This window comes from Dendropsophus ebraccatus, chromosome 8 (assembly GCF_027789765.1).
Source record: "Dendropsophus ebraccatus isolate aDenEbr1 chromosome 8, aDenEbr1.pat, whole genome shotgun sequence".
Taxonomy (NCBI): Eukaryota; Metazoa; Chordata; class Amphibia; order Anura; family Hylidae; genus Dendropsophus; species Dendropsophus ebraccatus.
This window is the reverse complement of record NC_091461.1, coordinates 16,473,796-16,762,153: the sequence shown is the minus strand read 5'-3', so window position 1 is coordinate 16,762,153 and position 288,358 is coordinate 16,473,796. Positions and strand designations below refer to the sequence as shown.

Genomic DNA, 288,358 nt, shown 5'->3' with positions numbered 1-288,358 from the left:
AGGCAGTGTGTGGTGGGGGTCAGGCAGTGTGTGGTGGGGGGTCAGGCATTGTGTGTGTGGGGGGGGGGTCAGGCATTGTGTGTGTGTGCGTGGTGGGGGTCAGGCTGTGTGTGTGTGGTGGGAGGTCAGGCAGTGTGTTTGTGTGGTGGTGGGTCAGGCAGTGTGTGTGGGGGGGTCATGCTGTGGGGGGGGTCAGGCAGTGTGTGTGTGTGTGTGTGTGGTGGGTTAGGCAGTGTGTGTGTGTGTGGTGGGGGTCAGGAAGTGTGTGTGTGTGGGGGGGTCAGGCTGTGTGTGGGGGGGTCAGGCAGTGTGTGTGTTTGTGTGTGTGGGTTAGGCAGTGTGTGTGTGGTGGGGGTCAGGCAGTGTGTGTGGGGGGGTCAGACTGTGTGTGTGTGGGGGGGTCAGGCAGTGTGTGTGTGGTGGGGGTCAGGCTGTGTGTGTGTGGGGGGTCAGGCAGTGTGTGTGGGGGGGGTCAGGTAGTGTGTGTGTGTGTGTGTGTAGGGTGGGGGTCAGACATTGTGTGTGTGTGGTGGGGGTCAGGCTGTGTGTGTGTGTGTGTGTGTGTGTGTGTGTGTGTGTGTGTGTGTGTGTGTGTGTGTGTGTGAAGAATGGGGGTCAGGCACTGTGTGTGTGGGGGGGGGGTCAGGTAGTGTGTGTGTGTTCCATCAATGTTCAGAAAGTTAAATGTTAAAGGGGTATTCCCCCCAAAAGCAAAAAAAAATGTAATGTCCCCAAACCTAGCTATTCTGAGTATTTTGAGCCGTCTCCCATCTTTCTAGCTGCTGCCGTTCCTGAGTTACAAGTTTTTCTAAAACATGGTCTATAATCAAGATAGGAAACTACATTTCCCATCATGCTTATGTCTGATCATGCAGCAGAACTGAGATGATGATGGCAGCGTAGCAGAGCTGAGATAGTGATGGCGTACCAGAACTGAGATGATGATAGCAGCGTAGCAGAGCTGAGATGGTGATGGCGTAGCAGAGCTGAGATGGTGATGGCGTAGCAGAGCTGAGATGGTGATGGCGTAGCAGAGCTGAGATGGTGATGGCATAGCAGAGCTGAGATGGTGATGGCGTAGCAGAGCTGAGATGGTGATGGCATAGCAGAGCTGAGATGGTGATGGCGTAGCAGAGCTGAGATGGTGATGGCGTAGCAGAGCTGAGATGGTGATGGCGTAGCAGAGCTGAGATGGTGATGGCGTAGCAGAGCTGAGATGGTGATGGCGTAGCAGAGCTGAGATGGTGATGGCATAGCAGAGCTGAGATGGTGATGGCATAGCAGAGCTGAGATGGTGAGACGGTGTAGCAGAGCTGAGATGGTGAGACGGTGTAGCAGAGCTGAGATTGTGATGGCGTACCAGAACTGAGATGATGATGGCAGCGTAGCAGAGCTGAGATGGTGATGGCGTAGCAGAGCTGAGATGGTGATGGCGTAGCAGAGCTGAGATGGTGATGGCGTAGCAGAGCTGAGATGGTGATGGCGTAGCAGAGCTGAGATGGTGATGGCATAGCAGAGCTGAGATGGTGATGGCATAGCAGAGCTGAGATGGTGAGACGGTGTAGCAGAGCTGAGATGGTGAGACGGTGTAGCAGAGCTGAGGTTGTGATGGCGTACCAGAACTGAGATGATGATGGCAGCGTAGCAGAGCTGAGATGGTGATGGCGTAGCAGAGCTGAGATGGTGATGGCGTAGCAGAGCTGAGATGGTGATGGCGTAGCAGAGCTGAGATGGTGATGGCATAGCAGAGCTGAGATGGTGATGGCATAGCAGAGCTGAGATGGTGAGACGGTGTAGCAGAGCTGAGATGGTGAGACGGTGTAGCAGAGCTGAGATTGTGAGACGGTGCAGCAGAGCTGAGATGGTGAGATGGCATAGCAGAGCTGAGATTGTGAGACGGTGTAGCAGAGCTCAAATGGTGATGGCATAGCAGAGCTGAGATGGTAATGGTATTGGTGCTGCCGGGAAGCGCCGCGGGCGAGCGGCTTGACGGACCAACGGGGGGGGGGGTGGTTGGGCATTAGGGGGTCAGCGGGCGAGCAGCTGCAAGTGAAGGGGGACAGTGAGCCGTGGCCCCGTGGCTCGAAGCAATCAACGGACGAGGGGGGGCTGCTGCCGGGAAGCGCCGCAGGCGAGCAGCTCTGGACTATTGATGGACGGGGGGGTGCCGCCGGTAAGCGCCAGCAGCCGCAAGTGACGGGGGACAGTGAGCCCCGCGGCTCTCAGTAATTGATGGACGGGGGGGGGGGGGGGTTAGCTGCCGGGTGCGGCTCGGGCAATTGACAGACGGGGGAGAGGGAGGGGTGCCGCGGGTCATGCGGGTTAGTGGGTGACGGGGGTGGTGAGATGGTGTACATGGAGATGTGAGGTGACGCGAGTGACGGGTCACAGTCAGGGGGTGAGCTCTGGGGCTGGGGGGGGCACACGGTATCGGTGACTGGGGTGGCTGCTGTTAGAGAAGGAGTCAGTGACAGCTGCACTGATTGATCCCTGTCTCCCTCTCTTACAGCAGCCACTGCCGTCCTCCTTCACTTCAGATTGGCTGGGTTAGAAGCGCTAACCCGGCCCATTGAAGAGAAGGAGGACATGTGATGCCGTCTCGGAGGGTGCGGGCCAGGAGCAGGGAGCGTGTCGGAGTGGACTGAGAGTTGATGATTCTATGCAATCTGTGGCGGTGGGGGCATCTAGATAACAGCAAAACTGTGCAGAATCCTTAATAACTTTATAGTGGAAAGATGGAAAGCTACGGGTGGGCAACGTATTAATGCAAAAATAATTTTGGGGGGAATACCCCTTTAAGGAACTGTCAACACAGACACTAGACACAATTATATGTGGTTTTAACAGATGAAAAGATAAAACATTTGATGACATTGGAATGTTTTTGTAAAAGCTTTTCTTGTGGAAAACCTGATGCGGCCCAGCCTCACCCAGACTCTACCTCCAGTGGCCCCTGGGTAAATTGAGTTTGAGACCCCTGATGTAGAGAGTAACAGGCAGTGGATCTGGCCTTTCTGTGCTGCCCAATCAGTTCGGCTTTGGGCCACACCCGGGATTGGAGTCTAAGTGCTCTCTAGGTCTTCACCTTTTATCCCGCTCTATTATGTGTAAAATGGACTTTTGCAGCTAAAGGACACCGGGGTCAGTCCAAAACTGTGGTCCCGGCCTGAATAGCAGCTGGTACCCAAGGACCAGACAGAGTCCATACAAGGCACTGGGGACAGGCTGAGTAACTGCGGTCAGTAGGATTGGGTGTCAGCGCAGTACCAAGGAAGAGACAGTAATCGTAGTCAGACAGGCAAAAGATCAGGGTAGGTGGTTTCAGAGGCACGTCAGGCAATCCAAGTCTTTAACAAGAGAGGCATACAGTACAAATGGGTGTAAGGCAGAAAGCGTAATATGAGAAACAGGTATGGGTCGGGATACACAAAGAATCAACCATTTCACAGAAAAGTACCTTTGCTTAGAATGCCGCAATGCCACAACACTCAGGCAAGAAGGAACAGGCGGCGTGGGTTTAAATAGGTGCAGGTGACTCTGGATTAACAAAAGGTAGTAGCAGTATGCCAGCCCTTTAATCCAGAGAAGACAGACGCACATACACCCTTGTGGTCAGAGGTGTAATTGCAGCCGCCACAAGAAGGAAACAGAGTCTAGAAAACACAAGGATGCTAGAGGACTGAAAAGGACCCAGGACCAACATAGCAGAGGAGTGAGCAAGGAAAAGCAGAGAGGCAGTAACAGGACTCGGGTGGTGCTGCAAGTGGTAGGAATCGCAAGGTAGGTATTTAAAGAGGTTGTCCAGCAAAAATCTTTTTCTTTTAAATTAACTGATATCAGAAAGTTATATAGATTTGTAATTTACTTCTATTTCAAAATCACAAGTCTGTATGTCCCACAGAAAATGTTATTTTATTTTCAGTATGACACAGTGCTCTCTGCTGACATCTCTGGCCGAGACAGGAACTCTGTCTTGGTTTTCTATGAATCCCCATAGAAAACCTCTTCTGCTCTGGACAGTTCCTGTCTCGGCCAGAGATGTCAGCAGAGAGCACTGTGTCAGACTGAAAATAAAACAACATTTCCTGCAGGACATACAGCAGCTGATAAGTATGGGAATACTTAAGGGTTTTAATAGAAGTAAATTACAAATCTATATAACTTTCTGATATTAGTTGATTTGAAAGAAAAAGACTTTAGCTGGACAACCCCTTTAATTTCACCTGACAAATAATTTGTTATGGGGCTTCACGTTACACTGTATGGTAAGATGAAGGATGCCATAAGCAACTAGTAATGAAAAATGAAAGTGCAATAACTTTTAAAATGCAAGAAGTATAAAAATAAATAAAAAAGGGAATACCATCAGTCTAGCGTCAATGTTTCATGTGTTTTATGACTTTAAGTATTTGAAGTAACAAAGTTGACAGAGAGAGAAAGGAAGGAAGAAGGAAGGAAGGAAGGGTGGAGTAAATGATAAGTAAACATATTGAAAACATTAAGATGGCAAATAAAAAACCCATAATGGTTATAAAGCAAAAATCCACCCTTTAACCTCGTTTGCTCCTCGTTCCCCGCTCGCTGCCACCGCTATTGCGTATGGCTGCAGCAAGCGGGTAGTGCAGGAGGGGCCGCGAGGAGCTGCGGGGGGGCTGCCCGGGTAATCACTAGATCGTCCGGGCAGCCCATAGCATATAGCAGCGTCTGCTGCCGCCGTTCCTATTTCATGTAGCGACGGCAGCAGATCGCTGCTATCCTGGTCGTTTGTCTTTCAACATGTTTGAAAGACAAACGATGCAAAGATCAGCCAATATGAACAACGTCTGCTGATCGTTGCCTTCTATTCCACCGGACAATTATCGGCCGTAATGGCCGGTATCAGCCAAATACGGCCGATCCGTTGAATAGGGCCTTAAGGCTGTTGCACAGAAATTTACACCAGCATCAGGTAAACAGCGTGTACTTAAGAAAAAGAAAGGAAACGAGATCCCCCCTTGTCTGTACAGGAAGTCGGGATAAATAAACAAACCAATTTCCAGAACAGAGCAGATATCTCTGAAACAAATACCAGTAAACGAAAAATTAGAACTTCTATTTGGAGAGGGGTTTTAATCACTGGAATGCCCTTTTGGGTCACTTTACACACACAGATTATCTAACAGATTATTACAGCCAGAGCCGGGAACAGATTATAAACAGGGATCCGGTCATAAAGGAACATTAAGATTTCTCCTCTTTTCAGATCCATTCCTGGCTTTGGCTGCAAAAATCTGCCAGATATCTGTCAGATAATCTGTGTGTGTAAAGGGACCCTAAATGGTCCTTTTACACGGAAAGATTATCTGACAGATTATCTGCCAAAGATTTGAAGCCAAAACCAGGAATGGATTTGAAAAGAGGAGAAATCTCAGGCTTTCCTTTATGACCGGATCCCTGTTTATAGTCCATTCCTGGCTTTTGCTTCAAATATTTGGCAGATAATCTGTCAGATAATCTTTCCGTGTAAAAGGGCCCTAAGGGTGCATTTACACAAAAAGATTATTTGACAGATTATCTGCCAAAGATTTGAAGCCAAAGCCAGAAATGGATGTGAAAAGAGGAGAAATCTCTGGCTTTCCTTTATGACCGGATCCCTGTTTATAGTCCATTCCTGGCTTTGGCTTCAAATCTTTGTCAGGTAATCTTTCTGTGTAAATGGACCCTTAAGTGCTAAAGGTCTCATTGCCTGCAATCACCATTAAGGAAATAATCTGGAGCTCTGTAAATCAGAACTGGATCTCCCACTGAGATTTTTTTTTACTGGAGATTATTACATTTAGCAAGTGGTCTTTCATGTTGATCCCATTGAAAGAATGGATGGTTATCCGTGCGTTATCCATGTCAGAAATGATGATAGAAAGTACAGAATATACCTTGTTTTTCCATGTAGAGCATATGTAATACACCAATTTCCCCAATGTCTTTCCCACTATATGGGAGGGATGATAGTTATAAAATATAGTGGGAAGGAAGAGTTGGTTGAATTCCCGGCTACAGTGTACAGAGAACCAGGAAGTCAATTATCACCAACAACCAGGCAGCCAATTTACTAAAATGCTCAAATGCTCGTTACCCGAGTCAAGTATTTTCAGACGCTCAAGTGCTCGATTCGATTAACAAATAGGAGGCTGAAGCATTTTTTCAGGGGCCTCCTATCCAGCAGAGGGGAGAGTGTCAGAAAGTTATGGAAACGCAATGGAAATGGAACTGGCACAGCAGGGGGAGCAGCATGGATGCATTAAAGTCTCCCAGCTCCCTGAATTACATCACTTTTACAGACTGACAACATTGCGCACCCACCCCAAGGTCCAATTTAAAGTGGGTAAAATGTTAGGAAACACTTTTTCCTGTACATTTATTTGTATGGAAAACAAAAAGGAAAAGAAGAAAAGCCTCCTACACCCCTTAAAACCTGGCCCATCTCTCACCTTATTTCCTGTCATCTCTGGCAACCATAGATGCTGTAGACGAGGGGGAACTCAAACTACACCCACCAGTAACTGTCATTGTGAGTGTGTGTGTGACATGGTCAGACCCATCCTGTTTAAATTTTGAAGAACTGACTCTTAGACACATCAAGCTAATGCACCAAATGCAAGGGCTGCCAAAAATGTAAATAAAAGGGGGAATCCCATACACCACTCATTAAAAATATTGTGCAAGAACCTGGTGCAACCCTTTTTATAATTGGTGGAAAAATCTGGGGGTGACCCCCTTAAAAATTGTGGGTGACAGCCTGGTGTGACCCTCCTTATAATTGTTGGTAAGCACCCGGTGTGACCATGAATACAATTTTGGGTAAGAGCCTGTTGTAACCCCATTTAAAAATTGGGGGCAAGAGCCTAGTATGCCATTCCTCCTTGGGATCGGGTTCGGATCTTTCCAAAAGTCTGAGTCCGCTCCGATTTATTTATTTTTTTCTTTCTTTCTAAAATGGCTGCCTGGCCTCCATGTTGACTACTGCTGATCCTGCCTGGCCTCCATGTTGGCTACTGCTGATCCTGCCTGGCCTCCATGTTGGCTACTGCTGATCCTGCCTGGCCTCTATGTTGACTATTGCTGCTCCTGACTGGCCTCTATGTTGGCTACTGTTGCTGATGCCTGGCCTCCATGTTGACTACTGCTCCTGTACTGGCCTCCATGTTGGCTACTGTTGCTCCTGCCTGGCCTCCATGTTGACTACAGTTGCTGATGCCTGGCCTCCAAGTTGACTACTGTTGCTCCTGCCTGGCCTCCATGTTGACTACAGTTGCTGATGCCTGGCCTCCAAGTTGACTACTGTTGCTCCTGCATGGCCTCCATGTTGATTACTTGCTCCTGTACTGGCCTCAAATGACTATTGCTGGACCTCCACTGGCCTCTAATGACTACTGCTGCTCCTTCACTGCATTTCTGACCTTTTTCCTGCATAGACCCTGTAATGGTGAGTTTCCTGCATAGACCCTGTAATGGTGAGTTTCCTGCATAGACCCTGTAATGGTGAGTTTCCTGCATAGACCCTGTAATGGTGAGTTTCCTGCATAGACCCTGTAATGGTGAGTTTCCTGCATAGACCCTGTAATGGTGAGTTTCCTGCATAGACCCTGTAATGGTGAATTTCCTGCATAGACCCTGTAATGGTGAGTATTAAAGTCTAAAAAAAAAAATTGACTTTGAGATATTGAAAAGATAATGATGTTACTGACATGTAGAGCCCTAAATGCAACCAAATACACAACCCCCATATCATATAGATGCTTTAAACTATGAAATCCGAAGAAATCCAAAATTCGGTCGAACCGAACTTTCGACTTATCTCTAATTTTGACCCTCTCAAAAATTGTTGGCAAGGATGCAAGGCGAGAAACAGTGAGATGGCCTGTAGGTGCTTATTGAGGAGCAGAGCCTTTGCTGACATGTGTCGGCGCATACACAGCAGTTTGCAAAAGACAAATCATTTGTCTTTAGCACTTTTATTAAAATAATGCCTCACGGCAGAAGACCTCCCCCTCTGTGATGGGGTGCTCCGGGGAACGCTTGTAGGGCCACTTGGTACAGTCCACCTTCTCCCTCTGGCTACACCATTGCATTTTGCAGCAGATCCCTCCCCCTCTGAAACGCTGGGTCCGGTCGGCTCACCTGACAGACTATTTATTTTTTTCTAGTCCTAAAAAAGGACTTTTAGATAGTTGTGGATAACTGACTATTACTTGCTATATACCAGAATACTATTCTGTACAATACTGGTATAGTGTATTGGAATTCTTTTATTTTATTTTTTGTCCGGATACTACACCTTAAAAGGACTGTTGGGTGTTTGGTGAACATATTTGCCTGCCTGACCAACCACACTAATGCTAGGTTTACACGGAGCGATAATTCGCCCAATCGATCCTTGAACGATTTTGTAGCAACGATTTGGTTTTTAATAAAGACGAATAAATTGTTAGAAAATTCGTAAGACGATTCGTAAGAAAAATCGTTATTAAGATCGTTTAAGCCCATCTTTTACATAGGGTGAATCTTTGAAAGACTGTTTATACAAAGCGATCTGCGAATTTTTAGCGAACGAGAACGAGAACATGTTAAAAGATCAAAATGAATGATTTTTCACTCATCGCTTGAACATTTGCTGTGTTTACATGGAACGATTATCGCTCAAATGCGATCGTTATTGTGAAAATCCGAACGATAATCGTTCCGTGTAAAGGCAGCATAAGCCCTCCACCTGCGCTGTCCCTTCTCCAGCAGCTCTTCCTGTCAGCCAACAGACCACAAGTGAGTCGAGCAGCAGGTGACCTTGCTCTGTATACACCCAGGTCACCTGATACAGCTGACCAATCACTGCTGTGCCAGAAGCCAACATAGCTGATACATAGCAGGAACCCCAGCCCCTCCCCTGCCTGTTTATTGGCTGATTAAAGCCGCCAAACATGTGGGGAGGAGACACATACAGTATTTTACACTATTACTATTAGTTTCTGTTCAGCTATTCCATGTCACAAAAAAAGAAAAAAAAAGAGTCACAAAAATTCCCATCCCTGCCGTCATGGGGAAATTTCAACCAACTTCTTTCCCAAATACTTTATACTTTAGTAACTGTGATATATCACCAACATATTCCCCAGTGTTTTCCACTGCAGAGGATACATGTGTAACACCTCTGAGTACTATGTAATAGCAGCTAATCCAGCTTCCCTCCTGACACATGGGATATTCCTTGTAGAACCTGATATGTAATATAGATGCTTACATTCCAGTGGGCGCGGTATGACTAGGTTAGCTGGGAGTGTAGGTCTTAAGGGGTTAAGAAAAGAGAGTAAGTGGGGCAGTAAGGGGTTAAGCGTAGGTCAGTTGGGAGGGGGAGAGGAGATGCAGGAAAGTGCGGGAGTTGCTAGGTGAGTCACTTAACAAGGACGCTAATATATAGGAGGTGGAGAAGAGGTGGAGCTTCATTCCTGCCGGACCAGATTCAACCCGCCCACCCTTATTATAGGTTACTTGGTCTTCGGGTGTGGGCTTGTTGTTTCTTTCTCGTCATGACAGCCTGCGGTAGGGAGGTCTTGCAGGGCACTTCAATGAGGAGTTACTCGGAGGGGTACCCGTATGAGGGATGGTACTCCCCCGCTTCGTTAGTGGTGATTGTGGAGAGAAGGTGGTGCGGTGCCAGGTGACAAATTTGTCAGCTCCCGAGTAGGCGAAGTACGGCTGGGGGATAGTTAGTTACTGGCGCTGATAGATGGTGCTCTGCCAGACCTCCCTGTTATATATTACAGATTATTGTTACTGTTATTTATGGTTATTTAATGTTTGTTAATTAAAGCACTTTAATAAAGAGGCTGTTATGGCCAATTTTTCCAACGTTACTGGAGTGTCTTCAGTTTCTGGGGAAAGGGGGCGGTGAAGGGTTAAGGCAAGGTGGGGGTAGTGGGGTTAAGGTTAGACGGAAGCACTCAGCAATACCTTAAGTCATTGAGCACTCAGCATGCCTGTGTCCTATTCAATCTCTACGTGGCTGCCGAATGCTTTCTAAGTTCTGAACTGTTGGCCACAGCGGTCATGCAGGTCTGTCAGCAGGCTTATGGTGTCCTATCTCAGGGTAGCATAATCTAGTGACAGAGAAGCTGAGCAGAATGATGTATCACTTATATTGTTCTGTGTAGCTGATCCAGAGATCTCCTCCTGAATAACATGGACAATAAGTAGTCCTCTCCATTATGTGCATGAGCTCAGTAGTCCTGGATATTCATGAGATGCAAAAAACTCCGCCCACCAGCTGCTGATTGGCAGTTATCTATCCATGCTGAGTATAGGCAGTCACCTGTCAATCAGCAGCTGGAGGGTGGGGGGAGGGGTGTAGCAAGAATCCTAATCTCCTGCATATTAGGAGAACGGATGACCAGAATGATGCAGTAATGTATAATTCACTGATCTGTTCAGCATTTCTATCACTAGTTTATGCTGCCCTCATCTAAGGTGGAATAAACCTAGTGACAGATTCCCTTTTAAGACACTGGAGATGCTTTATAGGAGGTCAGGGATCAGGTCCAGGATGTGATTGGAGAAACTAATAGTGCGTTTACACAGAGAGATTTATCTGACAGATTTATGAAGCCAAAGCCAAGAACGGACTAATAAAGAGGGATCAGGTCATAAAGCAAAGACTGAAATATCTCTTTTTCAAATCCATTCCTGGCTTTGTCTTCCAAAATCTGTAAGATAAATCTCACCATAATTGTCAATCACTATTCAGTGTAAAGGCCCTATTACACCAACAGATCTGATGAAAGATTTGAAGCCAAACCCAGGAGTGGATTTGAAAAGAGGAGAAATCCAGTCTTTCCTTTATGACCTGTTCTCTGATTATTGTCTGTTCCTGGGTTTGGCTTCAAATCTTTGGCAGATAATCTGTTGTCAAATCTGTTGGTGTAATAGGGCCCTAAGTTAACTGCAGCCCTGGCTAGAGCTTGGAGAAGGAACCAGGGTGTGGTGGAACCTGTCAATCACCACAAAACAAGTGCTGGGATAAAAGTGTTCAGACTTATAACACACAGAACAAACAAACGCTCATGGCCGAAAATGTAGTCTTTGCTGGAGAGGTTGTAACTTTACTCTAGATGGATGGATCAGGCACGGACATGACAAGATGCCATTTAAACTATCCCCAAGCAACAAATGAATAATTCAGTACATTAACCCATTCTTTTGGCTGTTGAGGACATTAGATGTAGATATTGGCTAAAATGAGTATTTCAGGCCAATTTTTACAGAAGACCGATCACCACTCCTGACCTGTCTGCTTTAGCACATTATGTGCTGCCCCTCTGTTATTCTTACTAGAAATGTATGACACAATAGCCATAATTTTAAACGGAGCTGAAAAAACGTTGTGTGAACATGACCTAAGGCTGGGTTCACACAAAAAAACGTTAACCACATTTTTGTGTATGCAAAAAAAAAAAAGAAGAAAAAACTCTTTAGCATAAATAAATCAATAAATTACAAGTTATGCTGAAACTTTTCTCATAAAGATATATATCAATCTGCTCAGCTCTTTCTGCTCTATAACATGGTGCTGATAGATTAGGTAGCATTTTCATGGTGACAAGTTCCCTTTTAATGATTTTCATCAAAAAGTTTCCATATCGCCCCATAGAATATAACATCACTTCTTGTACTGTGCAAAAAAAGTAGTTTTTAATGTTATTCTTCATCACCAGTAAACAAAGTTACACACTATTGTCAAAAAGATCTTTTTAAAAGGGCAAATCACTGATATCAGCTAGTTCCATAATGTGGGTATGACACACAGTTCTTGAAAATAATTATGAATGGGAAATCACCTTCACCCCGTCTACTCATTTTCCACATTTAGATTCGTAATTGAAAAGAAAAAAGCACCAGATGATCATCAAGCAGCAAAGCTCGGCTCTGTGTGGTTGTGCTGGGGCCTCCCCACCACCTGCTCTCTCCAACACACTAGAGACCGAGATATTCAACGCTTTCCATGTACTGCCCACAACGTAATTGTACAAAGAGCAAAACGTCCTGAAATAGTGTCACGAGGGGATCTTCCATGTTGGCTAGGCCAGCAACTAGCAGAAAGCCACTGGCTGAAATACAAGGTGCCGCACCATCAACAACCTAGGAAACTGACCTGCCAGCAAACGACTGGACATAATATACCTGTATGTAGGGAGGAATGTCACAGAATGCTGGTCTTATGGGATATTGGAGCAGAAGTAGCTAAAGTATCACCATCAGGTAATTTGGCTAATTTTTATTTTTTGCACAGGGCATAAAATTCTGTGCAGTAGACTCCAGTCAGACCCTGGCATAGCCATAGGCTGTATCCCAGCTTTCCAGGCGGTCCTCCGTCTGTATCCACCCTGTTCACGGAGCGGGCAGACAGCGGCAGTCAGAAGCCGATAGTTTAGGTTCATACGAACCCGAACTTCGGAAAATTCGCTCATCTCTAGTGACAAGAACGATAGCTCAATAATTATTGTGCAAATGATAAATGTGCCCCTTGTCTCTCAATACACACACTTTTGTAAAGTTCAAAATACCCCAAAATTGCTATGACTACAGGTAGTGTTTTATATTCAGACCCTCTGCAGACTAGTTTCTCTCTGGCTGCTCACCTCTCCAGCCACAGCCAGCAGAAGAGAGCTTCGTCTCCTCAGCAAGTCACGTTCACATTTGCCTCCTGCCATGCTCACCACCATTTGGCACGCTCTGTGTTGTTTATTGCCACTCCCACTACCAACAATTGCCATACCCATTCCAGTCTGCTGGTCATCCTGAGCCACCTTCTGTAAGGTACTATAAAGATACAAGAAATACTAAGTTTAAATACAATGTCAGTAATGTGCAGTAGCCTGGTGTGAACTGGGCCTGTTTTTACACTTGTGTGACACACCTGTTCGCTTCTCAGCTTCCAGCAATGCAAGAGTTACACTGAGCTCTGCTAGACTTGATTGCTGCAGCTGAGCAAGTCTTTTGATTGACATATTCCTCTGCCTGTCCGGAACCTTCTCTGTTTGGTTCTGACTTTGGCTTGTTGACTCTCCTTTATTGTGTTTGTCTGTCTCATTCTGTGTTACACTTTAACCGCCTTCGTGGTTGTCCACTGCTGCCTAGGGCCGTTTGAGGCAGGTAGGTAGGGACAGTGGGTGGGTTCAGACTTAGGGCTCACTATCTTGTCTCATCCCTACCTCCCCGTCCTGTCGTATAATTAGCAATTCTATAATACAGAAAATACTATAATACAGACCATACTGAAAAAGCAAGATATTTTTAGTAAAAGACTAACTAGTCAGAAACTCCTACTCAAACTCCTACTCCTGCAAAACAAGAGAAGGAAACCAACAGTAACCACAACTCCTTCCTGACATAAAAGCAGTAGTATGATGTGTGAAGACCTGCTTAGGCTAGGTTTACACTGCGTTTTCAGCATCCGTTTAACGGATCCGTTTTTTGCAAAAAACGGATGCATTTGTGTGCATCCGTTTTTGATCCGTTTTTCCATTGACTTTCATTATAAAAAAAAAAAAAACAGATCAAAACGGATGCGTTTTTTTTTTACGTCCTGTTTTTTTTTAAAGTCCTGTTGACATTACTTTTTTGACCGTTAAAAAAAACGAATCCGTTAAAGGGATGCTGAAAACGCAGTGTGAACCTAGCCTTATCCTCGCGTAATACAGTCAGTTACTGAAAATTTCCTATAGAATAACAGTTACAGTTTGCTCCTCTAGCCCTGAGTCACGCGAGGTATATGTGTATAGGTTAAGGGATAACAAGCTGATTGGCGGGTTCCAACCACAGGGGCCTCCATGATCAGAATGATCGGCACACTCAGCACAGTCACTGTTCCATTCTCTATGGAGCCACTGAGCATTTCCTAACACTAAAGTCAAAAATGTACAGCAACTCCGTAGAGAATTGGTGGAACACAAGGCCTGTACACATTGTGAACACCTCATTTATCTCCCTGTTCTCGGGATTGATTGATGTCTCAGTAATCATCCCCCACCAGTCAGCTTGTTATCCCCTATCCCATGGAATATTAGGGGATAACTTGTTAGGATTGGAACCCCCGTTTAACTGAAAACTAGGGCGTTAAGCCAGCAAACATAACATGGGTACAGAAGCCTGACGTGTATCACCTCTAAATTGGCTTCATCAGAGTTAATCTATCAACCAAATCTGTGCTCTATACTTCCTTGAAATAAAACTTGATCATACATCGTATTTTCCGGCATATAAGACAAGTTTTTAACCCCGAAAAATCTGCTCAGAAGTTGGGGGCCGTCTTATACGCTGGATATGGTCATCCATATGGTGGGGGAGCTCAAAAACGGGATCATCCCAATTGTATGCAGTGACTGCTGTAAAAAAAAAAACAAATGATTCAACTCACCTGTCACCCGTTCCCGGCAGCCACCAGCTCCTGTCATGTTTCGGTGCAGGCAGCGTGATGCAGAGACACTGCCTGCGCCGGAAGTCCCCAAAGCCAGAAACTTCAGACACAGGCAGTGTCTCTGCATCATGCTGCTTGCACCAGGAACATGACAGGAGATGCACAGTTGCCGAGAGGAGCTGCCGGGAACGGGTGACAGGTGAGATGGATTGTTTTTTTTTTTCATGGGGGCCCTGCAGCCAGGGGGAGTCGGGTTGTGGAGGGAGGATCCTGCCTCCTGTTTCAGTTAACCCCTGTCTGACCACAGCAGGGCTCCAGCTGGCTGCAGCTAGTAAACCCTGCTGTGGTCAGGCAGGGGTTAAAATTTTCTGGCGTATAAGACGAACCCCTGAAATCTTCTTAAAATTAAGGGATCGTCTTATACACCCAGACGTCTTATATGCCGGAAAATATAAATATACGAAAATGTATTATAGCTAACAGTGGAGTTCCTGTGACGCATATTCCAGACAATCTCAGGAAATGTTATCAGGACTCCAGGAAGTGTATCCAGGCAGTGGCTGACCTTGTATTTGGCTCAGGGCTTAGTGCACTCCTCCCTAAAGGAGCTCCTTCTGCCACCTTCTGGTATCTAATGCTGAAGCTGTCTCCATCCTTTTGTGCAAATTGAGGCCGGGTTCACACGCTGTAACTGTGCGGCTGTATTTTTTATGCGGCTGTAAATGTGCGGGTGAAACTCCGGCCGTGGGAAAAAATAGACATGCGGCTCAAAACATACGGTCATTTACTTGGAAATCTGGTTCAACTAAAAATAACAAATAAAATGTTAAGAAAGTGATGGAAACACCTCTGGATGCATCTGGGAAAGCAGGGAACACAGTTTACATGAATCGCTATTACCGGGGTTTGCGATCCTCTGCACTATAGCCGATGTGTCTCATGGTTAATATATTGAATTAATAAAACACATTTTCTGTCTAATAAAGTCCCTTTTATTGTTCAATAATTAAATGTAAACGATTCCATCATTTTGCAATTAAATATACTGTTAAAATAAATATATATATAAATAAATGTATATTTATATATATATTTATTTTTTGACAGTATATTTAATTGCACAATGATGGATTCGTTAGAATTAAATTATTCACCAACGAAACTGAATTTATTTAAACGAAAATTTGTTTTCTTAATTAAATATTAATTAGTACAGGAAGCTCTATAAGCCGTTAATTCATATGCCGGCAATAGAGCATTCTGTACTAATCATCACTTTACTTTAATGAAAACATCAAATGTTTCTTCTAATTATGTTATGACAATAGCATTATTAGAAGAAACATTTAGAATTATATGTGCGCTCAGCTGATTGGCTGTTCGGCTGAGCGCACATATAATAAGCCGGTCCGCAGTACAGTCACTTCATTGTGCTGCGGACCAGCGAAGAGGACACATCGGGGTGAGCATAGAGCTCTCCCCACCCCCTCCCCGGCACTGCACCCCTCCCAGCAAGGAAGGGGGGGTCAGTTAACCCCTTCCTTGCTGGGATGGGTGCAGTCTGACATCAGTCTGGCCCCCAGGGGGTTAAGGGGGATGCAATACATCCTCCCTTAACCCCTTGGGGGTCAGACTGTAAGCAGCGATCTGTAAAGATGCTGCATACTGTAAGGAGCACAACACCGCTCACAATGATGGGTGTTGTGCTCCTGTTTGTGTGTTTTTTGTGTGTTTCTCCCTTTTTGTTTTTCAGATATCGGTATCCTGGGGATTACGTCGGATTCCGTGGACTACGTCGATGACCAGCGTTTTTTTAATGTTTTTTTTAATAAAATGGTCAATGAGGGGTGTGGGGGTGTTTTTATTTGAATAAAAAAATTTGTAAACTTGTGTCTTGTCTTTATTTCTTTACTTTATAGACTTAGTAGTGGAAGCCGTCTAATAGACGGAATCCATTACTAAGTCGGGGCCTAGTGTTAGCCGGTATAAAATGGCTAACACTAACCCCCTATTATTACCCCAGTACCCAATGCCACCAGGGGTACTGGGAAGAGCCGGGTGCCAGTGGTCCCGGAGCGTCAAAATTGGCGCTCCTGGACCGGGCGGCAGCAGGCTGGTAAGATTTAGGCTGGGGAGGGCCTAAACCAATGGCTCTTCCCACCCTGGTGTTACCAGGCTGCTGTCGTTTGGTTTTTAACCCGGCTGGTTATAAAAATAGGGGGGACCCTATGCGTTTTTTTTTAATTATTTATTTATTTAAAAAAAAAAAACGCATAGGGTCCCCCCTATTTTTAGAACCAGCCGGGTTAAAAACCAAGCGACAGCAGCCTGGTAACACCAGGTTGGGAAGAGCCATTGGTTTAGGCCCTCCCCAGCCTAAATCTTACCAGCCTGCTGCCGCCCGGTCCAGGAGCGCCAATTTTGACGCTCCGGGTCCACTGGCACCCGGCTCTTCCCAGTACCCCTGGTGGCATTGGGTACTGGGGTAATAATGGGGGGTTAGTGTTAGCCATTTTATACCGGCTAACACTAGGCCCCGACTTAGTAATGGATTCTGTCTATTAGACGGCTTCCACTACTAAGTCTATAAAGTAAAGAAATAAAGACAAGACACAAGTTTACAAATTTTTTTATTCAAATAAAAACACCCCCACACCCCTCATTGACCATTTTATTAAAAAAAACATTAAAAAAACGCTGGTCATCGACGTAGTCCATGGAATCCGACGTAATCCACAGGATACCGATATCTGAAAAACAAAAAGGGAGAAACACACAAAAACACACAAACAGGAGCACAACACCCATCATTGTGAGCGGTGTTGTGCTCCTTACAGTATGCAGCATCTTTACAGATCGCTGCTTACAGTCTGGCCCCCAAGGGGTTAAGGGAGGATGTATTGCATCCCCCTTAACCCCCTGGGGGCCAGACTGATGTCAGACTGCACCCATCCCAGCAAGGAAGGGGTTAAGTGACCCCCCTTCCTTGCTGGGAGGGGTGCAGTGCTGGGGAGGGGGTGGGGAGAGCTCTATACTCACCCCGATGCGTCCTCTTCGCTGGTCCGCAGCACAATGAAGTCACTGTACTGCGGACCGGCTCATTATATGTGCGCTGAGCCGATCAGCCAATCAGCTGAGCGCACATATAATTCTAAATGTTTCTTCTAATTATGTTATCACAATAGCATTATTAGAAGAAACATTTAATGTTTTCATTAAAGTAAAGTGATGATTAGTACAGAATGCTCTATTGCCGGCATATGAATTAACGGCTTATAGAGCTTCCTGTACTAATTAATATTTAATTAAAAAAACACATTTTCGTTGAAATAAATACAGTTTCGTTGGTCAATAATTTATTTCTAACGAATCCATCATTGTGCAATTCAATATACTGTCAAAAAATAAATATATAGATAAATATACATTTATTTATATATATATTTATTTTAACAGTATATTTAATTGCAAAATGATGGATTCGTTAGAAATAAATTATTGATCAACGAAAGTGTCTTGATTACAAAGAAAATGTGTTTGATTAATTTAATATATTAACTATTAGAGGCATCGGCATTCGGCATCATTGCCGGCTATTTTTGAAGTACTCCGTACGGACCGCCTGTCAATCCACGGCCGCATATTCAGCCGCAAACAATGGTCTTGTTCATTTTTTACGGGTCCGTTTACGATAGGGCCGTAGATTCATACATAGTGTGCACTGTGCAGCCGTATATCCTATACTTCCAAGCATACACACGAACCACCAAAAATACCGCCGCACAATTACAGCCGCAAATACAGCCGCACTCTTACAACGTGTGAACCGAGCCTGAATGTTATACCTGTTCTGCCATGTCTTTTAACAATAAGACAATTGCTGGCAGGGCCCCGCTGTTAGATTTTGCTGCATTTTGGTCCATGCTGGGATTTTGCTGTACAGTTTTTGTCTCACTACATAGAAGCCCACTCTACCATGAAGGTTGTGATTGACAATATGGTCCTTGTTTACATGACTTTTTTAAAGGCACAGTACACATTATAACAGTCTCTCTTGAATAAAGGTGCAATACAGATAGCTTGGAGGCTTGAGAATATTTTAAAGACGTTAGAAGAAAGTCTCTGATTACTTGAGACAGACTTGACTTAGGTGGCAGTGGGCTATTTAAGGGATGGGGCAAATATCCAGGGCTTTGGGTTCTCAAAAGGAGAGGCTTTAACCACCATGTATAAGTAGTGATAAAATAGTCCTGCGTCTACGGCTCTGACAATCCGCCTCTTGCTGCCCGTGGGCCCTGAGTGACATGAATCCAAGAATGCAGGCCCCACCTTTGGGTAAAGCTAGCCATTGATGACCCCTTAGGAATCCTAGCATGTTACAGCAGAGTTCTTTGCTTTAACTGAGCTTATATAACTGCTGTCTGTTTTCTCCTGACAAGTTATCAGGATGCTCTTGAAGAACTGAAAAAGAATGGACCCTCAGTGTGGATAAGATTTTTTCCCTTTGTCTCTTGTAGCTCCACTGGTGTGTTACTAGCCTAGTATGGCTAGTTCTGGAACTCTTTTGGTTTATTAGTTTTCCAAATAACTTGATAAACAGTACATAGATCAGTAGCTTCAAAAATCCAGGCTGACAACATTAGCCCAACTGAGCAAATGTACAATCATTTCACAAAATAAAATGTGTTTGTTATCCCACTGTTCGTACAGTTAACCTACAACCATTGCATCTCAAATAAGCCACCAGTAGCCCAACTTAAAGAACAGAGGGAAACTACCCCCATAACAACTATCCATATTAGATCAACCTGGATCTCAAGATCCTGTAACAAAGTGGAACTGAGGTAAGGAAAAGAAAAAGAAACAGGGAGAGAAAGTAGGGGAAAGAAAAAGAAAATCCTAGAACTCTTTTGGAATAATGACCTCACTACCACACTCACTGGAACCTCTCTATACTACTCTCCAACTACAGTACTTCTCCCCCTCTCTACTCCCAGACTGGCGGCGCATGTGCCTTGGGTGAAAAACAAAATTGCTGACACTCTTTTTTTTACAGTGGGATCACTTTCGGGATCTGGCTCTGGAGACTAAGTTCCTGGCGGAATCCGTTTTGGAGGAGTTATAGGATCTGCAGTTTGAGCGATGATTGTCCTAATTAGAAGCTCATTGGCTGAAAGCACATGGGTACAGTATACTTCTGCTTGGTAGCTACAGGAGAAGTGGCGCTCATTCAGTCCAACACAGTCTCTGTCATTATTTATAAGGGTTTAGTGGGTGGGGGGACTATAGGCTTTTATACGGTAGGACTCGACAATAGCCTGTTACTACCAAAAGTACCAGTATAACAGATAATACCTCAACACCATGACCACCGCCATCATCACAATTAGAAATGAGCGAATCTACAGTACAAACGAAGTGAAGTGCCTCATTCCTATCTGCATTCTGCTTATCAGACTCTGTGCTGCTCCTCCCCGAGTGCTGGGAAAAGATGGATCCAGTGCTGGGAAACTGGATCCCAGCACCCGGGGAGGAGCGGTAACAAGCAGAGCAGACTTCAAAGCCTACAGCCTGATAAACTGGGTACAGATAGGAACCAAGCACTTCACTTCATTCTTACTGTAGATTAGCTCATCTCTAATCACAACATAGCAACTAATACCACTATACCGGGGGTCAAACCCCCTTCCCTACTACATCATGATGGTAACAGCTGGAGGGCCACAGCTGACACCTGTGTCCTGTACGGTCACTGAATAAAATCCACTATATAAACAAATATTACTAATAATACCAGCATATACTAGTGCAGTTACATCCAGGGCGTCTTCTCTGTGTGGACTGCAGGTGATGTGTTGCTAATCAAAGTTGATTCGCTTTCCATCTCCATCTGGCCCGGCCATCACAAAGACTACTCCAGTCCATGAATAGTCTACGCAGAATCAACCAGAGAAACATGTTAGACTCTTGGCTCCTGCACCATCCTCACCTCTATATACTCCCCATCTCTATTGCTTCACACTATAACAGTGCCCACTTTATGCCCCACATACAGTAGTATTTAGACCCAAGCTGGCAGGCTCACTCTATGTCCTCATATAATAGAAAGACCGCCCATGTACTCTCATACAGTAGATAAACCCCCCATTGTGCCTCTCTGTGCCCCCCTATATAGTAATTATCCCCCCCCCTGTGTCTCCATATAATAGTTAAGCCCCCTCTGCCCCCCGTTACACAGAGAAATGCGTAGCCATAGGTGGACAGGTTTAGGCTATGTTCACACAACATAAATGATCAATTAATCAAGGCTGTTGTTGCAATTTGCAACAATGGCCATTATTAATTGATCATTTAAATTGTGCTGCAGATAAGGGAATCCTGGTCGGAGTGTATACACATATTGCAAGCGGCTGCAACGACAACTGACACGTCAGTTTTGTTTTGCTGCTATTCATTGAATAGCGGCCACACAAGCTTGACAGTTCACACAATGGAGAGTGCGGCCCCGGCCACACTCTCCATTGTGTGAAATGGTGAATTGGGATGTGGATGCACACAGGTATACAGAAATGAAGATCATACGGCTGGTACTGCAGTACCGGCCGGGATAAACTTCACTGACACTGGGCATTCTGTGACCCGGCTGGGTCACAGAACGGTTGGTGTCTTACCCTGTTTGAACCCAGCCTTAAAGTGCACAATCAGCCGACAAGTGAGCTGATTGCTGGTCATGTAACATGGGGCAATATCTGATTAGGCAGAGAATCGCTGTGTGTTATAGACAATTATGGTGTCATTATCCTATACTAAATGACTGGTTTATAGTAGTTTTTAGAGATGAGCGAACCTTGAGCATGCTCGATCGATCCGAACACAATCGTTCGGTATTTGATTAGCTGGGGCTGCTGAATTTGGATAAAGCCCTAAAGCTATGTGGAAAACATGGATATAGTCATTGGCTGTATCCATGTTTTCCAGACAACCTTAGAGCTTTATCCAAGTTTAGCGGCCCCAGCTAATCAAATACCGAACGTTCGGGTTTGGATGGACTCGAACCCGAACCTGGTTCGCTCATCTCTAGTAGTGTTCCCCAATCTGTTTGCCCCCAGCTGTAGCAAAACTTTCATAGCTTGAACTACAATTCCCACCCTGACCTCACAGCTGCAGCTACAACTCTCACCCTGACCTCACAGCTGCAGCTACAACTCTCATCCAGACCTCACAGCTGCAGCTACAAATCCGACCCCCTAACCTCACAGCTGCAGATACAACTCTCACCCTGACCTCACAGCGATATGGGCAAAAAATAAAATTTCAATTTTTTTATTTTTTTCTCGATTTAAATCTCGACTTTTTTGCTAATTATGATGGGTGTAGTAGTAGAGGCATAGTAAATAAGGGGTGTAGTAACAGTAGAAGCATAGAAGATGAGGGGTGTAGTAGTAGATGAGGGGAGTAGCAGTTTTGGGAGTAGCATTAGTATCAGGAGTGGAGTTTATAGTAGGAATGGTAGTGGGAGCATTATTGGGGTTAGTAGTAGAGCAGTATTGGGGGTATTAGTAAAGCAGTATGGGGAGTAGTATTGGGGGTAGTAGCAGAGCAGTATGGGGGTAGTAGTAGAGCAGTATTGGGGTAGTAGTAGAGCAGTATGGGGAGTAGTATTGGGGTAGTAGTAGAGCAGTATGGGGAGTAGTATTGGGGTAGTAGTAGAGCAGTATGGGGGTAGTAGAAGAGCAGTATGGGGAGTGCTCTACTACTACCCCCAATACTGCTCTACTACTACCCCAATACTGCTCTACTACTACTACCCCTAATACTGTCCTACTACTACCCCCAATACCACTCCCCATACTGCTCTACTACTACACCCAATACTGCTCTACTGATCGTTCACAAAAAATTAGCAAATCGTTCCGTGTAAACAGTCGTTCGTCGATTTAACCAACGTGTGAGATAGGCTTAAGTGATCGCAAAACGATCGTAAAACAAATTTTCCGTACGATATATCGTACCGTCTAAATGCTGATCGTTATGAAAAAAAAACGTTACTCGTTACATCGTTAATCGTACGATCGGGCCAATTATCGTTTCGTGTAAACGCAGCATTATATGTTTGTCTGTCAGGTTCTGAAGAGATGAATTGCAGCTGGAAAAAAATCATCATGGTGGTCTGTGCCGGATGGAAAGGAAAAGGGAGAGAGAACATCTCAGATCAAAGAAGATGTCACCTGTGAGTCACTGAATAAGGTTTTTGCCTTTTGTAGACCGTTATCTGGTAGGAGTTCCCTGAGGCAGAAGCGGTTGGGAAACACTGGCCTAGGGGATAGGAGTTAGGGCAGACCTCCCAAAGGCTGTGTACAGGGGGAGCTGTGAAGGAGCTGCCTGGGCAGTGGTGTGCACCATTACCGATGACAGTGACCCTGACAGGAGCCCAGGGCAGGTGGCTGCCTGTGTCTGCTTAGTCGCAGTTATTATGAGTGGCAGCAATAGAGCTGTGTTAATAGAGCGTTCATTGGGGTTACTAGCCTCTACACTGGGCTCCTTCGCTAACCGCTTATGATGGCACTCAAGGGCCCATGCCCCGGATGTTTTTGGACCCTAGCAACACCTTTACATAGACAGATTTATCTGACAGATCTTTGAGGCCAAAGCCAGGAACAGACTATAAACTTTTGGCTTCAAAAATCTGTCAGATAAATCTGTGTTTCTTTCAGACATAAACTGCCTGCAGAGGACTGATCTGCAATCAGAGACACTGGCTGACAGCTCAGCGAGCAGGAGGCTGGACAACATTGATTATTTATGAAGAAGAGGGAGGAGGACGGACTGGTAAGGTGGCCAGAGTGCGGCACAAACAACACTTTGACCCTTCAGTACAGTAAGATTGTGCATAATCCACTGCACAGACAAACAGTCAAAAGGTACCATGCTCACTAGGGGACTGCCAGCACCTTAGGAAGGGCCCAGTAGCTGACAGATTCCCTTTAAGAAGATAACTATGGTTGACCATTATTAATTGTAGGTGATTCCTGACAGACAACTATCAATATAGAAATTCATTGTGGCCAAGGATTCAGTCCAAGGAGTCCTCCAATAGACGGTCTTTGCCTGAGCCATCCTTGGATCCACCACTGAACTTCAGCATTCAGACAAGTTTAAAGGGGAACTCCAGATAAGAAAAACTTGTTTTCTATTAAAAGTACATTAAAAGTTATATAGATGTGTCTATACAATGTATTACTGTATCTGTGCTGTTCTGCCACACTAGTAGCTGACAGAAATGCAGGAAGTGAAAAAAATGGCCCCTGTGCAAATTCACATTGTCTCCTGATCCTTCTGCTATCCCCCCCCTAGGAGACAAATCTTCAATGCCTCTGTCTCACATTGTGTGTGTTTGCTGATGATGCAGACAGGGGGCATGATCTCACAGGAGGCGCGGCTGAATCCCCCCCCCCCCAGAAAAAAAAAAAAAGAAAAAAAATGGATTTTTGGTCATTTCAAAACTGGAATAGACAGGTAAGTAATGCGTTATGCTTCTGCAGAAGTTTCTTTTTTTTATTTATCTCTACGTGGAGTTCCCCTTTAAAGTGAATGATACAGGACACTGTGGTGTTAGTTCTTGCTTTAGGTCATAATATAGACATGAAATTTTCACGTCTATTACATCATTACCCTGGAGGGCCATCTTTAAAGTAAGCAAGTCGTATGAGTTATGTTTACTGTTCTATAACATGAGAAACCCAGATGCCATCTAATGTTGAGGATCACACGGAAAGGTGGTGTCTAGGTTATTGTATATAGAGATGTCTGATTCTTTGTTCTCCCTGGATCAAAGCGGCTGCCAGAGCTGTACACCAATGACTTTATTCTGTCCCTCTATAGGGAATATCAGGAGTAAGAGCTGTTGGCTGAATGAGCCCATGGCTGCCAGCCAGAATACATGTATGGGCAGCTTTACAGACTATAATTTGATCCCTATGGCCCAGGAGTTAATAATCCGTAAAGGAAGAATACCCAGAGTGCTACTAAAATGGCATAAATGTGGGTTGAAAAGTTATTAAAAAAAACTGCTATAAAGACGTTCCCCTCTCTGCGAACCCAGCAATCTCGATAAAACTCACCTGTATCCACATTCCTGGTGCACGTCTCTACCTGCCGCATATATACTTATATATGACTTGGTTATAAAGTGTTTAAGAAAAATGTGCAGTCAGAGGGGCCTCAAAAACAGTGCCACCCATCTCCAGGTTTTGGGTGGTATTGCAATTAAGCTTCATTCACTTCAATGGAACCAAGCTACAAAATCAGATGAACCTTGATAACTTCTAAAAAAAAAAATCTTCTGTGCAAGTCAGAAACTGTAAACATATATTATGTGTCGTGCAACAGTATCATTGGTCTGTGTTCTTGTAAGAGGTACAAGGCCATTGGAGCTTGTTAAATGTTACCGAGTTTGACTTTGTGCTGTATATAGATGATACTTTAGGGAGTCAGAGTCTCTGTAACATGTGTTTGTTCTTTCTATGTAGGTAAGTTTGTTATAAGTCCCATGAATTGGGCCCCATAGGACGATGCGGATAAAATTGTTCATTGTGGGAGCGCAGGATGTGCCCAGTTGATTGTTGACTAATTGGTTGGCCCCATATTGCACAATATCACATAGCTCTCTACAACGATGCTCCCAGCAATAGTGCTGATGATGTGCATATATAACATCAACCATACTTACACACATGTGGTGTGAGCCCCCGGTGATGTTGTGTCGGAGGATTGTCCGGTCACTTGCTAGATGGTGAAGTGTGACTCCACTCCGATGGTGGTTGGCCGAGATACAGCCGGACCTCGAGATGTTACTTTGTGATGCCAGTGCCAGTGGGGCACACAGATGCGGTGTCACACCTGCTTTTATTTTAGGAGGCCGGTTGTACCTTTTTCCCCTGTGAACAGTGTCCTGCCGGGCTGCTACGGGGTCCCTTGGGTTAGTGTAATCACGGATGGCCAGAGTGGTGTAGTAGTGACCCTCCCGGACTACCGGAACTGCCACCCACAGAAAGGGGAAGTATCCCAATGTTGTGGTGTATACTGTGTTGGTGTAAGTCGAAGGATCACAGAGTCTCTTTATCATAAATAAACCTGTTTTTACTCGAAAGTTCATGCTTGCAGCAGGTTACAAGGTTATGATGTTTCTCTTGATAAAGCACTTGATAACACTTCTAGACAAATACTTGACAATACAGCAACCAAATCTGCGATAGGAATGTAGTGTAGGATATAGTCATGCTGACGGAGTAGCGTGCTGAGTGATACAAAAAAGCAGAGTAACAGAGAGGAGGATGTTGTGAGAGTCTCAACCCAAGTAGTACTGTGCTCTGCCGGGATGTTGGAGGATGAGGTAGAAGAATACTTAGAAGAAGAACACTTGTGCCCGTGTATTGACCTTTGGGTCTTCACCCATCTTATGCCCACTAGATTTGGGGGACCCGTCCTAGAGGATGACACAAGGCCCAGACCTTGTTACCTGGGATGAGCGGAATGCTGAGGGTTCCCTGCTGACAATCACGCTGCGAGATAGAGTTCCTAGGCTTATTGCAACTTTTCTCTATCCGCATCAGTTCCTAGCTTGCTGCTGTCTGTGGATACTGTCCTGCTCTGTCATTCTCCTAGTCCACGGCGTGGGTTGAGGTTGTCTCTGAAAGGGGTTTAACACTGCATAGTTTTGTGTAGCATTACTGAGAAGAAATGGTTAGCTGTGTCTTGCTTCCTACCCATACGGGGTTCTAGCTAAGACTGACCAGAGTAGGGGACCTGGCAGAGGGCCAAGGCCCAGAGAAGACCACTGTAGGGAGCTGTCCAGCTTGTGTCCTTCCTCTACAATGTCTAACACAAAAGACCCATGCACTTCCTCCACCCATGTGACTTCCTTCCTCCAGGGCATCTAAAGTGCGCTGTGAGTGGGTGAAGAGTGCAAACAGAAGAAGTAAGGAGAGAGAAGTAAGGAGAGAAGAACAGATTCCCATTGATTCACAGATCCATGTGACATACAAAGAAACAATAACACACTTCAGCTGTGCAGCATCTGAATATACATACTGTTTCTAATACAGCAACATCTAGTGGCAAAACTTTATCACTACTTTCATCACCACTTCTATACAATAAGTACAGACTTTTCTTAAGGGTGTAACTAATAGTAACACCCGTGGTAGGATACCACATACACAAAAAGGCTATGTTCACACTACGTATATTTCAGTCAGTATTGTGGTCCTCATATTGCAACCAAAACCAGGAGTGGATTAAAAACACAGAAAGGATCTGTTCACACAATGTTGAAATTGAGTGGATGGCCGCCATTTAATGGCAAATATTTGCTGTTATTTTAAAACAACGGCTGTTGTATTGAAATAATGGCCGTTATTTACTGTTATATGGCGGCCATCCACTCAATTTCAACATTGTGTGAACAGATCCTTTCTGTGTTTTTAATCCACTCCTGGTTTTGGTTGCAATATGAGGACCACAATACTGACTGAAATATACGTAGTGTGAACATAGCAATATACCGTATTTCCCTGCGTATAAGACGACCCTTTATTTAACCGACCGACCCCTAAGTTAAAATCTAGAGTTTGGAATATACTCACCATATAAGACTACCCCTCTTCCAACACACCCCAAATAAAAAGTCCGGTTCAGAAGTTTTTCGCCCTAGAAGACTACACGCGACGTATAAAATGTCCCCCTGACTTTTGGGTTAAAAAGTAGTGCAGGAAAATACTGTATATATAGAGTGAGTATACAAGGTTTTTGAATTGTTCTAATGGATGACATCATCTACAACTGAGTGATTGCGAGGTCTTTTACCTTTAGGGTCCATTTACACAGAAAGATTTGAAGCCAAAGATTTGAAGCCAAAGCCAGAAACAGACTATAAACATAGATCAGGTCATAAAGGGAAGCCTGAGATTTCTCCTCTTTTCAAATCCATTCCTGGTTTTGGCTTCAAAGCTTTGGCAGTTAATAATCTGTCAGATTAAATGGACCCTTACACAGACAAACAATGATGTTGATGCGTCTGGCTGCTAAGCACATCACTATGACTCCTATTGATGTAACCAGATATGTGATACAATCATATACAATGGGTAGTCATATACAATGGATGAGTTGTCTGTATCCAGCTTGAATAACTACATAGTAAACATAGTAACATAGTTAATAAGGTTGAAAGAAGACAAGAGGTTTCAACCTAGGGAAACTCTACTGTGTTAATCCAGGGTATTAAATAGGTAAATTAAATAGGTGATTGGTGTTATTTCCACCATGTTTTAGCTGTAGCTGTATGGGGATGTTTATTTGGCTGCACTGTATGTACTTTTTTTATACACATTGTATATTGGCACTTTGGAAGTTTTATGCATTTTATTATTACTGCCAATTGTTAAAGGAGAAGTCCAGCGAAAAGGTAAAGGTAGATGATGTCATCCATTAGAACAATTTAAAAACATTGTATACTCACTCTATATATAAATTTTTTTATTATAGTATTGTATTGCCCTCCTAAAGTTATACAAATCCCCAATATACATTTATTACGGGAAATGCTTATAAAGTGCTTCTTTCCCTGCACTTACTGCTGCACCAAGGCTTCACTTCCTGGATAACATGGTGATGTCATTCCCTGGATAACATGGTGATGTCACGCCCCGACTCCCAGAGCTGTGCGGGCTGTGGCTGCTGGAGAGGATGATGGCAGGGGGACACTGAGGGACACAGGGCACTGGAGGGACACTGAGCATCCCTCTGCCATCATCCTCTCCAGCAGCCACAGCCCGCACAGCTCTGGGAGTCGGGTCGTGACATCACCATTTTATTCAGCAAGTGACATCACCATTTTGTCCAGGAAGTGACATCACCATGTTATCCAGGAAGTGACATCACCATGTTATCCAGGAAGTGAAGCCTTGATGCAGTAGTAAGTGCATGGGAATTAACCACTTCAGGACCGTGCTAATTTTCATTTTTGCGCGTTCATTTTTTCCTTTCCGTGTTTAAAAGGCCATAGAGCTTGTATTTTTTCACCTACAGACCCTTATTTTTTGTACCACCAATTGTACTTTCCAATGGCAGACTTAAAAGGCAACTCCGGATAAGAAAAACTTGTTTTTAGAGATGAGCGAACCGGGTTCGGGTTTGAGTCCATCCAAACCCGAACGATCGGCATTTCAGTAGCTGGGGCTGCTGAACTTGGATAAAGCTCTAAGGTTGTCTGGAAAACATGGATACAGCCAATGACTATATCCATGTTTTCCACATAGCCATAGGGCTTTATTCAACTTCAGCAGCCACCGCTAATCAAATGCCGAAAGTTTGGGTTCGGATCGACTCGAGCATGCTCAAGGTTCGCTCATCTCTACTTGTTTTCTATTAAAAGTACATTAAAAGTCATACAGATGTGTCTATACAATGTATTACTGTATCTGTGCGGTTCTGCCACACTGGTAGCTGATAGAAATCCAGGAGGTGAAAAAAAGTGGCCTCTGTGCCTATTCACATTGTCTCCTGCTCCTTCTGCTCTCCCCCCTTAGGAGACAAATCTTCCATGCCTCTGTCTCATGTTGTGTGTGTTTGCTGATGATGCAGACAGGGGGCAGGGCCTGATGTTACAGGAGGTGGTGCTGCATCCCCCAATCCCCTGAGTGATTCACCATCTCTGTGCGGCCAGAAGCAGGTGCAGCACTAATTTTATTGATTGTGATGGGGAGGGGACTGTGATGATCAGCTGTGGGAAAGCATTGCATGCTGGGAACTAAACAACCAGGAATGACAAACACAAAACAGAATAAAAACCCCCTCAAACAAATTTCAAAACTGGGATAGACAGGTGAGTAATGCTTTATGCTTCTGCAGAAGTTTCATTTTTTTAAACCTCTACCTGGAATTCCCCTTTAATTTTTGTTAAAGGGAAAAAAAAATTTGCTCAGTAAAATAAAATTTTCATTTGGTGGGGGGGGGGGGGGGGTCTCTATTACCATCCTTATAACGCTTTTATCCTTTGGTCTATGGGGCTGTGTGAGGTGTAATTTTTTGTGCCATGATCTGTACTTTCTATCGGTACCTTGCTTGTGTCTATGCGACTTTTATAAACATTTCCCAGGATTTGATATGACCAAAAATGTGCAATTTTTGCACTTACACAGTTAACCGTGCAAGATTAGGAATGTGATAATTTAATAGGGTGAATACCCATGCGGCGATACCAAATGTGTTTATTTATTTTTAAAAAGGGACAGGGGGGCATGATACAAACGTTTATTAGTGGAGGGGATTTTTTAATTAATGAAACACTTTTTTTTAATATTTTTTACATATATATATATATTAATTAGAAGTCACCCTGAGAGGCTTCTAATACAACTACACTGATCTTGCCTAGAGATCACTGCAGTATACTTAATACAGCGCTGATTGATTAGATCAGTGTTGTATTGCTCTGGGCTGCTGCAGTCCAGATCTATGGATTACTGAGCCGGGATCAGGGTCATTGCGACGATGAGGCCCGATCAGGTAAGGTACGGGGATCTCCCCTCCTTGATCGCATATTGTGTGTGTGGGGGGGGGATCCCCCCACTAGACCCCAGGGATGGCTATTTAGAGCCACTTAAAGGCAGCTGTCAGAGCTGTCTCTCCATGCTCTGGCACACATTTATTAAAAGATGCGTCCCTGTGTACATCATGGAAAAGGCACAGATTCTTGCCATTTCCGTGGCATATGGCAGGTGTAAGCCCTGCTTACCTGATAGGTGGGCAGGGTCAGCAAGGCAGGGAGGAGGCGTGGCCTAATTTATCATAGTGCTGGAAACAGGCAGAAACCATGGCAGAGCAGTTGTATATTTCAGTGCAAACAACAGGCGCAGGTCAAACCATATAGGTGAGCGCCTCTTTGTAAATCCAACAAGATAATTGGGGGGCGGGGCCTTAAGACCAGTGTATGAGTAGGCTGTTCTTATTACATGTTCCCCTCTGTGTCTATGTGAGCAAGATAGTCCCATGGATTTATACTGATTCTCTCTCGGTCATGTGATACAGAGACAGGAGAGAATACACTAAACACAGACTTATTCTACTGTACTGACCAGTTGGGGTCTGAACATTCAAAAGCTTTTGATCAAGATCCAGTTGTTGTTTTTTTAAGTGTTCAATTAACTCTGGTTTTTGCTCCTGCATGTTCGGGTTTGGTTGCTAAGGTGCCTTTATTATAGTTCGGTGATAGTTGGATGCTCCCCAAGGGAATCCTGGAAAACATGGATACAGCCTCAGACCATCGGTTGTATCCACATTTTTCTGGCAGCCCTAGGGCCGCATCCAACTTCTGTAGCCGCCAGGAGTCAAATGCTGAGCGTTCAGAAAAAGAAATTGCAGAACCCGAACAGTTTCACAGATCCGCTCAACACTACCAGATTTCCCCTGACAACAAGCAGTGGACAAGAGATTTCAGAGAAGGCAGATACTTAGTTGTCAAGACTTTAGAAATGGGTAGATTTGACTTTGTCTCAAAAAAAGAATTTGTTTTGGTGCCTCTATCTATTTAATCTTTGCATTGAATATTATCAAGGCAGAGCACAGGCACAAACATCTTATTAGATCCCGATCTAAGTTTATGGCTGAAATCAGCTTGCTAGATAGCTCCGCCCCTATGGCACCAATCCTCCCAGACCGTCCCGTCCCTAATGGGAGTAAAAGACTGACTGCAGTTACCATTCTGGCCACAAGGCCTAAATTTAAGCTGGGACTTGCAGTCTGTGATGAGGTAGAAGCTGCTGTAAAGTGATCTGTAAAGAATTACAGTAAAAGGAAATACCAGTAGAGAAGACAACAGATTATGCTCACAGCTCAGCCTTCCCCACCCTTTGGAATGACCTCTTTAAAGGTTACATAGCAAATGCTGAGGAAAACTGAACACAAGAACAAGGGGCTACAATCGGAGGTTAGTTGGGGGGGGGGGGGGGGGGGAAATAACACAGTGAGAAAATATGACTTTACTGAAAGAGTATTCGATACTTGGAACAAACTTCCAGCACATGTGGTAGGTAAATTTACAACTGTAACCCTGCCTGGGATAAACATATATATCTAAGATAATAAGACAGGAAATACTTAAAGGGCAGACTAGATGGACCAGGTTGTCTTTTTCTGCCAACGCTCTTCTATTGTTCTATGCTATACACTAAACAATTTTACTGGATGGTCTAATGAAGATAACCCCTGTCCATAGAGGGTGTATGGCTCTTAGAAAAGTCACTTTTGTGGACATGGAAGGGGGTTTTGCATTTTACTGTGTGGGGTTTAGCGGTACCATAAGCCTGGCATCATCCAGCCATCACCTTTCTTACATGCAAAAGTAGGTACATAACGCCCTGTGAACAATATGTCCAGTGTAAGTATGCACTGAGAGGGCAGCAGGTGTAGAAGATGAGTGGGGTATCTGTATGATCAGTATTTGTGGCTTGTCTCTCTAGTGGGTACAAAGCGCAACTTGTCAGACAGGCAATAAAAATAAATACACTCAAAACGAATACAACTTTATATAGAACAATTTATTAATTAAAAAATGTAAACATTTGATGGGTAGCTGCCATGTAAAATAACTTAAGGTACGTTGTCCTGTGTGAACAGGAGAAAAAATTGTAGAAAAAAAAAAAAGCTATTTCCGGCTACTATACAGCATTTTCACCAGTTTTCCCCATCTGTGGAGTCTATCTGTAATTTTCTGTTGACCCTGACAATGGAAAATTACTATGTCTGGAATCCTGATGAGAAGCCGTATCTAGCCACGTTTACCTCTCTATTTCCCTGCCGACAGGTCCACTAAAGTTAAAAAAAAAAAAAAAAATAGCAGTTGTAATAATTTTAATAGGAGACCACTAAAAGACCAAGTACACAAACTCAATAACAATTTTTACTGTCTGCGTTGTAAGTATATGAGAACACACAGCTGTAATCTAACAGACAAGGTAGATCTCTCTAAAGAAAATCTATAGGCGGTACAGCTCAATGGCTATATGTACATCCAGATAAAAATCTTTTATCCAGAAACCTATAGCTTTGGAAAATATGTGATTTCTCTCAGCTGCAGGATCAGTGTCCCCCAACCTATAGCAATTCCCCAACTGCAATTCAGCTGTCATAGCATCATGGGAATTGGAAACAGTTGGAAAATCACAGGTTGGGGAGAAAATGGGATAGACAATAAAAAAAGCAGACAATAAAAAAAAAATGTTCAAGACCATCCGACCGACCAAAACATGGACATACTATCTGTATTATCTGAGACTATGTCGATGTTCATATGCAGAAGCCACAATACTGGAATTTGTGTCCGGCAGGATTATTTTCCCATATATTGATCAGCAGTTTATATACAGAATTAATCTACACATTATATCTTGTAGTGATGGTGTTGCAGTTTCTACAAGGCCACATTCACGCGTCAGATTTGACATATTTGACTTCAGCACATACACTGCCCTGCACCATAGTAAAAGTCAAATCCAACCACAATATGCATTATGGACATGTACTGTACATGGGGCTTCCATAACTCTCCTATGCTGCAACACATTTCTGCACAGATTTTTGGTACAGTATTATGCTCCAGAGCTGCACTCTCAATTCTGCAGGGAAGACTGGATGCATGGGCACTTTGTTGAGTGACCAGGATTACATTTCCATCAGCGCTCTTCTATAGCTGAACCCGACATGATATGTACCCAGCAGCTCGGCCCCCACGTCAGGGTGCCAGCAATCGCATATTAGAGGGATTGGACTGTTCTGTATAGTGTACACATTGCTGAAGGAGCTTTGTGTATATAATAACTAAACAGTCCAGCCAGTTCTTCCCTGCTGAAGTCGCTCTGTGCAGCCACAAGTTCTGCCTGAGCTTTATACACGTCTCTACATCCCTACCAGTGAGGAAAGACATAAAAAGCCTCCGCACAAATATTTCGTCCTTTTTGGGACTCATCAGTGCAATGCAGCCTTGTGAGGTGACCACCCAGGAGCAATAACACATAATACCCATAATACCCGGCATAAAGGCAACTGCATATATTTGTGTACTCAGTCTCATAGCATCTCCTATTAAAAATGAGGATTCAGGGTGAAAGCGTCCGGCTTGCTACAGATCCAGTGTTTATCCGAGTAACAGGAAGCGCTGGAGATGCGGCCGCTGTTCACCAGCACACAGTCCGAAACACCTGCAATCTGGAACCTGGAAATAAAGGAAAGATGGTGACATTATATAAAGAGGAGAAATTACTAAGGAAAGTGAAACATATGGTACTGTACTCCTCTCCCTGCTCCTTTCCTGGTATATAGGGTATACCTGCTGAACTCCTCTCCCTGCTCCTTCTCCTGGTATATGGGGTATACCTGCTGAACTCCTCTCCCTGCTCCTTCTCCTGGTATATACCTGCTACCTGCTTCACTACTCTTCCTGCTCCTTCTCCTGGTATATGGGGTATACCTGCTGCACTCCTCTCCCTGCTCCTTCTCCTGGTATATACCTGCTGCACTCCTCTCCCTGCTCCTTCTCCTGGTATATGGGGTATACATGCTGCACTCCTCTCCCTGCTCCTTCTCCTGGTATATGGGGTATACATGCTGCCCTCCTCTCCCTCCTCCTGGTATATGGGGTATACATGCTGCACTCCTCTCCCTGCTCCTTCTCCTGGTATATACATGCTGCCCTTCTCTCCCTGCTCCTTCTCCTGGTATATGGGGTATACCTGCTGCACTCATCTCCCTGCTCCTGGTATATTGTATACCTGCTTAATTCCTCTCCCTGCTCCTTCTCTTGGTGTATGGGGTATACAGGGGGGGGGGGGGGGGGGGGGGAAGTATTTAGTCAGTCACCAATAGTGCAAGTTCCACCACTTAAAAGGATGAGAGGCGTCTGTAATTGACACCATATGTAGACCTCAACTATGGGAGACAAAATAAGAAAACAAATCCAGAAAATCACAATGTCTGATTTTGTAAGAATTTGCAAATTATGGTGGAAAATAAGTATTTGGTCAGTAACAAAATTTCATCTCAATACTTTGTTATATATCCTTTGTTGGCAATGACAGAGGTTAAACGTTTTCTGTAAGTCTTCACAAGGTTGGCACACACTGTTGTTGGTATGTTGGCCCATTCCTCCATGCAGATCTCCTCTAGAGCAGTGATGTTTTGGGGCTGTCGCTTGGCAACACGGACTTTCAACTCCCTCCAAAGGTTTTTTATAGGGTTGAGATCTGGAGACTGGCTAGGCCACTCCAGGACTTTGAAATGCTTCTTAAGAAGCCAATGCTTCGTTGCCCTTCGTGCTTTGGATCATTGTCATGTTGAAAGACCCAGCCACGTTTCATCTTCAATGCCCTTGCTGATGGAAGGAGGTTTGCACTCAAAATCTCACGATACATGGCCCCATTCATTCTTTCATGTACCCGGATCAGTCGTCCTGGCCCCTTTGCAGAGAAACAGCCCCAAAGCATGATGTTTCCACCCCCATGCTTTACAGTAGGTATGGTGTTTGATGGATGCAACTCAGTATTCTTTTTCCTCCAAACACGACAAGTTGTGTTTCTACCAAACAGTTCCACTTTGGTTTCATCAGACCATAGGACATTCTCCCAATACTCTTCTGGATCATCCAAATGCTCTCTAGCAAACTTCAGACGGGCCTGGACATGTACTGGCTTAAGCAGTGGGACACGTCTGGCACTGCAGGATCTGAGTCCCTGGCGACGTAGTGTCTTACTGATGGTAGGCTTTGTTACATTGGTCCCAGCTCTCTGCAGTTCATTCACTAGGTCCCCCCGCGGGGTTCTGGGATTTTTACTCCCGGTTCTTGTGATCATTTTGACCCCACGTGGAGCCCCAGATCGAGGGAGATTATCAGTGGTCTTGTATGTCTTCCATTTTCTAATTATTGCTCGCACAGTTGATTTCTTCACTCCAAGCTGGTTGCCTATTGCAGATTCAGTCTTCCCAGCCTGGTGCAGGGCTACAATTTTGTTTCTGGTGTCCTTTGACAGCTCTTTGGTCTTCACCATAGTGGAGTTTGGAGTCTGACTGTTTGAGGGTGTGCACAGGTGTCTTTCTACTGATAACAAGTTTAAACAGGTGCCATTACTACAGGTAATGAGTGGAGGAAAGAGGAGACTCTTAAAGAAGAAGACGTTACAGGTCTGTGAGAGCCAGAAATCTTGATTGTTTGTAGGTGACCAAATACTTATTTTCCACCATAATTTGCAAATAAATTCTTACAAAATCAGACAATGTGATTTTCTGGATTTGTTTTCTCATTTTGTCTCTCATAGTTGAGGTCTACCTATGATGTAAATTACAGACGCCTCTCATCTTTTTAAGTGGGAGAACTTGCACTATTGGTGACTTACTAAATACTTTTTTTCCCCACTGAACATGCTGCCCTCCTCTCCCTGCTCCTTCTCCTGGTATATGGAGTATACCTGCTGCCCTCCTCTCCCTGCTCCTTCTCCTGGTATATGGAGTATACCTGCTGCCCTCCTCTCCCTGCTCCTTCTCCTGGTATATGGAGTATACCTGCTGCCCTCCTCTCCCTGCTCCTTCTCCTGGTATATGGAGTATACCTGCTGCCCTCCTCTCCCTGCTCCTTCTCCTGGTATATGGAGTATACCTGCTGCCCTCCTCTCCCTGCTCCTTCTCCTGGTATATGGAGTATACCTGCTGCCCTCCTCTCCCTGCTCCTTCTCCTGGTATATGGAGTATACCTGCTGCCCTCCTCTCCCTGCTCCTTCTCCTGGTATATGGAGTATACCTGCTGCCCTCCTCTCCCTGCTCCTTCTCCTGGTATATGGGGTATACCTGCTGCCCTCCTCTCCCTGCTCCTTCTCCTAGTATATGGTATACCTGCTGCCCTCCTCTCCCTGCTCCTTCTCCTGGTATATGGAGTATACCTGCTGCCCTCCTCTCCCTGCTCCTTCTCCTGGTATATGGGGTATACCTGCTGCACTCCTCTCCCTGCTCCTTCTCCTGGTATATGGGGTATACCTGCTGCCCTCCTCTCCCTGCTCCTTTTCCTGGTATATGGGGTATACCTGCTGCACTCCTCTCCCTGCTCCCTCTCCCCGAAACAGCTGTATGTGGATGGTTACTTAGCCTTGGTTTTTCCCTTGTCATTACATTGACTTATAGGGCCACTTAATATAGTGGTTTCCTTACAGGAGCCCCTCCCTGGTTGGGTCCTTCCCGGAGGGATATCTGGCTAGTCCTGTGTTTCGAGACTCTTTGATGAGGCTCCACGGGCTCTTCTTTTGCATATTCGTGTTTCCCAGGGTGCAATGCACCTAGGACTTCACTGCATTGAGCGCTTTCACTAGCAGCCGGCAGTGTTGTCGTTTGGCTGGTCTCCCTGAGATCAGCGATCTGTTTCTCCTGGTATATGGGTATACCTGCTGCACTCCTCTCCCTGCTCCTTCTAGTATATGGTATACCTGCTGCACTCCTCTCCCTGCTCCTTCTCCTGGTATATGGTATACCTGCTGCTCTCCTCTCCCTGCTCCTTCTCCTGGTATATGGGGTATACATGCTGCACTCCCCAATAAACGGCCTTGTAAAAAGCCATTTGCACCTGAACTTTGGCCGATCCTGTGCCTTATCCACATAGTTGGGAGAAGCTTTACAAATTGAACTAGATTTCTCATCCTGGAGTTTCTGTCACATCCAGACTAGGTACACATAGCTTTCCCGGCCTTTATATCTGGAGGCCATTGTAAAGGTTAAGGGAACAATCTGCCAAATACCCTACAGCTATAGGAAACCGGCAAACCACATCCAGTCTTGTGACTAGGACTTTCAAGAAAAATGTTTTGAAGCTGAAAAATACTCGGAACTTCACATGCTGATATCAGCCACTAGGCCACATGTATAGAAAACACAAATACTCGGAACTTCACATGCTGATCTCAGCCACTAGGCCACACGTATAGACATAGATGTCATACACAAACCAAATGGGGAAAGAGATCTGACTAATACGTGTGACTAATACAGAAGATACGGTGACCTGGTCTCACTTCCACCTACACTTTGAGGAAGTAACACAATGCACAGCCCAATGGGACTGCTCACATTTCACACGCTCCCCACACACCATTCAGCCTAACAAAGCTATTGTCCATTTTATACAACTGATTAATTTGATGGCCGTTCATGTTCAGCACCTTTGTGAGACATTCTATGTGGCGCTCCGGACGATGAAGTAGTTGTGAAAGCCACAAAGCTGCCATTGTGATTAGAATTACACATCACTGCAGCTATTACTCCATAGGCTGAAAGCGAATCCTGATCGCACGGCTGCAGATCCCGTTACAGTGTATCAGGCGATCTCCCATAATGGTGCATTCACACGTACAGGTTTTTGGTTGCAACTAGTGTAAACAAAGCCAGGAATGGATCTGAAAAGAGGAGAAATCTCAGTCTTTCCTTATGACCTGTTCTCTGTTTATAGTCTGTTCCTGGCTTTGGCTTCAAAAATTAAAATGGAAAAAAAAAAAAATCTGTCAGTGAACCCGAAAGAGTTGTCTATGATCAGGAAAGATTACAACCAAGATATGTCTCTTTATCAATAAATGTTAAAGAGTCACTGTCGTATTTTTAATTTTTTTGCAGAAATCAATAGTCCAGGCGATTTTAAGAAACTTTGTAATTGGGTTTATTAGCCAAATCTGCCATTATCTGCATGTAAAAAGCCTTTTCCCAGGTCCCAGGAGGGAGGGAGGAGGGAGTTAGAGCCCTATTCCACCGGACGATTATCGTTCAGATTATCGTTAAATCGTTTGAATCTATAACGATAATCGTCCGGTTGAAATGCAGTTAACGATTAACGACCGAACGAGAAATCGTTGATCACTTTATAAGACCTGGACCTATTTTTATCGTTGCTCGTTCGCATTCAATAAGACATCGTTCGGTCGTTCGCAATAGACACAAACGCAATAGCGAAGAAATAGCGAAGACAAAACGATCGCAATTACGATCATAAGTAACTATTATCGTTCCATGGAAATGAGTGAACGTTTTCAGGTCTTTCGCAATAGCGGTCGTTTGAGATCGTTAATCGTTAACGATTATGCAAGTGATAATCGTCCGGTGGAATAGGGCCCTTAGCGGGCAGCAGAAAGCAGATAACAGAGGATTACAGGCACAGAGCTGGGTGACAGCTGTAATTCAGCTCAGACAGGTCAGTGGTTACTGTCCCAGGAGATAACAGGTGAGTGATTTGTAGATTAACTCTTTGTTGTCTTGTTTTGGTCTTTTCTTTAGCTCTCTCCATAGGAGAACAATGAAGACAGGGGGGAGAGCTTCAAACTGCTTTTCCGTGATAAAAATGCATTTTTTGGCTAATAAACCCAATTACAAAGTTTCTTAAAATCGCCTGGACTATTGATTTCTGCAAAAAAATTTCACGACAGTGACACTTTAAATGAGTACTCTGGGCATTTATATAATGCTGCTCCTGCTTAGCAAATAACATACTATTCCCCCCTGACCACGCTCCCCGTGTCTTGCGGTCACATCTTCAGGTCCCTTGCTGAACGCTGGCAGATGTTAGTTACAAAGCAAAGCAGATGCTCAGCCGCGATTGGCTGAGCACAGTTTGGCTAAGCCAATCGCGGCTGAGCAGCTGATGACGCGGCAGAGGGCGGCCGGCACTCAGGACAGTCGGAGGGATTCGGCCCGGCCGTCCGAAGATGACATCACTGACTGAAGATCGGAGACGAGTCGGCGCGTGACAGGTATGTATAGCGGACCACACTTCCGGGTACATGGGTGGGGGTGGTGGGACACGGGGAAGGGGGCCATTCACAGACATAACATACATTACAAAGTTGTATAACTTTGTAATGTGTGTTATTCTGTGAATAATTATTTACCGCCGCACTACCCCTTTAATATTTTCTATGCAAGAGCAGCAATATATGAAAAATATAAATGCCCAAAGAACCCCTTTAAAAAAAAAACTAACTCACAAATTTATCTACAACTATAAAAAAAAAAAATTTGAAAAAGAATTCTACAGAGCTGATTCCTTCCTGAAACCTTCTCATGTGTATCTATGACACAGCGGGATCGGTTAACAAGGCAGGGATCCTTTTACATGAGTATCACTATTACAGGACAGAGCACAAGGAAACCTCATCTTACACGGTCATGTCTCCGTCATACTTACGTTTCAGTAAAGATGGAGCCATTAGTCCACACCCAGGGTAGTGTATTATTCTCCCGCTTGAGTCCAATCCAGTGATCAGGAGAGCCTTTATATCGAATCATGAAAGACTGGGGGTACAAACCAAAGAAGATGACAAGACCCTGGAGGTGGCCATACACCTTCCATAGCCACAGCACCCAACCTTTCTGTACACAAACATTTGATGCAATTGTTCATATTTAGTATTTAGTAGCAGACAGTAAGGGCCCTTTTACACGGAGCGAAGATTTGCCAAATCAGCACATCATCGCTCCGTGTCTTTGGGTCCTTACCTAAAATCAGCAGCAGGCGACTACACATGGCTACGCGTAAAGTATCTTGGATTTCCTTTTGCCTTGTGACTACTGGTACTAATACATGGAACGCTAATCACCTAAATCGGCCTGATTTGGTCGATTATCGCTCTATGTAATAAATACAACAATCAGCCGATGACCACAGGACCAGGGCTGCTCCTGCGGTCCGGGGAGAGCGCACGGGACCGCAGGAGCAGCCCTGGAGCGTGGATAGGTAAAGTATACAGTTTAAGCAAGGGCTGCAAGGACATTGGTAACGATGTTCTTGCAGCCCTTGTTAAACGATTATTGGGCCGTGTAATAGGCCTAGTAAACGAGCAGTTCGGCGCTTGTTTACAGTTGTTATCGGGCCCCTATCGGCCCGTCTAATAGTACCCTTAGTGTTGACACGCTTCTCCTGGACTTGCTCCTCTCCCAGTGTGACCTGGCTAGTCTGACTTTGTTATTCTGTCCTCTTCCCTGTCCCTGATGTTATTATAGGAAAGGACAGCTGGAGAGTTTAGTTTCAGGGCTGCATTTACCCTTAACCCTCAGTACATCTATACCCTGGCAGGGGGTGAGTGAGCCAGGGAGGTATGTGTATGTTATTTCTTTTACTCAACTCTCCCCGGGTATACAGCTTAAAGGGGCATTCTCATCTCAGCTAATATAGTTATGCTTGTGTGGTGCACTTCTGTGAGGCTCATCCAGTCACTTGCCAAATGGTGAAGTGTGGCGCCACCTCTGTGGTGGTTGGTCGGAATATAGCTCAGCCAGATCTTAGTCTGTCATAACGCCAGTGCCGATTGGGCACACAGGTATGCTGGCACACCTGCTTTTATTTTAAAGGAGCTGGCTATACCCCTTCCCCTGTGGTCGGTGACCTGCTGGCATGTGAGGGGGTCCCTTGGGTGCTAATCGTGGTGGTCCGGAGTGAAGTTGTGACCCACCCGGACTATTGGTACCGCCACCCACAGAAAGGGGAGATGACCCAAGGGTGTGGTATCTACTGTGTAGGTGCTTAGTGACTAACCACTGAGTCCAGTTAAAATAAAAACTCTTCTTTACTGTAGGAAGGCTTAATACATTGATATATATTAGGATCTTGACTTGATAATATCTTTAGTAACTCGAACTGTGCTGGTAAGTTAGGGACAGATACAGTCGTGCCGACTGAGTTGCGTGTTGAGAGGTAGAAGAAGAAGTTCAGAGAAGTAAAGAGGAGGATGTCGAGAGAGTCCCAACCCAAAGTAGTACTGTGCTCTGCCGGAACTTTAGAAAAAGAATAAGTAGAATACTAAAGTAGAGAGAATACTTGTGCCTGTGTTTTGACTCTTTGGCCTTTGCACCACTTACTGCCCCCCAGTGTCAGGTGACCCGTCCTAGAGGGTGACAAGTCCCAGACCTTGTTACCTGAGTTGAGCAGAGTGGTCAGAATTTTCTGATTACATCTGCGCTGAGAGATAGAGTGCATAGGCTTCTAGCAACTCTATCCGGATCAGTTCCTTTCTTCTGCTGGATACTGTCCTGAACGTTCAGAATGGTTTTTGGCGTGGGTTGAGGTGATCCCTGACATGTCCTCTCAAAGTGCGCGTTCAGCTCTGCATAGTGTGTGGAAGTGCTGTTTTTTGGAATAGAGTGCTAAGGTGTCTCATGTGCATCCGTTCACTACAGAGACCAAACTAATGTGACCACAGGGGACCTGGCAGGAGCCAGGGCCCTTCTTGGCTACTACAGGGACAAATCTGGCTTACTTCCTCTCCCCATGTGACTTCCTTCTACAGCAGTTATAAGGTGTGCTGGGAGTGGGTGAGAAGAGAGTGTAAGAGAAAGAGAAGAATCGAGATAGGAAGAAAAAAGAGAAAGAGCTCCCATTGGTGCACAGGTCCTAAAACAATAACTTTTTAGTTACATCCAGATGTACAATACTTAGGTACATAAAATACATAATAGCGACATCTAATGGTGAAACTTGGGTACAACTTCATTACCACTTCTACTTTAGAGTACAGTCTTTTGCGAGTGGTGTAAAGACTAGAAAGACCCGTGGTGGGACACCACACTTGTAGGACTCTAAGTGAAATATTTTTGCAAATATATTAAGCAAAGTTAACTACATTTAGTGTGTAGTCATCAGCCCCCCCCCCCCCCATATTACAGCTACTTACCAGCTCTTGTGGGGAGTCTACAACAGCTAGACTGGCGCTCCTGGTGGCACAAAAGTCCTGGCTCTTCTCCCATTCAGAAATGTTTGTAGAGAAATAATAACATTTTTTCTTGTACCAGATCCAGCCGTCTTCACAGGGGTCGGGGGGGACGATCACAGGGTGATTTACCGTATGACATTTCCCTGTGTAGGAAGGTTATATATGACACAGGATATATACAATAATATCTAATTGGTGGGGGCTCTACTGCTGGGACCCTCAAATATCGCAAGAACAGGGGTCCTGTCCCCCGGGGGTTAGTGGACATGTAATCACCCTCTCATAGTTGTCCTTTCTCGGTGTAATTTATAACCCCGATAAACCATCATAGACAATGGGGACACTGGAGACAATGGGGACTCACCTCTAACACGGAGAATGAGCAGAATGTTACTGAACAATAAGATGAAGACCACTGCGGCCAGGACTAATGCCAGAAGTGCAGCGCCCCCTCTCTTTCCTGCAAACAAAAGAAGAAGTATTACAGACCCCTCATTCCTAAATCTGCATATTGTTTTAAGGGGTATTCCTGTATCAGAAACTTGTCTTTATATATCACTATCACCACAAGATATATAACTTACTAACAGTGTTATTAATAGTACTGGCTTCAGTGTGCTTTTTGCTTGATTTACACCAACGGGAAGTTGAAAATGGAAGAACTACACAAAGTGTATTGTCTCCAGCTTCCCAGCTCCTCACATGAGACAACACATCATTGTCTGGTGGCACAGGAGACATGGCTGCATCTGGTCTCTGTTCAACCCTACAGTTTATATCAGGAATGTCAAACCTTCAGGCCCTCCAGCTTTTGCAAAATTACAATTCCCATCATGCCTGGGCAGCCAAAGCCTTAGGTTTTGACACGTGTGGTTTATATCCTTATCTCCCTGTCATATACACAGACACATATACACCTTTATTGGGACAGTTCGGGAACACTAAGGTGGGTTTACAGCATGCTGCCGTTTGCTGAACAACGCCCCAGGCAGAGGGTCAGGCAGTGAATACAGAAAACTTTTTTCAGAATTGTGTGGTGCGATAGTCTGCTATACAGGGTTATGTTTTGCAGCAGCTATGGGTGAACTAGTTGGAGTGCTGTGGGAAGGGTGTAAGCAGGGTGGGAGGACTGTGATGAACAGCATTCTGGGACTGTAGTACTGAACAAAAAGCACAATGATAATTTGACATAAAAAAAAGACCCACAAACACACAAAACAATATGCTATGCTTTTAGTTTTGTATCCATCATTGAAATACCCCTTTTCGTTTTACTTTTATCTGCCAACTGAAGTAGTCTTAAGTTCCTATTACACGATTATTTGCCTTACTTGGCTGATTACCGGCCGTTCAGCATTTCACGTAATGGGACATGTAAGACAATCCCCTCCCGCTGCTCCCTGCTTGCTGTCTGTGCGTGTAATAGCACCGGGAGCGGATAGGTTAAGAGGGGGAAGCGAGCGCTGACCTGACAGGCCGGGCTCGCTTTTCCCAGATAATCAAAGATGTCTCCCTGTATAAACACAAGCTGTCTTAGCATTCGGCTGATCCTTAACTTAGCTGTCTGGTAGCAGAAACATGGCGCAGCACTGTCTCCTTCTAGTGAACAGGGCAACACTGCAGCAGGTACCTTTCATAGAAACATAGAAGATTGTCGGCAGAAAAAGACCACTGGGTCCATCTAGTCCGCCCTTTTAGTATTTTCTTCCTTATTATCTTAGGATAGATATATGTCTATCCCAGGCGTGTTTAAATTCTGTTATTGTAGATTTACCAACCACCTCTGCTGGAAGTTTGTTCCAGGTATCTACCACTCTTTCAGTAAAATAATATTTTCTTACATTGCTTCTGATCTTTCCCCCAACTAACCTCTCACTGTGTCCTCTTGTTCTTGAGCTCAGTTTTTTACTAAAAACACTCCCCTCTTGAACCTTATTTAGTCCCTTAACATACTTAAAGGTTTCAATCATGTCCCCCCTTTCCCGTCTTTCCTCCAGACTATACAGATTCAAATCCTTAAGTCTTTCCTGATATGGTTTATGCCTCACACCCTCCACCATTTTTGTAGCTCGTCTTTGGACTCGTTCTATTTTATCAATGTCCTTTTTTAGGTGAGGTCTCCAGAACTGGACACAGTATTCCAGATGTGGCCTCACCAGAGCTCTATACAGCGGGATCACAATCTCCCTCTTCCTACTGGTTATACCTCTAGCTATGCAGCCCAGCATACGATTTGCTTTCCCCACTGCCTGGTTGCACTGGTGACTCATTTTAAGGCTTTCAGAAATCATTACCCCTAAATCCTTCTCTTCTGAAGTCTTTTCCAACACAGTACTGCCGATGTGATACTCGGATAGAGGATTCCTCCTCCCCAAGTGCATTATTTTACATTTGGAAACGTTGAACTTCAATTTCCACTGTTTGGACCACTTATCTAGCAAAGCTAAATCATTTTCCATATTACTGACACCTCCAGGAATATCAACCCTATTGCACACTTTTGTGTCGTCAGCAAACAGACAAACTTTACCTATCAACCCTTCTCCTATGTCACTTACAAACATATTAAAAAGAATAGGACCCAGAACAGACCCTTGTGGCACACCACTTGTAACCAGTCTCTGCTCAGAATATACATATACATCTCATAGGATGAGAATATGAGTGCAGATCAACACTGTATATACCACAGCCCCCCCCCCCTCCTCCTCATCAGCTGGGGCGCCAGGAGTCAAACTTGAGCATAGTCCATTCATTTTAACAAGCTGGATAAATTAGCAGCTTTTCTGTGGGAATTCCGCCTAAGGCTGGGTTCACACTGCGTTTTTGCAATCCGTTTTTATCATCCGTTTTTTTTTTTTTTTTGCAAAAAACTGATGGAAAAAACGGATGCAACTGTGTGCATCCGTTTTTCCATTGACTTCCATTATAAAAAAAAAACGGATCAAAAATGGATGCATTTTATTAACGGACACAAAAGTAGTGTCAGCTATGTTTTTTTGTCCATCAAAAAAAACGGATCCGTTAAACGGATTCTAAAAACGCAGTGTGAACCCAGCCTAAGGGGTTCGCCTTCCCCTCAGGTCTATTTGTCAGCTTTACTAACCATGGGCAAAATCTACAATGAGTTTGTATGTTCTCCGTTTCTTCCCACAGTATACGGGGAGAGAAATTTAGATATAGACACCTTAGAGAAGATATACAGTATATATGCCTGATATCTGTATGCAAACAGGACAAAATGACTCCATACTGTGTAATCTGTAATGACTTAACATTATTGCAGGTGCTTTTCTCTGTTAGAGTATCTAGCAACGGCCTGACCACACTTTCCTTAGAAGCAGACTGGGCGTCTTCTCCTTTGGCGTAGATCCGCACCCATTACCTTTCCTGTTTATGTTGTTTTAGGGGCCATCAACATCTGCAAAAAAAATTTTTTTTGCACTCTCTTTTGTGCCGTGCAAAAATTTACAAATTCTCCCAAAAATTATCCATATGTTGCACGGGCCCACATGAATCTGAAGCAATTTTTGTGAGCACTTTTTTTTGGGCTAAAACAGCTTGGCAAAAAAACCTACGCCAGGCTAGTAGTGGGGTGCTGCTGAGCTATTTTTTGCAAACAAAAAAAAAAATTGCACCTGATAAATCTGCCTAATAAAGTAGTTAATATGAAACAACACCTTCTCCGAGCATAAAAAAAAAAAAAAAAAAAAAAAATTGTAAAAAAAGGTGCAACCAGTGCAAACACCTCAAAAATAGCAATAAAGTCTTTATAAAACTAGTGGGAAATTTTACGTTGCGTGAAAAAACTCCAAATTAGATAAAATAGTAGCACAACCACAATGATACCTGTGCTCCTTAATCTTTATAAGACGCTCTAACTAAACTGAAGCCGGATAAGCTGTATTCCCACCTCAATTAATATAATCTTAAACTTGTAGGATATTTTTGCAAATACAATCATGAAGGTGTATAGAAAGAGAGAATGTATAACAAATTATATATCACACATATACATACACACACCAGCCAGAACATTGCTTTTAGAGCAGAGTGGTGGTCTGTAGCCTAGACAACAAGCTGTCAGCAATGGGAGGAAAAGAGCAGCATATCAGGAGAAGGGGACAAGTCCGCTGAATGAACGTATTTTAAAAAAATATATAACTTGACGAGTCCTACAAGTGTAACTATTCGTTGAGATGAGAATACCCCTTTAAGACAACTTGATCGGGTACATGGCTTTTTTTTTTTCTTTTTTTTTTTTTTTTAAGAATGAATATATACATGTAGGGCCACATGTATCATCCGGCGAACGGATGATTTTCGGCGGAAAGTGTCGATTTGCATATTTTTTTATTCGCAAATGGCCGATTTGCGAATAAAATATTCGCAAATCGTCACTTTCCGCCAAGTACGCCAGGGGGCGGAAAGGCGGTGGAAAGTGGGCGGAACGGAGGGCGCGGACTCAAGAGTCCGCGCGATTTACCATCCGTTCCGCCCAAATGTACACCGAAAACCTACTCCAGTCCTCAGCTGGCGTAGGTTTTCGGCGGTGCGCACTGGCACGCACGGGATGCGGGGGCACTTTTAAATCCGGCGTAAAAAACGCCGGACTTAATAAATGCCCCCCGTAGTGTCCTAGTACAATATATTATGTGCAGTTTGATGCTGGATCCAGTGATGTTATACGGTATGATTAATATATTGTTAAATTTGCCCTTTTCTACTGTTATCAGGTGTGGGCAATACATTAGGGCCCTATTCCACCGGACGATTATTGTTCAGATTATCATTAAATCGTTCGAATCTAAACGATAATCGTTCGGTTGAAATGCAGTTAACGACCGAACGAGAAATCGTTGATCACTTTATAAGACCTGGACCTATTTTTATCGTTGCTCGTTCGCAAAACGTTTGCATTGAATAAGACATCGTTCGGTCATTCGCAATAGATACAAACGCAATAGCGAAGTAAAAGCGATCGCAATTACGATCATAAGTAACGATTATCGTTCCATGGAAATGAGTGAACGTTTTCAGGTCTTTCGCAATAGCGGTCGTTTAGATCGTTAATCGGTAACGATTATGCAAACGATAATCGTCCGGTGGAATAGGGCCCTTAGAGTGGAGTTTCACATTCACATGTGTGTTTTACCCCTGGTGGACAATGTAAGTGCCTTTAACTTTCTGGATTTCCCTAGAACCTTCTAGTAAAAGAGAAGTGACCGCCTTTGGTCTAGCTGCTATAGCGGACCAGGACTCTGTACCAGAGGACTATTATACCCTTTATACAGTCTTTATCGTGACCTGAAGGACTTTCTTCCTAACTCCTCGTACTTGACCGAGTTGAGGAATTATCTGAGTGAGGGCCCCTCAGCAAATCTCAGCCTTTGTGGACCTCCGATTGGGCCAGATGACTTTCCATAGTGGAAACCAAACTCCAGTTTTCCAAAGACTTCAGGGATTCAACATCTCAGGAACTGCTCTATGTACAATAAACCTCTACACTCCACACCGTGCCCAGTACCCCAGTGCTGCCCGTTCACCGGACATCGCCGTATGTCTGCAGATCCTGCATCAGGTGCTGCACACGTAAGTGCTCAAATGTGAGAGTCTTGTGTTCAGAGCCCTTAGGACACAGTCACATGGACCTTACCTGATCCCAGGTAATTTACAGCATGAAATCCCCTGATTTTACAGATGAAAACTGGTTGACTACATGATATAACCTGCGGGTTTTAGTGACAAGTCTTACAACTTCCACAGGGGATTATTATCACCTGGCTTTCCTAGATTCCTAAACAATCTATATCAGAGGTGTCAAACTCAAATACACAGTGGGCCAAAATTAAAAAATGGGCAAAGTCGTGGGGCAACCTTGATTATTAAAAATCGCATGCAGCGGTCCTGGCAGTGTCAGAGCAGCATGCGGTGTTCCTGGTACTGTCAGTGGTGTGCGTCTCCCAGCGCTGTGCAAAATGATAAATGACATGATAAATTGCTATATGATTAAACCCCAACCCATGTAATAGCCGCCACCCCCCCAATATAGTCAACCAAACCCAACTGCCCTACATATTAGCCAGCCCTCCCAATAGTGTCCAAATAGTAGCCAGCTCTCCCCAGAAGTCTCATATAGTAGCCAGCCCTCCCCAATAGTGTCATATAGTAGCCAGCCCTCCCCCATAGTCTCATATAGTAGCCAGCCCTCCCCCGTAGTCTTATATAGTAGCCAGCCCTCCCCCGTAGTCTCATATAGTAGCCAGCCCTCCCCCGTAGTCTCATATAGTAGCCAGCCCTCCCCATAGTCTCTTATATAGTAGCCAGCCCTCCCCTGTAGTCTCATATAGTAGCCAGCCCTCCCCCGTAGTCTCATATAGTAGCCAGCCCTCCCCCATAGTCTCTTATATAGTAGCCAGTCCTCCCCCGTAGTCTCTTATATAGTAGCCAGCCCTCCCCCATAGTCTCTTATATAGTAGCCAGTCCTCCCCCGTAGTCTCTTATATAGTAGCCAGTCCTCCCCCGTAGTCTCTTAGGGTACAAACACACGCAGCAGATACGCAGCAGATTTGATACTGTGTTCAGTTATTTAGATCTAATCTGCTGCGTATCGCAGCAGTAAATACGCAGCGTATAAGCCGTGTGTGTTTGTACCCTTATATAGTAGCCAGTCCTCCCCCGTAGTCTCTTAAATAGTAGCCAGCCCCAAAAGCAGTTGCCCCCCCCCCCCGAACCCACCCTACCCGTGGATACAGCCCCCCATACTTACCCCATTAGCTTGTACTCACCCTTTTCTGCGGCCCAGAGGTTGAGGGAGGCGCCCGGCACAGGATGTGTGCGATGACGTCACTGCACTGACGATTTTGGGAAACCGCTCACATATTCCTAGGTCGCAGGCTAAAAATTGCCTGTGGCCTACAAGATTATAATATGGGCGGTCTGAGCTGCTGTCCGGACCACCCATACTATAATCTAATGCGATGTTGGTGGGCCAGATTCAATTCAATCTTTGAATTGCCTGGTGGGCCAAAAATAATGGTATTGTGGGCCAGAGTTTGACATGTCCGATATAGATGTTATGCAGCTCTATGCGAGAAGCGGACCTGTCACTTAATGGCCATCAAGGCTTAAACAGATTGAGAACGCTGGAAGAACAGTCTTCAAATGGCAGTCAGCATCATTATGGCTGTCTACTGGTATATGAACTGGGGGGGAGATTTATCAAACATGGTGTAAAGTGAAACTGGCCCAGTTGCCCCTAGCAACCAATCAGATTCCACCTTTCATTCCTCACAGACTCTTTGGAAAATGAAAGGTGGAATCTGATTGGTTGCTAGGGGCAACTGAGCCAGGCTCACTTTACACCATGTTTGATAAATCTCCCCCTATATATCTGCATATAGAGTGTATAGTGTGTCCCAGTGTAATGCTGCGTTTACACGAGGCGATAATTTGCCCAATCGATCATTTAACAATTTTGAAGCAACGATTTGGTTTTTATAACAATGAGCGTTCACACGAATAAATCATTCAAAAATTTGTAAGAAAAATCGTTATTGCAATCGTTTTTAAGATCGCTTAAGCCCATCTCACACACAGGGTGAATCTTTGAAAGACTGTTTATTTTTAGCAAGCGACGATTTGAGAACATGTTGAAAGATCAAAATGAACGATTTCTCGCTCGTCGCTTGATCGTTTGCTGTGTTTACACGGAACAATTATCGCTTAAATGTGATCGTTATTGCGAAAATTCTGTGTAATAATGTACGACAACTTCAACCTCCGGGGGACTGTTCTATTATAATAGGGGGAAACACTCATGACAGTATAGAGAGGCGATATTCACCATGACATTGTAGGAGTGAGGGCGATATACATCTCCCGGTTCCTTTCAGCGACGTTTCGTTTTCGGCAAGCTCCTGAAACACAAAGTAGTAAGATGAAACCTGCAAATCACATGCAAAGCAACACCTGCTAACATAAATAGAGATGGAGGGAACGGAGGGAGGTGTGGGGATGGAATTGTTTATTACAGATATTCTAGAACAGGAATGGGGAAACTTCGGCCCTTAAGTTGTTGCAAAACTTCAATTCCCATCATGCCTGGACAGCCAAAGCTTTAGCTTTGGCTGTCCAGGCATGATGGGAATTGTAGTTGTGCAACAGCTGGAGGGCTGAAGGTTCCCCATTCCTGTTCTAGAGGAATTGAAGTAAGCTGCAATACCCAGCACCACCCACAAGAGGGTGTAAAGTGGGTAGGGGAGAAATAACCGCACCCACTGATTGGCTGAGCGGGGACCCCGGAGAAGCAGGCAGGACATTATCCTTCTTACTGCATGGAAGCATTCGCAGCATCTCCCCCATATGAGGCTGCACCCTGTGGTTGGTTATAGCCGAGATTAATATTAGGGGCGTTTTTACATCTGTATTATGGTGGCAAATCCTGGACCGACTGTGGATATGGTAATCAGAACTGTCAGCATCGTAAGCTTGCAGCAGATGCAATAGGAAAATAGCGCAAAAAAAGTGTACAAAAGAGGGAAGGCTAAAAGTGTAAAATTCTGTAAAATTTTGCAACATAGAAATTACTGTTCACTGAATTCAGAGGAACTTCACCAAAAATAAAAAGAGTGACGAAAGACAGAAACTCTATAGTCAGAGAAAACTTTGGGGAAGTTCACACTTGGCTTTGTTGCTGAAATATTTAGGGGCCCCCATACATCTCAGGGGGATCTGTAGGACTAAAGAATGACCCCGTCCATAGGCTCCTGCTCGGTGGGCACCATTACACTTTGGGCCCTATTCCACGGGCCGATTATCGTTCAGATTATCGGTAAACCGTTCGAATCTAAACGATAATCGATCGGTTGAATAGCAGTTAACAAATAACGAACGAACGAGAAATCGTGGATCATTTAAAAAGACCTGGACCTATAGTAGTGATGAACGCAATAGCGACAACAAGACGACCGCAAGAACGATCCCAAGTAACGACTATCGCTCCATGTAAATGGGCGAACAATTTCAGGTCTTTCGAAATATCGGTCGTTTGGATCATTTAATGTTAATGATTATGCGGACGATAATCGTCCCGTGGAATAGGACCCTTATCCTGTATAGATCATATAGTCCTTAGGGCATGATGGGAGTTGTAGTCTTGCACCAGATGGAGAGTCACAGGTTAGAGAACACTGCTGTAGGATATAACGTCATGTGAACAAAGGCTCAAAGCCCCACGGAGAAGGGATGATAGATGGTGACATTTACTGACAGAGAAATAGTGACACCTGCGTGTAAAAGGAACCATGACCGCTTACACCAGGAAACAGATGGTACAATATATAATGGGGAAGAGAAAGCGTTGCCGACCTTTGTTCCTCACACAAAAGCTGACATTAAATATAGGTGGCCGTTCCCCTGCCTGACGCAGGGACGACATCAACAAAAGCTAAAACAACAAGTCGCCATATTCTGATTCATCGGCAATAACCACAGGATCTGTGCGACTCCACCCGCTGGGACCGCCAACAATTCCGAGAACGGGGGAAACTGTCCCCCTGAATGAATGGATCTCAGGGCTCGGTCCCTAGAGAATGGTGGGAGAGGAGTCGCTGACTGTGGACGCTGTTCGTTCGGCAGCGCCATATTCCTGCCAATCCGATTTACTTTCTGCAATGAGAACACCCTTTATACACACCCCGGGTCCCTCACCTATAGGAGGAACCTGTGACCCAATTTGCAGGGACACGGGGGTCAGACAAGGCTCTCACCACTGCCATCTAGTGGAAATATGTAGTGAGTGTTATGATACGTTTACACGGAACGATAATTCGCACGATCGTATGATTAACGACTTCGAAGTAACGATTTTTCATTTATAACGATCAGTGTTTAGACAGAACGATAAATCGTACGGAAAATTTGTTTTGCGATCGCTTAAGCCTATCTCGCACATAGGAAAAATAGGTGAACGACTGTTTACACGAACGTTTCTTCGAATTTTTTGCGAACGACGATTTAAGAGCATGTTCAAAGATCAAAATTAACGATTTCTTGCTCGTCCTTTGATCGTTCATTACGTTTACACGTAAGATTATCGTTCGAATTCGATCGTTATCGTGCAAATTCGCACGATAATCGTTCCGTGTAAACGCAGCATAACACAAGCAGATATACTCTGTGAAGACATCTGCAACTGGGGGCTACTAGATCCCTGAGGTGAGACCCCCACCTGTCCATCATTTATGGGGGATCATTGACCCCTTTTTGTCCAGATTCTTCACCTCTGACTGCAGAAATAATCACGATCGATGTTGTAAATGCTGCGAGGGGCAACAACAGCTAAAGGGGTACTCCAGCAAAAGACTTTTTTAATCCAATCAAAAGGTACCAGAAAGTTATATACATTTGTAAATTACTTCAATTTAAACATTTCCAGTGTTCCCATACTAATCAGCTGCTGTATGTCCTGCAGGAAGTGGTGTATTACATGGTTCTAATCTGCCGAGTTCCCCTTTAAAGGGGTATTCTCATCTCAACTTATTAGATGAGAATAAGTTGATAAGTGGGGGGTCCGACCACTGGGACCCCAACTCCGAGTGCAGGAACAAAGCTGTCCCTGAAACGACTAGTGCGCGCTCTCTATGTAACGTCAAACAAGTTCACTGAACCATACTCTGGATCAGTGAGGATCCCAGCAGTCAGACCCCCACTGATCATCCAATTATCCTCCTGTGTATAGGGGATAATCTGAGGTAGAATACCCCTTTAAGATGCCTATACACAGAATTGTAGTCACATATGCACGCACGGCTCGGCTGAGCATCCATGTTTTCTGAGTGGAGAGAAGAGGTAAGCTGCCGCCAGACTCCTATGGAGGGGGATTATTTGTCCGATAGTGAAAGGATCCGTCATCCAGTCGGGAGACCCCCGTACACATTACATAGTCGTCCGGTTTTGCTAAAATCATCGGATTCAGATGACTTCTTCCTAATGTTTATAGGGTTGTACGGCTGCCCTTACTATGACTGTTGCTTAGCAACCATGATGCCCTTACACATCAGAGACTCCTCCTCCTTGTCACCTTGGGGTAGTGCTGGGGGTGGGGCCGCCGGTCACCAGCAATAGGTCAGATGTAAAGAGAAGCGCAACAAAGCCGCCGACTTCTCAGAACACATTGAAGATGGCGGAGGAGCTCCATAAGTATGGCGTCCAGCCGCACGCCTCCAAAATACAATGATACATCTCATCTGTACAACAGAATGCTGAACCACAAGTCCCAGAATCTATATACATGGCACAGCTGCTGTATACACTGCAGAACTACAAGTCCCAGAATAACCCCCATCTATATACATGACCCAGCTGCTGCAGCACCCCGTCTATATACATGACACAGCTGCTGCAGCACCCCATCTATATACATGACCCAGCTGCAGCACCCCATCTATATACATGACCCAGCTGCAGCACCCCATCTATATACATGACCCAGCTGCAGCACCCCATCTATATACATGGCACAGCTGCTGTATACACTGCAGAACTACAAGTCCCAGAATAACCCCCATCTATATACATGACACAGCTGCTGCAGCACCCCATCTATATACATGACACAGCTGCTGCAGCACCCCATCTATATACATGACACAGCTGCTGCAGCACCCCATCTATATACATGACACAGCTGCTGTATACACTGCAGAACTACAAGTCCCAGAATAACCCCCATCTATATACATGGCACAGCTGCTGCAGCACCCCATCTATATACATGACACAGCTGCAGCACCCCATCTATATACATGACCCAGCTGCTCTGTGTACAATGTACTATAGTGATACAGAACACTGCAGTCACGCTATCAGCACTTCACTGAAATGGAGTCACACTATCAGCACTAGGAATTGCAGTGCTCCTATATACCATGTGTTACGGTAATAGCCAGGACTAGTTAGTTCCAGGCTCCAGAATGTGCCAGGAAGATCATAGGGTGACACCTACATGTGAGACTAACTAAAGAATGTCAACTGTTAACCCCTTCAGGTCCATTCACCCACTGTTAACCCCTCAGATCCACAACTGTTCAATTTCCCCACTGTTAACCTCTTCACATCCACTACAATCTAATTCATCCACTGTTAACCCCTTTAGATCCACAACACTTCAATTCATCCACTTTTAACCCCTACACATCCACCACAGTTTAATTCATATACTGTTAACCCCTTCAGCTCCAGGAATATTTTATTTTTTTCTAACTATATGTAATTTTTAACACCTGAAAACCAGGCTCATTTTAATTTATTTCTCTTATTTGTCTTAGACATAGAGGAACCATTATTACTGTACGGATTCGGAGTAATGTGATGGTAAAGTGTCTATTTGGGGTTATATGTCGCACATTTTGAAGTCCAATAAAATCACAAAATCAAATTGTTATCCAATCTCGCTACCATATCCTAGAAGAGCGCTTACTCTCGTACAGTTTCTGTGATTTTCAGACATTTTTACTGTAGGGATTCGGAGTAATGTGATGGTAAAGTGTCTATTTGGGGCTATATGTCCCACTATTTGAAGTCCAATAAAATCACGAAATCAAATAGTTATCCAATCTCACTACCATATCCTAGAAGAGCGCTTACTCTGTTACAGGTTCTGTGATTTTCAGACATTTTTACTGTACGGATTCGGAGTAATGTAATGGTAAAGTGTCTATTTGGGGTTATATGTCGCACATTTTAAAGTAAAAAAAAATCACGAAATCAAATTGTTATCCAATTTCGCTACCATATGCTAGAAGAGCGCTTACTCTCGTACAGTTTCTGTGATTTTCAGACATTTTTACTGTACAGATTCGGAGTAATGTGATGGTAAAGTGTCTATTTGGGGCTATATGCCCCACTATTTGAAGTCTAATAAAATCACGAAATCAAATTGTTATCCAATTTCGCTACCATATCCTAGAAGAGCGCTTACTCTCGTACAGTTTCTGTGATTTTCAGACATTTTTACTGTACAGATTCGGAGTAATGTGATGGTAAAGTGTCTATTTGGGGCTATATGCCCCACTATTTGAAGTCTAATAAAATCACGAAATCAAATTGTTATCCAATTTCGCTACCATATGCTAGAAGAGCGCTTACTCTCGTACAGGTTCTGTGATTTTTCAGACATTTTTACTGTACGAATTCAGAGTAATGTGATGGTAAAGTGTCTATTTGGGGCTATATGCCCCACTATTTGAAGTCCAATAAAATCACGAAATCAAATTGTTATCCAATTTCGCTACCATATCCTAGAAGAGCGCTTACTCTCGTACAGTTTCTGTGATTTTCAGACATTTTTACTGTACGGATTCGGAGTAATAAGATGGTAAAGTGTCTATTTGGGGCTATATGTCCCACTATTTGAAGTCCAATAAAATCACAAAATCAAATTGTTTTCCAAACTCGTTACCATGTCCTAGAAGAGCGCTTACTCTCGTACAGGTTTTATGATTTTCAGACATTTTTACTGTAGGGATTCGGAGTAATGTGATGGTAAAGTGCCTATTTGGGGCTATATGTCCCACTATTTGAAGTCCAATAAAATCACGAAACCAAATTGTTATTCAATCACTTTACCATATCCTAGAAGAGCGCTTACTCTCGTACAGATTCTGTGATTTTCAGACATTTTTACTCTACGGATTCGGAGTAATGTGATGGTAAAGTGTGTATTTGGGGCTATATGTCGCACATTTTGAAGTCCAATAAAATCATGAAATCAAATTGTTATCCAATCTCGCTACCATATCCTAGAAGAGCGCTTACTCTCTTACAGGTTCTGTGATTTTCAGACATTTTTACTGTACGGATTCGGAGTAATGTGATGGTAAAATGCCTATTTGGGGCTATATGTCCCACTATTTGAAGTCCAATAAAATCACGAAATCAAATTGTTATCCAATTTCGCTACCATATCCTAGAAGAGCGCTTACTCTCATACAGGTTCTGTGATTTTCAGACATTTTTACTGTACGGATTCGGAGTAATGTGATGGTAAAGTGTGTATTTGGGGCTATATGTCGCACATTTTGAAGTCCAATAAAATCATGAAATCAAATTGTTATCCAATCTCGCTACCATATCCTAGAAGAGCGCTTACTCTCTTACAGGTTCTGTGATTTTCAGACATTTTTACTGTACGGATTCGAAGTAATGTGATGGTAAAATGCCTATTTGGGGCTATATGTCCCACTATTTGAAGTCCAATAAAATCACGAAATCAAATTGTTATTCAATCACACAACCATATCCTAGAAGAGCGCTTACTCTCATACAGGTTCTGTGATTTTTAGACATTTTTACTGTATGGATTCGGAGTAATGTGATGGTAAAGTGTCTATTTGGGGCTATATGTCGCACACTTTGAAGTCCAATAAAATCACGAAATCAAATTGTTATCCAATCACTTTACCATATCCTAGAAGAGCACTTACTCTTGTACAGTTTCTGTGATTTTCAGACATTTTTACTGTAGGGATTTGGAGTAATGTGATGGTAAAGTGTCTATTTGGGGCTATACACCTGATAATTTGAAGTCCAATAAAATTACGAAATCAAATAGTTCTCCATCTTGTTCTTGTTGTTGGACGCTTTTGGTAGACTACTTCCAATCCCAGGAGGGACCAGCTTCATGGCAGATGGAGGATAACCATTAAGAAACTTTTTTCAGGACTGTTCTTCTATTCTAGTTTAATAAGTCTATGTTCCTTGTAGGTTTAGGTTAGGGACTCGCAAGAGAATGAGGACCCTTGATGTGGCTTGCGAGCTTACGATATTTCTTGCCTATTTTTTTCTTCTAGTTTTTAACGGTAAAAGATATCTACTAATACCTCATTGAAGATCGGACATCGAGCCATCAAGGAGCCCCACTAGACTAAAGCTGCTTTCACATGCAGCAGATTTTAGGCAGATTTTCTACAGCAGATTGTCTGTTGCCAAACCAAAGTCAACCTGAAGTTTCAAATCTTCTGTAGAAAATCTGCATCAAATCCGCAGTGTGTGAAAGCACCCTTACTATTCTGCAAGTCTTCCCAAGTGCATTATAGGGCCATGCAGCTGCCACTAACTGACAGCTACTTACCGCCCTAGCGGTCTTGTTTCTGCTACCTAATAAAGAGTGCTGAGGGGCCTGTGTGAGCTGCTGGTGCCTGCTGATGCCCCTCCCCCGTGCCGACCTCTATGCTTTTATAGAAGAAGTCTGGCTAAAACATTTTTGTATTGTTATTGTATTGTCACCCAAAAGTTATACAAATCCCCAATATACACCTATTACGGGAAATGCTTAGGAAGCGCTTTTTTCTCTGCACTTACTACTGCATCAAGACTTCACTTCCTGAATAACATGATGATGTCACTTCCGTGATAACATGGTGATGTCACTTCCTGGATAACATGGTGATGTCACTTCCTGGATAACATGGTTATGTCACGACCCGATTCCCAGAGCTGTGTGGGCTGTGGCTGCCGGAGAGGATGATGGCAGGGGGACACTGAGGGATACAGGGCACTGGAGGAACACTGAGCATCCCTCTGCCATCATCCTCTCCAGCAGCCACAGCCCACACAGCTCTGGGAGTCGGGTCGTGACATAACCATGTTATCCAGGAAGTGACATAACCATGTTATCCAGGAAGTGACATCACCATATTATCCAGGAAGTGACATCACCATGTTATCCAGGAAGTGAAGTCTTGATGCAGTTGTAAGTGCAAAGAAAAAAGCGCTTCCTAAGCATTTCCCGTAATAGGTGTATATTGGGGATTTGTATTTGGGTGACAATACAATAACAATACAAAAATGTTTTAGCCAGACTTCTTCTATAAAAGCATAGAGGTCGGCACGGGGGAGGGGCATCAGCAGGCGCCAGCAGCTCACACAGGCCCCTCAGCACTCTTTATTAGGTGGCAGAAACAAGACCGCTAGGGCCGTAAGTAGCTGTCAGTCAGTGGCAGCTGCATGGCCCTATAATGCACTTGGGAAGACTTGCAGAATAGTAAGGGTGCTTTCACACACTGCGGATTTGATGCAGATTTTCTACAGCAGATTTGAAACTTCAGGTTGACTTTGGTTTGACAACAGACAATCTGCTGTAGAAAATCTGCCTAAAATCTGCTGCATGTGAAAGCAGCTTTAGTCTAGTGGGGCTCCTTGATGGCTCGATGTCCAATCTTCAATGAGGTATTAGTAGATATCTTTTACCGTTGAAAACTAGAAGAAAAAAATAGGCAAGAAATATCGTAAGCTCGCAAGCCACATCAAGGGTCCTCATTCTCTTGCGAGTCCCTAACCTAAACTTAAAAGGAACATAGACTTATTAAACTAGAATAGAAGAACAGTCCTGAAAAAAGTCTCTTAATGGTTATCCTCCATCAGCCATGAAGCTGGTCCCTTCTGGGATTGGAAGTAGTCCACCAAGAGCGTCCAACAACAAGAACAATATGGAGAACTATTTGATTTCGTAATTTTATTGGACTTCAAATTATCAGGTGTATAGCCCCAAATACACACTCTACCATCACATTACTCCGAATCCGTACAGTAAAAATGTCTGAAAATCACAGAAACTGTACGAGAGTAAGCGCTCTTCTAGGATATGGTAGCGAGATTGGATAACAATTTGATTTCGTGATTTTATTGGACTTCAAATAGTGGGACATATAGCCCCAAATACACACTTTACCATCACATTACTCCGAATCCCTACAGTAAAAATGTCTGAAAATCACAGAACCTGTATGAGAGTAAGCGCTCTTCTAGGATATGGCAACGAGTTTGGAAAACAATTTGATTTTGTGATTTTATTGGACTTCAAATAGTGGGACATATAGCCCCAAATAGACACTTTACCATCTTATTACTCCGAATCCGTACAGTAAAAATGTCTGAAAATCACAGAAACTGTACGAGAGTAAGCGCTCTTCTAGGATATGGTAGCGAAATTGGATAACAATTTGATTTCGTGATTTTATTGGACTTCAAATAGTGGGGCATATAGCCCCAAATAGACACTTTACCATCACATTACTCCGAATCCGTACAGTAAAAATGTCTGAAAAATCACAGAACCTGTACGAGAGTAAGCGCTCTTCTAGAATATGGTAGCGAGATTGGATAACAATTTGATTTCGTGATTTTTTTTTACTTTAAAATGTGCGACATATAACCCCAAATAGACACTTTACCATCACATTACTCCGAATCCGTACAGTAAAAATGTCTGAAAATCACAGAACCCGTAAGAGAGTAAGCGCTCTTCTAGGATATGGTAGCGAGATTGGATAACAATTTGATTTTGTGATTTTATTGGACTTCAAATAGTGGGACATATAGCCCCAAATAGACATTTTACCATCACATTACTCCGAATCCCTACAGTAAAAATGGTTCCTCTATGTCTAAGACAAATAAGAGAAATAAATTAAAATGAGCCTGGTTTTCAGGTGTTAAAAATTACATATAGTTAGAAAAAAAAAAAATATTCCTGGAGCTGAAGGGGTTAACAGTATATGAATTAAACTGTGGTGGATGTGTAGGGGTTAAAAGTGGATGAATTGAAGTGTTGTGGATCTAAAGGGGTTAACAGTGGATGAATTAGATTGTAGTGGATGTGAAGAGGTTAACAGTGGGGAAATTGAACAGTTGTGGATCTGAGGGGTTAACAGTGGGTGAATGGACCTGAAGGGGTTAACAGTTGACATTCTTTAGTTAGTCTCACATGTAGGTGTCACCCTATGATCTTCCTGGCACATTCTGGAGCCTGGAACTAACTAGTCCTGGCTATTACCGTAACACATGGTATATAGGAGCACTGTAATTCCTAGTGCTGATAGTGTGACTCCATTTCAGTGAAGTGCTGATAGCGTGACTGCAGTATACAGAACTACACGACCCAGGATACCCCGCGTCTTCTATAGACATGATACAATAGTGTACACCGGATACCCCGCACGCCCTATACACACATGCGGTATGGATGGTATAATACACAAGGGAAGCACAGGACACAGACACCCGCATCCCGTACAGCACAGAGGACGGTACCTGCTCCGGACTCTCCTCACTCGCCATCTCAGAGTCTCCCGCTGCAATGTGCCGCCATAATTATGCCGCGTTATCGCAAATTCAAACACTCAACTGTCATCAGAGGAAGAGAAATACCGTATTGGGCAAACTGGGCAGATTAGTAAATGGAGTGGGAGGAGTGACAGCTCAGAGCCGCTCACTGACGGGAAGGTTTTCACAAGAAGTTCCCAGCAGGAAGGATGTGCTGTGCTGCTGTGCTGCTGTGCTGCTGTGCTGCTGTGCTGCTGTGCTGTGCTGTGCTGTGCTGTGCTGTGCTGTCAGTAGTCCGGTCTCCTCAGTGTGGAGCGCGCTAGGATGGAGACGTTAGGGAGACTTGGTTATGTATCAGGAGGAGCTCCTGCACCTGAAGGGAATAATCTACTTGGTTCTGTAAGAAGACTGTACAAGGGGCGTACCTGACTACAGGGGGCATACCTGACTACAGGGGGCATACCTGACTACAGGGAGCGTACCTGACTACAGGGGGCGTACCTGACTACAGGGAGCGTACCTGACTACAGGGGGCATACCTGACTACAGGGAGCGTACCTGACTACAGGGAGCGTACCTGACTACAGGGGGCATACCTGACTACAGGGAGCGTACCTGACTACAGGGAGCGTACCTGACTACAGGGAGCGTACCTGACTACAGGGAGCGTACCTGACTACAAGGAGCGTACCTGACTACAGGGAGCGTACCTGACTACAAGGAGCATACCTGACTACAGGGAGCGTACCTGACTACAAGGAGCATACCTGACTACAGGGAGCGTACCTGACTACAAGGAGCATACCTGACTACAAGGAGCATACCTGACTACAAGGAGCATACCTGACTACAGGGGGCATACCTGACTACAGGGGGCGTACATGACTACAAGGAGCATACCTGACTACAGGGGGTATACCTGACTACAGGGGGCATACCTGACTACAGGGAGCGTACCTGACTACAAGGAGCATACCTGACTACAGGGGGCATACCTGACTACAAGGAGCATACCTGACTACAGGGAGCATACCTGACTACAAGGAGCATACCTGACTACAGGGAGCGTACCTGACTACAGGGAGCGTACCTGACTACAGGGGGCGTACCTGACTACAAGGAGCATACCTGACTACAGGGGGCGTACCTGACTACAGGGAGCATACCTGACTACAGGGAGCGTACCTGACTACAGGGGGCATACCTGACTACAGGGAGCGTACCTGACTACAGGGAGCGTACCTGACTACAGGGGGCATACCTGACTACAGGGAGCGTACCTGACTACAGGGAGCGTACCTGACTACAGGGAGCGTACCTGACTACAGGGAGCGTACCTGACTACAAGGAGCATACCTGACTACAGGGAGCGTACCTGACTACAAGGAGCATACCTGACTACAGGGAGCGTACCTGACTACACGGAGCATACCTGACTACAGGGAGCGTACCTGACTACAAGGAGCATACCTGACTACAAGGAGCATACCTGACTACAAGGAGCATACCTGACTACAGGGGGCATACCTGACTACAGGGGGCGTACATGACTACAAGGAGCATACCTGACTACAGGGGGCATACCTGACTACAGGGGGCATACCTGACTACAGGGAGCGTACCTGACTACAAGGAGCATACCTGACTACAGGGGGCATACCTGACTACAAGGAGCATACCTGACTACAGGGAGCATACCTGACTACAAGGAGCATACCTGACTACAGGGAGCGTACCTGACTACAGGGAGCGTACCTGACTACAGGGGGCGTACCTGACTACAAGGAGCATACCTGACTACAGGGAGCGTACCTGACTACAAGGAGCATACCTGACTACAAGGAGCATACCTGACTACAGGGGGCGTACCTGACTACAAGGAGCATACCTGACTACAGGGAGCGTACCTGACTACAGGGGGCGTACCTGACTACAAGGAGCATACCTGACTACAGGGGGCGTACCTGACTACAAGGAGCATACCTGACTACAGGGAGCGTACCTGACTACAAGGAGCATACCTGACTACAAGGAGCATACCTGACTACAGGGGGCGTACCTGACTACAAGGAGCATACCTGACTACAGGGAGCGTACCTGACTACAGGGGGCGTACCTGACTACAAGGAGCATACCTGACTACAGGGGGCGTACCTGACTACAAGGAGCATACCTGACTACAGGGAGCGTACCTGACTACAGGGAGCGTACCTGACTACAGGGGGCGTACCTGACTACAAGGAGCATACCTGACTACAGGGGGCGTACCTGACTATAGGGGGCGTACCTGACTACAAGGAGCATACCTGACTACAGGGAGCGTACCTGACTACAAGGAGCATACCTGACTACAGGGAGCGTACCTGACTACAGGGGGCGTACCTGACTACAAGGAGCATACCTGACTACAGGGGGCGTACCTGACTACAGGGAGCGTACCTGACTACAGGGAGCGTACCTGACTACAGGGAGCGTACCTGACTACAGGGGGCGTACCTGACTACAAGGAGCATACCTGACTACAGGGGGCGTACCTGACTACAAGGAGCGTACCTGACTACAAGGAGCATACCTGACTACAGGGGGCGTACCTGACTACAGGGAGCGTACCTGACTACAGGGGGCATACCTGACTACAGGGGGCATACCTGACTACAGGGAGCGTACCTGACTACAAGGAGCATACCTGACTACAGGGGGCATACCTGACTACAAGGAGCATACCTGACTACAGGGAGCATACCTGACTACAAGGAGCATACCTGACTACAGGGAGCGTACCTGACTACAGGGAGCGTACCTGACTACAGGGAGCGTACCTGACTACAAGGAGCATACCTGACTACAGGGAGCGTACCTGACTACAGGGAGCGTACCTGACTACAGGGGGCGTACCTGACTACAAGGAGCATACCTGACTACAGGGAGCGTACCTGACTACAAGGAGCATACCTGACTACAAGGAGCATACCTGACTACAGGGGGCGTACCTGACTACAAGGAGCATACCTGACTACAGGGAGCGTACCTGACTACAGGGAGCGTACCTGACTACAAGGAGCATACCTGACTACAGGGAGCGTACCTGACTACAAGGAGCATACCTGACTACAGGGAGCGTACCTGACTACAAGGAGCATACCTGACTACAAGGAGCATACCTGACTACAGGGGGCGTACCTGACTACAAGGAGCATACCTGACTACAGGGAGCGTACCTGACTACAGGGAGCGTACCTGACTACAAGGAGCATACCTGACTACAGGGGGCGTACCTGACTACAAGGAGCATACCTGACTACAGGGAGCGTACCTGACTACAGGGAGCGTACCTGACTACAGGGGGCGTACCTGACTACAAGGAGCATACCTGACTACAGGGGGCGTACCTGACTAGAGGGGGCGTACCTGACTACAAGGAGCATACCTGACTACAGGGAGCGTACCTGACTACAAGGAGCATACCTGACTACAGGGAGCGTACCTGACTACAGGGGGCGTACCTGACTACAAGGAGCATACCTGACTACAGGGGGCGTACCTGACTACAGGGAGCGTACCTGACTACAGGGAGCGTACCTGACAACAGGGAGCGTACCTGACTACAGGGGGCGTACCTGACTACAAGGAGCATACCTGACTACAGGGGGCGTACCTGACTACAAGGAGCGTACATGACTTCAGGGGGCGTACCTGACTACAGGAGGCATACCTGACTACAAGGAGCGTACCTGACTACAGGGAGCGTACCTGACTACAGGAGGCGTACCTGACTACAAGGAGCGTACCTGACTACAGGGGGCGTACCTGACTACAAGGAGGCGTACCTGGCTGCAGGCGGTATACCTAACTACAAGAGGCATAACTGGCTGCAGGGAGCACACCTGACTACAAGGAGCGTGCATACCTGGCTAAAAGGGACATACCTGGCTGCAGAGGGTGTACCTGACTTCGGCTCCGTGCACACAGAGCCAAACTGTCAGAATTGTGTGCCGCATCATAATGACAGTCTATGGGAGGCTGGCAGGATTCAAATTCCGCCAGTTTTGCTCCATGTGCACGGAGCCTTCAAAGGGTTTTTCTGGCTGCAGGGGGCATACCTGACTAACAGAGGCATACCTGGCTACAAGATGCGTACCTGACTACAAGGGGCAAACCTGGCTACAAGATGCGTTCCTGACTACAAGGGGCAAACCTGGCTACAAGATGCGTACCTGACTACAAGGGGCAAACCTGGCTACAAGATGCGTTCCTGACTACAAGGGGCAAACCTGGCTACAAGATGCGTTCCTGACTACAAGGGGCAAACCTGGCTACAAGATGCGTACCTGGATACAAAGGGCATACTTGACTATAAGGTGCTACAAGGAGTGTATCTGACTACAAAGGGCTTTTCCGGCTGCAGGGGGTATACCTGACTTCAAGGTGCATACCAGGCTACAAGGAGCATGCCTGGTTACAAGGTGCATACTTGGATGCATGGGATATTTCTGACTAAAAAGGGTATATCTGGCTACAAGGGGCATATCTGGTTACAGGATGCACTGTTACTGAGGAGAGGGGTATTATAAATGGCTGCAGGGGGCATTATTATTTAACACTAGATTTGCATTTCCAGGGAAATACATAGTGCTTGAAAAGAGCGCCCCTTTACCAGTGACTTCCTTTTAAGAGAAACTTTAATCCTGGGTCGCATCCCTTTAAGAGCAACATGGCACCCGTCCCTTTAAGAGCGACATGGGTCCCTTTAGGAGCGACCTGGGTCCCTTTGCTCTTAAAGGGACCCAGGTCGCTCTTAAAGGGACCCATTTCGCTCTTAAAGGGACCCAGGTCGCTCTTAAAGGGACCCAGGTCGCTCTTAACCCTTAGACGACCCAGGGCGTATAGTTACGCCATGGAAGTCTGTCCCCAGACGACCTAGGGCGTAACTGTACGCCCTGGGTGTTTCTCCCGCTATGAAGCGTGCAGTGAGCAGCCGGGACCTCACCGGTAATGAAACGCTGCAGCGATCGCGCTGCCGCGTGTCATTAACTCCTTAAACGCCGCGATCTTAAACCCCTGTCCCCTGTCACTTACCGATCGGGACCCCCGCAGTGTGATTGCGGGGGTCCCGATCGTTGAAACGGACCGCCGGAGGTCTCTCACCTTCCTCTGTGCGGTCCGATCGGCGATCTGCTACACTGAGTCTGCACAGGCCGGCTCAATGAGCAGAGCGCCGATAACACTGATCAATGCTATGCCTATGGCATAGCAATGATCAGTGTAAAAATCAAAGTACTGGATGTAAAAGTCCCCCAAAGGGACTTCAAATGTGTAAAAAAAAAAAAAAAGTTAAAAACACTATTACACTACCCCAAAACCCCTCCCCCAATAAAAGTCTAAATCACCCCCCTTTCCCATTATATAAATAAAACATATAAAAATAAATAAATAGATAAACATATAATATACCGTAGCGTGCGTAATTGTCCGATCTATTAAAATATAACAAGCGTCATTGCGAATGGCGAACGGCGTAGACGAAAAGAGGGAAAAAAGTGCGCGGATTACCGATTTTATGTTACATTATATATAAAAAAAAAAATAATAAAAAGTGATCAAAACGTCCGATCTTCACAAATATAGTATTAATAAAAACTAGAGATCATGGCGGAAAAAATGGCGCCCCATACAGCCCCGTAGGTGAAAAAATAAAACCGTTATAAGCGTCACAATAGGCCCATTTTATTTATAATTAATTGCCAAAAAAAAGGATTTCATTTAAAAAAAATATATAACATTAGCGAATCTGTGTAACCTGCATATGGTTGTGTTCAGACTGACCTATAGAATAATAGTATCATGTCGCTGTTACCATATAGTGCATTACGTAGACACAGGAACCCCCCAAACGTTACCATATTGCATTCTTTTTTACGATTTCACCTATTTATATCTTCATAAATAATATATTTGGGGTTCCATCATACATGTTATGGTAAAATGAAAGACGCCATTACACAGTACAACTGTTCCTGTAACAAATAAGCCCTTACATGGCTTGTAGATAGAAAACTGAAAGTGCTAGAGCTCTTAGAAGGGGAGGAGGGAGAAACGGAAACACTAAGATCAAAATTTACGCGGTCCACTGGGTCATTTTGGGCCTGGTCCTCAAAGGGTTAAAGGGACCCAGGTCGCTCTTAAAGGGACCCAGGTCGCTCTTAAAGGGACCCATTTCGCTCTTAAAGGGATCCAGGTCGCTCTTAAAGGGACATATTTTGCTCTTAAAGGGACATATTTTGCTCTTAAAGGGACCCAGGTCGCTCTTAAAGGGACCCAGGTCGCTCTTAAAGGGACCCAGGTTGCTCTTAAAGGGACCCATTTCGCTCTTAAAGGGACCCAAGTCGATCTTAAAGGGACCCAGTTCTCTCTTAAAGGGACCCAGTTCTCTCTTAAAGGGATCCAGGTCGCTCTTAAAGGGACATATTTTGCTCTTAAAGGGACATATTTTGCTCTTAAAGGGACCCAGGTCGCTCTTAAAGGGACCCAGGTTGCTCTTAAAGGGACCCATTTCGATCCTAAAGGGACCCAGTTCTCTCTTAAAGGGACCCTTTAAGTGCTATTTTGGTAAGTGCAGGGGAGCTGTTGGAGGGACTGCCCGGGCAATCATTGTCATTGTTATTCCCTTTTTTGTACATAGCTTCATGAGATGGGGATGGTATGAAATGGTTGCCTTCGCAAACTCGCTCCATAGTCTCCATAAACCTAAACATGCCAGCTGTAGGGGACTTGACCCATTTAGGACCTCTAAGCAGAGAGTTCTTCTGTGACAGATCTTTCCTATGATAGATTTTAATGGCACCCAATGGACTCCTGTGACAGCAAGAATGGAAAGGAGGTAAGTATGTAGTGTTTCTACATACCGGCTACCTACGGGGGACATTACTAACTGGGGGGGATCTAACCACAAAGGGACATCAATTTACATATGAGGAACACTTGGCTACATAAAGAGGACAACTACCTATTGAGGGAGGGGCAAATACCTACTAGGGGAACCAGCTATCTACCTATGAGGGCACTTGGCTACCTAAAGGGGGGGATAGCTTTCGGGGACAGCTACCCACTGGTGGATATCTTGCTGCTTACATAGAAGCAAATGCGTTCTGGGAGAATATGTGGTCTTGGTCAGGTTTGGTGTGGCGGTGTTATCCAGTCACAGTATGGTGGTATTGGTCAGGTCTGGTATGGCGGTGTTATCCATTCACAGTATGTTGGTATTGGTAAGGTCTGGTGGGGCAGTGTTATCCCCACCCCTTAAGCCCCTTGGAGCCAGACTGTAACCAATGCAGGGATTTCAAATTTCCCGCTCATAAGCAGACTGCTTTCTGCTTTTGGGTGGGAAACCCTGTAGGGCAGGGAATCCTGTCTTAATGAGGGGATTCCCTGCTCCTGTACTGTAAGGGGGGGTGTGCTATGCACCCCTTCTTACTGTACAGCCCCAGAGAGTTAGTAGTGATGCTACTGCATCACTACTTATACCCTTACACTCCGTGGACCCACAGAGCATACCGACTCCACATTTGGTAGTAAAATACACCACCTCTAGTGTGGAATCAGTCTGCGACCCATGTGCGACTATTTTAGTTAGTCACACATTATAAATGATGCCTACTTTCAGCGTAAGCTGAAGTAGGCATGGTTGGTGTACGTCGGGGAAAAGTTAAAAAATTTTGCGCAACCGCCTTGCTGCGCAAAATTTTGCCACTTTTCCCCGACATACACCAATCACTTTTCCACTCCAAAAAAATGGCGTAATTTTTTTTTATAAATCTCCCCCAATGTTTTTCCATGTAGAGAAATGCTTGTGGCCGAAACCACTCTCCTCCACACTCCCCAAGATGGGGTGTCTTCAGGTGTAGTGCCTAGGGCAGCAGCAGCTGTTAATACGGCCCTGACTAGGATGTCTTTGCCTTGTCTGACTAGGGCACTAAAATGCTTTGTCCGGGCTATGGACGGGAGACAGGTTACATACTACTGGCCTAGGCTGGCTGAGGAGTGGTTGAAGTTGTGGAATGAAAAATAAAATATTTTTGTGTTGAGAAGATCCAGAATTAGCAGAGCCAAAGCAGCACTCACCCAGTGTTAACTGTCTGAGTACAGATAATGTAGTAGATATCACCTGCAGTCCTATGTAACACCAAAGATAACAGTGATATTTCTGAGTGTGATGGGTATTATTCTTCTGGAGACCTTGTGTCCTGGCATCATGTGGATGTTACTGTGACATCGACCACCTACCTAACCATTGTACACACCAAGTCCCCCAGTTCATGGTAGTGGATAATGCTGTGGGGGCCACACTGCAGACATTGTTCAGGAATGAGGAACATGACAAAGAGATCAGCGTGGTGACGACTCACCTACCAGACTCCCCAGATCTCAATCTCATTGATCAGTGGGATGTCCTTCCTGGAGAAACAAGTCCTACGCATGGGGGCCATCTAATTAAGGGGAGCTGCACAGGGGGCAATGTGCTGTAGGGGGGACCTACACAGGGGGCATCTACTATAGGGGGACCTACACAGGGGGCATCTACTCTAGAGGGACCTACACAGGGGGCCCATCTACTATAGAGAGATGTACACAGGGGATCATCTGCTATAGGGGGCCATACAAAGGGCCATCTACTATGTAGGGGGGACATTATTTGAAGAACAAAAGACTTTTAATTCCTTCAGTTGCAGAGTAAAATTGAGTCAGCACAGACACACTGACGGGAGTGAACTTGTTGCCCCAGGATTCTGTGTCAGTGTGCCAGTGCATGGGGTAGAGGGTTTAAAGGGGGTCCCAGGGTGAACAGCCCAGGGTACAGTTAATCAGCCACAGAACACAGCCCACACTTCAACAATTGACAGCTAGGGGGCACCATACAGTTTTTTGCTAAGGGCTCCCATTAATCCTAGCTACACCTCTACCTGGGACCATTGTATGCTGATGGATCACTGTAGAGGAATGCTGTGATTACACAGAGGGTCTTCCTCTATGATCACCTTTCCTTCTCCTGGTACCATTTCGTGTTGTATGTATAGCTTCTCTGTGTCATAGTTAGAGCTCATTTATGAGATAGAGGTGCAACTACCTAGCCCAAAAAATTACAATAACGCCTTTGAAGCCCCTATCCCGTTTGATGTGGTTGATGATGGCACTGGGTGAAGTCATTATATTTTTTTACTGTTCCAGTGGGTGTAGAATAATTTTTGTATATTCTGGGAATACGTGAAATCATATACGGATCCCCTTACACGGGCATTGAGCAGCATCTCGACCATGTTATCTTCTAACCACATTATCTCCACCTTCATGAAGAGGTGAAGCACAACCCAAATGCTGTATACAGATTATTGAGTCAAGGGCTTTTTATATCATCCATTCAGCTGATGAAAATAAAATATAGTTATTTATTTGTTTATTTTTTCCATATCATTGTAATAAAAGACTGTATTCCATCGGGGGAGTTGAACCTAAGTAAAAAACTGTTATTGGTCTCTAGTAAGGATGGTCCAAACCTGGCGAGTTTCGGGTTCGTATGAACTCGAACGCTCGGCATCAGATTCCCGCTGTCTGGCTGCTCCATGCAGTGAGTGGATACAGCGGGAGGACCGCCTTGAAAACTGGAATACATCCTATGGCTATGGCTGTATCCCAGTTTTCCAGGCGGTCCTCCCGCTGTATCCACCCTCTCCACGGAGCGGGCAGACAGCGGGAATCATTGCCGAGAGTTCGGGTTCGTACGAACCCGAACCTCGGCCGGTTCGGACCATCCCTAGTCTCTACACAAGTGATTTATCCCTAGACCATTTCTTTAAAAAAGTTAAATTGTTTGCAGATCAGTCCTCTGTAGGCAGTTTATGTTAGAAATAAACAGTCAGAGACACTGGCTGACAGCATGAGAGAGCAGGAGGTTGGGCAGAGGAAATTATTCAAGAAGAAGAGGGAGGAGAAAGGAGTGGTGAGGTGTGCCAGAGTGTGGCACAAACGCTGAGCCACAACTCCTCTTTGACTCTTATTACAACTCTTATTACAGTAGGATACATAATCAACTTCTCCAACTACCAATATCACCAACACTAAAATCCTCTCTCCTGAAGAAATTAGTAAGTGACACAGAATAAACTACTGTACGGAAAACGTGAAATGTGGCTGAACAACTGAAAAACAGATAAGAAAAATAGATAAGAAGAGAAATAAATATTCCCTTAGAATGCCTGGGACTCTCCACACCAACCTGACAATTGTTTACAACATTCCACACATAAGAGACTCTGTGCAAATAACAAACTACACCACAACATTAGAGATGAGCGAACCGGGTTTGGGTTCGAGTCAATCCGAACCCGAGCGTTCGGCATTTGATTAGCTGGGGCTGCTGAACTTGGATAAAGCTCTAAGGTTGTCTGGAAAACATGGAGACAGCCAATGACTATATCCATGATTTCCACATAGCCTTAGGGCTTTATCCAACTTCAGCAGCCACCGCTAATCAAATGCCGAAAGTTTGGGTTCGGATCGACTCGAGCATGCTCCAGGTTCCCTCATCTCTACACAGCAATGAAAACCAGAACTAAAACTGAAATAAAAACCAACTACTGGCAGATCCTATAAGGACAGAAGGAAAAGTGTGCCAATAGTTATGGAATTGATTGGAGAGATTGGATATGTATCAGGGTTAAGTATCAACTGGAGCAAGTCAATTCTAATGCCGTTGGGTAGGGGGTTGGATTTTTCTTTTCCGCAGCTGAAGGTTTTACAAGAGAGAGGTAGCTTCAGATACTTAGGTATAAGGGTGTCAAGGGATTTGGAGGAGTTTAATGAGCTGAATATGAGAGGTATATTAGAGGAGGTTGAAAGAAAGAGTGTGGTATGGCAAAAGTTACCTATCTCTAGAGTTGATAGGATGGTGTTGTTTAAAACTATTTGTCTTCCTAAGTTCTTATATGTTTTTGGGGTGACCCAGATTTGGTTGCCGGACAGCTATTTAAAAAGGATTAAGTTAGTAATTAATTTCTTGATTTGGGGGAGGAAGAGGGCGCGAATAAAACAGGAGATCTTTTCTCTTCCCAAAATAAAAGGAGGTATGGATTTTCCAGATCTGAATGTTTACTTTCTGGCGTCGCAACTTTTTTGGCTGGTAAAGGGAAGTGGTAGCAGGTTCTTCCAACGGCTGTGGCAAAATAAGGATGCTGGCTTATATAATTTATATGAGATCTTAGAAATGGGAGCTTGGAGGAATGGGGAGATGGGAAAACTACCTCTGGTCAGAACTGCTCTTAGGACCTGGGAGAAGTTGAAGAGTTCTTTAAATCTAAGGTCTGTTTTTGAGTTTACCCCTATATGGTGGAATGATAGTATTCATGAAGTTTGGAAGATGGGAGCTCTGGACAACCTGGTGAGAGGGGAAATTTTAAGGTTAGGGGATATTTATGTAAATGGTCAACTTAAGGGGTGGAATATGGTTAAGGGCGAATATGATTTAGCTGATAATGTTTGGTTCGATTATATAAGGTTGTGCCACGCTCTGGAAAACACTATATGGCTGAAAAAGGTGGAGTTCGACTTGGACACTTTGATTGAGCAAATGATAAAGGGGACAATTAAAATTAAAGTGGTCTCTTATGTATATTCTTATTTAAAAAGAATGGCAGATGTAAGTTATAATAGTAAAAGTAAGTGGGTTAATGATTTGGGACCTATTAGCGACAAGCAATGGTGCAAGATTTATCAGAATGTGAGTATGGTGTCCAGGTCGGGCAATCACCAGTTAATACAATTCAATATCAACCATAGGTTGTATTACACCCCGGCTTTCTTAAATAGAATCAAGAAAAGGCAGGACGGGAAGTGTCCAAGATGTGGCACTGATGAATCTGATTTTTTTCATATGTTGTGGGTCTGTCCTCAAATCCAAAATTATTGGTTAGAGGTCTATAAAAAGATCAATGAAGCATTTGCAATTAAACTGGTACCTTCTCCGCTCCTTGCGGTGCTGGGTGATTTTGGGGAGATTAAAAAGGAGGAAAAAACAGTGAAGAAAATACTGAGGTGGTTTTTTTATGCCAGACTGTTGCTAATAAGAAAATGGATTAGTTCTGAAGTCCCTAACATTGTGCATTGGGAGAGGTGTAGATCTAGATATGAAGAATACTATCAGTAATTAAGTTTTTTTTTTTTTTTTTTTTTTGTGTTGTTCCCTTCGGTGGGGCGGGTAGGGGGGTAGGGTTGGAAATTTAGGGGTTGTTGAAAATGTTTGTATGGATTGAGATTTTGTTCTTTTTTATGGTGTATTGTATATCTTATTGGAAAAAATAAAGGATAAATATATTAAAAAAAAAAAAAAGGACAGAAGGAGTTGACGATACCACAAACCACCACCCACGATACCACCAACCAAGGAATACACTTGTTTATCTGTTTAAAAAATTCCAACCCTCATTCTCATAACTCAATATTACAGCCCACTCCATAAGAAACAAAAAGGTCAGGAAAAAAAAAGACCAAGAAACCCTTAGGGCATCTTCACACGTACAGGATTAGCAGCAGATTTGACTAAGGGCCCTATTCCACCAGACGATTATCGTTAGCATAATCGTTAACGATTAACGATCTCAAACGACCGCTATTGCGAAAGACCTGAAAACGTTCACTGATTTCCATGGAACGATAATCGTTACTTATGATCGTAATTGCGATCGTTTCTTCCGTATTTCTTCGCTATTGCGTTCGTATCTATTGCGAACGACCGAACGATGTCTTATTCAATGCGAACGATTTGCGAACGTTTTGCGAACGAGCAACGATAAAAATAGGTCCAGGTCTTATAAAGCGATCAGCGATTTCTCATTCGGTCGTTAATCGTTACTGCATTTCAACCGAACGATTATTGTTTAGATTCGAACGATTTAACGATAATCTGAACGACAATCGTCCGGTGGAATAGGGCCCTAAATGTCTGAACACAGCATCAAACCTGTGCCATCAAATCTACTGTGGATCCTGTAGGTGTGAACGCACTCCAGTTATCCGATGAAAATGTAATTGTCCCCTATCTACAGAACGAGTGCAACCCCCACACCCCAAGTAATCTGTTACTTATTCCCAATTATGTGGATAGGGGACAAGTAAGTTTTAATTGGAGAACCCATTTAAATGAAAATCCAACAGAAATGAAACAAAACACACAATAAAACTCCTCTACCTGTCTTCATATAAAATCAGTGAGAATTAAAGCTACTAAATAAAGACCTTAATGAATTTGATCTGTTTGCGGACCTGAACACATTTATCAGGCAATGTATCAAGATTACCAAGGAAGCTAAAACTGTATGAGGTGACAACCTAGAGAGTATACCATATAAATATGAGAGTATACTATGTAAATTCTCATACTCCTCCACCACTCGCTACCACCTTAAAACCCAAGTCTATCATGTATCCAGTCCATTATAAAGAAAACTTTATAGAGACCTTTTTCACATTGGTACCCAGTACCGCGGTCTGATCCCGGCTCTATCTCCCGATCAGTACAGGTGTGAACACTCAGACCCGGACCAATCAAAACTTTTGAAATGTCTCTATGACAAGTCAAAAGTTTTTGGAAACAACAGGTACACTTATTCTTTTACTAACCAGTTGTGATGAGTAGGTAAGGATAGTGCGGCCCTGCTCTCACCCATAGTCCCGGTTCCTACTAACTAGGTTGGTCCGCCCTAAACAGCAGATCCCATCTGAGCAATGATCCCTACACTGAACTGCCTGTAGGGAAGGTGGAGAGTAGAAGAACACAGGTCAGGGCAGAAACCAACAAATACACAGAACACAATAAAATGTAACTGCAAAGATAGCAAATCCAAAATCTGAATCTAACAACAGATGAAAGCCTCTGGTATTCACCCCCCTTTGTTCTTCCCACAGTCCGGCTTATTTGATGATCTTCTCTGAATGGAAAGATTTTAGGGTTCCTTAGGATTGCAGTGGATCCCAATGGTTAAGCCCCTGCGATCTCTTAGGGCCCTTTTACATGGAGCAATAATCGGCTGATATGGCAAATTATTGCTCCATGTAATAGACACAACAATCATCTGTTTTTTGGTCCTCACCTAAAATCATCGCCCGCCGACCGTGCCTTGCTACATGTAATAGTAATGCCCGCCGCAATGCACTGATTGTCTGACCACCAGTAGACGCCCGGAGCCCCGAAGCAGGCTGGAGCAGGAACCCGGTACAGTGTATTCCTGGGCTGCAGGGGTTAATGGCGCTGAGGGTTAAACGTGCAGCGTAAAATCCTCTGCGGATACGGTACGTGAGAACGTACCCTTAAGGCCCTATTCCACGGAACGATTATCGTTCGTTTTCGGACGATATCGACCGCTACGGACGATAATCGTTCTGTGGAATAGAGTGCAACGATCAGCCGACATCGTTCATGTCGGCTGATCGTTGCAGTCGCTTGTTTTTCAACATGTTGAAAAACAAGCGACTGATATAGCAGCGATCTGCTGCCTTTGCTCCGTTGAATAGGAGCGTCGGCAGCAGATGCTGCTATATCCTATGGGCTGCCCGGACGATCTAGCGATCCCCCGGGCAGCCCCCCCGCAGCTCCCCGCCGCCCCCTCCCGCACTCACCCGCTCGCTGCCTCCGCGTTGAATAGCGGCGGCAGCGATCGGCGAACGAGGAGCAAACGAGCGCTGACATCGCTCGCTTGCTCCTCTCAACGACCCGTGGAATACGGGCATTAGGGCAAGGGCTGCACAGACATCACCAATGATGTCTGTGCAGCCCTTGCTAAACTATTATCGAGCCGTGGAACAGGCTCGGTAAATGAGCACCGATCTAGCAGCTCAGTGTTTGCTTACAGGAGGAATCGGGCCGTCTAATATGACCCTTAATTATGCCCTATCCTGTGCATACTGAGGATATAACATAACTACTCCAGGTAGGATAATCCCTTTAAGTAGATAAGTAACCCTTGTTGCCATCACAATACCATCTGGCAATTGTTAGTCATAAGACTAATGATATTGTGATGATTGTTTAGTCATAAGACTAATGATATTTCTTCTTGTGATCCTGTTATGATTTTTTCTGGTCTCATGTTTGTAGTTAATATAGTTTAAAGCTTATGACATATGACTGACTTCTAATAGGAAATTAACTCCTTCCTGCACAGATGAGCCCTAAGAGCTGAAGCACGGAGCTGATTCCAGTGCATGGTAAGGCTGTCAGGGAAAGGGGGGAGGGTGCAGGGTGGGTAATGGACCCACCCTGCAGTAAAGCAGATACTATCCATGGAGGCCTCATCTTACAATAAACAGTTATATTACGCAGTTTACCTTCTGCTTGATGTGAGCACCGATACTGTAGATAGGTGCCTATTTACTCAGCCTATTACAGGCCTCGGTATAGGGCCGCCAGGGCAGTGTTAATACCATTGGCTGGTCTCACACATGCTAATAATCACCCCATGTAATAAGGACGTTACTGATGGTAACAGCTTGGTGCAGATACTACACGGTATGTTTCAGGGGCGTAACTAGAAATGGCTTGGCCCCATAGCAAAATTTTGATTGGGCCCCCCTCCAGTTGACTACAAACCCATCAAGTGTAGTCATAACCATTAACATTTAACTGCAAGTGCTCATCAGGAGCACTTGCAGTTAAAAGGACATTTGCAGCACCCTGAAAGCCCTCTCGGCCACCAGGTGCTTCAAATGATGACAGCTCAGGGGGCCCAGTGTATGGCAGGAGTGGGTCATTGGGCCCCCTGATGTGGGGGGCCCCATAGCAGCCGCTATACCTGCTTCGGTGGTAGTTACGCCTATGGTATGTTTACATGTTCCTGTTATGGCAGATAGGGCTACATTATACTCTGTGCTAAACTGACATTCAAATTAATACTTCACAGAACAACTATAAAAGGGAAAAACAGAGAACAAGCAGGACGTCTCAGTCAGTTCCTTTCATCCTACATTGTCTCACAAAGCGTCAGGTACGTCATGGTTGGTTGTTAGACGTTAGTCAGTTTATTATAGATTTGCATTTTTCCATTGTCTATTGAGCTGCGGTTGACTTGTTCCCTGAGGGTTTGTGGGGGGGCGTGAATGAGTATGCCTACTATTTTTGGACATAACTGTTTCCTAGGAGTGTATTTAATGATCTCTATACATAGGAATACTGTCAAAAACAAATCATGTCGAATTTCAGAGTAAATTTGCCAATACACCTTCAATAATTAAGAGAGAAACATTCAGTGTAACTTGTCCTCCTTTATGTGATTCGGTCCCATGGCTGTCAATAGCAGTTGTGGCAGGCCGGAGCCGAAACGCCTCCTGCCTTGAGTTACTTTTACTTGTTAAGTTATTTGTGTTTTATTTCATCCAACACCAATGGACATTACTCACACATGCACATGGATAGTCTCTTTCTCATAGGGGCTTTCCAGGATAATAATCGATTAGACAGTGGGAATGGATGGTGGGAAGAATATTTAAAAGCCACACTTATTCCTTAGCTTCCCAATTTCCAATAGAATTCCATTAATGATATCCATGTACCCTGTGCAAGTCAATCACTGACAAGATGAAACGGCATGTGGCATCATCATCATCATCATGTGATATCATCATCATCATCATGTGACATGCTGCAGCTGCATTATATAACCCATCATATTATTTTATACTGAATGCCTTCACATGCTTCTAATCACTTTTTTTCATGGTTATGGAGCAGTGTCTGCTGTGTTCCCCGTAAGCTACAGGCCGGCAGGCACCACCACAGTACAGGATAGTACCAGTGACATGTAAACCTTACTGGTTGGTGGATCTGATTTACCTTTGCAAGTGATGGTGTTAAGCCACACTAGGAAGCGGAATCTAAGCGGGTCCCTAGTCTTTACCAGAGCCCGCCGCAAGGCAGGAAGGACTTGCTGCAACAGACGACCCTCAAGTCGCTGCCCCTGGCACAACTGGCTTACATAGGTGGCCAAGGTGAGATTTAGGGTGTCATTGTCGTTTCAAAAAACCTTTGACATGTCATAGAGATGTGTCAAAAGTTATGATTGGTCCTGGTGTGAGTGTTCACACTGGTACCGATCGGGAGAATAAGCCGTGTGAAGACGCGCTGCAGCATATCCACTCTCCGCTCAGTGGTAGAAAAAAAGAGCCAGACCTATAATGGAGCTCTATGGAGTCCAACTCTTTTTTTCTTACACAGAACGGGGAGCGGACACGCTGCAGTGTTCTTCTCCCGTCTGGTTCCCATGGTCAGTACAGGTCTGATCACTCAGACCTGGACCAATAAAAATTTTTGACATGTGTCTACGACATGTCGGAACTTTTTGGAAACGACAGTGACACTTTAAAACAGTAACGGGAAGCAAGTGCGTAGTCGGGACAGGCAGACAGGTCAGGGCAGGCAAAATAGTCAGGAAATGGAAGCAATGGAACTGGTACGCTGAACGGAATAACAGACTAATGGTGCGTTTACACGAAACGATTATTGGCCCGATCGTACGATTAGCGATGTCGGACTTACGTTTTTTTTTATAATGATCAGCGTTTAGATGGTACGATATATCGTATGAAAATTCGCACTGCGATCGTTTTGCGATCGTTTAAGCCTATCTCACACATTGGTTAAATCGGTGAACGACTGTTCACACGGAAAGATTTGCGAATTTTTTGCGTACGATGAACGACTATTTGATGACCTGATGAAAGATCAAAATGTACGATTTATCGTGCGTCGTTCGATCGTTCGCTGCGTTTACACGTACGATTATCGTTCGAATTCGACCGTTATCGCGCAAATTCGCACGATAATCGTTACATGTAAACGCAGCATTAGAAACGGTTTCTCAATAGGCCGAGAGCACTTAAGATCCGACAAGGAAGGGACTGAAATTTATTAGGGAAAATGAGAGGCTGGAACCGATAATTAGTGTCTGTAGCTTAAAAATTTCCCTGAGCCGGCATGTGCGCACCCAGAGAGGTGGGGAAGCAGGAGCAGGGACAGGTGAGAAGGGACAATGGGTGTTGGGACCACAATGGGACATGTGCCGGGATGCGTTGTGACCGGAGGAGCATCATGGAGATGTCTGTGCCTGCAACCTGAAGTGAGGGTCGCTGCTGCATCCGTGACACTTACTACAACCTCATGACCGATTGCCCCTCTAAAGTACTACAACCCTTACTAAAATGCAAACCTGATTTCAAAAAACATTTAACATCATAGAACACAATTGACATATAGAGCTGCGGACCATACAGCGGTACACAATACATATAATGTACATACACCAATATACAAAATTATAAAAAATATTCAAAACAAATGTGAAAACAGACATCCCTGTCCCCTGGAGGTAGTGAACATAACCCACTAACTGAGACGTACCCAAGTATTAAAGTTCAAATAAAGTGTGCAAGATTGTTATAATGCAGCAAATAATGTGACTTGTTGCCCCCTAGTACATGTTATGCACATATCACCATTCAGGGCAGCTTTATTGGGAGGTTTAACAGCAGATCAGGAACGGCACATGGAGTTGGGAGAGTGTTGTGGGCATGCTCTGTGACCTGTGCAGATGTTGGTGTGCAGGGAGGGGGGGGGCAGCTGTGATCATCACTTATTATGAAATGTGGCTCCTAGGTTATCTCTATATACTGTAGGTGTCACTTGTCATTGACATCCTGTCTGAGATGAGGAGGCCATGACTGCCAAGAAGTGATCTCTACAGAAAAGGAAATATCAGGCGAGGAGTGGAAAGACCTATATTCCTGCATGGTTCCAGGAACTGATATTATATATACAGACACTGACATTATATGATGATACATTCTCTTACAGTCTATTGTGAGACAAGATGTGATAGAAAAGATTACAAAAGAAATTCCCCAAGGGACAAAATCACAGCAAATTGTCCAATGACAAAACTCCACCGAGTCTAAATGTATCACTGCAGTCAAGTGGAATTCATTAAAACTTAACTTTTACTCAAGAATACTTAAAACCTTAATAACGTACAAATAGCAAGATAAATCCTCCAATATATATATTAAAAAAAAAGTATGCAAATAAACATACGATGGGAGTAAAAGTTATTTTTTAATTAATTCCACTTGACTGCAGTAATTCCCCAAAGGCTAAGATCAGCGTTGTGTTATACACTGTACTAACAAATCCCATTACCTCCACTACAATGTGACACTGGTCTGACCCCGTGTAGTCTCCCTAAGGCCTTCTTCACACACAGAATTATGTGGGGATTTTTCTTCAACTTGAAAACACCAAGGAGGCAAAAAAAGAAAATAAAACACTGTGGCCCTGGCAAAATTGAAGATGGGGCACCATGGGCACAAAAACTATTTATATTACCACCATGGAGTGACCATATAGTGGTGGATACCAGTATTATGTAGGTCCTGATTACAGTACAGTTACATCCAGTGACTACAGGGGGCAGCTGCTCTTCTCTGAGTTCATTACTTTTTTCACCTTCTTTACCAGAACTGTACCCACCCCATCATTTGTGGGGGTTATAGACAAAAAGTGATCAATGAAGATCATTGATAAATAGTTGTTTCCTGATCCATTGCTGATCATTTTCTTAAAATCTGCATGGGCTGGGAACGCCAGGTACCTAAGAAACAAGTAACAGCTGTTTTATGTGCATGCTTCACCAGGCATCTGATGAAGCGCGCATGTGTGAGAAACTGCTGCTACGTATTTCTTAGGTGCCTGCCGTTCCCAGTCCACTCTTTTATGTCCTGCAAGATTTAGACTGCACTTTCAATAAAAGAAGATTTCACTGGATGGTGAGTGCCCTCGCTCTCTCAATTTATTTATTTTTTGGATGTGTTATGAAGTTTCTGATTTCCAGAGTGAGCACCTGCCAGTGATAGCATTAGCATTCACACTCTATCAGGCACCTACCCCATTATCCTCTACCCAAACCATGAGAAGGCCGTGCTGGCGGCTGTTTCAAATAATAAGTTGAAATTAAAAAAAAATGTATACTCACCCCTGTGGTAACTCTTGTCCAGAGCAGCTGCTGTTGTTATGAAGTCCTTGGGGGAAGTGCCTTAGTGATGGCATGGTACGCTGTTCATGGCACCACTGCAGCCCATCACTGGTCTTAGTGATTGTATAGTGATGTCACCTGAGCAGGTCCACTGGGGACAGTGGAGTCAGCAGTGCCTTCACAGGAGAAACCAAAGGGATAAGCTTCATTTTTGAAAACAAAGGCGGAAGAAGCTGACTCTGTTCCCAGTGTGGTGTTGACTCTGAAGCTGCAGTACTCTGGTGCCACCACTCCACGGGGACAGAGCCAACTGCTTCTTATTTCATTCTCAATGCAGTCAGGCACCAACCATCTCATTGATTATTGATGACCTGTGGATCGGCTCTATTGTTTTATTCATTGTGATAAACAATTATTAGCAGCATCTCTACGTACCCACACTTTACACATGAGCATAATTCACGTACAGAATTCATACATTATACATTGATAAAGCAGGCCTGCCGACGTCCTCCCGTTTATTGTGCATAAAAATAGTTGTTATAAGGACACAAAACCCATGTACAGCTCTGTGATCAGCACCATGGGCAGCACATCAAATAACTGCGCATCATAGGGATCGTTCCTGGTTATCAAAGGATTGTTGTTTAACCAACGACCTACTTATCTAATGTGTATGGCCACCTTTACAATAGGAGTGTCCTGTGTTCTGTCAGGACTTTACCATTGAACAGGTAATAACAGTCACATAGGATTGGTGAAGATTTATAGGTGGAATTACATTAAAGAAGTAAATGCAGAAACATTGTGGTTTTAGGATAAAAATACGTCTGACGGAACAAAAATATTCCAAGATTCCAGGAAGTTAGTGAAGTAAATTTCCATGCAACTCTTCTTCCTCTACACGGGGGTTTCCAGGTACAGTAATAGAGACGTAAAGATTCCCCTCCCCCCATTGTAATCACTATCAGTAATAATAGTTAACAATCCCAGCACAGAAATTCTCTAACCCCCGGCAGCACATCAATGGATTAAAGGATTCTTCTTTACCTGAAACGAAAGGATGTAACTTTGTTCACATGTGGTATTTTTGCCGCAGTTTTTTCACAATTTTGCTAAAAATTTAACACAATTGCTTGACTTACTGCAAAATAGCAGGAAAATTTGTGACATAAACACAGCCTTAGGCCCAGATTTACACACCTTTGCTTATATGCACTTATTTTGCCCTCATTCCAGTGTTTCTATTTAATATTGTGTGGCCTTTTTTTTGGGTATAAGTTGCACCAAATATGTCGCACCCTATAATAAATCTATTAATAGATCAATATAGACACTGTATGTTATGTACATAGATTAACAACAAATCCCAAATTAGCAAAATATTGTGCGCCGATAGGAAAGGTGAAATACGTAATCAGCTTTATCAATTCATAAGATTACATAAAGATACATAAAAGAGGGTATAAATGTGACATATACAAAGACATAGGGACAGTGCAGTTTGGTAAAGTACAAAAATATATTACTCTTACTCAAAATAAGAAAAGATAGGGAATGTTCCCAAAGTGGTAACCAGCCATGTAAACAAATAAAGTGCATAGTACTAAACATATAAAAACCTCTAAAAGTAAGCACATACACCAACAGAAATGAAACTAACATCACTCCATCAATCAGAGGTGTTGCATACAAAAAAACCCTCAAAAACTTATACTGTTGAGCTATCGTGCGCCACAGTGGAAAACAGAGCAGGGGATACTGACCTCTAGTGGCTTAAAATGTTAAAGGGGAAGTTTCCCAAAAAAATTTTTTCTTAAAGGAGACCTGTCACCCCCCCTGGCCGGGGTGACAGGCTCCCGACCCCCCCCCCCCCCCCCCCCCCCGTTAGAGCCCTCTATACTCACGTGATCCCGACGGGTCCCACTTCCTGATCCGGTCGGGTCACGGAGATATCAGCGCCCGAAGCCCGGCTCGCGCTGACAGCAGAGTCAGATGCCCGTAGAGAATGAATGGGGAGTCCGATGCTCCGTCATTCTCTATGGGCATCGGACTCTCCTGTCAGCGCGCGCCGGGCTTCGGGTGCTGTTATCTCCATGACCAGACCGGATCAGGAAGCGGGACCCAGTGGGATCACGTGAGTATAGGGGGCTCTAACGGGGGTCGGGGGGTCCTATTTAAACTAAACTGGTGTAACAAAGTTATGAAGATTTGTAATTTACCTCTATTTAAAGGGGTTATCCAGCATTGTAAAAACATGGCCACTTTCTTCCAGAGACAGCACCACTCTTGTCTCCAGTTTGGGTGAGGTTTGTAACTTAGGTCTATTAAAGTGAATGGAGCTTAATTACAAACCCCACCTGACCTGGAGACAAGAGCGGTGTTATCTCTGAAAGAAAGTAGCCATGTTTTTATAACGCTAGAAAACCTCTTTAAATGAAAACTATCAGCAGATTTGTTCCCAGCAGCCGCTTATCTCCTCTTCCTGGCAGCGGTCTCCTTGCGCTTTTTTCATAAGATTAAAAGTACCAGGATATTGGCGCCAGTAAGAGAACATAAGTGGCTGCCGGGAACTATCAGCAGTTAGTATGCACAAACCTGCTGATAGTTTTCCTTTAACAATCTCAAGTTAACCAGTACTTATCAACTGCTGTATGTCCTGCAGAAAGTGGTGTATTCTTTCCAGTCTGACACAGTGTTCTCTGCTGCCACCTCTGTCCATGTAAGGAACTGTCCAGAGCAGGAGAGGTTTTCTATGGGGATTTGCTGCTGCTCTGGACAGTTCCTGACACGGACAGAGGTGGCAGCAGAGAGCAGTGTGTCAGACTGGAGAGAATAGATAACATTGATACAAATGCTATTATAAAGGGCAAATGCATGACCAATATCAAATTGTACTAACAATATGCTAGGTATACTGCATTAAAGAGGCAGCCAATGTACAGATATATGATACATGAAATATGGGGACACAGGGCTCTGATGGTATTGAGAGAATATATCAGAGATAATCATACAAATAAATGCTCATACTATACAGAGTTTGTGCAATTGAATATATTATGACCACAATATTGTTATAAAGTGGCAGTGTATATAATGTAAACTTGTATTGATAAGTAGTGTGTTCAAAAAGTGGTAATGTAAGATCAAAAGTGCTAAAAGCGAAGTGGGTAGTGCCAGTATAAAAACGTGAAAGTTAGATAAAGCATCAAATAAGCGCACATAGGAGAATAGATCTGATAAGGTCGCAGCCGCATCATGTGCTCCAGGCCGCTGCCGGTCCGTGCCAGGGCCCAGTGCCGCCACTCCTTTGGCCCCTCAAAGCGCCATACCTCTCCCTGCTCCTGCTCCCTCTTGCTCTGGCCACCGTGCGTCCCCGCCTTTCGAGGATCGCGCATGCCGGCTCTTGCAGATTTAAAGGGGCAGTACGCCCCAATTCAGGGATGGATTAAGATCAGGAACGGATATGTATTATAATACTGGGTGGAAAGGCGAAAAGAAGACGTAGAAAAGTAGACAGGGGAAGGGGCAAGAAAGAAGAAGGGGAAACCAAAAAAAAGGAAGAGGGGAAAAAAGAAGGGGAACAAAGGGGAAAATGATCACTGGACAAAACACAGAAAACATGGTGCAATGAGGGTGAGACATGAGCCCATGTAGTAATCTAATAATCTGTATGAGGCTATGTTCACATAGTGTAAAAGTACAGCCGATGGTCTCTCTGGAAAATAAGTGGCCTGATGGCTTCCTATACAGACAGAGGAGATAAGGTCATTGGCAGAGTGCCTTCTTATAGCCTCCAGTCCCTCTCTCCTGATGTCACTGCTCACCTTACTAAAATATTCAACCTCTCCCTCTCCTCTGGTATCTTTCCCTCCTCTGGTATCTTTCCCTCCTCATTCAAACACTCTATTATACCCCACTGCTGAAAAAACCTTCTCTAGACCCATCCTGTGCAGCCAACTATCGGCCTGTCTCCAATCTCCCCTTCATCTCTAAACTCCTGGAACGTCTGGTCTATTCTCGCCTAACCCGCTATCTCTCCGATAACTCTCTTCTTGACCCTCTACAGTCTGGTTTCTGACCCCTTCACTCCACTGAAACTGCTCTCACCAAGGTGTCTGTAACGCCCGGAGTAGTGGATCCACTGGACCGGCACCAGCGATGGCACAAACCTCACCAGGGAGCGGAGTCTAAGGGGCCGCTGGTTTTCACCAGAGCCCGCCGCAAGGCGGGATGGACTTGCTGCGGCAGGCGACCCCCAGGTCGCTACCCCTGGCTTGGTTGCTGGTGTCGGCAGGCGAGGCGTGGCTGGAGATGGCACAGGCAATAGTCTGCAGATGAGAGAGCACGTGACAAGCTGGACACAGGAACAGGTGGAGTGACAGGGGAACAGGAACCAGGAACAGGGACTAGGGACCAGGTAACGGACAGGACTCAGGAACAGGGACTAGGGACCAGGTAACGGACAGGACACAGGAACAACAGGGAGCTGGGCCAAACGCTATGGGAAGCATGTAGAGGCTCCAACACCAGGGACAGGGCATGCTGGGATTTATAGGGGAGTGATTGGGTGCAACTACCAATTAGGTGCGGACTGGCCCTTTAAATCTGAGACAGCCGGCGCGCGCGCGCCCTAGGAGGCGGGGATGCGCGCGCCGGCCGGCACAGCGGGAGACAGGAGCGTGGAGAGGTGAGGCGCCCCCCGGGGCCGAGGTGATAGCAGCGCCGGGTCCCCGACTATGGACACCGGCTGCTGCATGGGGCAGGAAGCGGTCGCGGCGGCGGCCCGGAACGCGGGACGCCGCCGCGGCTGTGACAGTACCCCCCCCCTTTGGCCTCCCCCTCTTTCTTGCCTGCAGATGGCACAGGAAGCCACAAAGTCTTTGACATCTTGAAACAAACTGGACCACCAGTAGTGGCGAGAGATCCGTTGGCCGGTCTTACGGACTCCAGGGTGCCCGGCCTCCAACGAGGAATGACCCCACTTCAAAATACCTCTTCGAAGCGCAGGGTGAACATGAGTCTTTCCGGGGGGTACTCTCCGAAGCGAGGAGGTGACGACTGGTGCTAGGCGATCAGGCGGTAAAACATGGCAAGGGACTGTGGGTCTGTGGACGAGGACCTTCTGTAAGTTCTCCCGGTGGTGAGAGGACCCGACCTTAGTCTTGGGTACGGAGAGAGGGTACACCTCGGCAGAGAAGGCATCCGCCGAGTCTTGGTCTTCTGCCGGTAGGTCGGATAGAGGCTTGGCTGGGACAGGAAACGACATAGTACACTTGGTCTGAGGTGACCTGAGACACTGGTTGGAACAGTCCTGACCCCAACTGAGAATCTCCCCGGTTCTCCAGTCCAGTTGAGGGGCATGTTCTTGCAGCCACGGGAGTCCCAGGAGGACCGCGGGGGAAGAATGGGGCAGGACGTAGAAGGATATCTCTTCTTGATGTAAAGGACCCACCTGGAGGACTAAAGGTGCGGTCTGGTAGTACACACGGTCGGTAAGAATTTCGCCTGTGACCGAGGAGATAGTCAGGGGCCTGGCTAGTCGGGTCACGGGTAGCCGCCATCTTTGGACCAATGTTGCCGCAATAAAACTGCCTGCTGACCCAGAATCGAGGAAGGCAGTAGTCTGATGATTTCGTCCTGAGAGAGTCCGGATGGAAACTGGCATAGACAGACTTGGAATGGTGGCATTCACACCTAGGGACACCTGTCCCACCGGACCTAGGTGCGAGCATTTTCCGGATGTTTGGGGACGTAGGGGACATCCCAGCCGGAAGTGATCGGAACCACCGCAATAGAGACAGAGATTCTGCTCCAGGCGCCGGATTCTTTCACCAGGCGTCAGGTGAGCCCGTTCCACCTGCATAGGAATCTCAGGAGAGGGTTGGGACATCGAAAGGTCAGGATTCTGGAAAACCGGCGCCAGCTGGGGATGGCGACGGGAACGGGTTAGTAAATGTTCATGCCGAACCTCCTCCTCCCTCTCCGAAAAACGAGTATCAACTCGGGTGGCCAGTAGAATGAGTTCGTTCAGGGAGGTAGGCAGGTCTCGGGCAGCGAGCACGTCTCTCACACGACTAGACAGGCCCTTCTTGAAGGTGGCCAATAGGGCGGCCTCGTTCCAGTCCAATTCGGCTGCCAGGGTGCGGAACTGGATGGCGTAGTCACCAACAGAGGAGCTGCCTTGAGAGAGGTTGAGGAGAGCAGTCTCGGCTGAAGAAGCACGGGCAGGTTCCTCAAAGACGGAGCGAAACTCGAATAGGAAGGCCCGGAGATTGGCAGCAACTGGATCATCACGGTCCCACAGTGGCGTGGCCCAGGCCAGGGCTCTACCTTCTAATAGGCTGATGATGAAAGCCACTTTAGAGCGCTCGGTGGAAAACTGACTACTCAAAAGTTCAATGTGCATGGTGCACTGAGTCAAGAATCCTCTGCACAACTTAGAGTCCCCAGAGTACTTGCTTGGGAGGGCCAGTCGGAGTGAAGAAGAAGCGTCAGGAGGTGGTGTGCGCTGGGCAGTAGTCTGCTGCTGTAAGGCGGCAGTGAGTTGCTGGATCTGCTGTGACTGTTTCTGGATTTGTTGCGCCTGCTGAGTGACCACTCTGGCGACGTCACGGAGATCGGGCACCTCGCCGGGATCCATGGTTGGAGCCTACTGTAACGCCCGGAGTAGTGGATCCACTGGACCGGCACCAGCGATGGCACAAACCTCACCAGGGAGCGGAGTCTAAGGGGCCGCTGGTTTTCACCAGAGCCCGCCGCAAGGCGGGATGGACTTGCTGCGGCAGGCGACCCCCAGGTCGCTACCCCTGGCTTGGTTGCTGGTGTCGGCAGGCGAGGCGTGGCTGGAGATGGCACAGGCAATAGTCTGCAGATGAGAGAGCACGTGACAAGCTGGACACAGGAACAGGTGGAGTGACAGGGGAACAGGAACCAGGAACAGGGACTAGGGACCAGGTAACGGACAGGACTCAGGAACAGGGACTAGGGACCAGGTAACGGACAGGACACAGGAACAACAGGGAGCTGGGCCAAACGCTATGGGAAGCATGTAGAGGCTCCAACACCAGGGACAGGGCATGCTGGGATTTATAGGGGAGTGATTGGGTGCAACTACCAATTAGGTGCGGACTGGCCCTTTAAATCTGAGACAGCCGGCGCGCGCGCGCCCTAGGAGGCGGGGATGCGCGCGCCGGCCGGCACAGCGGGAGACAGGAGCGTGGAGAGGTGAGGCGCCCCCCGGGGCCGAGGTGATAGCAGCGCCGGGTCCCCGACTATGGACACCGGCTGCTGCATGGGGCAGGAAGCGGTCGCGGCGGCGGCCCGGGACGCGGGACGCCGCCGCGGCTGTGACAGTGTCAAACGACCTCCTGAAGGCCAAGTCACAAGGAAACTACTCCATGCTGATTCTTCTGGATCTCTCAGCAGCGTTTGACACTGTGGACCACCAGCTCCTCCTCTCCATGCTCCGCTCTATCTGTATGTGACACTGTGGACCACCAGCTCCTCCTCTCCACGCTCCGCTCTATCTGTATGTGACACTGTGGACCACCAGCTCCTCCTCTCCACGCTCCGCTCTATCTGTATGTGACACTGTGGACCACCAGCTCCTCCTCTCCATGCTCCGCTCTATCTGTATGTGACACTGTGGACCACCAGCTCCTCCTCTCCATGCTCCGCTCTATCTGTATGTGACACTGTGGACCACCAGCTCCTCCTCTCCATGCTCCGCTCTATCTGTATGTGACACTGTGGACCACCAGCTCCTCCTCTCCATGCTCCGCTCTATCTGTATGTGACACTGTGGACCACCAGCTCCTCCTCTCCATGCTCCGCTCTATCTGTATGTGACACTGTGGACCACCAGCTCCTCTTCTCCATGCTCCGCTCTATCTGTATGTGACACTGTGGACCACCAGCTCCTCCTCTCCACGCTCCGCTCTATCTGTATGTGACACTGTGGACCACCAGCTCCTCCTCTCCACGCTCCGCTCTATCTGTATGTGACACTGTGGACCACCAGCTCCTCCTCTCCACGCTCCGCTCTATCTGTATGTGACACTGTGGACCACCAGCTCCTCCTCTCCATGCTCCGCTCTATCTGTATGTGACACTGTGGACCACCAGCTCCTCCTCTCCATGCTCAGCTCTCTTGGCCTCAAGGACTCTGTTCTCTCTTGGTTCTCTTCCTACCTCTCTGACCGCTCCTTCAGCATATCCTTCTCTGGCTCTACTTCCAGTCCCCCACCTCTTAATGTTGGAGTTCCCCAGGGGTCAGTCCTGGGTCCCCTCCTCTTCTCCCTCTATACAGCCCCCATCGGACAGACCATCAGCAGGTTTGGCCTGCAATACCATCTCTATGCTGATGACACCCAGTTATACACTTCTTCCCGTGACGTCTCCCCTGCCTTCCTGCAAAATACTAGTGACTGCCTATCTGCTCTCTCTTACACTATGACCTCTCTGTTTCTCAAACTTAATCTCTCTAAAACTGAACTTCTTGTATTTCCTCCCTCTAACAAACCTAAACCCGACATCTCCCTCTCAGTCTGTGGTACTAGCATCACTCCTGTGCATCAGGCTCGATGTCTGGGGGTTTTGCTGGACTCTGATCTATCCTTCACTCCCTATATCCAAGCTCTTACTCGCTCCTGTCATCTCCATCTCAAAAACATCTCCAGAATCCGCCCAAGACTCATCTCTTCAGGCTCGCTTATAACGTTCCCTAAACTGTTTCCCCCTTCTGTTGTTTCCCTTGCGCTATCTCTGACGGTTCCTGCACTTTATATGTTTACCTGCATCAGACATTGGCGTTGTTACTGGCTCATCCTGTAATTCTAATTATGTACAATGGCTGGACCATGGACAAATAAAGCACTTATGCCTGGTGTCTATGAAAATTATAGTCTGTAAGCTCCAACGAGCAGGTCTCGTTTATACTCTGTATTTTGTATCTTTGTTATTTTTATTTACTATGTTCTTATTTATTCCAATTTAACAGCGTATTATGTACCTCTGTACTGTATGCATAGAAAAAAAGCGCTGCGGAATCTGTTGGCGCTATACAAATAAAATGATTATTATTATTATTATTATTATTATTATTATTATTATTATTATTATTATTATTATTATTATATACAGTGAGGAACTATATGTGTTATAAGAATTATGGTTATGATTATTATTATCAACACTGAAAGTTCTCAAGCAGGTTCATAACAATTACATAAAGTCCCTTCAGCTCTGTGTTCAGCACCATGGACAGCTCCAGGTTCAGCACCATGGGCAGCTCCGTGTTCAGCACCATGGACAGCTCTGTGTTCAGCACCATGGACAGCACATCAAATAGTTTGCCATCACAGGTAATGTATGATAATGCAGTGTCCTAAGACTTTTGATTCACCCTGTATAATAATTGAAAATACTACAAGTAACTATGCTATGTTAAATATAACATATGGCCTGGGTTTTTCTTATTGTGAGAACATAGCCTGGCTACTTCATTCCCATGTTCTGTGCACGGTCGTGTTATGACCCCTTTGTTTTCAGAGAGAGGAGTCACAGTCAGAGCAGTTTAACCTTCCCATAGAGAGCACAAGGAAAAATGGCCATGCTGAATATTCCTGTGTATGGGGAGGACGGGATCAATAAGGTAAAGGTGAACGGCCACCTTTAGGCTATGTTCACACTACATAAAATAACGTTATTTTGCGGCCAAAACTACAGCCGTAGAATTACGAGCATACAGGGTGGTCGTGAAACTACGGCCATTGTTTAATTTTTGCCTTCTAGCATGTTTTTAAGCGGGCTGAAACAGGTCATCACTGATGTCATCACTACTGACATATACTTCATATACATATGGACATTGCCAATGCAATTAAGACCCCCAGGACGTGCCAAATAAAACCTGGTATGGATCAGTGTATCAGCCTTACATCTATAATTTCGTAACCATGTAATACTGAGTTTTTCTGACACGTGGTACTCTCTTTTGATGATACATTCTATTCCATTCACTTTTCTATACCAAAAAAAAAAAAACCAATAAATTATTAATTAATTAATCTAACTTCTATATGCGGTGGGTGCTGCCTTCAGTCTGATATTGTGAGTTTACCCCTTATATGCCGCAATCAAAACCAATCAAGAGGTCAAATAAGAGGTTTGCTTTAGACTAGAAGAGTACCAAGATGTGTGAGTAGGCAATGTGTGAGTAGGCAATAAATAATAGCTATGGAAGTCCCCTCAGAGGACAATAAAAAGCATGGAAAAAAATTACTTTTCTTTTCAAAAATATTTGAAATATCCCCAAACAAATAAGCAGAGCGTCAAGTACAGAATGGGATGACATCAGAGAGGGAGCTGCAGGAGACCCAGCTAGGTTAGAATGTCTATTTTAATTTTTAGGATATATATATATATATATATATATATATATATCCGGAGAACCCCTCTTAGCATTAGTGCCCCCTGGTCCCCCCCATTAGATTGGTAGATCACGAGTGAATGTCCTGCTCAGACAGGAGTAGTTTCTCTTCCCCCCAGGCCTCTAGACTGGATGTTCCCTCAGACATGTACTGTATATTACACAGGGTTCAGGGGTTTCCAAGTATATTGGTGCTATAACAGAAACCTAAAAATTCCCCTAATTTCCCATCTGTCCCCGTCCCATTATTATCACCATCTGTAATCATAATTAATATCACTCTACAGACTTTCTGTAACTTCTACATGCCACGTCTTACATAGTGTATGATCAGTATTACAGTAGTAGAATTCCTCACACTGCCACCTCACTACATAGATACTCCTGCAATGCATATCACAGGTGCCGGGCACAGATCCAACAGCAAAGATAAAAGTAAGTGTCATTTATTATTCAGACATGACGTGTTTCGGAGCTGGTCTAACTTCTCTGTCAAGTGTCACATACAAACAGCATGCATCAGTTTAAAGATTTATAAAGAGGTAACTTCATCAGGTTACCAGACATACGCATGCAAAGGAACTTACACAGATCCTTGTAAACCACAGGTGTCAAACTTAGGCTATCCAGCTGTTACTAAACTACAACTCCCATCAAGCTAAAGCTTTGGCTGTCCAGACATGATGGGAATTGTAGTTTTGCAGCAGCTGGAAAACCTGATTTTGTCAACCCTGTAAACACAATAAAAAAAAATGAAGTAAAGAGCTCCCCCTAGTGGTCCTAGGCTGAAATTTCTGGGCTAATAAAAGGTCAATGGAAGGCAATGTTCACACAGGGTCAAACAACGTTAACACAGGCTCAGTATTGGCCGGGTGAACATCACTTTACTTTAATTAGAATGTGGGCACATTCGGGTGTATATATAATACATTCGGGTGTGCCCACACTCCAATTACCATAGAAGACAATGTAAAGTATGGCCAGGAGCCGGGAGCCGTACTTTACATTGTGTGCACAGCCTATTTTGTGCGGCCGCTGTTCACTAAATAGCAGCCGAACGAAAAAATGCATGTCGGTTTTCTGTGCGGCCACAGTGTATACAGTGGGGTAGATTTATCAAACATGGTGTAAAGTAAAACTGGCTCAGTTGCCCCTAGCAACCAATCAGATTCCACCTTTCATTTTTCAAAGAGTCTGTGAGGAATGAAAAGTGGAATCTGATTGGTTGCTAGGGGCGACTGAGACAGTTTCACTTTACACCATGTTTGATAAATCTCCCTCAGTGTGTACAGTATATACTGCGGCTGTTGTTCTATACACACTAGTGTGATTTCACACTGCTAATAAACAGAGGCCGTTGTTGCAAATGGCAACAATGGCCATTGTTTATTCTAAATACAGTGTGTGAACGTGGCCAGAGCTTATAACTCAAGCAAAAATTCTGGAATTCTCCCCACTTCAAGGTCATATGACTTGTACTTTTAGGCTATGTTCACACTACGTAAGTCTCCGGACGTAGCGCGTTCCGTGAATAAGCGGCCGGAGACTTACGTAGTTTGCGTACAATGGAAAGTATACGATCTACGACCACACAGTTCACACTACGTACGAATTTACATGAGGATTGTACGCGCCGCCGTAATAAATGAGCCAGACCGTTGTTTGAGGATGAAAATGCCGTAACTTACGCCCGTAGCGTAACATGCGGTCCCGTACGTAGTGGTGATTTCTTCATTTTTCCAGCTATTTGTGCCAATCCAAAAGGTTCTGTGGGGTGTCCGGGGCTAGGCGAAGATTTCCAAGTAAAAGACCGTTCGCGCTCCGTATGTAGCCGGCCGCAAGTAGCGTAAATCCCCGGCCGGAGTTTAACGCGTATGTGTCCAGCCGCGGAAATATGCGGCCGGACATATACGCAGTGTGAACATAGCCTTACCTTTATTCTGCAAGTCAGTACGATTAAAGAGACAACAGATTTATGAGGTTTTGTTATATTTTACTACTTAGAGATAAAAATGATGTTTAAAAAAAAAAAAATCTCTACATTCTGACTAAAGATGAGCGAACTTACGCGTTTGATCAGGTTTTTTTTATAATGGAAGTCAATGGAAAAACGGATCAAAACTAATGCACACAAATGCATCCGTTTTTCCATCGGTTTTTTGGCAAAACTATTTGAAAAAACGTAGTGTGAACCCAGTCTTACTTCACTCCTGTGGATAACTCTTTAGTCTGTTTTGACTGCAAAAAAAAAAGAATACTTCTTTTTTTCTTACTAGACTTTACTCCTCCTAGTGGACTTCAGTATGTACAGTAATCATTTAGCCATCTGTACATTATACCACAATACCAATGAATCGCCCATGGCCTCTGGCAGGGTGTAATAGGAGTACAGTCATGGCAACACTGGTGGTTTTCACTAGGCCCTTGACTGCTATGCAGGGGGTCACTAGGCATAGGTTTGGGGCCCAGGCTTGGCCCAAAGGTTTAACCAGCTTGGACAGCAACCCGCCTGTCACCCACTCCCCAGCAGCTCCTATCAAGGTGCACATGCTCCGCTCTCATCCCCCGAGATTTGATGTCTTTTCACATACAATGCTAGCTGTCCGCACATCCAAAGGCGCTCATCTATGTAATTCGGTATTTATAGGACCTGGACATGCGCATCTGACATGTGTGTCTAAATACTAACTTCAAGCGCATCTCCTGATGTGCACCCGCATCATTCCACTTCCACTTGTCATCAGACTATGCCCCTATTAAGGATAGCATTTCGCAGAATCATGAACACTCACAGTGTTAGGCTATGTTCACACTACATAAGTCTCCGGACATTAGGCGTTCCGTGAATAAGCGGCCGGAGACTTACGTAGTTTGCGTACAAGTATAGGAAGTACGGCTGCTCAGTTCACACTACATACGAACGTACGCCAGGATCGTACGCGCCGCCGTAAAAAATGAGCCAGACCGTTGTTTGAGGATGAAAATGCCGTAGCGTACGCCTGTAGCGTAACATGCGGTCCCGTACGTAGTGGTGATTTCTTCATTTTTGAAGGTTCTGTGGGGTGTCCGGGGCTAGGCGAAGATTTCCAAGTAAAAGACCGCTGTCAGATCGCTACGTAGGGCGCTCGGGAAGCGTAAGTAGACTACGGGCGTAAGTTCGCGCTCCGTATGTAGCCGGCCGCAAGTAGCGTAAATCAAAGGGTTTTGTTTTTTGAAGGGTCATACACCCATCCATTTCATTATATAAATGTTTCAATCCTTTCTTGTTTGTCCAAAAATAGTGGAACAATAGTTTCTTACAAGGTTTAAATAATTTCTTTTGTTCCTGCAGAAAGTCACAGATTCGTAGGTATTGAAACATATCTCTACTAGTAAGATTATATTTAAACTATAAATTTGTGAAATGAGTGGCTTTATTCTCTGTGTACAACTGTTTAATTGAGCTAATACCTTTCATCCTCCATTCTCGGATATCTATATCCTCCAGAGCCCAATTTAACAGCTCAATCGGTGCTCTCATTGCTAAGTTAGTAGGATCTTCTACACCCTCTTGTGCAAATTCATTATTTTTTGTTGTTATCATGCCGTAAAACAAAGCTGAACTTACCAGAAATCCAGGTCCAGTCTCCTGAAGGCAGCTATATAACAGCTATACTTACTGTATCCAGGTCCAGTCTCCTGAAAGCAGCTATATAACAACTATACTTACTGTATCCAGGTCCAGTCTACTGAAGACTACTATATAACAGCTATACTTACTGTATCCAGGTTCAGTCTCCGGAAGGCAGCTATATAACAGCTATACTTACTGTATCCAGGTACAGTCTCCTGAAGGCAGCTATATAACAGCTATACTTACTGTATCCAGGTCCAGTCTCCTGAAGGCAGCTATATAACAGCTATACTTACTGTATCCAGGCCCAGTCTCCTGAAGGCAGCTATATAACAGCTATACTTACTGTATCCAGGTTCAGTCTCCGGACGGCTGCTATATAACAATTATACTTACTAAATCCAGGTCCAGTCTCCTGAAGGCAGCTATATAACAGCCATACTTAGTGTATCCAGGTCCAGTCTCCTGAAGGCAGCTATATAACAGCTATACTTACTGTATCCAGGTACAGTCTCCTGAAGGCAGCTATATAACAGCTATACTTACTGTATCCAGGTACAGTCTCCTAAAGGCAGCTATATAACAGCTATACTTACTGTATCCAGGTTCAGTCTCCGGAAGGCTGCTATATAACAATTATACTTACTAAATCCAGGTCCAGTCTCCTGAAGGCAGCTATATAACAGCCATACTTAGTGTATCCAGGTCCAGTCTCCTGAAGGCAGCTATATAACAGCTATACTTACTGTATCCAGGTACAGTCTCCTGAAGGCAGCTATATAACAGCTATACTTACTGTATCCAGGTACAGTCTCCTAAAGGCAGCTATATAACAGCTATACTTACCATAAATCCAGGTCCAGTCTCCTGATAGCAGATTTTCTGACTTGTGCTGGTTGTAAAAAAACAGACTAAACACAGGAATTCTGGCCAGTACAGAGAGTCACAGCTCAATGTGTCCATCAATTACATGACTGCCTTCTCTCTGTGAGCGCTCAGATGGCCTGGGATACACAGGACTTCCTGTTTTCTGACTCTTTGAGAAGAAAAAAGTCAGAAAACAGGAAGTGTAGTGTTTTCCATGATAACTAAAAAAATAAATAATGAATATTAATTGCAAACTTGCTATATATCACATCTACTGTTAATTTAGATTTTGAAAATTATAACGACAGCGACACTTTAAGCAATACAGTATTGGTTGATTGGGTTCCACATGGTACAAGTGGAGGTGATGTAACCCCGCCTGCGGTGTGTATTGACACAGTACCCATAGCCTCTTGACAAGGGCACATACAGTGTTGTAGTCGCACTCTGCTTTCTCTCCTCTTAGTCCATATTTCTGGGGTCGGCAGGAACACTTGTCAACTTTATACAGAAAAATTGAGACCATACTCTAAAAGTTTTATGATAACATCTGAGGAGACATTGCATCTACAGTACTTAGTACGTGTGGCCTCTGGTTTGTATTGGTATAGGAACACTACATCAACTGTGTATACTATATTGCGTAACAAACCTATACACATAAAACATACTTACCTTAACTGTATGCCGTTATCTGCACCCTTGATAATGACGGACACTCATGTGCTATTCACTCCGGTTTAGGAAAGATCCCAGCGGATTGGCTTTTCAACACAATGAATGTTACTTGTGGTATACTAAGCACTAGACCTTACAGTTGATTACCAAGCTTATAGTGACCCCTAGTGGCCGCTGAACGAATGGTGGATACAGTTAACAATTCATTTCTGGATTATCATTGGGAGGTCAGGCTTTCTAGGGTGATCCTCCTATATGAATTGTTATACGAATAGTATTCTATTCACTTTGTGATACTTGTTCCCTTGGCATAGTTGAATCTTAGTGTGTTATTTTGTTACCTATTCAATTAAAGGTATTTTTCTTTGACATTCAAGGCATTATTTGATCACCTAAGTCATTGGTATTTTTATGTTGCCCATCATTTCGTGTTCCTCTCTCATCTTCGGCCACAGACAGCATAGTCCAGAGACACTGCCTTCAGCGATGTGCCCTGCAGCCCCTCTATCATTTATCTGTGTGTGCCTTTAAGGCACGGTGACGGTGCAGGGACATCCAGCTCTGTGCTACGCTGCCTGTGCCAAAAGATGAGAGAAGAGCCTGTGCACCTGGAGAGGGAGCGAATTACAGGGGAGTTGCTGTTTTGTTTTTCTGGTTGGGGGCACTACAAGGAGGGGACACTACATACTGCCTGGAGATGGGGTTTCAGAGAGGAGGAGGTTACTTGTGAGAAACAACACTCATATGGGGACACTGATGTATCTTGTAAGGTGTGTTGTATATGGGGCAGTATTGGTAGGGATTGGTTACTATATACTGCACTATTGGGGGCCTAACTACTATTTGGGGCACTACTGAGGGGAGTAACTAGTATATGTGGCAGTTAAAGAGAACCAATCATCAATGAAAATCAAAAAAATTTTTTTCCCTAATTAGATGTATTAACTTATTTTATTAATATTTGTAAATATAATTCATTACTTTTTTGGCTGTGTTTTTAAAATATTTACTTTTTACTTTCCTATCTCGTGCCGACTCTTTTCAAAAGAGCCGGCGCGAGACAGGAAGCTCCCGTCATGCAAAGCGGCAAGGCCGGGCACCGCCATCTTGATGACGTCACTTGCGTTCCACCGCTGGAACGCAAAAGACTAAATCAAGATGGCGGCGCCGGCCTTGCTGTAGCGGTCCAGAGGATCAGGTAAAGTATAAGATACAGACTGCAAAGGCAGTCTGTATCTTCATTTTGTCTATTTATTAAGATACAGACTGCCTTTGCAGTCTGTATCTTATACTTTACCTGATCCTCTTGTTCGGTGCAGGAAGGCCGCGCGCCGCCATCTTGAATACGTCACTTGCGTTCCAGCGGTGGAACGCAAGTAGCGTAATCAAGATGGCGGCGCCGGCCTTGCTGTAGCGGACCAGAGGATCAGGTAAAGTATAAGATACAGACTGTAAAGGCAGTCTGTATCTTTCCGAAGTCTATTTATGAAGATACAGACTGCATTTGCAGTCTGTATCTTATACTTTACCTGCTCCTTTGTTCCGGTGCAGTAATGCCGGGCGCCGCCATCTTGATGACGTCACTCTGGAACGCACCGCTGGAACGCACGTGACGTCATCAAGATGGCGGCGGCCGGCATTACTGCAGCGGAACAAAGGAGCAGGTAAAGTATAAGATACAGACTGCAAATGTAGTCTGTATCTTCATAAATAGACTTCATAAAGATACAGACTGCATTTGCAATCTGTATCTTATACTTTACCTGCTCCTTTGTTCCGGTGCATTAATGCCGGCCGCCGCCATCTTGATGACGTCACGTGCGTTCCAGCGTGACGTCATCAAGATGGCGGCGCCCAGCATTACTGCACAGAGGAAGAGAAATTAGGTAAAGAATAAGATACAGACTGCAAAGGCAGTCTGTATCTTCATAGATAGACTTAGGGAGAGAGAATCTTTGATAATAGGGATAGTAAATTTTAGGTGATTGGTTCTCTTTAAGTGTCCCATTACAGGTTTTCTTCTATCTTCAGGTATAAGTAGTTCTATCAGGTGTCACAGTTAGTGCAGTTAGCTGCTGTGCCCTACTCCAGCCACTAGGTGTCTCACTCACCCTGTGCACAGCTGCAGTTCAAGTAGGAAGGTTTATCCAGTTTACACTCTCACACCAGGGCCATATTTACCACTAGGCACCTGTGGTCCGGTGCCTAGGGCAGCACCTTGCAGGGGGGCAGCACCAGGGAGCAGGGGGAGGGAAACAACTTTTTTTTTTTTTTAGTCTCCCACCTCCTGTTCAGACTTGTAAGTAAATCTGGTGACTGTGGGTGGGTGGTGGTGGCGGTATGGTGGTATTAGTCAGGTCTGGTGTGGCGGTGTTATCCAGTCACAGTATGGTGGTATTGGTCAGGTCTGGAATGGCAGTGTTATCCAGTCACAGTATGGTGGTATTGGTCAGGCCTGGTATGGCAGTGTTACCCAGTCACAGCATGGCAGTATTGGTCAGGTCTGGTATGGTGGTATTGGTCAGGTCTAGTGTGGCGGTGTTATCCAATCACAGTATGGTGGTATTGGTCAATGTCTTTAAATTAGCTACAATAGATTAAGAATCGGTTCTCCATTTTTCTATCCTTAGGGTAGGTTCACACTACGGAATCACCGCGGATAAGTTCCGGTGGATTCCATCGCTCATTCCCGTTTGTGGCAGTGCGCCTCTTCTCCTGTACCATAGACACCATTCTATGCACGGGCGGATTCCGCCTTTTGCAGAAAGAATTGACATGACAATTCTTTCGGAGGACAGCAGGATCGGCCAAGCCACAGAATGGTGTCTATGGAGCCGGCAACTCGGGTACGAGCGCCAGAATCCGACAGAACTTATCCGCACAGATTTTGTGATGTGAATCCACCCTTAAAGTTACACTGTCACCCCCTATTTGCATTATGACTTCCCTACACCGGTGTGAAGGGTAAATCTAGCAGATTTCATACCTTATTTTATATCATACGTCATGGTGCTTGTTCCAGTAAATAGTTATCTTTTCTCATCTGTGGCTTGTGCTATCACCGTAGGCCACACCACTCTGTGACATCATCACTGCATAGGCCCCGCCCCCTAAGCGGCCATTGGAATGGTCTGACCTAGAGGGGGTGTGGCCTAGACCTTTAGGCCGGCCCGTTCCAATGGGCAGGGTCTAGATGGCGATAGTGTCACAGAGGGGCGGGGGTCTATGGCACCGTTGTGGGTGGAGCTAAGTGGCGCTTCGGTCGAGAAGCCCCACCCAGGTGGCACAATCCACAGAAGATAAAAGACCACTTTTTACTGGAACAAGTATCATGACGTATGATATAAAATAAGGTATGAAAACTGCAAAATTTACCCTTTACACCTGTGTAGGGAAGTCATAATGCAAAAAGGGGGGACAGTGTCCCTTTAACAGTTAGGCTAGGTTAACACTGTGTTTTTGCTGTCCGTTTAACAGACCAGTTTTTAAATGGTTACTTTTAACATACAGAGAAACATGAACGTAGTTGTTTTATGTACGCTAAAAAAAATCTTTTTTTATACTTTTTTTTTTATAATGGAATTCAATGAAAAAAAAGTGATCCAAATGGATTACACACACATGTAATGAATGGGGTCATTGATCCACTGAACCACCGCCAGCGATGGCGTAAGCTTCACCAGGGAGCAAAGCCTAAGGGGCTGCTGGTCTTTAACCACATCCTGACGCTAGGTGGGCTAGATTTGCTTTGGCAGGTGACCCCCAGTTTGCTACCCCTGGCTTGGCTTGCTAGCTGCGGCAAGTGAGGTGCAGCTGGAGACACGTAGGAAGGACAGCAGGCAGGTACGCAGCAAGAACCTCAGGCAGAACTCAATGATAGGGGGCAGGAGTCACTGGCAGGAATCACAGGCAGGGAAGCTGGGATCAAAACACTAAGGGTAGTAATACAGAGGCTCCAACAAGGGAAATCAGGGCAGGTGTAACATATATAGGGGAGTGTGTTACATGCTTAACCAATTAAGGGCGTACAACCCCTTTAAATTAACTCTGTCCTCACAATCTGCCCCCCCCCCCCCCCCCCCCCCCAACCACTTGTTCCTTCAGATAGCTGCTTTTAATCCAAGACCTGTCCCGGGGTCCGTTCGGCAGGTGATGCAGTTATTGTCCTAAAAACAACTTTTAAACTTGCAGCCCTGTGTCAAACTGGTGTGGCCTAGAGTGACTATGCATTAGACTTGCACCACCCCTCCGTCCCTCCTCCCTGCCCATCCTAATCCTCACTTGTCTGAACACTGCACATGTGTTGGATCTTAAGGCCCATGTGTTCAGACAGGTGATGAATAGGAGAAATTCTGCCCAGGGGCGTTCCTAATGATTAAGAGGGCGGGGAGGAGGCGCGGAGAGGCGGTGCAAGCCTAGGACACAGACACTTTAGGCCAGTGCTTCTCAATTCCAGTCCTCAGGCCTCACCAACAGGTCATGTTTTAAGGATTTCCTTAGTATTTCACAGGTGATATAATTATACTCTGTGCATCAGGTATTATCACAGGGGTTCTTTGTATGGGAAATCCTCAAAACATGACCTGTTGGTGAGGCCTGAGGACTGGAATTGAGAAGCACTGATCTAGGCCATGCCAGCCACGCCAATTTGGTCCAGGGCTGCACATTTAAAAGTTGTTTTTTTACAACATTAACTGCATCATCTGCCAAACGGACCCCAGGACAGATCTTGAATTAAAAACAGCTATCCGAAGGTACAAGTGGGACAAAGAGCCCCTGTGCGTGGGCTCCAGCATCCGCTAAGCACAGCCACACCGTTTGCTCTACCTCACTATATGTCTCTCAGGTTGCTAAAAGAGTATCAGGAAACAACAGATCTAACCACTAACAGGTTAGGAGAATAGAGGAGGGACCACTGTGAGGTATCCTTGACAGGGATTGGTCTCTTACAGTCAGCTAACCTGTGGGAGATGCAAAAGAAGGGTCCGTGGAGTCTCAGTTACGAGTCTCAAAACACGGGAATAGCCAGATATCCCTCCAGGGGAGGGAAGCCTATTGCCAAGGGCTGCCTCCCAGTGGGGAGATCACCAAACCACCCTGATATGTAGCCCCTTAAGTCCCACTCGGTTGCGAGTATTGGAACATAAATAGGGAAACACCAGGGTGGCCCCTTTTACGTCAAAGTCTAAATCTGTGGCGAGTATTGCGACATGACAAGGGTTTACCAAGGCAGGCATCTGCAGTGTCCCAGAACACGCAAGGACTACTACTCCTATTATGGCCATTTCTATTGCTGTGTCAATGCCTGTTCTGGTAAGTGTTTGCACTGCAACTGCTGCTGGTTTTCCCCTAGTATTCTCTGGTGATGTGCATTCTCATGTATATTCTCATGTGTTCCTGTGTATTATTACATTGTACAGTGGTATGCAAGGCTGTTGATCACGTGACCTTGCCAGTGCCCTGTAACCATGGTTCCTCCAATGGCCGACTAGCTCTGGCCAGGAACAACCATGTGACCTTCCACTTCCTCCTAACAAGTTAGTCTTCCCCCTGCTTCCAAGCAAGGAGGGTGTGTGTCGTCCCTCTCCTGCCTCAGAGGAGTTGTGCTTCTTCTTTGCAGCTCCCACTTCACCACTAGAAGTGTGGATCGAGTGCTCTGCTGTATTCAAGTCTTCGGCTGTATCTGCCGAAGACTCCACAGATTCCACAGACCGGCCCTACAGCTGTGCCGCCCTCAGGCCTATACCGTGACAAGTATAACCCCTGCAGCTGCCCCGGTCATTGCCCGCTCATAACACCAGCACTGCGGAAGTGGCCCCCAGGGGCCAGGGCATCGCGTTTTTGGCGTCACGAACAGGATACAGACTGTGTTGTGCCAACTGTCAGTGTCCCCAGAACTGTACTGCTACCCCCCAGAGACTTTGCCGATTACTATGGGGGTGATTGAAGTGTTTCGGGCCATAAACAGTACACAAGATGGCCGCCGTCTTCTTCAATTTCTGGCTGCGCCATACCCCGGAGAGGAGGGGGTTAACTGCCATGCTGCCAAAGCGCGGGAATCGCCCGGCGCCATAGACTTTACATTGACTGCTCCTGATTGGCTGCCTAGGCCGGATGACGTCACTGTTGCTGGGCAGACTACTGGGCCGGAACTTCAGCCTCTGCGCTCCGCCTCCTCCCAGGTCCTCAAGACTGCGCCAGTGCGTAGCAAAATGGTGGCCTGTGAGGATCTCATACCTGCCACAGCTGTTCCTGTGCTACCGGAGCTACCAGTATCCCTGCCAGTGCTCGATCCAGCGTGCCTGCTAGCTCCGCTCCCGTCCTACAGCGACACCAGCTGGGGCGCTGCCCCGTCGGACGACGAAAGCCACAGCCGGGCCTCTACTCCAGCCTCCGCTAATCAGGACAGGGAATCTACACCTGGTGCCCGCATCTCGCCGAAACCGGACCGTTCCAGTGCCCCCGACTTGGCCTTCTCTACCAGAGGATCCACATCACCGGAGGGCGGTCCGTCCGTAAGTGACCCGACTTTCTTGTCCCCCGTCTCGGGCCTCAAAGTAAAGGACTCGGCCAAGGCGTCAGTGTCCCCGGGTCTGTGTCAGCCTCCAGGGTGTGACTCTCCGCCCTTACTGCAATGGGTGTTTGGCCGGGAGCCCAAGATTATACAGTTGATTGAGTATATTCAGCGAGCCCTCGCTGCTCCTGCGGCTTCCACTACAGCTACCAGCGCTGCTGCTACCACCGCTGTGGCTAAAGCCGCTGTCCTCACCACTACAGTCACTTACCATGTGGCGCCCATTATCTCCCCTGTCACCACAGTGACCCCTAGCGTTGTGGTCACTACTGCACCCAGCGATGCTACTGCTCCAGGCCCTACATGCTTCTATTACCCCCGTGAGGAGAAGAAGAAGCAGAAGAAAGAGAAGGGGCCTAATGAGGTTCCTCCTGCCTCTTCCCAGTAATTGGTTACAGAGTCCTTAAACAGTTTTTTTTGTTGTTTAACTGTTTTGTTCCAGTTCCTTCAATGTTTAAGGTTCGTGCCTGGTCCTCCTGACCAAGTTCCCTGTACTAACCAGCCATGAGCTGATGGACACTTACAATAACAAAAGGTTCTCTAGTGCCTGTCCCAGAGCCTTTTACATGGACGATGTCTAATTGCCTAAAAGAGACTCTACCTAACAGACACTTAACCCATTCCTTCCTAATGTACTTTCCTGTGATTGTGTGTTCCACACAGGGTATTATTACACTTATTTCATTATTGCACTTATTCTACTATTGTATTCCAGTGTTATCGAAGTCTTTGTATTTCCTCCTCTGAGTAAGCACAAGGTTACATAGATTGCCTCAGAGTAGAGCGCCTCTTTTGTAAAACAGTATATTTTTCCAGTGTCTGAGTCAGATAGCTCCTCCTCTGAGTAAGAGAAGTCAGGTTACATATACCTCAGAGAAAGTCCAGTTTATGTAGGAGTGTATTTTCTCATCCAGTCTCAGTATTGTGTATTATTATCATATCTATAGCTGGAAAGATTTAGTTGAGCCAGTTCGTATGCAGATTTTTCTCAGATTTTCATTCAGATTTCTCTCAGGTTTCATTCAGATTCAGGTGAGCCAGTTCTCCTCAAGACCTCGCAGTATTTGTTGTCTTTTGTGTTTCCCTTCCTTTTTGTTTCCAGTATTTATTCGCCTCTGTCTTGTCTGTCTTGTCCCAACACAGTAGTAATCACACATAGTCATACCTAACCTTCACACTTGTCCATACATATCGCACCTTGGATATCTTTTCGTGTGTTTGGCCTATTGGATAATTGTGTTGTATGATTGACCGGTATGTAAGGGAGCTCCCCATGTACGTTTGCTTTTATTATTTTGTTCTTTTCTCTTCCAGGTATCCAAGACACTATTCAGACACGCCAAGGTAGTACACAGGTCTTCACGTTCTCCTCCAGTAGGGTAACACATTTAACAGGAAACCTACTGTCTAACTGGCTGGAATATGGAGGGTCACCCGCCAGCAGTTAAGTTGTCCTGGCTTACACGTCAGATGGTTCACGCACTAGCTACCTGGTCGCCAGAGTACGTTAGGCACCCCTAGGTGAAGTCCTGCCACTAGGGTTTCTCATTCTCACTCTCTTCTTACCTGTGCCTTGGGCGTGGGAAACACACACCTCATCACACTCACTCTCATCATTCATTCCTGTTGTTTGATTGTCCAGTCTATTCATGTTTGCTGCCTTCTAGATTCGCCGAGGTCGGCTCAAACTTGCTAGGGAGGTATGCAGTGTCCCAGAACACGCAAGGACTACTACTCCTATTATGGCCATTTCTATTGCTGTGTCCATGCCTGTTCTGGTAAGTGTTTGCACTGCAACTGCTGCTGGTTTTCCCCTAGTATTCTCTGGTGATGTGCATTCTCATGTATATTCTCATGTGTTCCTGTGTATTATTACATTGTACAGTGGTATGCAAGGCTGTTGATCAAGTGACCGTGCCAGTGCCCTGTAACCATGGTTCCTCCAATGGCCGACTAGCTCTGGCCAGGAGCAACCATGTGACCTCCCACTTCCTCCTAACAAGTTAGTCTTCCCCCTGCTTCCAAGCAAGGAGGATGTGTGTCGCCCCTCTCCTGCCTCAGAGGAGTTGTGCTTCTTCTTTGCAGCTCCCACTTCACCACTAGAAGTGTGGATCGAGTGCTGTATTGTAAGTGTGGATCGAGTGCTGTATTCAAGTCTTCGGCTGTATCTGCCTGCTCAAGTGTCCGGAGTCTTCTCTCTCATCTGGGTGTCATTCCGTTATCTCTCCTCATCGCTGCAAGGATTCACAGCAAGTATTCTTCTCCAGTAAACTACGCAGCAACGCTATTTCTCTCATACTCCTACTCCCATCATCCGGCACGTATTCTCACAGCCGATGCAGCACCACTCCTGCTTTATTTGTCAAAGCCTGCTATATACCCGGTTGCATCCGGACAGAACTGTTACTACTAGTTACCTGATCTATAATAAAACCGCTGTTACTGAACCCTGGCATTGGTGTCCACTAACTGGTGCCCTGACTAGGTGCAGCGAAGAATCGCATGCCCATCATCACCCGCAGATTCCACAGACCGGCAATACAGCTGTGCCGCCCTCAGGCCTATACCGTGACAAGTATAACCCCTGCAGCTGCCCCGGTCATTGCCCGCTCATAACACCAGCACTGCGGAAGTGGCCCCCAGGGGCCAGGGCATCGCACATCCATCCACAGACGATCGTTTCGGGGTAGTTGCCCCTCGTCAGTGTGGAGTAGGATTCTGGCTAACAGGGGCAATAAAAAAACCTGTGGGAGAGAGCTGCTCTGTGTGTCAGTGTGTAAATACTTCCCATATAAAATGATGATGCCTGAAATGCCTTGTATAAAACTATGCTCTCCTCTTATATTTCTGCATATAAAATGATGACCCTAATGAGCCCTATATAAAAGTATACTCCCACCCCACCACTTTACGGCCCCATATAAAACTGAGCCCCTCATTAAATTGTACACCTATTAGATATGGGCCAATTCTCAACACTTACCTGGCAGAGGAAAGTTCTGCATTGCCTGGACAATCTGCAGTAATTCACACTGACTGGGTCACCAACATCATTCTTGCACTGTACTTATGCATTGTAAAAAAAAAAAAAAAAAAACTTTCTCCATGTGTTTTCTCCAAGTTGCTTCATATTTTGCATCCAGCAAAAAACAGCATATGACCATGTTCATACTGCGTAAGAGACCGGCCGTTCTGTGAAAAGATCAAATTATCTTTAGGGCCGCAGAGTTCTGATGCGGGCGCATCCGTGCGCGCCTGCATCAGAACTCCCCACAGTACAGCCGCTCGCTCCATAATGTGCACTGACAGGGTTTGCTGCGGCCGCTATTCAATGAATAGTGGCCGCAGAAAACTGACATGTCAGTTTTTTACGGCGCCACTTGGGGTCCCGCCGGAGCGTATACTATGTGTATACACTCCAGACGGGATTCCATAGGTGGCAATGTTACTTATATTTTCGTAATAAACACTGCCGTTGTTGCAATCGGCAACAACGGCTGTAGTTTTACAAAAATATACGTAGCGTGAACATAGCCTAAATGTGTCCATAGCCTCTAGGTAGAAACATGTGAAAACCAGAGCAGAAGCAATGACCGTAGTAATGGAAAAGTTGTTTTATTTATTTTATTTATTTTATTTATTTATAAAAGTGCACTTTACGCAAAAACATTTGGTCACAATCACGATATAACATACAGCCAGCAGTGAGAGGGTTTTAAGGAGCATTCTGTTTTTTCTTTTTGTTCCTCCCCTGGCTGCAGGCTGGCACGTATACTTACTATTGATGATCAGTGTCCCACAGCGCGGCTTCATTCCGGTCTTGCGGTGCCACTTAAATCCCGCCGGTGCCCACGTGACCTCTTTGCTGGCTGGTCCGCAGCTAAGGAGGCCAGAAGTCAGTTTCTAATGCATCTGTATCTCTCATAGAGATGTATTGGAGACCCTGACTTCCAGCTTTCAAAAGCGATGTAGAAAGAAGATGGTCAGAGGAACAGTGACGTCACTACCAGCGGGATCCGCACGGCGCCACAGGATCAGAATAAAGCCGTGTCGCAGGACTCTGATCATCAATGGTATGTATACATGCCGGCCTGGAGCAGGGGAGGAATAAAAAAACTGGAATGTTCCTTTAAAGGGATTGTAATATTTGTTCATTTCACATCATGCCTACAGATTGAAGTGTTATGGCACTCTAGTAAGCTCTGCCTGCCCTTCACCATGGATATAGACACAGCGCCACGCACACAATTGTGGCTGTAGCTGGTACTGCACTTCACATGAATGGGAATAGATCAGGGACAGGGAACCTTCAGCCATCAATCTGGCAAAACTACAACTCCCAACATGCCTGGACCGCCAAAGCCAAAACTGTGCCCATCCAGGCATGAGGGGAATTATAGAAAAAAAATTGTCTTACCTGTAATTTTGCTTTCCTCGAGTCCAAAGGCAGCACAGATGTAAAAAAAACTGCCGGCTGTGCTGCCTGAGGACGAAGATAAAAGCACTGCATCAGCTCGAGGACCAAAGATTTCCTGTGCCCCACTAATCCTAAGGCTCACCATTCATACATAGCATTATAGTGCACGAGAACCCCTTTAATGCTCTTTTTAAGTTTGCAAAATAATTAAAATAACCCAACTGGGCCTTTATGGGTGAGGTGGTAATATATAGGTTCCCCAAAAGACCAACCTAAGCCAGACTAGGAGATAAAAGAAAATGGCTCATCTACCTCAAAATACACTCAAGGTCGGCCCATAGGGCCAGTTACAGATGGCTTTTTATATTATGGCTTTTATTTTTTTTAATTTCCTGATGAAGCAGATTGGTAAGAAGTCAGTAACAATGATTTATGACCAAAGGCGTAGCTGTAAGGTCCCGGAGCCTGAGAGAGTCCGCAGGGGGTCCTGGAGGCAGTTACGGCTCTGGTCATGACCAATAGAAATATATATATATGCTTTACAATGTTTGTCGATCCTTAATGCTCATTAGAGCTAAAAAAGAATCTCCTGAGAATTTCCCCTGTTGGGGCAAAGCAAATATTTACTCACGTCCATGTTGTATATTACCAAATCGACTTTCCATGGAAAACCATTGAGTGTTGGAAAACATCTACTTCAGGCCACCCCTAATAAATAGCCCCATTAGGCCAAGCTGATATAGTCAAAGGGGTTTTCCCTTTGTAATTCGTCTCTCTCTAGCTGTGGGCCAGCACCGTCCATTGGGGTGGTCCAAGCAGATGACATTCCCAGGGGTTGTACTATCTGCAAAGCAGATGCATCCTCAGGAGCTCCGATTACTGACAGCAACACTGGTCCACCCAGTTGTGCAGGCATGGAGAGCAGCAATGAAGTCACCAGTGGTCAAGAAGGCAATTCTCCAAACCAGGATTTCCTCAGTCGTGGTGGACACATGTCCCAGCAGACAGTTGGTGGAGGTGGAGATTATTGAGGTGAGACCCAATGATGCTCAGGATTGATATACTTTAAAAACCACCAATAAACTTTCAATAGTCTTTGGAACTATCATCATGCTACAAGAAGTGTAAGGTCCATAGGTGGAGCAGGCCAAAGTCCCTGAATCCAGCTGGTGGTACTCATGCCTACTGATGACGTTCGCAACAGTGAACGAGTGGAAACCTGTAGATTTTTATGTGGATCCCATGAATCTCAATCCCAAGAGTCCTGGAGTTTTCCCTTGTTGCTAAAGTTTTTTTTTTTTTTCCACATAAACCAATCAAGACCCGTATATGTAAAGTGACCTTTACAACACCAATAAAATTCTCATGTTCTATGTCGTCTTGAGGGGGTGGTCCTCAGAATATGGTTTCCTGAAGGCCCCAACATACCCCAATGCAACAGTCTGTGGATCTACCACCTAACCGGGCTACATTTCCAGTAAGGTGTGTGGCCCATGACAATGCTCTACAAAGTTACGACTATGACAGGTTTATTCGGGGTGTAGACCTCCTCGGCCCAGATGCATGGTGGGCACATATATTTTACGTAATCCAATTGTGCATACAGACATATCCAGGAGAGTTCATGGAGTACGTTGAATCGGACAGATGTCACTCATCTCTTTGGATATCAAAGTGGATTCCCCAATTTCATTGCTGGTTTCTTGGATGGGGAAGTTCAGATCTTTTCCTTGCTCTTGCATTGGCATTTTGGTTGTTTTTTTTTTCAAAAGCGAGATTGTTGCCCCTGCCATCTCCACGGTCACTGCAGAAAAGAATACACTGCTGTATTGGATTGTATGTGTATATACAGAACATTATGGAGTTACCAGATATAGCCCAGTACAACACTAGGCAACCTTTAGCAGCTCCACAGACAATCAATGGAGCGGTGCAGGAGTTGGGGCGTTATCTAGGATTAAAAAAACAGCTGTTTTCTTCCTAAAGAAGCGCCCCTCTTGTCTTATGTTTGTGTGTGGTATTGCAGCCAGGTTCCATTGAAGTCAATGGAGCAGAGCTGTAATACCGAAGACAACCCGAAGACAGGGGTGGTGCTGTAAATAGAAAAAAGCAACTATTCCTTTTCTAAATCCCCCTGCAATGAGCTGCCCCTCTCTGTGGCTGCAGGCAACCAAGTTTTTTATCGTTTTATATGGCAAAGTGAGGAGAAAAACAGTATTGAAAGCTAAAAGACTAAAAACACAGAACCAAATTGTATAACTGCGCTAATTCCTCATTATTATAATCCCAACACAACTTTTTTTTGTGCCAAGAAACTAAACCCATGATGACCTGGCAGGATGTTTGTGCCAATGGTCCTGATTTTCATTGCACAATCCTGGGAATTAGGTTGTATATGGGGTGGGGTTTATACTATTCCTGCCAAAGAGCGCTCATTTGGGGCGTTCCCTGACATTTAGAGGTGTTCCTGAGTAGTGGAGTATTTTTCAAGTTCGTTCAAACTCGAACCATCGGCTTCCCATTCAAAGTGAATGGGAAGCCGATGGTTCGAGTTCGAATGAACTTTAAAAATCCTGATGTTCGATCATCTCTATTCCTGAGGGCCAGTCATGATTTTAGCTTTAGGTATAATTAGTAAAAACCTATATCTATATAATAAAGAGATTCTTACAGGGCGGGAGGGAATGGATGAAGGCCTCCCCGGTAACAGCGCCAGGTCCCCACCCCGCTCAGCCATTCAGCGGCAGAAGCAGGGCCCAGGGTTTGAACTGGGGAGGTAAGTGGAGGTCGTTGCCTTCATAACCCCCTCCCTAGCTATAGTCAAAAAAGCCTTCCTGCTCGGAGTACCCCTTTAACCCTTGTTGGTAAACAGTACAGACAGATACCAAATTCAGAGGAAAGGGTTAACACAGTTCTTATTTAGAGATGAGCACAACTCAAGCACGCTCTGGTGCATCCACGTCCAAGCTTTCGGCATTTAATTACTGGTGGCTGAAGAAGGTGGATGCAGCCCTAGGGGAGTCCTGGAAAGCATGAATACAACCATAAGCTGTATCTAAGTGTTCCAGGACTCACTAGGGCTGCATCCAACTTCTTCAGCCACCGGTGATCAAATGCCAAATAAACAGACCAGAGCGTGCCTGAGTAGCCCTCATCTGTATTCTTCTCTCTTCTGCTCCAGCTGTGGACATTACCAATGGATGTCTGAGATACGGGAAGTCACACACAGCTGATACACATTGCACAGCGCTCAGGTGGCTCATGCATCTGACTTACCAGGGGTCTCGATTTGGGTTGAAGTTGAATCTGAACAGTTCTGTAAATAAATAAGAAAGTGCTTGAGCACATTGGGTAATGCACATGTTTAATTCATATGTCTCCCATATGCAACCAATACATTGTCCAATACATAGACACTAATGTCGCCTTCTAATAAATCTCCAATGTGTCTGGATATTGATAAGACTGTGATCGTGGCTCCTATGAATGGACTGTATGTCATTTTTGTAGGCCACAATTTTCCTACTTTGACATAAACAGATGGGACAGTGTAAAAGCATCTGGTATGGCTCCAACCCTTCACACAGGTATGTTACATGTGACTGCACCCCACCACGACCTCTGCTCCCCTTATGGCAGCACCTCACTCAGTGCTGGACCAGGACCTCTCACATAGGTATATTACATGTGACTGCACCCCAACAGGGCCTCTGCTCCCCTTATGGCAGCACCCCGCTCAGTGCTGGACCAGGACCCCTCACACAGGTATGTTACATGTGACTACCCCCCACCACAACCTCTGCTCCTCTTATGGCAGCACCCCGCTCAGTGCTGGACCAGGACCCCTCACCTCGGTATGTTACATGTGACTGCACCCCAACAGGGCCTCTGCTCCTCTTATGGCAGCACCCCGCTCAGTGCTGGACCAGGACCCCTCACCTCGGTATATTACATGTGACTGCACCCCAACAGGGCCTCTGCTCCTCTTATGGCAGCACCCCGCTCAGTGCTGGACCAGGACCCCTCACACAGGTATGTTACATGTGACTACCCCCCACCACAACCTCTGCTCCTCTTATGGCAGCACCCCGCTCAGTGCTGGACCAGGACCTCTCACATAGGTATATTACATGTGACTACCCCCCACCCCCCCACGACCTCTGCTCCCCTTATGGCAGCACCCCGCTCAGTGCTGGACCAGGACCTCTCACACAGGTATATTACATGTGACTGCACCCCAACATGACCTCTGTTCCCCTTATGGCAGCACCCCGCTCAGTGCTGGACCAGGACCCCTCACCTAGGTATGTTACATGTGACTACCCCCCACCATGACCTCTGCTCCCCTTATGGCAGCACCCCGCTCAGTGCTGGAGCGGGACCCCTCTGTAGTTATTAGTCCAGAATCACCAGGGTCCCCATATAACCCATCACCGATACCAGGATCATGGAGGACAGAACCTCACCTTGTTTTTTATCATGCGACCTGAAAAACAGAGAAAAGTCAGACAGTAAATAAACCATTTATATTATTCCCTCATTTTAAAAACACTGGGGGAGATTTATCAAACATGGTGTAAAGTGAAACTGGCTCAGTCGCCCCTAGCAACCAATCAGATTCCACCTTTCATTCCTCACAGACTCTTTGGAAAATGAAAGGTGGAATCTGATTGGTTGCTAGGGGCAACCAATCACTTTGTTTTTATGGTAAACATATCTTATAAACATTTTTGATTTATAATTTTCCATTTTACTAGCTATATTAAAAAAGAATCCTGAAATCTTGCAGTTTCAGTCTGACCACTAGGTCTAATAATAAACTGAGACTTGTTAGGACAGATCACTTTCCAGCAATGTCCTCCTTATTATCACAGGAATACAGTGTAAAGTAACACCAGTATATAAATACCAAGGATCTATATTATTCACAAACAAACACTGTGATTTCTGCATGAGTCACAGAGCATGCATAGAAACCTCTCCCATACAAATGCATAGCTTGTGCTTCTGTCTACTGTGTCTATATCCATGCTGTAAAGCATCTCTCTAATTGCTGTTAAAAACATCTCAGGCGAGATGGCTTCTTCTATAATAAAATAATTTCATTAAATTAAAATATTTTACTATCAGAAAATGAGAAGAAATAAAGAACATTGGTTCTCTAATTGGTAAAAGATAAATCTTGGCGACACAATCACTTTAGGGCCGGGTTCACACTGCGTAAAAAACACGGCCATATTTCATAACACCAGCTGTAATAATATGACGCAAGAGGAATATAAAATATACGCACCAAATCTCTTCAACAGCGACGTTTTAAGACATAGTACAACCACTATAGTGACCAGGATGAAGAGCGCTACACCAGTGATGATCCAGAAGGTCCTTATATCTATCCCCGTGTCATCATCTGTAGAGAAAATACAGTCAGGGACACATTTGGATCAGTAAAAGTGATAATATTGTCCTATGCAGATTATAGCCCATCACTGTTTACAGGCTGGAGAAGCCCTTTAAAATTCCTTCAGTTCAGGATGCCACTAGAGGGCGCTGTGTCATTAAAGTTCCTTAAAGCAGATTGGAAACAGAACTTACATTGAGAGTTTCTTCCCGCTTTGGCATTACTTCCTTTGGACACCCACATACACACTAGAGACAATACTATCCGTATGTGTTTGGAGTGGGAGGAAACTCAAAGTATGCAGAAGAAAACATACAGACCATGAAGATGCTGTCCCCTGACAGATTACAACCTCAGGGGCTTTAATGCAGCAGGGGAACCACTGAGCCGCTGTATGGAGTATTATATGAAAGTAAATAGGGCCAAATGAACCAAAAGTGAGGAATAATCAGCACTTGTTCTTGTAACTTCAGCCATATAATACCGCCATGTGGTGCCAAGAAAATGATGCCATATACAGCCATTAAAGGGGTACTCCAGCAAAAAAAAAAATCTTTCAAACAACTGGTGTCAGAAAGTGCCAGAGATAGTAATTTACTTCTATTAAAAAAATCTTCAGTCTTCCGGTACTTATCAGCTGCTGTATGTCCTGCAGGAAGTGGTGTATTCTTTCCAGTGTGAAACAATGCTCTCTGCTGCCACCTCTGTCCATGTCAGTAACTGTCCAGAGCAGTAGCAAATCCCCATAGAAAACCTCTTCTGCTCTCCAGACAGGAAATAATACACCACTTCCTGCAGGATATACAGCAGCTGATAAGAACTGGAAGACTGAAGGTTTATTAATAGAAGTAAATTTCAAAGCTCTGGCGCTTTCTGGCACCTGTTGATCTGAAAGATTTAATTTGTTTTTTCTTTGCTGGAGTACCCCTTTAAAGTGTACCTATACTATCAGACAACTTCTGACATATTATAGAGACTTGATGTAGGTTGTAATTGATGGGTTTGCGGCTGCCGAGACTCCTAAATCGGTAGAACATCTACCGTCCGTTGGACGTCTTGGTAGCCGCAACCCCATCGATCACATCTATGACATGTCAGACGTCTGGACGTTTAGGTTCACCTTTTGGGAGATGTGTATGATTAGAAATCATGGCTGCTTTTTTCCAGCATCACGCCTCTGCTGGTTGTGTGTGGTATTGCAGCCCCAATAACATCAATGGAGGTGACCTACAAAACAGCACATGACCGGTGGACAGGTGTGGCGCTGTTTTTGAAGAAACTTATCCATGTTTTTCTAGTCCTGTATATTCATATGGATTATACAACTATGATAAGTGGGGGTTAGACCATGGATATCATCAATACTATTCAGATACATAGAAAATTCTCCAATATCTCACCTGGCAGACGTTCAATTTCATCAGCCACAGTGGAGACAGTATCTACATTGGGTATACAGATATCACATTCACCCATTGCGTTCTTCTGGATGCAGTGAAATCCATCCGCACAGACACAGACTGCGGCTTGTGTGGCAGAACATGGTGTCTTCTCCACTAAGGTTAACCCTGCAGGATAGAAGGAAGGAAAGAGTTACTCTGGGATAGAGGACGTGTGACAATCCTCTATTAACTTCTATGTCTATGAAGCAGCAAAGAGGAAAAAAGGGACAAGCATCCTAGAGCCTGGAAATCCCCTCTAAGAAGCAAATAAGTGATGTAATTCTCTTTTCTGCCACTAGGGGGAGCTGAATGCATGGGGCTTTAGTACTGAATACAAGGAGCTAACAATAAATATGCTTCATATATTTAACAGTCAATCCACCATTAATAAGTGGATAGGAGGAATGGACTGAGAATAGTACAGGACCCCACCCCGATGCCGAATCCAATCCTGTGCTCCTGCCCGATGACAATAACCATAACATGGCTGTGAATCCGTGCCCATAAAAGAAATGTCTCTACATAGAATGGCAATGTTTTCTACAACCATTATCTCTAAAACCTGCACCATATATCTTTATAGGGGCGCAGGGCTCATCTTTTCTACCACAGAGATCCAAATCCCCTGCTTTGCTTTAAACAGAAAGGAATATCAAAATGATGGCTACCTGCAGCCACCACTAGGTGGAGCTCATTGCATACAGATTTATATAATGCTTATTGCTCAGAGATGTAGCAATGCCCTGACTCATAGTGCTCTAGTGCTTCATCTCTCAGAGGTGCAAGCATCTCTGTACTGAGTGTGTATCACATATAGTGCAGAGCTGGGTGTGTGTCACATATAGTGCAGAGCTGAGTGGGTATCGCATATAGTGCAGAGCTGAGTGGGTGTCGCATGTAGTTCATAGCTGACTGAATTTTGTGTTTTACATATGGTGCAGAGTTGCATGTGTGCAGTGCAGAGCTGAGTGTGTATTACATGTGGTGGCGAAAATGAGAAGGAGACAGCACATCCAAAGCCAGTGGGTGGTTTACCCACTTGCTTTGGATGTGCTGTATCCTCACTTTTGGATGATTTTGCCAGCCTTGGGCCAGGTTTGGTGAGACGGGCACCCACCCTCTTAATACATTACTTATTACCTGTGCTGTTGTATGCATACATTGTTACATGTGGTGGCGAGTTATAGACTCCCCTGAAGCCCTAAGCAAAGTGGGACATGACTGTGAGTGTGTGTGTGTGTGTAGGGGGGGGCATAGCCCTGCAGTCTTCTTTAAGAGGGAGGAGTATATGCCTAGTGTATTGCTATGAGAGGGGGGGGGGGGGTTAGGAGTAGATATAACTTCCTGTCTTTTATGTATCTCCTTTCTTCTTACTCACCAGAAGATTTGAATAAAAACATTTCCCACCCTACCCCTTTTTAATCTTTACATCTTAATCTGTTATTGCCAGTGTAATGATGCGTGTATTATCATAAACCATATCTGTTTGTGCATGATAGCAGATATGCGAAAACAATGTCAATTTTTTCTTAATTTAATTGGTTACTGTTTAGCATTAACCCTCTAAGCCCAAAGGAAAGGGCAAACCTTCAGCCATGGGTCTTAAGAGGTTTCCTCCACAGGGTTTTTTTCATCTCTTGACGATGACTGGAGGATGACTCTTTATGAGTCGAGGATTAGCTTTGTTTTGCATAATTGTCATAATTTTTGCATTGACTGCTTTTTTAAAATGTGTTTTACATATATATTATTAACTATCACAGCTTTGGTTTGGTGGTTCAGGAGTCAGGTGGAAGTCATAGTGAACTCATTTAACCCATAGGCAGTGGCGTAGCTACCATAGAGGCAGGGTAGGCAGTTGCAGGGGGGGCCCGTGCAGCAGGGGGGCCCAGATAAGAGCATGTGTCCTTCTGCTTAACCCCTTATGTACTGCAGTGTGTAAGTGACCCTGTGTTCACTTACATGCTGCAACACAAAAAAGGGTTAACAAGCAGAAGACAAAGAGATCTCTGCTTTACTGCACTGATAACCTCTGACCTCTGTTCCCCGCCTGTAGGAAAATGTGCTGAGCTCCTGCAGAGGTCATGGGTTATCAGTGCACCAGCAGTAACGCAGAGATGTTCTTGTCTTCTGAACTTTGGGTAATTTACACACTGCATTACATAAGGGGTTAAGCAGACAGCAGTCTGCTCCTGCACCTTCGTATATAACCATAATGGCTCCTACTGGGCCCTTATGATTAAAAACAGTGGACTGACAGAGCAAGCAGCCATTGGCTCTCTGCTTTGCCAGTCACTCTTGTGGCTGCCGCCAGGATTCTGCCACTGGCCACAAGAGATCTCATTTTTGGGCCACACCACAGAGCATACACTGTGTATATATATATATATATATATATATATATATATATATACACTGTATATATATATATATGTATATATATGTGTGTGTGTGTGTGTGTGTGAGATCCGACCGCCCTTGCATGATGCTGCTCCATTTATTCTCTGCCGGTGAAGGTTGTACTCAGAGAGTATAAATGACTTGACGCCCTGTTCTGGAGATAGCAGCGGTCAGACACCCCCCATAATCTGTCTCTGATCCCCTATTCTGTGGATCAGTCAGTCTATCCTGGTGGGAATATTTCTTACTGCACGGATAGCACGTTCTGCAGCTTTCAGCGTAGTTCCACTTTGTCGCATACTGCCCACTGGCACACGGCAGGCACTGTGTATCATTCGTAGGCGTGCAGTGCGCTTTCCGATAATATCCTGTGAAGAAAAAACAAAGAGGATACTGAGCCATAAAGGGAGCGTGTCATAAGAAAATGATTCTATTCTATCAATACAGACACAGCGCAGCACTCCCTCATATTATCTATCTCTTATGGTGGCACAGCGCAGCACTCCCTCATATTATCTATCTATTATGGTGGCACAGCGCAGCACTCCCTCATATTATCTATCTATTATGGTGGCACAGCGCAGCACAGCACCCCCGTATATTATCTATCTATTATGGTGGCACAGCGCAGCACTCCCTCATATTATCTATCTATTATGGTGGCACAGCACAGCACTCCCTCATATTATCTATCTATTATCGTGGCACAGCACAGCACTCCCTTCTATTATCTATCTTTTATGGTGGCACAGCACAGCACTCCCTTCTATTATCTATCTTTTATGGTGGCACAGCACAGCACTCCCTTCTATTATCTATTATGATGGCACAGCGCAGCACTCCCTTCTATTATCTATTATGGTGGCACAGCGCAGCACTCCCTTCTATTATCTATCTATTATGGTGGCACAGCGCAGCACTCCCTTCTATTATCTATCCTATTATGGTGGCACAGCGCAGCACTCCCTTCCATTATCTATTCTATTATAGTGGCACAGCACAGCACTCCCTTCCATTATCTATTCTATTATAGTGGCACAGCACAGCACTCCCTTCCATTATCTATTCTATTATGGTAGCACAGCGCAGCACAGCACTCCCTTCCACTATATACACACAGCTCAATTTCTATTCTGGGAGTTCTGGGAAAGACATGCAAAGCAGCTCCCTGATGGCAACTTTTAAAGGTAGAATACCCTTCAAATCGGTGTTTTACTCTATCTAGGAGCCTTAGAACATGAGTAGGGATAAATACCAGGCCAAAAAGCTCTCCAGAAGGAAAGAGACGTTCTTCTCATGGAGAAATATTACCCCTTCAGTGGTGCTGTTCTTGAAGATTAAATTATGGAACTTAAAAGCTTTTCCAGCCTTTTTACATTGTAGAACATGCAGCTGCAGATTATTGCTTTCTTTAATTTGTAACAATTATGTGATTTCTTTCACTTCGAAAGCAACTTTTTGGAATATATAATATATAGATTTTATTGTGTGTTTTTTTTAACTTGTTCTTATGGCATTACTGTCTGATCTTAGATCTCAGGGTAAATGTAGGGTCATTGTTAGACCCATGGCGGTCCCTTAAAAGCACTAGAACTGGCGATCACAACTGCTGGGGAAGATGAACAGGGCTGAGGGGAAGAAGCCGTCCTTTGTTGCGAAATCAATTGGTGACAGCAGCAACAAGGTTATCTTCTTTGACCTCTCCTCAGATCTGGCCCCAGGATGGTACATTTCTGCCACTTGGCAACAAGGGGTTAACAGAATTGTTGAACAGTGTGGCCCATAATGAAGACCTGACCTTTACCACCTATTGTGCACTGTCTGATTCAGCAATACATTGCTCACTGCCTCTTTCTCTGGAACTCTCGACACATTCTAGTACTTTAGCCAACCTCCCCCCCCCTCCTGCCATAAAGTAGAAGTGAAGATTTCCTCTTTCAGAACAGGAAGTAAGAAAACTCTGGTTCAGTTTGTTTTCTATTCCTAGGTTTTGTAATATGTCAATATGTTTTCTGCACTGTTGTCATATACGGATTATTCACATGCTAAAGGAACTCTGAGATTAGTCAAAATTTCTTCTACAGAGATGGTAACTCCCCCCCCCCCTTCTCACTTAAAAAGAATCGGTAACCCCCTGACCGCTTACCAAGCTGGTGGCACCGCTGCATAGTTATCCATGAAGGCATTCAGAATATACCTTTGTTGCCTGTCTGTTTTTATTTTCATATTTGGGTTGTGAATGGTGTCAAAGAGGCGGAGATTATTATTCCCTGGGCCCTAGCACCGCTACACCTCACTGTGCTGTATGCAGAGTACAAGAGGCTGAATACGCAGGGGGCAGGCATACAGCATTGTAAGGCATAGCAGCACTAGGGCCCTGGGTAAAATAGGCTCCGCCTCTTTGACACCATTAACAGCCCAAATAATGATGTTTTTATGGTATGTTCTGAATGATCTGGTGTCCCTTCCTTCCCCGTGCTCTTTCCAGGATCTTCAGACCAACAATTCAGTTTTTCTTGAAAATCTTTTTAATGTACTAGCCACACATGTCCAATGGGGCCTCATAGTAGTTACATAGGCTACCTCTATATGTATGCCCTACATTGGTCTCTTAAAGGGGTATTCTAGCCCTGGTCTAAAACTGAGGCACGTTGAAAAAACATTGTTACTCAACCCTGATCTACCAGCTCCAGTTACTTTCCATTTTTGTGGTATTTTATCTTCTTCCTGCTTCCAAGATAAGTACTCAAGAGCAGGACCTTCCACCCCAGCCAATCACTGGCTGCAGAAGTGTCCTGTCTTGGCCAGTGATTGGCTGAGGCAACAGGTCCTACACCCGAGTGCTTTCAGAAGCAGGAAGTAGATCAGGGAGGTGAACGGGAGCTACGGGGGATAGAGTTTCTTTTTCTTTATCCCCCACCCACTTTAGCAGTATAATAATTTTTAAACTAGGGCCAGAATATCCCTTTAAATGGGGTTATGTGACTGAAACCTAGCACTGGTAATCCATGGTTGTGTCTGATATTGTAACCCAGCCCTATTTAAATGGGTTATCCTGGCTTAGAAAAACATGTCCGCTTTCTTCCTGAAACAGCGCTTCTCCTGTCATCAGGTTGTGTGTGGGTTTGCAGCTCTGTTTATCAGCTCAATTTAGCAGTTTTTACTACTAACTAAACTCCACACACAAAAAAAAATCAGGCAAATAGTTAAAAATGGTGACAGGACACGGGCCTAAGGGCTGCCGCCACACGTGCTGTTTTGATGCCGTCATGCCGGCCAAATGTAGGAGTGGAATTAAAGAATAGAGAAGTAGAATATTTCATCAGAAGATTAAGAAAATACTTCTATATCGTGCACAGTATAACACCGAGCACATACTGTATAACACCGAGCGATATAAAACCAATATAACAGCAATACATTGCAGAGCATCTCACCTGGCCGGCAGCGCGAGCAGCATATGTCGTACTCCTCATTGACGTACTGAGTTCTATTGCAGGAAACAGCAACAACCTGAATAGAAAGAATACATTCTCCCATTAGGTTATGATGTGATGTTTGGGGGGTTTGCACATTACATGTTGTTGGCAGCAGTTCAGGTCTATGATATCCTTGGCCCCGTCTCCACTACTCCTGGGCTCATCGCTTACCTAGATACTAAACCCCTTCATCTATCACACAATCTTATTAAAGGCTTCAAAAGTTTCTGAGTAAAATTCATGGAAGTTGGGATAAAAGGGGCTGTCCAGCGAAAATCTTTTTCTTTCATATTAACTGGTGTCAGAAAGTTATATTGATTTGTAATTTACTTCTATTAAAAAATCTCAAGTCTTCCCATGCTTATCAGCTGCTGCATGTCCTGCAGGAAGTGTTTTATTTTCAGTGCTCTCTGCTGACATCTCTGGCCGAGACTGGAACTGTTCAGAGCAGGAGAGGTTTTCTATGGGGATTCATAGAAAACCGAGACAGGGTTGCTGTCTCGGCCAGAGATGTCAGCAGAGAGCACTGTGCCAGACTGAAAATAGAACAACATTTCCTGCAGGACATACAGCAGCTAATAAGTATGGGAAGACTTGAGATTTTTTAATACAAGAAAATTACAAATCTATATAACTTTCTGATATCAGTTGACTTAAAAGAAAAAGATTTTCGCTGGACAACCCCTTTAACTACTACTACTGCCACAGCAATACCAAATAACTACCATAAAGTGTCCTTATAATACCGTCATACAGAGTTTGTATAACAAGGCCATACAGTGACACAAAACCGAAAGTAACCACACAAATCACATACTCATGCCATACAGTGAGGGTAAGGTAATATAAAGTTCTTCCATGTGATGCCTACAAAATAGTCATGACCTAATGAAGTCTACATAATAATGCCATGGAAAATAAATATTACTGTCATATGATGCCTACATAGAAGTGCCATAAAGCAGCTACAAATTACAGCAATATATTGCCTACATAATAAGGCCATGTTCACACAACGTATGTTTTACATAAATCACAGCCGTTGTTGCAATTTGCAACAACGGACGTAATTTATGCAAATCATATGTTGCATTGGAATGAATGGAATCCCGGACGGAGCGTACAGACATAGTATACGCTCCGGTTGGGATTCCATCCGGCTGCACGGAAAACTGACTCATTGAATACGGCCGCAGAGACATGTCAGTTCACACAACGGAGCGTGCGGCTCACCGCATTGTGTGCAGTGGTGAATTCGGATGTGAGCGCACGCATCCGAATTCATCAGAAATGAAGATCATCTGGCCGGTACTGCTATACCGGCCGGGATGATCTTCAGTAACACCGGTCGTTCTGTGACCCAGCTGTATCACAGAATGCCCAGTGTTATACAAAGTGTGAACATGGCCTAAAGCTGTAATACAGGGGTAGGGAACCTTGGCTCTCCAGCTGTTGCAAAACTACAACTCCCATCATGCCTGGACAGCCAAAGCTAAAGCTTTGGCTGTCCAGGCATGATGGAAGTTGTAGTTTTGCAATAGCTAAAGAGCAAAGGTTGCCTACCCTAGATATAAAACAACCATGTAACTGTTATATGATGCCTACATAATAGTGCTATAAAGTAACAACATAATACTGCAATATGATGCCTACATAATAGTGCTATAAAGTAACAACATAATACTGCAATATGATGCCTACATAGTAGTGCTATAAAGTAACAACATAATACTGCAATATGATGCCTACATAATAGTGCTATAAAGTAACAACATAATACTGCAATATGATGCCTACATAATAGTGCTATAAAGTAACAACATAATACTGCAATATGATGCCTACATAGTAGTGCTATAAAGTAACAACATAATACTGCAATATGATGCCTACATAATAGTGCTATAAAGTAACAACATAATACTGCAATATGATGCCTACATAGTAGTGCTATAAAGTAACAACATAATACTGCAATATGATGCCTACATAATAGTGCTATAAAGTAACAACATAATACTGCAATATGATGCCTACATAATAGTGCTATAAAGTAACAACATAATACTGCAATATGATGCCTACATAATAGTGCTATAAAGTAACAACATAATACTGCAATATGATGCCTACATAGTAGTGCTATAAAGTAACAACATAATACTGCAATATGATGCCTACATAATAGTGCTATAAAGTAACAACATAGCACCGTTATATAAATAATAGTGCCATAGTGTTATAACAAAACAATGTTATACAGTGCCCAAATAGCAGCGCTATGTACTAGTCAAATAATACTATAATACAGAGCTTAGGGAAAAGAACATGTATAACACTCCTTGGATAGTTGGGTTTCCACCATTTGGATCTTCACCAGTGACCTGACTAACCTTCCAACCCAGCTATAGGTTGTACGCTGCTTGATTTTTATTGTTTCTACTTTTAAATCCCTCTGCTCGCCCCTATTTGGGGGTACTCTACCTACTTTGAGCTGTACATTTGGTTGGAACTATGAAACAGTGGCTGAAACTTAAAGGAGTATTCCACTCAGACATAACTTTTGATATGTTGCTCCCCATGGTGAGACTAACAATTCCTTCTATACTTGTTATTATCTATTCAGTCTCCTTCCCCCAATTCTGAGCTATTGCTTTCTACTGAAGACAAAATACAGTCTCACCCTGTCTCTCTGTTTCACCCTCCTCCCCCCTCCCTTCTGAGACAGCTGATGTATACAAGTTCCTGACTGGCTGTATCTGCAACATTCTATCTTCTTTCTAATACCGGGAGGGTTATATTGAGGGCAAGTTGCTAATGAACTCACTGTGATTATCCCTCTGGCATTACAAAGAAGCTACAATGTTGCAGATAAAGCCAGTCAGGGACTTGTTTACATCAGCTGTATCAGAAGGGAGGGGGAGGAGGGGGAGACAGAGAGTAAAGCTCACACACAGATTTTTGTGTTTTTAGCAGAAAGCAGCAGCTCAGAACTGGGGGAAGGAGACTGAATAGATAATAACAAGTATGGAAGGAATTATTAGTCTCACCATGAGCAGCAACATATCAAAAGTTATGTTTCAGTGGAATACCTCTTTAAGTGAACCCAGTTTGGGAATTCCTTCAGACGTTCTAGACGCTCCTTCAGTCATCTTTTCCATTACCATAGAGCGTGTGGCTGATGTGAGGCTTTAGGTTGGACGTGACCCTAAACTGATATTTCTGCTTCTCATTATACTGTGGCAGTGGTTACCTGCAGTTACCACTAGGGGATCTCACTGTATACAGATCTATGCAGCCTACAATGCACTCAATACTAGCTGTATAAATCCTTATATAGAGCACCCCCTAGTGGTGGCTGCATACATCCAGAATTCTATCATTTATCAGGTCAACCATAGGTATATTATGACATTAAGAAGAGGAACTTTAATGTGCAGTTCTTTATACGGACAGCCGTATGCAAATATTTCTTGCCCAATGTCACACCCAAAACAGAAGTTGTCCACAGGATTCCGGGTTTGGCAGAACAACAAGACATCTAAATCAATGCACGTTACTTCTTCTGACATTTGCAAATAGGGAAGATGAAAAAGAAATGATTACACATAAAATAAGAGCAGTCACCACACTGCTGGAGAAAGAATAACATGTGACATTGTGTTTAACCCCTTAAGGACAGAGCCTGAAATGGCCTTAATGACAGAGACAAATTTTATGACTATGACCTGTGTCACTTTATTCATTAATAACTTCGGGATGTTTTTACCTATCCGGCTGATTCTGAGACTATTTTCTCGTGACATATTGTACTTTACATTTCTGGTAAATTGGAGTTGATACTTATAACGAATCTTTATGAAAAAACCCCAAATAACGTGAAAAAATGTGAAAAAATGCATTTTTCCAACTTTGAAACTTTTTTGCTTATACAGAAAGTGGTTATACCACATAAATTATATATTAAATAGCATTAGCAACATGTCTACTTTATGTTGGCAGCATTTATTAAACTATCTTTCATTTTTTTTAAGACAATAGGAAGCTTAAAACATTAGCAGCAAATTTCCAAATTTTCAGTAATATTTCAAAATCTGATATTTTTAGGGACCTGTTCAGGTTATGGCTAGGTTCACACTACGTAAGCTTCCGGCCGTAGTGCGTGCCGTGAATATGAGGCCGGAAACTTACGTAGTTAGCGTACAATGCAAAGTATACGATCCCGGCCGCACAGTTCGCACTTTGTACGAATGTACGCCCGGATCGTATACGGCGCCGTAAGAAATGGACCAGGCCATCGTTTCCGGCCGGAAGGCTGTAACTTACGCCCGTAGCGTATCGCGCGAATCCGTACGAAGTGGTGATTTCTTAATTTTTCCACTGTTCTATGCCGATCCAAAAGGTTCTGTGGGGTGTCCGGGGCTAGGCGAAGATTTCCAAGTAAAAGACCGCTGTCAGATCGCTTTGTAGGGGGCTCAGGAAGCGTAAGTAGACTACGGGCGTACGTTCGCATTGCGTACGCATCCGGCCGCACATCGAATATTCGCATGCCCGTAGTTTCAGCCGCACATGTACGGTGCCGTACGAAATGCGTACGGATTCGTACGTAGTGTGAACAGAGCCTTAAAGTGTATTTGAGGGGCCTGTATGTTAGAAAGCCCCACGAAGCACCCCATTTCAGAAACTGCACCCCCCACACTCTGCAAAAGCATATCCAGAAAGTTTTTTAACACTTTAGTGGAGTCATAGAAATAAAAGCTAAGTGTGTAAGAAATTTGAAAATTTTAATTTTCTGTGCAGAGATTTTATTGTAATCCAATATTTTATTGTAATCCATAATTATAAACCTATTACCAGAGAAATGCACCCCAATATTTATTGCCCCGTTTCTGCAGTTTATAGAAATACCCCATATGTGGCCGTATTGCGCTATTTGACACAACCACCAGCCTCAGATACAAAGGAGCGCCTAGTGAATTTCAACGCCTCAGTTATATTTGGTCATTTCTGACTGTACCACTTCAGGTTGGCAGAGGCTCTGGGGTGCCAAAACCTAAAAAACACCCCTAAAGGGACACCATTTAGAAAACTACACCCCTCAAGGAATGTAACAAGGGGTGCGGTGAGCATTTGGACCCCACAGGTGCTTCACAGTTTTCCGAAAAATGTGGCGTGAAAAAGGAAAAATTTATTTTTTACACTAAAACGTTGTTCTAGCCTTCAATTTTTCATTTTCACAAAGGGATAAAAGGAAAAAAAAAACACAAAACATGTAGCGCAGTTTCTCCCGAGTACAGAAATACCCCACATGTGGACATAAAGTGCCAAGCGGGCGCAGGACGAGCCTCCAAAGGGAAGGAGCGCCAATTGGCTTTTGGAAGCTGGATTTCACTGGAAAGGATTTCAAGGTCCATGTCGCAATTACAGAGCCCTCGTGTTGCCAAAACACTGGAAACCCCCTACAAGTGACCCCATTCTGGAAACTACACCCCTCAAGGAATCTAACAAGGGGTACAGTGAGCATATGGACCCCACTGGTGACGGGCACAAATGTGGAATAATGTGACGTGAAAGTGAAAATTTTCATTTTTTCACTTTAACGGTACAAATGTGCCCTTCATCAAGGGGTCCATATCCTCACTGCACCCCTTGTTAGATTCCATGAGGGCTGCAGTTTCCAGAATGGGGTCACTTGTAGGGGGTTTCCAGTGTTTTGGCAACACGAGGGCTCTGTAAATGCGACATGGCGTTCATCATCCATTCTAGCCAAATCCAACCTCCAAAATCCAAATGGCGCTCCTTCCCTTCGGAGGCTTGCCCTGCGCCCACATGGCGCTTTATGTCCACATGTGGGGTATTTACGGACTCGGGGGAAATTGCTCTACACATTTTGTTTTTTTCCCCTCTTTTAACCCCTTGTGAAAATGATAAATTCAAGGCTAAACCAACATTATAGTGTAAAAAATGTAATATTTCATTTTCACGCCATATTGTTCCACATTTGTGCCAGTCACCAGTGGGGTCCATATGCTCACTACAACCCTTGTTACATTCCCTGAGGGGTGTAGTTTCCATAATGGGGTCACTTGTGGGGGGTTTCAACTGTCTTGGCAACACAGGGGCCTTTTGAATGCAACATGGCCCCTCGAAATCCATTCCATCCAAATGCAGCCTTCAAAAACCAAATGGCGCTCCTTCCCTTCGGAGGCTTACCCTGCACCCGCATGGCGCTTTATGTCCACATGTGGGGTATTTCCGTACTCAGGGGAAATTTTTTATCTTTTAGCCCCTTGTGAAAATGAAAAAATCATGACAAGATTAATGATTAAGAGTAAAAATGTTACAAAAATTACACTAAATGTTGGTCTAGCCTTGATTTTTTCCATTTCCACAAGGGGTTAAAAAAGAAAATGAACACAAAACGTGTAGGGTAGTTTCCCCTGAGTACGAAAATACCCCACATGTGGACATAATGTGCCATATGGGCACAGGGCAAGCCACCAAAGGGACAGAGCGCCATTTAGAGGCTGGAATGGAGGATGGAGGCCATGTCGCAATTACAAAGCTCCTGTGCTGCCAGGACAGTAGAAACCCCCCACAAGTGACCCCATTCTAGAAACTACACCCCATAAGGAATCTAACAAGGGGTGCAGTGAGCATATGGACCCCACTGGTGACAGGCACTTATGTAGAACATGTGCCGAGAAAATAAAAAATACCATTTTTTTTCATTTTCACGTCCCAAATGTGGCCGTCACCAGGGGGCCATATACCCGCTGCCCCCTCGTTAGATTCCTTATGGGGTGTAGTTTCCAGAATGGGGTCACTTTTGGGGGGTTTCTACTGTCCTGGCAGCACAAGGGCTTTGTAATTGCATCATGGCATCCTCTAATGGGAATGGCGGCCATACCTACTTAGCTGGGGAAAAGGGACAATTCTAATTTATTTGGGGGTATTAGGCCAATTATTAGTTTATAAGGTTGGAAATGACAGGTGTCCATCAAACTCAACCTGTGTTGATCCAGAGGAAGGCAAAAACCCCTCGTGAGGCAGACGACAGTAGCCTCATCACAGGGGAAAAATTCCTTCCCGACTCCATATTGGCGATCAGAATAATCCTCAGATCAACGTGACCCCTGAAATAGGAATAAGGGACAGAATTTAGATAATGTAGAACCCCAGTGACGTGTGGTGCGCCTTGGAGCGATCCAGTATGCAGAGGCCGGGGGGATCAGGACAGGTGTCACACTGGAAAATGGTGTCCTTCCTGATCCCCCTGTTACGCCACACTCTGCACTTCTTCTGCGGTCTCCTGTTTTCCAGTGTGGGGGACGTCACCTAGAAAATGGTGTCCCCCTGTTACGCCACACTGCACTTCTTCTGGGGTCTCCCTTTCTCCAGTGTGGGGGACGTCACCTGGAAAATGTTGTCCTGGTGCGATACAGGGTCCTTCATATCCAGAAGCGCTGGGTCCGCTCCATGGCTGCTAAATATTAGGGCTCTATTACTACTTCTGACATGTTCGGATCGTGCCACAAGCTACAGTAGCTCGGGCAGCGAGGGATCGGAAGAGTGGGTGCTGGTATAAAAGTTAATCCCCGTACAGGTGGTGACCTTTATCCAGCAGTGGGAAGATCAGTTCCCGGACGATCTTCCCACTTGTTCCGAGGATGGGGGGGAGGGGGCATCTGGGGGCTGGATTCGGGTGTCCCTTCCTACATACACTCTAAGGGTACGTGCACACTGCGGAATCGCGACAGATAACCCTTCGTGCATTCTACAGCTGGCACCCGCCGGAGGACTGATGCAGGCGCACGTCTCCGTCCGTGTCATAGACTCCATTCTATGCACGGGCGGATTCCGCTCTCCATCCAACGTCTTCATTCTTTGGATGGACGACGGAATCCGCCTGTGCATAGAATGGAGTCTATGACACGCGCCCGCATCAGTCCGCCGGTGGGTGCCAGCTGCGGAATGCACAAAGGGTTATCCTTCGCCATTCCGCAGTGTGCACGTACCCGAAATCTGTAAGTGTACCCTGAGGTACGCTCACAGAGTTTGTAGAATTTCACGCCATACCGTCATCTCTTATTGGGACGGTACTGGCGGAAAGGACGTGTCTAGGGGGCAGCGTACGCTACGCTACCCCCCAGACACGTCACTGGATGATGAGGATGATGAGGATGAATGGAGGAAAGAAGGACCCCCCATTCATCCTCACTGGCTGTTTCGGTGTCGGAGGCAATAATAGCGTATCCCTCTGACGCCGAAAACACCCTGGGGGTCATCTTTATACGGGGATTGGTATATGGGGTATGTAGTGGTGTAGTGTCAAACTTTATTCAATGTAGTGTAGTGTAATGTAGTGTTTTTTATGTGTTTTTTTACAGTAAGTATAAAAAAAAACCTACGCCAACAAAGGAGTTGCTGATAAATGCTGCACTTATCAGCAGACCGTGGCAGTAGGATATAGAAAAAAAACACCCTACGCCAAAAAGGAGGAGTTGCTGATTAGCAGCGCACTTTCGTGCGATGCTGATCAACACTCAGCGGCGATAGGGTGCGGAAAATAGAAAAAAAAAATTGGGAAAAAAAACTTTTATTACATTCTGAACATCCCTGTAGCTGCTGATAAGTGTATTACACATATCAGCCGCTAGAGGGCAGCAGAGCGCAAAATCCGGAAAATGTCGAGGCTGGAGCCGAAAAAAGCCCATGGGGACCGCCGGAAATAGCCGAAGACCGAACGAGAAGACGAGGACGCGGAAGAACCCGGAAGACGCCGATCAGGACCCCGGGACAGGTGAGTAATGTACAAATACCTGCTCTGGACCCCTCAGCCACCTAGCTGAGGGGTCCAGAGCAGGTATTTACTATTTTTGGGGACTCTGTTCGCCGTGCCACCGGCCCGATCGCCGCGAACGGCTGGCCGGTACCGGCCGGCCGTTCACGGCGATCGGGCCGGTGGCACCGTGACCACCATTACTTTTTACAGTAATGGCGGTCGGTGCCGTCCTCGGACAGCACCGACCGCCATTTTTTTCCGGGTCACCGATGACCCGGAAAGGTTCTGATCGCCGCTATTGGCTGATCTGAATTGATCAGCCAATAGCGGCGATCGTAAGCACGGGGGGTGTTAACCACCCCCCGTGCCGAGAAGCTAAGATGGCCTGCTATGATTTATAGCAGGCCATCTTCCCCGATCGCTGTGTGCGAACATGCAGCGATCGGGGAAACATTTGGCGTAAATTTACGCCCTGATGCGCTAAGTACCAGGGCGCGTAAATTTATGCCCGATGTCATTAAGGGGTTAAAGGGGTTCTCTGTGTCCTTAAAGGGGTTATCAGTGTTCTAAAAGGGGTTATCAGCGCCCTTAAAGTGGTTCTCTGTGTCCTTAAAGGGGCTGTCACTAAAATAAAATTTTATGGTTATCCCTTATCCACCATGATTGATAGGGGTGTGACCACCAATCTCGGGATCGGACCCTCACAGGAAAGAGGATAACTTCTTTAGATGGGGATATTACTTTAAAGAGAACCAATCACCTAAATGTAACTGTCCCTATTATGAAAGTATATCTCTCCCTAAGTCTATTCATGAAGATACAGACTGCATTTGCAGTCTGTATCTTTATACTTTACCTGATCCTCTGTTCCCTGGCTGTTCCGGTGGGCGCCACCATCTTGATGACGTCACTTGCGTTCCAGCGGTGCGTTCCAGCGTGACGTCATCAAGATGGCGCCGCCGCCGGAACAGCCAGGGAACAGAGAATTGGGTAAAGTATAAAGATACAGACTGCAAAGGCAGTCTGTATCTTCATAGATAGACTTCATGAAGATACAGACTGTATTTGCAGTCTGTATCTTTATACTTTACCTATCCTCTGCTTCAGTGCCCCACGGCCGGGCGCCGCCATCTTGATTACGGGCCTTGCGTTCCACCGCTGGAACGCAAGTGACGTAATCAAGATGGCGGCGCCGGCCTTGCTGCACCGAAGAAGAGGATAGGTAAAGTATAAAGATACAGACTGCAGAGGCAGTCTGTATCTTCATAAATAGATTAGAGAAGAGGGACTAGAAAATACACAGCGATCTTGCGCTGTATAGCGCGAGATCACTGTGTATTAACGGAGCGGCGGGCAAAGGATCATGGGAACCTTTCCTGCCGCTCTGCATGACGTGAGTTTCCTGTCTCGCGCCGACTCTTTTGAAAAGAGCCGGCTCGAGACTGGAAAGTAAAAAGTGAATAATTAAAAAACGTGGCAATAAAAATAATGAATTATATTTACAAATGTCAATAAAATGATGATTTACATCTAATTAGGGAATAAATTTTTTTTAACTTTTGTCCATGATTGGTTCTCTTTAAATAAGGGACAGTCCAAGAATTTTGGGGGGACTGTTGACAAGTACCCATATACTGTCCTGGTGCTGTGTACACTTGCTTTTAGAGGGGCACACAGTCACACTTAGGGCCCTATTCCACCGGACGATTATCGTTCGCATAATCGTTAACGATTAACGATCTCAAACGACCGCTATTGCGAAAGACCTGAAAACGTTCACTCATTTCCATGGAAAGATAATCGTTACTTATGATCGTATCTGCAATGGTTTTTCCTTCGCTATTTCATTCGTGTCTACTGCAAACGACCGAACAGCGTCTTATTTAATGCGAACGGTTTGCGAACGAGCAACGATAAAAATAGGTCCAGGTCTTATAAAGTGATCAATGATTTCTCGTTAATCGTTAACTGCATTTCAACCGAACGATTATAGTTTAGATTCGAACGATTTAATGATAATCTGAACGATAATCGTCTGGTGGAATAGGGCCCTTAGTCCCAGCATAGCTATCACAGCAAGAGGCTATCCTGCCAGGAAAGGAGATCTGCAACAGTTGTAGAGACCTAGAAGTCCAAACTCTGAAAGAGTTAATTTCTCCAGCAAGACGTGAACACGGGAGGAAGAGCCAACTCATACTAAGATTATAATAAACATAATGGATTCCCGTTAACCAGAAATCCCCCGACCATACGCTGTGACTCTGGATATAATGCATAACAACATTAAATGTCAGAGACCAAAAACCCCTCATACCCGACAACGGCCAAATCCTGTTACATAAACCAGCGAGAAAACCTCAGGGCCGGCGTGATTCACACCAAATCACTTCTCAGAAAACAGCACCATGTATATTATATTATATATAGTTATAATCTTGTATATAGAAGCATTATCATTGTTGTTGTATACATGTACATTGGGGGCAATATTATAGTAGTTATATTCCTGTATATAGGAGCAGTATTATAGTAGTTATATTCCTGTATATAGGAGCAGTATTATAGTAGTTATATTCTTGTATATAGGAGCAGTATTATAGTAGTTATATTCTTGTATATAGGAGCAGTATTATAGTAGTTATATTCTTGTATATAGGAGGCAGTATTATAGTAGTTATATTCTTGTATATAGGAGCAGTATTATAGTAGTTATATTCTTGTATATAGGAGCAGTATTATAGTAGTTATATTATTGTATATAGCAGTATTATAGTAGTTATATTCTTGTATATAGGAGCAGTATTATAGTAGTTATGATCTTGTATGTAAGAGCAGTATTATAGTAGTTATATTCCTGTATATAGGAGCAGTATTATAGTAGTTATATTCTTGTATATAGGAGCAGTATTATAGTAGTTATATTCTTGTATATAGGAGCAGTATTATAGTAGTTATATTCTTGTATATAGGAGCAGTATTATAGTAGTTATATTCTTGTATATAGGAGCAGTATTATAGTAGTTATACACGAACTGGAGAGAATGGAACCGCTGCACATCCCATCTATGGCTGATACTAATGCCGCTAGGCCTATATTAAAAATCAACACCAGAGTGTCTGTATATGAATTGATCAAGCCATATTGCCCCGTGTACCACCGCGCAGGTCCTCTGGTCCACACGGGTCCCTACCCTCCTGGTGAGACCCACATGACCGCAATTAGCAGGAGACACCTGAGTGCACATGGTTTTAATCCCTCCTGTCTTTTCCCATTCTGTCTGCAGCAGCTATGGTGAGCGCAATACCTCATCCAGACTTGTGCTGTTTGGGGGCAGCCTTCTCCGCCGGCGGTGCTGGCCGGGTTCTGGTGTGGTGTTTTTGGGTCTGGTCCTGTGGCATGGGGGTCGCAGGGCTGTCCCATGGCCCCCGTTCCCTGACTGTGCACGCCTGCGGGGTTGGTGGCCTTTGACTGGCACGGTGTGGACTTAGTGTAGGGACCCATGTGTATCAGATACCTGCACGATGGTACATGGGGCAGTATGGCTTGATCAATTCATACACAAAATTCTGATGTGTTTTTTATTTAGCCTAGCGGCACTAGTATCAGCCATAGGTGTGAGGTGCAGCACTCCTTTTCTTCCCTGAACCGCATTATAGTAGTTATATTCCTGTATATAGGAGCAGTATTATAGTAGTTATATTCTTGTATATAGGGGGGCAGTATTATAGTAGTTATATTCCTGTATATAGGAGCAGTATTATAGTAGTTATATTCCTGTATATAGGAAGCAGTATTATAGTAGTTATATTCTTCTACATAGGAGCAGTATTATAGTAGTTAAATTCTTTTACATGGGGGCAGTATCTGTATATAGTATAATGGTTTTATTGTTGTGCACAGGAGCAGTGATATGCTGTGTTTGTCACTTTCCTTCTCATATCAGTTACATTGCTGGACAGGAGGGGGCCCTCAGACCAGGAAACCCTCTTCCCAGCATGAACAGGATATTAAATGTGTTCTTCTTCCTGATGAGGGACGATTACAATGAATCTTACAGCCATTTACACACTTGACAGGAAAACATTCAGACTTATTGTGGCAACAAAGTGAAAAGAACCCAAGGAGACCGACCAGAAAAAAGCTATTACCCTACTTCTACAGTATGTGGTATTAGGGGCCCATATTTTGGTGGTACCCGGGTGTATTAAGACATTGTGACGGAATTATATTTTTCTGACACCATTTTCTCCAAAATTGTGGAAAAAGGCTGAGGGGATGGAAGTGCGGTATTATATTGCAACCACTCGTTCCTGCATATTACTTTATATGTATGGAGCGGGGATAGTACAGGCATCGGATCTGTATCCATATTATGTCATGGCTGAGGTCACTGGCATCCCATCTATTAAACTCCTTCAATTGTAACCCCATCACCTAGGTGGTTTCCTAGCGTCGCTACATCAGTGCTTATGGGTTGTCATAGCAGGCCTTCCAGTCTGTGTAACACAGTGGGGTTGCAATGGGTGACGTAAGCAGCCACCAGTTACATGTAACAGCATTACACTGTGTACATACATTACATTACTGATCCTGAGTTACATCCAGTATTATACTTCAGAGCTTCACTCACTATTCTGCTGGTGGGGTCACTGTGTACATACATTACATTACTTATCCTGTACTGATCCTGAGTTACATCCTGTATTATACCCAGAGCTGCACTCACTATTCTGCTGGTGGGGTCACTGAGTACATACATTACATTACTGATCCTGAGTTACATCCAGTATTATACTTCAGAGCTGCACTCACTATTCTGCTGGTGGGGTCACTGAGTACATACATTACATTACTGATCCTGTACTGATCCTGAGTTACATCCAGTATTATACTACAGAGCTGCACTCACTATTCTGCTAGTGGGGTCACTGAGTACATACATTACATTACTGATCCTGAGTTACATCCAGTATTATACTTCAGAGCTGCACTCACTATTCTGCTGGTGGGGTCACTGAGTACATACATTACATTACTGATCTTGTACTGATCCTGAGTTACATCCTGTATTATACCCAGAGCTGCACTCACTATTCTGCTGGTGGGCTCACTGAGTACATATATTACATTACTGATCCTGAGTTACATCCAGTATTATACTTCAGAGCTGCACTCACTATTCTGCTGGTGGGGTCACTGAGTACATACATTACATTACTGATCCTGTACTGATCCTGAGTTACATCCTGTAGATCTTTTATTTAAAAATATAAAACATAATAACAAAACCAACAATATAAATAACATAACTTTACAATTTATACAAGTCCATAAAGGTATTGTCTGGTCCACCCACACACTTACCAAACACACCGCTGTATTGTCCCCCACACGTACAAACTAGATTTCCCAAAAAACACCACAATAATAACACTATCAAAACTCATAATTTAACTAACAATAACTAACATTACTATACTCTACACCAGTGCTTCTCAAGCTTTTTCTACAGGTGCCCCACCCAACAGACTAATGGTGCTTTTAGACGGAGCAATAATTCGCCCAATCGTACGATTAACGTTTTCGAAATAACGATGTGTTTTTTATAACGATCAGTGTTTAGACGAAACAATCTATCGTATGGAAAAATCGTTTTGGGATCGTTTTCCGATCGTTTTCCGATCGCTTAAGCCTATCTCACACACTGGTTAAATCGGTGAAAGATTGTTTAGACGAAACGATCTGCGAATTTTCAGCGAACGACCAACAATGATTTGACAGCATGTTGAAAGACCACGATGAACAATTTCTCGCTCGTCGCTTGGTCGTTTGCTGTGTTTACACGAGACGATTATTGCTGAAATGCGATCGTTATCGCGAATCGTTCAACGATAATCGCTTCGTCTAAAAGCATCATTAGGCAATGCCTGGGCCTCACCAGACTGATCAAGAGGGTGCCTGGGCCTCATTATCTGTAGTGAAAGTCCATTTAAAAGCTGAAAATAATGCTCGGGCTACCTTTCACCCATCTCCCAGATGGGTACATCCTGTATTAGGCTAAGTTCACACAATGTATCTTTTGAATTAATCATGGTCGTTGTTGCAATTTGCAACAACGACTGTGATTAATTCAAAAGATAAGTTCCATTGAATCAATGAAATCCTGTCCGCAGTGTATACACATGGGGGAGATTAATCCAACTGGTGTAAAGTGAAACTGGCTCAGTTGCCCCTAGCAACCAATCAGATTCCACCTTTCATTCCTCACAGACTCTTTGGAAAATGAAAGGTGGAATCTGATTGGTTGCTAGGGGCAACTGAGACAGTTTCACTTTACACCATGTTTGATAAATCTCCCCCATAGTATACGCTCTGGCCGGGATTGCAAGCGGAAAATCTGACAGAACTGACATGACATGATTTTTATTGTAATTTTCTGAAATAAAAAAAAACATTCTAAAGTGCAAAAACCGCAAACCAAGCGCTGTGCAGAATGTAGCAGAAAACAATGAGCGCTTTCAGCTCTGAAGCCAGCAGAAATATGAATGTATAGGTATGTTGGGAACTCTGGTTCTTGTCGCTAGTGTCGAACCTGGAGATGTCATACACACCTATAACACACACATGTATGGTATATTCTGAGCATGTCCCATAAGTATCCATGTTAGGAGTGCCCCTTTAACCCAATGGAGCCACCGGAGCTTCACCGGCATCTGTAATAAATCATTATAATGATCTGCTGTCGTCTCCTCACAAATCCCCTTTGTTTCCATAACAGGAAATGTTCCAGTAGTCGCCGTTATATAAGCTGCGCTCAGCGATCGCCATACTCCTCCAGGGGAGACAATGTTTATCAGAAGTACTTGCTGCTTTTCCATAGTTTTTTTTACTTATAAATTTCCCAGAACTATTTGTTATGTAAAGGGCCGGAATCATCACACAATGACCTATTGTTTAAATCAAGCGTTTGTTTTCGATTTTTTTTTTTCTATTTTACTATCCATATACTAAAACAATCCTGAAATCTTGCAGTTGTCATTCTGGCCACTACGCCTAATAATAAGCTGACGCTTCCTGTTCTGTCCAGATGACTTTTCAGCAGTGTTATCTTTACCACTTACAGGATTATAATAAAAGGGGACCCTGGTATATAGATATGATGGGATCAGGTCATTCACAATAGGTTCCCCCCACATTTTGTGCAGGTCACAGAGCATGCCTAGAATACTTACCCACAGAAGTCATTTTGGTCCCCTACAGTCTGCTGTTTCCTATATCTCTAAAGACGCTAACAGAAGCTCAGGCAGGATGGCTGTCTCCATAATAATGGAGGACAGAAATAGCGGTCACACCTAGGTCCCATTTAATTAAATGGGAAAGAGCTCCATAGATATGGAGGGTTCCAAGCTGGTTACCCCAGCAACTGATGTGGTCTCTTTTAGGAAACTCAGTCAGCCGGTTTATGCTGTCCTATCTAAGAGTGGCATAAAGCAGTGACAGAGAAGCTGAACAGAATATGGTGTGACTTACATTGTACTGTGCAGCTGATCCAGAGATCTCCTCCTCAATAACATGGACAATAAGTAGTCCTCTCCATTATGTGCATGAGCCCAGCAGTCCTGGATATTCATGAGAAGCAGAAAACTCCACCTACCAGATGCTGATTGGCAGTTATCTATCCATGCTGTGTATAGTCAATCAACTGTCCATCAGCAGCTGGAGGGTGGGGGGAGGGGTGTGGCAAGAATCCTATTATCCTGCATATTAGGAGAACGGCTGAACAGAATCATGAAAGTAATACACCGATCTGTTCAGCATTTCTGTCGCTAGTTTATGCTGCTCTCATTCAAGGTGGAAAAAACCTAGTGACAGATTCCCTTTAATCTTTTGCGGGTTGAGGGTTTGGGGGGAAATCCCACTGACCACACATTCATAGCTTATCTAAAGCTCCACCAAAAAGCAGCATCTTATACCAAATCCTGATGTATACACTACTGGACCCCACTGACAGACTCCTATGATGCCGGACCCTCATTGATCATCAGAATGTAGGGGCTGCTTTACTGCTCTACTGGGCCAAAGGCCACTTTATTCCAGAGGCTCCGTCCCATTTGGTTAAATGGGGCTGAGCTGTAGTACCAGACAGACACAGGTGGTGCTGTGATGAATAAGTGGCCAGAAGGACCACAGGATAGAATAAAATGAAAATGTCATGAGTAATAAGTGATCAGGGTGGTCCCCTTGGGAGGAGTGCAGCCGCCATTGACCACCATAATAAAAGTAATGGCAGGTTCCCCTTTAAGAGGTTTCAGCATTGGCCTAGGGTCAGTGAGGATCTCCACTGATGTGACGTATGGACAGTGCTGTGTTACCCCTTTTGACTTCATCCACAGGGTGAATCCCCATTGATACATTAAGGCCGGTCATCACTGCTACGTCCTGGGAAACCCCTTGAACCCCGCCATGCGTACTCCTCATCATTCATTCCTGTACGTTTTACTTTACAAAGTTGTAAGAAAAAAGCAATGATTTCAGGCGCATAGTTGTAATAGTAAGACAGGTCACAAGTATGTGAGGAAAGAAAAATCCCACATTGTAAAGTTGTCATGTACGACGTGGGTGTGAAACATTCCCTCCATGCTGAGACTTCCTCATTCACGACTACACAAGAGATGTCAGTGCCGGGAACCCGAGCCGGGGTTATATCAGTCAACCCGGGTCATGCTGGGACTTGTAGTTGGTTCTGATCGCCTCCATAACAATCAGTGCGGTCCCTACATCTAAGGGTTTGTGGTACAACATGTCAGGGTTGCTAGGTTACGGGGCCTCCGGCCTTATGTACATGGGGATCAGTCATTGTACCAGAGAAGGCCAGCGGCTATATAATGTTTGTAGCTCAACAAAGGAAAATGATTTCTGCTCTGAAGATCAAGTACTGTATGCTACCTGCCAAGTCAGGTTAACGCATTACAGACGTCTTTACTAGGTGAAACTACATGTCCCAGCAGTGATGGCACAGAATATACAATAACATCACCCTCTACCTATTCTGTTATACACCGCTTCCACAATCACACACTGCACCCTCTGAATATAATACTGCCACACACTGTACCCTCTGAATATAATACTGCCACATACTGTACCCTCTAAATATAATACTGCCACATACAATACCACCTGTATATAATACTGCCACACACTGTACCCTCTGAATATAATACTGCCACACACTGTACCCTCTGAACACTGCCACATACTGCATCCTCTGAATATAATACTGCCACACACTGTACCCTCTAAATATAATACTGCCACACGTTGTACCCTCTCTATATATACCTGTCATACAATGTACCATTTGAGTATAATGCAGCCACACACTGCACCCTCTAAATATAATACTGCCACACATTGTACCCTCTAAATATAATACTGCCACACACTGCATCCTCTGAATATAACACTGCCACACACTGCATCCTCTGAACATAATACTGCCACACACTGTACCCTCTGAATACAATATTGCCACACACTATACCCTCTGAATATAATACTGCCACACATTGTACCCTCTAAATATAATACTGCCACACACTGCATCCTCTGAATATAACACTCCCACACTGCATCCTCTGAATATAATACTGCCACACACTGCACCCTCTAAATATAATACTGTCATATACTGTACCAGCTCTATATAATACTGCCACACACTGCACTCTCTGAATATAAAATACAGCCACACACTGTACCCTCTGAATATAATACTGCAACATACTGTACCCTTTGAATATAATACTGTTCACATTGCACCCTCTGAATATAATACTGCCACACACTGGACCCCCTACACACACCAAACTGAAACAGACAACAGGGGCCAAGTTGGCCAGACCCTCCACCAATCTGGTATATAGAGCAGGGGTCAAGGGGGCCGGACCCTACACCAATCTGGTATATAGAGTAGGGGTCAAGGGGGCCGGACCCTCCCCCAATCTGACATAGACAGCATATACTACGGATAGTCTCGCCATAGTCTGTTGTGCTTATAGGCCATCAATATGAGAGGAGCCCTTTAGCCCTGTATTTCCTGTTGTATCACATTACTGTCTATCACTTTGTACCTTTTATTATATGTCTGTATTTATTCGTGCTGTTCCAGAGAACGCCATTCTGGCTCCACAACACACAATCTGTCACCACAGCCGCACCCGGGCCAGGATCGCTATGAGAAGCTCTTCCTCTTTCTCTTCACTCTTTGTTTCTTGCAGGATTATGTGACAATGTGACCACAAACAATGCTGAGTGCTGTCCGTACACTTTGTATATGTCCAGAGGGGCAAAAAGATGCCGACTGGTCTACACGCCACCTAGTGGTCCACTGAAGGGGGTGGCCGCCTCCAATACCTGGCGTGAAGACCCTCCTAAACTAGGAGACAGTCATACATGTCTTATTAGGATATCCCTGACCCCCACCCCCATATGTAATCATCCTGATGGCCCACCCTACAGGTGTAGTATACGCTAGTATACGCAGTATACACAATGGTCATGGTAATATTATAGCCGTATACCTGTACATAATGGTTTGTTCATATGACAAAACAGAAAGTTCTAGAGGACGGATGAGGTTATTTCCTCGGGGGGATTCCACGTTTGCCTTTCTTGAGAAATCCACAAGTCATGTGTATATTGAAACCACTATCCCGTATACTATACAGGGGTCTAGTCCTAAGGGCCGCAACTACACTGAGTCAACGTGACTCCAAGAGCTCCCTGTATGATATATATATGTATAGATGGCACTCGTCACATGCTTGGTGCTAAAATGTGCTGCACTATTGAGAGTATTATAAAATACAGAGGGCCTACCCCAATGCTACCCAACCCCATACTACCCAACACAGTGCTACCCAACCCCATGCTACCCAACACAGTGCTACCTAACCCAATGCTACCCAACCCAATGCTACCCAACCCAATGCTACCCAATACAATGCTACCCAACACAGTGCTACCCAGCACAATGCTACCCAGCACAGTGCTACCCAACACAGTGCTACCCAACCCCATACTACACAACACAATTCTACCCAACCCAATGCTACCCAATACAATGCTACCCAACCCAATGCTACCCAACCCAATGCTACCCAGCCTAATGCTACCCAACCCAATGCTACCCAACCCAATGCTATCCAAACCAATAATAGCCAACCCAATGCTACCCAACACAGTGCTAGCCAACCCCATGCTACCCAAACCAATGCTACTCAACCCCATGCTACCCAACCAATACTACCCAACACAATACTACCCAACACAGTGCTACCAAACACAATGCTACCCAACCCCATTCTACCCAACCCAATGCTACCCAACCCAATGCTACCCAACCCAATGCTACCCAATACAATGCTACCCAACACAGTGCTACCCAGCACAATGCTACCCAGCACAGTGCTACCCAACACAGTGCTACCCAACCCCATACTACACAAGACAATTCTACCCAACCCAATGCTACCCAATACAATGCTACCCAACCCAATGCTACCCAGCCTAATGCTACCCAACCCAATGCTACCCAACCCAATGCTATCCAAACCAATAATAGCCAACCCAATGCTACCCAACACAGTGCTAGCCAACCCCATGCTACCCAAACCAATGCTACTCAACCCCATGCTACCCAACCAATACTACCCAACACAATACTACCCAACACAGTGGTACCAAACACAATGCTACCCAACCCCATTCTACCCAACCCAATGCTACCCAACACAGTGCTAGCCAGCCCCATGCTACCCAACCCAATGCTACCCAACACAGTGCCACCTAACCCAATGCCACCCAACACAATTCTACCCAACCCAATGCTACCCAACACAGTGCTACCTAACCCAATGCTACCCTACACAATGCTACCCAACACAGTGCTACCCAACACAATGCTACCCAATCCCATGCTACCCAACCCAATGCTACCCAACCCAATGCTAGCGAACACAGTGCTATCCAATCCAACGCTACCCAACACAATGCTACCCAATCCCATGCTACCCAACCCAATGCTACCCAACCCAATGCTAGCGAACACAGTGCTATCCAATCCAATGCTACCAACACAGGTTCTCAGCCGGACCTGAAAAGTGATCAACATGAACAGCCTTCTCCCCACAGGACGAAAAAGAAGACCAGGCCACCCCGGTCAGGAGAAAGTAGTGATGCCACAGAGCATTATGGTCCTAATTTTCAGCAGCAAAAAAGAAAGTATAGTTTTGATTGACTGGTTATGGGTGGTAACCCACGGGAGGGCCCGGTGGAGCAAGTTTCTCAAGAAATAAATGCCAGCAGTGGATGCCAATAAGCCGACCTGCCTTGGCCAGGGTGTTTACATGGGGGGTAGGGCAGGAAAGTGGACTTGGTCCCAGGAGAAGGAAAAGTTGGCCAAAGGTCCCCATACACATTAGGTATACTTAAAGGGGTGGTTCAGAAAAAATATTTTTCCTTCAAATCAACTGGTGTAAGAAAGTTAGAGATTTGTAATTTTCTTCTATTAAAAATCTCAAGTCTTCCCATACTTATTAGCTGCTGTATGTCCTGCAGGAAATGTTTTATTTTCAGTCTGACACAGTGCTCTATGCTGACATCTCTGGCCGGGACAGGAAATGTCCAGAGCAGGAGAGGTTTTCTATAGGGATTCCCATAGAAAACTTCTCCTTCTCTAGAGAATTTCTGTCTGGGCCAGAGATGTCATCAGAGAGGACTGTGTCAGACTGAAAATAAAACAACACTTCCTGCAGGACATACAGCAGCTGATAAGTATGGGAAGACTTGAGATCTTTTAAAAGTAAAAGAAATAAATTACAAATCTTTATAACTTTCTGAAACCAGTTGATTTGCAAGAAAAAGATTTTGCCTGGACAACCCCTTTATGGACGATATGAAAGTGTTATTAGGCCAATGAATGGCGCTGTTATTGGGGACCATACCAGAGGATATAGGGGAAGGATATCACACCAGGTACTGTACAGACCATCCCTATGTAGCATCCACCTGGGGCATTGGAAAATCTAGTTCAGACTCAGCTCACCTATAGAAATCAGTGTATATGGCCGGAGGCTATATACATGGCAGAGGCCACACGACTACTGACGTTAGTCACTGTAACATGACTGATCATAGATAATACCCCAGCATTACAGGCTATGTATATAGCTGCACCAAGGTTTTATAATTCATCCAATTCATCTAAGATACAAAGACGATAAAGTTACTTTGCAGAGTCCTGCATAAACATCTACCGTTTTGTGTATACAGCTTCTGTGCTAAACTATGCATCTCAATGGTTTACTAGGGAAAACAGGTTGTACAGCAGCCAGGTGTCTTCCATCTTCCTCCTCTTCTACTCTCTGTAATATATCACAAGGAGGAGGAGGAAGGAGGGGATCGACTACACACAGGGCTGGGATGTGACATTGACGGATCTCATGGATACCTGATGAAGGCTTAAAATAGCCAAAACCCGTCGGTCAACAGCAGCCTGCATGCTTTTCTATTTAAAGGTATTGCCATGCCCGGAGCAGGAATACGTGTCTTATATAGTGCTAAGAGGGTCCTTTATACCCAGCACTGGAATGGACTTTGGGCTGTTCTGTTCTGTTTTGTAGATGCCCCCATGTTAAGTATAGACACCAAAAGTTCTGTATTGTACAATAAAAAGGACATTGGTTCAGCACAGTGCAGCCAAATCCAATGATCAGGGTTCCACAATATGATCTTGATTTTGCATGGTGTAGCGCTCATAAACCAGTGTTCTGCAGTGTACAGACAACACATAACCTTGTTCTGCAGTGTACAGACAACACATAACCTTGTTCTGCAGTGTACAGCCACGCCATGTCTAGCTATTGCATCACATAGCCCAGTGAGATCTGGGACCTACATTGGACCCTGTTCTTGTGGTTTTACATAGTGACCTTTCGTAATGGTCTGCATTGTATATAGCCGCCATTGATATGAATGGTGTACTATACCGCCACCAGACTTCTGCATTGTATAGCCACCAGACATCATGGTTCTGCATTTTATAGCCATGAGATATCACAGTCTGGTGCTGTATAAGCCACCGAGTATCTTGGTTCTGCATTGTGTACATTGCAGGGTGTATACTGGTTCTACATTGTGCAACCATCAGGCATCAGGTAATAGCTCCCCATTATTATGTATAGAACCGGATCAATATGGTGCAAAATGTGCGATAGGACCCCCACCCACCTACCATGTGCTATTTATTATACTGGTGTCTTCTCATGTGGCAGAGCACCACGGGTATCAGGGTCCAACATAGACAAATTATTATACTCCAGAGCTGCACTCACTATTCTGCTGGTGGGGTCACTGTGTATATACATTACATTACTTATCCTGTACTGATCCTGAGTTACATCCTGTATTATACTCCAGAGCTGCACTCACTATTCTGCTGGTGGGGTCACTGTGTATATACATTACATTACTTATCCTGTACTGATCCTGAGTTACATCCTGTATTATACTCCAGAGCTGCACTCACTATTCTGCTGGTGGGGTCACTGTGTACATACATTACTGATCCTGAGTTACATCCTGTGTTATACTCCAGAGCTGCACTCACTATTCTGCTGGTGGGGTCACTGTGTGTGGTATTGATACACTGTATAGTGGTAGTATTGATTCACTGTATGCTGGTATTATAATAACACTGTATGGCGGTATTATTTATATACTCCTTATAGCAGTTTCACATTTTGGCCTTGACTCAGGGTCATATATATACAATGTTACCCAACACCCCTTTAGATTACACCTGTAAAATCTGTGTACAAAGGTTCTGCATAGGCCGGTGTATACAGCTTCCTGCTGCACCTATATCACTGGCTGTATAGCAGGCGGAGGCCTGTAATGTAGCAGAGCTGGATTTATCATTTGCTGCATGTTTTTTGCATTGTAATAAATCAGTCCTGAGTAAGGAGACAGATAAAGATGTCACTGAGAGTCCTGACAAATGACAAACCCAGCTCTGCTACACCTGACAATCTCAGCTCTACTACACCTGACAATCCCAGCTCTACTACACCTGACAATCTCAGCTCTACTACACCTGACAATCTCAGCACTACTACACCTGACAATCTCAGCTCTACTACACCTGACAATCTCAGCTCCGCTACACCTGACAATCTCAGCTCCGCTACACCTGACAATCTCAGCTCTGCTACACCTGACAATCTCAGCTCTGCTACACCTGACAATCTCAGCTCTGCTACACCTGACAATCTCAGCACTACTACACCTGACTATCTCCGCTCTGCTACACCTGACTATCTCCGCTCTGCTACACCTGACAATCTCAGCTCTGCTATACACGCTGGATGAGCTGCACCGAGATATTACAACTCATATCAGGAACCGCAGCCGTGAGGATCATAAACAAATAACAGATATTGAAACTCTCTGGTTTCCCATTGATGTGTGACAGTGCGGGGTCGTATAGCAACCTACCATTAACCCTTCAGGTGCCAGTGTGAACATTACAGCAGGGGTGGCGGAGAGTTTCCTCCCATACGTGTAGCTGTATGAGTGTGCTGTATACACTGACTGCTATGTATATACTGACTGCTATGTATATGCTGACTGCTATGTACAGTATATACTCTGATTGCTATGTATATACTGACTGCTATGTATATACTGACTGCTATGTATATGCTGACTGCTATGTACAGTATATACTCTGATTGCTATGTATATACTGACTGCTATGTATATACTGATTGCTATGTATATGCTGACTGCTATGTACAGTATATACTCTGATTGCTATGTATATACTGACTGCTATGTATATACTGACTGCTATGTACAGTATATACTCTGATTGCTATGTATATACTGACTGCTATGTACAGTATATACTCTGATTGCTATGTATATACTGACTGCTATGTATATACTGGAATAATGCGGCTGCAGAGATGAGTTTGTCATTTGGTAGAACACAGAGCAATATAACACTGCCTTTTTGTTATGTTTACAGAGGACGCAGGTAACTTACTGGGATATCACAGCTGCCCTGAAGAGTAATGAACACAGTCAGCTCTGCTACATCTTTGGGGACTTAGCAGAACAATATGTACATATGCAAATATCTGTACGCTCTAGTCACATGGTCTGAGCTCCCTGAGCCAAAAGTGCTGGGGGCTGTCAGTGGAGTTATAGCAACAGGGAACTCAATGACAAATTCAGCTCTGCTACATCTCCTGCTGCAGACCCCTACACCTAATATTCTGCTGCAGACCCCTACACCTAATATCCTGCTGCAGACCCCTACACCTAATATCCTGCTGCAGACCCCTACACCTAATATCCTGCTGCAGACCCCTATACCTAATATTCTGCTGCAGACCCCCAGATCTAATATCCTGCTGCAGACCCCTACACCTAATATCCTGCTGCAGACCCCTACACCTAATATCCTGCTGCAGACCCCCAGATCTAAGATCCTGCTGTAGACCCCCGACATAAGATCCTGCTGCAGACCCCCAGACCTAATATCCTGCCAACATAAGACCCATAGCCCCCCAGACACAGGCTCTATCCATAGCCCCCCAGACACAGGCTCTATCCATAGCCCCCCAGACCCATACTCTATCCATAGCCCCCCAGACACAGGCTCTATCCATAGCCCCCCAGACACAGGCTCTATCCATAGCCCCCCAGACACAGGCTCTTTCCATAGCCCCCCAGACACAGGCTCTATCCATAGCCCCCCAGACCCATACTCTATCCATAGCCCCCCAGACACAGGCTCTATCCATAGCCCCCCAGACACAGGCTCTATCCATAGCCCCCCAGACACAGGCTCTATCCATAGCCCCCCAGACACAGGCTCTATCCATAGCCCCCCAGACACAGGCTCTATCCATAGCCCCCCAGACCCATACTCTATCCATACCCCACCAGACCCATACTCTATCCATAGCCCCCCAGACACAGGCTCTATCCATAGCCCCCCAGTCCCATACTCTATCCATAGCCCCCCAGTCCCATACTCTATCCATAGCCCCCCAGACACAGGCTCTATCCATAGCCCCCCAGACCCATACTCTATCCATAGCCCCCCAGACCCATACTCTATCCATAGCCCCCCAGACCCATACTCTATCCATAGCCCCCCAGACCCATACTCTATCCATAGCCCCCCAGACACAGGCTCTATGTATGACAGTTCCTTTAACTTTAGCTGCAGTCCCCCCTCCTCCCTGTATGGTGAGGTTTAAATGCCCAGACTCCAGCACACACCACACACCATGGCACCAGCACACAGCACACACCATGGCACAGCACATAGCACACAGCACATAGCACACAGCACACACCATGGCACCAGCACATACCACACACCATGGCACCAGCACATAGCACACACCACACACCATGGCACCAGCACATAGCACACAGCACACACCATGGCACCAGCACACAGCACACACCATGGCACCAGCACATAGCACACAGCACACACCATGGCACCAGCACATAGCACACAGCACACACCATGGCACCAGCACACAGCACACACCATGGCACAGCACATAGCACACACCACACACCATGGCACCAGCACATAGCACACACCACACACCATGGCACCAGCACATAGCACACACCACACACCATGGCACCAGCACATGGCCACCCTGTGCCCTCTCCTTACCTGCCGGAGGTTCCATGAGATAATTCCCAGGCAGAGCAGCACAAGGCGGGGGCAGGGTGGCAGATCCATGGTCCCGGTTTTCAGGGGTCACATATTCAGTCCTATAACACAGGGTATGGATTTTTCCGGTTCCCCCTTAGACTCCAGACAGGTTGCCGGTCAGGTCTTTCCAGATGTCGCTCACTTAAAGGAATCCTGGGATGGTCTCCCTCTTCTCCGCCGAGCCCTGTGCAGGGTTCTCAGGAAATCCTGTCGTCTCCCTTAGAGTATTAGACTTTACTTTCAATCTCCGCTTAATTTTGGCAAAAACTTCCTGTTATTCCAGGAAAGAGTGTGACAGCCGGGACCTGAGTCACAGGGAGGAGTGCAGGACTGGGGGCAGGGACTGTGACTATCTATAGGCCGTCCTTAAGGGAAAGGCCTCCTGTAGTATCCAGTGTCAGAGGGAGACGCCACATGTCATACAACTATATAACCATACAGTATAAATATACAGTATATAGCACCTCTAAGAGAGTCTCCAGAGATGACGCCATTTCACAAAAACGTACAAAAATATTTCATGAAAATAATAATAACAATAATAATAATGAGGAGGAGGATAAAACAGATGGATGCTTACCCAGTGGTTGGGGTAGACTCCTAATACTCAGGAGACTACCATGTGCTACAGATTTTGCAGGTTTTAAATGTTTTCAAGCTTTTTTGTTTGGTCATTGAGGTTTTTGTTTCAAGTTATAATTGATATGTTCATTCTGCTGGTATAATAAAAAAAAGAGTTTTTATTAAGATTTATTGGGTGCACAGCTTGTTTCTTCTACTGTACACTGTTGTTATGTGCGTTTAGCTGCACCCCTAAGGTCTATTAGGTGGTGCCCACCTATTGTTGTTTACCCTTTAGTAGAAGGCCCCCTGTATAGCGCCCCCTTTAGTAGGTGAACCTTTGTATAGTGCCCCCTTTAGTAGATGGCCCCCTGTATTGCACCCCCTTTAGTAGACAGCTTCTTGTGTAGTGCCCCTTTAGTAGATGGCCCCCTGTAGAGTGCCCATTTAGTAGGTGAACCCTTGTATAGTGCCCCCTTTAGTAGATGGCCCTGTTTATTCTGCCCCCTTTAGTAGACAGCTCTTTGTGTAGTGCCCCTTTAGTAGATGGCCCACTGTAGAGTGCCCCCTTTAGTAGGCGGACCTTTGTATACTGCCTCCTTTAGTAGATGACCCCCTGTATTGTGCCCCCTTTAGTAGACAGCTCCTTGTGTAGTGCCCCTTTAGTAGATGGCCGACTGTATAGTGCCCCCTTTAGTAGACGAACCCTTGTATAGTGCCCCCTTTAGTAGATGGCCCTCTGTCTAGTTCCCCTTCTTTAGTAAATGGCTACTTGTATTGTGCCCCCTGTAGTAGATGGCCCTCTGTGTAGTGCACCCCTTAGTAGATGACCACCTGTGTAGTGCCTCCTTTAGTATATAGCCCCCTGTATAGTGCCCCCTTTAGTAGATGACCCACTGTGTACTGCCCCCTTTAGTAGAAGGCCCCCTGTATAGTGTCCCCTTTAATAGTCAGCTCCTTGTGTACTGCCCCTTTAGTAGATGGCCAACTGTATAGTGCCCTCTTCAGCACATGGCCCACTGTATAGTGCCCACTTTAGTGGATGGCCCACTGTATAGTGCCCCCTTTAGTAGACTGCCCACTGTATAGTGGCTCTTTAGTAGATGACCGCCTCTGTGTAGTGCCCCTTTAGTAGATGATCCCCTGTATAGTGTCCCTTTAGTAGATGACCCCTCTACCCCATTTAGTGCCCCTTTAGTAGATGTCCCTCTGTGTAGTGCCCCCTTAAGTAGATGGCCCTTGTATAGTGCCCCCTTTAGTAGATGCCCCCCTGTGTAGCTCCCCTAATGTAGATGAAGAGAAAAAAACAGAACTGACCTCCATCACCGCAGGTTTCCCAGCATGGATCTCCTCTTCTCTCTTCCAGCACAGGCAGAGTGTGTAACAGATGCTGCCTGCACTGTCAGTCCTGGCCGCCCGAACTGCTCACAATATTATCCGCCACTAAGGTGTGAGGTAATGATGGAACCAGAGGGGGCCCAAAGGAACCATGGTAGGTGGGAGGTTCTATCTATCTATCTATCTATCTATCTACAACAGAGGAGCACAGCTGCAGTTGTATTATGGTGCCAGCAGGGGCATAGCTAGGATTCACGGGGCCCCATAGCAAAAAATTTTAAGGGACCCTCCTCCCCTACGTAGAACACAAAGCACTGCGCGCATATACACACACACATATATATATATATATATATATATATATATATATATATATATATATATATAGTATATGCTCTGTGATGTGGCCAAAAATACAGGAGCAGACTACCTTCTGCTTAACCCTTTATGAACTGTAGTGTGTAAGTGACCCAAAGTTCAGAAGACATCTGCTTTACTGCTGATGCACTGATGCAGTGTAGCAGAGATCTGTGTCTTCTGCTTGTTAACTCTTTTTTGTGTTTCAGCATGTAAGTAAACATTGGGTCACTTCCACACTGCAGTACATAAGGGGTTAAGCAGAAGGACACACGTTCTTACCTTCTCCCTGGGGCCCCCCTCTTGCACGGGCCCCATTGCAACTGCCTACCCTGCCTCTATGGTAGCTACGCCACTGGGTGCCAGCAAACTGAATGTAGCGTTCTTTACGCCATGATAGAATCAAAAATACATTCAACGTTCCAGCTCCCTCTTGGCTTCTTCCTCAGTCACTTTATGTGATTGTTGAGTGATTTTTTTATGTTTTGTACACGGTAATGGATTGTCATTAGTTGATGTGCAGCACTTGTGGTTACTGAACCAATTGAAGATGTGTGTATATATATATACAAGACTAGATTCACTGTTCACGTGCTTGACAATGGTTCCATTGTGACGATCAAAACATCACCTCACGTGTGGATGTGTTTTGCACCTTCTGTGGAAGATTGAATGAAACACGTCAGGGGACATTTACCAAGACCAGCACACAAGTACACAATCACAAAGGTACACAGGTACAGAAGTACAGAAGTACACAGGTACACAGGTACAGAAGTACACAGGTACACAAGTACACAGGTACACAGGTATACAAGTACACAGGTACACAAGTACACAGGTATACAAGTACACAGATACACAAGTACACAGGTATACAAGTACACAGGTACACAAGTACACAGGTACACAAGTACACAGGTACACAGGTACACAGGTACACAGATACACAGGCACACAGGTACACAAGTACACAGGTACACACAGAGACGGGCTGTTGACCAAGGCTGGGCCCCCCAACCCCACTGTAACTATGGCAGAACTAGCGTGGTGTTTATAGTACAGAATAGATAATGTCAGTATTCCCTGATTTATGCAAAATTGATGTAGAAAAGCAGCAATTTTTTGCAAATCATGACAGAACAGTAGCAGTAAACCACCGAAAGTATGAGTTGTTTGGGGGGCCATAGGCCGCCCAGGAGCTCAGGGTCCCGGGCAGGGGCGTAGATATTGTCTCCTGGGCCCTGGTGCAAAAGGTCAACTTGCCCCCCCCCCTTTCCAAGCGATGCTATTGATAGATAGATAGGAGATAGATAGATAGATAGATAGATAAAATCTCAAGACTAATATTACCAATACCACCAGTATATAGGAAATATTATCACCACAAATACTGCCACCATACTGTTACTGACCAAATTCTGTATACTGAGACCAATATTGCCAATAATACCAGTATACAAGGGGCAAATATTACCGCCACACCACAACCACTACCATATTGTTACTGACCAAATCCTGTATACTAAGATCAATAAAACACAGTACCAGATTACAAGTAATAGATATTACCACTGCATACTAACTAACACCACTACATACTGACTGATACCACCGCTGCTACTGACTAATACACCACATACTGACTAACCCCCACCGCTGCTACTGAATTATACCATCACATACTGACTAGCACTGCAGCTGCTACTGAATAATACCACCACATACTGACTAACACTAACACTGCTACTGACTAATACCACCACATACTGACTAGCACTGCAGCTGCTACTGAATAATACCACCACATACTAACACCACCACTGCTACTGACTAATACCACCACATACGAACACCACCGCTGCTACTGACTAACACCACCACATACTAACACCGCAGCTGCTAATGAATAAAATCCACTGTACAAAGATCACTATCACATACAATCTCATACAGTCACATAGAGGGAGACCCAGCTCTTCGTAGGCTCTTTACACCATATATATTTCAGTGCAGATAGATTTAGTGACTCACAGGGAGACGTCTTCTCTGATCGGAGTTCTTCCCTTTTCATTTTCTTCTTCTTCATCTGCCCTGGGCTGTTATGAGAACTTCTCTGAGCCACGAATCCACAGAATCTGCCAGACAGGCATATTAGGCTCCTCACTCTGGCACCATCCTCATCTCTATACACACTGCACATCTGTATTAGCCCCTTTACACCCTCGTTTAGTGGGTAGGCTGACTCTATGTGACCCCCCTTGTAGTATATGCCCCTCTCTGTGTGGTCCACTATAGTACATGCCCTATTGTATACACCCCTGTGTAGTCCCCCTTATAGATGGCCCCCCATGTATCCCCCTTATAGATGGCTCCGCATGTGTTATCTCCCTTATAGATGGCCCCCATGTATCCTACCGTATAGATGGCCCCCTGTTAGCCCCCATGTAATCTCCCCTTATAGATGGCCTTCAGGTTTCCCCTTATAGATGCCCCCCCAGGTAATACCCCTTATAAATGCCCCCCCAGGTAATACCCCTTATAGATGGCCCCCCAGGTAATACCCCTTATAGATGGCTCCCCCAGGTAATACCTCCTATAGATGCCCCCCCCAGGTAATAACCCTTATAGATGCCCCCCCAGGTAATACCCCTTATAGATGCCCCCCCAGGTAATACCCCTTATAGATGGCCCCCCAGGTAATAACCCTTATAGATGGTCCCCCCAGGTAATACCCCTTATAGATGCTCCCCCCAGGTAATACCCCATATAGATGGTCCCCCCAGGTAATACCCCCTATAGATGCCCCCCCAGTAATACCCGTTATAGATGGCCCCCAGCCTGTGCAAAAAGACAAAACGACAACACAACTCACTGACAACTCGCTACCCTGCCGTGTCTCTTTCCTCCTGGAGTCCGGTCTGGGTGTTGGCTGTTGGCTGGCGCACGGCTCTCCGACTCTGTCCCGTCCCCGGCAGCACAAGCATCAGTGAGCTCAGTGTGCACCCTGGGGATTTTACTTCCGGCACGGGGGCGCTTGTTATAGACACACCCTGCGCCGGAAGTACTTCCCCGGCGCACACTGACCTCACTGATGCTTGTGCTGCTGGGGATGGAACAGAGCCGGGGGCCCGTCCCAGCCTCCCTCTTGTGACCGCAAGCAAAATCCCCCTTGGTAGCGGCCCGGTCGCCGCGGCAACCACCGCGACCGCGGTAGCTACGCCACTGGCTCGGGGCTACCACCAGAAACGGACCTATTATAATCCGCTACTGGGTACACAAGTACACAAGTATACCAAGGGGTCTTACATAAAGCCCTGCCACTAGCTTCCCAGACTGATTTACTAAGTGGCACACGCACACACCTCATAGTAAATCCAGACAGGCCTGCACCTAGCACATCTATGCCTGCTTGGGAGTAGTTGTAGATTTGTGCCATGATTTACACCTGTGAACGGGGGACACAGCTGGCGTATGCCATAAAAAATGGGCTAATCTGGTGTACACATGGGGCACATTTTGATAAATGTCTCCCTTCATATTCACATAAGGCGGTGTGCTTTGGATTCCTCAAGCCAGGTATCTGACATCTATATATCATCTATCTATTATCTATCTATCTATCTATCTATCTATTTCCTATCTATCTATCTATCTATCTATCTATCTATCTATCTATCTATCTATCTATCTCCTATCTATCTATCTATCTATCTATCTATCTATCTATCTATCTATCTATCTATCTCCTATCTATCTATCTATCTATCTATCTCCTATCTATCTATCTATCTCCTATCTATCTATCTATCTATCTATCTATTATCTATATATTTTCTATCTATCTCCTATCTATCTCCTATCTATCTATCTATCTATCTATCTATCTATCTATCTATCTATCTCCTATCTATCTCCTATCTATCTCCTATCTATCTATCTATCTATCTATTATCTATCTATTTTCTATCTATCTCCTATCTATCTCCTATCTATCTATCTATCTATCTATCTATCTATCTATCTCCTATCTATCTATCTATCTATCTATCTCAGCACACAGGACTTCGTGAAAAGTTCAATCTGTATTGGTGATTATTCCATACAAAGCACACAGTAAGCACAAAAAAAGCGACGTTTCGACGTCTCAATGACGTCTTTTTCAAGCCAGTGAATACATTTCAAAGCAAACACGTGATTTATATACAGTATCCTGTGCAAAGCAATTAGTGATGTGTGTATTCCACACCCATTGTGGCAGTCAGCTGTCGTGGGAGAATACATGTGTAATAGCATAAATTATAATTCAGGATCTGCAGCAGATCTGCAGCAGATTTGATGCTGTGTTCAATTATTTAAATGAAATCTGCTGCAGAAAATCAGCTGCAGATCCTGTAGGTGTGAACGCACCATAAGGAGCATCTAGCTCCAACGTGATAAAGTGAAAGTCCATGTTAATAAAACATTCATAATAGTCCACGAAAATGTGTATATACAACACAAGAAACAGATCGGAGCAGTTGTGATTATTTTACACATCGTGATCAGCAGCATCAACCAGGACGTGAGAGCTTGGAACGCACGCCATAGGTGGAACGCACGTCCATCTTGTTTTGAGTCACCGGGGATGTAGCGTCCTGATGTTATGGCAACCAATGATGTCAAGAGTAAATGTAAATGTTGGACCAAGCAGTAGACACTTTGGCCCAGAACTTTCATAAAAGGGGATATCTGAGAGACCTGATACAACATATTGACACAGTGAACCTATTGACAGGACCAGTCTATTAACCACACAGAAACAAAAACAGGACAAACAGCGTATACCTTTTGTATCCACTTACAATTCATTAAGTTCTCAAATCTCCAAGATTATTAACAAACACTGACACATAATTGAACAGAGTTATCCTCAGATTGCTACCCTGAGTAATAGACCATTGATGTCTTACGGGAGAGCCAGAAATATTAGAGACACTATTGTTAAGACTGATGTGACATTAAACAAATCTGTACTTACCTTTTTAGGTCCTCGTACTGTTGGCAGTTATCCCTGTGGCAATTGTGTAAATTGCAAGTATGTTCAGAAAGGACAAGTGTTTACACATCCAGGCACTGAAAAGACATATAAAATTAATAAATTCATGAATTGCAATACAGAATACATCATATATGTTTTGTGGTGCCCATGTAATCTGGTGTACGTGGGTGAAACCACATATGATGCAAAAACGAGGATCACACAACACAGATATACCATACGAAAAGAAAAACATGATCTCCCGGTCTCCAAGCATTTCTAGAGGCGAAACACAAAGAGAGTGACCTGAAATTGATGTATATTGACCATGTTCCTCCACCATCTAGAGGTGGGGACCGTGTGTCTATGCTTAAACGAAGAGAACTTGAGTGGATTTTCCGACTTAATTCTCTTAAACTCCATGGACTAAATGTGGAATTTAAAATCCTACCTAAATATTGTTATATACGATGAATTCTGTTATATGTAATAAATTGGCTATGTTACCAATCCACGTTGATTCTACACCTCGGGATGTCACAGCATCGGTCCGGTAATTCATATGAATAAACACTTACACTGTTGAGCCCCCACAGACTACCGTGGACATCCCGCCATGAGGTCATCCAGGATGGAAAGTTCTATCCAAGTGGGCTCTATCCGCCGTATAATACGGGGGAATGGAAGACTGTGTTAATAGGTTGGTCTCACAGTGCGAAAAAAGTACAATATTTACATTTACATTTACTCTTGACATCATTGGTTGCCATAACATCAGGACGCTACATCCCCGGTGAATCAAAACAAGATGGCCGTGCGTTCCACTTATGGCGTGTGGTCCAAGCTCTCACTTCCTGGTTGATGCTGCTGATCACGATGTGTGAAATAATCACAACTGCTCCGATCTGTTTCCTGTGTTGTATATACACATTTTCGTGGACTATTATGAATGTTTTATTAACATGGACTTTCACTTTATCACGTTGGAGCTAGATGCTCCCTTATGAATTATAATTTATGCTATTACACATGTATTCTCCCACGACAGCTGACTGCCACAATGGGTGTGGAATACACACATCACTAATTGCTTTGCACAGGATATATAAATCACGTGTTTGCTTTGAAATGTATTCACTGGCTTGAAAAAGACGTCATTGAGACGTCGAAACGTCGATTTTTTTGTGCTTACTGTGTGCTTTGTATGGAATAATCACCAATACAGATTAAACTTTTCACGACGTCCTGTGTGCTGCAGTTACTTTTTGGATTTCTACATAGACACCTGTGGATCGGGGTGTGGACCACGGCACCGGGCAAAGCTCTTTTCTTAGAGTGCTGCGCTACCTGAGTTTTGTATCTATCTATCTATTTATCTATCTATCTATCTCCTATCTATCTATCTATCTATCTATCTCCTATCTATCTATCTATCTATCTATCCATCCATCTATCTATCTATCTATCTATCTATCTATCTATCTATCTATCTATCTATCTCCTATCTATCTATCTATCTATCTATCTATCTATCCAGGGCCGTTTCTAGCGGCGGGCGGGCCGGGCGATCGCACGGGGCGCTGACAGATAGGGGGCGCTGGTGCACCCTCCGGACCTCACTCAGCCCCGTGCGTGCCTTCCGCCTGCACGCCCGCCCCATCATCTGCCCCTGCGCTCGGCCCATCACCTGCCACAATACCGCCCGCAGCTCCCTGGAAGATCCCCCGCAGCTCCCCCCCCTTCCCCGGACCGCACCCCACCTCAGTGGCGCGCAACACCCCCCCCCCCCCCCCCCCCCGCGCGCCCCGTCACCTGCTCAGATGACCCCTGCCTGCAGCTCTCCCCGGACCGCGCTCAGCCGCCACCGCCGGGCCGCAGCCCCCGCACGCATCTTCTCTGCTGGGGGATCCTGTTTCGCGCAGGCTTGGGGAGAAGAGGAGAAGAGAGAAGGATGCCGCCGTATGCCAGGATGAGGTGAGTATAATGTGTTTTTATTTTCTCTTGTGTGTGTGTGTATTTAGCGGGGACGGGGGGGGGGGGGCAGTGTTGCTATAGGGGAAAACCACAAGGGGGTTTATTACTATTACTGTGGGGAGAGCCCTGGGGGGATTATTACTATTAGGGGGGGGGGGGGGGGGGGCAGTGGGGGGATTATTACTGTAAGGGGGAGCACTGGGGGGATTATTTATTACTGAAAGGGGGAGCACTGGGGGGATTATTTATTACTGAAAGGGGGAACACTGGGGGGATTATTTATTACTGAAAGGGGGAGCACTGGGGGGATTATTACTATTAGGGGGAGCCCTGGGGGATTATTTATTACTGTAAGGGGGAGCACTGGGGGGATTATTTATTACTGTAAGGGGGAGCACTGGGGGGATTATTACTGAAAGGGGGAGCACTGGGGGGATTATTTATTACTGAAAGGGGGAGCACTGGGGGGATTATTACTATTAGGGGGAGCCCTGGGGGATTATTTATTACTGTAAGGGGGAGCACTGGGGGGATTATTTATTACTGTAAGGGGGAGCACTGGGGGGATTATTACTGAAAGGGGGAGCACTGGGGGGATTATTACTATTAGGGGGAGCACTGGGGAGATTATTACTATTAGGGGGGAGCACTGGGGGGATTATTACTGTAAGGGGGAGCACTGGGGGGATTATTACTATTAGGGGGGAGCACTGGGGGGATTATTACTATTAGGGGGGAGCACTGGGGGGATTATTACTATTAGGGGGGAGCACTGGGGGGATTATTACTATTAGGGGGGAGCACTGGGGGGATTATTACTATTAGGGGGCAGCACTGGGGGAATTATTACTATTAGGGGGAGCACGGGGGGGATAACTATTTGGGTACTGCACAGGGGGCATTATTATTATATAGAGGCAAAGCAGGGGGCATTATTACTATATGGAGGACACAGCAGGGGATCCTACCTACAGGGGGCAACCTACATACCTACTGACTTTACTGCATATGACACAAAGAAGTGGAAGTTGTTGTAAAAGTGCGGAGCCTAAGATGTTTGTCTGGCAGGTTCAGAAGAGATGAATTGTGGCTGCAAGAAATCATCATGGGGGGTCCGGGCCAGATGGAGGGGAAAAGTGACGCCCCAGATCAAAGAAGACGTCACCTGTGAGTCACTGAATTACTTTTTTTCGCCTCAAGTTAAAAAAAAGGTTGAATAACACGGCTCTATGCAATAATACACACACTGCTTCTCTATAGCAACAATCGCCCCCCCCCCCCCCCCCTTGACATTACTTGAAGGGGGGGGGGGGGCGATTTTAGCAAGATTCGCCCTGTAGTCAAAATTACCTAGAAACGGCCCTGTATCTATCATCTAAAAACCTTAAAAAAAACTTAAAACCAGCCCTGGCAGTCAAACCCCAGCAGCCCACATACCATATCATGGATAGCCTTAAACATGTGAACCCCGCCATCAGCACCTAAAAATAATGCTAGTCACATCCTGTCACTCACAGTAGGCGTCTTCTCTGAAGAGCCGTCCACTTTTCCTTTTCTTCTCCATCTGGCTCCGGCCATCATGAAGGCTTCTCTGGCCATGACTCCTCTTCACGGGATCTGTCAGACAGACATTTTAGGCTTCTTTCTTCAGCAACATCCTCATCTATACATCCCCCATATAGAATAGCCCCCCCCCCCCCGCTGCACATCCCCCATATAGAATAGCCCCCCCTGCATCCCCCATATAGAATAGTCACCCCTGCATCCCCTAAGTATAGAATAACCCCCCCCCCCGCATCCCTCAATAAAGAATAGCCCCCCTGCATCCCCCTATATAGAATAGTCACTCCTGCATCCCCTCAGTATAGAATACCCCCCCCCCCCGCATCCCTCAAAGAATAGCCCCCCTGCATCCCCCCAGTATAGAATAGCCCCTGTAGAGCCTCAGACAGTAAGCCACCCCCCCGCATCCCCCATATATAATAGCCCCCCTGCATCTCCCCATATAGAATAGCCTCCCCTGCATCCCCATATAGAATAGCCCCCCCTGTGCATCCCCCATATAGAAAAGCCCCCCCTGCATCCCCCCATATAGAATAGCCCCCCCTGCACCCCCCATATAGAATTGCCCCCCTCTGTAGAGCCCCAGACAGCAAGCCACCCCCCCCTGCATTCCCCCATATAGAATAGCCCCCCTGCACCAGCCCATATAGAATAGCCCCCCTGTAGATCCCCAGACAGACAGCGATCCCCCCATATAGAATAGCCCCCCTGTAGAGCCCCAGACAGCCATCCCCCCCTGCACCCCCCATATAGAATAGCCCCTCTGTAGAGCCCCTTACAGCAATCCCCCCCTGCATCCCCCCATATAGAAGAGCCCCCCTGCATCCCCCCCATATAGGATAGCCCCTCTGTAGAGCCCCTGACAGCCACCCCCCCCCTGCATCCCCCCATATAGGATACCCCTCTGTAGAGCCCCAGACAGCCATCCCCCCCTGCACCCCTCCATATAGAAGAGCCCCCCCTGCATTCCCCCCATATAGGATAGCCCCTCTGTAGAGCCCCTGACAGCCATCCCCCTGCATCCCCCCATATAGGATAGCCCCTCTGTAGAGCCCCTGACAGCCATCCCCCCCTGCATCCCCCCATATAGGATAGCCCCTCTGTAGAGCCCCTGACAGCCATCCCCCCCTGCATCCCCCCATATAGGATAGCCCCTCTGTAGAGCCCCTGACAGCCATCCCCCCCTGCATCCCCCCATATAGGATAGCCCCTCTGTAGAGCCCCAGACAGCCATCCCCCCGCATCCCCCCATATAGAAGAGCCCCCCCTGCATCCCCCCATATAGGATAGCCCCTCTGTAGAGCCCCAGACAGCCATCCCCCCGCATCCCCCCATATAGAAGAGCCCCTCTGTAGAGCCCCTAACAGCCATCCACATCCCCCCCCCCCCAATGGCCACATGTAAAGGGGTTAAAAAAAGCAAAAAAAAAAAAAACATTCTCACCTCACCTCGCTCCCGGCAGCTTCTTCCTCTCGTTCCCGGATCTTCGGTCCACAGCTGCTTCTCCCTGCTGCAGCACAGCGGCGCCTCTTCTTGCTTTCCTCCCAGGTCCTCAGCGGCGCGTCAGGGAAGTGACGTCACTGCTGGGGGCCTGGAAGAGGTGCCTGCAGACGTTCCTGCGCGCAGAACGTCTGCGACCCCGGGCCGGCCCTGACAACTTCTTCCAGCGGCAAAGACCGGCCCGGGGGGGGGGATCACATGCCACAAGAGTGACTGGCAGGGCCGGGGGCCAATGGCGCGGCCGCTGCAGACTGTGAGCGTTCATCTTGAACGCTCACAGTTAAAGGGCCAGGGCACCTGCCCTCTGCAAAGGCTGAATGAATAGCGCAGCGGCCGGCTGCGCTATTCTTGCAGCCACTGCTGAGGGCCGGCGCACATGGTGGCCAGGACCGGCGGCCCCGGATTGGTAATCCTGGCAGCCCAGCGGGCATTTGCCCACTTTGCAAGATTACCAATCCGGGCCTGTATCTATCTATCTATCTCCTATCTATCTATCTATCTATCTATCTATCTACAGTATCTGTGTCATCTCTCTCATATCCATCTCTATCTGTTGATGTGATGCAGTTTGTGCGGCCAGTGTCAGGAGGAACTTGTGAGAAGAGGTCAAGTACATAGGAACCATTTTATTTCTCCTTTTTATCCCCTCCCACTTGTGGTTCCAAAATTGCATCAAAACAGACCATGTGATAGCAAGCCCGGCCCTGAATTGCTGGTCACTTGGGGATATCATGTGCCCAGGTGTTATGGGCCTTCTACACTGGCTGATTACTGGTAGGGTGCGTTGCCACAAATCTTCCTTTGGCCAATAATCGGCCCATGTAAAAGTGACAGCAATCGGCCGAGAAACTGGCAAACAACCAATCCTCGGCTGATCGTGTCTTTAGAGCAGGCTTTAAAATTTATTGTTATTGGTGGCCAATAAAGGGAAACTGACAACACAGCTATACATATATCCGTGTTGTCAGTCTAGATCACAAGCAGCAGTCTATACCAAGTCTTCAGTCCTCCAGTCACTGCTGTATCTTCAGGCCCTGCCTCCTCCAGAATGATTGACAGCCAGAGGAGGTGGAGCCTGAAGAGACAGCCAGAGGTCAGAAGACTGGAGACTAGAGATGAGCGAACCGGGTTCAGGTTCGAGTCGATCCGAACCCGAATGTTCGGTATTTGATTAGCTGGGGCTGCTGAACTTGGATAAAGCTCTAGGGTTGTCTGGAAAACATGGATACAGCCAATGACTATTTCCATGATTTCCACATAGCCTTAGGGCTTTATCCAACTTCAGCAGCCACTGGTAATCAAATGCCGAAAGTTCAGGTTCGGATCGACTCGAGCATGCTCCAGGTTCGCTCATCTCTACTGGAGACCCAGATACCGGATCACAAGCAGCATGGCTGGTAAGTATAGACTTCTGCTTGTGATCTGGTAACTAACAACACAAATATATACATATCCCAGAAACCAATATACAAATGTCTGTGCTGTCAGTTTTCAGGGCTGCACAAACAATACAAGGATCATTCGCATACTTACTGTATCCAGGTCCAGCCTCCTGAAGGCAGCTATATAACAGCTATACTTACTGTATCCAGGTCCAGTCTCCTGAAGGCAGCTATATAACAGCTATACTTACTGTATCCAGGTGTAGTCTCCTGAAGGCAGCTATATAACAGCTATACTTACTGTATCCAGCTCCAGTCTCCTGAAGGCAGCTATATAACAACTATACTTACTGTATCCAGGTCCAGTCTCCTGAAGGCTGCTATATAACAGATATACTTACTGTATCCAGGTCCAGTCTCCTGAAGGCTGCTATATAACAGCTATACTTACTGTATCCAGGTCCAGTCTCCTGAAGGCTGCTATATAACAGCTATACTTACTGTATCCAGGCCTAGTCTCCCCAAGGCTGCTATATAAGAGCTATACTTACTGTATCCAGGTCCAATCTCCTGAAGGCTGCTATATAACAGCTATACTGACTGTATCCAGGTCCAGCCTCCTGAAGGCTGCTATATAACAGCTATACTTGCTGTATCCAGGTCCTATCTCCTGAAGGCTGCTATATAACAGCTATACTTACTGTATCCAGGTCCAGTCTCCTGAAGGCAGCTATATAACAGCTGTACTTGCTGTATCCAGGTCCTATCTCCTGAAGGCTGCTATATAACAGCTGTACTTGCTGTATCCAGGTCCTATCTCCTGAAAGCAGCTATATAACAGCTATACTTACTGTATCCAGGTCCAGTCTCCTGAAGGCAGCTATATAACAGCTATACTTACTGTATCCAGGTCCAGTCTCCTGAAGGCTGCTATATAACAGCTATACTTACTGTATGAAAAAATACTTTTAAACTTGCAGCCCCGTGCCCAATGGCCGGGGCTTAGAATATCTATGTCCTAACTTTGCACCACCCCTCCGTCCCTCCTCCCCACCCTTTTCATCATTAGGAATGCAGCTGGAACATTTTCTCCTGTCTGAACATTGCACAGGTGTCTTAACGATCCAGCCCATGTTCAGTATTCACACAGGTGATGAATAGGAGACAATCTGCCTGGAGCATTCCTAATGATGAGGAGGGCGGGGAGTACGGACAGAGAGGTGGTGCCAACCGAATGAATACACAAACTAAGCCCCGGCGGTTGGGCACAAGGCTGCAAGTTTAAAAGTTGTTTTTTAGGACAATAACTGCATCACCAGCTGAACGGACCCCAGGACAGATCTTTGATTAAAAGCAGCTATCCGAAGGTACAAGTGGTTTGGGGGGGAAGATTGTGGGTACAGAGTCGCTTTAAAGAGACTGCACCAATAAATGTAACGCATACCAGCTAAGCCAGTAATATATAGAGTAAATGCACCCACTTTTTGTTACTAAATGTGGCCTATACCACCCAACCTTACAATGGTGGGCTGTATAATATAGAATCTAGTTGCACACACAGGGTGCTGGGAGGCGGCACAGTTATCTTCATCACCGTCATCTATACTGACAAGGCTGCATGACTTGCCAAAATATGAGAACTGACTGTACTCATAGCAGTAAGTATGGAAGTCCTGATATAACCCATCTTCTCAGCTCCTTTACAAGTTTATTGGAACTCCTCCGTTGTTGGTTGTCAAGGCACCCTTTACGGCATGGGAATACTGCCACAGTCATGTGACCAAGGCCACACAGTTGGCCATCTGCCAGCATTGGCCCAAACTTACCACCACCACCACCCTTAAAGATGCAAATCATCTGTACTGAAAGTACCCCCAACTCTTTCTGTTGGCCAAAGATAGGCGGGGGACAAAAATTTAAAGGGAACCTGTCACCCCCCGTGCCGGGGTGACAGGCTCCCGACCCCCCGTTAGAGCCCCCTATACTCACCTCATCCCGCCGGGTCCCGCTTCTGGAGGTGGTCGGGTGATGAAGATCTCAGCCGCTGCAGCCCGGCGCGCACTGAGAGATGAGTCCAACGCTCATAGAGAATGATGGAGCGCTGGACTCTCCTGTCATTCTCTATGGGTGTTGGACTCATCTCTCAGCGCGCGCGCCGGGCTGCAGCGGCTGAGATCTTCATCACCCGACCACCTCCAGAAGCGGGACCCGGCGGGATGAGGTGAGTATAGGGGGCTCTAACGGGGGGTCGGGAGCCTGTCACCCCGGCACGGGGGGTGACAGGTTCCCTTTAAGTGCGCACACTGGCCCTTTAAGAAGTAGCAAGAGCACATGTATGCACCCCATAGACCAGACACAGCTGATGCAGAGGCAAAAGCATCTGGACCGGGAGCTGGCAGCTACGAGTGACTGTACATCGCTGGGAGCTGCCCATTTCCATTACTAAACCTATCTGGCAAGACAAAATCAATATGGCTGACCAAATATTGTCTTCTAATCATGACTCAATAAGACTCTCCAGGATCTCCTTAACATATGCTGGTAATGGCATCTATAGTAATATACAGTGCATTAATATAGCCTCATACAATAGATACGGCCACCTTACCGTATACTGTAAACACTTATCATGAGTTTTTCTGGGAATTGGCGCCTTTCCCCCAATAACCTTTGATCCAGACGACGTCTGTTGCGAAACATATGTGAAACTTTCCACTGACTATCATTAGGGGTTCCTTAGGGATGTCTGTTCCCGAGCAGTCTCAAGGAACTTGTGTACAAAAGCATTTCCTGCATCATAGCCATTTCAATAGCCAGAAGTCTATAAGACAAATACTGGATCATATCGAGAGGAAGGTGCTTGAGATGGGTTAGGATATCCTGGTGTGATTAAAGATTGCACATAATGTGAGATTTCTTGCCTACTTTATCCGGTTCCTAAACAGAAAGTCTAGGCAAGAGGTAACATGCCATACTCCCCTCACGGTGCAGTGTGGGGGCCAAACAGTAAGTGACGGGTTTCGACACCCTGAAGATCATTGACTGGGAATAGCCCATCAGTCCGGAAATCCCCGTTAAGTGCAGGAAGTCAGGGCAGTCAAAGCTCAGATCTTTAGTCTTGAGTTCAACTTGACTCTGCATGTTCTCCATGATCTACAGGTTTTTTTATACAAATTTCAAAAACATAATGGCCGCCTTTTCTATGAAATTGAGGACTATAGTGTAACATAATTTAGTGCTGTTAAAGGGTTTTTTTAAGAATTTAACATTGTATCCTTATCTTGGATAGGTACAATAGGTAGTGGTCTGGCTCCTGTAGACCCACCTCCAGGAGATAGAGGAAATGAGTAGGCAGGGGCAATTGATGGACCAGCGATGGTTGACAAATAGCCGAATACCAACTGCAGGGTCATTGTAGGAATGTCATTGTTGTGTATAGGGTTGGAGGGGAGGGGTGCCATGTCGAACCCAAACCATGTCCAAGCCAAGCCTGACCTTCCCAAATCAAGCATTGATGGCCAATCCCAATGCGCCCCAAACCAGTCCTCAAGGGAACAGCTCATGTCTTGAAGATTTCCTTAATGGTGCACAGGTTATTTAGGTGTTAAATTGGACTGGCCCACCAGTAGACCAGGGATGAGATTATAACATGATAGTGTCCTGTATTAAGGCAAACTGAGGACAACCCATCTGAAATTAACCCTATGATGGACAGAAGTATAGATATTCAGGATGAAATGGTTATTCTTGAAAGAAAGTAGCGGATTTTTTGTGCCTTAATGATTTAAATGATTTGTACCTGATGAGGAGGGTTTCCCTCGAAATGAGTTATCTGGGATTATATTAAAGCTCTTTCATTAATATATATACATATTTCTATGCAACAAACTGATTATCTGGGTGAGTGGAAGACAGCATTCAACTATACCTCACTGAGCTTCTGATGGTGTCGTGATCGTAGCATGACCACATAACGTCAGCACTAGAGATGAGCAAACTTTTCCAAAGTTCGTCAGATTTGCAGGAGTGTAACTTAACCCCTAGAAACTCCAGGGCATACCCGTACATCCTGGCGCCGCTAGGGAAGTTAAGCAGCCAGGGACCATGGCTGTTAATTGATGGTCTCATGGATGGATCACCCTCCGTGCTCGTGATGTGATCGCGGAGGTGTGATCTGTTCGACTTACCCACCTAGGCCTGATCCCGATTCAGTAATCTATAGATCTGGGCTGCAGCAGCCCAGAGTAATACAGCACTGATCTTGTGGATAAGTGCTGTATAATGTATGCTACACTGATTGATCTATATGAGAGATCAGGGCAGTTGTATTAGAAGTCCCCCAGGGGCAACCAGCTCCGACTCTCCCGAATGCTGGCCGCCCTCTGCAGCGTCATCCGATGCATCGATGATGATACAGAGGGTGGCCGGTATTCAGGACAGTCCGCCGGCCGCCCGAAGAAGACGTCACTGGCTGAAGATCGGAGACGGAGCTCGGCACGTGACAGGTATGTATAGCGCACCACACACTTCCGGGTACACGTGCGGGGGTGGTGGGACACGGGGAAGGGGGCCATTAACAGACATAACATACATTACAAAGTTGTATAACTTTGTAATGTGTGTTATTCTGTGAATAATTCTTTACCGCCGCACTACCCCTTTAATGTAAGTGAAAAAAGGTGATTTTATTAATAAAAGAAAATCCCTTCCCCTAATAAAAGTTTAAATCAGCCCCCTTTTCCTATTTTATAAATAAATAAAAATAAATAAACATGTTTGGTATTGCCGCGTTCGTATTCGCCCAAATTATCAAATGATCAAATTTCTGATCTCTAAAGTAATAAAAAATGATCAAAATGTAAAAAAATTATCAAAAAGTTGCATATGCGCAATCAAGGTACCGATAGAAAGAACAGATCATGACGCAAAAAATGACATCTCACACAGCCCCATAGACCAAAGGATAAAAGCGTAATAAGTATGGGAATAGAGACATTATAGGGATCTCTTTTTTTTTTTATTTTATAAGCTGTCAAATCAAATAAAAGTTACACAAATTACCTATCATTGTAATCGTACCGACTTGAGGAACATAGATAATATGTCAGTTTCACCATAGGGTGAATGGCGTAAACACCCTCTGCCCCCCCTTCCCCCCAAAAATTGCATTGTACTTTTAATTTCATGGCGCAAATAATTTTTTTCTGGCTTTGCAGCATATTTCATGCAAAAATTAAGTCTGCCATTGCAAAGTACAGTTAGTGGTTGAAACAAATAAGGGTTCATGTGGGTCTGTAGGAGACAAAATCTTGGAAAAGTTCGGTTTGCTCATCTCTAGTGAGCACTCATCTCACCATTACATACTTTTCAGCAATTATAAATCTATGTGCGCCCTCCCCCCAATGTTTTTCTGTTTTTTTTCCCATGATTATAACACTACGATGAGTCACTGCATTACTGTTCTTTTCATGTGTTGGCCCCACAAGCCTCTGTACCTCTAAAGAGATACCACGGCTGTAGTTATTCTCACGGGAGCTTCACTTTCACCATGACTATTGTATTACCACAATAAGAACAATAGGGGTCACTCTTGACTCTTTGATGTCATACGCACAGGCATTAAAACTGTACAAAAAGTTCACCAGCGAACTTCAATCTTTTTTATGGCATCTTCATTTTACTAAAAATCCAAACCCCTTATTTCATAGAGACACACAGGTCCACTAAACCCTGAGTGCAAAAATGATATTTTATAAAACTGCTGTGCGAGCCGTGATAAGTTCACCCACCCCCTGTGTATATTACATGTATGTATGTCTGACCTAATGTACTGGGTAAGAGTCTGTACAGTGTATTTCGTGTTTGTGTATATGCATCCATAAAGGGAGGACGGGCTCAGGACGGGGCTGAGATAAAAGCAGCCGGGTACATGATAGAAAATGCAGTAATAAAATCTGTCCATACAGTACATATATATTAGATGCCAGGATGATCATAGAGCCCACGGCTTTAGGTACCAACTCTAACAATTACCTCTCTGGTCCAGATGTCACCTCTCTGCAGGATCAGCTAAAACTCAACATGGAAATAACAGAATTCATGATATTTCCTCCATATTGACCCCCCCCCCCCCCTTTAATCTAATGTGACAATTACAGCCAATGGCTTCACTATCTCCTCAGTACCACAAGTCCGATGCCTTGGCGTCACCTCCGATTCTGTTTTGTCATTGCAGACCCTCGCTACCTCCTGCCGCCTCCTCCTCAAAAATATTTCCTGAATCCGCAACTTTCCCAACTTTGACTCGGCTGAACTGCTGGTACTGGAACTGCCCTCATCATCTCCCACTTAGACTACTGCAACATCCTCCTCTCTGGCCTTCCATCTGTGGTGTCCCACTAGAGGTGTTACCATTGCATATACCCTTTGCAAAAGTCTGTACTTTTTGTGATCTTATTATAAAAAAAGTAGTACTAAGAATTGACCACTAGATGTCGCTGTATTATATATTAGTGTGTAGAAGTTAAACAGCTGAAGGATTACAAAGGGTTATTGTGTTTATGTGTGCTAGAATCTGTAGACTAGTAGGATTTCTGCTTTCTTCTCTGCTATCACCTCTCCTCTCTGTTCTTCTGTTGCACTCTTTTCACCCAATAACAGAGCACCCTACACGCTGTAGACGAAGTTAGTCCCTTAGGTGGAGGAGGAGCAAAAGCTTTCAGTTCGGGACGGGGGGGAGAAAGAACGCAAACTAGACAGCTCTCCACAGTGGTCCTATCTGGGCCCTGGCCCTCTGACAGGTCCCCAAAGTGCAGTCTTAGTAGGACGCAGGACAACATGCTGTTACCAATCTTCTCCCAAGTATCCTCACAAAGTACTATGCAGTGTTAAACCTCTTAGGAGAGGATTAGCCTACAGACAACCTCAACCCACGCCGTGGATTAGGAGAAGTCATAGAGCAGGACAGTATCCACTATAGAGCCATAGAGCCAGGAACTGATCCGGGTGGAGCAAAGTTGCAGTAAGGCTATGAACTCCATCTCGCAGTGCGGGTGTCAGCAGTGAACCCTCAGCATTTTGCTCAGCCCAGGTAACAAGATCTGGGGCCTGTGTAACTCATTAGTACGGTTTGGCCAATGCTAGTGGGCATACGGTGGTGTGAAGACTAAAACAAGGGTCAATAAACAGGCACAGGCAGTGGCAGAACTACCGCCATACCAGCAGTAGCTGCTGCTATGGGGCCCGGCACATCAAGGGGCCCGGCAGTGGGGACTGTGTGTGTGATGTCCCCTGGTTAGCTGTGCAGGACAAACACCTGACACTAGCTAATCAGGGGAGAACGATCTTTGTAGAACTGCAGGGATAACACTCACCTGCAGGGGGCGGCATCACAAAGTACGGAGAGAGAGAGTCCGGCCTGTCAGCTGCCTGCACGCATCCAGTGCGGTCGGATGACCTCTGACCTCTAGCTCTCTCCTGCCGGGACCTCGGAGAGAGATAGTGACAGCTCCCTCCTCCTCCTGTAAGTGCACATTTACTGATAAGATGTGTGTGTGTGTGTGTGTGGTTTTTATTTCTACAGGAGCTGTGACATTATAGGACTACAGCTCCCAATGTGGTCTGTCTGCTGTCCCTCCAATCAAAGGCATAGACAGACCACACTGGGAGTTGTAGTCCCACACTGTCTATATAGAAAGCTTCTGACTGCAGCTCCTGTAGGACTAAAAAACTGTTTATTCATAGTAGTGCCAGGCTGGAGACAGTGGCGTAACTACCAGGGTCGCAGCAGTCGCCGCTGCGACCTGGCCCGCCACAAGGGGGGGCCCGCGGGGCCCGCTGGGCCCCTGAGGCCCCCCCCTCATCAATCACTCTTGTGACCGCAAGCATTGTGTTGCTTGCGGTCACAAGAGGCCGCCTCCGTCTGCCCCGGATCATGCGCTGCTGCCGGGGGTGTTGCGTCCTATCCCCGGCAGCGTGCGCATCATAGAGTTCACTGCTCCGGCACAGGGAGCGCACATTAGAGACGCTCCCTGTGCTGGAGGTCCCAGCACAGGGAACTCTATGATGCGCGCGCTGCCGGGGATAGGACGCGACACCCCCGGCAGCAGCGCATGATCCGGGGCAGACGGAGGCTGAAGAAGAAGAGGATCGCCGGGGGAGCGCGTTGTTAGGTGAGTTGTGTGTGTTTTTTTTATTTATTTTTATTTGTTTTAATAAAGGAAAGAGGGGGCTATCTATAGGAGGGAAGGGGACATTTATAAAGGAGGGGGGAGAGGTGGCCATCTATAAAGGGGGGCAAGAGAGGGGGACCTTCTAGAGGGGGGGTATCTATAAGGGGGGGAGGGGGCCATCTATAAGGGGGGGAAGAGTGGGACCATCTATAGGGGGGGAGGGGACCATCTATAAGGGGGGGAAGAGGGGGACTATCTATAAGGGGGGGGGAGAGGGAACCATCTATAAGGGGGGAAACAGGGGGATCATCTATAAGGGGGGGGAGAGGGGGGCCATCTATAAGGGGGGGGGGAGAGGGGGACCATCTATAAGGGAGGGGGACCATCTATAAGGGGGGGAGAGAGGACCATCTATAAGGGGGGGGAGAGGGGACCATCTATATAAGGAGAGGGGAGAGTGGGCCATCTATAAGGGGGGGCGAAGGGGCCATCTATAGCAGAGGGGGCCATCTATAAGGGGGGGGAAGGGGCCATCTATAGGAGAGGGGGCCATCTATAGGAGGGTGGGAGAGGGGGCTATCTATAAGGGGGCAATATATAAGGGGGGGAAGGGGCCATCTATAAGGGGGGGCATCTATAAGGGGGGCAACATAGGGGGAGAGGGGGCTTTCTATAAGAGGGGATATACAGAGGGGGCATCTATAAGGAGGCTACATAGTAGGAGGCATATACTATAAGGGGGGATACACAGAGGGGGCATCTATAAGGAGGCTACATAGTAGGAGGCATATACTATAAGGGGGGGATACACAGAGTGGGGACCATCTATAAGGAGGCTACATATAGGGCATACACTATAAGGAGGTCACATAGTGTCAGGGTTACCCACTAAATGAGGCCAATACAAATGTGCAGTTTGTAGAGAGATTACGATGGTGTCAGAGTGAGGAGTCTAATATGTCTGTCTGGCAGATTCTGTGGATTCGTGGCTCGGAGAAGTTCTCATAATGGCCGAGAGCAGATGGAGAAGAAGATGAAGAGGGAAGAACTCCGATCAGAGAAGACGTCCCCTGTGAGTCACCTGATGTAACTGCACTGTAATGTATATGGTGTCTATAGCCTGTGTGGAGCTGCGTCCACCTCTATATGACTGGATGCGGTGATACGTGTACAGTGGATGTTATTCAGTAGCAGCGGTGGTGTTAGTAGGTGGTGGTATTAGTAGCAGCGTTGGTGTTAGTCAGTATGTGGTGGTGTTAGTTAGTATGTGGTGGTGTTAGTCAGTAGCAGCGGAGGTGTTAGTCAGTATGTGGTGGTGTTAGTCAGTATGTGGTGGTGTTAGTCAGTAGCAGTGGTGGTGTTAGTCAGTATGTGGTGGAATTATTTGTTACTTGCTATCTGGTACGTATTTGGTCAGTAACAATATGGCGGTAATATGTGTGGTGATAATATTTTCTCTTCCTATCTTAAGATCGTTATTCGTAATATCTGTCTTGGTGTATATATATATATATATATATATATATATATATAATATACACATATACCAATAGCATCACTTGGTCGAGGAAAAGGGGGGGCCCAAGTTGACCTCTCGCACCAGGGCCCAGGAGTCATTAGCTACGCCCCTGGCTGGAGATTATATATATATATATCCAGCCTGGCACTACTATGCATGAATAACACCCCCATACTGTAACTGCCTGCCTACCCACCAGCCTTCTACTGCATGTGATATACTAAATCTATCTGTCTCCAGCCTGCTAAAGCATGTATATGCATCCAGTCCGGCATTGCATATATATTTTTATATATATATATATATATATATATATATATATATATATATATGCACAGTGCAGTGTGGTGCTCCAAGCTGCATATATATGTATACACACACATGCAGTGCCAGACTGGATGCATATATATGCATTAGCAGGCGATAGATACATAGATAGATAGATAGATAGATAGATAGATAGATAGATAGATAGGAGATAGATAGATAGATAGATAGATAGATAGATAGATAGATAGATAGATAGATAGATAGATAGGAGATGGATAGATAGATAGATAGATAGATAGGAGATAGATAGATAGAAGATTGAGTATGTGCAATAGCATGCTGGTGGGTAGGCAGGCAGTCACAGTATGGTGGTATCAGGTCTGGTATAGTAATGTTATATCCGGTACAGTATGGCTGTATGCTTTAAATGTGCATTGTCTGAAGCTGTTGCCTACCAATCCTGTGATAAGAATCGCTACAGACAATATGCAGATCATGTAAGCAGTTAAAAACCACATAGAAAAAAAAATTCAGACAATGCATGTGGCCGAAACCATGCGTCCATTTCTTCCCCAGTAGCCGGGAGGGGGCCCATTGGAAAGTTTGCTATGGGGCCCAGCCATTTCTAGTTACGCCCCTGGGCACAGGTGTTCTTCTTCTTCAAGTATTCTACTTTATACTCCAACATCCCGGCAGAGCACAGTACTACATGGGCTGAGACTCTCATGGCATCCTCCTCTCTGCTACTCTACCCCCGCACAACTCTACCGATATAACTATTTCCTACTCTACACTTATCCTACAGATTTGGTTGTCTTACATTCAAGTCTTTATTGGAACTTTGCCAAGTGTATCTCAAAGCTCTTCTGTATTACCTGCTGCAGATTTACAAGTAGTAAATCAACTCATCGTCATCGCTTGGGACACTTCCCCTTTCTGTGGGTGGCGGGTCCTACTATCCGTTAGGGTCATTACACCGCTCTTACCATCCGTGACTACATCATCAGTGAAATTATTCCAAGGCACCCAGTAGCAGCCCGGCAGGACACTGACCACAGGGGAAAAAGGTACAACCGGCCTAACACACTAAAAGCAGGCATGCCATCACTCCTGTGTGCCCACCTGGCACTGGCGTCACGTGACAACATACTAAGGTCTGGCTGTATCTCGGCCATCCACCACCGTAGTGGTGTCACACTACAACACCTAGCAAGTGATCGGCCGTCCCTCCGATATAACACCTCCGGGGGTACACCACACATCAAACACCCTTACTCCCCTCAAGTCTATCCTCATCTCTGCTTCCCGACTAATCCACCTCTCCACTTGCTCTGCCTCTGCCAATCCCTTCACTGGTTCCCCATTGGCAAACAAATTTAGTTTGAATTCTTAACCATGACATACAAGGACGTCCATTACCTGACCCCTCCGTACATCTAGGATCTCCCGATATGGACCCTCACATTATCTCCCATACCGCACATCATACACAATCTCCTCCAAGATTTTTCTCACACTTTGGAGCCTGGTACCCCCACAAATCCAGCTCTCATCCACCATCAAGACCTTCAAAAGCAACCTGAAAACACATCTCTTCAGGAAGCCTACAACCTATAGTAACTCTGCTGCCACTGTATTCGACTACAAACAGCTGTCCCTCTCACTTACTGTTAACCTCCCATTGTAGACTGTAAGCCCTCGCAGGTAAGGGCCTGAAGCCAATGGTGCTCTAAAAACAAATATAAAATAAATATAAAAAATATATATATAATAAACAACATTAAGTCCTTCAGGCCTACCGACCATAGTGGTGACACGTGCAGTATAACCAGATGGGATCCACATGGACGGGAACAATGTTGTGTTTCTCCTCTTTGCATTCCTGTGGTCATAATTCTTTATTTTTTCTTCGATGCAGCTATGAGAAGTTTTACTGTTCATGTTCTGTGCTATATTATGTGACCCATGTATTAGCAGTTAGTTTATCATTTATTCTGTCAAAAGTTCTGGTGGGAAATATATTGCACTGCCGTTTCATTTTTTTAAATCTATTATATTCTTTTCATTGTTTTCTTGTTTTTGTTTCTATTATTTTTACATGAGATAAAACTATTATTATACATGATGCTGTAAATGCATTGGTTGTATGCATTGGTTCGGCATTTGATTAGCGATGGCTGCTGAACTTGGATAAAGCTCTAAGGTTGTCTGGAAAACATGGATACAGCCAATGACTATATCCATGATTTCCACATAGCCTTAGGGCTTTATCCAACTTCAGCAGCCACCGCTAATCAAATGCCGAAAGTTCGGATTCAGACCGACTCGAGCATGCTCCAGGTTTGCTCATCTCTAGTTGTATGATATGTGTATATTGTATATTGTTTTATGTCTTGGGCCCTTTGTTTCAGAAAACCTATGTAGAGGCCTTCCACCCACATAAACCTCTTTAGCAGAAAGGTCTTCCCCCACTGTAGATCCCCCTGTGTGTACGGGCCTATGAAATACTGGATGGACTGGCTAGCTGGTCTGAGGCCTAGCGAGAGGCCTGTACATTTAAAGGGGTAGTGCCATAGATAAAAGTTGATGCCCTTTGAGGCTGGGTTCACACACAGTATATTTCAGGCAGTATTTGGTCCTCATGTCAGGTCCTCATAGCAACCAAAACCAGGAGTGGATTGAAAACACAGAAAGGCTCTGTTCACACAATGTTGAAATTGAGTGGATGGCCGCCATATAACAGTAAATAACTGCCATTATTTCAATATAACAGCCGTTGTTTTAAAATAACAGCAAATATTTGCCATTAAATTACGGCCATCCACTCAATTTCAACATTATGTGAACAGAGCCTTTCTGTGTTTTCAATCCACTCCCGGTTTTGGTTGCTATGAGGACCTGATATGAGGACCAAATACTGCCTGAAATATACTGTGTGTGAACCCAGCCTGAAAGTACAAAGTAAAAATCCTTAATCTATACAAATTAGATATTTTTAGTAGTTTCCATTATGATAAATCAACACCTACGAGCTCAAAATGTGATGTTTATAGCTGGTTGCCTAGGATTACGACCTAGAGTTCAGCTTGCTGGTCGCACATGCTCAGTTTTAAGTACTCAGAGTTATAGGAGTGCAGCAGTGCTCAGCCTAGAGGAATACACAGTGCAGGGGACAGAGCCTGTGGGCTGGCCGGGCCTTGTGGTTGATCCCATGCTCCGAAGGCTACTCTGGTTACTTTAGAGGGCCGCACAGTAGTGGTTTAGGTAATAGTTCCCCCCGGGCACACCCTGATGTTGTGTCAGGTGATGCCCTGATGGTAAGGTACAGGAAAACAAACCTGACACGTGTCGGAAATGGTGCAATAAAGCTGTCTGTTTACTGAAGAGTATGGTAGAGACAGAAGATAGATGTCTATAGAAATCCGACAATCAACAACAATTGTCTAGAGCAAAGTGGAACCCTGAAGGACATGTACAACTGAAGAACAGGGGTCTCTGTGTTCTCTACTCTTGATTCTTGAGGTATCTAACCCAAAAGAAATGCTGAGGGATTACTCCTTGGTTAGCTCTGAGCCGATTTCCCCAGGTATATACTCACATGTGGTGATGTTGGGCTGGAATGCTCATGGCGGGTTGTGGGACCTGGGTGTACATGATGACTTGTCAGCCACAAGGAAACTAGGCCTAGTCTGAAGCCTTTAAGGGTCTTAGTGAAGCAATGAAGCTCATTTAGGCTTTTCCCCCAATGTTTCTCTATCTTGCGTCTTGTTCTTCTCTCTCCTTTCCTTGAGAGTAGGCTAAGCTGTGTATACCAGGCCTCGCATGGTCCAGACATTCCCTTGGTTCAAGGCCTAAGCCTTTAGAAAAAAAGGGGATTGGGCGCTCCTCTATCTTTGTCTCTCTGGAAATGAGACTAACATTAACTTCCTGATCATCTATTACTCAATGGAACAATTCAACTAAATGGACTTTCATTGCTCACAGCTATAGTAAAACTACAAAAACAGTAAGAAAGTGAACCATGACAAAGTGCGCAATAAAAATGTTTTAAAACGCAGAAAAGAATACAGAGGGCAATGTCCTATAACCAACACAGTACCAAACGAGTGGCGGTCAGTCATATGTACTTGCAGTGTCCCGATACCCTGGAGTTGTCATGTGGCTGAGAAATTTATTGAAAAGTGCCTTAAATAGTTTCTGGGTATTGTACGTTGACTTGTATATACTGTCATTGTTTCACACTGCTAAACACAATCAGTATTACATACACTGAGATATCATTGACGTGCAAGGGTTAAAACGACTTTGTATTTGCAACTCCTAGTGTGATCACATATTAAAGTGACTCTCTACCCACAATCTGACCCCCACAAACCACTTGTACCTTCGGATAGCTGCTTTTAATCCAAGACCTGTCCTGGGGTCCGTTCAGCAGGTGATGCAGTTATTGTCCTAAAAAACAACTTTTAAACTTGCAGCCCTGTGCCAAATAGCCGTGGCCTAAATTGTGTATGCATTAGGCTGGTACAACCTCTCTGTCCCTCCTCCCTGCCCACCTCATCATTAGGAATGCTCCAGGCAGATTTTCTACTATTCATCACCTGTGTTAGCACAGCACATGGGCTGGATCATTAAGGCACCTGTGCAATGTTCAGACAGGAGAAAATGTTCATGAGGCATACTTTATGATAAAAAGGGTGGGGAGGAGGGACAGAGGGGTGGTGCAAAGTTAGGGCACAGATATTGTAGGCCACGACCGTTTGACACAGGGCTGCCAGTTTAAAAAATGTTTTTTTAGGACAATAACTGCATCACCTGCTGAACGGACCCCAGGACAGATCTTGGATTAAAAGCAGCTATCTGAAGGTACAAGTGGTTTGGGGGAATCAGATTGTGGGTACAGAGTCGCTTTAAGTATATAAAGAACTTGGTCACATGACCCTCTCTCAAGCAGCTTGAAGCTGTAGTGTGCTTTCAGGGAGGAGTCTCCCAGGTTACACCTTTTTCTGAGTGAGAACCAATCACTGCAAATAAAAGTCCAACACTCTCTGTCCAGAGGGCTGGACTTTACAGTCAGTCTGGCTTAGGCCAAAGTAGTGTAAGGAAGTGTTTACCAGTTTTGCAGCAGTTTGAAGTCCTGGTTATGCAAGAGGAGTGGTGAAAACCTTGATTCATGTCTCCTCCTGTTTGCTAGGCCCTACACAAAGGTCCGGTCAGTTGACTGTAACATCTGCTACAAGCAAGAAAGACTTGTATGCTACGAAATCATCAAAGATCCTGTTCAAGTTGCTACCTTCACCTAAGATCTGGGTAGTTTATACATTTATCACAACACCATGTGGTGTCTAGGAGGCTTTATCCGAAGCTGCCTGCAGTCAATGCTCAGAGGAGAATTTTACTTTAAAGAACATGTTCCTGATCAGACAGAGGAAAATTGGCAAGACAAGAGAGAGGAAGCTGTACAAGGACTCTCCTGCAACTCTTAATTCTCTGCCTGGCCAAATGTCAGAATTATTGCCTAGTAACTTATACATCACATCCATGTTTTACTGTATTCTTTCATGCAGGACTGTGCTGCATCCAACTGTGCATAAAGTTTTTTTCAGTACACTATATCACAGTTTACCAAATCTTTGAGGTCCTCTACAGCTGGTAGAATCTGGTCTAACTAGATTGTATAACATCACCGCTAGCAACACTATAGCTAAATACATCACCACTAGCAACACTGATGCTATATACATAATCACTAGCAACACGGGTAAAGCTGTATACATCACCACTAGCAACACGGGCAAAGCTGTATACATCACCACTAGCAACACTATAGCTGTATACATCACCACTAGCAACACTAAGGCTATGTTCACACTACGTAAGTTTCCGGACGTAGCGCGTTCCGTGAATAAGCGGCCGGAGATTTACGTAGTTTGTGTACAATGGAAAGTATACGATCTACGGCTGCACAGTTCACACTACGTAAGAACTTACGTCAGGATCGTACGCGGCGCAGTAAAAAATGAACCAGACCATTGTTTGAGGACGAAAATGCCGTATTTACACCCGTAGCGTAACATGCGGTCCCGTACGTAGTGGTGATTTCTTCATTTTTGCACTTTTCTTTGCCGATCTAAAAGGTTCTGTGGGGTGTCCGGGCTAGCCGAAGATTTCCAAGTAAAAGACCGCTGTCAGATCGCTACGTAGGGCGCTCGGGAAGCGTAAGTAGGCTACGGGCGTAAGTTCGCGGACCGTACGTAGCCGGCCGCAACTTACGTAAATCCCCGGCCAGAGTTTAACACGTATATGTCCGGCTGCATATACGTAGTGTGAACATAGCCTTAAGCTGTATACATCACCACTAGCAACACTAAAGTGCTTACAGTGCTCCAAAGCTTATACAGAGACTTTTGTTCAATAAAACAGCTTAATGCGAATATACACTCCGCACTATTAGTTAACCAAAGAGCTGTGGGCCATACCAGGTCATCCATCCACAGAGCCACATATGATATACTATTTGGCTACCTTGAGCTGCCCTGACTATTCCATCTATAACATAACATTCAGTTATGGTTGCCAGTGCCATAGAGTTAAATGGACCAGCACTCCATTTAACCAAGGGGACGTGGGACCCCTGTTGTCTGGATATTTGGGCATTTTAGCAGTTGGACCCACACTGATCAGACACTCAACACCCATCCATGAGTGTCCTGCATGGGAAACCCTTAAAGGGTATAAGACACGCTACCCAATAATTTAAATCCTTTGTCTCCTCCAGAGTCCTGCACTTCTCTTTATGGCCCCATTACACAGGGTGATTATCAGCCCAATCAGGCAGAATCAGGGCAGGTATCTTAATAAATATAGTGATCAGTTGAGATGCCGATCATCAGCTGATCTTTCTCTTTCAGCCAGTTTAAAAAAACTTTGCCCACCAACTGCTCATCACTACGTGTAATAGAGATGTGCAGTCAACGGCTGATGCGACTTACCTGTCCAGGTTCCCCCAGTGCCCTGCTGCTTTTTCCCTGCTCACCACTCACTGAAGCTTCTGAAGTTGCCTCTGAAGTGCCAGTGACAGGTAACGGGACAGTGCCAGTGACAGGTAACGGGACAGTGCCAGTGACAGGTAACAGGACAGTGCCAGTGACAGGTAACAGGACAGTGCCAGTGACAGGTAACGGGACAGTGCCAGTGACAGGTAACGGGACAGTGCCAGTGACAGGTAACGGGACAGTGCCAGTGACAGGTAACGGGACAGTGCCAGTGACAGGTAACGGGACAGTGCCAGTGACAGGTAACGGGACAGTGCCAGTGACAGGTAACAGGACAGTGCCAGTGACAGGTAACAGGACAGTGCCAGTGACAGATAACGGGACAGTGCCAGGTAACGGGACAGTGCCAGGTAACGGGACAGTGCCAGGTAACGGGACAGTGCCAGTGACAGATAACGGGACAGTGCCAGGTAACGGGACAGTGCCAGTGCCAGGTAACGGGACAGTGCCAGTGACAGGTAACAGGACAGTGCCAGTGACAGGTAACGGGACAGTGCCAGTGCCAGGTAACGGGACAGTGCCAGTGACAGATAACGGGACAGTGCCAGCAGGGCAGTTTCTAGGCCTTTTTGGCAACAGGGCGAATCTTGATAAAAGCGCCCCCCCCCCCCCCCCCCAAAAAAAAAAAAAAAACAAAAAAAACCCTCACTCAGTTTTCAGCTTTGGGGAAAGAAGGGAGCTTTTATCAAGATTCGGGTTGCGAAAACATCATTGGCAACCCGAATATAGTAGCCTATCTCCCCCATAGTGCCTTATATAGTAGCCAGTCCCCCATAGTGTCTTATATAGTAGCCAGTCCCCCATAGTGCCTCATATAGTAGCCAGTCCCCCCTCTAGTGCCTCATATAGTGGCCAGTTCCCCCTATAGTGCCTCATATAGTGGCCAGTCCCCCCTATAGTGCCTCATATAGTGGCCAGTCCCCCATATAGTGCCTCATATAGTGGCCAGTCCCCCCTATAGTGCCTCATATAGTGGCCTGCCCCCCCTATAGTGCCTCATATAGTGGCCAGTCCCCCCTATAGTGCCTCATATAGTGGCCAGTCCCCCCTATAGTGCCTCATATAGTGGCCTGTCCCCCCTATAGTGCCTCATATAGTGGCCTGTCCCCCCCATAGTGCCTCATATAGTGGCCAGTCCCCCCCCTATAGTGCCTCATATAGTGGCCAGTCCCCCATAGTGCCTCATATAGTGGCCAGTCCCCCCTATAGTGCCTCATATAGTGGCCAGTCCTCCCTATAGTGCCTCATATAGTGGCCAGTCCCCCATAGTGCCTCATATAGTGGTCAATCCCCCCTGTAGTGAATCATGTAGTAGCCAGTTCCCCAATAGTGTCTCATATAATAGCCAATCCCCCCTATAATGCCTCATATACCCATATAGTATACAACCCCCCCTTCCCCATAGTGCCTTTACCAGAGAAACAGTAATTTACCAGTACTGGCTCCCCAGCAGCCCCTCTATGGCGCTCATTCTTCTGTCATTCTTCAGCACAGGCAGCCGGGTACAGAGATGCTGCCTGTGCCGGAAGATGAGAGGAGCTGCCGGGGAGCGGGACAGGTGAGTTGCCCTGGTAACCCGCCCCCCTCCTCTCTTCCTAAGGATTACAAGGCAGCGCCGTGGCCACGCTGCTGATTGGACGCTAAGGGCCGCCGCCGAAATAAGGGAGCTGCCAGACACTTGGTCCGGCAGCGGCCCTTAGCCTTCAATTTGCCCAGCTCTGGGGGGGGGGCTGGGCGCTGTCGGGCGCCCCCTAGCTAAGGGCGCCCCGTGCGGTGGCCCGGCCCGCCCGGCCCTAGAAAAGGCCGTGAGTGCCAGGTAACAGGACAGTGACAGGTAACGGGACAGTGCCAGTGACAGGTAACGGGACAGTGCCAGTGACAGGTAACAGGACAGTGACAGATAACGGGACAGTGCCAGGTAACGGGACAGTGCCAGTGACAGGTAACGGGACAGTGCCAGTGACAGGTAACGGGACAGTGCCAGTGACAGGTAACAGGACAGTGCCAGTGACAGATAACGGGACAGTGCCAGGTAACGGGACAGTGCCAGTGACAGGTAACGGGACAGTGCCAGTGACAGGTAACGGGACAGTGCCAGTGACAGGTAACGGGACAGTGCCAGTGATAGGTAACGGGACAGTGCCAGTGACAGGTAGCGGGACAGTGCCAGTGACAGGTAACGGGATAGTGCCAGTGACAGGTAACAGGACAGTGCCAGTGACAGGTAACAGGACAGTGCCAGTGACAGGCTGAGTGGACTGCCACTTCAGACATGGCTTCAGGAGCTACAGCAGTGGCTGTGGTAAGCAGGGAACAGGCAGCAGGACACTGGGGGAGCCTGGACAGGTAAGTATAATGTTTAGTATTCTATTTACATTGTCATTAGCTGTCAGCTGCACATCGCTCTTATACGGAATGATGAATGATGATTTTGAAACTGTCTGAAAGACAATAATCAGTCTATGATCAGCTCTTTTGCTGAGTACACGGAGCAATATCTGCCCAAATCGCCTTGATTCAGCAGATAATCGCTCCACGTAATAGGAGTCTAGCTCCATGAACAGGAACTTACTATTGAGCAGCCAATCAGCAGCCGCTCCAGTGTTGCCCTCTCTTTCTATGTCAGTATCTATAGATAAATATCAGCACTGGAGAATGCCACCTGACAGAAAAGACCTATGATTAATACAATCTATCACAGAGACGCGTGCCATTCCCTGACACTGAATATTAAATTCACATTATCTGTTAGGGCATCAGGAGAATGCGGCTTTGCTACAATGGTCCAAGAAGGTGTACAGGGGGTGTCCTCCTGCAGAGTCCCAGCTATCAGCTGTAGTCTATGTAGAGACCTATTCTTTTGCAGCGCCCCCACAGGGTGGATGAAGTATTACACAGTTACCATAAAAATCAGTGGACGGTCTGTGTAAATAATGGGCATGCGAGGTCCTCCAGATTGAGAGACACTCTTTGTAGTCACTCTCTAACTTTCTGGCTTTGATTAATAGATAAGGGTCCTGAATTATTACGTTATTTCTTAAAGGGGTACTCCGGGCTGGGGGGTATTTTTGAGGATCGCCAGGGAGGGGGTGGAAATTGAAGCCGGAGGTCACTTACCTCTCCCGTTCCAGCGCAGGTGCCCGGATTGCGCCGCCCGGTACTCCCGTCCCGCGGCTGCTTCCTGGTCAGAGCTGCCGCATGAGACGTGATGCCTCAAGGCAGCACTGCCAATCAGCGGCCGTAGCGGAGTCCTGCCAATACCCCTCAAAAATACCCTCCGGCCTGGAGTACCCCTTTAATTCTACTTCTGACACAGGCTGCCCTGCTACATCCTACAAAATTTAGAAATTTTTGTATCATAAATGCTACATTTTCCATTGTTGTAATCCAAGTCGTGACGCTGAGTATATTCGGCTCTGCTACATCTGTACATTAGATGTGAGTGACCACATGATGTATTACCATCCCGCATTGTCTTCTACCTAATAAAATTTCCACCCAGCAGCTCTCACTTGTTTATAGGATGTGAGTAAACTTGTCTTTCCCAGTTAAGCAGCAGGAGGGAGGGACTGGGGAGGTTCACAGGTACCGGCTGCCAGATACTACTGGAAAAAAACCAGTTCAAACTCTACCTGGTCCAGGTGAACTGTAGGGGAGGGGAAGGAGCAAGAGAGAAAAAGGCAACAGGTGAGGAAGGAGACAGAGAGACTGCAAGGTGCATTGACTGGGAAAGAAGCTGGTGAGGAGACTCCAGGAGAAAAGCCGGGAATTGGTCCCGCAAAGCAAGGAAAAAGTTGGATGAGAACCTGAAGTAATGTAAATGCTCATCTCCTTCTCTATCCGGAGGACAAAGCTCTCAGGTTTGTGACTTCCATATAAATCACCCAATACTATATCTGTTTCATCCCTTAAACAATACAGTAAGTTGTCTTCTACTGTCATACTGCTGAAAACCATGTCTATGTTACAGCTCTATCAGATAGCCAATATTATCGCTATTAGACCATGTTCAGATCACATTCTCCCCGTACATTCAAGGTATACATTGGCAACCTGTCAAAATAAGTTGTGGACTGTTACCAAGGCTTGCCAACAGTGGACACTCAAAAGTAGAGTAGAACATACAGTACTTCTGAGTGATGAGAAATGAACATATACCTTTGGGAATATGGGACCAAACATATTTAATATCTTTGGCCCAGTGGGTCCACTGTCAGATCACGGTGGTATACAACAGAAATTTTTGACGCCAACATACACCAAACTGTGCCAACAGAGGATGCCCTGATTTTAATTGGCCAAACATAGTCAAAAAGCAGGACAAATTCCCAAACACGTGTTCATTTCTCGAGGCTCAAAGCATGGTGTGCTATACTTCTGAGTTCCACAACATATAATGTACATATAATGTAATATAAGGTACACATTCAGGAAATAGACTTGAAGGAAAACTCAAAACAAACAAACAAAAAATACAATGGGGAGTGCGGGAACATAATAAAGAATCTATACTTACCCATCCCCGTGCCCCCATATTGCTGCATCACCCCCTCACTGTCCCCGTCTGGTCTCCGGTTTCTTCCATGTTTTGGTGTTGTCACGACCCGGTGGGAAGTGCCCAGTCAGTCATAACATTTCAGGAGCAGTAGCTTCCAGAGGTTGGCGGAGATCTTTGAAAATTGGAAATCTGGATGACAATGGCCACTGGACCTTTCGTGGTTGATGCACTCCACCTTTTTAATAAGGAACAAAAAAAAAAGTTGAGAAGACGCCAATTTAAGTCCTCACTGACATAGATTTAGAAATGATTAAGAACAATACGAGATATTATATAGATATGGAAAAGATAAGGGATGGCCATGGGGTCTTACCCACCCCCTCGACTTCAAAAATTAGTCTTAAGCCCTGATTTCACAGTGCTTGCTTGCTCCTCGTTTCCCGCTCACTGACGGCGATATTACACGCATCAGCAGTGAGCAGGTAAGAGCCAGGGAAAGGGGGGGGCGCAGGGAGTTGCGGGGGAGCTGCCTCGGTGATCGCTGTCCGGGCAGCACCATAAAAGATAGCAGCGGTCTGCTGCCGCTGCTACTGTTACACGGGGTAACGGCAGCAGGTTGTTGCTATCTTAGTACTTTGTCTTTCAACAACAGAAAGACAACAACAGACAATGCTCAGCCGACATCGTTTATGTCGGCTGATCATTGTCTTTTATTACACAAGATGATTGTCAGCAGAATACGGCCGATACTTGTTTCGTGTTATAGGGCCTTTACTGCTGTAACATTGTATTAATGACATAAGTCCTCAGGGATTTATATTTACAGGCTCTTTAAGAACACTAAGGGCTATTGGAGATGCTACATTGTGAAATACTGAAACTTTGGGCCTTTTCCAAGAAATTTGTCCCCCCCCCCTGAGTCGCTCTCCCCTCCCCTCCCGATCCCGGATGCCTGGCAAGACGACAACACATATTCAGAATATGTACATATCTCTTAAGGGATCACTGTGCATTTGCTATTGCACTAGAGAAGGAATTCTTCTATGCTTGAGCACTCAGCTGGAACCAGAAGCACTGGATGATACAAGGGGGACAGATACATAACAGGCCCGATAACCATGATATATTGCCTAAGAGGGTGAATACGGTCTATGGTTCTGTGGTATCAGCTATTACAGTTTGTTGTGTTGTGTTTGTTAATTGGTGTTATTGCTAGGAAGTTCATTAAAACTCCCCGCCCCCCATGGTCTCTATTGTATGTCACCTGTCTGCGGTGCTGGGACTTTTATAAAATGTATATCAGCTTTTCCTCCGGTAACGTTGCTGCAATATTAGAACCTGATGGTTTTAGGTTCAATATTATGTAAATACAGGTCTATGGGACTTATTGTCGGCATTTGCTCTTTGTTATTTTTTACTTGTTGAGCAGATGTAAAAATTTTAAATGTTTTTATCGGTCAGGGTCTCAGCACTTAGACCTCAACCGATCTCTAGATATAGCTGGGAGAAGCATATGGCAGAAACACGTTACGATCCCCATACACGTTACAGCTATGTCGGCCTAACTTGTCAATTTTGTCTGGACCATTTAATGTGTTTGGGGGCCTCCCGACTCTCCCTGAGAGATGACATTCGGGGAGAAGAAGTTTGTGCAAACCAAATCTCCACTAGGCCACCCCCCCCCCCTATTCTAAACACATGAACACTCAGCTGAGACGGGCATGCATTTATATAGAGGTGTGAGACATTGTTATTTTATGTGTATACCCACCAAAACATTTTTACATTGCTAGGGGCATACAATTTGATTAACAGATATTGCTTCTGTGTCTATGTTTTTTTGGTGTTGCTGTTATCATTATTTACTTTGGTGATGATGGAGAGAAATAAAGTGAAAGAGTAGTGTTTGGGTAAGAAGGGGATGGCCATGGGGTCTAATCCATCCCCCAAACCCCCAAAAGTTGTAATACTCAGCACTACATCCTCTACTTAAAGGAGTATTCTCATGATCAAAGGTTTCACCCTACCCACAGCATAGGGAATATCTACCAACCCTGAGAATGGAGGATAAGTGTCCTCTGTATGAATGACATGCATGGCCAGTGCTTCATTGATTCTTTATTATTAACATTACTAAGTGCTGATCTATCCCTTTATACTGGTTATATACATGAATTATCAGTCAGCCAACAGAACTTTCCCATCATTCCACCAATGGTAGAACCCTCTCTCCTGGGGGAATTAACAATAGGACATGTCCAACATGACTAACCCCCCCCCCCCCCCCCCCTCTACTAATGTCTGTCATTGGTACGTATTATTATACACATAATATTAGTAGCTGATCTCTCTAAAATCATTAGGGTTTGGATGACTTTTTTTTCTTATGTGTGTATACATATTCAATCATATTTATACTAGTTGACTGACAGGCCCCAATGTACCCAAACTGAAATGACAGGACTTAATAGTATGTAGATCAGACAAGCCCTGAAGGTCACACTGTTAGCAGCTTTTCTGGTATACATATAAAGAATTAACAATAGAGGTGCTAATGGAGGCAATATTCACATTAATGGCCCTAGATTATGGACAATCCCTTTTTACAAGATTTAATCAAAGATACACTAACCACAGTTTGGTGCTGGGACCCTCAAAAATCAGCAATAATTTCTGTAGTGACTCATTTCCTCATCAGTGCCCCCACAGGAGAAAGTGAGTATTATAAGCTTACTATTCAATGTATGGACATGTTGGGTCCTCCAGACAGGGAGACCCTCTTTACAGCTGGTCTCCACTCTAAGGGTGGTATTACACGGGCCGATGGGGGCCCGATAATACCTGTAAGCGAGCAGCGATCTGCTAGATCGTCGCTCGTTTACTGGGCCTATTACATGGCCCGATAATCGTTTAACAAGGGCTGAAAGGACATCGTTACCGATGTCCTTGCAGCCCTTGGTTGTTTTTTTTTTTATAATTGTAATTTGCAGCCCTTGTTTAAACTACATTCTTTACCTATCAACGCTCCAGGGCTGCTGCTGCAGTCCGCTTCTCCACAGGTCCTGCAGCTGACAGGCCGCTCAGCCAATCACAGGCCGGGGCCGCCGCGGCCTGTGATTGGCCGGGCGGTCTGTCAGCTGACAGGCCACTCTGAAGCTAGAGCGTGCGGGACCCGGGGAGAAGAAGACCGCAGCAGCAGCCCTGGAACGTGGATAGGTAATGTATATCGTCAGTCGCCGGACGCGCACTGCTATTACACGTAGCCGTGCGCGGTCGGCGCCCAACGAAAATAGGTCCAAACCTATATCAACGATCAGCCAATGATCGTTGTCATCGGCTGATCGTTGTATTTATTACATGGAGCGATAATCGACCGAATCGGGCCTATTCGTCCGATTATCGTTCCATGTAATAGTACCCTTACTAGGGTATTTGAAAGTTGTTTCTCTAAAACTGGAAAACCCCTTTAAGATGCACTTATTTCTCATCCTAAAATTTTCAATGTTTTTACAATTATAAAGGGGTTCCGTTAATTGAATGGGGCTGAGCCTCAATGCTAAACACGTCATGGACAAGCATGGAAGAAGAGTACATAATGTTTCTGATTCTGATCAACCCCTTTAACCTGGTGATGAGTTTTACAAGAACACTTCTAGCACATTATAGAGGAGGTGATTCAGCTCTCGTGTGTTGACTTTGTGTAGCAGACCTGCTGCAATATTGAGAAATCACCTGTGACATTCCAGTCATTGTGTCGCGATCATTTATGACCCCTTAGCATAAGTGTAGGACAAGCCCTGGAGCCCGGTCACTGCTCTATGGGAAAATGGTCAACAAAGGAGCACTTGTGAGATCCGTCCATGAGATAAAGCTCCGGCTGTGTAATCTAGAGACTCGGCTCAGTGATCCGGGAAGGTTATTTTGGCTGTTGTATATCATTTCTATGACGTAAGAAACACCTGTAACTGGAAGGTGCTGGGCCACAATGCAAAAGCCCCTTGTGCCATATGTCCCCCATCGTGTGCCATCTAGAATTCTGAAGTCATCATATGTAGGAGAGAAGACTTGAGGCTCCCTCAGGCAAAACGTCCCTGTTCCACCGGTATCTCACACTCCTTTTTGCTATTTCTGCCCAGAAAGCTTTGGTTAAGGAATGCGCATAAAGTTAAGAAATATCTTAAGAAAAAACGTATAATGAAGCTCCTTCTACGTCCCAATGCTTGTTCATAAAGGGTCAATGTTGCCTCTGAATATCTGATGACTTTCTCCCTTGTTCGCTTATGTTCTTGCTGTCTGCAGATTCAGTGCACCAAGTTTATACGACGATATCAACCATCGTGGAACCCAATGTAGTTGCCTTCATGGCCCTTGTGAAAGACCCGTATATAGAAGCCTTTTCATACAAAGCTACTATTGTTTCGATCCGCATGATGAGGAAGACCTCATGATGGTCTTCAAGCGTAGAAAGAAATTTAGAGATGAGCTAACATCAAGCACTCTTGGGTACGTCCTAGTCCGATATGTCTATGATTCCAACTTCTCCAGGCAGGAGGAGACGAATTCTGAACGTTAGGGCACGGACGTCCCCAAGCATGCTCAAGGTTCACTCATCTCTAGTTACTCTATATCTTTTCTTGTAAGGTAAACTGATGTTTAACCATGGGATATGGGACCCTTGAAAGAAAAAATTGGTTGCCCTCTATGATGCACTAAGAATTCTATGATATATCTTCATAACTTTTCTAATACCCATGTTTAGGAGCACCAAAGAGCAAACAGTAGTGTCTACTTCAAAAAATAGAATCAGGGCATAGCTAAGGTCTCAAAAAGCCCCGGTGCAAAAGTTCAGCTTTTATCTGACATCATACTCATGAGGTCTTTATGTTCCTCTTACGATATTTAAATTGAAACCGATGGTCTTCTTGGAAACAGTAGGGGTAACATGGCGTTGTATGTTCCTCCAAGCCTCCATAGGTTTCCTAGGTTCTTCTGGACAGCCTTAAAACCCACAAAGACCTCTTACTGGCAGAACTTTTGGTTTCCCTGCCCATGGTTGTAATATGAGACATCTTGATAAGGAACGTACAGGCCACCAAATACACCCTAACCATACAACCAGTAATGTGATGCCATGAGGAAGAGAAGTCAACTTCACATATAATCTACTTGTCAACATGCTGAGTATTGTGCGGGTACGGGAACTGTCAACAGAGCATTGCAAGGCGTCCATCCACGGAGTATGACACCTTTGCCAGGAGTGAGGGATCGGGATACGTACGTAAAAGAAATCAGATGGTGCCTCTGTTTATAGACTGCAATCATGCTTGTTATTGGCATCAACATATCCCGCTATGCTACACACAGATTGCAACACCAGTCCCTGGCCCCAAGCGAAATTTCCTATCTCATCTGGTTAGATTAAAACCAACCACCCCAGCTCTCCAGTATGGAGCCACTAATGTTCTTTAATGACATGATTGTACTGTTTGAACAACCTTTTTGAATTTTTTTGTGTTCTTCAAAAAAAGGGATACTGCCAAGAGAGATGAAGTTTATACTTCATAAAACATGAAGTATAGAGGTCCTCCTTGTTAAGCACAGATGAGCTGGGTCCTTCGGGATAGCAGATCTTTTCTTATACTGCACACAGTGCCCCCGCAGGAGAGATTAAGTATTACACTTTTCTCACTGAAATCAGTAGCTTGTACATCTAATTCACAAAGGTGCTTGGTCCTCCAAAGCTGGATGAAGAACATGAACGAGGACCACCTCTATTTACTCCACATTCCTTTTCGCTGACTTATGGAGGGGCAGAGGTCATTGTAGATCTGAATAGTAATAAGTAGAGCTATTTCTTGAACACAAGGAGCTTTGATCTCTCATTTAGAAAACAGTAGGACATGGTTGTGTGAAGACGCTTCTTAGGACCCACAAGGTCATGGTGAACATGCTCAGAAACTAACTGTCCCATTTTCCTCTATGGCGGGATCATGACTGAGACTTCTGACAGCGCAAAACATGCCATTTTCAGGTGGTGACAGCAAACATGGGCACCTTTATGGCTATGAATAGTCCTCTTAAATATATGTTCCTGCTGGAAGAACGAGCAGAAAATAAGCTCGTACTCACATGTTGCAGTAAGTTTTTGCCATGATTTTTGCAAAATCGCAGCAAACCTCGACCACAACAGGTAACAGCGCCACATAAATATGCCAGATGGTCGGTATTGTTCCCACATGGACAGTCTCAGGGAAATCATATATCATTTTAGGCCTAGTGGTCCAATTATGGCTCAGTCGACAGCTCTCTCTCCTGACCCCAAATCAGGGACTGGCTGGCAAGTTTTAGCCTAGGGGGCAAGCACACGGCACTGGCCCATGAGTCACGGCCAATCACTAGGGTACATTTGCCCCCCCGTACACTATACAGGGGCAAATGATACCACTATACCATGACCACATAATGACTAACACCACCATACTGTATACAATACACTATATACAGACCATTTATACCTCTAAACAGTCAGCATATTATAGCACAGATACTATACATCCAGTGACTCACAAGTGACCTCTTCTCTGAATTGGCGTCTTCCTCTTCTGTTGTCTTCCCCACTTGGCCCAGGCCGTCATGATGACTTCTTATGGTCACAAGCCATCCCCACAGAATCTGTCGGACGCACATCTTAGGCTCTTCACTTTTTTAATACCACCTACCCACCTCTATACAAGCAACTAGTTACTCCCCCACCATAGTGCCCCATATGGTAGGTTATGCCCCCACAGTACTCTATATAGTAGCCAGTCCCCCCACAGAACCCCATATAGTATCCAATCCCCCAATAGTGCCCCATATAGTATCCAATACCCCCCCAATAGTGCCCCATATAGTTTCTAATACCCCCCAATAGTGTCCCATATAGTATCCAATACCCCCCAATAGTGCCCCATATAGTATCCAGATCACAGGAGACCGTGCGCTGCTGTGAAAGGAGCTGCAGCCGCAGCGATGCCCATTCCCAAAGTGTCTGTCGGCGGGCGGCCTCCGTTTGACAGCACAGCGGCAGTCAGCCAACTCGCACCTCAGCCTGGCTGCGGCCCTCTAGTTTATTGGGGGAACCGGCCACAGTGGCATATGCCCCCCTGCCCAGCCCGTCACTGCCCCAAATACACATGGAGACTCGTCGAGCATGGATGTGTTTTGGGTAAATGGCATGGGAAGAAGCTGCTGTCAGACACCTTCTAGTGGGGCCCTCAAAACAAATGAATGGGGCAGCTGAAATCCAACATGTCCGTCCCAACATCTGAACACCCCCATACGTATTGGGAGGTCAGTCAATCCTGCACCCTGCATCTGGTTTGACTGTGGAGCTGTATAATGGATATCCGAGAGCTCCAAGACAGCTCCAAGATCGATGTTCTCATCTATGATGCAGTAGATGTGTTATGTTTGTTCTCAAAGGGTGTCCCTTACCTGGATGGGGATATTCTGGTTTATAGGAACCATAATGTTTGTACAATACATGATACTTGACCTCGTTGTTGCTGTAGAGGAAGAAGAGGATGTAGTTGAACTGTTGGCTGGTGGTCTATATCAATGGCACTTCATTTCGTGGCCTGTTACAGATGTTGCTTTGTGACCCAGGAGTTTCAGGCTTTTTCTATAGACTGGATGGTTCTCTCCGATCACATGGATGTGTCTATTGTCTGGCAGGTATAAGACGTCTGACAGCGGAGCCCTTCATATAATAACATCTATAAATAAACTAATAATATATTTGGTCTCCACACTAAGAACACCAAGTCATGGCGGGGTGATTCATGGCTTATAACCTGCCCATCCACTTATTGTAATTACTATATAGAGGATGCCGCCTTTCATCACATGGAACATTTAATCCTGCATCTAAATGTATTTAGTAATATCCCTGATGACAAACACTATAGCTGCCATGGCAACGTCTCCAAGGGTTGTCACCCAGCCATCCTGCAGGGGTACAGGATCTGGGAATGTATTGCTGCGTAAGTGGGAAGGTTGGTCCAACCAAAAATGGTGGAACTTAAAGGGGTTGTTCACCAATTTTTTTCTATTTTTTTTTTAAATCAACTGGTGCCAGAAAGTGCCAGACATTTGTAATTTAGTTCTATTAAAAAATGTTGCCGTCTTCCAGTACTTATTCGCTGCTGTATGTCCTGCAGGAAGTGATGTATTCTTTTTAGTCTGGAGAGCAGGAAAGGTTTTCTATGGGGATTTGCCACTGCTCTGGACAGTTCCTTGGGCCTATAGTCAGTACAGTTTTTTTTTATAGTCAGATAGGCGGGATCATTTGTTTCAATAGTCAGCTAGGCGGGATCATTATTGAAAAAAGAGGTGTGAATTATAGACTTAAGGCATGTAACTAGAAGTGTCATAATCACATCCCCGGGAACATGATATATCCCCCCTTAGCGTCCTAACCACTCCCAAAGAGTCTAATAATCACACCCCCTTTTTGCAGTACAGTTCCCACCCTTTTGACTATTTAACGGGGTAGTCCGGCGGGGGGGCATTTTTTTTCTGACACCGGGGAGTAGGTGGCACGATCCGTTTCAAGTCCGCTCAGATCCCGCCTCTGTCACTGACTGGCTGAGCGGACCTAAGACGTATCGTCTTGGGCCCGCGTCAGACACCAGGAAGCGGCTGGGGACCGGAGCGCCGCAATGCGGGACCCGCCGCTGGAACCGGAGAGGTGAGTGGACGTCGTTTCCCTCAGCCACCTCCTCCCCAGTCCCAGGAAAAAATGCCTCCCCCCCGCCGGAGTACCCCTTTAATGTAAAATACAGATAATCAACCAGATAGTAAAATCCCTATATCTCAGGTACAGAGGGGCGAGCAAGAATGTAAATACACAGTTAGAATCACAGAACATAAGGTTATTCATGAGATAGGGGATAGCAAGCTGATTATAGGGGTCTGACTGCTGGGACCACCACTAATTTCTAGAATAGGGACACAACGTCCCTGGAATGGAGGGTGTGTACCACGCATGTATGGCCCACACTCCTTTCATTCTCTATGTGGCTATTGAACATTACCAAGTTAAGGGCTTAGCAATGTTCAATGACCCCATTGACCCCAATGAATCCTTCATTACGGGGGACAATTTGTGGGGGTCCTCGAGGTCAGAAGTAAGAACCCAACCAACCAAATTGTTATCCCTTGTGCCATAGATGGGCTTTTTTATGTTTTTTTCTTGCACAGGAGACATATAAAATGATATGATAACATTCCTACTTCCACCAACAGGAGGACCTTAGCAGTTAAAGGGGCTGTCTCCAAACGAAATGCTCTATTAGGAAAGTGGAGGTTCTATTCTGGGGGGAAGCTGTTTGCTAGAGATGTTGGAAGCAGGACCTAGGATAATTGGCTTCCTAAAGGCATTGTATCTGATAAAACCCTGTTAGATGGGATCTGTATTAATATGGATGCAATACGCGCCCTCTAGTGGTGGCTGAAGATAGCCAAAATGTCATCATTTAACTGCAGAGCTATATAAGGGGGATCTGAAAAAGAGACATGAAGCCCTAAAACTTATGAATTTAAATGTTAAAAATGCTGGACCTCCAATGAAAGAGGTGTTTCCAAGCCCCAGAAGTGCTAAGGGCTGTAACGCCTCCTTGCTCCCAGTCCCATCACTGTCCTTGCAGGATTCAGCCTCCAAATCTTGTTCCTGAGCTGTTGTTTCTGATTTGTGCAAGATATGCAAACAAGGCTTGAACCCTAGCTGACTGTTAATTAAGCAGGGATAGGAGGGGGAGTGAGGAGGTGTTACCACTTACCACTTCAGGGGCCCAGGAAAGCTTCTTTGGCACTGAGAATAAGAGCATTCTGGCAGCACAGACAGATATACAATGGGCACCATGCATCTCCTTGATGCAACAGTTATCTAACAGTGTCAGCAGTATGGAATTGAATTACAGCTGACAGATTTCCTTCAGATTTGATGGCAGGAATAGTGTGGACACTTTTCTATTCTTGGCTAACATACACCAAGCTCCGTTGGCGACACCGTTTCCCATTCCACAATAGATCTGGCATTATGTTGTAGCTGTGGCTTTGAAGAGCAGCCATGATGCCGATAAGTCTAATTGTGGTGTCCCACCATGGGTGTTGCTCGTAGTTACACCCTTCGCAAAAGCCTGTACTTATTGTAAGTGGTGATGAAGTAGTGATAAAGTTTCGCCACAAGATGTCGCCATTGTAAGGGTGTATACCTAATGGATGCACAGCTGCAGAACTGTAAGGGTTATTGTTTATTCGTATGTTAAATGGATCTGTAGACCAATGAGCGTGTTGTCTTCTTCTGTCCTATCACATCTCTCTTTACTTCTTCTGTATGCACTCTTCTACCATACACAGCACACCTTATAGGGACTGTTGATAGGAAGTCACATGGGTAGTGGAAGTGTAGAGGCAGTCCTAGTTAGGTTCCTGTACAGTAGGGAAGCAGAGACGGACAGATGCAGTTAACCTTTTCTTCTTAAGTAACTCCACTCGACACTATGCAGTGTTAAACAAGTCAGAGATCATCTCAACCAATGCCGTGGACAAGGAGAGTCACAGTGCAGGACAGATCTGGATAGAGAAAATTTGCTAGAAGCCTATGAACTCTATCTCGCAGCGCGGGTGTCAGCAGGGAACCCTCAGCATTCCGCTCATCCCAGGTAACAAGGTCTGGGGCTTGTGTCACCCACTAGGACGGGTCCCCCGTCACTGGTAGGGCAATAGGTGGTTCATGCCGACAAGAGTCGATGCACGGGCACAAGTATTCTCTCTTTCTTCTCAAGTATTCTTCTACCTCATCCTCCAACATTCCGGCAGAGCACAGTACTAATTGGGTTGGGACTCTCACAACATCCTCCTTTCTACTCCTCTGACTTTATACTCGAAGCACGCAACTCAGACCACACGACTGTAGTACTGCTTCTGCGCTCACTACAGATCCGAATCCTAACTTATTAAGTGCCTTATTGAGTGTGAAGCATCATTTCAAGGCAAAGCTGTATGATTTGCTGTACACCAGTGTTTTAAAGTAAACAGCTCTTATTTATGATAAAGAGACTCTGTGATTCCTCACCCCGCACCAACACAGTAGACACACACTCCTTGGGACATCTCCCCTTTCTGTGGGTGGCAGTGCCAATAGTCCGGGTGGGTCAACAATCCACTCTCGACCACCGTGACTACAACCCAAGGGACCTTGCAACATCCCGCTAGGTCATTGACCATAGGGGAACAAGGTATAACTGGCCCTCTAAAATAAAACCAGGTCTGCCAGTATACCTGTGTGCCCACATCATCATTGGGTCCGGCTATATCTTGGCCAACCACTATAGAACTGGTGTCGCACTTTACCATCTAGCAAGTGACCGGCCGCACCTCCTCCATACCACCGGAGGGGTACTCCACAGAATGACACATAACCGACCAGGGTCTGGATGTTGCAGATCTGATAGAAGTTATACAAAGAGTCTGTATTATGATGTGTGAATTGTGCTTTATTGTTTTGCGTTTTTCTCTTTTGTGCTTGTTTTTTCCAGGATGTCTTCAGAGGAGAAAAAGAGAAAGGAAGGCCTCATCGAGTTCTATTCCTCATACCGGGAGCTCTTTGAGTTCTTCTGTAACAACACAACCATTCATGGTGCCATCCGGCTGGTATGTTCCCGTAACAACCGCATGAAAACCGCTTTTTGGCTGGTCTTGTTCCTGGTCACCTTTGGACTCATGTACTGGCAGTTTGGGCTTCTCTTTGGCCAGTACTTTAGTTACCCAGTCAGCATCACTGTAAATGTCAATTCGGACAAATTGCTTTTTCCGGCTGTGACCGTGTGCACCCTGAACCCCTACAGGTGAGGACAAGGACATGGCTGTGTAGCCTATCTCAGGGTGGTAGTGAAATAGGTGAAACATAGGTGCCGCAACTATGTCAGCCCCATCACATATCTCCAAGAACCATTGAAAAACCCGCAATACAAATACAATAATGTCATACAAAGCCAACCATAGCAGTGCAATATAGCAGTGTCAGTCACAGCAGTTCCCATATACAAAATGCCAACCTTAGCAGTTCCCATATAGTATTGTCTTCCATAGTAGTTCCAATATAGCATTGTCTTCCATAGCAGTTGCCATATAGCAGTGTCTTCCATAGCAGTTCCCATATAGCAGTGTCTTCCATGGTAGTTCCCATATAGTAGCGTCACCCTTGGCAGTTGCCTTAGAGCAATGCCACACACAGTAATGTCGGGCATAGCAGTACCCATATATTAACAGCTACAAATGTATTTCATTCATGTATATAGCGATTTGTCCATTCTTACCTTTCCCTTACATACATTAAGGAAAGGAATTTTCTGTGACAGCTTTTCACCATAAGATCCGGACATGTTGTCACAGTAGCCGTCATGTGGATAGCAATCTCCTGTCATAGACTTACAGAGTGTTCACACCCACCAGGAAAAGTTCACGACCTGCTGTAAAAAGCTGGTGAGATGTATCACTAAGGGCCCTATTCCACCGGCCGAGTATCGTTCAGATTATTGTTAAATCGTTCGAATCTAAACGATAATCGTTTGGTTGAATAGCAGTTAACGATTAACGACCGAATGATAAATCGTTGATCGTTTAATAAGACCTGGACCTATTTTTATCGTTGCTCGTTCGCAAATCGTTTGCATTGAATAAGAAGTCGTTCGGTCGTTCGTAGTAGTGACGAGCGCAATAGCGACGACAAGACGACCGCAAGAACGATCATAAGTAATGATTATATTTCCATGTAAATAGTTTGGATCGTTTATCGTTAACGATTATGCGAACGATAATCATCCGGTGGAATAGGGCCCTAAGGCTACGTTCACATCAGCGTTTGACCATCCGGCACCATTCCGTCTTCCTTTTCCATTTTGGAGTAAGCAAAACGGAAACTGGCGGATCCGTTAAAATCCCCATAGATTCCCATGATACATTAGTGTGCTCCGTTTCCCCTAATTGTGCTCAGTTTGCATGCAATCCGTTCAAGATCCGTTGTTTTGAACGGAGAAAAAAATAGTGTTTGTAGTATTTTTCTTTCCGTTTAAAAAAACGGATTACGAACGGAAAGTGCACTTCCTTTTTTTTTTCCATTGTAGTCAATGAGGACGGATCTAAAACAGAAGGCATTTCCGTTCACATCCGTTTGTTTTCATCCGTTTTTGCACTGAGCATGCGCAGAAGCAGCAAGAAACCAAAGAAGAAAAATAAACTGATAAAAAAACGGATGATGACTGATGTACAAAAGTCATTTTTATAAGCCAAAATGCAAACAGACCATTAAAAAAAGATGAATTTTTTGCAATTAGTTTGCATCAGTCTTGTCTTTCAGTATTTGGTGCGACCTCCTTGTGCGGCAATGATGGCATCTAAACGTTTCCAGTAATTGTTGATCAGTCCTGGATACCACTTGGAGGAATTGTTGCCCCTTCATCTATACAAAACAGCTTCAGCTCTGCTATGTTGGTGGTTTCCTCCCATGAGCTGCTCTCTTCCGATCCTTCCACAACATCTCTAGGAGATTAGGGTCAGGGCTTGGACTTGGTTATTCCAAAACGTTAACCGTATTCTTCTTTATCCGTTTATTCTTCTTTATCTTTATGGTGGAATGACTGGTGTACTGAGGGTCATAGCCTTGGTGCTCATTTAAACCAAACAGCTCTATTTCGGTCATATCCATCCAAAAAACATACACTAGCCTTCTGCCTCGTCCAGATGATCATTAACAAACTGCAGATGGGCAGCAATGTTCATTTCGGTGTCCAGTGGCTTTCTCTTTGCAGTCTTGCCATGCTCTCCATTGTTGATCAGTGCCTTTCTGATGGTGGACAACAACATTAACTAGAGGCTGTCCGTGTGTGGGGGGGAGGTGCAGACAGGAGGTGCAGGTGGCAGCCACTTGTGGCAGTGCGTGATCTTGCTTTCACAGTCCTTGGGGGGGATGGTGCAGGCGGGAGGTGTAGGTGGCGACCACTTGTCACAGTGTCTAATCTTGCAGTCACTGTCTGGGGGGGGGGGGATGGTGCCAGAAGGAGGTGCCGGCAGGGCCCACTAGTGGCAGTGCCTGATCTTGCTGTCACTGTCGGGAGGAGCGTTGGGGGGGTACAGGCGAGAGGTGCAGTTGGTGGCCCCACCGAAAACCTACGCCAGCTGAGGACTGGAGTAGGTTTTCGGCGTACATTTGGGCGGAACGGATGGTAAATCGCGCGGACTCCGTTCCGCCCACTACACGCCCCCTTTCCGCCCCCCTGGCGTACTCGTTGGAAAGTGGCGATTTGCGAATATTTTATTCGCAAATCGGCCATTTGTGAATAAAAAAATATACGCAAGTCGGCACTTTCCGCCGAAAATCATCTGTTCGCCGGATGACACATGTGGCCCTCTGTGTTTTGCTGATGGGGCCCAGTCCCCCCTGCCCCATGGGCCCCATAGCAGTTGCAAGGTCTGCCTCCATGGTAGCTACATCACTAGTTTCACAAACATTCAAGCACCACTGTATACACATACTGTATATGTAGCAGGGATATGCCGATAGTCCAGGAGGTCTCATGTAGATATTTGAACCCTATGATAGCACTATGTTATGTAGTAGTCTGACTGGCACTAGATCATAGATTATATTGGCTTGTGCCCTGTGTCCCCCTATACTGCAATTCAGTGTACAAATAACTACAGTATATATAGTTTTATACAATACTAGTAACAGTGCCATGTATCCCATGCAGCTGTTTACATATTAATGCCATCCAATAATAATACATTGGCCAGCGCCTTAATAACAGTGCCATGCAATATAAATACCATCATAGGGTGTGAAAAATAATGGCGTCATACAGTGACCACATAGCAGCTCTATGTATCAATTAAGCTAATGACACTGATATACAACATGTAAACAATACAGCTATACCAATAATATTAGGTTACCTGGTGGTCACACACCTCTAAGGCCGGCCCTGTCAATGTGGTTGGTGAACATAGCTAAAGTTATTTGGGTTTGTCTTTATTCTCAGATACCCGGCTATAATGGATGACCTGGAACAACTGGATAGAGAAACACAGGAGACTCTCTATACTCTCTATGGGTATACCACTCCCGAGGTCCAAGGAGCCCCTACGAATAGGAGGAGACGTGAAGCTAAAGAAAAACTCCCTCACCCCCTGGAAAAAATACCTATCGAAGAAAATCATCATAGACAAGTCAGAAGTGCACCAGCAAATGATAGCGAGGTGCTGGAAGTCAAACGACGAGACTGGAACTTTGGATTTAAGCTGGTAGGACTGTATAGAATAACTGTGACTGCAGGTTACCCCTATGTACACCAAAGATGATAGAAAACACAGAGGCTTAAAAATGTTCCTGCTCCAAAACCCTTCTACTGCCCCTCTTTCTTTAACTTCTCTTGTAATACCAGGGATTGCCCAGGAGTGCCTGATCTAGAGAGTGTGATCTAGTTTGCCTGACCTAGAGTGTGATCTTGTGTGCCTGATCTAGAGAGTATGATCTAGTGTGCCTGATCTAGAGAGTGTGATCTAGTGTGCCTGATCTAGAAAGTGTGATCTAGTTTGCCTGACCTAGAGTGTGATCTTGTGTGCCTGATCTAGAGAGTATGATCTAGTGTGCCTGATCTAGAGAGTGTGATCTAGTGTGCCTGATCTAGAGAGTGTGATCTAGTGTGCCTGATCTAGAGAGTGTGATCTAGATCTCACCTGATCTAGAGAAGGTGATCTTGAGTGCCTGATTTAATAAATGTGATCTGACATGCCTTATCTAGAGAGTGTGACCTAGTGTGCCTGATCTAATGAATGTGATCTAGTGTGCATGATCTAGCAAGTGTGATCTTGAGTGCTTGATCTAATGCATATGATCTAGTATGCCTGATCTAGAGTGTAATCTAGTGTGCCTTATCTGGTGAGTCTGACCTAGAGAGAGTGATATAGAGCAGTGCTTCTCAAACTTTTTCTACTGGAGCCTCACCCAACAGACCAAGGCAATGCCTGGGCCTCACCAGACTGACCAAGAGGGTGCCTGGGCCTCACCATCTGTGATGAAAGTCCATTTAAAAGCTGAAAATAATGCTAGGGCTACCTTTCCCCCATCTCCCAAGCTCTATATAGTAATAAAGCAAGTACAAAATAAATGAATAATGTTGCTAAAATGGAGATTCTTGCAAACAGCATAAGGACTGTGCAGATCATAGTTAATTTTGTGAAAACTGGCTCCCCAGCTGGGCCTCACCAACAACTAGGGGGCGCCTCACAGTTTGAGAAGCACTGATTAGCTAGAGTGCTTGATCTAATGAAAGTGATCTAGTGTGCCTATGTTAATGAATGTGATCTACTGTGCCTGATCTAGAGAGTGTTATCTATTGTGTCTGATCTAGAGAGTGTGATCCAGTGTGTCTTATCTAGGGAGTGTGATCCAGTGTGCCTTATGCAGGGAAAGTGATCTTGTGTGCCTGATCTAATGAGTGATCTAGTGTGCCTGATCTAGAGAGTGTGATCTTGTGTGCATTATGTAGAGAAAGTGATATAGTATGTCTGATCTAATGAGTGTGATCCAGCCCAGTGTACCTTATCTATAGCATGAGTCTCCAATCTGTGGCCCTCCAGCTGTTGCAAAACTACAATTCCCAACATGCCCAGACAGCTAAAGCTTTAGATTTGGCTGTCCACTCATGATGGGAAATGTATTGCAACAGCTGGAGGGCCGCAGGTTGGAGACCCATGATCTAGAGAGTGTGTTCTAGAGTGGCTGATCTAGAGTACCCAATCTAGACAGCCTAACTAGAGTGTTTAATCTATAGTTTGCCATATAAAGTGCTGAAAAGTCCTGAAATGTCATATATGTCACTCTAAGGTCTCTTAGGACTGTGTCCAGTTGTATTACTCTTAACTAGAGTTGAGTGAACCTGGAGCATGCTCGGGATTGTCTGAACCTGAGCGTGTGGCATTTGATTACTGGTGGCTGAGGAAGTCTGTTGCAGCCCTAGGAAGTCCTGGAAAACATGGATACAGCCAGCGGCCTATGGTTGTATCCAAGTTTTCCAGGCAGCCTTAGGGCCCTATTCCACAGGAGCAATAATCAGACGAATCTGACCCATTTGGCCCGATTAGGCTGATTTTCGCTCCATGGAATAGAGAGAACGATCCACCGATGATCGTGTAATCGTCTGATCGTTCATTTAGGTTCAGACCTAAAATTGTCGTTCGCCACCAGCGCATCGCTACAGTTGAATAGCGGTGCGTGGCGGCGACCGACGATTCCAGCAGAACCATACATTACCTGTCCGGGCTGCAGGTCTTCTTCTCCCGGTCCCGCGTGGCAGCATCGGCTTCGGAGCGGGGCTGTCTGAACTGACAGACCGCTAAGCCAATCACTGGCCGGGACCACCGCGCCCAGTGATTGGCTAAGCGCTCTGTCAGTTCAGACAGCCCCGCTCGAAGCTGCTGCGGGGGAAGAAGACCTGCGCCCGGACAGGTAATGTATGAAGCAAGGGCTGCCAGGACATCGGTAATGATGTCCCTGCAGCCCTTGTTTCACGATCATCAGGGCCATGGAATAGGCCCAGTAAACGAGCACGGATCTAGCAGATCGGCGCTCATTTATGTCGTTGCTCGTCCGGTGGAATAGGACACTTAGGGCTGTATCCAACTTCTGCAGCCACTGATAATTAAATGCTGCACGCTCTGATTCAGACAAACCCGAGCGTGCACGATGGTCGCTCAACTCTACTCTCAACCAATTCCCAGGTTTTTCCGATCATAGTCATCATCATTGTCTTTATCATCTCCGGAATCCCCCTTAGTCCTGCAGTCTATGTACTATATGTGTCCTGTATTGCTGCTTGTTACTGCTGCTATTGTTGGCTACTATGACGCAGAACAATATCTTATATTTAGATGACACTAGCAGCAATTAGAAGCATGCAGGACAATGCATTCTCTCCTGGTTGGACTATCTTACAGCTATATCTATGATTCATCCATTAGGTCATCACTGTCTGTGACTCACACCTATAATCCCTCATGATTGGCTCTGCTACAGGAAGTACTGCCTGCAAGGCATTATGGGAAGCCAGCCAAGCCCTGGGTCATACAGTATGACCTTCCCTTATTCTTATTTCTAGAATGTATTTTGAGCAAATTGTCCAATTTACTTAAAGTGTCACTGTCATTTAATTTTTTTTTTTTTTTTTTGCAGAAACTTTGTAATTGAGTTTATTTGCCGAAAAATGCATTTTTATTGAGAAAGCAGTTTGAAGCTCTCCCCTCTGTCTTCATGGTTTTCAATGGAGAGGGGAGGGGTGGAATGAGATGAGGCACCAAAACAGGACAAGAAAGAGTTAATTTACAGCTACATCACTGGGCTATTTCCTCTGAAATCAGCACTGACCTCTCTGACCTCTGAATACCGTCTTTTATACAGCTCCCACTGTGTAATCCTTTGTTCTCTGCTCTCTACTGGTGACTAATCTCCCTCCTCCCCCCTCCCCTCTTCATAGAGTAGGCAGGGCTTAACTGATGTAAACTAGTCGAGATTTCCTAATAATGAGCAGTGAATGAGAGAGAATGAGAGAGAGGGGCTGGGGAAAGTCTTCTTGAATGCAGATAATGGCATATTTGCCTAATAAACCCAATTACAAAGTTTCTTAAAAGTTTCGCCTGGACTATTGATTTCTCCAAAATAAAAAATGAAATGGCAGTGACACTTTAAAAAGATTTGCTAAAATCTAAACAATACAGGATACAGGTTGGAGTTCAACCCCTGGGACCTCCAACTTTATGGGCCTCATGAGTAAAATGCTCAGCTAACTTTATGGAGCCCATAGAGATGAATAGTGCAGCAGAGCATAGGGTCAACCCCCACTCCAGGGACACAGGACCCCATCATCGGACCTCCACCAATCAGAGTCTCCAACTCTATCCTGCGGTACTCCAGCAAAAAGGGTGTCAAATTGCCAGGGATGTGTAATTTACTTCTATTAAATAATCTCCAGTCTCCCAGTATTTATCAGCTGCTGTATGTCCTGCAGGAAGTGGTGTATTCTTCCCACTCTGACACAGTGCTCTCTGCTGTCACCTCTGTCCATGTCAGAAACTGTCCAGAGCAGCAGCAAATCCCTATAGAAAACCTCTCATGCTCTCCAGGCTAGAAAGAATACACCACTTCTTGCAGGACATACGGTAGCTGATAAGTACATGAAGACTGGAGATTTTTTTTTATAGAAGTAAAAGGTTAAAATAATTTAAAGTGAATGTACATTTTTTTAAATTAACAGATCAGTGCTGGCACAGGGATGCCAGTGGTGCCGTTCTTTTTTTTTTTAACTGCCGCTCGGCACCAGTCTATTCCTGAGCACTAGGAAGAATCCCGGCACTCACCGAGTTAAGTAATACTTATTCATTCTGTGCAAAGACATCACAGGGCACAGGAGGACGCGTTTCAGCTCATAATCTTCATCAGCTCCAGGCTATGAGCCGAAACGCGTCCTTCTGTAACGTGAGATGTCTTTGCACTGAATAAATAAGCCTTACTTAACTTGGTGAGTGCTGGGATTCTTCCTACTGCTTTACTTGGGACTTCACCATTTACAAAGAATCATTTCAAAATAATAAAAAAAAAACCAAAGTTTTGGAATATTGAGTTTTTCTATAGATTAACTGGAGATGTGTGTTACTCACAGTGTAATGAAACCGGAGGAGACTGTTTTTATAAGACGTACAGCTCAGGAGTGGACGCCATCCGGGAATGGTATCGCTTCCAGTACATTAATATCCTGGCTAGAGTGCCCAAGCAGGGGGACATCAGAGAGGAACAACTGGAGAACTTCATCTTTGCCTGCAGATTCAATGAGGAGCACTGTCTGAATCACGGGTAAGTGGCGGAAACTGGGAAAACGGGAACCAGGAGGAAGTAGAATATCATTAAGTGTAATGGGACTTGTGTTTGAATCTCATACATACATTCAACATAAGGCTAAAAGTATGTGCCCCCCCCTGTAAGTTAACCCACATAGGTGCATACATTAAAGCACTCATGTAGCCTCCATAGAGAAACACTGGTTATATATGAGGTTATATAGGATGCCACCTGTGCCACATCAGATTGTAAAATTTAATTTATAGAAATATGAGCAGGATCATTCACCATGTAATGTAATAGCACCCCTCTGAGCCATTAAGCAGTATGTAAAATGATAACACAAGACGTTCTTTTTCTTACCACCAGAAATTTCTCACACTTTCACCATGCAATCTATGGAAACTGCTACACGTTTAACCACAATCGTTCTGAAAGTGAAACATGGATCTCCTCGATGCCGGGGATAAAATATGGTTTGTCTGCATTGTATATACTATATGTGAAGCAAGAATATGACTATCATAATAGGTAGATGTAGAAAAACATTTCCCGCACTCACCGTCTTGATTGGTGTCAGGCAGTAAATTTTATTCTGTGTCAGTAAAACATAGCAGGAAGGGGATGGGAAAGGGTGCTCGGCGTGCCTCCTGTGGCGACAACTATTTCAGGCTTTTACAGTCTATGGCTATGTTCAAAGCCAGTCTCTGCAAAGATCATCCCGGCCGGTACTGCAGTACCGGCCGGATGATCTTTCCAGCCGCAGTGTTCTGATGCATCAGAACTTCACACAGCACACAATGAAGCTTGCGGCCGGAGCCGCTCGCTTCATTGTGTGAACTGACAGCTCTTTCTGCGGCCACAGAAAACTGACAAGTCAGTTCTTTGCGGCGCCGTATGGGATCCCGGCCGGAGCGTATACTATGCATATACGCTTCAGCCTGGAACCCATAGCAGATAAGGCAGTGTTCCACACCGTACAAAGTATGGCCGTTGTTGCAGATGGCAACAACGGCCGTACTTTTACATAGTGTACACATAGCCTATCTTCTGCAGAGTACCTTCTCTTGGCCAGAAGATGGGCTGTAATAACATGAAACAGTTGTTGCATGACTATTATAATACTGCCCCTACAGTATGTACAATAATATAACTACTATAATACGGACAAGGAGAGAAAGGAGCAGCTGCACCTCACACCTATGGCTGACACTAATCCCTCTCGGCTACATTTAAAAACCAACTCCAGGATGTTGGAATATAATTTGATCAAACCATATTGCCCCATGTACCACGTGCAGGTCCCCTGGTTCACATGGGTCCCTACACTAACTCACCACTGTGTCAGTCAGGGAAGGGAGGCCATAGAATGGCCCTGCAACCCCAATGTCACAGGACCAATCCCCAAGGGACCCCCCCCCAAAACCCAGCAGGCACCGCCGACGGAGAAAGCTGACACCAAGCAACACAAGTGTGAACATGGTCTTATCACTCATCATGCCATAACTACTATAATACTGCCCCTATTTACAATAATCTAACTACTATAATAATGCCCCTAAATACAAGAATATAACTAGAGATGAGCGAACCGGGTTTGGGTTCGAGTCCATCCGAACCCGAACGTTCGGCATTTGATTAGCGGTGGCTGCTGAACATGGAAAAAGCTCTAAGGTTGTCTGGAAAACATGGATACAGCCAATGACTGTATCCATGTTTTCCACATAGCCTTAGGGCTTTATCCAACTTCAGCAGCCACCGCTAATCAAAAGCCGAACAATCGAGTTCGGATGGACTCCAGCATGCTCGAGATTCGCTTATTTCTAAATATAACTACTATAATACTGCTCCTATATACAAGAATTTAACTGCTATAATACTGCTCCTATATACAAGTATATAACTACTATAATACTGCTCCTATATGCAGGAATATAACTACTATAATACTGCTCCTATATACAAGAATATAACTACTATAATACTGCACCTATATACAGGAATATAACTACTATAATACTGCTCTTATATACAGGAATATACCCACTATAATACTGCTCCTATATACAAGAATATAACTACTTAAATACTGCTCCTATATACAAGACTATAACTACTATAATACTGCTCCTATATACAAGAATATAACTACTATAATACTGTCCCTAAATACAAGAATATAACTACTATAATACTGCTCCTATATACAGGAATATAACTACTATAATACTGTTCCTATATACTAGAATATAACTGCTTTAATACTGCTCCTATCTATAAGAATATAACTACTATAATACTCCCTGTGTACAAGAATATAACTACTATAATACTGCTCCTATATACAAGAATATAACTACTATAATACTGCTCCTATATACAAGAATATAACTACTATAATACTGTTCCTATATACTAGAATATAACTACTATAATACTGTTCCTATATACTAGAATATAACTGCTATAATACTGCTCCTATCTATAAGAATATAACTACTATAATACTGCTCCTATATACAAGAATATAACTACTATAATACTGCTCCTATATACAAGAATATAACTACTATAATACTGCTCCTATATACAAGAATATAACTACTATAATACGAACTGGAGAGAGTGGAACGGCTGCACATCCCATCTATGGCTGATACTAATGCCGCTAGGCCTATATTAAAAATCAACACCAGAGTTTCTGTATATGAATTGAACAAGCCATATTGCCCCGTGTACCACCGCGCAGGTCCTCTGGTCCACACGGGTCCCTACGCTAACTCCACACCGTGTCGGTCAGCGACCGCCAACCCCGCAAAGCGTGCACGTGTAGGGAAGGGAGGCCACGGAACGGCCCTGCAACCCCAATGTCACAGGACCAGACCCAAAAGGCCCCACCAAAACCCAGCCAGCACCACCGGCGGGGAAGGCTGCCCCCAAACGACACAAGTATGGATATGGTACTACACTTACCATTGCTGCTCTCACAGAATGGGGAAGACATAGGGTCCAGACATGTGAGCACAGGCATATCCTGCTAATTTTGGTCATGTGGGTCTTATAAAGGAGTGCTAGCTGTTCAGAGAGGGAGAACTGTAAAACACGAACTGGAGGGCGACCTTCTCCGCCGGCGGTGCTGGCCGGGTTCTGGTGTGGTGTTTGTGGGTCTGGTCTGGGTCAGGCAGTAAATTTTATTCTGTGTCAGTAAAACATAGCATAGATGGGAAAGGGTGCTCGGCGTGCCTCCTGTGGCGACAACTATTTCAGGCTTTTACAGTCTATGGCTATGTTCAAAGCCAGTCTCTGCAAAGATCATCCCGGCCGGTACTGCAGTACCGGCCGGATGATCTTTCCAGCCGCAGTGTTCTGATGCATCAGAACTTCACACAGCACACAATGAAGCTTGCGGCCGGAGCCGCTCGCTTCATTGTGTGAACTGACAGCTCTTTCTGCGGCCACAGAAAACTGACAAGTCAGTTCTTTGCGGCGCCGTATGGGATCCCGGCCGGAGCGTATACTATGCATATACGCTTCAGTCTGGAACCCATAGCAGATAAGGCAGTGTTCCACACCGTACAAAGTATGGCCGTTGTTGCAGATGGCAACAACGACCGTACTTTTACATAGTGTACACATAGCCTATCTTCTGCAGAGTAAAACACGAACTGGAGGGCGACCTTCTCCGCCGGCGGTGCTGGCCGGGTTCTGGTGTGGTGTTTTTGGGTCTGGTCCTGTGGCATGGGGGTCGCAGGGCCGTCCCATGGCCCCCGTTTCCTGGCTGTGCATGCCTGCGGGGTTGGTGGCCACTGACTGGCACGGTGTGGACTTAGTGTAGGGACCCATGTGTATCAGATACCGGCACGAGGTACATGGGGCAGTATGGCTTGATCAATTCATACACAAAATTCTGATGTGTTTTTTATTTTAGCCTAGGGGCACTAGTATCAGCCATAGGTGTGAGGTGCAGCACTCTGTTTCTTCCCTGAACCGCATTTTGTTTCTCTCTTTTCTCCGTGTATTGCACTCCTCCTGATGAGACCCACATGACCACAATTAGCAGGAGACACCTGAGTGCACATGGTTTTAATCCCTCCTGTTTTTTCCCATTCTGTTTGCTGCAGCTATGGTGAGCGCAATACCTCATCCAGACTTGTGCTGCTTGGGGGCGACCTTCTCCGCCGGCGGTGCTGGCCGGGTTCTGGTGTGGTGTTTTTGGGTCTGGTCCTGTGGCATGGGGGTCGCAGGGCCGTCCCATGGCCCCCGTTCCCTGGCTGTGCACGCCTGCGGGGTTGGTGGCCACTGACTGGCACGGTGTGGACTTAGTGTAGGGACCCATGTGTATCAGATACCGGCACGAGGTACATGGGGCAGTATGGCTTGATCAATTCATACACAAAATTCTGATGTGTTTTTTATTTAGCCTAGCGGCACCAGTATCAGCCATAGGTGTGAGGTGCAGCACTCTGTTTCTTCCCTGAACCGCATAACTACTATAATACTGCTCCTATATACAAGAATATAACTACTATAATACTGCTCCTATATACAGGAATATAACTACTACAATACTGCTCCTATATACAGGAATATAACTACTACAATACTGCTCCAATATACAAGAATATGACTACTATAATACTGCCTCCTATATACAAGAATATAACTACTATAATACTGCCCGTATATACAAGAATATGACTAATATAATACTGTCCCCTATATACAATAATGTATCTGCTATCTATAACCCTCTTTGTCTTTCAGGGTTAACACTTGTCCTGCGCACAGAGCAGCATGATTATATTCCGTTACTATCCTCTGTGGCCGGAGCGCGTGTCTTGGTCCACGGTCATAAGGAACCGGCCTTCATGGATGACGATGGGTTCAACATCCAGCCCGGGGTGGAGACTTCTATTGGCATGAGAAAAGTAGGTTCAATGCACAAATCCACATATAAAGCATAGAAATAAACAAAACGTTAGAGGTCACATTTATTATTTGAAAAATCTGATAATAGTTGATACTGGATATCTGATAACAGAACCTGTGGGGAATGTCAGACATGAAAAAATCTCGATTTCCTCATCACAATGATAGCTCTTTCCAGCACCTCACTTTTCGGTAAATCTTAGCATTTTTACAAAATTCATAAAATGCAACTTTAGACACCAATAGGGCTCACACAGGGAGCTCACAGACTCTTTCTGTCCCGGTCTATACAGCAAAGCTGACAAGTGAGCTACAGAGAACAGAAAGCATCGGCCACTAGTGGTCAGTTGGAGAACTGCAAAAATTAACAAAAAAAAAATTTTCCATTCCCATATGTAACCATGGGCTGTTGAGGTCACTGCAGGGTAAGAGTCAGGATAAGGCCTATAGTTATAGAGTGACAGCGGGGTTAAGGGTTAATGGAAAGGATAATCATGTCTGACATTCCAAACATGTATGATCAGTATAATTACCAAGTACCATAGAACGTTACATAATATGGATGTATAATTCCCGTACAATCAGGGAGATTTATCAAACATGGTGTAAAGTGAAACTGGCTCAGTTGCCCCTAGCAACCAATCAGATTCCACCTTTTATTTTCCAAACAATCTGTCAAAAAAATAAAAAGTGGAATCTGATTGGTTGCTAGGGGCAACTGAGCCAGTTTCACTTTACACCATGTTTGATAAATCTCCCCCATTATACATATTGTGAACGCAACGCTTCAGGTATGTAACACTTCATTTACTGACTCGATAACAGGAAGAGGTGAATCGTCTTGGAGGCGACTACAGTGACTGCTCTGAAGACGGCAGCGATGTGGATGTGAAGAATCTATACAACAGTGCGTATACTCAGCAGGTAATGGTTGCTGGAAATTGTATATTAAACAGCTTATGGCTAGGTTCACACTACGTAAGCTTCCGGCCGTAGTGCGTTCCGTGAATATGCGGCCAGAAACTTACGTAGTTAGCGTACAATGCAAAGTATACGATCCCGGCCGCACAGTTCACACTTCGTACAAATGTACGCCCGGATCGTATACGGCGCCGCAAGAAATGAACCAGATCATTGTTTCTGGCTGGAAGGCTGTAACTTACGCCCGTAGCGTATCACGCGGATCCGTACGTAGTGGTGATTTCTTCATTTTTCCACTCTTCTATGCCGATCCAAAAGGTTCTGTGGGGTGTCCGGGGCTAGGCGAAGATTTCCAAGTAAAAGACCGCTGTCAGATCGCTTCGTAGGGCACTCGGGAAGCGTAAGTAGACACGTTCGCAATGCGTACACATCCGGCCGCATATCGAATATTCGCACGCCCGTAGTTTCAGCCGCACATGTACGGCACCGTAAGAAATGCTTATGGATTCGTACGCAGTGTGAACATAGCTTAAAGGGGTACTGCTATCTCAGGAACCTATCCCCTATCCACAAGATGACTGGTGGGGTCTGTGACCGTAACGCTGCCACTGGGCAGTGTCCAGAAGCCCCATAGACAATGAATGAAGCTCCAGCACCAACTCCAGCTGGAGTAAGAGATGACTGTCTGCAGGAGAGTCCTTGCACAGCTATATTCCTCTTCTGTACTGACAATTCTCCCTTTAAGGCAGGAACGGGATTTTACCGATTTTCCCTCTGAGCACGGGCTGAAGACAGTCTTGGGTAAAACCTACTATAACTCTGCACGGTGCAATGTCCTAGGTGTAACTTTACCAACTGGAACAGGATTTTCACTCTTACAAGTCTCTGTATTACTTGTTTGCAGTAGGCCGTAAAGGGATTATCCAGCGTTAGAAAAACATGGCCACTTTCTTCCAGAGACAGCACCACTCTTGTCTCCAGATCAGGTGTGATTTGCAATTAAGCTCCATTCACTTAAATGGAACCAAGTTGCAAAACCTGCTCCCAAACTGGAAACAAGAGGGATGCTGTGTCTGAAAGAAAGTGGCCATGTTTTTCTAACGCTCGATAACCCCTTTAAATGAGTTATCAACCTAGCGTCATATAGCCCAGACTGTAAGGAAAATGTGACGCGACTGAACCTCGTGCCTCCGGCTTAGACAAGCAAAATATTCTGCAGCCCACAGAGAGGATATATGTCATGTATGTGTCATGTCCACACGTTACCCTGTGCAGGAAATAAAGGAGCAGGTTCCCATGTGCACAGGCCAACGTGTTCCTCTTTTTAGCTTTAAGTTCACTTTTTAGGGTTTCCACTACGTTCACAAACTTCTGCATTCACAGCGACCATTACATACATGTGCACTTTCACATCTGCACACAGATCTATAGAGGCATCAAAATAATTTATAGCCCCCAGCATAGGCACCACAGCTTTATTGTGTCATCTCCTGTATTATTCATCCAGATAGATAGATAGATAGATAGATAGATAGATAGATAGATAGATAGATAGGAGATAGATAGATAGATAGATAGATAGATAGATAGATAGATAGATAGATAGAGAGATAGATAGGAGATAGAAAGATAGATAGATAGATAGATAGATAGATAGATAGATAGATAGATAGATAGGAGGTAGATAGATAGGAGATGGATAGGAGATAGATAGATAGATAGATAGATAGATAGATAGATAGATAGATAGATAGATAGATAGAAGATAGATAGATAGGAGATAGATAGATAGATAGATAGATAGATAGATAGATAGATAGATAGGAGATAGATAGATAGATGGTAGATAGATAGGAGATAGATAGATAGATAGATAGATAGATAGATAGATAGAAGATAGATAATAGATAGGAGGTAGATAGATAGGAGATGGATAGGAGATAGATAGATAGATAGATAGATAGATAGATAGATAGATAGGAGGTAGATACATAGGAGATAGATAGGAGATAGATAGATAGAAGATAGATAGGAGATAGATAGATAGATAGATAGATAGATAGATAGATAGGAGATAGATAGATAGATAGATAGATAGATAGATAGATAGATAGATAGATAGATAGGAGGTAGATACATAGGAGATGGATAGGAGATAGATAGAAAATAGATAGATAGATAGATAGATAGATAGAAGGTAGATAGATAGATAGATAGATAGATAGATAGATAGATAGATAGATAGATAGGAGATAGATAGATAGGAGATAGATAGATAGATAGATAGATAGATAAATAGGAGGTAGATACATAGGAGATGGATAGGAGATAGATAGATAGATAGATAGATAGATAGATAGATAGATAGATAGATAGATAGGAGATAGATAGATAGATAGATAGATAGAAGGTAGATAGATAGATAGATAGATAGATAGGAGATAGATAGATAGGAGATAGATAGATAGAGAGATATTAGATTGATAGGATTTTGATCTCCATTAATACTTATGCCCGAAATTAGACAAGTATCACGCTCCATTCAAAATAATATTTTTCTAGATTTCACTTCTCAATGTCGCCCCCTGCTGGCTCAGTGTCTGTACAGATTATACTGTTGATCACTATAAGCAATATTATTAATTTCAGAACATTTTTAAAGTTTTGGTTTTAACTTTTTGATCTCATCAGCAATCCAGTCCCCCGATATAACCCGACATAACAGGGACTTTCCCGTCTCGCTCTAGGTCTGTGTACGTTCCTGCTTCCAGGACAAAATGGTGAAGCGCTGCGGCTGCGCCTACGCCTTTTACCCTCTTCCTGAAGGAGCAGAGTTCTGCGATTACGAGAAGCACAAGAGCTGGGGTAAGACACTAAACATAGACGACGGCCCAGGATATTACCCCCCTCCCCTCCCCAACAACAAGAGGGGGATTGCAAAACATCTCCACTTCTCTTTTCAGAATTTGCTAAAACTGCAAACTGTGACCAGATTGTCTTGGTTGCAAAAGTTCTGACATCTGAATGCAACAATGGGAGGTTTAAAGGAACACTCCACCTTACCTTTTCTGCTGTGGAATATCCTCAGCATATCCGTCCTGTGTGAACACAACCGTATGCTTGTTTATATTGCTTCTAAAACATCAACCTTAAAGGGGTTGTCCAGCAAAAATATTTTTCTTTCAAATCAACTGGTTTCAGAAAGTTATATAGATCTGTAATTTACTTCTATTTAAAAATCTCCAGTCTTCCAGTACTTATCAGCTGCTGTATGTCCTGCAGGAAGTGGTGTATTCTTTCCAGTCTGACACAGTGCTCTCTGCTGCCACCTCTGTCCATGTCAGGAACTGTCCAGAGCAGGAGAGGTTTTCTATGGGGATTTACTACTGCTCTGGACAGTTCCTGACATGGACAGAGGTGGCAGCAGAGAGCACTGTGTCAGACTGGAGAGAAAATAAAATTTCCTGCTGGACATACAGCAGCTGACAAATATGGGAAGACTTGAGATTTTAAAATAGAAGTAAATTACGAATCTATATAACCTTCTGAAACCAGTTGATTGGAAAGAAAAAGATTTTTTTACTAGAGTACCCCTTTAAGACCAGACTGGTCACTTGCTGTCTAATATAACTGCCCTTGACAGACACCATAGTCATCAGATAATGCCCGCTATTAACTTCACTAGTGGCTTTACTGTTACAGATGATCGTTCTGTAGACATCATGAAAAATATTTGCAGTACCTCTTACTGCCAGCGGGGGCAATGACGAGACTCAGTCATTTCAGTTGGCTTTAACATAATATTATTTGCAGTTTACATTATGTTTCCTTATATATCATTTTCTTGTATGCCCCACAGGACACTGTTTCTACAAGCTGGACAAAGATTTCAGTGCCCATAAGCTGGGATGCTTTGCCAAGTGCCGCAAACCATGCCAGTAAGTAGCGTGATCCCTGGTGTGATTGGTGTTGGGTCCTGCTGTTCTGTACAAGCTCCATATTTGTTCCTAGGGGGCGCAGCTTAAAGATCCAAAGCACAAATGCAAAATCTGGAACAAAGCTGCCACCTACATTGTGCCATGTATAACACTGATGGGTTCCTATGGGGTACATGGGGCATTGTGTCCTTCAGTGCCACCTCTGCACCCTTTATGTGTATAATGTTACAGGGATGGTGCCCCACCCTGTGTATAGAAGAAAGGGGCCCTATGGCAAAAATCATACTGGACCACCCATTATAGGGTTGGGGTTTGTTGCCCAGAACACATGTGCCTGGCATTTGTTTCTTTCTATTTCCATGACCTTTGATCCAGTTCCCCACTACCAAAAACAAGGCAGTCCCTATGTAGTTTTTCTAATGTATTAGACATCAAAAAAACTATCGGGAAAAAAAACTATCGCCCTATAAAAAATCTAATCACCCTATTACCCCTTTCCGTTTTTGTTAAAAAATTCAATCTAAACCACAAAAAAAATTTAAAAAAATTACATACACAACAGCATAAACATAAAAAAAAACCATACTTAAAGCCAGAGGTGAGAGAATATGGAGTAAAAAGTGATCAAAAAGTCCTCATTTACCCCAAGACTATGTTCACACAATGTCTTTTTTTGGCCATACTTCAGCTGTCCAAAAGAAGACGCTGTGTAAACATAGCCCAAAATTGTAGAAAAAAGTAGCAAAGCAAAAATTTTGTACGGTTGTAATTGTAAAGATCTGAAGAATAAAATTAACCAGTTTTACCAACAACAATTTTTTTCTGTTTCCTGTAATCCATAATAAGGTAAAATGAAGGGGGGGCAATAAAAAAAGAAGAATTTGCCCCATACAGATACGCCCTCATATATAAAAATAAAAAAAATGTTACAGAAGGTGAGAAAAAAAATAGCAAATAATGGATGTGGTGATGACTACTGCTATTACCAGATGTGAGCGCGTACTTTCGCCATTTCAATCAGAAACTTGGCCAAGTGACTTCTCCATTTTACACACAACACCTTCAGTGACTCCACTGCTAGGAAATGAGAAGCTCCGCTGTCTCAATCACCCGGAGACTCTAGTGTCGCAATGGAGTCGTGCAACCTAAGATATTCATATGACTTGTTTTTGGGAAGTTGGCCTATATGTACTGCATGAGCTTCCTCCAAATCTGAAGAGAACCTCACAAAAGCTAGAAGCCATGATGTTATAGGGGGCATATATAATTTTACTTTGTTTCGTAACAGAATCCTGTAGAGGAAACATAATTGGTTTAATTTTTATTTCCTAATGGCTCTTACTCAATTCAGTGAGATGCAGTAACCTGCAGTGTCTCAGTCTCACACTGTGTCTATGGGAGGGCTCGCGCGCCTCCGCTTCCATTGCTCTCCGCTCAAAGAATTGACATGTCAATTCTTTGAGCAGAGAGCCGCGGAGAGCGGAGACGCGCGAGTCCTCCCATAGACACAGTGTGTGAGACTGAGACAGGCGGAATTCCGTGGCGGAAAGTTTCGCCGCTTTTGCTCCGTGTGAACTGGCCCTAAGATTGTGGAAAAATATAAAAGGAATTAAAAAAAAACAACTAAATACAAATGATATATAATATAAATAAGATTTATAAAGAAAATAAAAACATAAAACCCAATAAAAACTATACATGCTATAGTTAATACTGTCGCATACATTATGACTACACAATAAAATTAATTTGTTAATAAATCAGTACAGTGAATGACATTAAAAAAACCTTAAAGAAAAAGGCCAAAATAGCTATATAGTTACTGTTCATTCTGCCCCTCAAAAATGAATAAAAAATGTAAACCTTATAAATGTTGTGTGGTGACCACTACGGTGGTGTGTGATCTTAGTACAGCTCAGCCAGATGGAAAAGTGCTGTAACGTATGGAGGCACACATGCTTTAATTTTAGTTGTGAGAGGGTCCCTTGGGTACTTATCACGGTGGTTTGGAGTGGAGTTGTGACCCACCCGGACTATTGCTACCCCCACCCACAGAAAGGGGAGATGACCCAAGTAGGTGATGTCTACTGTGACCCAGTGTGTGTATCAGTACTGAACCAAACAATCTCGAACTTTCTACAAAACCATGCCGAGGACCCTACAGAACCTCATGTTAAATGGGAGGCACTTAAAAGGCTCACGCTCTATCCCGGGCACTTAATACAGTATCTACACTCGAACTGGCTCACAAGCGTGCACTCTCCGTTTCATTGCTGAGAGATCTGCAAGCGGCTAGACTCGAAGTGAAGAGGTTGTTAGAGGCCTACTGGGGCAGAGCTCTCCAAGTCTGCAGGAGTCGCTTCTACAAATATGGTAAGAAGAGTGGACGGATGTTAGCCAGATCGTTATGGGCATGTATGGCTCAATTACATACTACCTGTGTTAAAACTAAGAAGGCCCAATTTCCCCCGTTTTACTCAGAGCTTTATCATCTCCCCTTTTCCACTCCTCCCGAGTGAGGATATAGCCTCGCTAGAAGAGCCCTTCTCCTCCTTGGAACTTGCCTCAATGATAGGTAAAATTATGGTGATAGATGACCAATTATGGCACTCTACAAAGCCCCTATGGCCCAACTAAAAGTTAATGTGACACTTTCTTACTCATTTCCAACACACAACGGCACCCGCCAGGGATGCCCCCTGTCCCCCTTATTATATGTATTGGTCATGGAGCATTTGATGGCCTCTATCCGGGCAGACCCACGCACCCACAAAATCCACGATGATATATTAGTGTACATCACAAACCCCGAGGTCTCCCTCCCCTCCCTGTGGGCCTCTGGACGCCCTCGTCTTAATAGGCTGACTCTGACCAGACCTAAACTCCTAGGAGGCACAGGACCTCCGGACCGACGCCTGTATTACCTGGCATGTGTACACGCTTATGTCCTGGATTTGATCCACAATGAGAGGACTAAACTGTGGGATTGTCTAGCCCCATCACTTTCTCCTAAATCCTTAGCTATGCTCCCATGGACTTTGGCACTCTCATTGTTAAATACTTACTCCATGTCTTTTTCCACTCGCCATACCTTAGCTATTCTCCACATAGGCCGCACGGGTAACTCCCAGATAGATCCATTAGGTCCTCTTTTGCCGATTACCGGCCATCCTGAATTCCCCCCTAAGGCATCCCCTATCCTCCTCTTTTTTAAAAAAAATCTACGTTACGCTTTGTCCATGTTCTGGCTAAGGGTGCACTCAAGCCCCTTAACTCTATTCTTAAAGAAGATGTTGTCATCCCGCGTGCTCCGTTTGCATAACTACAACTTAAGCATTTTTACTCCTCCATATCGAGAGGCAAACACCTTTCTCGCCCCCTCACTGATTTTGAAAACTTGTGTATGGCTGCCTCCTCTCCGCCACACTCGATCTATAGTCTACTGATCTCAGGAAGGTCAGCAGACCCCCCTCTCTTCTGTGGGAAATGGGAGACCCAACTTGGTAAAAAGTTTACTGAGGAACAATGGACCAGATGCTTCTTTCTTACACATAAGGTGACTATTGCCACGAAGCCGCAGGAAACCTGCTACAAAATCCTTTCAAGGTGGTACAGGGTTCCTGTGGCTCTTCATAGATGGTTCCCCTCTGTCTCCGACTTGTGCTGAAGATGTAGCAACGCCCCAGGTACTATGTCACACATTTGGTGGGGCTGCTGCCGTATCCACTTATACTGGAAGGCAGTCTTGAAAATTATCTCAGAAATCACAGACGTGCTTATCCCCAACACTCCTGAGTCTCAACTATTGTTCATGTTCCCTATGAGCCAACTGAAATACAAAAAAATCCCTTACACGCCATCTCCTCCATGCGGCCAAAACGGTGATTCCCAGACACTGGAGATCCACAGACGTCCAGTTGCTGGACAAATGGTTCAAGGATATCACACGCATTCAGCATATAGAGGAGCTTCTAGCTGTCTCCCCCAAAGAAGCCTCCACATATACCTCCACTTGGTTTGCTTGGCTGGACTTCCTTGCCTCTCCCAGATATAGCACTGTCTCATTAGGTATATCATAGAGATGCCCATTTCCGTTACCCTGGAGTACTACAGGGGGTGTGTGGGGCGCCCCTGGGTGCTCAGGCTTCTAGGGTTTTGACCATAATCGACTGTCTTTGTTTTGATCGCTCACTTTTTCTTTCCTTTTTTATCTTTCTTCCCTCCTTTTTCTGTAAGATTTGTTTTTTCATGATAAAAGTGATCTTGTTTATTAGCTAGCCATTATGCAGTCTCATGGAAGTCTACGATTATTCTGTTTTTTTGCTACGGCCACATTGCCTACTCACAGAGGCCGGCCTTTGTTACAGGATTCTATGAGTTCTTTTCTATACATTGCTTCTATGAGTTTACTTTTTTTGGTCATGTTTGACCATTAGCTTGTATATTGAATATCATAAATCCTACCTCTCTATAGGTATACACAAAGCAGATGTTTCTGTTTCTTTTTATTGTATTGTATTTAGAGATGAGCGAACTTGGAGCATGCTCGAGCCCATCTGAACCCGATCGTTCGGCATTTGATTAGCGGTGGCTGCTGAACTTGGATAAAGCCCTAAGGCTATGTGGAAAACATGGATATAGTCATTGGCTGTATCCATGTTTTCCAGAAAACCTTAGAGCTTTATCCAACTTCAGCAGCCACCGCTAATCAAATGTCGAACGTTCGGGTTCGGATCGACTCGAGCATGCTGGAGGTTCGCTCATCTCTAGTAATGACATGGCTGGAGCAGGAGATCCAGGAGGGCGGCAGGCGCAGGGATGTGTAAGTAATGCTTTTTTTATGACAAATTCTCATGTTCGGCAGACTTCTGCTTCACCAAGGGACTATGAGGGAGATTTATGGTGATGTTTTATAGTATAATTCTTTTTATTGCCCATAGCAACCAATCACAGTTCCTATAGCAACCAATCACAGCTTACTTTTCACTTTACCAGAGCAATATTAGAAATGAAAGCCGAGCTGTGATTGGTTGATATAGACAACCAAGAGAATCTTTCCCTATACTATTAGACAACCGCAGAATCTTCCTGTTGCGATGTCAGAGTTGTGCTTTTGCTTTGACCCAGTTGGATGTCTCCATTGCTGTTTCTGCAGCTTCATCCCCCTCCTCTCCACTACTCCCTGTCTGCTATTGACTGCTTCATTCCAGACTCATCTTTTGGAGTGCTTTCCAATACACCTGAAATAAGAAATACAGTAAAATGTCTTAAAGGGGCTTTCCAGGAAAGATCAGGAAGTGGCGATATTATCACCTTAAGTTTATTCAGACAAGTTTGAGCCTCTATTTGTCACGGATGCAGCTGTTTCATTGTTCCTAGTTTGTGGGTTGACATTTAAAAGGTCCCCATGTGACTGGAAGTCAGAGGAGGACGTGTCATTCACTGCTGTCACCCCAAATCTCCCTACACCCCTTACTGCTGTCACCCCAAATATCCCTACACCCCTTACTGCTGTCACCCCAAATATCCCTACACCCCTTACTGCTGTCACCCCAAATCTCCTTACACCCCTTACTGTTGTCACCCCAAATATCCCTACACCCCTTACTGCTGTCACCCCAAATCTCCCTACACCCCTTACTGCTGTCACCCCAAATATCCCTACACCCCTTACTGCTGTCACCCCAAATATCCCTACACCCCTTACTGCTGTCACCCCAAATATCCCTACACCCCTTACTGCTGTCAATCGAAATCTCCCTACACCCCTTACTGCTCTCACCTCAAATCTCCCTACACCCCTTACTGCTCTCACCTCAAATCTCCCTACACCCCTTACTGCTGTCACCCCAAATTTCCCTAAACCCCTTACTGCTGTCACTCCAAATCTCTATACATCCCTTACTGCTGTCACCCCTAATCTCCCTACACCCCTTACTGCTGTCACCCCTAATCTCCCTATACCTCTTACTGCTGTCACCCCTAATCTCCCTACACCCCACACAAGTTTATTCAGATGCAACAACTGAAGTTAAGACCTGTTTAGTTCCAACCCAAAATGAAATCTCACCCAGAAAAAAAATTATTTATTAATTTAGACCTCAGACCAAACATGTAAATTTATTCAGACCCTGAAATGAATTCACACCTCAGACCAGACCCCAAGATTTATTCAAATGCCGAACCAGCCCAGGAAATGTATTTAAACCTCAAGTCAGACCCCTGAAATCCAGACCCCAGACATCAAAACTAATCCAGACCCCAAAATTCATTCAGACTCCTAACCAGATCAATAAACTAATTTAGACCTTAGACCAGTCCCTATAGTATTAATAATTATTATTCCCTTACTTATGTAGTGCCAATGTATTCTGCAGCGCTGTACAAAGCTTCTAATTACTCAGATTGGTCCTAGTCCCTATTGGGACTTACAATGTAAATTCAACTATCTGTACATTTGGAGTGTTGAAGAAAACCCACGCAAACATGGAGAAAACATACAATATGTTGTCCTTGGTGGGATTTTAACCCAGAATTCAGGGCCCAGACCAGACCCTAACTTTTTTTCTGAAGTGAAATCAGATCGCAAAATTAGTTCAGACACCGGGACAGACACCCTATGGCTATGGAAATGGAAAAATAAAGTAGTTATGGCTTTTAGAATGAAGTTATGCAAAAAAAAAAAAAAAAGTTTAATCCTAACCCCGAAGCCCAGAATTGTTTAAGGAATTAGAGGTATTAACAGATACAGACCAAACATATACTTAATCCATTTGGTCACCTCTAAGTATGGGCTTTCTTGATCCTACAGTCAGGGGTTGACTTACCATCACTATCAGGGATTGTGTAGGTATTAGTATCCTCAGACAGTCGCTACAAAAACGACACCATAAATCTTTAAGGGGGTCAAATCTCCCTTTGTACAGGTCTCCAAATCCCCTATTTTCTTTTATAGAATAAAGAATACAATTTTGGCCTACTGAAGCCACCACTAGGGGGAGCACTCTGTATATGCTTCATAAATGTGTATGCAATAAGCACCCCATGAACAGCTGTAGGCAGTGATAATTGGAGCCTATACCCCTTTAGAGAAACATGTTTTTGAAAGCTTTTTGCCTTTTGCAATACTGGAAGACTCTTTAAATAAAAACAAATTATTGAGAAGGTAATGGTTTAAAGGTTTTAAAACAAAAGGGACTTGTATAGTAGTCAGTAAGGAGCCTTTATCCCCTGGGAGTTCTCAGTATTCCTCTGACTGTAATCACCAATTACTTTAAATACTTGGATTGCCCAATCATCTCCTTCCTTGTGTGTCTGTGTCCAAAACTCTGCAGAGTATTCCGTGTCAGTCTGACTATGCATGAATAAGGTTTTTATCATGTACATCTCGACTCGTGCGGTGATCTCATCAGCCTTGGCAGCAGCTGCCTGGCACTAGTTACTGCTATCTGCTTACTAGGCACTTTTATCCGCAAATCCTTTCCCCTATGGATTTTATCCTCTTTTATTCTACATTGTATGTAATGATGACATTTATTCTCACCTACTAAATTGATAGCCGCATTGCATTTATATTACACTTTATTTAACACAGCTTTATAACTCATGTTTGACAGCTTATGAGAGGAGAAAGAGTTTTAGAATATTCTTTATTCCAAACTATGGCATTTAAAGGAAAAGTAGTGCACCTGCCTCCTTTTATCATACCCCAAAATGAATGCAGATCCCTAAACATATTCAGACCTCAGACCAGACCCCCAGATACAGACCCCTAGACCAGACCCCCCCAGCAGGGGCTGGCTGGCAAATTTTAGCCCGGGAGGCAAGTACACAGCACTGGCCCATGAGTAGCAGGCTGGCGGCCCATCCTTAAAGGACCACTCTGGCCTCTAACCTCTTACCTATAACATCTTCGGTCCTTCCAGTCATTGGTGACCAAATATCCTACTGTGCCCTGTGAAAGGGTCAGAACTCACTTTCCTGTATAAGTCTATTGGGCGGCTCAGTGATGACACGAAACGGTCCCATAGACAGATGCTAGGAAAGCTGGGTGACCTCCATCATACTGAGTATAAGATGCTGGGAAAGCTGGGGTTACTGTATTTTTACAATAGTTTATATCACTCGATGTACTTCTGTATATATGTCTCCTCTATGTACTCCTGTAAATATGTCTCCTCTATGTACTCTTGTATATATATGTATCCTCTATGTACTACTGTATATATGCCTCCCCCTGTATATATGTATCCTCTATGTACTGTTGTATATATGTATCCTCTATGTAGCAGGGACACATGCAGGCAGGGGCATTTCCGGGATAAGCGAGGGGGTGGGGGTGGGGATAGCGGGACACATGGTGCCTCCATCTAGGTAGAGTGTAGTAGTGGAGGTATAGTGGATAAGGGGTGTAGTAGTACAGGTATAGATATGGGGTGTATTAGTAATACAGATGAGGGGCATTAGTAGTAGTAGTAGAGGTAAAGATGAAGGGTGAGGTAGTACAGGTATAGATATGGGGTGTATTAGTAATACAGATGAGGGGGATTAGTAGTAGTACAGGTAAAGATGAGGGGTGTATTAGTAGTAAAGATGAGGGGAATTAGTAGTACAGGTATAGATGTGGGCTGTAGTAGTACAGGTACAGATGAGGGGTGTAGTAGAAGTAGTAGTAGTAGTACAGGTAAAGATGAGGGGTGTAGTAGTAATAAAGGTATAAATGAGAGGTGACAGGGGCTTACTGGGGGAAACTGGGGCAGCTGGGCGTGATTGGGGCAGGAGTGCACATATCCCTCCTCCTCTCACCCCGGCACACAGGTTCCCCTCCTGGCCACACGTGCAGGTCCCCGGTCTCTGGAGGAGGCCGCAGGCAGGGCTGTATTAACAGCTGCTGCTGCCCTAGGCACTAAACCTGGAGACGCCCCATCTTCAAGCACCTATTGGCGATACCAGACCTGACCAATACCACCATACCCCCCTGGAAAAGACACCAGATTTACTGGCAAGTCTGAACGGGAGAAGGGAAACTAAAAAAATAAAAACAAAAGAATTAGTTTTTTCTGTCCCCCTGCTCCCTGGTGCTGCCCCCCTGCAAGGTGCTGCCCTAGGCATCGGACCACAGGTGCCTAGTGGTAAATACGGCCCTGGCCGCAGGGACTCTAGTGGTGATAGCGTCACTGCCATTACTGGAGCTGTACAGCGGGATCGGGGGATGCAGATCCCGCTGTTCAGCTCCAGGACCCGAAGCGACGCTATCACCCCTACAGTCCCTGCAGCCTCCTCCAGAGACCAGGGACCTGCACGTGTGGCCGGGAGGGGAACTGGACGTGATATGTATAGCTGGGGCAGGTCAGTCGCGGCTCTGTTAGGCGGACTGCCCGACTGCCCTGCACCTCACCTCCGGCGCGACACTCCACGCACCGCCGCCCGCCATGCACCTCACCTCCGCGCCGCCTGCTTGACCTGCAACTCCAGCCCAACCGCCAACCCATCACTCTACGCTGCTCTGCCTGCAGTGATTTTTTGTGAAAATTTAATTTATGATTTTAATCGAAATCGATTATAACCTTCTGGGCAAATTTATTTGATTAATCGCCCAGCCCTAACTCCTCTGTATGTCTCCTCCTGTATATATGTATACTCTATATACCCCTGTATATATGTCTCCTCCTGTATATATGTCTCCTCTATATACTCCTCTGTATGTCTCCTCCTGTATATATGTATCCTCTATGTACTGCTGTGTATGTCTCCTCCTGTATATATGTATCCTCTATATACTCCTCTGTATGTATCCTCTATGTACTGCTGTGTATGTCTCCTCCTGTATATATGTATCCTCTATATACTCCTGTGTATGTCTCCTCCTGTACATATGTATCCTCTATATACTCCTGTGTATGTCTCCTCCTGTATATATGTATCCTCTATGTACTGCTGTGTATGTCTCCTCCTGTATATATGTATCCTCTATATACTCCTCTGTATGTCTCCTCCTGTATATATGTATCCTCTATGTACTGCTGTGTATGTCTCCTCCTGTATATATGTATCCTCTATATACTCCTCTGTATGTATCCTCTATGTACTGCTGTGTATGTCTCCTCCTGTATATATGTATCCTCTATATACTCCTCTGTATGTATCCTCTATGTACTGCTGTGTATGTCTCCTCCTGTATATATGTATCCTCTATATACTCCTCTGTATGTATCCTCTATGTACTGCTGTGTATGTCTCCTCCTGTATATATGTATCCTCTATATACTCCTCTGTATGTCTCCTCCTGTATATATGTATCCTCTATATACTCCTCTGTATGTCTCCTCCTGTATATATGTATCCTCCTGTGTAGGTCTCCTGTATATATGTATCCTCCTGTGTAGGTCTCCTGTATATATGTATCCTTCTGTATATATGTATCCTCTATGTACTCCTCTGTATGTCTCCTGCTGTATATATGTATCCTCCTGTGTAGGTCTCCTGTATATATGTATCCTCCTGTGTAGGTCTCCTGTATATATGTGTCCTCTATGTCAGGGATAGGGAACCTTGGCTCTTCAACTGTTGCAAAACTACAACTCCCATCATCTATGGTAAGCCTATGGCTGCCCAGGTATGATGGGAGTTGTAGTTTTGCAGCAGCTGGAGGGCCTTGGTCCCCTCCCCCTGCCCTATGTCCTGCTGTGTAGATGTCCTCCTGTGTAGGTACCTGGCTTCCTGCAGACACCATCTTCTCGGTCTTCAGGCTCTTCTAGCCCAGACACAGGAGAACGAGCTGGGAGGAGAGAGCGGCCTCTGGTGGCCGGAGGAAGATACTGCGTACAGCAGTTTGCTTTTTACCATAAGCCTCATAGGCTTATAGGAAAGCATAATGGCCATAAAGGAGGCGGGGCTTAACGTAATGGGGGGCGGGGCTTCAGCGGCCGCTTCCATCACAGTCCGGATCCACAGCCACAGGTAAATATGACAGAAGAGGGCGGGGCTGTAAGCAGGGGAGGCACTGAGGACTCCAGCCAGCTGTCAGCAGCCAGGCGGCCCTGACAGCTGGGGGAAGAGCGGCCCGGGGGGCATATGCCCCCCTGCCCCCCGGCCCAGCCCGCCCCTGCCCCCCAGATACAGACCCTAGATTAGACTCCTGCACTAATATACATCCCAGACCTCCTCCCACAAAACCCCTACACACCCAGAATAAACAGAATGCAGACTAGACTCCCTAAATAAATACAGACACCAAACAAGATCCCAAAATAGTTACAGACCCCAGACCAGACCTCTAAATGAACAAAGACCCCAGACTAGACCCCTAAGCTTATACATGCATACATGCCCCAGATTAGCTACCTAAACTAATACCCCTAAAATAACATGTACATGCCCCAGATCAGACCTTTAAATGAATACAGACCCCAGACCAGATCCCTAAACTAATACAGACCCCAGACCAGACCCCTAAACTAATACAGACCCAAGACCAGACCCCTAAACTAATATGGACCCCAGACCAGACTCCTAAACTAATACAGACCCCAGACCAGACCCCTAAACTAATACAGACCCCAGACCACTCCTAAACTAATACAGACCCCAGACCAGACCCCTAAACTAATACAGACCCCAGACCAGACCCCTAAACAAATACAGACCCCAGACCAGAACCCTAAACAAATACAGACCCCAGACCAGAACCCTAAACCAACACAGACCCCAGACCTGAACCCTACACTAATACAGACCCCAGAGCAGAACCCTAAACTAATACAGACCCCAGACCACTCCTAAACTAATACAGACCCCAGACCAGACCCCTAAACTAATACAGACCCCAGACCAGACCCCTAAACTGATACAGACCCCAGACCAGAACCCTAAACTAACACAGACCCCAGACCAGAACCCTAAACTAATACAGACCCCAGACCAGAACCCTAAAAAAATACAGACCCCAGACCAGAACCCTAAACTAACACAGACCCCAGACCAGAACCCTAAACTAATACAGACTCCAGACTAGAACCCTAAACTAATACAGACCCAAGACCAGACCCCTAAACTAATACAGACCCAGACCAGACCCCTAAACTAATACAGACCCAAGACCAGACCCCTAAACTAATACAGACCCCAGACCAGACCTCTAAACTAATACAGACCCAGCCCAGACAAGACCTCTAAACTAATACGGAGCCCAGACCAGACTCCAAAATAATACAGACCACAGACCAGACCCCTAAACTAATACAGACCCCAGACCAGACCCCTAAGCTAATACAGACCCCAGACCAGACCGCTAAACGAATACAGACGCCAGACCAGACCTCTAAACAAATACAGACGCCAGACCAGAACCCTAAACAAATACAGACCCCAGACCAGACCCCTAAACTAATACAGACCCCAGACCAGACCCCTAAACTAATACGGAGCCCAGACCAGACCTCTAAACTAATACAGACCCAAGACCAGACCCCTAAACTAACACAGACCCCAGACCAGAACCCTAAACTAATACAGACTCCAGACCAGAACCCTAAACAAATACAGACCCCAGACCAGACCCCTAAACTAATACAGACCCCAGACCAGACCCCTAAACTAATACGGAGCCCAGACCAGACCTCTAAACTAATACAGACCCAAGACCAGACCCCTAAACTAACACAGACCCCAGACCAGAACCCTAAACTAATACAGACTCCAGACCAGAACCCTAAACTAATACAGACTCCAGACCAGAACCCTAAACTAATACAGACCCAAGACCAGACCTCTAAACTAATACGGAGCCCAGACCAGACTCCAAAATAATACAGACCCCAGACCAGACCCCTAAGCTAATACAGACCCCAGACCAGACCGCTAAACGAATACAGACGCCAGACCAGACCTCTAAACAAATACAGACGCCAGACCAGAACCCTAAACAAATACAGACCCCAGACCAGACCCCTAAACTAATACAGACCCCAGACCAGACCCCTAAACTAATACGGAGCCCAGACCAGACCTCTAAACTAATACAGACCCAAGACCAGACCCCTAAACTAATACAGACCCCAGACCAGAACCCTAAACTAACATAGACCCCAGACCAGAACCCTAAATTAATACAGACCCCAAGCCAGAACCCTAAACTAATACAGACCCAAGACCAGACCCCTAAACTAATACAGACCCCAGACCAGACCCCTAAACTAATACAGACCCAAGACCAGACCCCTAAACTAATACAGACCCCAGACCAGACCTCTAAACTAATACAGACCCAGACCAGACCTCTAAACTAATACAGACCCCAGACCAGACCCCTAAACTAATTCGGAGCCCAGACCAGACCTCTAAACTAATACAGATCCAAGACAAGACCCCTAAACTAATACAGACCCCAGACCAGAACCCTAAACTAACACAGACCCCAGACCAGAGCCCTAAATTAATACATACCCCAGACCAGAACCCTAAACTAATACAGACCCAAGACCAGACCCCTAAACTAATACAGACCCCAGACCAGACCCCTAAACTAATACAGACCCCAGACCAGACCTCTAAACTAATACAGACCCAGCCCAGACCAGACCTCTAAACTAATACGGAGCCCAGACCAGACTTCTTAACTAATACAGACCCCAGACCAGACCCCTAAACTAATACAGACCCCAGACCAGACCCCTAAACTAATACAGACCCCAGACCAGACCCCTAAGCTAATACAGACCCCAGACCAGACCCCTAAACAAATACAGATGCCAGACCAGACCTCTAAACAAATACAGACCCCAGACCAGAACCCTAAACAAATACAGACCCCAGACCAGACCAGAACCCTAAACTAACACAGACCCCAGACCAGAACCCTAAACTAATACAGACCCCAGACCAGAACCCTAAACTAATACAGACCCAAGACCAGACCCCTAAACTAATACAGACCCCAGACCAGACCCCTAAACTAATACAGACCCAAGACCAGACCCCTAAACTAATACAGACCCCAGACCAGACCTCTAAACTAATACAGACCCAGCCCAGACCTCTAAACTAATACGGAGCCCAGACCAGACCCCTAAACTAATACAGACCCCAGACCAGACCCCTAAACTAATACAGACCCCAGACCAGACCCCTAAACTAATACAGACCCCAGACCAGACCCCTAAACTAAAACAGACCCCAGACCAGACCCCTAAACTAATACAGAGCCCAGACCAGACCTCTAAACTAATACAGACCCCAGACCAGACCCCTAAACAAATACAGACCCCAGACCAGACCTCTAAACTAATACAGACCCCAGACCAGACCCCTAAACTGATACAGACCCCAGACCAGACCCCTAAACTAATACGGAGCCCAGACCCCTAAACTAATACAGACCCCAGACCAGACTCCAAAACTAATACAGACCCCAGACCAGATCCCTAAACTAATACAGACCCCAGACCAGATCTCTAAACTAATACAGACTCCAGACCAGACCCCTAAATTAATATGGACCCCAGACCAGACCTCTAAACTAATACAGACCCCAGACCAGACCCCTAAATTAATATGGACCCCAGACCAGATCCCTAAATTAATACAGACTCCAGACCAGACCCCTAAACTAATACAGAACCCAGACCAGACCCCTTAACTAATACAGACCCCAGACCAGACCCCTAAACTGATACAGACCCCAGACCAGACCCCTAAACCAATTTGGAGCCCAGACCCCTAAACTAATACAGACCCCAGACCAGACTCCAAAACTAATACAGACCCCAGACCAGATCCCTAAACTAATACAGACCCCAGACCAGATCTCTAAACTAATACAGACTCCAGACCAGACCCCTAAATTAATATGGACCCCAGACCAGACCTCTAAACTAATACAGACCCCAGACCAGACCCCTAAATTAATATGGACCCCAGACCAGACCCCTAAATTAATATGGACCCCAGACCCCTAAACTAATACAGACTCCAGACCAGACCCCTAAATTAATATGGACCCAAGACCAGACCTCTAAACTAATACAGACCCCAGACCAGATCCCTAAACTAATACAGACTCCAGACCAGACCCCTAAACTAATACAGACCCCAGACCAGACCTCTAAACTAATACAGACCCCAGACCAGACCCCTAAACTAATACAGACCCCAGACCAGACCCCTAAACTAATACAGACCCCAGACCAGACCCCTAAACTAATAAAGACCCCAGACCAGACCTCTAAACTAATACAGACCCCAGACCAGACCCCTAAACTAATACAGACCCCAGACCAGACCCCTAAACTAATACAGACCCCAGACCAGAACCCTAAACTAATACAGACCCCAAGCCAGAACCCTAAACTAATACAGACCCAAGACCAGACCCCTAAACTAATACAGACCCCAGACCAGACCCCTAAACTAATACAGACCCAAGACCAGACCCCTAAACTAATACAGACCCCAGACCAGACCTCTAAACTAATACAGACCCAGACCAGACCTCTAAACTAATACAGACCCCAGACCAGACCCCTAAACTAATTCGGAGCCCAGACCAGACCTCTAAACTAATACAGATCCAAGACAAGACCCCTAAACTAATACAGACCCCAGACCAGAACCCTAAACTAACACAGACCCCAGACCAGAGCCCTAAATTAATACATACCCCAGACCAGAACCCTAAACTAATACAGACCCAAGACCAGACCCCTAAACTAATACAGACCCCAGACCAGACCCCTAAACTAATACAGACCCCAGACCAGACCTCTAAACTAATACAGACCCAGCCCAGACCAGACCTCTAAACTAATACGGAGCCCAGACCAGACTTCTTAACTAATACAGACCCCAGACCAGACCCCTAAACTAATACAGACCCCAGACCAGACCCCTAAACTAATACAGACCCCAGACCAGACCCCTAAGCTAATACAGACCCCAGACCAGACCCCTAAACAAATACAGATGCCAGACCAGACCTCTAAACAAATACAGACCCCAGACCAGAACCCTAAACAAATACAGACCCCAGACCAGACCAGAACCCTAAACTAACACAGACCCCAGACCAGAACCCTAAACTAATACAGACCCCAGACCAGAACCCTAAACTAATACAGACCCAAGACCAGACCCCTAAACTAATACAGACCCCAGACCAGACCCCTAAACTAATACAGACCCAAGACCAGACCCCTAAACTAATACAGACCCCAGACCAGACCTCTAAACTAATACAGACCCAGCCCAGACCTCTAAACTAATACGGAGCCCAGACCAGACCCCTAAACTAATACAGACCCCAGACCAGACCCCTAAACTAATACAGACCCCAGACCAGACCCCTAAACTAATACAGACCCCAGACCAGACCCCTAAACTAAAACAGACCCCAGACCAGACCCCTAAACTAATACAGAGCCCAGACCAGACCTCTAAACTAATACAGACCCCAGACCAGACCCCTAAACTAATACAGACCCCAGACCAGACCTCTAAACTGATACAGACCCCAGACCAGACCCCTAAACTGATACAGACCCCAGACCAGACCCCTAAACTAATACGGAGCCCAGACCCCTAAACTAATACAGACCCCAGACCAGACTCCAAAACTAATACAGACCCCAGACCAGATCCCTAAACTAATACAGACCCCAGACCAGATCTCTAAACTAATACAGACTCCAGACCAGACCCCTAAATTAATATGGACCCCAGACCAGACCTCTAAACTAATACAGACCCCAGACCAGACCCCTAAATTAATATGGACCCCAGACCAGATCCCTAAATTAATACAGACTCCAGACCAGACCCCTAAACTAATACAGAACCCAGACCAGACCCCTTAACTAATACAGACCCCAGACCAGACCCCTAAACTGATACAGACCCCAGACCAGACCCCTAAACTAATACGGAGCCCAGACCCCTAAACTAATACAGACCCCAGACCAGACTCCAAAACTAATACAGACCCCAGACCAGATCCCTAAACTAATACAGACCCCAGACCAGATCTCTAACCTAATACAGACTCCAGACCAGACCCCTAAATTAATATGGACCCCAGACCAGACCTCTAAACTAATACAGACCCCAGACCAGACCCCTAAATTAATATGGACCCCAGACCAGACCCCTAAATTAATATGGACCCCAGACCCCTAAACTAATACAGACTCCAGACCAGACCCCTAAATTAATATGGACCCAAGACCAGACCTCTAAACTAATACAGACCCCAGACCAGATCCCTAAACTAATACAGACTCCAGACCAGACCCCTAAACTAATACAGACCCCAGACTAGACCTCTAAACTAATACAGACCCCAGACCAGACCCCTAAACTAATACAGACCCCAGACCAGACCCCTAAACTAATACAGACCCCAGACCAGACCCCTAAACTAATAAAGACCCCAGACCAGACCTCTAAACTAATACAGACCCCAGACCAGACCCCTAAACTAATACAGACCCCAGACCAGACCCCTAAACTAATACAGACCCCAGACCAGAACCCTAAACTAATACAGACCCAAGACCAGACCCCTAAACTAATACAGACCCCAGACCAGGCCCCTAAACTAATACAGACCCCAGACCAGACCCTAAACAAATCCAGACCCCAGACCTCTAAACTATTACAGACCCCAGACAAGACCCCTAAACTAATACAGACCCCAGACCAGACCCCCTAAACTAATACAGACCCCAGACCAGACCCCTAAACTAATGTAGACTCTAGTAGAGAAAGTAAATACCAGACACTGCAGAAATGCTGCAGCTTGTAATGCTCTTCACTCCAAGGTGTAACCACAGACTGTGCACTGACTGGGCAGCTTTGAAATGTAGGAATTTATTTATTTCTTTAAAAAAAAGTCAATCCTATGCAGCTCTAGTTGCAAAATGTTTTGGGAAATTTTAGTGCAATAGAAAACTTGGTTATAACAGCTGCAGGATTTCGTCAGAAACCTCAGGATGAATCACCAAATTACCAGCCGGAGCCCGGATACCTACCAGCGGCCTCATGTTTCCTAAAATGTATAAAGCATTGATCTAAGAGTATACTGACTATACTGTTTATGGCTAGGTTCACACTACGTAAGTTTCCGGCCGTAGTGCGCTCCGTGAATTTGCGGCTGGAAACTTACGTAGTTAGCGTACAATGCAAAGTATACGATCCCGGCCGCACAGTTCGCACTTTGTACGAATGTACGCCCGGATCGTATACGGCGCCGTAAGAAATGAACCAGACCATTGTTTCCGGCCGGAAGGCTTGTAACTTACGCCCGTAGCGTATCACGCGAATCCGTACGAAGTGGTGATTTCTTCATTTTTCCACTCTTCTATGCCGATTCAAAAGGTTCTGTGGGGTGTCCGGGGCTAGGCGAAGATTTCCAAGTAAAAGACCGCTGTCAGATCGCTTCGTAGGGCGCTCGGGAAGCGTAAGTAGAATACGGGCGTACGTTCGCATTGCGTACACATTGCGTACGCATCCGGCCGCACATCGAATATTCGCACGCCCGTAGTTTCAGCCGCACATGTACAGCGCCGTACGAAATGCGTACGGATTCGTACGTAGTGTGAACATAGCCTCAAGCTGTAAATAAAATACTGTACATAAAAATGTCAGGATCAGTAATGTGATGTATGTACACAGTGACCCCACCAGCAGAATAGTGAGTGCAGCTCTGGGGTATAATACAGAATGTAACTCAGGATCAGTACAGGATCAGTAATGTAATGTATGTACACAGTGACCCCACCAGCAGAATAGTGAGTGCAGCTCTGGGGTATAATACAGAATGTAACTCAGGATCAGTACAGGATCAGTAATGTAATGTATGTACACAGTGACCCCACCAGCAGAATAGTGAGTGCAGCTCTGGAGTATAATTCAGGATTATTCAGGATCAGCAATGTAACCTGTGACCACATGGACATATCTTTAGTATGCTTTTAGTCCAATCCTGTTCTCTGTTTCTCTTATCCCTGACAGGCTGACAGACTATCAGCTGAATGCCGGATACTCCCGTTGGCCGACCAAAGTCAGTGAGGTGAGTCATTTGTGGTTCTAAATAAAACTGCAATAATAAAATTATTAAAGCAGAAATAAAGGAACCAGGAAATAGTCATCATCCTGTTTAATCAATATAAATGTATCACAGCGGACGCCTCTCAGGTACTCCAGCATATACCCTGGCATGTCTGTGACCGAGCTATAGGGGTTCATATACCAAACATAAAGGAGGGGATTAATGGAGACCGGTGTACTCATACGCCGGTCTTAATTTAGGCTCCACCCCTTACAATATAGGCTCCACCTACTACAATATACATCGAATTGCAGTATCCTGGTACCTGTACTAGGCAGGCTTCACAGTTGACTAAACTTTGGTTTTTACAAGAAAGTAGTCGTGTTTTATCTAATCCTGGATTACCCCTTCAAAGCGACTCTGTACCCACAATCTGCCCCCCCTCCCTCCTCCATAGCCGCTTGTACCTTCAGATAGCTGCTTTTAATCCAAGACCGTCCGGCAGGTGATGCAGTTATTGTCCTAAAAATCAACTTTTACACTTACAGCCCCGTGCCCAACGGCTGTGGCTTAGAGTGTCTGTGCCCTAACTTTGCACCACCCCTCTGTCCCTCCTCCCCACCCTCTTCATCATTAGGAATGCCACTGGAACATTTTCTCCTGTCTGAACATTGCACAGGTGCCTTAATGATCCAGTATTCACACAGCTGATGAATAGGAGACAATCTGCCTGGAGCATTCCTAATGATGAGGAGGGGGGGGAGAAGGGACAGAGAGGTTGTGCCAGCCTAATGCATACACAATCTAAGCCCCGGCCGTTGGGCACCGGGCTGCCAGTTTAAAAGTTGTTTTTTAGGACAATAACTGCATCACCTGCCAAACAGACCCCAGGACAGATCTTGGATTAAAAGCAGCTATCTGACGGTACAAGCTGTTTGGATGGGGTCAGATTGTGGGTACAGAGTCACTTTAAGAGCTAAACATCCTGTTTAAGCTGCTACCTCCATCGGACAGATCTGGGTTCTGGTTCTGCGGCAAAGCTGGAAGTCTAAAAAATTTTCACCAAAGACTACTTTTAGTTCGCACCGAAAGAAAAAGTCAAAGAGTTTGTTCCTGATCAGACAGGGAAAATTGTGGAGACAGGAAAGAGAAAAAAAAGCTGTACAAGGACTCTCCTGCTACACTAAACTCTTTATCAGCTTACAGCCAGGGTTAGTGCCTATTTTAGGTATTACTCCTGTTTGCTAGTTACATCTGTGTCTAGACTGTTTAATCACACACATAACATCTCAGGTATATACCCCGTCACCATACACTAGTGTACCCTGGGGTAAGAGTCGTCCAATCTTGTGCAGACCCACATTGACAAAAGCTATAAGAGTCCATAGGAGGGATCTACAGGGTCAGCCATCCAGAAAGTCACTAATAGACTTACTACTACCAACCACCGACTACTCCGCCTGGGTATTACATTGATATACAGTATACATCTGGCCAAATCTACCCCAACATGAGAGAGTCCTGCTAATTTTGGAGGCAAGAACTTTTTATTTTTAGTGCTGATAGGAATAACTATGTCACATATAAAGAGGAAACTTGGGTTAGAAATCCTTATCGAATAACCTTTCCCGTACATTACTCATCACTTTTTGTTCTCACTCGGTTTCACAATTTTTATCGGTTATACTGTGTTTGCATTTTTTTTTTTTTTTTACAATTATTAAATTTTTTTGCAAGGTGACCTATTATCAGATATTCTATTTGTATACTCTGTATCAGTGGAATATATCAGTGCAGTGATTCACTCAGAGGTATAATGACTGTCTCTAGGCACGTAGATTGCCTCTCTCTACACTGTGTATCATAGGGGTGGAGGTCTCTAACCAGCCCAAATCCCCTATCATATGAAATCCCGAGGGTTTCTTTATTGCTAAAAACATTTTACTACTCTGTTCTAAATTTGAAAACAGAAATGATGCCAAAATTGTGGATTTAAATTAGGCTTCCGATTTATGTATACAGCTCCAGTGCAGATCTATGTGTCTCCATGTTCACAGACTACAAACTCTGTAGTCAGCAAACAAAAAGAGCAAAGGGAATAAAATGTTACCTGAGGTAGCCAACTTGTGAAAGAGTATTTGATCAAGGATAGTACAACTGGAAACAACAATCCAGTGATTTAATTTTTTGGATATTTTTGTGCTTAAATGATTATTTTTTTTATGTAATAACCACAAATGTTTCATGTTTCTAGAACTGGGTGCTCCAAACACTGTCAACGTCCAATACAACAAAGAGGTAAGAAAACCCTGAAGGGTTCACATGATGTCTAACCATGATCAAGTCTTGCCACTATTTGCATTCGTAATGATCGCCCGGTAAACAATCACAGTCATGTATTTCAGTCCATAATGGTGGTTAAGGTGGCAAGTGATACGGTGGCTGTTGGCCAAACTTCTGTTCAGTTAACAACTACCTCAACAATACCTTAACAACAATATCTACCGATTCCTCCATACACAAAAATTTCTGCATGGAGAAAAAAGGCATAGGCCGCTAACCAATTCCTCTGGTGGTAGCTTATCTGTCTAAGAACAAAGGGGTTGGGCAGTTGAAATTAATTGTGTCAAATATTTATTACCCTGGAATCGGAAGACCCCCTACGCATTATAGTTGGCTCATTCTTTCTCCGAAGTATTTGACTGCATTTGAGGTTTGCTCATCACTAGCTGGCAGCTATTTCTAATGACACTTACAGAGGTATTCCCATCTGGGATAGTTAAGCCCTATCCATGGTATGCACAGGATAGTCATAACTAAGAGACTGCAAGGGGTTCGACCACTGGGGCCCCTGAAATCTTGAGAACAGGGACACCGAAATCTCAGCTGAATCTATTAATTTTTATGGAGCTGACAAGGAACCAAAAGCTGCATTCAGCGTCAGTCAGTGGCTTCATAGAGAACTTACGGAGTGGCAGCGAGCACGCACAGCCTGCAACTTCCCAGGTAATTTGGGGGTCATTGTTCTCTAGATCCCCCACAATCTCTTAGTTATGCCCTATCCTGTATATATTGTGGATAGGGCATAACTACCCCAGATGAGAATACCCCTTTAAAGCGACTCTGTATCCACAATCTGACCCCCCCCCCCCCCCCCCCCAAACTGTTTGTCCCTTCGGATAGCTGCTTTTAATCCAAGATCTGTCGTGGGTGTCCATTTAGCAGGTGATGCAGTTATTGTCCTAAAGAACAACTTTTAAACTGGCAGCCCCATGCCCAATGGCCGGGGCTTAGATTGTGTATGCATTAGGCTGGCACAACCTCTCTGTCCCTCCTCCCCACCCTCCTCATGCAAGTTTAAAAGTAGTTTTTTAGGACAATAACTGCATCACCTGGCGAACGGACCCCAGGACAGATCTTGGATTAAAAGCAGCTATCCGAAGGTACAAGTGGTTTGGGGGGGGGGGGGCGATTGTGGGTACAGAGTTGCTTTAAGGCTATATGTCTGCTTCTGAAACCCCCATTCATTTTGGTGAGTAAACATTGGTGTAAGTGACCAGTGGTCCGGTGCTAGGAACCATGGACTTAGGGTCCTTTTACACGGCCCTGTACGAGGCCATGCGAGGACGCAAGCAACAATCTGCAAGATGCACTCATGATCTGTGAAGGATCACTTTACTGTTCATGCAGTCATTTAAAGCGACTCTGTACCCACAACTTGTACCGTCAGATAGCTGCTTTTAATCCAAGATCTGTCCTGGGGTCCGTTCGGCAGGTGATGCAGTTATTGTCCTGAAAAACAACTTTTAAACTGGCAGCCCTGTGTCAAACGGACGTGGTCTAGAATATCTGTGCCCTAACTTTGCACCACCCCTCCATCCCTCCTCCCCACCCTCTTCATCATTAGGAATGCCTCTAGAACATTTTCTCCTGTCTGAACATTGCACAGGTGCCTTAACGATCCAGCCCATGTGCCGTGCTGACACAGGTGATGAATAATAGAAAATCTGCCAGGGGCATTCCTAATGATGAAGAGGGTGGGGAGGAGGGTCGGAAGGGTGGTGCAAAGTTAGGGCACAGATATTCTAGGCCACGGCTCAGGGCTGCCAGTTTAAAAGTTGTTTTTTAGGACAATAACTGCATCACCTGCCAAACGGACCCCAGGACAGATCTTGAATTAAAAGCAGCTATCTGACGGTACAAGCGGTTTGGATGGGGTCAGATTGTGGATACAGAGTCACTTTAAGAGCTTAACATCCTGTTTAAGCTGCAACCTCCATCGGACAGATCTGGGTTCTGGTTCTGCGGCAAAGCTGGAAGTCTAAAAATTTTAACCAAAGACTACTTCAAGTTCGCACTGAAAGAAAAATTCAAAGAGTCTGTTCCTGATCAGGTACAAGCGGTTTGGGGAGGGGGGAGGGGTAAGATTGCCGATCACACAAGCAGCACGTACTTACCTTCCATACAGGCCACTCCTGCCTCCTTGATAGCTGGAGGCGGGCAGCAGCTTGAAAATACAGCATCGACCAGAGAGTGTGGCAAGCGCAGACAGTGTCACAGACACACCTCTGTGACACTATCAGCCCAGGATAAAGATTGTTTTTCATGAACACTCCGGATCACAGAGCAGCACAGAAGGTAAGTATGTACTGCTTGTGTGATCAAAAATGGGAAACTGGCACCACTGTATATGCGTATCTATGCTGTTAGTTTCCCTTTAACGAGGAAGTCCTTACTGTGGCGCCAATAAATCCACACGAAATAACAAGTAACCACACAGTACTGAGATAATAAACAACAAACAATCTTTATCCTGGGCTGACAAGTAACCACACAGTACTGAGATAATAAACAACAAAGTAATGTCACATTACAGTGATAAAAAAAAAACACAAGTCATGTGCAGAGTCATGTCACTGTACAGAGATATAATACACACCGTCATGCCACAGTACAGAGATATAATACACACAGTCCAGAGATGTACACACAGTGAATGTGCACACAATGATGTCACAATAGATGGATAAAGAACAGAGTGAAGTTACACCCAAAAATTAATACAATTTATCCCAAGAAAAAAAAATCTAAAGACTAATGTTAGGCTTCGTTCCCACTGAGCAAAAGTAGCGGAATTCAAGTTCATTCTTCAGCGCGGACAGAGCAGGAGCGCGCGCCTCCCATAGACTCCCATTATGAGATGGAGGCTAACGGCATTCCGCGGAATTCCGCTAGTTTTGTTCAGTGTGAACGAAGCCTAAAGGCTCTGTAAAGATGTGGTATGAAAACGTAAGAAATTGCAACATGAAGGCAAAATAAGCGGTGTTCTTAATGGGTTATGATTCCATAAAAGTGGATATATCTGGCACTGCTCATTCAAAAAAAAAAAACTATAGATTTACCCCTCAGAGTTTCTATATGTGGAAGTGGAACTCATGGTAGTTTATAAAAAAATAAAAAAAAGTTTAAAAATGCTTAAAAATGTACAGCATGTTTCAATGTATATCACACTTCTTCATCAGGGGCTCCTCGAAAAAGCCGGATGATGATGTCTGATACACATTGAAACACCTTTGGAAACGGATTGTCTCTTAGGGTGCGTTCACACCTACCGGATCTGCAGCTGATTTTCATGCTGCGAGTTTGCAGCGAAATCCGCTGCGGATCCTGTACTGTCAATCTCAATGGGTCCCATACCCGCTGCCTGCATGGGACCCGGCGGCGATCGGTCGTGCAGGGGGGCCGGGCCTGCAATCGGGCGTGCGGGGTGGCCGGGGCGGTGATCGGGCGTGCGGGGTGGCCGGGGCAGTGATCGGGCGTCCGCAGGGTCCCATGCAGGCAGCGGATCCGCTGCGTGTATGGGACCCATTGAGATTCGCAGTACAGGATCCGCAGCTAATTTCGCTGCAAACTCGCAGCATGAAAATCAGCTGCGGATCCGGTAAGTGTGAACGCACCCTTAGGTCATAATCCAATATTTCCTAATGACAGAGGGACTTTTAGATTATTCCTATACACTTTAAATAAAAGGTTGTGCTCACCAAAATGAGGGGGCTCGGCTAGTGTTCATGCTAAACTTACATAAAGTTTAGAAATGTGGGAATAGAGACTGAATGTGGGAATAGAGACTGAAAGAATTGTGCAAATTTAGAAAAACATTGCTTCCTTCTAAAAAAAAAAAAAACAGAGCCACCCCTGGTTTCAGGTTGTGTGTGGTATTACACCCGTGCCATATTCACTTTAAAGTAACTAAGCTGCAATACCACACACAACCTATGGGCAGTGTGATACTTTTTATACAGAAAAGCAGACGTGTTTTTTCTCCTCCTGATCTCATGGATGTGGACTATGAAATCCTCAAAATCAGAATGGTTGCGTCAGGGGGCGGTAGTGATTAGAAAGTGTTTTATTTTTTGTTTTTTTTCCTTTTCTTTTGGAGGTTTTTGCGACAGATTCAGCCATGCTTTGAAAATTCTAAATGCTTATAAAAATGTTTGCATGTTTGTTTTAGAACCTTTCTAGGGTTAATTGGAGCAGCAACTATTAGTTTGAGTTCATTTATTACCCGGGTATTTATGTCTGACTTTGCATCGCTTCCCTGGGGGGATTTCTCTTGTTTGCTGCCCCACCCTTACTGTAAATGGGCTCCAGCAGATTGCCGCTCCTCTCCTGTGGGAACGTGTTATGGGTGACGGTAACAAGTTTTTGGAAGGGCAGATGTTTAGAGTGCCGGAGGGGAGTTATGAATCGATTAATGCAATGGATTAACCCATTCCTGGTCCAATCAAATTTTTTTTATATTTAGATGTGTAACAATATTCTATAAAATATTCCAATATTCACTCAATGTTAGAAATAGGAATTCAACATGACAGGCAGATTTACATTAGGAATAGTGAGTGTGATCAGTGAGGGAAACGGGATGCCATGTGTGCTGCGCTCTGCTGAACCCTGTGCAACGTGGGACACACCGGTCAGGAACTACTCAGGGCCGTCATTCTGGAATGCTGGGATATTGATGACAGCTCCGTCCAGTCCAAAATACAATAAAAAATATGATGTCTGGTAGATAACTGATGTGGGGAGGGCTTGTTATGGAGGTAAGGCTTTGTGAGCCACAAGATAGAGAAGTGGGGGAGGGCTCCTGCTGCAGCCAGTTGCCTTACAGACAAGTCTGAACTAAGATTAAATTTTTTATATTTTATTAGGGTATTTGATGCAGTAGAGCAGTTTCCAGTCTTAGTCTCCTGCGTTTCCTCTATAGCTTTCTGAATTTTATTTTACACACGTTTCCTCATTGTTTTTTTTTTATTTTGACAGGGACGGCGTGGCAAAGCTTAACATTTACTTTGAAGAAATGAACTACAAAGCCATCCAGGAATCTGCTACCATTAATGTAAGTTACAGTGACAGGTATCACATGTAAGGAGCTACTCTCAGCATTGCTTCTAGGGGAGGATGTCTCTGCACGCGTCTTGTGTATGCTAAAAATGTAAAAAGAAAAAAACAGCAAAGAAAAGTGCTTGAGTCACTGTTATGTATGAAATGTGAGTAATCGTGATCTCCTACATAGATGACTGATGTTGTGTCCATAGGAGTCGTCACAACTTTATATAAAACGAGAATGGCGTATACATCTAGACGTGAAACTCACTTGGTGTTACTGGGAGTCGCCTGCTTGGGGTCTGATCTTCATATATAAAGGTCTGAGCTGGAGGCTGAGATTTGTTTATGGGTCAGGTCTGGGGTCTGGAATTTATTTAGGGGTCTGAGGTCTGATATTTATATAGGGATCTTATCTGGGTCTCATATTTATATAGGGATCTGATATGGGGTCTGACAACTAGACATGGGACTGATATTTATATAGTGGTCTGGGATTCAATATTTATATAGAAGTCTGGGGTCTTATATTAATATAGGGGTTCTGTTTAGGGTCATTTATTTATATAGGGGTCTGGTGTGTGATATATAGAGGTCTGGTCTAAGGCTTGATATTTATATAGGGGTGTAGTATCTGATATTATATAGAGGTCTGGTCTGGTGTCTAATATTTATATAGGGGCCTAGTGTGTCTGATATTATATAGAGGTCTGGTCTGAGGTCGGATATTTATATAGGGGTCTAGTGTGTAATATTATATAGAGGTCTGGTCTGGGGTCTAATATTTATATAGGGGTCTAGTGTGTCTGATATTATATAGAGGTCTGGTCTGGTGTCTAATATTTATATAGGGGTCTAGTGTCTGATATTATATAGAGGTCTGGTCCGGAGTCTAATATTTATATAGGGGCCTAGTGTGTCTGATATTATATAGAGGTCTGGTCTGAGGCCTGATATTTATATAGGGGTCTATTGTGTGATATTATATAGAGGTCTGGTCCGGAGTCTAATATTTATATAGGGGCCTAGTGTGTGATATTTATATAGGGGTCTAGTGTCTGATATTATATAGAGGTCTGGTCTGGGGTCTAATATTTATATAGGGGCCTAGTGTGTAATATTTATATAGGGGTCTAGTGTGTGATATTATATAGAGGTCTGGTCTGGGGTCTAATATTTATATAGGGGCCTAGTGTGTAATATTTATATAGGGGTCTAGTGTGTGATATTATATAGAGGTCTGGTCTGAGGGATGATATTTATATAGGGGTCTAGCGTGTGATATTATATAGAGGTCTGGTCTGGGGGCTGATATTTATATAGGGGTCTAGTGTGTGTGATGTTATATAGAGGTCTGGTCTGAGGGCTGATATTTATATAGGGGTCTAGCGTGTGATATTATATAGAGGTCTGGTCTGAGGGCTGATATTTTTATAGGGGCCTAGTGTGTGATATTATATAGAGGTCTGGGGGCTGATATTTTTATAGGGTTGTGATCTGGGTCTGAAATTACAGTAAGTATTTAGCCGCGCTGTTTCATCCACACCATGCTCCCATCTGCTGCTTTAATAACATCCTGTAAGTGTCCCGTCCTCCTTTAACCCCAGTGCTATTATTCTTCATTGTAAGTCTGGCATCCCGATAATAAGCAGGAAGCCCAGTATCAGCCTGGCCATACCTCTTCTCCAAGCAGAAGACTCTTTGATAGTATACAGGAAAGCAAACATATTGGGTGAAAGTGTTGACCCTGTTTGCACACAATAGACAATTGCTGGTACTTTCCATATGTGCTCCTGCTCCCGTTTGCTACTTTCAGCTTCCATCACTGTATCAAAGGGGCAAAACGAAGCCAGTTGTGTAATGCATGTAGTATAGATTATGTAGGTCCCAATGCATATACCACTGTCTCTTCTCAAGCACCATGGCTCGGTGTACCCTCTATAACAATGCCTGTGCTGATATGGTCACTCACATAAGGAGAGGTGTATCTCTAGTAATTCAGACTTTGGTTGATAGCCAGATAAGCACTCAAGTATTAGGCAGAATGTTTGTATAAGTGCAGGGAGGTGGGTGGTGGAAAGTAAAGTGGGTGAAAGGTCTATAGAAGCCATGAACTGATGGAGGTGGGTGGTGGAAAGTAGAATCTGCCACGACTCCTTCGAGTCAAGAGCCGAGAAATGTTGACATAGGTCTTTCAGTGCCGCTGGTTGTGAGGTTCTGCGGTGTAGGCTCAATAACACATACATTACATGATACGTAGGTCCCCAATAAGATCTTCAAAGGATCATTTAGTTGATGCATTTGTGCCGACAAGTTCTACGTTACAGGACGTCTTTGTAATTGACTTGTAACCCCTTTACAACATCCTCCATCCATGTAGGAAATACAGAGCGGGCATTATAAAGCAGAAAAAGACATTATATTAATTGCATAAAACACATATACAACAAGGCACTGGCTGGACAACACCCAACCAGGCCCCTCAGGAGTTCTGGAAGGAGCCGCTTTTAGATGGTGAATAGGAAAAACATGAACAAAAATTGGTTGTGTCTCCATGTTATTTCTAGAAAGGTCTGAACAATTTTTGCAAGGAGCTTTAAAATAAATAATAATAATAGGTAAGATAAGTGGGATTCCCATGTTGTTTATTGCTCATTGTAAGCCCATTGAAGCTTACAGGAGATAGAACTTTGTTAGTCTTGGGGGTTCGTCTGGGACCAGTTTTTATTTTCTTATTGACCATCTTTCTACCATGAACGTCTGTGTTAAGGGTTCTTTCCTGGCAATAAGTTTAATTTCGATAACAAAGGCTATCAAACCCACTGACGTCCTCATATTGCATAAACCTTCATGATGTATTATAATAACCGGTTATATATAGTTTCTATTAAATATGATCCATGTACGGTAATATATATGGGTTATGAGCTGCTCTTGGAATGTGCTACGGTCATGACTGTAGAAACCTATTTATTTACATAAAATACTGGTGAGGCAGGAGGAAGTCAGTAGGGAAGTGCGAGGCCACATATAGAGAACACGGGGAGGAGAGCAGGCTGGGCTACCATTGGGCGAGATAAAGAACACTAAGGATGATTTGCATATTGCAGGTTGTGTAACCTGTTCTCCCTGAACCCGGGAAGCGACTGTCTGTAACTTATTATAAAGGTATTGATGTGCTGCTGTTTCCCACACCCATCTCTTGTTCTCGTTCTCGCTCTGCCTATTGATACAGTTCACAGCAGGTTTTACTGTTTAGGTTGCATGGAATCCAGTGTATAAAATGTAATAGCACACTGCTATAATAGACTTAGGCTATGTTCACATAACGTTTTCAGCCCCACGTCAGGTTACACGTCAGGAATCAATAAAAAAAAGGATTCTAACGTGCAGCCAATGGCCCCATTGACTTGAATGGGCAGGACAGGGTCATTATGTGACTACGTTCTGTCTATCTGCCCAACGGATGCTTCTTTTGTTCAGGACTCAAAGGTGTAGAAGACGACGCTTTTGAGTCCTGCACAAAAGAAGTATATGTCGGCCAAATGAACAGAACGTAGTTACAACATAACTTTGTCCTGGCCATTCAAGTCAATGGGTCCATTGGCCGCACGCCGAGCTACACCTCAGCATCCTTTTTTCATTGATTCCTGATGTACAGCCTAACCTGGGGCTGAAAACGTGATGTGAACATAACTTTAGAAAACCAAGACAATTCTAGAATGTTTTGGAGGGTGCACTAAAAAATTCCTAATCAAAATGTGAGAAGATGGAACTTTTTCTGGAGATAATTTAATGGTTGGGATATAAGGGGATAACATTTGTTATAACTCTCCATACACAGGTTTTCTGGAGGGTGCTGAAAAAAGTCGTCAAGTTATTTACTTAGCTGATGATGTCTTATAACAAATCCTCATTGGGTTCCAAATTAAAAAAGAGGAAAAATCATTCTCCAAAAATTTGCTTTTGGAATGTGAATCTAAAAGGTGGCAAGGCTCCGCTGTTAAGGCCTTTTCAACACTTGTTCATCAACCTAACACATTAATTTTGCAGGCCTATAGATTGTCTCACCATCTAAACACCTAAACCAACAATAATGGAAGGGAAAGACCACACGAGCAAGCCTATGATCCTTCATGTGCCCGTTCACCCCCAATGATTGGATAATCTAGAGACCACCTGTGCAGATCCATTTGTATTTATTTACTGGTATCTGGCAGCTGTCTGCCCATGTAAGAGTAAGGGTCCTACTAGACAAAGAGGTTTTTAACGATCAACGATTAACGTTCCCAAACAAGATTGTTTATCGTTAACCTGAAATCATTCACCATATTACATGGAACTATAGTTTTTAGTTACGATCATTACTACCATCGTTTACTCCATCTGATCCCAGCAAAAGATTGAACAATTTGGAATTACACTGAACGATTAGCGAACAAATGCGGAATTACAGCGATTAGCAAACGATAAACGATGATTTTAGGGTCAGATCTGAATTAGGGATGGTCCAAACCTGCCGAGGTTCGGGTTTGTACGAACCCGGACTCTCGGCAATGATTCCCGCTGTCTTAAACCTCTGTGGAGAGGTTGGATAAAGCGGGAAGACCGCCTGGAAAACCGGGATACAGCCTATGGCTGTATCCCGGTTTTCCAGGCGGTCCTCCCACTGTATCCACCCTCTGCACGGAGGTTTAAGACAGCGGGAATCATTGCCGAGAGTCCGGGTTTGTACGAACCCGAACCTCGGCAGGTTCGGACCATTCCTAATCTAAATTAACAATCAACGACACACAAACGATTTTTCGATTGTTGCCTGCAATTTTACTGGATTGTCGTTTAAATTTAAGTGATGTAACGATTTTCCACACAATAATCATCCCGTGTAATAGGGCCCTAACTCATGTGGAGCAGCTTTTTCAAGGGTCATTTTGCCTTTGTAAAAGGGCCCTTACTCTTTCTTTTGAAGTCAGAGAGAGTCTCCGGCATGATGGCTTCCATAACTCTAAAAGACTTAAGGGAAGAGGCTCATGGGTAAGTGGTTGAATCTAGTGGTATCTGGGTGTCAGAGATTGGATACAGGTCTCCACCAAACCTCATACACCCTGAACCCCCCCTCCAGACCCATGCCTTGTTTACATGGAGCCGTTTTTGATGCCTTATTGGTCAAAATTAGAAGCAGGTCCTAAACAGAATAGATATGGGAATGTATGTGTTTTTTTAACCTTCGTCAGGTTTCATGCATACATTGAAAGTAAATGGTCTAGAAACACAATAAAAAAGGATATATGAAACCCTCGGAATGTTCATTTACTTTACCCCTATTCGGTTACATATCAGCTAACAACCCTATTTTGCCATTACAGAGAACATAGAAAGACCAGGGCATGGATCTATGTAGAGTAGAGGTGAGCGAACCGGGTTCGGGTTCCAGTCGATCCGAACCCGAACGTTCAGTATTTGATTAGCGGGGGCTGCTGAACTTGGATAAAGCTCTAAGGTTGTCTGGAAAACATGGATACAGCCAATGACTATATCCATGTTTTCCACATAGCCTTAGGGCTTTATCCAACTTCAGCATCCCCCGCTAATCAAATGCCGAAAGTTCGGGTTCGGATCGACTAGAGCATGCTCCAGGTTCGCTCATCTCTAATGTAGAGTAGCTGTGGTAGCCCCCTCATCGCACAGGACATCTTTTCCACCATCCAGCAATTGAAAGACCCTTTGCCCCCTTCCCATACTTTGCAAGAGAGAAGCTGTTTAATACACCTTGTTAGATTTCATTTCAGTGACCCTGTTGGGTTAAAGCCTTGTTAGGGTTATCTCCACCCATGAGGAACCTGGATGGAGTAACCTTTTCCCTAAGCTCTATAGAAGCTGCATGTGATGCATAGAAGCTTAGTTCAGCGATGGTATGTTTCTCCTAGACCTAAAGTCCTTTGGGTTCCCCAGTCATAGGTGTCCAGGCTCCTTGGCACTCTCTAGAATTGTGTCTTGATGTTGCATGTTGAAAGACGAGACTTTAAATGTAAGGAGGAAAAAAAAAGTAATATCCTCCTAGTATATGTATAAAGATGTGAGTCCTGGCTTTTATCGCTCTGATCTTGCACAATAGGTTTGTGGTCTGCTGCCAGGTTCTCCTTTTTATTAAACATCTTTGCAACCACAAGTTGCACAGAGCTTAATGTGAGTGCAGTATCTTCATGCTCATGTGATAATCTCGGTATATACATGTGACAAGGATTTCCGGGTGTGATAGACACAAAGATACCCGGTAAGCTGAGGCCACCGCAATGCAAACTCATGTTAGGCTTGGCACATAATTACATAGAAAATGTAAGATTTATAGTAAATGAGTATCTGGTGTTACTTGACACTGTAATGTGGTAACTGTGTGGTACTGCCACTTAGATACTGTACAGTCTATTATCTTTGTACTGTATGGCATATTCAGACATCTGTATGGTAGTGTTATTTGGCTTCTGTAATGTATGGCTATGGTTACATTTGGTATGAGACCGGCCATTCTGTAACCCAGCCGGGTCACGGAGCGGCTGGTCTCAGAAAAGATCATCCCGGCCAGTACTGCAGTACCAGCCAGATGATCTTTTGCGCCGCTGAATTCTGATGCGGGCCCATCAGTGCGCACCCGCATCAGAACTCCCCACAGCACACTATGGAGCGTGCCGCCGGAGCCGCTCGCTCCATAGTGTGCACCGACATGGTTTTCTGCAGCCGCTATTCAATGAATAGCAGCCACAGAAAACTGACATGTCAGTTTTCTACGGCGCCGCTAGGGATCCCGGCTAAAGCGTATACTATGTGTATACACTCCGGACGGGATTCCCTCAGCCTGCAGCACAACGTAAGTTCCGTACCAAAAACGGCCATTGCAACAACGTTCACACGTTGTGTGAACAGGGCCTGTGGCTGCACTTTGTAATAATGTTGTCTAGGGGCCCATAGAGGTTCTGCACATTGTCTGGTCTTGAGAATGATTTTGGGGTCTGATTTATTCAGAGATTGATCTGGGGTCTGATGGGGAGGTGTAGGCAGGGGAGCGTGGTAGAGGTTGCCAAAGAGTAGGTACATGAACTAAAGACAGTTTCATAGTGCATAGTTACTAAACATCAATGTGAGAGACCCAATCCATTCCTTGACAAACTGCGTTTCTAAGCTCTCAGCGGTGGCAGATGTACTAAGTATTTTTTGTTTCTATTGTATTTGTCTTTTTCAAGAAATTCACATTTAAAGTGATATTGTCCCCCCTGATCTACACAGGTGTAAAGGGTAAATTTATCAGTTTTCATACCTTATATTACATCATACATCATGGCGCTTGTTCCAGTAAAAAGTGATCTTTTATCATCTGTGGATTGGGATAAGTGGGCGGGGCGTCACAAGTGAAGCGCCACTTAGCCCCACCTCTCAGTGACGTCATTGGCGCATATGCCTAGACCTTTTGGCTGGCCCTTCCAATGGCTGAGGGGCTGGGCCTATGCTCCAATGACGTCACATGGGGACGGGGCTAGGTGGTGCTGGGGGCGGGGCAAAGTGGTGCTTTGGTACTGAAGCCCCACCCACTTATCCCAATCTGCAGATGATAAAAGATCACTTTTTACTGGAACAAGCGCCATGATGTATGATATAAAATAAGGTATGAAAAGTGCAAAATTTACACTTTACACCTGTGTAGAGCAGTCATAATGCAAAAAGAGGGTGACAGTGCCACTTTAAAGACCAAAAATTCCCCATAGAAATTAATGGCAGAATGTTCAGGAATTCAAACATCACACAGCACAGCACTAACCAGCCAATCACATCACACATACAAATAGCTGTAATGTAGCAGCCAATAGAAACTTGCAGGTCCTTCACTCAATGCCTGACAACATCCATGCAGTCGTTTTCTAGGACAATAACTGCATCACCTGCTGACCGGACCCCAGGACAGATCTTGGATTAAAAGCAGCTATCCGAAGGTACAAGTGGTTTGGGGGGATCAGATTGTGGGTACTGAGTTGCTTTAAAGGGAAGTCACTGTTAAGGGACGCTCGTCTCAAGCACTATGTATTTTCTCCTGGAAACGCACATCTAGTGATCTAGTCTGGGGTCTATCCTAATTTAGGTGTCTGATCTGGAGTGTGGAATAATTTAGTGTTCTAGTCTGGGGTCTATGCTGATTAAGGGGTCTGATTTGGGATTTTAAATAATTTAGAGGTCTGGTCTGAGGTCTGATTTTTTCAGAGGTCTAAATTTATTTATGGGATCTAGTTTGGGGTTGGAATACATGTAGAGTTCTGGCCTGGGTTCTGTATTAATCTAAAGGTTCGGTCTCCGTCTGAATTAATTTTGGATTTTGTTCTGGAGTCTAAATCAGTCTGGACTGTAGTTCACATTGAGGCTGGGTTCACACTATGTATATTTCAGGCAGTATTTGGTCCTCATGTCAGGTCCTCATAGCAACCAAAACCAGGAGTGGATTGAAAACACAGAAAGGATCTGTTCACACAATGTTGAAATTGAGTGGATGGCCAACATATAACAGTAAATAACGGCCATTATTTCAATACCACAGCCGTTGTTTTAAAATAACAGCAAATATTTGCCATTAAATGATGGCCATCCACTCAATTACAACATTATGTGAACAGAGCCTTTCTGTGTTTTCAATCCACTCCTGGTTTTGGTTGCTATACAGCCTCACAAATACAGCCTCAAATATACATAGTGTGAACCCAGCCTCGCGAGAGTGTAAAATAATTCAGAGTGTAAAATAATTTAGTGGCGTTACCTGGGGTCTGGAATAACATAGGCTACTGAAAATGGAGCTTTATTCCAGTGCGCAAGGCCAGGAGATAAGCGACAACTAGTCATCTGGGCGGAGAGCCACTCATGACTAGTCACGGCTCTCTGCCTGTCAGGCCACTAACCTGTCTTACCCTCAATCATCCCCACAGAGTCCACAGAGTCCAGGCCTTGTGCACCAAAATAAATCCGTAGATCTTTAGTGTGTAGCTGGGAACCATATCAGCACAATTGTACTGACTGGTTCCCTTTAATTTAGAAGACTATTCTCGGGTTGAATTCCATTTTTATTCTGTTTACAAAATAAGATTTTTTTTTACTTATATTAGCATATTATATGAATATGACTTATGTATATAAATTATTTTTAGCCTTGTTTCCTCCTACACAAACAATAAATTGGTAAGGATTCTTCATTGTGAAACCCTGCTTTGTGCACTGTGTAATAGTACAACAATGTACCACAATCCAATCCGAGGCCCCTTGGTCCTTGTAGTGGACTCCCCACTCGCCTTCCTTTACGCTGTATAAAGACCTGTTGTTCTTTGCACCTGAACTCCCATAATAATTGTAAAAGCAGTGAGTTATAAGATAAGTAAGTAAACTCCATGAAATGATCCTTTATCAGGGAGACGGCTTCATTCTCTTGTTTAAAGTAACTTGCACAATTCTGTTAATCATTGTGGATCTCATGCACGCTGCAGGGAGGGTAGAGGAAGTGTGCGCCTGTCAAGCTGACATGAATGAGACCTTTTAAAATAAATTTAGATAATATATGGGAGTTTTATTATACTCGTCCTATAATCTACAGCATTCTGCCCGGGGCAGGCAAAGTGGGCGGTACTAACCCTATACGACCCGATCACTGTCTGAATACTGAATGAGAACTGCCTCCTCCTCTTATGTGCAGTCTTGTTATATTATATAGGGGTAATTGGGTAATGGACATGCTGAACATACGCTTGGCTAATGACTACCACATCAGTGCCAAATAGACTGCCGCCTAGAGACAGTTAAAGTAGTCTTAAAGGGAATGCGTCTTTTGGTTTACTTTTCTTAAAGGGAATCTGTCACCACAAAAATCCTATCTAATCTGATGACATGATGTTATAGAGCAGGAAGAGCTGAGCAGACTGATCTAGATAAATCTTCGTGAGAAAAGATTCCGTGTAACGTGTCGTCTATTGATTGAAGTCTCCGCTGTTTCCAGTGATGGTGACTGGATGGAAATGGAAAGATCAGAGAATTCAATCAATAAATGAGAAGTTATACTGAATCTTCTCACAAAGAGATATATGTCAATCTGCTCAGCTCCTTCTGCTCTATAACATTATGCCATACCGTTTGACAACCACTGTGCGTACTGTATGACAACCACCCTGGAACAGTTATCCGGCAGACTCAGTTCCCATGCAGTCTTGTCTGCAATCATGGCTTGACTGGCATCCCACAGAGCATCTTCAGGATGCCCTCTAAAGCTAGCCATACACGAGATAGAGTAGGCTAATATGGCCGACATTTTGGTTAGCCATCAATTAGTTAACCATAGTTTTTAAGTTTCCTGGTTTTTCCAGTGTTTTGTTATTTTGGTCTCCTACTAGCAGAACAAATGTTTGGCCAATGACTGCTATAGGAGTGGCAACATATATTGCCACCATGATGGGTTGCCATTAGAGATGAGCGAACCTGGAGCATGCTCGAGTCCATCCGAACCGGAATGTTCGGTATTTGATTAGCGGTGGCTGCTGAAGTTGGATAAAGCCCTAAAGCTATGTGGAAATCATGGATATAGTCATTGGCTGTATCCACATTTTCCAGACAACCTTAGAGCGTTATCCAACTTCAGCAGCCCCAGCTAATCAAATACCGAACATTCGTGTTCGGATGGACTCGAACCCGAACCCGGTTTGCTCATCTCTACTCTGCTACCAAATTCAATTGTGTGTTCTACATTCCTACAGATGCAGTAGAGCCGATTCTGTGTTTTAGAACTATTTGGACTTCCTTATAGACCTACAGGATAAATTTGCTTCACAATTATCACAATATGTTACCGATGTAACTCCAAAAGAGTTAGTATAATGACAAACACAACTCTGCTACACCTTGACATGTAATCGTGCTAGGGTCAGGTTTATTCCAGTGAGTACAGTGGCTGTCAGCCTTAGCAGAACAAGTCTCAGTTTCCTGGATTAGGAAAGCTATGAGTCCCTATTTACAGCATTGGCTGCCATGGTCCCTTTCATAATAGTTAAATATTAATGTCTTCCATCTTTCTTTCTCCTCAGATGGTGATGCTTTTATCCTTGATGGGAAGCCAATGGAGTCTTTGGTTCGGCTCTTCTGTCCTTTCAGTGGTGGAGATGATTGAGTTGGTCTTCGATGTCATTGCCATCGGTGCGATCATTCTTGCTCATCGTTACTTCACCCGAAGTAAGATGCCCGTGCAAGAGACTGGAAGAGCGCCCACACCTGACCCCTCCCATGTACACAACGAACGTCGAAATACCCAGATACTACATGATGTCCCGTCGCAGAGCCAAATGAAAGTTGTAGCTGATATCACCCCTCCACCGGCCTACGAGAGTCTTGACCTGAGATCTATGGGTGGAGGGTCTTCTCGTAATTCTAGCATTCGTAGTTATGTTTCGCAACGTGGAGAGGTTGGATGGAGGGGTGAATAAGAGGAAAAAGAGGTGAAACAATCAAATCATATAGAAAACAGGGCAACTCGGTAACCAGGACATCTGAAGTAATGGGAGGCGGCAGTAGTGCACCGGATCCATAGTTTTAGCACAAGCCAGAAATGTGACCAACACAGAGAAGAACTAATGGAAAGATTTGACCAACATAAAACCACATCACTAACTAAAATATTATGTGTGAACCTGGACTAATATGCTATGCCTAAATAGGAATGCATATTAAAGGGTTAGCTGAATTTGCTGCCAAGAGCTCCAGACACCATTGGATAACTGTTAGGGCCTAAAAGCAAACTGTATCTTTTCTGGAATTAATGGTGCTGGCCAAACCCATGAAATCTTTTTTCATTTCTTAGTCGAGTGTCAAGGAGGAGGAGCTAAACTGTTCAAGTGCCCCAACCATGTACACCTTCTCACTTACCCTAACCTCTCAGCCCCTCACTTATTGTCAGTGAGGGAGGGGTTGAAGGTGGGGGTTAGCGTGGAAAAGTGCTATGTTATGGCACTTTGGCTCCTTCTCCTTGACACTTGACTAAAAAAATAAAAAGTTTTCAAATCACCATCAGTTCCAGGAAAGGAACAGTGTGCTCCTATAGCCTAACATCTATTCACTGGTGTCTGCAGCTCCTAGTGGCAAATACAGCGGCCAGGTTCCCTTTAAGATGATATCTCTGCTTTAAAACTTCACATTTTGAATGTGAAACAAAGTTATTGTGAACTCTTCTTATGGTAAAGCCGAGCATTCAGAATAAACAGCCAAGTGTATAGCAAGACCAAGTCCAATGTATTACAGCTGTGTATTATTCTTATCAATCTATTATATAGGGCTGCAAGTAAATTCACTGCATTATCTTAAAGGGGAAGAATCAAGATGAGAAACTAATCATGAATTGACTTTAATGCTACTTCTGTCATATGGGTATGGATTTAGAATTTAATTACATGAAACTTATAGCTTTGGCCCTGTAAATCTTTCTCAAGTTAATAGAAATCAGGGAGGATGGGGATGCAGCTGCAGATATATTGTGTCAGTGGGACAGCATGCTGTGAGAGGGGGGGGCAGAAATAAGAAACCTCATCCCTCCACCAGCATCACCCTAGGAAAGGCCCACCCACAAGACAGCACGGGGGCACAAAGTACGGGAAAGTGGAAAGGGAGTTCGACTGCAGGGACGGGAAGAAACCAAAAAGAAACAATGCGGTCGAGCAGAAGTTTCCTGAAGGTCACACCATAAAAGAAACAGGAAAAGCAGCGACTAGATGCTTTATTTATACAAGACTTTCATGACATTTCTGATTAATGTACCATAGAAGTCATTTTTTTGGGAGGACCAAGTGCGATGTAGAAAAACAACTATGAATAATAAAGTGATTTATCTGTATTCCCTTGATTTATATTACTGAGCAAAAAAGGTAAATTTGACAGAAACTGATCACTGAAATTATTCCATCTTAAAGGGGTTTAAAAGTTTTTTTATTTAGAGTGGGTAATATGTATCTAATCAATAGCTTCTCTGATAAGACTATATAATATGTATGGGGACTCCCTGCATTTACAGAGTTATTAGTCACTTAGTAGGACCGCCCACTTGACTCCTTAGCCCAGAATGAGAAGAGATTTATTTAAATGACAAGTCCTGGAGCTTTCCGTACAAAATATATATATATATATATATATATATATATATATATATATATATATATATCAATCTGCACATCTGCTCCTGCTCTATAATATGATATCTACAGATTGGACTGTTTTCAGCGTGACAGGTTCCCTTTAACCTCTTTGTAGTTCAGTAAAGGGGTTTATTTTATCATGACTAGTACTGTCCGCTATGGCAGGAAGCAGAACTGTCGGCCTCTTTCAGGCTGTTCCAGTTCAGCTTCCTCTTCCTTGCACCGATCACAGAGCTGCACCGCTCTCTCTGGTTTACAGTGAACACTTTGCCCTGTGACTACCGGAGCTGACAATGGAGCTCATTGTCCTTCTGATCCACCGCCAGGTTACTGCCAGGGGTCTCATTTTCAGGAGGACCCCCTACCAGTAAATAGTGACCTTCTGCAAAGGTATTTAACACATGCCTGACATTGTTGGGGAAAAAATATGCTTTGGAGATAGTAGCCACAAGCGGTTACCCTGTAGAAACCATACTGTAATGGAGAGGGAGTGCGAAGCTAGTACAATGTGCGGGTAAGGACCATAAGCAAACACGATGAGAGCCCATTTACCACTTTCTGTATATGCCCCTCCCCTCTGTAAGCCCTTTTAGGTCACATGACTCATTTGCCTGCAGCCCCGCCTTCTTAGACTCCTGACGATTAGTAGTCACCAGACTGGGACTTATTTTTACTACCCCCTGCAATAGACGAATCTAACCTTCTGATAGCCCTGTAATGCACAGGAGACGCATAGGAGAAAATTTTGTCTATTACCTTCCTCCTCAAGGCCATTCCAGTGCAGTTAGTAGTTTGCTCCATGATGCGGTGAGACCCACCCCCATAGTGCCGATCCGCCCCCAGCTGGCCTGCCTCTCTCTAATGATAATGAATGCAGTGGGCTGGATCAGCGCTATGGGGGCGGGGCAGTGCTCCTAACAGGTGCCCCAATGCTCCTAACGGTCTCATTGGACCATGGAGCAAGCTACTAACTGCACCAGAAGGGTGCCAAGGAAGAAAGTAACAGACATACCTTCATCCTCAGCGTCTCCTGTACAATTGGGGGCTATCAGCAAGGTCGATTCGTCTAACCTGCTGATAGTTTTTTGGGGGATTTAGTTCCAGTGGCTTGTTCAACCCCCTATAGGGACTGTGCACCGAGCTATAATCCACATAGAACCAGTATGTATAGTTTGTACGTTTTCTAATGGATGATACATGTTTCCTTCCAAAAAATGTCATTTCTATTTTTAGTAACTCTGAAATAAGTGAGAATTTATCCCGCCTCCTCCTACGGGGCTCTAATGGTGATGTGTTCTGACTAGTACATTCCTTCCATAAACATATTTGTGTTTTGCAATACCATAGAGAGGCTCTTCACCTTTGGTATCTGACCTCGGATGGTGAGGAGGATGGGGGAGGCGTACGGCTTCCTTTTTTATTCTAGTGGCCCTTCCTCCTCTTTCGCCTTTTTTAACAAATCAACACTAATGTAACCATTTATTGTACAACTAATATGTAATGCTCTGAATAAAATAATATTCCTGATTAGTGAATTATTATAACAGGACTGCAATGAAATGTATTGTGTGAACATTCCTTGGCCTCACATTGGTTTCCTGCAATGGAATTATGGAGGGCCAGGACGATGATCACCACACTTATGACACCACATCTGATTGGCCACCATATCCAACTATCCAGATTCCTACAAATTACAAAGAAAATTGTAACTGTGCCAGAGGGTCCAGTTGGTCCAGGCTTCTTACACAGTAGAGTATCCTCAAGGTCTTCTACACTACAAACCCATTTAAAGGTGTCTTTGGAGCCAGTCACTTGCCACTAGGGCTTATTTCTTATTAAAAGAGTCAAAACAACTTATTAAATCGTATTTATGATAGGTCCTGAAGGTGCAATAATGGGAACAAGGGTTAAGTGGAACTTTGGGCGGCCACACCACACCCTCTATAGATATTTGTGCCATAAAACAATATCTAGTGGGCAAACAGGGAAGGTTTTATGGAACCAGATCTCTATGACCACCATCCAGATTTCATCTATTCTGAATAAAATTGGCACGGCACCCTCCGGTGGGCCCAATAGAGGATTCCTAAGGCTTTATAAATGACAACGCCATTTGGAGATGGAGCGAATTACTTATCACTAGAGCTTATTTCTTGTGGGATACTTCACAAATAACCTACTAGATCTTATTGATAATACTTTCTGTGTATAACGATAGAAGCAATGATTGAAGGGCAATGATTTAAGGTGGCGCCGGCTCTAAGAATCATCGCCTCTGGTGAACCCAAGGAACAATAGTCTAACTCTGGTGACTGGGACATGTTCCCCTATAGGTATCATTGCATTAAAGTTATGTTCAGTGTGTGTTAGGCAGTGCGTCTCAGAAATACACTGGGAGTCTTCCAGGACATATACCTTTGACTTGTACCACTTCATAGTTATAGCTTCCATCTTACCAAGTGCTTAATTTACAACTGTAACTGCTCAGAATTACTCTATAACATCTCCCATGCTGCTGCCGCTCATCAGGGTATACAATAGGGGAACAATGTGGGGGGTATGGGAGACATGACAGCAGCGAGCTTACACCTATCAAATAAGGGACAACTCAAAATTAGAGACGGAACCTACAGAGGTGAAAACTAGTGAAATATATCATATACAAGTTATATACTGGTCAGAATTACTCTATAACATCCCCCATGCTGATGCCGCTTATCATGGTATACTATAGATAGGGGAACAATGTGTGGGGTATGGGAGACATGATAGCAGCTAGTTTACGCCTATGAAATAAGGGACAACTAATAATTAGAGACAGAACCTGTGGAGGGGAAAATTTGTGAAATATATCATATACAAATTATATACTAGCCAGAAATAGTGACAAAAGACAACTTATGCTAAAACGTTACCTGAAAGAACGGTATGCTCAAATCTTTTGATTATCTTCACAAGACTTACCATTTGCCCTTCTGTGCAGACCAAACCACACCTTACCCGCATATAAATGAATACATAAAAAAACATAAACTAGATAAACAGCACATAAAAAGTACAAAACCTACAAACCCCAAAACATTTTGCTGTATGATATCATCCAGAGCAGCGGGAATTTACAAATCGTCATATCGTGGTTGAGCAGGTTAAGGTCTTGCTGCTCCTTGTGGCCGGGTGACACCACAAACCTCTGATGGTAAATCAAGGACCATATACTTGTTGTGTTCACACGAAACTGATTAACCTCTTCATTACAACCCTTTATGTGCGGTGGTCATATTGCTAGATTCTAACTAGATTCTCCTATAGGGAATATCCATGGAGCTTATGACTCACACTTTATTATCGTTCTTCAAACTAAATGGTCTGGAACCTCGAGCATACGCTCAATCTGTAACGCTTGTCAAGACTCAATATCAGTGGAAATCAGACCATCGTCTTTACTGTCGTCATAAGTGAATCGACGAATAGACTTGTGCTGTAAACTTATTTTATATTTAAAGAAAAATCTGACCAAAATAATCTTGTTCCATGATTCTACACTCATTATCAAAATTATTAGGAGACAGCATTCTATAGAGTGCCTCGAATGCCTCCGATACAGTCTGCACTATTCTATGATGAGGGATATGTAGGGGGTGCAGAGGTAGCCGTCATACCTGGACCCTGGTGCCTTGGCAGTTCTAAAGACCCTGTGGAACATAGTAGGTGGGGGACCTAGTTCAGATTCTACATTCGGGCCATGGAACTCTAAGTAAAATTTCTTTGCCATCACAATGTTCTTACTTATTAAGGGTATATTCACACGGGCGGGCTCGCAGCGAGATTCTCGCTGCGAGCCCGGCAGGTCCTGGCAGTTCCCATACACTACATACTTGCTGCGGTCTAAACGACCGCAGCGAGTATGTAATTATACCGCCCTTAACCCCTTCTGCTCCCGCCCGGCTCCCCCGCTGTAAGCATACTTTACCTGTCCTTGCTGCACGGGTCCGGCGTCCTGCTCTCCCGTCCGGCCAATCAGTGTGTTGCCCAGCTGCAGCCACTGATTGGCCGGACGGGAGAGCAGGACGCCGGACCCGTGCAGCAAGGACAGGTAATGTATGCTTACAGCGGGGGAGCCGGCCGGGAGCAGAAGGGGTTAAGGGCGGCAGAATTACATACTCGCTGCGGTCGTTTAGACCGCAGCAAGTATGTAGTGTATGGGAACTGCCAGGACCTGCCGGGCTCGCAGCGAGAATCTCGCTGCAAGCCCGTCCGTGTGAATATACCCTAAGCTGGGTTCACACTACGTATATTTCAGTCAGTATTGTGGTCCTCATATTGCAACCGAAACCAGGAGTGGATTAAAAACACAGAAAGGATCTGTTCACACAATGCTGAAATTGAGTGGGTGGCCGCCATTTAATGGCAAATATTTGCTGTTATTTTAAAACAACGGCTGTTATATTGAAATAATGGCCGTTATTTACTGTTATATGGCGGCCATCCACTCAATTTCAACATTGTGTGAACAGATATTTTCTGTGTTTTTAATCCACTCCTGGTTTTGGTTGCAATATGAGGACCACAATACTGACTGAAATATACGTAGTGTGAACCCAGCCTTATAAAAAAGGGTTTGCGAAGCTTTATAGAGTACTATAACCATCTCAGTTCATGGACCATCACAGATTCATCATGTGGTGTAACTATATGTCATTTAAAGTCAATTTCAATGAACTGTGGTCTGCTCATGTAGGGGACCAATAACCACTGGACCTTTCTCTGGCCAACCTTTAAGGTTGCCATTGAGGTTAGATTTCCCCTTTTGAACCTCGCAAATTTGTAGGGAATCTGCAGCATAACATCAACTTAATGGTCTAGCATTTCCCACCCAGGGAATGAAGAAGGTATTCTAACTAGAGATGAGCGAACCTCGAGCCCATCCGAACCCGATCGTTCGGCATTTGATTAGCGGTGGCTGCTGAAGTTGGATAAAGCCCTAAGGCTATGTGGAAAACATGGATATAGTCATTGGCTGTATCCATGTTTTCCAGACAACCTTAGAGCTTTATCCAAGTTCAGCAGCCGCCACTAATCAAATGACGATCGTTCGGGTTCGGATGGACTCGAACCCGAACCCGATTCGCTCATCTCTAATTGTAACCTACCCGATTTTGGTCGTCTGGGAAGTGAGTGTCACCGATCATGTCTGGCAGTTGGGTATCATGAATCAGGAAGGATACCCGTACGCCATCTTAAATTAGGTCCCACTCCCCTTTCCCTGCCGCACGCCTCTTAATGAATCCGACCGGCCGGGCGCCTCAATGATTCCCAATGATTTATAAATCCGGCTAGGCGCCCAACCCTGCGCCTGGTGTGCCAAATCTGGATTTTGGATTTGGATAATGATTTACGTCTGCGAGTATGATGAGGCGCAAGAGCAGGCCACAACTCCTCCCAGCCTTGACGCCTCCCCGATGGGTGGGCAGGTGGGGGATACAACAGGCATACACCAGGTAGAAGGGGCAAAACTGCTCCTTCTCCCTGGCATACGCCCCGGCCGGACGTTTCATAGATATCCCCCCAAACTGTATGTCTGGTGATGCAAATGGTGGATATCATACAGAGGACAGAGAAAACTATTTACTTAAAAGCCCATAAAATGAATAGGTTACAAAAAAAGATTTTTTTTTTTGCACACAATTACATTTTTGAAAGTTAGAGGAAATAATAAGATAAGAGCTTTGAATTGAACCCAAGAGGAAATTACATTCTGATTCAGGAACCTGGGCGCAGTTGGTAGAGCTGGCTTCGGAAGTCTTCACATGGAAGGTGTCCAAACTGGAGAGAAAATGCATTCCGGGTCTCTTTACTGATTTTCAGGACCATCTTACAACTTTTAGTGATTATTGTCTCGGTAATAATGTGATGGATCCTAAATCAGTATATGTGATTGTATCTTCCCGTTTCCATCCTGCCTGGTGTAGGGAACGCTCAAACCTCCTCTGGCCCGTTAGGTAGGATCTTTATGGGATAACACCCTCGACTGACAGGGGCTCCATACCAATTTCTTTATGTCTGCCTATCTCTACAGGGTATGATTGCTTTGTATATATATCTTTCTAAATAAATATAGTTTTTGACCACACTATATTGCGTCCACCACGTATGTCAACCACCTTCCTTTCCTACCTTCCTACCTTAGTTCTAGGGGAACAAAAAACTAAAGACAAATAAAGGAATTAGTGGAGAAGATGTAGGTAGAATGAAAGGAGAGGTGGCTAAAGACAGTCAGCAGTCTTCTGAAGATATTTTTAATAAAAACTGTATACAGACAATAATATACAGTACAGTATCATGCCACCATTATGATGATTGAATAAAGATCCACCATTTCCTCACTACTGGATGGTGTCTGACCAAGTTTTTCTGTGATTTTCATTAGTCTCCGCTTGGGATTGGAGACTCGCCAACACGCGTCCCATTTCTACTAGGACATTCTCTCTACACTTTTGTGACTGGTTCTGTTGGACAATTCTTTCTTTTAATGATATACAGTACGTCACATACTAGATGATGGAGATAGAATCGACATTAGCTAAGCCAAGGTGCAAAGTCTTAAGGATCCTCTGATATTCACCCTATAACGTCCATATGGGGATGTTGACTTCTCTTTTGGAGAATCCCCCCAGGTCCCTGGTTTAGTCTCAGATTGGCAGCAACAAAAGACGAAGACATATCTTGTTTGTTGGCAGCACAGCAGGTCAGTCCAGTGATGGAACCAAAGATGCAAGCCAAGGTCGGTATTCTGAAGGTCAGGAATAAACTGAGGACAAGAAAAGATCTAAAGAATTCGATATTAACTAACACAGCCAGGAAAGGTTGATGCTTTAATTTCCAGGCAACAAAAGAGCTTGAAAAAGAAAAGGAACAACCTGAAGAGGTATGTGACATTTACAGCATAGCTGCACACGTGTGACCTCATATCTCTGCAAGGGATGGAAATCCTGAAAGCTGCAGATCCTGACAAGTCCCTAATAATTCCTGAGAACAGGTTGCTAAAAAACACTTACTAAAGCTGGAAAGATGCCAGACCACTGCCCCCCTGGTTACTCTATTGTGCACTTGCTGAGCGGAGGAGTGAATTAGTGCCGTGACTTAATAATTCCCTGAAAGAGTCATAAAGCAAAACTCCATAGGGGCCAAAAGGGGAATCTATAAGGGTGGGGGGGACAGGATTTCATGTACAGTGTAACTGTAAAACAGCAACCTGATAACATGGATAATGGAGATTATTGATAGGTCAAAAGTCCCCATAGGGTTATCGACAAAATTATGGAACCTAGTAAGCCTGCTTGAAAAGATGAGTTTTGAGGGCACATTTGAAGCTTTGGTTATTGGAGTCTGACATTTTTAGGTAATGTATTCCATAGAACTGGTGCAGCTCAGGTAAAGTCCTGAAGACGGGAGTGATAGGTGCCAGTTATGGAGGATGATAGGTGTAAGTCATTAGCGGAGAGTAAAGCACAGGTAGGGCGGTAGACAGACATGAGGGAGGAGATGTAGGGAGGTGCAGCGTTGTGGAGAGCAGGAGGAGTATGTACTGTATGTATCTGTGCTTAATATGGAGCCTAAGTAGTTTCTGGCACAGGGGGAGGCATCAGTGTAGTGACTGTTACAGGGGGAGGCATCAGTGTAGTGACTGGCACAGGGGGAGGCATCAGTGTAGTGACTGGCACAGGGGGGAGGCATCAGTGTAGTGACTGGCACAGGGGGGAGGCATCAGTGTAGTGACTGTTACAGGGGGAGGCATCAGTGTAGTGACTGGCACACGGGGAGGCATCAGTGCAGGGCCGGACTGGGACTTAAAATCAGCCCTGGCAATCAAACCCCAGCAGCCCACATATCATATCCCTCCCTATATATCATGGATAGCGGTATAAAATACGAGCTGTTGCAAATTCTACTTTATTTAGCCATGTCCCCCACTACTCCCTTAAACATGTGAACCCCACCATCAGCACCTAAAAATAATGCTATAACATAATCTGCTGTGGATTTGATGCGGCATATTTATGCACTCATTCAACTGATTAAATCAGAAGCATCAAATCCGCATTGGATTAGGTATGAACGTGCCCTTAAAGGGAACCTGTGAGGTCTATACCAGGTAACACAGCTGTAGATCCCAGCGTACAGATCAGGGATCGGATCTTTAGTCCAGTGTAAACCTCTATAATCTTTCTTTTCATTACCAGCTGAAGTGTCACAGAGGTGGAGCCACAGCAGCACTTTCTGCCCCGCCCCTGCCTGCTCTGACTGATGGACGTATAGGTTAGTGCTGCTGCTGCCGCTGCTGTTGTGAAACTTTAGTTGGAAATGAAAAGGACAATTATATAAGTTTACACTGGACTAAAGATCAGTGATATCTCCCTCACACCTGTCTGCTAAGAGCTACAGCCCTAGACCTGGTACGGACCTCACAGATTCCCTTTATAGGAGAAAAACATGGCCACTTTCTTCCAGAAACAGCGCCACACTCTTCTTCAGTTTGTGTGAGGTATTGCAGCTCAGTTCCATTGAAGTGAATGGAGCCAAGTTGTAATAACCATACACTGAGGACAGGGTGGTGCTGTTTTTGGACAAAAGTTACAATATTTTTTAAATACCTTTTATCCTGACTATGTTTGCACACCATATAATGGCAGTCAAAGCTACATAATAAGCTGCTAGATAGCCATTTCCTACTGGATATCCATCTATCTATCTATCTATCTATCTATCTATCTATCTATCTATCTATCTATCAGTAGGGCCCCAGGAAAAATTGAAGGATATATAATGGTAACATGGGTAAGAATTTTCTGTGCATGATAATACTGTCATAGTTAATAACACCAGTAAGCAAATATTATCACCACACTGTACACGTTACTGCCATACTGTCACTAAGCAAACCCACCAATATTGCCAATACTACCAGTATATAAGTAACAAATAATATCACCACACCATGAGCACGGCCATTACCACCACATAATGACTAATACCGCTACACTGTGACTGAATACAATCCACATATATATCCATATATAAAATCCATATATATATATCCATATATACAATCCATATATAAAACACTAATATTACCAATAATACGAGTAATACCATCACACCATGCCCACTACTCCCACCATACAGTGACTGGATAATACCACTATACCATCACACCATGCCCACTACTCCCACCATACAGTGACTGGATAATACCACTATACCATCACACCATGCCCACTACCCTCAGCATACAGTGACTGGATAATACCACTATACCATCACACCATGCCCACTACTCTCACCATACGGTGACTGGATAATACCCCTATACCATCACACCATGCCCACTACTCTCAGCATACAGTGACTGGATACCACTATACTGGCACCAAATAACAGCCACTATATAAAGACCAATATTCTCCCAAAGCAGTGACAATAGAACACAGGTGTTACACTCTGTCCCTCCAGCTGTTACAGAACTACAAATCCCATCAGGACTGGACAGCTAAAGCATGACAGGAATTGTAGTTTTGCAACACCTGGAGGGCCGGAGTGTGACACCCCTGATACTGAGGTAGATCCCAGCTGTATAAAGGTTCTGCAGACATTATAAGTGATTATAGTGCAGTTACATCCTGTCACTCACAGTAGGTGTCTTCTCTGCATGACGAGACGTCCACTTTTCCTTTTCTTCTCCATCCGGCTCCGGCCATCATGAAGGCTTCTCTGGCCATGACTCCTCTCCACGGGATCTGCCAGACAGACATTTTAGGCTTCATGCTCTAGCAACATCCTCATCTATACATCCCCCCATATAGAATAGCCCCCCTGCTGTACATCCCCCCCCCCTATAGAATAGCCCCCCTGCTGTACATCCCCTTATATAGAATAGCCCCCCTGCACCCCCCATATAGAATAGCCCCCTGCATCCCCCCATATAGAATAGCCCCCCTGCATCCCCCTCCTACATAGAATGCCCCCTGCATCCCCCTCCCATTTAGAATAGCCCCCTGCATCCCCCTCCAATATAGAATAGCCCCCGGCATCCCCCTCCTATATAGAATAGCCCCCTTGCATCCCCCTCCCATATAGAATAGCCCCCTGCATCCCCCTCCTATATAAAATAGCCCCCTGCATCCCCCTCCAATATAGAATAGCCCCCCTGCATCCCCCTCCCATATAGAATAGCCCCCTGCATCCCCCTCCAATATAGAATAGCCCCCCTGCATCCCCCTCCCATATAGAATAGCCCCCTGCATCCCCCTCCCATATAGAATAGCCCCCTGCATCCCCCTCCCATATAGAATAGCCTCCCCTGCACCCCCCTCCCATATAGAATAGCCTCCCCTGCACCCCCTCCCATATAGAATAGCCCCCTGCATCCCCCCATATAGAATAGCCCCCTGCATCCCCCTCCCATATAGAATAGCCCCCTGCATCCCCCTCCCATATAGAATAGCCCCCCTGCATCCCCCTCCATATAGAATAGCCCCCCTGTCCATTCCCCTCCCATATAGAATAGCCCCCTGCAACCCCCCTTCCATATAGAATAGCCCCCCTGCATCCCCCTCCCATATAGAATAGCCCCCCTGCATCCCCCCCCTATATAGAATAGCCCCCTGCATCCCCCTCCCATATAGAATAGCCCCCCTGCATCCTCCTCCTATATAGAATAGCCCCCTGAATCCCCCTCCCATATAAAATAGCCTCCTGCATCCCCCTCCTATATAGAATAGCCCCCCTGCATCCCCCTCCCATATAGAATAGCCCCCTGCATCCCCCTCCCATATAGAATAGCCCCCCTGCACCCCCCCCATATAGAATAGCCCCCCCTGCACCCCCCCATATAGAATAGCCCCCTGCATCCCCCTCCCATATAGAATAGCCTCCTGCATCCCCCCAATATAGAATAGCCCCCTGCATCCCCCTCCCATATAGAATAGCCCCCCCTGCACCCCCTCCCATATAGAATAGCCCCCTGCATCCTCCTCCTATATAGAATAGCCCCCCCTCCCATATAGAATAGCCCCCCCTGCATCCTCCTCCTATATAGAATAGCCCCCTGCATCCCCCTCCCATATAGAATAGCCCCCCTGCATCCTCCTCCTATATAGAATAGCCCCCCTGCACCCCCTCCCATATAGAATAGCCCCCCTGCATCCTCCTCCTATATAGAATAGCCCCCCCCTGCACCCCCTCCCATATAGAATAGCCCCCTGCATCCCCCTCCCATATAGAATAGCCCCCCCTGCACCCCCTCCCATATAGAATAGCCCCCCTGCATCCTCCTCCTATATAGAATAGCCCCCCCCTGCACCCCCTCCCATATAGAATAGCCCCCCTGCATCCTCCTCCCATATAGAATAGCCCCCCTGCATCCTCCTCCTATATAGAATAGCCCCCCCTGCATCCTCCTCCTATATAGAATAGCCCCCTGCATCCCCCTCCCATATAGAATAGCCCCCCTGCATCCTCCTCCTATATAGAATAGCCCCCCTGCACCCCCTCCCATATAGAATAGCCCCCCTGCATCCTCCTCCTATATAGAATAGCCCCCCCCTGCACCCCCTCCCATATAGAATAGCCCCCTGCATCCTCCTCCTATATAGAATAGCCCCCCCCTGCACCCCCTCCCATATAGAATAGCCCCCCTGCATCCTCCTCCTATATAGAATAGCCCCCCCTGCACCCCCTCCCATATAGAATAGCCCCCCTGCATCCCCCTCCAATATAGAATAGCCCCCTGCATCGTCCTCCTATATAGAATAGCCCCCCTGCATCGTCCTCCTATATAGAATAGCCCGCCTGCATCCTCCTCCTATATAGAATAGCCCCCCTGCATCCTCCTCCTATATAGAATAGCCCCCTGCATCCCCCTCCCATATAGAATAGCCCCCCTGCATCCTCCTCCTATATAGAATAGCCCCCTGCATCCTCCTCCTATATAGAATAGCCCCCCTGCACCCCCTCCCATATAGAATAGCCCCCCTGCATCCTCCTCCTATATAGAATAGCCCCCCCTGCATCCTCCTCCTATATAGAATAGCCCCCCTGCACCCCCTCCCATATAGAATAGCCCCCCTGCATCCTCCTCCTATATAGAATAGCCCCCCTGCATCCTCCTCCTATATAGAATAGCCCCCCTGCATCCTCCTCCTATATAGAATAGCCCCCTGCATCCCCCTCCCATATAGAATAGCCCCCCTGCATCCCCCTCCCATATAGAATAGCCCCCCTGCATCCTCCTCCTATATAGAATAGCCCCCCCTGCATCCTCCTCCAATATAGAATAGCCCCCTGCACCCCCTCCCATATAGAATAGCCCCCCTGCATCCTCCTCCTATATAGAATAGCCCCCCCTGCACCCCCCTATATAGAATAGCCCCCCTGCATCCTCCTCCTATATAAAATAGCCCCCCCCCTGCACCCCCTCCCATATAGAATAGCCCCCCTGCATGGCCACATGTGAAGGGGTTAAAAAAAAAAAATTCTCACCTCACCTCGCTCCCAGCAGCTTCTTCCTCGGCTGGATCTTCGGTCCACGGTGGCAGCTCCCCTCCTCTCTCTCCTCCAGGTCCTCAGCGGCGCGTCAGGGAAGTGACGTCACCGCTGGGGGCCTGGTGGAGGTGGCTGCAGACGTGCCTGCGCGCGGCACGTCTGCGGCCCTCTGCACTTGGGAGGGGAACAACGGGGCGGAGACACGCCACCGCAGCCCCCTCTCGCCACCACAGCCCGCTCACCTTGGCCCAGCTGGCCCGCTCCTGACGTGCTCCGCCAATCAACGAGGGGCCACAGCGGCGGACCGCATCGGCCCCACGTTGATTGGACTGGAGGAGCATGTCAGGAGCGGGCCGCAGCAGTGATTTTTTTTTTTTTTCTATTAGACAGCCCGGGCGGCCCACAGACTGGTAATCTGGCCAGCCCAGCGGGCATTTGCCCGCCTTGCCAGATTACCAGTCCGGGCCTGCATCAGTGTAGTGACTGGCACACGGGAGAGGCATCAGTGTAGTGACTTACACAGGGGGAGGCATAAGTGTAGTGACTGGCACACGGGAGAGGCATTAGTGTAGTGACTGGAATGGGGGGAGGCATCAGTGTAGTGACTGGCACACGGGGGAGGCATCAGTGTAGTGACTGGCACAGGGGGGAGGCATTAGTGTAGTGACTGGCACAGGGGGGAGGCATTAGTGTAGTGACTGGCACAGGGGGGAGGCATTAGTGTAGTGACTGGCACAGGGGGAGGCATCAGTGTAGTGACTGGAACGGGGGAGGCATCATTGTAGTGACTGGCACGGGGGGAGGCATCAGTGTAGTGACTGGCACACGGGGGAGGCATCAGTGTAGTGACTGGCACAGAGGGAGGCATCAGTGTAGTGACTGGCACACGGGGGAGGCATCAGTGTAGTGACTGGCACAGAAAGGCATCAGTGTAGTGACTGGCACAGGAGGGAGGCATCAGTGTAGTGACTGGCACAGGGGGAGGCATCAGTGTAGTGACTGGCACACGGGGGAGGCATCAGTGTAGTGACTGGAACGGGGGGAGGCATCAGTGTAGTGACTGGCACAGGGGGAGGCATCAGTGTAGTGACTGGCACAGAAAGGCATCAGTGTAGTGACTGGCACAGGAGGGAGGCATCAGTGTAGTGACTGGCACAGGAGGGAGGCATCAGTGTAGTGACTGGCACAGGGGGAGGCATTAGTGTAGGGATTAGTAGGAAATTGCAATAGTCAAGACGGGAATAATTCAGAGCGACAATGAAAGTTTTAGCAGATTTGACAGTAAGGAAGAGACGGATTTTATATATGTGTATGCGCCGGCCGAAGCATATACATTACCTACTCCGCGATCCGGCTTGCTTTGGGGGTTCCCGGCTACATGTCCCGCTCAGCCAATCAGTGTGATGTCAATCCTGCTGCGAGTATGTCTGCCCATAGAGATTACAGGGCAGGGATCCGCAGTGGATCTCGCTGAGAATTTGCAGCAAGAAACCAGCTGTGGACTAGTCGAGTGTGTTTGTACCCTTAGGGTAGCTTCACACGTACTGGATCCACAGCGGATTTCACGCTGAGAGTTTGCAGCGAAATCCGATGCGAAACCTGGTAGTGTTAATGTCTATGGGGTTACATATCCGCAGCGGGCCCTTGGGCCCGGAGCATACATTACCTGCTCGGCGCTGCGGCTGTGTGTGAGGCTCCCGGCTCCCGACGGTCGCCATCAGCCAATCAGTGCTGCCGTGCACTGATTGGCTGATGGGAAGCGAGGGCAGTCGGGAGCCTCACACACAGCAGCGGCCCCAAGCAGGTAATGTATGCTACCGTGGAATCCACTGCGGATCCGGTACGTGTGAATCTACCCTAAAATAAGGCAAAACAAATATATAAATAACAGTGGATCTTAGTGATGTATCCGTGTGTCTGGATCTGAAACTGATCCAGAGGTCTGGTCCGTTGTCTGATATTTATACTAGGGGTCTAAACTGGAGTATAACATTGATTTTAAGGTCCGCTTTGGGTCCGATACTAATATAAGGGGTCTGACTGTATTCTGTCACCCCCTTGACGTGCCCGTAAAAGACCATTACCACTTTTTCTGCCGTAGGATCACTCTGAGGAAGGCTCTCCTGGGTTGAGGGCTCTATAATAACGCACGCCCGTTGCCCCCATTACAGGACCCTCCACAGAGAACATCTGGAAGCTACTGATAGCACTTTTGTTCTTTGCATCAGTTTCTGCTGTCTTTTAGAATACCCATCAGACTCTCACAGTCTGTCCTCCTCTCCTCCCTCTCTTGGCCTCTCCTCTTAACTCTTTCTCGCAGCCCATCCGCCCCCACACCTGGTGACTCTTTAGTCTTGTCACTTCCTGGGCTTCTCTGCAGACTTCTCTGTTTTCTGTTTCTGGGATACACAACCAGAGGGTTAGGGAGGAGAGAGTGAGTGACGTACCAAGGAGAGGCAGGAACCCAGGAGGCTGTGGAGGAACCAGCCAGAGGAACTTGCAGTCTAGTCCTAGGATCTGACATGAGGCTGGGGGGCCTCGGTGTGGGCCAGGGATAAAGGATTCTCCACTCAATGCAATGTGAAGGGTTGACTCTTCTGGGAGACCAAAGACCAGAGCTTATTGTTGTCCTGAGAATAATATTCACCTATGAGTGTCGGAAGAAAATGAGTAAAATTGTTTGTCCGACTGTGCGCTGGAAATAAGGAAAAATGACCAAACTCTTAATCACGGTGAGTAATGGGGTGTTTCGTGTAACCGCCATATAACAAGTCCTTGGGTGTATAGAGGTCTACTCTGCTGTGCCGAGACCTCGAATTTCAGCACCATATTAGACAATATACTCTCATCTGCACTTGTTTTAATGAGTTTGTACAATACTGGAGTTCCCCTTTAAATTGACTAATTCATTATCTATCGGACAAGTGTAAAACAGAAGTCTTCTTGCATCTATGTTACGACACAGTTATCTATGATGGTGTCAGTTCCGGTCACTCTGTCCGCACTACGCGGTAAACTTAGATCTAATAGAAAAATGTGTTGATGGTATAAATAGCAGATGTAGCAGAGCTCAGTTTTTTTGTATCAAACCGCTTAATACTGCTGGTGAATTACACATTCGGCTCTGCTACATCTACGTTCTATATAACGCACATACACAGTATGCTCTAGATACTCAATATCATACAGCTGTGGCTAGGCCGAGTTAGTATACTGGCTCAGTTTCTCGTATCATAGTGATGTGGTTTTCCATTGGGCTGTGGGTAACTATACTGAGAAAACGCTGATCCAGCTCTGCTACCTCTCTATTTCATAAAGTGCATGCATTGCATGATCTACGTCCCTAATAACAGATAATTCCTGTATTCATACAGTGTTAACGTATTAAGTAGAGCTATACAGAGATTGACAGATATAAATTAGTGGTAAATACATGGGTTACCGTGCTGAGTTTCGGCACAATTTCTCGTAATATTCTTTCTCTGCGGCTTACCATAAGGTAGCTCGACTAAACTATGACAATGCAGAGATATAAGAACGGAATGGAAAATCCTCCTCTGCTACGTCTGTTTTTCACATTCTCAATAACACACATATGTAGCAGAGCTGAGCTCGTAATTTTAAATAATTTCTGGTAGTATACAGTTCTGTTAAGTATTGTTTTCCATAAGACCACAGGTCCGGGTAACACTAAAGCAGGGATAGGGAACCTTCGGCCATCCAGCTGTTGCAAAACTACAATTCCCATCATGCAGGGACAGCCAAAGCGAAGCTTTGGCTGTCCATGCATGATGGGAATTGTAGTTTTGCAACAGCTGGAGGGCCGAAGGTTCCCATTTCCTGCATTAAAGGAACACATTGTTAAGACGGCAAAGACATGGAGAAATACAGATATAGTAAAGCTGAGTTTGTGTTTTGGCATATTATCCATTGGTGCAGGTAGCTCTATTAAGGTGACAACTGACTGACAAATTCACCTCTGCTACCTAATTCAATTGTGTGTTCTACATTCCTACAGATGCAGCAGAGCCGATTCTGTGTTTTAGAACTATTTTGACTTCCTTATAGACGTACAGGATAAATTTTCTTCACAATTATCACAATATGTTACCGATCTAACCCCAAAAGAGTTAGTATAATTACAAACACAACTCTGCTACCCCTTGACATGTAATCATGCTAGTGTCAGGTTTATTCCAGTGAGTACAGTGGCTGCCAGCCTTAGGAGAATAAGTCTCAGTTTCCTGGATTAGGAAAGCTATGAGTATTCCGGGAAGGCTGGCCCTCCGACCGTACAATGCAGAGACTGTCACGTTTCCCCTCCCCTGGCTCTAGTGCAATGGCCTCACTGTGGAATTTGCAGCCTAGGATTTGCATAGAGATAGACACATTCATTATGGAATTGCACAATATTTTATATAGGGTGTACGTATCACACGTATATGTCAGCTGAGAGGTGCCGTACGCTGGTTTTGCGGGCTGCAGAATAGCTTCTGCTGTAACAAAAAAGAGTGTAAAAGGGCAATAATAAAAAACAACTGATCAAATGCAAAAAAAGCAGAATTTGTTTCATTTATTTTTTGAGGCTAAAAAAAAATGGACCAAGAATTGTGCCCATAGCCACAGACAGGGATTAATGGAATATCGCCAAATGTACAGTATGAAGATGTGTAAAGTCTATGCTCAAAAAAAAACTAATTTACACCAATTTGTGATGTAAATTATAGTAAATTATGCTGTTGTGGGAGGTCCTGTCCTTCCTTTTTTTTTTTTTTTATAAATAAGTTTATGTGGCAAAATTTGCAACTTTTTTTTTTCAAAAACAGGAAATTGGGACAATTTCCAACTGCCGAAAATGATTTGAATTGTAGTTTTGCAACAGCTGGAGGGCCAAAGGTTCCCCATCCCTGGCGTAGACAGAGGGTCTTAGGCATAAATCCAGCGGTGTTTAAATAGTCCACAATAATGTAACGTTTCAATGGATGGAATCAGTTGAAATGTTGCATTATTGTAGAGTATTTAATGCGAATGTGCCATCAGGCAGATTAAAATTTAGTTTCCACTAATCTGTCGGTACCAGCACAGGGATCTTGGTGACGCGGTCCTTTTTTCAAAACGCTGCCCAGTTCCCACGCCCCATTTTGATCCTGTATGCACTTGAGGAGCCCCCCCAGTGTGATGATATCCCCCGTCTGTGACGCCGTTCTATTAGAATCAACAGGGTCACGTCACCATAGTGAGTGCATATCGTCACACTGGGGGGGGGGGCGCAGGGCTCACCTCCAGTGCATACAGCGGGCCAATGCACAAGAACAAAATGGCACCATACATTGGAACCAGTTGGCGTTCTAAAAAAAAAGGGCCCCCTAGGATCCCTGTGCTGCCGCCGACAGGTGAGTGAAAAAAAAAATGAATCCGCCCGATGGTACATTTGCTTTAAATAGTTGTCTGGACAAAGGTGGCACTCCCATCAGTCACATGGGGAGTAGAGTTGCCAGCAATGCAACAAAACAAAAATTAACAAATTAGACACAAAGAACAACATTTTTTAACAAATCAAAAACAACATAAATTCAAACAAATTACACACAAACAACTGAACAAAATCATATAAATCACACACCAACAAAAAAACACACTAAACAGAAAAACAATAGAAATATCCAAACAAATCACATAAAAAAAAAAAATCAAAAAATCACATAAACCACACAAACCATAGAAACAGTCCCATACATCACAGAGAAACAACAAAGGGATTGACATAAACCACAAAGAGCAAATCACACTTTTTCCATTTTTTTTTTCTTTTTGGTTTACATCATTTGAATAACTATCAGTATTTAACATGCTTTGAATATGTGCAAACTGTTCAATATCTATATTCCGATACTAACATTCGATCTGGTGAGGTTACAGGCCTGAGGCCTGAGGTTGCACCACTGAGTGGTTCTGATGACAACATGTCCTCCTCTGCTTTCTTGTTGCCATGGAGACTGTATGCCATGCTTCATTTCTATTGCTTTTCTTGGTGAAGGGGACTGTGTCATTAGAGACCACCCATAGGCTTTTCCTAAAGATTGTCGTAGGGACCATACTATATAACAGCTCGGACAGAGTCTTGCCCATCCACTGTCTAAACCTATGGCCTACAGGTTGGAAGGGTGCCCAGCCTACTATAACTCCCTACGACTCAAATAAAGTACATAGCTGCTTTCAAAATTATGTTGGTTGCCCTTGGAAACAGACAGCGATCTAGCACCATCCGCTGTCAGACATGTGACCTACCAGCTAAGTTTATTCTAGGTAGCTCCTGGAGAATCCTCGTAGTGGACTACTTCTATACACCTTAGTGACTATTATTTTACCATCTTACAGATCTCCTTACTCTGGCTCCTCCCTGCGGTACGTCACACGCTGGACATTCCCTTACAGTCAGCTCTGCTAATAAGAGGCAAACCGGTGGGCTTCACGAGATCAAGTCAAAGACACAAAAGATCCGAGGCATTGAATGGAACCACAACCTGCAAAGAAGATGAATATAAACCAAGGAAAGCAAAACACTGCTGCAACAAATGTCTGGCGGGTGAGTATGTGTAGATGTTACAGGGGCGCTATGGGTAAAGTGGTCATGTGACAGTTGTAAATAAGGCTTCTGAAATTATATTTATGGTGCTAATACAGGATCTATCAGATGTGATACTTAAAGGGTTTTGTCAAATGATTACAAGGATAGGAGATAACATAGGCCATAGGCTGTATCCATGTTTTCCAGGACTCCCTAGGGCTGTATCCAACTTCTTCAACCATTAGTAATCAAATGCCGATAGTTCAGGTTCAGGTGAATCCGTACGTATTTGAAGTTCACTCATCTCTAATGGCCATATCTCCCATCCATCACTTGGGTAAATTCCAGGTATAACTTGACTTGAACAGACGGAACCACCTTTGTACGTATGGGTCCTGTTATTACACTGACTGAGGTCTCAATTGATTGTGAGGGTTAAAATGTGTCCACATTACTACACATCCACCACCCTACAACTTTAATGTAGCTGTAATGGCATCACAAAAGATTAGGTTTACACCCCATCAACATGAAACGGGTTCACCACCTTCAAAGATAACATAATGGCAGGAGAACAAGCAAAAAATTGAAGAACTTGCTTTTTTTCCGACAAGGAATTAAGAGGCAACGAAATATGGAAGGTCTTGGTTTGGGATGGGGAAATAGAAGGTGATTGAAGAAGACAACTGGAGGTTCACGCAAATTGACTTTTGCTATGTGCCCCTTCTATTTAAGGTCATACCTGTTGTTGGTATGAATCTGTTGAGGGCCTGAGGACCTCCATAGTGTGTGCTGACCCTTATCAGAATAACACTCTCTACTTTCTCCAGCTCCCTAAAGACCATCAGAAAGCAGAGCTGACTTTTTGCATCCCCATCCTGCCCTTTGTAAGCTGCACCTCTCGCTCGCTCAGCACCTCCCCCATCACACCCCACACAATGCCATTTTCACTCTATAGGCTTCTATGTGCAACCACATTGAAAGTAGTCATACCCGGAAGATCAGAGGGGAGGCTTAAGGCTGAGGTTTCTCACTTCTGCAGATAATCGGTGAGGTTCCCTGCACTGTAGTCATCACCTCGGTGCACAGCCGTGAATTATAACCCAGCTCTACAGTGCCACGATGACTAAAGCGTAGATGTATATGTAAAATGAAAGTCATGGGGTATAGGTCATGAGAATCATCTCCGTGTCGTGATATTTGTGGTTATGGTGAAGCAGGATAGATCTAAGGGTGATATACAACAAAAGAACAAAATAGATGTGGCATAGGTTCTGCATAAAAACCATGCTGTCATTATTCCTGGCTAACGTCCAAAGAGTGACCGCCACAGTACCCCCATAGTGTACACCACAGTGCCTCCCCACAGTGATAGCCACAGTACCCCCATAGTGTACACCACAGTGTCCCCCCACAGTGATAGCCACAGTACCCCCATAGTGTACACCACAGTGTCTCCACTCAGTGATAGCCACAGTACCCCCATAGTGTACACCACAGTGTCCCCCCACAGTGATAGCCATAGTAGCCCCCTAAAGTACACCACAGTGTCTCCACTCAATGACACAGTACCCCCGTAACGTACACCACAGAGTCTCCCCACAGTGATAGCCACAGTAGCCCCTAACGTAAATCACAGCGTCTCCACTCAATGACAGCCACAGTACCTCCATAACGTACACCACAGCGTCTCCACTCAACACCAAAAAAAAACAGGGGTATGTTATATGAAGGAGCACTCCAAAGTAAGAGATAATACAAAAAATGTTTATTAATAATTACTAAAAAAATAACATATACTGACACAAAGGTTGGCAGAGAAACAAAAATCCCTACACATTAAAAACAATTAAAATTCCCAAAAGGACCCACACAATATAGGGGACCCCCGGGTAAACACACGATCCTACAGTAAAGCTCAACTGACCCTCACTAGTGAAACACGATAAATATACAGCCTAGTGATGCGGAAATCATAATCAAAGAGAAAATATATATATATATATAACTGTGTGTGTATCAAATAAATAGTGACTGGAAGAAAATAATGAACAATGATGAATATCAAAAAGAAATGAAGACCATCAAAAAACACATCACCAAATAGAGAGGGAGAGGAGCGATCCGTGGCTACCCATGATGCCCCTACGCGTTACGTTCCACCGGAACTTCGTCAGGGAGAAAGATATTCTGTATAGGGATCTTATTTATACATACATCTACATCGGGAGGCACCTGTGGCTGGTAATCCATCAAAACACTCACCTGTCTACAGTGATACATCTCCCAGACTATGTGTGGCCATGGCAAGATGGCGCCAGCGCGTCCCGGTGCTCACACTGCGCCTGCACAAGGATGTATTAGCACAGAGCGCAGCCGGAAGCCGCATCATGTGGGCAAACCTCATCAAATAGTCATATCTCTTAGCCAATAAAACGCTGATACCTAATGCTGTAGACCAGGCATGTCCAAAGTCCGGCCGGAGGGCCATTTGCGGCCCGCGTTCCGAACTTTTAAGGCCCCCCAGGTATCCAGCTTGCTATTATCTGCCTGTGATATAAAGCATATAGCATGTAGCATGTAAAATGGTCGGCCCTCGCACATGTTCACTTCATCAAATTTGGCACTCTTCGAAAAAAGTTTGGACATGCCTGCTGTAGACGCTAAAGACATCAATAAATATAATACAAATAGTAGACGGTGTCAAAGCGGCCTGTAGGATTAGCGATAATCAGGCTCAGATCCATACTCAATGTAACTGCTATAAAGCTGAATCGCTCGGCGCATGCGCAAACGAAGCCCATAGTATTGTAATACCAATATATATACGGGAAATACATGCCGTGTTCTCACTTATAAACAGGTGTATATAGGTATATAGATATATCTATACACCTGTTTATAAGTGAGAACACGGCATGTATTTCCCGTATATATATTGGTATTACAATACTATGGGCTTCGTTTGCGCATGCGCCGAGCGATTCAGCTTTATAGCAGTTACATTGAGTATGGATCTGAGCCTGATTATCGCTAATCCTACAGGCCGCTTTGACACTGTCTACTATTTGTATTATATTTATTGATGTCTTTAGCGTCTACAGCATTAGGTATCAGCGTTTTATTGGCTAAGAGATATGACTATTTGATGAGCTTTGCCCACATGATGCGGCTTCCGGCTGAGCTCTGTGCCAATACATCCTTGTGCAGGCGCAGTGTGAGCACCGGGACGCGCTGGCGCCATCTTGCCATGGCCACACATACTCTGGGAGATGTATCACTGTAGACAGGTGAGTGTTTTGATGGATTACCAGCCACAGGTGCCTCCCGATGTAGATGTATGTATAAATAAGATCCCTATACAGCATATCTTTCTCCCTGACGAAGTTCCGGTGGAACGTAACGCGTAGGGGCATCATGGGTAGCCACGGATCGCTCCTCTCCCTCTCTATTTGGTGATGTGTTTTTTGATGGTCTTCATTTCTTTTTGATATTCATCATTGTTCATTATTTTCTTCCAGTCACTATTTATTTGATACACACACAGTTATATACATATATATTTTCTCTTTGATTATGATTTCCGCATCACTAGGCTGTATATATTTATCGTGTTTCACTTGTGAGGGTCAGTTGAGCTTTACTGTAGGATCGTGTGTTTACCCGGGGGTCCCCTATATTGTGTGGGTCCCACCATGTTTTTTCCTTTTGTGAATTTTAATTGTTTTTAATGTGTAGGGATTTTTGTTCCTCTGCCAACCTTTGTGTCAGTATATGTTATTTTTCTAGTAATTATTAATAAACATTTTTTGTATTATCTCTTACTTTGGAGTGCTCCTTCATATAACATACCCCTGTCTCTTTTTTGGTGTTGTTTATCTTTACTTGGTATGTTTAGGAAGCACCCGTTTACTTATAACATTTGGTAGTGCATGCCCCAATTTTTGTGTATAGTTCCACTCAATGGCAGCCACAGTAGCTCCATAACGTACACCACAGTGTCTCCACTCAATGACACAGTACCCCCGTAACGTACACCACAGCAATAGCCACAGTACCTCCATAACATACACCACAGAGTCTCCCCACAGTGACAGCCAAAGTACCTGCGTATGGTACACCACAGCGTCTCCCCACAGCAACAGCCACAGTACCTCCATAACATACACCACAGAGTCTCCCCACAGTGACAGCCAAAGTACCTGCGTATGGTACACCACAGCGTCTCCCCACAGCAACAGCCACAGTACCTCCATAACATACACCACAGTGTCTCCCCACAGTGACAGCCAAAGTACCTCCATAACGTAAACCACAGTGTCTCTACTCAATGACTGCCAGTGTCCCTATAGTTACAACCACTGCGTATCCCCCAACAGTGACCTCAATGCCCCCATAACAGCTTAAGTCTTCCATACAAAAAAACCACAGACACTTGAGTCAGTGCCCCTATAACAACCTATGTGTTTATTAGCAACAACCACAGTATCTTCTTAACACTCACAGGGCCTGTGCCAATAAAAAGTGCCAACCTCTAGGCCTTCTTGACAGTGTTACATGCAGAACCTCCATAGAAGCCATAATGTAACTATAAAGGTGCAACTGTAGTTACCCCAGGAGACAGCCAGTTATGATACTTCTATAAAGAAAGCCAACCAAAGTGCCCCAATAATTGTGCCCACATAAGAAAGCCAGACAAAGTGCAGTCAAAGTGCCCCCATAAGGCTATAGTGTATCCATCACAGTACCCCCAAAAGATTGGCTCAAAAACAGTGGATACAATGCTGGAAACCCATTGGACCCCGTTAACATCCCAACATGTATGAGAGTTTTATTGTTCTGCTCCAGTGATAAAGCCGAACAACTCCATGATGCCGCTCACAAAAAATCTCCTTGGCATCCACGGAGGCTTAAGGAATTTTTCTTATATGCGTGGTTCCATCTCCGGATACATCTGGACTGCCAGGATTAGTAGGAATTGGGAGGAGAGAGACCGTAAGAGTAGTCCCCTAAGGCGTCTGATATACCGCCAGGCAGACGCAAGGAAAAACAAACAGGAATACAATGACTTAAAGAGCGTTAGGATTAAGACTATTAATACCACTGCCAAGATTCCCTAATACCACCTTCCGTCACATCGGCTACGCCCGGCATCTCAGACACACCTGGTGTAGCTATAGGGTAAATGCCATGATTCACTGATAACATGAAGGGCCGATGGCGTTACGTTTCCTGTGATTCCCTGACAGATGAGCTTAAAGGAACACTCTATTGGTTCTGCCAGTGAAAGGATGGGCTTCATCGGGAGTGTCCCTTTAAGTTATTATACTTAGGGTATAACTGCAGAGCAGGATTCAGAGGAGATGTGTAGGGCTCTGTAAATCCTTGGTGGAACCGGGCAGAACCCTTTAAATGTGTCTGTGGTCCGGCAGGGTAACGCAGCCTCTGTTACACACAGATGCCGCAATGTAAATGTGAACAGAGGCCTAGACCTAGACTAAAAGTTCCAAGACTGCAAAATATAATGTGTAACTAAGCCCCTTCCTGGTGTCTTGTGCGCAATTGTGACACCCTTTATAGCTCCACCCGTGATTGTTATGGAGCAATGATCCGTTAGGGTGGAGTTATACTGGGGTCTCTCTTTACGGCTATAAATAGAGATGGGAATCCATTTATCCCCATTACGCCTACTTGATTACATATCACAATGACGCCTCTTAATTAAGAAGATTATAAGACCTGCACTACAGCATGAGATGACGATGAGAAACTCCGCAGGGTTCATCATGGAGCTTATTACTAATATATATTATTTGCTCCTGGATAATCTGTAGATGCACCATACCGGGTCTCAATGGGCTCACCTTATGGAGAGTCACTACCCCTTTGACCCACAACTACTCCTGACCTCCCGGGAATAAGCAGCTAGCGCAGTGTCTGGCAGCGGCCATCAACGTTAGCTCAGACCTCAGAGCCGTTCTAGCTGCCCCTTATTGGATCATTCATTGACGGCCACAGGCCATGGACCATCACTGATAAAGTTCTGCATGCATGCTTGATTTAAACATAGTTCAAATAGGGGTAACTGGACCCCCATCTTGGGATTGGTGAGGGTCGTCCATGGAACAGGCACTTATACGTGTTATATAAGAAAAACCCGTTTAAAGAGAAGTTACGTCTGGGAATGGGGGGCAAAAAAAATCATTATGGACGGGGGGGGGGGAGAATGAGCGAGGGATATGGCCGCCGTAGGCCACTGAAACTTGCCAAATCTGTCCCTTTTCCGTAGCGTACGCCTGGGGCCCATCTTGATAAATCTTCCACTAAATTACCAGCTATATAAATATAGCCAATCCGTAAGACAGAGGTTTATTGCCAGTTTCCTAGAAGCAAAAATAACAGATCCGTCAACAGCAGGTCATTGATGGTTTCCAACTGGCAATTTTTTTTTTTTTTTTTGATGTAAATGAAAAAGTTAAAAAAAATAAAAAAAAAACTTTTACAATAGAAAACCTTTAGGGTACAAACCCACACACCATACAGTATACGCAGCAGATTTGATGGTGCAGATTTGATGCTGTGTTCAGTTATTTAGATCTAATCTGCTGCGTATTTGCTGCGTATTGCAGCAGAAAATACGCTGCATATACGGTGTGTGTGTTTGTAGCCTTAGGGTCTGTTCACACGTACAGACTCGTTGCGTATTTATCGCTGCTAGTTTCTCGCACATAAATCAACAGTGATACTGATTGCGTATTCTCGCTGCGCGTTTGGTGCGATTTTTACATGCGAGTTTTGATTTTCACAGGCGAGCTCAACGCCACAAAAAACGCAGCTACTTTCGTGCAAGTTTGATGCGAGTTCTGTGCGAGTTTTACGCAGCGAGTCTGTGCGTGTGAACAGATCCTAAGGGTCTGTTCACATGTACAGACTCGCTGCGCATTTATCGCTGTGAGTTTCTCGCACATAAATCCACAGCGATACTGATTGCTATCAAGTCAATGTATGCGTATTCTCGCTGCGTGTTTGGTGCGATTTTTACATGCGAGTTTTACGCAGCGAGTCTGTACGTGTGAACAGACCCTTAAGATGAGAATATTTGCTATTGCTGACTACAGGACCATTGTTAATACACTCAGCCAAGCAGCAAATAAGGAAATGAAAGGCCGTGTTCACACACAGTGGATGTGTTGCACTACCATAGCCGTACCACATCTGCAATGTGTGAGCCAAAAGCTGAGAAGTAATAATAGGGCGATGAGCTGAATACACCTGACTCCTATATACACCCATAGACCGTCATACAGAAGATGTCAGCTCAGAGCGGGGTATGAGTCACACACACCGGATAGACGGGCAGATATTTATAGACACTCTATTATATAGGAACATGGAGGCATAATGTTACTGCAGCAGGTAATAACATCTAACTGACTATAAGGGATAATATTCATCTGTCCCTACAGGTTTCATGGTAGTCAAGGACTGTGATAGAGAAGGAATGAAAAGTAACTGTACTCCTTGTGCAGAAGGCTTCTTCAGAAGAACTCCAAGTAGCTCCAAATCCTGCGAACAGTGTACAGATTGTCTAACCCGTAAGTATAAGCACTACCAGTCATATAGCCAGGAGAGCTGACTGATCCTCTATACTAGTGCTTCTCAATCCCAGTCCTCAGGCCTCACCAACAGGTCATGTATTGAGAATTTCCTTAGTATTTCACAGGTGATATAATTATACTCAGTGCATCAGGTATCATCACAGGTGATATAATTATACTCAGTGCATCAGGTATCATCACAGGTGATATAATTATACTCAGTGCATCAGGTATCATCACAGGTGATATAATTATACTCAGTGCATCAGGTATTATCACAGGTGTCCTTTGTATGGGAAATGCTCAAAACATGACCTGATGGTGAGGCCTGAGGACTGGATTTGAGAAGCACTGTGCTACACCACACAGGACACATCCTCCTCTATACTACACCCCACAGGACGCCTCCTTCTCTCTACTACACCACACAGGACATGTCCTCCTGTATACTACATCCCACAGGACGCCTCCTCTATACTACACCACACAGGACGCCTCCTCTATATACTACACCACACAGGACACATCCTCTATACTAAACCACACAGGACATCTCCTCCTCTATACTACACCACACAGGACACCTTCTCTATACTACACCACACAGGACACCTCCTCTATACTACACCACACAGGACGCCTCCTCTATATACTACACCACACAGGACACATCCTCCTCTATATACTACACCACACAGGACGCCTCCTCCTCTCTACTACACCACACAGGACATCTCCTCCTCTATACTACACCACACAGGACACCTCCTCTATACTACACCACACAGGACACCTTCTCTATACTACACCCCACAGGACACCTCCTCTATACTACACCCCACAGGACGCCTCCTCTATACTACACCACACAGGACACATCCTCTATACTATACCACACAGGACAACCTCCTCTATACTACACCACACAGGACGCCTCCTCTATATACTACACCACACAGGACACATCCTCCTCTATACTACACCCCACAGGACGCCTCCTCCTCTCTACTACACCACACAGGACATCTCCTCCTCTATACTACACCCCACAGGACGCCTCCTCTATACTACACCACACAGGACGCCTCCTCTATACTACACCACACAGGACGCCTCCTCTATATACTACACCACACAGGACACATCCTCCTCTATTCTACACCCCACAGGACGCCTCCTCCTCTCTACTACACCACACAGGACATCTCCTCCTCTATACTACACCACACAGGACGCCTCCTCTATACTACACCCCACAGGACGCCTCCTCTATACTACACCACACAGGACGCCTCCTCTATATACTACACCACACAGGACACATCCTCCTCTATACTACACCCCACAGGATGCTTCCTCCTCTCTACTACACCCCACAGGACATCTCCTCCTGTATACTACACCCCACAGGACGCCTCCTCTATACTACACCACACAGGACGCCTCCTCTATACTACACCACACAGGACACCTCCTCTATACTACACCACACAGGACACCTCCTCTATACTACACCACACAGGACACCTTCTCTATACTACACCCCAAAGGACACATCCTCTATACTACACCACACAGGACACCTCCTCTATACTACACTGCACAGGACACCTCCTCTATACTACACCACACAGGACACCTCCTCTATACTACACCACACAGGACACATCCTCTATATTACACCACACAGGACACCTCCTCTCTACTACACCCCACAGGACATCTCCTCCTGTATACTACACCCCACAGGACGCCTCCTCTATACTACACCACACAGGACGCCTCCTCTATACTACACCACACAGGACACCTCCTCTATACTACACCACACAGGACACCTCCTCTATACTACACCACACAGGACACCTTCTCTATACTACACCCCAAAGGACACATCCTCTATACTACACCACACAGGACACCTCCTCTATACTACACTGCACAGGACACCTCCTCTATATTACACCACACAGGACACCTCCTCTATACTACACCACACAGGACACATCCTCTATACTACACCACACAGGACACCTCCTCTATACTACACCACACAGGACACATCCTATATACTATACCACACAGGACATATCCTCTATACTACACCACACAGGACAGATCATCTTTACTACACCACACAGGACACCTCCTCTATATTACACCACACAGGACAGATCATCTTTACTACACCACAATTATATATCTATTTTCTATACTATTTTTAACTACTAAAACATAACTCAATGTCAATTTATTTCAGAATTTGGCCAAATTACATTGCAGCCCTGCAGTAGAATAAATGATACCGTCTGCGGATGTCCTGCTGGTCAGTTCAAGTCTAATAATGACCGGAAATTCACTTGTGTGGAGTGCAACAAATGTGATCATGGGACTGTGCACATCCCTTGTAAGTGTTATTGTTACACAGCAGGATGTTACATGAGGTTTTCTTGTTAAGATGTCAGACATTCTCAGATATCAAATGCCAGACTAATGTAATTCTTACGTTTTTCTGAATAATTCCAGGTAAGGCGGACCATGACAGTGTATGTCAGTGCTTCCACAACTTCTATCTCGACCCCACCGGACGCTGCCGCTCATGTTCAGAGTAAGTATAATGACAGGTCCCCATGTGACTAATGAAAAAAAAAAAAAAAAAAACACAATCACAATCTTCACATTGGAGCCGGAACAGGGTTAAGTCCGCTATGATTGTTACAGTCAAATGTTGACGTCTGCTGCTCCCTAGTGACAGTAAGCGGCACTGCACCATAAAACATGCCAATGTTAAGGGTGATGCTGGCCATAGACATAACATATAAGTGTAATAGTGAAAATAGTGATGTCTTTCTTATATGAAGTAATAATTACATTTTATTATAGGTGTAACGGTACAAAAGACTGTGTGAACCACTGTCCAGCGCCGTCCCCCCCATCAGGTGTCAAAAAGCCAGAGCAAGGTAAGTTTGGATGACTGTACTTAGCTATCCTTATCCATCCTATAGAGTAAAACGGAGCGTCAATGTCTGACTGTTGCGTCATCCAAACGAAGATACAAAGGACCCCATTTTTATGGATTGGTGGGGGTTTCAGCAGTCAGAAACCCAATTACTTATCATCTGATGTTCATGGTAAACCCCTTCTGAAGCCCGCATAAAACACTAAATGGAGCTCAGGAATATCCAGCTACTGTTGTGTCCAGTGTACATACAGTGTGCAGTTAGCTCCCCCTAGTGGCTGCAGCATAAAGACAGAATATTGAAACTTTTTTGAGACTTTCTAATAAACTTTGGGTATAACCTATCAAGCTGGCGTATCAATTTTCCGGCATACAAAGTCTGCTTATTTTTGTGCGGAGCTGCCCAGCATATCTATACTGTGCTGCTGGTATATTGACTACACTTGGTGCAAACGTAGCAAACCCCCAGCTGTAAGATAGATGAGGGCTAAATTAGTGCTCATGCAGTCATTTTACATTAAATAACATTCTCATATTTGTAACATTCCAGAACCAGACATTATTCGGATCATCATACCTTGCGTAATGGCCTTTACTGTCCTGGTTGTGGGGATTATATTAGTCGCCGTCAATCGTAAGAAGATCTCTTCGGTTTTACAGACAAAGAAGCCTATCCCCACCACAGATATGTCAGGTACAGTATATTGGATATAGAAGTAAGTCGCTCAGAACAGTGTTTTTGTTTTTTTTATGGTTTATTTATCAACTTTTTTTTTTTTTTTTTGCAGGGTCTACCCAAGTGAGCATTCCTCTGGTACGTATAACATGTGTGTCTCTTGAAGAGGTGTAAACCAATGATACAATAAACATTAAAAGGATTAGCACTAGGACAGGTAGACATTATATTTAACAGGCCTTCTTCTCTGAATTAATAAAGAGTGTCTCCTGCTCTGGAGGACTGAGCACCGCCATGTATTACATGTAAATGTAATAACCCATTTCACCTTTAGTGGCCTCTGTAGGAAAACTCTGTTGTCATCTATGGTTCTATCCAGTAGCAAGAGCTGATCATAGGGGCAATGCTTTCTTACAAAATAGGGGAGTGAATAATGAAGGCCCTGATACAATACCAACAGCTCAGCCATGTAGACTATACTTACCATTGCTAATCTTATCACATAACCTGTGGATGACTAGAAATAATAAAAAATAACTTTTAAAAAATTATCTCCTTTCTTTTTTTGTAGATTGGAGGCTCCACGTTAACAGGAAAATCAGATTTTCTACCAGGAAAAGCCATTTATGTCGTTGAAGAGTCTGAACTTCATCAAAATACGGCCTTGAATTCTTCTCTTCCATTACCGGACATCACGTTACAGACCAAGACGCCGTGCCTAAACCGTGAGTGATGCTAAAGGGTCTACATCGTAGATGTTTGGGTTATACTTAATCAGAAAATTGAGGAGAAATTTAGAGACTGTAAGAAAAAAAATTGATCAAATTGAGAAAGTAAAAGTAGGCCAGTTCAGGACTATGGATTGGGAAGATTTTGATGTAGAGGGTGGACCAGAAAGAGGACTGCATCAATGTTTTTTAGAGAAATAAGAAAAAATATGTAGAGAACTGAAAGGGGATCAGTGTGGTCTATAGAAATAATACATAATAATAAACATCCATCATTCTTCAAGCTTTCTTTATAGATACCGAACAGAGCTCAATAATATATTAATATTTATCTCTGTTTAATCTTCTAGGCCCGGAAGTCCTCTACAAAATTATCGAATGCGTTCCTGTGGGCAGCTGGCGGGAGCTTATCCGCCGCTTGGGAGTCAGTGACCAGGTCATTGACCAGTCCGAGTACGACTATAGACGTTACAAGGAGGCTCAGTATGCAATGCTCTCATACTGGGTCAGTCATGAGGGTTCATCTGGAACCGCCAGAGACTCGCTCTTCAGAGTGTTGAGAGACATGAACTTAGGAGGGTGTGCAGAGAAAATTGAGGAGAGCTTGTCATAGTTCTCTTCAGTAAAAGACTGGATTCACAAAAATGTTGCACTCGTCATATCAACATAGAACCAATTGTGGGTTTTATATGGTCACTAGAAACCAAAGTTTTTTTTAAATATCACTGGGGGTCTAACTTTTTCCACCAAGTTTTAGCACATGGACAGCAGTTGGACAGGTCTTCATAGTTGGCCCATTCGATATAGTGGCCTGGATATACTTCCAATGATCTTTTTGTCAAAATGGATCCCCCAACCGCTCTGCGTAAGCTTAGTCCAACATTGAATGGAATCTCCAGCTTCTAGACATGGATGGCAACCAATCTGTTTTTGGATTCCACCAAACGCACATTTGCTCAACTTCCATCGAAGGGTCTTCAGACCTCCCCATAAATACGGATGCAACCAGAAGGAAGTGTTGTCAGTGTGGAGGAAATTGCTCTACTAAGGATATTGAGCTGTTTCATTACAAAGGAATTTATATATATTTTTCTGAAAGCATAGATGTTGTATATTTTTGTATGCAGCTAAATTCTCCAAGTTACTGCCAGTTTTTGTTCACCAGTAATCACAATAAAACACGTAATAGGTGATTTTACACAGGGCTGGCTTTTTAGTAAAGGTGCATATAACAACCATATGAAGATGTGCAGGGTCATTGTAGGATATCCATCAACGCATTGGTGGAGGTTACCTTGTCGGGGTCAGAAGGGAAAACACTGGATAGTACAGGCTTGTAAATGTTGTCACATTGCCATGGTATATGTATAAAACACCAGAGTGCCTAGAGAGTCCTAGAGTGCCTTCTGTTTCATTCCAAGACAGCTGCATCTATTTATATTATTACTGTAACTGGGTTGTTTGATTTCCGGCCTGCCTGACCCACAGCAAATCACAGTGTTTACTGTGTCAGAGGAAGTTGTCTGTCCTGTGCCAGCTGACTTCTTTTGAACTATAGGATTAAATCACCTCCTATGAGATCCCTCCTCTCCCTGCTTTATGTGTATGCTGCTGCTATCTCTACTGGATCAGGATATACCATGGTCATACCTTTGCCTTGTGACTGTGTTCACATGCTGTGTATTTGAAGGTTTTTCTAAGAGTTTGTAATGTGATTTTGGTCACAATCACAGCCTAAACATAGTAAAACCACATGTGAACACGACCGTTAGACTTCAAATTTTCATAAAACACCGAAATTGTGATTATAGGTCAAATCCGTTTCCGTTGTATGGAAAAAGAACAGATGCAAAAAAGGATGGTAAAAACTGAACCAACCCAGAGATTTGCAGGGGGTCTGGAGGCCGGACCTTCTGCAATCGCTTACTTGTCCCCTATCCTGTGGAAAGGGAATAAGTTAATTTTCTCTGGACAACCTTTTTAACTTAGAAGTATCCTGAGAGCTTAAAGGGAATGTGTCAACTAAATTTTCTTTTACTGATTAGAGTCGGATACTAAAACATTTTCTTTAATTGTAATCTGTTTCTATTTTCTGACTGTAATATTTTTTAATTCACTTTTTGTACATTGTTATAGGGGCGGCCATCTTACCTAAACTGTTTACAGAGTGTCACAGCATTAAGTGACATTCTTTAAATCAAGACTTATGGACATAGACGACAATATACAGAGTCTGGTCCCCTTAAGATGAATGTGAACCATTACTGAGTGCACTCTGTGACCATTGTCATTCCACAGGGAGCTGCTATTGTCTTCTCTTTCTACTGATGTCACATGACGCTGCAATGCTGTACAGATCACTTTACAGCAGCCTCCTCTTATCACCACAGACAGAACAGGAAGTCTCAGCTTAGTTTTAACCCCAGTGGTGAGAATGAAAACTGCAAGATATCAAGAATATGTTATAATATAGATAGAAAAATTGAAAATTTTAAGTCACCAAAAAAAAATGTTTAACATAAACATTTAAAAAAAATAAGTCATTTTCTGACAACACATTCCCTTTAAGGTGCCCATACATGAGATGGCTGTCAATCAAAAAGAGGGCAGGTGAGAATCCGGCGAAAAGAGGTGAAAGGTCAGGAATGAGGGTGAGTGAACAGGTGGGAGAGGAAAGGTAATGGATGAGGGGGAGAGAACAGGTAAGAGGTCAGGTGATTAGGACAAGTGAGGACAGGTGAGGAGGGTGAGAGGACAGGAGAGCAGGTGAGTTTGCTGTGCGAACAGGTGAGAAGGGGTATAGGGCAGGTAAAAACAGGGGAGAAGACAGGAAATTAGGGTGAAATTACAATAGACCAGGGGAGAGGATAGGTGATTAGGGTGAAATTACAGGAGACCAGGGGAGAGGATAGGTGATTAGGGTGAAATTACAGGAGACCAGGGGAGAGAATAGGTGAACAGAGGGAGAGGACAGAAGAGAAGGTGAGAGGGAACAGGAATAGTGAACAGGACAGGTGAGGAGGGGAAGAGGAAATGTAAGGGGAGAATGAAGGTGGGAAGCAGGGGGACAGGAGAGGGCAGGTGAGCGAGGAAGAGAACAGGTAAAAAGACATGCAGGAAAGGGAGAGGGCAGGGGAGGAGGGGAGTAACAAATATTACTGTTTTTCTTTTAGCAAGAAAATTATATAGGAGGCCAGTTATATATTTCCTGCCATACTTTTTGCCTTAAGGAGGTCCAGCAAGGATTTCCTTCACCCTGTAAAAAGCTTCGCTTTGGTGCCCCTTCCTCCCTCCCTAACCTGAGCTACAGCATCAGCCTCTGTCTCTGCAGCCCCGGCCATCTGTCACTGTTTTGGACAACTAAATCTTTGTGATGTCATAGGAAGTAGTGATGTCCATCAGGGCTGTGGAGTCGGAGTCGTAGCTAATTTTGGCTGGAGTTGGAAAAAAATGTACCGACTCCGACTCCAGCTTTAAAAAATCTTTAAAAATGTAGAATGGAATTTTGATATGAATTTTACAAGTTTTGTTTGTTTCTGAGCTGGAAGAGTCCATTGTGTGGGGGGAGATCTGTGCTGTTCTCTTCCTGGATGCTGGATGACTGTATATGAGCAGCAGTGTAATATGAAGATATCCTGTGTAATATAGAGGAGAAGAAGACATAAGTAGTGTAGCAGTAACCTCTGTTCTTAATGTGGTGTTTTCTCTCTGGGAGATTGTGTGTTTTTATTTAGTGTTTTATGGCTGCAGCTGTGTGTGTGTGTGTGTGCGCGCGCGCGCTATGGCTGCAGCAGGCTGTGTGTGTGTGTGTGTGTGCTATGGCTGCAGCAAGCTGTGTGTGTGTGCACTATGGCTACAGCAGGCTGTGTGTGTATGCTATGGCAGCAGCAAGCCGAGTGTGTGTGTGTGTGTGTGTGTGTGTGTGTGTGTGTGCTGTGCGCTATGGCTGCAGCAAGCCGAGTGTGTGTGTGTGTGTGTGTGTGTGGTGTGTGCTATAGCTGCAGCAAGCTGTGTGTGTGTGTGTGCACTATGGCTGCAGCAGGCTGTGTGTGTGTGCTATGGCCGCAGCAAGCCGTGTGTGGTGTGCACTATGGCTGCAGCAGGTTGTGTCGGTGTGTGTGTATGCTATGACTGCAGCAGGCTGTGTGTGTGTGTGTGCCTGCTATTGCGTGCCCCCACAATGACTTTCTATATCACTGTGTGACCTCGATATCACTATGTGTGACCCCTCTATATCACTATGTGTGACCCCTCTATATCACTATGTGTGACCCCTCTATATCACTATGTGTGACCCCTCTCTATATCACTATGTGGGACCCCTCTCTATATCACTATGTCTGACCCCTCTCTATATCACTATGTCTGACCCCTCTCTCTATCATTATGTGTGACCTCTCTCTCTATCACTATGTGGGACCCCTCTCTCTATCACTATGTGTGACCCCTCTCTCTATCACTATGTGTGACCCCTCTCTCTATCACTATGTGTGACCCCTCTCTATATCACTATGTGTGACCCCTCTCTATATCACTATGTGTGACCCCTCTCTCTATCACTATGTGTGACCCCTCTCTATATCACTGTGTGTGACCCCTCTCTATATCACTGTGTGTGACCCCTCTCTATATCACTGTGTGTGACCCCTCTCTATATCACTATGTCTGACCCCTTTGTATATCACTATGTCTGACCTCTATATTACAGGGATCTGGCATTGTTAGCAGTGTTTCTGTGTGTATGGTGAATATTTAGTTAGAAACATAGAAGACTGTCAGCAGGAAAAGATCACCTGCTCCATCTAGTCTAGTTGTGAGTAGTTCAGGACATGGAGGCTGGAGACTGGCTGCATCCACTGCACACACAGGAGAAGCTGCTGTATATACCGTATTCCTTTATTCCCTCAGAAGTCGCCCCAGGATCATGTAGGACATTAGGGAGAAGCTGCTGAGCCAGTGTGATAAATAACTTCCCTGGTATATGACCGGCCATTTATGAAGGAGTCGGGAGTCGAAGTTGGTCCTGATAAAATTCAGGTGTCGGAGTTGGAGCTGCGGCTTACCGACTCCACAGCCCTGATGTCCACGAAATGTTTGGATATTACATAGTCTTGTGATGTCATCTGCTATCAAGGAGACAAAACAAACTTCAGCCATTACACAAATTCTTATTTTATAGCAGTGATAGGTAACCTGCTTCCCTCCAGCTGCTGCAATACTACAACTCCTGTACTGCCTGAACTGCCAAAGCTTTGGTTCCCCATGCCTGGTTTATAGTAATTGTCAATGCTGGGCGCTGACTTAAAGGGGTTATCCAGCGCTACAAAAACATGGCCACTTTTCCCCCTACTGTTGTCTCCAGTTCAGGTGCGGTTTGCAATGAACCTCCATTTACTTCAATGGAACAGAGTTTCAAAACCCCACCCAAACTGGAGACAACAGTAGGGGGAAAGTGGCCATGTTTTTGTAGCGCTGGATAACCCCTTTAACTCTCTAAGAACCCATGAGGTACATCATTGCGTCCCAATGGGAGTACAGAGAGGACCCACAACGAGAGCCCTTGCTGTACTGCGCTACTCCTATCCCATATTAAAAATTAAAGTCACCCCCTTGTCCTATGTTATAAATGAAAAATAATAAACATATTTGCTATCCCCCCATGCAGAATAACCCAAATTAAATCAAATGTACCACTTGCCTACATTAATTTTTTTTTACATGACTTGGTCAGCGTCTGCACACAGATCCTGGCGGTCCAGGATGGCACAGTCCATTTTCAAGTTCCCGCCCAGGTTTCTTAAAGTGACTGTACCACCAGGCCCAGGCTGAAGCACTGGAGGCGGCCCGACCCACCCCCAGTGGAAAGAAACCCCAGCCTCTCCATGATGTGACTCCATTAGAATCAATGGAACCCTATCATAGAGGGGCGGGGGTTTCCTCCCACTAAGGGTGGGTCGGCCCGCCTCCAGTGCTTCAGCCTGGGCCTGGTGGTACAGTCACTTTAATGTGCAAATTGGGCCACTCAGTACACTGCAGACGGGCCCAGCAAAAAACTAAAATTAAACTGGTCCTTGAGTAGTCTAGAATTAAAGTTCACTACAAAGTCCAGTAAAACCGTTTACCGCCCCTTCTCATGATTATTAAAGCAGCGGGCCGGATCGTCCCTAGGGGGCACTGCTCCTAACAGTCTTACCAGACCACGAGGGGCAACTACCCCGAAACGATCGTCTGTGGATGGATGGCTGCCTTGGTAAACCCTTGTCATGTCGCAATACTCGCCACAGAGTTAGACTTTGACGTAAAAGAGGCCACCCTGGTATTTCCCTATTTATGTTCCAATACTCGCAAAAGAGTGGGACTTAAGGGGCTACGTATCAGGGTGGTTTGGTGAGCTTCCTATCATGGAGGCACCCCCTTGGCAATAGGCTTCCCTCCCCTGGAGGGATATCTGGCT

General features: G+C 45.1%; 4 protein-coding genes and 1 long non-coding RNA gene across 7 annotated transcripts; 3 read left to right on the top strand and 2 right to left on the bottom strand.

Annotated features, from left to right (window-relative positions):
* The first annotated feature begins 14,566 nt into the window (after positions 1–14,566).
* Positions 14,567–23,608, top strand: LOC138798424 (uncharacterized). Its single transcript, XR_011364072.1, has 4 exons — positions 14,567–14,639; positions 19,497–19,624; positions 22,565–22,670; positions 23,463–23,608. It is a non-coding gene; the product is annotated as an uncharacterized lncRNA (long non-coding RNA).
* Positions 23,609–32,022: 8,414 nt separating this feature from the next.
* On the bottom strand, positions 32,023–89,721 carry LOC138799975 (C-type lectin domain family 2 member D-like). The gene is made up of 6 exons (XM_069981782.1): positions 89,617–89,721; positions 50,066–50,165; positions 42,584–42,679; positions 42,181–42,362; positions 39,699–39,805; positions 32,023–33,710 (listed from the first exon to the last, which is right to left on the bottom strand). Exons 1-6 carry the CDS (start codon positions 89,719–89,721, stop codon positions 33,581–33,583), a joined length of 720 nt encoding a protein of 239 aa, XP_069837883.1. The 3' UTR covers positions 32,023–33,580.
* An 18,759-nt stretch (positions 89,722–108,480) lies between these two features.
* On the bottom strand, positions 108,481–153,662 carry LTBR (lymphotoxin beta receptor). Of its 2 annotated transcripts, none has more exons than XM_069979934.1 (10): positions 153,568–153,662; positions 146,872–147,007; positions 146,250–146,562; positions 119,649–119,724; positions 116,460–116,579; positions 113,770–113,937; positions 112,262–112,378; positions 111,435–111,454; positions 110,245–110,284; positions 108,481–108,772 (listed from the first exon to the last, which is right to left on the bottom strand). In XM_069979934.1, exons 3-10 carry the CDS (start codon positions 146,316–146,318, stop codon positions 108,591–108,593), a joined length of 792 nt encoding a protein of 263 aa, XP_069836035.1. In that variant the 5' UTR covers positions 146,319–146,562; positions 146,872–147,007; positions 153,568–153,662; the 3' UTR covers positions 108,481–108,590. The 2 variants fall into 2 exon arrangements, with proteins under 2 accessions (XP_069836035.1, XP_069836036.1); XM_069979935.1 differs by having other exon boundaries at positions 146,250–146,509.
* A 26,960-nt stretch (positions 153,663–180,622) lies between these two features.
* Positions 180,623–252,359, top strand: SCNN1A (sodium channel epithelial 1 subunit alpha). 2 transcript variants are annotated; one of them, XM_069979932.1, is made up of 13 exons: positions 180,623–180,861; positions 193,082–193,390; positions 196,583–196,844; positions 201,257–201,447; positions 201,802–201,908; positions 206,197–206,360; positions 207,187–207,285; positions 210,030–210,147; positions 211,142–211,220; positions 230,223–230,280; positions 232,514–232,557; positions 237,580–237,655; positions 248,739–252,359. In XM_069979932.1, the coding sequence occupies exons 2-13, from the start codon at positions 193,083–193,085 to the stop codon at positions 249,132–249,134; spliced, it is 1,902 nt and encodes a 633-aa protein (XP_069836033.1). In that variant the 5' UTR covers positions 180,623–180,861; position 193,082; the 3' UTR covers positions 249,135–252,359. The 2 variants fall into 2 exon arrangements, with proteins under 2 accessions (XP_069836033.1, XP_069836034.1); XM_069979933.1 differs by lacking the exon at positions 180,623–180,861 and having other exon boundaries at positions 193,107–193,196.
* Positions 252,360–265,747: 13,388 nt separating this feature from the next.
* On the top strand, positions 265,748–283,295 carry TNFRSF1A (TNF receptor superfamily member 1A). The gene is made up of 10 exons (XM_069979929.1): positions 265,748–266,107; positions 269,754–269,961; positions 277,410–277,538; positions 279,802–279,948; positions 280,068–280,149; positions 280,425–280,501; positions 281,051–281,194; positions 281,289–281,314; positions 281,748–281,901; positions 282,255–283,295. The coding sequence occupies exons 1-10, from the start codon at positions 266,087–266,089 to the stop codon at positions 282,515–282,517; spliced, it is 1,251 nt and encodes a 416-aa protein (XP_069836030.1). The 5' UTR covers positions 265,748–266,086; the 3' UTR covers positions 282,518–283,295.
* Positions 283,296–288,358: the final 5,063 nt, after the last annotated feature.

Excerpts from the sequence above, each read along its gene's own strand:
- TNFRSF1A (XM_069979929.1), top strand. The coding sequence starts at position 266,087 with ATGACCAAACTCTTAATCACG. Across the intron at positions 266,108-269,753 it reads TGACCAAACTCTTAATCACG|ATCTCCTTACTCTGGCTCCT; the intron begins GTGAGTAATGGG and ends ACCATCTTACAG. Across the intron at positions 277,539-279,801 it reads GTGTACAGATTGTCTAACCC|AATTTGGCCAAATTACATTG; the intron begins GTAAGTATAAGC and ends AATTTATTTCAG.
- SCNN1A (XM_069979932.1), top strand. The coding sequence starts at position 193,083 with ATGTCTTCAGAGGAGAAAAAGAGAAAGGAAGGCCTCATCGAGTTCTAT. Across the intron at positions 207,286-210,029 it reads ACAGTGCGTATACTCAGCAG|GTCTGTGTACGTTCCTGCTT; the intron begins GTAATGGTTGCT and ends GTCTCGCTCTAG. Across the intron at positions 237,656-248,738 it reads AGGAATCTGCTACCATTAAT|ATGGTGATGCTTTTATCCTT; the intron begins GTAAGTTACAGT and ends CTTTCTCCTCAG.
- LTBR (XM_069979934.1), bottom strand. The coding sequence starts at position 146,318 with ATGGATCTGCCACCCTGCCCCCGCCTTGTGCTGCTCTGCCTGGGAATT. Across the intron at positions 116,580-119,648 it reads CTGCTCGCGCTGCCGGCCAG|GATATTATCGGAAAGCGCAC; the intron begins GTGAGATGCTCT and ends TTTTCTTCACAG. Across the intron at positions 108,773-110,244 it reads AACCCAAATCGAGACCCCTG|TGACCGTGGAGATGGCAGGG; the intron begins GTAAGTCAGATG and ends TCTTTTCTGCAG.
- LOC138799975 (XM_069981782.1), bottom strand. The coding sequence starts at position 89,721 with ATGGTGCTGAACACAGAGCTGTCCATGGTGCTGAACACGGAGCTGCCC. Across the intron at positions 42,680-50,065 it reads CTCACTCCTACAATGTCATG|GAAAGAGAGGGGGCGCTGCA; the intron begins GTGAATATCGCC and ends TTTTGTTTGCAG. Across the intron at positions 42,363-42,583 it reads GCTCATTCTCCGTGTTAGAG|GGAAATGTCATACGGTAAAT; the intron begins GTGAGTCCCCAT and ends CTTCCTACACAG.